Here is a 224,694-nt window from a genome sequence, read left to right as displayed (position 1 = left end):
TGGCTATAGAGATGCTGTGATCTAAAGGGACTCTATGTCCTTGCCCTCAGAGCAGAGAGCTGATCCAAAACCCTCTGGGGAGAGCAATGAGGAGCACAAGGGGGTCAGCATGTGCTGGAGGAGGGCCCAGATAACGCAGTGCAGCTGGCTGCAGGGAACCACCTCCTACCCTCTGTCGGGAAAAGGCTTGTTCATCTGAGCTATGGAAAGAGCAGTGACAAAAATGCTGTCATCTCTGCTGTGACATTGCGCTCCTGCCTGTCAGACTACACAACAGGGTGCATCCAGGGCCTCTAACAGTTTATTAGGACTGTGCAGGTGAGCTGATAATCCCAAAGGAAGGTTGTTGATACGTTTAAGCTGATTTCCTCACAAATTTGTGTCTGGTTCTTCAAACCCACCTTCTCTATTCACATCCAGTGACAGCTACCACACAGCTGGATCAAAGATACCTGTTTACTTTACCTTTGGTATTGACACTTCTGATTTCTCAGATGTTATGCAGAGCTGCCACAGTAAACACAGCACTTGTAACAGCACCAGTGAACAGGTATTTTATAGGAGTATTCTGTATAGCTTATATCAGTGGGCCTGCTTAGGAACAAGGTAAATAAAATAAGTTTATTTGAACATTCTCAAAAGGCATAAAATAGTATTATTAGAGTGATGGCAAACCATGGCTTTTTTGTTTCCCACAGTGTGATAGGAGGAATATACAATGCCTGCAATTATGCTACATCTGACATTCTGTGCTCAGTAACAGAATGTTACTGAATTCTGCTTGTGACAGGATCAAGTAGGACTTTGTTTCTGGACTACTTCCAAACGTGAGGTTGGTCTTCAATAATAATCTGCACATGTTACCCTTCAGGCACCTGTAAAAAGGAAGCACTTAAAAAAAATTACAATTTACTTGTTTGCAAGGCCACTAAATGGAAATTTTTAAGCCTTTCTTACTCTCTCTTGTTGCATTAACAAAACCAGAAACCTTCCTGCAGATGAGAACAGAATAACCACAAATATTCTTGTTGGGTTTATTCAGGGCCTCATCATAAGCTGTATGCTTCACTACCTGTGTATCTCTGAGTCTTGATGGGTGTTCATTTGAATTTCCTGCTTTTCCACCACACTAGTTAAACCATCAGCTTTTTCAGCTTTTTTGGGTTTTGGGTTTTTTTTTTTCGTTTGGGTTTTTTTTGTTGTTTTATTTTCTTTAAGAAAATTAAACTGTGAGAGACTGCTACTTAGAAAACACACCCCAGAACTATTTCTAGATTCATCTTCATCTTGGTATTTCATGTATCATCATCTTTAGGCACATCTTCAGGCTCCCACAAGATTTCCAGGTTTGATACTTTAGATTATTTTACCTTGGAAGCAGGGACAATGACTCCTTCTTGTTCCTGCAAGCAGCAAGCATAAAGTGCCAGTGCTGTGACAACAAATCAGCTAAAATAATTTTAATTTAAAAACATACCTCTCTCTTGCTTTGAACTCAGAATACAAGTACATCTATAGACACATGATGTGAACCTAGTAAATACAAGTAACAGAGGTGAAAATGTGAAGAGATTGATAAGTGGTATCTTCAAGAAACAGATTCTTTGCCTATCCCTCTTGTCTGTTTTCAGGCAGGAGAAATCTTCCTTTTGAAGTGGGCCTTCTTGCTCTGTATAATGTATCAGTCTGTAGTCATCAGGAAAGCTAACATTTTTCATCCAGAGGTATTAATTTATTGAAGCTATTGACTGTGCACAAAAAAATGTTTCTCAAAGGAAAGACATTGCTGCCCCAAATCACAGTGACATGTATGTCGGTGTCTAGAAGTTTTACAGATTTTATATCACCAAATTCACCAGATCAAAGCACATGGCTGTGACTATTAAGGACACTATGATGCTGTATTTCAGACTGAGTGATGAACTGTTAAATGTGTCCCACCTACGCATACACCTATGAAATAAGACTCAGTAAAAATTGTATTACACATGAAATGGAAAAAACCCCAAGAACAGGACAAGGCAGCTTTTCCTTTTTGTCTTGCAAAAAAGCTATGATTTTCTTAGGTATTACCATAGCTCTTTTAGTACGTTTCAGAAGTTTGAACTATTCATCATGAAGGCAGATCTGCTAAAAGCATCAGCCGTTTAAAAATATTAAGCTATAAAAAGTGGGCAGGCAGAGAGCAAACAACGAGTACACTGTTCTAGGCTAAGCACGGTCACTGAGCTGGGAACAAAACTGAGAGCTGGACAAAAAGGAGGTCCAGCCATCTAGTGGTAAATTACCCCTCTGTGCAGCCTGCTGGTGTCTGCCTTCTGGTGGGATGCTGCATCTCAGGGTTTTGGTGTGCTCTGGACAGGGAGAAAGGGACAATGCCCAGATTTTGATTGGTTCAGGACTCGTAGTGAGACATTTAGGGAGCAAGCCAAAGTGCAAAGGACCTGCAGCAAAACTGGGAGAAAGTATCAACCACATCACCATATCAACCACAAGGGCAGCTTTGGCTGAGCGGACAAGGAAGAGGAGCCTGCACTCAGAGTTCTGCACTATAAAGAACATCTGTGTACACGTGCCTGCTTACAGTGCTTGTTCACTTTCAGAATACATCTTTGTCCTAATGAGTTTATTCATACCTGGTACCCTGCCTGCATCTGTACAGCAGCAGACAGAGAAAAAATTGGGCAGTTTTCCATAATCCCATAGCAGAGAACAGCATGTCCAATGGGTATGCACAACCAAATGGTGCAATGCACTCGTGTCCCACTTTACACATGGAAAAGAAAGATTTAAGCCAAGTTGTCACATTTGAAACAAGGATGATGCAATCAAACAGTTACACAAAGAAAGCCATATGCTGAGTACAAGCTGGAATGAAACACCCATAAATTTATTGAGAGTGAACTGTTTTATATCTTCAATGTTGTTACAAAGCAATAGAAAAAACCTTGGCAAAGCCAGAATAGACATCAAAACAGTAAACCATTAAATACTTCAAGGGAAATTTAAAAACCAAACAATTTGTATGCTTGAATACCTCTCAGAATTCAGCCCAATATGCCAGAGCTCCCATTGCAAAAGTGATCTCAGTGCTTAGAAGACCAAGACTCCTTGAAAACAGTCAGACACAAGTCCTACAGAGCCTAGTTTGCAAATTGCTTAGGCACTGAAAAGATGCACAGTGGGATGGTGTAAGCAATCTGGATATGAAATGACCATTAGTGAACTCATTTGACTAGCTAATTTGACTGCTTCTCAACACTTTTGAAATATCAAATTTTGTCCAAAGCACAATCCTGTCTTGGTTTACAGACACATGAAGCTGCACTGCAGGTTGTACTCTGCTTCCAAACACTGGCCAAGGTGCAGTCATGGCTATACCAGGCACTGCCAGGTGAATATTTCTGTGAAACTCCAGGTAGTTAACTTTGTGCTGTGAGAATTTTTATAACTGAAACAAAAGCTTTGTTCCAAGTAGTTATTGCAGCGTGAACAGATTTTAGCAGAAATATTTGTTCTTTATCAGAAAACACAGTGGAGGGAGCACAGAGGATAATGCTTCCTTTGAGGTAGCCAAAGTCAACTTGGTGTTACTTGCTGTCAGCTACTAATGTAGAAAAGAGATACAGCTGTGTCCTCCTAGAGTGGTATCAGCCACTGTATCTCAAACCCTCACTTCTCTTTGTGAAACGTTTCTGTTCCTCACAGTGGATAGCTAAAAAAAAGCAGGGAGGAAACATCTGGTTACCACTTTGAAATGGTATTTGCTATTGATTTTCCAATGTAACACTAGAAAATAGAGATGCAAATTCATCATGCATGTTTTGACAAAGTTCTGTTCTAAGGAGTATTTGGCCATGGGAAGGGTGAATCTCCCAATGAGGAATTATGCTCAGTTTTCATTTGGCCTTTCCCAAGCACACTCTCTTACCTGGCTAACAGGATAAATTAACTCCCCAGCGCCTGAAACATTGTGCTCCCCAGTGGGATGCCTCACACCATCTGGCTTTACCACTTCCATTTCACTAATGGATCACACCTGATATTTGCATTGAATCCTACATCACAACATTTTCAGATCTGTCTGAAACCGCAGATGGCAGAAAAAAAAAATGAGGATAAAAATTGTACTTCTCACTTCTCTGTTTTACCCACTGGGAAGCTGAAGCAACAGGTAAGGTGTAATGGACTTTCTTAAAGCATCTCAATAAATCAGTGGCCAAGTTTGCTGCCTGTTCCTGTAGTCAGCAGTAAATAGGCTAGGGCAGAATGCTGGATGTGAACATCCTGCTCCAAAATATGACAGTCTGCTTTTCCTTTCTTTTTCTGGTGAACAAGACCTCATCTCTGGGACGGAGTAGTACCCAAATCTGCATTCCTTTGCCATATGTTTTGGAGATTCATTGAAACAGGGTTATTTTTTAAAGACTTGGAAGTGGAATTTAAAAGCTGCTGACTTAAGAAAAAGGGGTCAAGAAGGAGAGCAACAGAAAAGGGATCAATGTTTTTGGGCAGAAAACATGAAAACAGCACCTCCTTCAATTTGTAAAACACCCACTGGGGTCAGGGTGGGGTGGCTTGGCAATGAGTACAAATGTGCACAATCCTGGAGACATTTGGGGCTATCTGCACTTGGGGCACCACTGCTGTCTCACTTTTCACTGCTCTGCAGGTTGCCTGCTGTGCTCTGCAAACACACTGATCTCCTGTGGTTATTTTTGAAGCAGCTCCTTAAAACAGATGTCCTCATACGTGTCTCTTCCCTGCTACACTAATAACACTTTTGTCTCATGCTTCTGTTGTCCTTTTGAACTAAATTCAAAAAAGAAAAAACATGGGGTAAAGAAGAATATCCTTTCCCATTGGTGATTCCTGTTGTAACTTTATGGCACTGTCACTCTGGGGCACACGAGTTGCCTTTGTGCCCTTCATAAAGCAACAAAGGTTAACTCTTCTCCTCTGACTTCCAGCTGCACTGCAAACACCAGAGGTGTCATAAAAACTTCCTCTTGAGTAGGACTACCAAGGAAGGACCCACATGTACCAGTTCCCCTTTGTCCTCCTTGCACAGTCTTCCTACAGCTACCAGTACCATTGTTTGGCACCCAGGCATGCCTGCTTTGGGCATCCCAAACTTTTCCCTTGGAAGGAATCTTCTCAAATACTTTGTCCTCCATTCTCTTGGTGATAGTAACATTGGTATGCTCCTAAAGAAGCAAATGGAATGTGTGCAGAACAGACTGGCCTGAGATGAAATGATTAAAGGAGGTGCTAAATTGTGGAAAAGCATATGAAGTAAAATACCCTTGATAGAACATTTGGCCTAAATGTCATCATCTGGTACCTTTTGTGCGCACAGGCACTGATTCTGCCAGCCTTGCTCACTGAGTAGGCAGGAAGTATCCTTAGGGGTTTAAAGGGAACTGATCAATAAGGTACTTTCCATGAGTGGAGGAAGCAAGCACAAGCCAGCAGAGGTAGAAGCTGGTAGAAGGAATTACATAAGTCTATGAACTTTGAGCCCACATGTGAAACCCCAGCTCTGAGAAAATCAGTAAGAGTTTGGGGATTTTGGCTTCGGATGGAGAGGTTTTATCACACAGCTTATTGGGCAATGTTTCTACCAAAGTGCAAAACTAAACTAATTTGCAGAGCCAAGGTCTTAGGACAAGAGAAGAATATTTCCCATGTATCCAAGGTCCTATGCACAATCAGCAATGACATACCTGGAAGTTAAACGAAGGAATTATAATTTAGAAAATGAAACTTCTCAGAGACTGCCCTGGTAGTATAATAGCATTCCTGAATAGTTGTTTTAACACTGTTGTTAACAAGGCCTCTGGAATGCCAAACAAGGTTTCAACAATTGTTAATCCCTGTCAGTTTCATTTGCTTCTTCCTAGCAGACAGCAAAATTATCAAAATGCTGTCCATATCTACTCCTCCTCTTTGTCTGATATCTGAGAGCAAGGCACTTCCTTCAATCTTCAGTGCCTGCAGTAGCTTTTTACTGATGTCACAGGGATTATAAACAGGCCATTGTGTAGGGACAGGGTTTAAATTGGACTCTTAAGGTTCAGAACTTGTTTTTTTTCAGTTTGTGAGTTATTCTTTTTTTTCCCAACCATTTAGCCTCTCTCTTAACAGCCATGCTCCCCCTAATGCTAGAAAAGGAAAACAGCCTGCTCCAGTGCAGTGCTGTCTAAGAGGAGATGGAAAGATGCTTGACAACACAGACAGGCCTTGCACACCCTGTGGAGGTTTTTTAGCCTTAAGTTACAGCTCCCAGCATGACTTGGCCAGCAGAAGAAACTGAAAATGGGAAGTGTTGCCTGCTAGGCACAGCTCTGTGCTATGCTGTGAACTATTACACCTTTCCTGCTTTAGCACAGAAAATGGGTCACAGTTGTGATTTTAGGAGGAGGTCATTGGCCAAATTGCTCAATAATGAGAAAGGGAAAACTTTAGCTGCTGTTCTGCCAAAAAAAATAATCAAAACCCAGCATGATGTGAGCCTGAAGATACACTCTGAGTTACATACACAGCGTGGCTCCAGATGAGTGAGCATGTTAACCACACCCAAACACAACATCAAAATAAAGCAACTTAATTAGAGAAGATAAAGTAAAATCCAGCATCCTCAGCCCCACAAAGCAGCTATGCTGGGGAACATGGAGGCTCCAACCTCTGTGCTGGCACATGGAGCCCATTGGCAGGGACACAAACGTGGCTACGCAGAGCTAGAAGGACACACTGACAAAGGGTCAGGTCATGTAACAAAAGCATGGGCACATAATGATAGGAAATGGACAACAGTTTTAAACTGAAGAGAAATTTAAATTAGGTAGTAGGAAGAAGTTCTTTACCAAGAGGCTGCTGAGACACTGGGACAGGATGCCCAGAGCAGCCGTGGATGCCCCGTTCCTGGGAGGCCCCATCCAAGGCCAGGCTGGATGGAACCATCCTGATGCAGTGGGTGAGGTCCCTGCCCAAGGAACACTCAGTGCAGCATCTCCGTCATACACACTGAAGATCTCAGCATGATAGTGAGAGAGCAAAGAAAGAGAAGGTAGCAAAGGCCATGTGGTGTCCTTAATCACTGCAAGGGGCAGGGGTTTAAAATCCCCCACATACCTGTTCCAGTTACAACTCTAACATTTCACTGTCAGCACAAAATAGGACAGGACATTCTCTTTAGGGGAACAGGTTGAGGGCAGAAGACACTAGGATAGGACACCTGCTGCTGCTGGCTGTCCACCAGCCCTAGGACATGCGTTCCCATCACAACCAGGATAACACCTATCCCTCCACACACAGTGCAGAATTCACCTCTCTCATACAGCTGTCCTGGCAGGTGGGAAGATAGGCCAGGAAAACCCATCCAGGGTGGATGTGGCACCATGTCTCTGACAACAGGAAGAGCTTGCTGCAGGTCACACCTCTCTTCACAGTGCCATGAAAGCCTGAGCCAGCTCCTCCAGACACCTTCTGTCCCCTACTGTCACCATCTGAGAGAAAAAAGACTAGTTCTGTTTTAGTTAATTTTAAACCAGTGAAAGCTGATTATTTCTTAGTAAGCCTAATCCATGCCTGCTCTCTAAATACAAAGGGAAAAATAGATATGTTTTCCTTTATTTAGCAAAGAAGAGTAGACTGAGACAAAAAACTCTTCAGAAACTGCAAATCAGAGGACTTGGTGAGAGCTGTCCAATTTGATCCTCTTTCTTTCTAACTAGCATTGCAACCAGGAGCTGAAATTCTGCTGGGCTAAAGCTTTCAGCAGAGCCAGGTCAGCTCTATGCTATCAACACCCTCATCCTGCAGGCTCACTCACACTTTGAAAAAAAATATTCCCACATGTCAGAAGCAGTAAATTTCAAAAGCAGCAAATTTCACAAGCAGCAGACAATGAAAAATCATGGAAACTTAGGTGCCTGTGACAGCTGGAACAAAGGTTTAGCAATACACGTCACGTTGTCTGCATCAAACCATGGGCAACAGATGTACTTTGACACCAAATCCTCTTTCTTCACATTTAGGTGTATTAACTGAGCAAGGGCTTCCTCCCACATACCTATTTTCCATCACCCTTAATTCATGGCATTCTGCCACCCAGAGTGTAAAATGCAGTCACCTTTTTCTTCAGGTCACAGAGCAACTCCAGCCATGCTTGAAGCTAAGCAGTCTCCCAGCTGCCACCACTTGAGCCTCATAGCAGTTGAAGCTGATTTAAAGGCAGCAGACAGCAAAGTCACGTCAAGCAAAACTGATCCATTTCTGCTGCAGAATTTACACGTGGAAAGGCAAGGGCAGGCAAGAACAGTCCACAGATCTCGAAAAGAATTTGGAGCAAGGTGCAGAGCTGCACCAAAATGAAAGCAATGCAGGAAGGCTGCTAGGCTGCCCACATGCCCTGGGGACAGGGCAAGGTAGCAGCTTCATCTGCAACCATTACCTGTCTTGGCCCTCTGGCAACAGAGTCAGAGAAAAAAGAGCAAAGTCTGCTCTCATTCCTCTTCTCTCTTTCTGCAGATGTAAATACTCAAATTTTCAGACTGCTTTTATGCCTTCCCATGCTTCATCACAGCAAATATTTGCAGGAGACAGTGCTTCTTTTAGAGCCATCTCCTCCTAAAACCTGGATTCTCCCTTCACCCACTTCTGCTCTGTAGGCTTTGCTTTTCTATTTGTATGGTTTGCAGGAAGGATAAAGATGTTTCTCTCCTTACCCTCCCTGCAGGGTGAAACCTGACAGGTTTGACCTAAAGCCATCACTTCTCTATTGCTGTCATTGTAACAAACCCACTCTTCTTTCTCAGGGTTTTCATCACAGATGCATACCAGATAAATTTGGCCTACCTGTGCAGGGGTGAATGACACTCATAAAATACTGGAATCCCTTATAATTTAATCTACAATACAATTTATAACTAGCAAAACAGGACCTGCATGTCCTCATAGGTCTGGAATCCCTAGCTGAAAAAGCTTATATTAATCCTGCAAGGCTTAAAATCAATTTCATATACAGACTGAACAGAGTTAACCAGCAGTTCCATGGTTCCAGCTGTCTCATTCTAGGGGCAGACACCTTGTCTAATACAGGCAAGATCCATATGAGTAACACTTTGATAAGCATCACCCCAACTGGGCTGGAAGGGATTTGTAATTGGTTTGCTGTAAAGAGCCATGGAGAGTTTCATGTGGGCCTGTGAACCAAAGCATGGAGTTTGATGAGAAGAAAACAATGAGCATCTGGGGCTTGATGACACACACTGACAAAAAACTGCAGATGGGTGCCCTCAGTAACAAGAGGTTTTAAATGTTCATAGGCTTCAAAGTGCTTTTATTCATGAGTATGCTGGAGCGGTACTGGTCTGCTCCCCTCCAAATACCAGCATCCTCCTATCATCTCCAGTGCAGTTGCTTTATCATTACCAGCAGAACCCAGAAAATTGTTTACAGAGAAGGAGGCTGGTCAGGTTATCTGGCAGCCTTAAAGCTGTCTCTTTCTGACAAACACCACACGTCCTGCTCTAGGAAGGGGCTGGCCCTTACCTGGAACAGTAAAACAAGCCTAGTGGTAAATAAAACTAAAGTCAGATCCAATGAATACATCCAAAGGGAAGCGTCCCAGTGTTAGGCAGATAGGTGAGTTTGAAACCTGAACTTTGACAAAATAACAACTGACAGCAGCTGCAAACCAGAGCTGGCAGAGCCAGAAGAGTCACGTGCACTTCAAAAGTGGGCTTTTTTCTTTGGTTGTGAGAAAAGGAGCACTCTTCGTTTATATCATCTAAGGCAAAAAAAATTAGTGCAAGGTGGGTGAGGGAACAAGCCAGCCTTATTTTTAACAACTAACAAAATGAAACAACTGGCTGGCATCATGCAGTGCTTAGAGCAGTGTGACTCATACTGAAAGGACAAACAGTCTGTGACAGGATATGAGCTATCACATACAAATAACATCTTCTTTTTCCCCAACCAAATGCATATCCATAAAGCCAGAGAACAGGAAGTACATCCTTGCTCCTGGTGTAAACCCACCTGATGACAAAGAACATCTGTCATTATGCAGCTTTCCCATGGAGCCATTTTCTATGGCAGCTTGCAAAAGGACAGCCTGTGGCAGATACCACGAATGACTTGATTGGGGGAGAAAACACTTTTGTCCTGTGATTACATAAGATAAAAGTCCTTTTTCCATTGGCTTTCCATGTGCATGATTGAGTTACAAGAAGAATGTAAGTTCATCCATTCACAGTTAACTCACATGTAAATAGTATTTCATAAATATGCCCACAGTCCCTTGGCAGCGGTGGCAGCCTCCACTGCAAGAGTGCCTTCCTTAGATGTGATTACATCTAAGGAAAATTATAAAGTCACACTTTGAGCACCATCCTTGAAGTCAATGAAAATTTCTTTACACCCCTAGTGACATCTGACAGCAAAGGAACTGTTCCAATTGCTTTAAGAAGATGCTCTGCACTGAGTCAAAAAGCCAAAGCCCTAATTACAGTACCAGAAACCTGAGGATCAGCAGCCACATTCTTTCCCTCACTGCCAGCTCAGGGGCTGGCACAGCAGGTTCAGCAAACTGAGCACCAGTAGTGCCTGCAGGACTTCCTTGGTCTCACCTCAATGCTCAGAGATGCCCTGTTCCACTTTGAACCTTGATTAAAGCTGCCCAGGCTGAGCTGTCAGCGTGACTCAGAGGCAGCACCGATACCCAGTGTTCACACTGAGCTGCTCACTCCTGTGCAGAGTTTGCATTACAGATCTGAGAAGCTTTATGCAAGACAAAGGCACCAAACACAGCCTCTGCATTACATCAAAGTCCATAACAGTTACCCCCATTACATCTGAGGACTGAAAAAAAAAATTGATGTAGCTATAAATCTTAAAATCTTCTCCCCCTCTATGTTTTTTTAAAGGAAAGTAAGTTTTAACTGGAATTCTCTATTATTTGAGCTTATCTTCAATCAGCTCTTGAAAGATTTGTCCCTCCTTACTCTTGGACCGTAGAAAATGTGTATCTTCAAGAAGTTATTATGTGGACTGGCTGATATTTTTGTAAGCTTAATAAATAAGATTTTTTTTATTAATAAATCACAGTAGAGATGCATGGAAGTTAATTTTATGGAGGTAAGATGAGGGATGTTCATTAAACTTCCTTTACTGCTAAAACTTGTGTACAAATAATGCACTATTAGTTTTAATAGTATTTTTATCTTCAACTAAATTTGTCTAGAAAGGAGTTAAGTTTTTCAGGAGGCAACATGATGCATCAAATCTGATAAGACATTTCTTTGGCAGAGAAAAATCAACAGTTCTTCACAGAACAGTTGTAGCAATTACATCAAGGTCAGACTTTTACTCCTTTGCAGACACAGACTCTCTCAGCATGGAAACTCTGAAATTCAGAAATTTAAAAACCTGAAATTCAGGCTGCAGTAACAGGTCAAATCCCCTAAAAAGTAAAGTTAATACCTATACAAGTGAGGGTTTTATACATATTTATACTAATATGTATAAAAGTATGTATGTATGTATAAAGTTCCTTCCTTTTTGCAAGCTTCATCATGAATTAATTATTCTAGAACAACCACAGGAAGAAAAAAAAAACAAAACAAAACAAAAAAAAAAAACCACCCACAAAAACCTTCCTCTCAAGCAGACCCAAGTTTTGCTCTTGTTAATTCATACTTCTACATTTCCAGGTCAGCCATTCTGTCATGCAGGATAGACAGGATCTTAATTGGGACATAAAGAACAAGCAGAATAGAAAATAAAGGAAAAAATAATCGGGATCTTCTCAAAACATCTCTCACTTCAGCCTTTCTTCAAACAGCACCAAGTAGGACCTGGCTGACAGCATTTATTCCCTTGAAGGTCAGCTTTAAAAGAAAGAGCTACTGTAGCTACCTCAAAAGACTGTGAAGCTTTCATTTTTTTTTTTTTCCTCAGTGGAGGAGGGAGCATGAACTCTGGAAGAAGGCAAGAGAAGAGGCAGCCATGTGCTGACCCAGGGAGATGCTCCCATGGAAATACAGCTCATGCCCCACAGTGGGGTCCTGCTCTGCAGAGCCCAGAGGGGAATGCAGAAAGCTCCCTCACCGTGACAGAGAAAGATGAGTTTCCATGATGAGTCACCTCTCTCTCAGTGCCTCTCCTATCTGACAGTGTTGAGCCAGCAAACACTGACTTTCCGTGGCAAAATGCCTGAGTGAGGAGATTAGGCTGCCTTTGTTTGTAGCTGTTTCATTTATTAGGTCACGAGGTTCCTGAAGTCATCATGGGGCTGTTTTGAAAACAGCAACACGCGAGGCCAGAGCACAGGCAGAGAAGGTTCCTTTGCAAATGTGCACCGCTTGCATTTGGTTACTTTTAATGGAAAGAGGATTTACAGCATCAGCAAGTGAAAATCACACAGACAAATCACACAGCACCTACAGACAGCTCTGCCAAGTGACATCTGGACTTAGTGATTTAACTATTATCAGGGTGCTTGCATTTGAAACAACCCTGGCCCTCTTGATCAGGTGAGGCAGACTTGGAGAGGGGCACATAACACTACTTTGGAAAAGTTGTGCTAATTATCAAGAGTTGCTCTTTTTTTTATTTGTAATCAGATTTTCTGCTTCTGTAATTCCCTCCTTTTTATGGCACTTATGGTTAAATTGCAAGACTTTCATTTACCTACTGTTACAGTATGGTTTGCATGGCCCTAAGTGGAAGATAATAAGTTGTTAACTAGGCTTCCAGCACTCAACAACTGAAACCCACAAAAATATGCAAACTAAACTGCAGACAGGACTGAGAGAGAACAGAGTTTTTTTTTTTAAAAAAACAAAACAAAACAAAACAAAAACTAAAGCAAAAGCATCTCCACCCCCTTTTGTTAAGTGGTAGTTTTGACATGTCTGCCACCAGACTGAATTGAAAGGGGAGGCTCAATCTGAATTTTTTTGTGGGAAGCTAAATGACACAAATGGAAGTGCCTTTTTGCAATGCATCCTGTGCTGGAAATTCAACTGCTGTGTCAACTTCACAAAACAGTATTATAAATTCATTCAGAAAGGAACTCGGCAAATTAAAGAAGACAGATCAATCAGGAGCTTTTAAACACCACAGTCTTAGGTGCACAGGTTTTTGCCAAAAGTGGACAAGGTGTCCCAAAGGATAAATCACACTATGGATATTTCATTCCTGAAGCTGTTTCCTAATCATCTGTCACTGGCCTCTGTCAGAAACAGGACACAAAGTTCAGTCAATATTTTAACCAAGTCAGTAGGAAACCTTTGCTGTCAGCCTCAAGTTTAAAATAAGCATGGTTGAGAATACAGTATGTGCCAGAGGAAGGCAAACAGCAGAGCTCCTGGCTCCCAAGCGAGCCAGAAAAGTAATTTTCTGCATGGAATGCTCCAAGTAATAAAGTATCTTTAAAGCTTTACTGGCAGTAATGAAACTCTTGCATTTGGGGGAAATTTTGGGTTTTTAAACTGCCTCCAGAAAATAAACAGATCCTGGATTTTACCATGTGGACACACATAATGCATATCCCCTTTCAGTGACATTTGAGTCTACAGAACAAAAGTTCCTATCAGCCCAGTTCAGTGTTATAGTTACATATATAGTTCATTTTTCCTACTTGTACCACAACTCATAGTAATAGATACGAATTTAAAAATATGTTACATTTTTATCCTCCTGCACTGAAGGGGGAACAACAGTCACATCAAACTGGCACTCTGAAAACAACTATCAGCATTTTCAAAAAAAATCCACCATGGTTTGTGAGTTACTTTCCCAATCCAGGCAGCCACAGAGAACTGCTCCAACTGTGGCATTTCCAGCTTTGGACTGTGGCAAGGCACAAGGATAATTTCTGCAACTGTTATTTTCTTCTTGAACATCTCATGCCACTAGATAAAAGAAACAAGCTTTCTCAAGGGCTTGCTGCAAAAGCCAGCCCATGCCACAAACCCCTGCAGCAGAAGCCTACTGATTTTTCCAAATGAGTTAAGTCCTCCTTGCTGGGGCAGACAGGAACAGCTTTACAGGAAAACACAGTGAAGGTGTTTTTAGGTGATCCTAAACATGGCAAACACAATACCAGCTGTTGGGAAATGGCAAGGCACTGCTGGTTTGCGTTTACTGGAGCTCCATTTGGGATACGCTGCCTACTGCTGTATTGCCAAATGTCTCCTTCCACGTGTGTTCACCACTTGAAGTTTTTTATAGAACCCTCTCATTGCTGCTTGAGGGCAGATGGCAGCTGGAGGCCAGCACCTGGAAAATGTGTACTTTCAAGTATTTGAGTCAGCATCCAATCATTTCAGCCAGGAAAGAGATGGGAGCAGGCCCAGCTGTCAAACCTTTCCAGAGCCTATCTGGAAACAAAACACACACCTGGTGAAGCTCCCAAACACTCCTGTGTGCGTGATCCGCAGCCTGATGCAGGGAAATGTGTAGCCACATCCCCTCAGCAGAACAGCCTTGCACAGAACAGAGAAAAGAGGATGCCTAAAAGCCAGGAATGGCACTGGAGTCAGGGAGTTTGCAGCCTGGATGGACTGGAGCTGTTCTTACCTGTGCCTCTGGCAAACCATCTCCCCAAGCAAGCACATCATCCTGCTGGATCTTCCTAATATCTGCCAGATCTGTGTCATTGAGGAGTTCCTTTTTCCAGGGCAAAATTCCTAAACCGCACATTCCTTTCCCTGACTCTTTCTAGAGCCTCTGAAGCAAAATCTAGACCACCATAGATTGTCCCTGTGTTGCTGAATGACAAAGCAAAAGAGAAACCTTGCTGAAAGGAAAAAAAAAAAAAAAAACAAAAACCAAGTTTTTTAAGTTGTCAGTGACTGTTTCCTCCATGGGAAGAATGGAACAAACCAAATGTCACAGGGCTAAAGTTACTGGAAAACAGAACTCAGTCCTCAGTGTTCACTGAAATTTGTAAAAAAATTCCGAACAACTAGGTCTCACTAGATGACCAAAACAAAAGATTTAAGTACTAGCTTATTTGACCTATTTCCCTTTCTACAAGCCCTCAAACTCAACTGAATTACTTTTCTGTAAAATATCACAGAGATAGAAGAAAGGCAGGGAAGCCCTGTGATTGCATTTTCTACCCCAGCACTCCCCACACAGACATGAAGACCAGGACGGACTTTGGCAGACTATCAGGAAGTGACAAACTTTTCTCTACCTTTCTTCCTTTTGTGTCACCCCAGAGTCTTCTGCTAACACCTGAACTGAACATTGGACCAATGCTATGGCAAACTCCATCCAGAGAGCAAAAATCTTTTGTGGTCTGGTTGATGTTTACACAGGGAGTTCACTGCAGAGCTGCAAACATATTTTCTTCCCCACTTTGTCTTCTGCAGGTAAAAGACCTTTACAGTCACTTGTCCCAAGGGAGACCTCAGGCTACAAAATGATAAATATGAACTGCCCTGTCCAACAAAACCGTTTCAGAAACTCTGATTTCTGCACTGTAGTAAGGGAGCAGCACAGGGTGAACTGGAAAGACCAAAAGTGCTGTATTAAGATAAGCAATCAATAGAACTGATACATGCACAGCAGTCAGCTCACAGAGCAGCCACAAAGGAGGAATTCTAACATTTAGGTCAAAACCTACAGATTTGAACAGTATTTTGGGCTGACCACTTCAGATCCAGGAGAAGCTGTTTCAGTGCCCCAGAAATTCAGTTGCTTTTGAGTAATTGTTTCATTGTCCTCTGGCACATTCCTGTGAGGATGCTCCTCTATTTGCTGATGGCCACCCCCTCTCCACTAACAGGCAAACTGAAAGAATGCCTTTACTGTCTGCAGTCTCCATTTTAAGGTTATGGCTCAGCTTTGGCAAAAGGAACTCCTCAAACCAACCCTAAATAAATGCACCAGGCAGCTAGGAATCTCTTCTCTCTTATACTCCAAGAAACCAACCCAGCTGCAGCCAGCATGGTGCTCCAGAACTGCTGGAAAATGTTAGCAATCCAATAACAGTTATGTATATATAAAATAGCTAATAGTGTCAATAATAGTTACCATTGAGCACAGCTCAGCAACGCTGGAGAACTCAGAAACTGTTAAAAAATGGCAAAAATAAAGCCTCTGAAAACTGACACAATGCAAGGAAGAAACCAGGATTTTACGACAGAAGTATTCTCAAATGGAGTTAAGAGCTGTACAAACTTCCTTACAAAGTCTGGACCCAGCACTGCAAGGCACAGCATTTGGCAACAGGACAGCCAGCAAATGATCTCACTGCAAACACCTCACACTGCCAAGGCCTTTTACTCCCTTGCTGACCATGCCAATTCTCCTGCAAATTCCTTTAGGGGACAAGAAGGCAGACCTAAGCCATACTTCAAGCTTATCTGTATTAAAACGAAGGCATATCTACACTCCAATATTTCCAAGAAGCTGATTCTCTGTTGTTCAAACCTAGAAAAACTCTAAAATTAGAGCAAGGAGTAAGACTGACTTGCCTCAAGGTAATTTAACTAGAGATGACCTCAAACCATACAACTTCTAGTGCATTTAAGTTGTAGCCTCAAGAGCTAGAAAAGATGGCTGGAGAGGAAGGTTGGTTGGGTTGTATTCAATCCAGAATGAATGCCATTCTGGCAGAACACCTAGAATTTCACATGAAAACCCATTCTGAAAGCCATACAAGGGGCAGGGTTAGTGCAGCAACATCAAGTGCACAGGACCAGGATCACGTCTGTACACTGCAGAAGTGCAGCTGGAGATCATGTCGGAGGGTAGAGGTGAAAACCTCATCTCTCAGTCCTGGAGATAATCGAGAGCACCCACAGCACAAGCTCAGAGAAGAGAAGCAGCTCCCAGCTACCAAGAGCTGCCTCAGTGCAGTGTCCCCTCAGCAGTGCCATCACTCCCGCTGCCGTGAGACAGCTGTGCAGGGACAGCTGGACAGTACCGAGAAACAACGGCCAAGGAAAAGCATCAAATCCATTACAAAATCTAATTCTTCCCTTTGTATCACGTTTCACATTTTGCACAAATGTGAAAGAATCATCTATTGCTTAAGAAGTCATCTGTATCCAGTGTTGCTTTGCAGCACATTGCTCAGCTACTGCTGTTACAGCTCATGGCTACGCTGCATCACTCTTACAACCCCCACAAGACACTGGCAAAGCACCAGTTTAATGAAGACAAAGAGACATTCATGTGGCCTTGTCACACGCACAAACTTCAAATAACACTGAGGGTTTGGGGCTACCTTAGCCATATACCAGATCCTTGAAGGGGGAATTTACCCTAAAATCCCACAAAACTGTCAGTGCTTGAGTCTAGTTGCCAATTTTTATTTCTCCCCAAATGACCTCTGAAAAACTCTCATGGCCTGAGGCAGAAAACAATAAAAAATAATCAAACCTCAGTTCTGCCCTTGATGTCCACCTCCCCCTGCCCCTCCCCAGCTAGCTGGTGGGTACAGGGAAGGCCCTCTGCCGATGAAGCAATGAACACTTGAGGGACCTTTCTAAGCTTTATTTTTTTACCCAAATAATCTGGGATGCATCTGATCCCACATGTCAGCCTGCAAATTTCTCCCTCACTTTTAAGGAACATACTGAAAGATTAGTTTTTCAGGTCCAGAGAAACTTTGAAGCAGCATCTCCACCTCTGGATTTTGGTAGTCACCATTTCCTCACTGTGCAGGAGCACTCCCACTTCAAACACACAACATGAACTGAGGCCATGGAGAGAAGTCAATTTACAGCAAAGTCAAACATCTACTCTTGTATCAGAAAACCTCTCTGGTGCTGGAAGTGCACAGCTGTGCAGTGGTAACACCTACAGAGTTTCTTTCTGCCACTGAAGCCCCCAATGGACAGCACAGCCAGACCAAAGCCCTCCTGCGACTTCCCGGCGCCATTTCCAGCTGTTTGATGTCACTGCAGTGGCACAACAGGAGCTCCCTTTAAGGGTTCAGCTGCACTTTCCTGCTGGTTGGTCCACTACATCACATTTAGACTACTCCTTCCTACTGGAGAAACTCTGGTAAACAAGGAAAGAGCAGTCATTTTGCAATTGCGTTACACCAGTGCTGTTCAGAAGAAGGCTGATGTGCGGGTGAGCTGCAGGAGCCCCAGCGACACAAGCTCCAAACTGAAGAGCCAACACAGGTTTCAAAGTAGTTCCATACTCATTTATGTTTGATCTGCATTTCTCTACGTCCCATACAGAGTCAAGAAGCTGAGACATTAGTTCCTCAGAAACTTTATTTTCATTCAAACTACAGAAATAAAGTAGTACCTTCCAATTTCCCGTTATATTTTCTGCGTAGTTGTACGGCTCAGGGCGAGATGCACTGGGATAAACTACCCTGTACATACGGAGGAAGATAAGGCTCAAAAACTAGCTTTACTTCAAAGAATGCCAAACCTTACCTATGAGGTTGGCTCCAACTCTTTGATAACAATAGTAGGCACAACATAGGAAAAAAGATTGATCTAAACTACCTATTGTAAGCAAAATCCAATTATTCATTACAGAAAGTCAAAGAAACCTTTTAGAAATAACAAAACAGTTTTCTACTTTGAAAAAATAGATGAGTCATTTTTGCTTTATATACGATATATTCACACACACTTTCAAGTATCATTTTCACTATTATCATACTTACATGGCTAGAGATAAAAAAATTAAATCCCATAAGCAGATTATTATGCCAAAGAAGTCACACACTGTCTTTATCTGGGTTTAGCAACACCTGGAATTATCCACGGTATCACAGTGACTAAAAAAGCAGTGACTAGACTCAGTGTAATTTTTCCCTTTATTAATAAACATGTTTTAGTAAGGCTTGAAAAGCATCAGGACTTAGAAAAACGGAGACAAGAAAAGCATAGGCAGTCATAAACCCCACGCAGTCATAAACCCCACAAATTCACAGCTAAGCTTGTCACACGCTCAGTACTAGCAGGGAATAAAATTTTAAAAAAAAATCTGAGTTATGTTTGGTTAGCAGGCAAACTGATACCAACAGGCAGACTTCAGCTAGGATGTTTTTACATTTAAGGCATCACACAAAATAAGTTAATGCTGGGAAGCATAACAACTATCATGTGCACAGCCGTAATTCACACGTAGCTCCAGACATCAGAACCTGCTCTATTACAAAACAGAAAGGCTAGAAGGGAATCCCATAGTCTTTTGGGAAAGTGCCAGGCAGCCACCAGACAAGAGGAAGAGTGACCATGGTTTTTATCACAGGGGAAGGAATTTAAGTGCTTATTAAAGGCTTTGCTACAGTGCCAGAGCCAGACACCTGAAAACAAATTCTGTCAGAATACAAAACTTCCAAGAGCTAAAAGACAGAAAATCTGTTCAAGCAGCTGCAGTGAATGGGTGTCCCACAAAGAGATCAAAAATGGCAAGCCTTTGGGATTGAACAGCTCCTGGAGCTCTGAAGTGATGATGCAGAGGTGCAGTAGGTGCCTTCCATAGGACTGGTTCCACACTGCTTACACTAATGCACTCTGCACTTCTGCCCTCCAAAGAATTTAGATGGACAGGTATAAAATGTATCAAAATGCAATAGTTATACCTATTTCCTTCCTGGTCATGTATTTTCCATTTGCCTGTTTTTTTGCCCAATGGGAAAAGGCACAAATTCTGCATTAAAAAAAAATATTTTGAGACCTAAGTAAAACTTATTCACAAAACAATTTTGCAGAAACCACAGACTGTTTTTAAGAGAGCAAAGTCATCTAAAAGTTAAGTGCCAGGCAGCCTGAAAGCTCTATGGTTTTAACCATCAAGCCTGTCTAGTAGAGTACTTGAGTGCAGGATGTTCTTAAAACTAGTTTTAAAACCATCAGGCCAAGCTCAAAAATAAAGCTTCTTGGAAACATGCAAGGTCACATTATCAAAGGGAAGATTCATGTCACTTTCAGGGACTAAAATCCAATGTTTTAGGGTTTGTTTTGTTTTTTTGCATTTAGTAAGAGTCCCAGAGTGAAGTCCAGAGTACTTTTCCTAAGCAATTTAGTAAGAAAGGATTCCATTAGGTAGGATGGAAGCTTTGAGCTCACTCCAGGCTTGGCTAAAAGCCACTACTCCAAGTTTCCAGAGTTTGGGTAACATTAAAGTTAAGTTTCCTGAGCTAGAGACAACTTGATACACAAGACATTGACAGCACAGCAGGACAAACAGAAGTGACAATGAAAAGCATTGCACAGCCCAACATTACACCCAGAACCTGACAATTCACACATATTCCTCATGTTGCCCCATCTTCACAGGCTGTATTTTCACACATTCTTATACCTCTTCTAGCACAGCAATTTCTGCTGTCTTTCCTTGCTCTGCTGGCTTTGTATGACATAACCCCATAGACATTTACTCTGTAGTCTTCCCAGGCTTACTAAAACCATGCATTGATAACAACCACCGCTTTAGGTGGGAGTTTAATGACACTGAACATCCTGCATCAATATACTTCAACATTTACTACTTTGTCCTCTCCTGAGCCTGTGGCTGTTATTTTAATACACAGAATGGAGAGCTCTCCGCTTTCTCCCTTAGCACACAAATACAAACTACACCATTATAATCAGAAGAAGATTAGTATGCAGCACAAAGTGATTTGCAAGCTGGAGAAAACAAGGTTTGTGGTCATTTGCTTCCTCTAAAAATGAATTAAAGGCATAGGCTGTATGTTTGATAAAGCAACCATGCCAGCTATTTTCCTCTCAAGTCCTCTAGAAATACTGCAACTGTTATGTGAGCAGCAAAGAGCCTCAAATCAACCTGCCTGCAGTTTCCACACTGCAGTACAAGTTAGCTGGCTGCTTCAATAGGTTCAGGCTCAAAAAGCTGAGACCATTCCAAAAAAACCCATCTATCGCTTTTCTATATGAACAAAATGCTGCTACCCTAAACAATACTCTGGTCAGTCTTGTAGTGAAATGAACAAAGCCAATACTATGTAGTTCTCACAACAGCACTCAGGTTAATGTCAATGCTCTTTAAAAAGGGCAGCACTACCACTGCTTCCAGTGACACTCCTCTGAGGGAGCCTGGCCACCCTGCTCCCAAACTAGACACACGCAGTCACAAGCTGGGAGGCTGGTTCATCTTCACATTCCCATGCAAGCAAGCATTACTGATGATTAGCTGAAGCTGGGAAATAGGCATGAACTGCTATATTCTACTATCAATGGACCTATTACACAAACCTGACTTGCTCTGCACACCTGCTGAAACCAGTTACATGAGAATCCACAGAAACCAGCACACAAACAGCCTTGACAGCTCTCTCCACATTCACCAGCTATCCTGGTTAATGACCAATACTGAAGGCATAGTATCTTTAGATAGGGATGTCTACTCTAAGTGTTTCTATTAAACAGTCACAGTAATGATCCAGACATTTTTGGCATAGTCTGATATGCTCCTTATGACACATTTCTGATCAAATGTGCAAGAAAAGTGTTCAAGTCTATTTCAGCACACAGACACTTCAGTGACTTCATCAGGCAGATTCAACTAAAGCTTCACTGCCAGCAACTAAACTTGCTTTAATAAGTTATCACAAAGATGAAAACCCCAATAGGCACTTGCCTTGAGCACTTAACTGAAGAAAGTTTCCACAGCCCTGGCAAGATCTTTAAGTACATCACACACTTGGGGGAAAAAAAAAAAAAAAAAAAAAAGAAGTCAGCAATCAAGCACTGATTTTGCTGCGTGCTCTAAGAGGTGGAAAGAAAAAGCCTCTCATATTTTACTCAAAATAAGTGAACTCAACACTGGAAATCTCCTTCACCCTGTGAACTTCCAAGTAAACTAACAGCTCCTCCTGGTGTAACTTTCAAACAATGAAACAAAGCTTCAATTAGTCAGACATATATAATAGCAAGCTATCTAGATACTCATACTTTTATTTGTAGTCATGTCTCTGGTATGCTCTACTTATACTTTATGCATTATACCCTTAGAGCAGAATCACTCGCTAAAGCACTTCTACTGTAGCTCCTACCTGAAACTAAACAGCTTTCTGTGTACCCTTGAAATTCTTGGTTGGGCATAAAACAGGAGTCAAAAGAGAAACAACACAAACCATGATCAGTTAGACCAACCACTAAAAAGAACAGTAGCCACACTGATGTAATTCCACTTTGATTTAGGGTGCTATCTAGTAGGTTTATTAAAAGTTTCAACAGACTATAGCTCCAGACTTTATCTTTCTCGGAAGACACTACAATAGAAGCCACAGTAGAGACTGCCTTGTCACAAGAGGTACAAATACTTGCTGTATAGATGGAGAAATAAAAGGACAAATCTAGTTGTCTAAAAGACAATTCACTGTACACATTTTATTTACAGTTTTGTACACTGTCTTAGTATGAATGGGACCGCTTTTCTACTTGAGCCATTTTAACCAAAGCAAAATAACCTAAGTAATACAAAGTGTTAAAATACAGCATAAGATACAAAAACAGACATACTATTTCTAGTAAGGAATGTAAATTATGGTGTTACATTAAAAAAAAAATCCACATTTATGTTCAGGAAATCACACAAAAAGATCACTGATTTGACTGAAATGCATAAATCTGTAGCAAAGCTTTGATGTTACAAAAAACCAAAAAATTACCAAAGAATGCACAAAATTCATGTTTATTCCACCTTTGTCATATTCCCAGATTCTTCACCAAATGTTACATGAGCAAAAACAACTGAAATCAAAATATCACTAATGTTATCAAATAGGGAAAACAAATAAATTAATCTAGCAGCCATCAGCAGAGGTTACAGCAAAGATGATGCTGTATAAAAAAATTGCTAGAAAACTGTATGCACCATACTCCTTTTCCAAACCAGCAAAATCTTACTGCATACAATGCAAATGTAAAACTGAGTAATTTTCTGCAGGTACAGAAATGCAACTTTTTTTTCTGAATACTGTGGATAACAAATTATTTTTTTGCAATAGTAATGTTTCTACCAAGCTATTCCAGAGTGGGCCAGAAACACACTTAAGGATTTTGGGGCAGGGGGTGAAGTGTACTAAAATTCCAATTGGTAATGGTTACTTCAGCCAAAATAGAAAAATTGAACACAGAAGTACAAGACAAAGGCGAATGAGACTTCTCACAAATCTTAACAACATTTAGATGGAAATCAAATTTAAATGTAGTCCACTCTGCTTTTGAAGAGGCTTTGGTTCAGCTCCCAATCTCGATTGCTTGACGCAGTCTCCTATGAAAGAATACTCAGAAGGTGTCGTCTTAAACAACAAACCTATTTTTAGTGGTGGAGCCGCTCTTAGTAGCTGTGTCTGCATGGGACTGATAACCAATCACTATCTTTGGAGGAAGTCCTAATCTTTCCTTGTATACTCTCCTGGAGAGGAAAAGAAATAAAACAACAGTTTATGCAAAGTCCTTTAGGAAGGAATTAGTATCAGGACACCTGCTTTTATGGTGGACACCATAAAAAAAGAGAAAAAAAAAAGAGTTGCCTATTTAGAAACAATTTCTCATACAGGAATAAAGGACTTGAAATATGATTTTTCTAGTGTATTGCATCTAAAACCTACTTAAATTTTTTTTAAATTACCACATATAATAGGATTAGTTATTGAAAAAAATAATTAACAGAACTAAAATGCAAAATGCAGGGACTCGACACTGCATTCATGTGAGCATTATTAATACCAGAAAGCTGTATTTCCACATACAGAAACAAAACAGCTATGAAGAACTCCTGGTTCATGATTCCAGAACTACTGAGATGATAAAGTCATCTGAACCAAAGAAAACATTCTCTGGAACAGACAGTTTTAACCACTCTACACATCATGGCTGCAGAGAGTTGCTGTCTTTCCTTTAACTACTGAGAGAAAGCAGATCCCCACAGACCTTATCACAGGCACCTTACCCAACAGAAGCTTTAAGAATAAACAGCTTGGCTCTTATGTCTTAAGAGAAAGAAGCAGCAGTACCTGCCTTAGAGAGACACACACAGAATACTCCTTAGCACAGAGATGCAAGTCACTAATGGCCACTCCTGTCTGAAGTGAAGGTAATATGGAAGCCCATGGGCAAGATAACTTACCTTGGTCCTTGTGTCAGTTTGCCAAAATCTGAACTTTTTTACAGTACTCTAAAGGAGTCAACTCCTTAGTTAATGGTAAATACCATTCTAAAATGCTGTCTGATGCCTACTAGGTTTATTGGAATATTCTGGTAGCAGAAGATGAATACCATAGTTTTGCTCATTTATTATTAAACACTTACCATTGAAGCCCAAGAACATGACTATATAATAAAATTGTTAGTAGAAGGCAGACACAGATTCTTAAAGCCCCAAAAAACACATGTCAAAAGAGCCATCAGGTAGTGAAAAAAGTAAGCTGCTATGCCTGACAGTTCAAGTTTGGATTAAGACGGATGCATTAAGTCAGGAAGATAAATGTTTTCATTGGTTTTCATAAGACAAATGGCCTACAGTGACAAATTGAACAGCACATTATTCCGAAGCATCAGTACTATAGACTCCAATAAATACTTGTGTAATCAGTAATTGTAATCACATAACTGTGTAAATAGTTGCTGTGTAATTAGTAATACCGGCTACACACTAGAGCAGAACATGCATTTTCCATAGCACAGTCTCATAATCTGAAATAAATACTGTTGCTTACTTAATGACTAGAGCACGCTATTACATAGGTCAAATAACCCGTGAATCTCAGCATTGCTTTATCTGTACTTAGAGGCAAAATGTAGGAAAACACCTGTAGAGTTTCACAGCACATCACTACAGCTTTTTTCTTTTTATTTTTTTTCCCCAAATTTAAGTACATCCTTCTGTGCTTAAGACTTGCAGCACCTTTCCTTTCCTAACTTATTTGTAAGCATTACTTTACTGGGGGGAAAAAAAAATATCTTATCAATGCTCTACTCTTACTGACACCCACCTTTACCAACTGGCAGGCTGGAACAGATTGCACATTACCTACAGTTGTTAATTACAACGCCTCATTATGAAATGAGAATTTTTGCCAAGATTTGTGTATGGGCATGTGTTAGTAACTACTCTGCACTGCTGCACTACCTTCACTGTAGTTTAGAAATGAAGAACTGAACACAATTTGGTACAATTATTTAAGCTTGGGATACAGCTCTGCACAGGCTCCACTTGTCTGAAATACCTCCTCTGCCTAGCCAGCTGGCTTTACATGCATGGTTACACTTCATACAGCCGAGGCACTGATCACATTACTTACCCTATATGCGTAACAGCATCCCTGTTTTCACATTCAGTTGTCCATATTGCTATTTTATCACCCTTAGTTCTAACATTAACAACAGCACCACACACATCATCACTGTAGTCATCGAATGACTCCCCAATAAGGCACAGCAGCTGTGAAAGAGAAAGCAGTTCAGAGTCAGAATCCTGTGCTGTAGACAAGCACTCAGCATACACAAGGACTGAGGAACACATTTTACTGCCTACAGCCACTTGCCATCCAACAATCATTTTCTATTTATTGCAGTGTCTTCTTGAAGATCCAAATATTACAAGTGAACATACTCTAGCAGGGCATCTTCCCTCTAGTCTCAATTTTCCATTCCTCCTCCTCTGCCACCTGCTGCAAGTTCTGACACAGCTGATCATTTCCACAGTGCTGCCTTCCACCCCATCCTCCAAATCCAAAACAAGAAAATAAAGCAGTGTATTCTCCTTTCTATAGTACACTTAACACAGATGGACCAATCTGAAATTTGTGATGTTTCCATCCATCATCTAGGAAGAACCTGTTAAGGACTATTTGCACAACATCAAGTATGTAAGGTTTAACCTCAATGCTGAAGCCTATCAATTCAGAGGTAAATCTGACTGCAGCCAGAAGATAAGTGCTATCCAATGAAATGTTACTTCCTATCAACACTGGAAGCTTCAGCATTCCATAAACTAAAGTAGGCATCAATGATCCTGAACAGGGTTTAATACAATGCACCAATGCAGGTGCACAAGTAACACAAGAATCTTCCTCCCAGGTTTCTAGCAGTGAAGCTTGGAATTGGCTAGGGACATCAGACTGAACAGGGTCACAGTCCTGTGCAACATGCTAACTCTGAAAGTGGTATTTAAAATCTGCAGCTTGCAACTTGTAAAACAAGCAATCCTGATATTCAAAACTAATGGTTTCCTGTGCTTGAGACACACTTGCCTACATTATTCTGAATTAAAAAAAAAAAAATCTGCACACTGAATCTGTGAATGGACACTTGTTTCCTTCCAAAGGACATTAAATACACTGCTGTCACATCAGTTTTCTGGTACCACTTATAACATTTGGAGATTCAACATGTTTGCAACTTTTCGAACAAAACAGGTCTTCCAGTACCCATCAGACCCACAAGGTCTGGCTGACTCAAGGAAATACAAAAAAGACAAAGCTTGCTAATGAATAAATTGGGTGTAACTAGACATGCTTTAAATGTTACACCCAACTGCAGGCTGCACACACTGAGTAATTCAAGCCACAAATGGCTAAGATGAAACCACACACAAACATGCAAAGTATCGATCAACTGTCTTAGCTCACGTACAAGATGACTACCATGCTCAATAAACACTACTCAGGTATGTTTTTCATGAATGTTGCACAACAGGGGAAAAAAGTCCTCTCAAATGAAGTTTAGTTTACAGTTAAGATCATTATAATAAAAATTTGTTCCAAAGGGGAGTTTGAAACGCTTTGATTTCTATTGCAAAAAATTGGTTGCATATAATTACTGGAATTAGAAATGACAGGGTTGTTTTAGGGCACATATCACAGTCACCTGGGTATTTAGGCTCTGTGCCACTGCTCACTGCTAAGCAAAAAGCAGAGCCCTCTAGCCTTCAGTTTACACAGCCTATCTATGGCTCCAAGCCATATGTCATGGCTATTAGCAGTCAGGACTCACACATGCATTAGCCCAGGTACATGCAGCAGGATGTTAATTTGCCCATGTGCAGTCACAGTGCCCAGTACTGTAATGCTCTCTTCACAACTACAGCAACTACAAAGATCCTGAAAGTTCTGACATTTTGACCTCTGCTTTGATTCTGAAGGCCATTTCTCCCTTTCACAGGGGTGAAATACTCCCTGCCTCTCACAAAAGCAAGGACAAAAGATGAGAGATTTGCCAAGACTGCTGTGCATTGTCCTGTCTGCAATCCATGTCCCTAAATCCTAGATCGCACTAGACTGTCTTAGGCTATTCTGAGTCAGTTCCTAGACAACACATTTTTCTGTGATACATTTACTGCAATCCACACTACAAATATAAATATCATTCAATTCTATTCCAAAGAGATAACAGCAATGGAAAAAGAAAGTATTTTTATGGTGTGTGTATATACAGGATGAATGCACTGTTATTGCCTATCCCAGCATTTAAGATAAATATAGAAAGAAAAAAATAAATCTGAAACTGCCTTGTTCAACAAAGCCAAAACCTGAAAACTATTCACTTTTTCAAAAAGTATTTGTAAAACAAATTGTTTTATTAATTGAATCAGCAAGATGCCATTAAGACAATTCTTATTTTCACAGTAGTTCAACAGTAATGTTCTATACATTACATGGGAAAAGCTTAATCTGTCCTGCAGAACTCTCCCTGTTGTGCCTGCTAGAACCAAATATTAGACAGAATACACCCAACATGAAGGATCACTATTGAAGAAACATGTTTCAAATACAGCCTGTCACTAAAACCCTACAGATACTCTGCTGCCAAGAAGTTAGTATAGTGTAGCACACAAATATCAAATCAGTTAAATATATTTTCACACAGACATAAGACTCCTCAGCTGCCACTGGTGCTTACTGTCTCTAGCCAGAAGCGATCAAGGTCACTTCGTCTCTGCTGCTTGTTTAGTGTAATTAGCCATCGGCCTCCTCGCTTGTTTTTTTCATCTTCCCACATGGGTTCAATCCCATCCTGCAAAGAAAGGCCACAAGTTAAATCAGACTCCAATTCTATTTTTCCTAAAGAGACACCAAAAGGCCAGTGATAACTGGAACAGTAAGTTAAGAAATGTACAGTTTAAGATACATACAATAATGTCCAGAAATACTGTCTCACAACAATATCAAATTTCCAAAACAACAAGTGCACACTCTGATGAATTTTTAGTTCTACAGAAGCACCACAGTCCAGGCAAAATCTAAGCTATATATTACATTAAAAAAAAAACATCTGAGGCAACAGGCAAAGACAACCACCTGCTTTGCCCTGCATGAAACCAGAATGTAGCTGCTAATTTGATCTGGAGTCCTTATTTTATGTCTTGCACTCAGTGCAGTATCAGCCAAGCGCTTCACTTATGCATACAGATTATTTCACTGAAACAGACACCTTCAGCAGTCTCTCTATGACTTCTTCCCACACAAGGTGAAAATAAGAGGATTTTCATCGTTGGGGAGGAAAAAAAAAAATAATCAAGATACCCTTTCAAAGCATGATTTGATTCACATTTTGCCAGTGGCCCTGTACTGAATAAAAGGATTCTGCATGCGCTGATACAGCAAAGCAGCCAGCTATTACTCCCATATGAACCAGCTATGGTGCACTTCAGAAAGTCATTAAAAAAGTCAGTAATTGTCTAGACAGAGGAATTCTCTTAAGAACTGTCCACTAAGAATTGCACTACAGAACTTATGGCTGAAAACTAACTGTTCAACATGCAGGATGGAGTGGTGTCATCTCACTTTAAATATAACACCCTCACTAGCAGCTGCAGAGCTTAAACTAATTCATCACCTTTAAGAGGACCTCTTAAGAGGTCACAACTAAAGGACAGTAGTAAGATACTGCCCAGAAGCCTGAAACAGTTGCCAATTCTATACCTATTCCATGAAATTATGTAAGTATTACTGCTTGATGACAAGCAAACACAGAACAGATACATGTACTTAAAACACAAATTAAGGATTCATGCAAAAAATGAAAGCATTATCCATAGATATCCTAATCCCTGAAGAGCCTGCAGCTTCTTAAAATTCTGCTAAGGTTTCTCAATCACCTAGAATACCGTTATCCTTCCCAAACCCAAGCAGCAGCACCTCTTCACTAAGCTGCTAGGTCTACAAACAGTGCACACAGTCTGCTGAGGAACCCCAGCCTTTGGCTGCATTCTGTGATCAAAGGACGAACCAGGCACCACCACTTCAGGGACTATTTAGGTGTTAGAATCCAGAAAGGAAGCTGCATGATAGAAGCACTACAGAGAACTTAGGATTTAACTTAGAGCCCCAGTTCAGATCTCCACCCCAGCTGAGGCAAGATTTCATGTACACTTTGCCATCAGCATTTCCTATTCACTCATCTGGACACTTCCTTAGCATGTTCTAATTGTCCATGTTGGGTGCACTTTTCTATTTCATGCTTAAGTAACACAGCATTTAACTGGTAGTATAAAAATTAATATGAGTAATGTGTATCTGGCTACTAGTACCCATAAGGAATACTGGGCAACATTGCTGCCCCCCACAGACATTTTAACTCATTTCACATCAAGTGACAGAGCTGGAAAACCTTTCATATTAGAAAAATTTACACTTAATTGTTTGCACGAACATCTCAAACACATAACAAAGACTAATACAGTTACAGATTAAAAACTACCATCTGTGATGTGTGTCAAAGCAAGTGATTGCAATTTCAGAAGCAGTGACAACCTCATTTTCAGACAGCAAATGTCTGGGACTGCCTCAAAAAAATTAACACCTTTATGACATTCTCAACCGTGTTCCTAAGCGAAATATTTGGACAGTGTCTTGCTTAGTCAGGAAACCATCCATCAACGTCCTTAACTAAAGAAAAAACATTAGCAAGCCTACCTTAAAGAGCGAGTAGTCACAACCAGGCATTAAATTACTAGAGAGCTGGATATGGTTGTATAAACTGTTGGAGGGAAAAAAGCAGGATTAGAAACTAAGCATTGTTTTAAGGTAAAGTATTCTTAAATAATTTAAGACATATGACCAAACAAAGCCCAGAAATTAAGGGGCAATAAAGTTATTTCAGAAGTAATCCTATTTCTTAAGTATTTTTTTAACAACATAAAAGTATCAGTATTAAGATGTCCTAGGCTTAAAGCAGCAGAATGGAATAGGAACCCCACAATTGTTTTTAAGGTCATCACAAACACTTCTTTCAAACCTAGTTCTAAAGTTCGAAATTATTAGAAACATAACTCACTGACTGAGCTTTCATGGCAACAGGTTCTCTGTCCATGTGTATTCTATACATTCATGGAATAAGGATAACTGTTCTTATTTCTAGGGCTACTCTCACTGGTGAGAATGCTTTTTAGAAGAAAGGTTCAACCTTGCTATTTGATATAGTACTCTAGGTATGAATGCTGTAGGCCTGATAATTCAAATTAAGGACTCAAAAGACAAAAACACACAGTAGACGACAAAATATATATTCAGAATTAAATTTACAACTGCACAATTCAGAAAAACAATCAAAGGAGTACACAGTGTCTCCTCCTCAAACAAGGAGATGGATACCTTTTTTCACCCCTGCACTGTTAGGGTCAGACTTCAGGAAGAGGCCTGCACACACTACAACACCACCTGTAGACCAAGACCAACTAATCTCGAGACATAGTTCAGCATCAAAAAGAAAACTGATTACTGTGATGTTCGAACAATGAGAAATCACACAGAGGAATTTTTAACACCAGTTACAAATTCAGCAGTTTGCCTCTTAAGTTTACCTTAGAATGAAGATCATTTCTTCTGTAACCTCTAATGAATGTTTTCAAAGATGCCATTAATCTGCATGAATCTCAAGTACTGTGCTCCAGATTCAGGCAATCTTGAACGTGCGACACGGACCAGCAGTCAATTTAATCAAGCAGGAAAATGTGGGGCCATCAAATTGGCAATCAGTTGGCCACCAGTATTAACAGGTTCATATTACTATGAGATAGCTACTGCACAAATTGGACGTTCTACATGTCTGTCCTGTACACATGAATATAAGCACCGTTTTAGCGTTTCAGCAAGACAGTGTGCATTTAGAGGATGAAGAATTTCTCCATTCACATTTTCTTCAACAGACTTCACCTTCAGTTGTGCAAATATTTCATATTACACACAAGAATTTTCAGGTAATGGAGTACTTTATAGTTTTTTTGACTTGGACACAAGCTTTGCCAACACATCCCAGAATTACTGTACAGATTGAAAAATCTTTACTTACGCCCAAAAATCTTCAACAGTATCAAACTTTGAGATAAGACGAAGATTTGCTTGCCAAGTTTTGCTCTTGTCATTTTTAAAAAACCAGAGTGCCCATCTAAAGGGGAACAAAATAAAAATATCTAGATATTAAATTATATTAAAAATGTAATTATTTCTATTGTTATATTCAAACTAATTGAAAACCTTAATATATTATGAGCATGGAGATCAGTTTTCATCAATAAGCTGCGTGATCAATTCTTTACAGACCAGCAATGTTTGTACTTTCATCACAAGAATCATGGCAGACTTTATCAATCCATTAGGTAAATATTATAAATAGCTTTGGAATTCCTTTTGGACTCTAAACCTCTCCTTGCTGTGACTGCTAAACTGCAATCCCTACCACAAACAAATGACTATGGTCTAAAACAACACCAACTATTCCAACAGGGCTCCCTGGCCAGTAATTTCCTTGTAAAGGTTACATAAGCAAGTTATAACACTACAAAGCTATGTATGACATGAAAGCTTCCCAAGCACTCACATACTAGGAAAGCATAAATCTTAAAATGCAAGCCCATTAAGCTTACTAATGGCAACCACCTCAAATCCACACAAACTGATTGTTTCAAGTTTTAAAATTAGCATATATAAAGACAAGACTACTTTGGAAAAAAAAATCATCTCTGCTGAGCACAAATACCAAGACAAAAGTGAACCTTTCACACAAAGATGCTCTTTCAGAATCTAAAAACCATCATTGCAGCAATTTAAAGTGCTGGAAGAGGATACCTAATGAAGCATTTAATCAAACAGTTGGGTTTTTTTCCCATTCTGATAATTTCAGTAGTGTTGAAACAACTCAGGTTAGCACTAGACTAAATTTATCTTCTCTCAGCAGAGAGCTTTAAGTCACTATGTGTCAATCTATTGTTTTGAGACCCTTCCTGACATTTCAAACTTATTAAAAGTTTACTCCTTTCCAGTAATAGCCTCACTGCCACTTGTAAAGAAGCATCAGCATCAATTTAATCAAGGTGTTAAGAGGAAAGAGGAGAATGGAAGCTGAAAGACAACAAGGGAAATGGGATACATGTAGCATAGCACTGCAGGGAAGCACTGTCTTCCACATTTGCTCTAAACTTGGAAAAGAGTAAGGTATCACTTGGTAAAAGGTACCTGCCAACATTAAGTACTGAGCACTCCAAGTAACTCATCAGCTTACTTGGAGAAAATTATTTCCAAGCTGGTCTTTTTGAAGCTGTAAGAGGGCTTGAAGTTTTCACTAACTTTGAAATACAATTTTAACTACAAGATTTTACCATTGGCACCTTAATTTACCCAAGTAAAAGGCAGAATGCAAGATTTTCCAGTTCTAGTGGGCAACAGCCTCACCTCATTGTCAGCCTCTTAAAATACATCAGACAAAAGCAACAAAAGCTCTGCCTGCCTCCAGCTAAAAGCAAAGCCATGCTCTTTCAAAGTACCTGGCTGGATTCTGAAAACTTGCAAAGATTTTCAGCTTCTGTAACTGCACTATCCGAAGAACGCTATGAATATTAACATTTGGATCAGATTTCTCCTTTCTCTGGAACCTCACTGCAAAAATCTTCAAAAAAAACCCGGAGAATTCCCAAAACACTACTATAGAGTGTAAGGTCAACAAGAACTGCAAAGCCACAGGCATCTTTCTACCCTGGGCAAAACTACAATCACCTTTCTTGTACCATTTACCTGTTTTGTAGTGGATGTTTAATATACTGTTCAGGGCTGGCAACCTCCTGACTAGGCGCTGGCTCGGTTTTCTCCTCCTCTGCAGGTTGGGGGTTGGGAGTGGTTTCCTGTTTGAAGAAAGGTGTTATTAATACATTCCTTCTCAATTTTTATTGAGGTAATTAAGTTCTCTGAAGTTACTTTAGAAAGGATGAAGCTAAGAGTTCCTATAATTTATCTTGATTAGGGGCCCAAATCACAAAAAAGAAGCACAATTTGTATCCCTTTATTCTTCAGCATCTGAACAGGTCTTACGATAAACACTAACTGCAGGAATTTGCATTCTGCTGTTTAGTGATTTACTTCCTATGCAATTTGTTTCAAAAATTATTTACTGTACATCCTTGTCTAATTCTGAAACAGTTTTGAGTGCTATTTCAGAAATATACCATCTATGTTATCTAGAATATGCATATCTAAAATTCAGAGTAGTGATTTCAGAATGAAAATTTTTATCAGCTTCTAACAGAGCATCATTTAAAACAGGTGTACAGGCCCTGTTATTCAGAAAAAAATCTATTAATACAAGTAGAAGATAAAACTAAAATTCTCAGTCTAAAATCAGCTACTGCAAGCAACTAGAAGCCAAGCAAGTGCGTAGTTATCTTTTTATTTGCAACATCATCATGAACTAAACAGCAGAATTTAAACACATCATTTCTCAAATTTCCTACTGAAATAAATGTACTTACAGGTTTAGTATGTATTAGATTGATTTCAAGAGTTATTTTTTTCAACTTTCTAGAGACAGCTCTAGAAATGTTAAATATACTTTAAAATAAAGTAGTAAATTATATTCTCTTTGCATGCAAACCCCACTCTCAGCCTGACACTCTCAGGCTTGTCATTCAGTTCAAGAAGTCACTGTGTCAGCTTTGAAATTCTAATGCCTTTCCTTCAATCCAGAGAATACAAAGCTTTATTGTGAGGCCAAGTGTCCCTGCCAGTTACCACCATCCCTCCCTCATCTGCGATCCATGCTAGAATATTACAGAAACATGGAATGAGGACTGTAGCTCCTTCCCAAGAGCTAACATAAAAATGCCTATACAGTTGTCCCCTTGAACAAAAAAGTACTTCAGTAATATAAACAAAAGCTAACTACAGCAGACCCAAAAACTAGATGTTTCCAAATGTGGCAATATAAGAGTAGCATTTAAAAATTAATTTAAATTTTCTGGTTTTAACAGAACAAATTAACATAGGAGTAAATTAAGTAATGTTAAGAATTTAATTAATGGAACAGTCTACTTCAGGTTTCCACATAAATTTATCACACCAAAGCCGTTAAAGTGGAATGGATTTGAAGTGACAACACTGTTCAATCTTCACAGACCCAGCTGGCAAACTCTTCTGGATAACACCTAAAGATCTGTCTTAACAGGAATTTTCTTTTCATTATCAATATATTTAGCATGTTATAGTTTACATCAGACAAGTTACTCCTTTATGGTTGAAAATAAATATGCCTTAGCTTAACAGCCCACCTAGAAAAACACCTCATGATATGTCAGAACACTCACATGCACCTGCACTCACAGCAAAGAGACTGAAATGCCAAGATCTAACAAGAGCACTTGGCCAGTGCTTTGATTTACACAGTACAATAGCACAATTCCCTTCCTCTTAATAAAACTAAATGCTTTCTGAGATTCCCCAAAGGGATCATCACTAACAAACCCACAGAAGCAGTGTTGAACGATCTGTCACATCTTCTCCAGTGTAATACTATAAAAAGATAAGCAGACCTTCAAAAAAGCTTAGGAAGTTTTTCAAATTCTACCTAGAATAGAATTTCTAGCATTACCCCCACTTATTTTTGCTATCATTCATCTTTAATCACACAAAATCATCCCACTGAACAATTCAAGACAGTGCAGAAAAGCTATAGAATTCACCATGGAAGCGCTTTAATACTTCCCTCTTCAAGTTATCTGTACTACATTACAAAGAAACAAGTATAGATAACTAAAACTTATGTGTGGGTCCTTCAGGGGCTTCTAACTAGAAAATTCAGAAAAGTTTCATGTGCAAACACAATAACCCTACAAGAAAAAAATCTGCTGATATTCTGGAACAGCACTAGGTTTTGGGATTGTGCTTTCAGTCACAATACTCTACAGTTGTGGCACCTAATATTCACAACTGATTTATAAATGCTATTGCACTAGGAATTTTAACATCAAACAGATTCACTCTTGCTGAATGCAGATGCAGTGTAACTTCCAAAAACAATTTCAGCTGAGAATCTAATGTTTGCTCAGCAACTAGCTTTCATCACACAAAGAGCTAATCCCAAAGTCTCCCTGGTCACTCTTCCAGAATTATCACAACTACATAAAATGGAAGAATCAATAAAAGTTACTGATCACATGCAGGGCTAAACTGTTTCATAACTTCTAACAAAAGACAACATTAGAAAATATTAAGGCAGCACATACAGACAAAAAGAAAAATGCAATAAACCTCAACACCTGCCTGGTACACTGATGATCATCCTTCACACAACTACATGAAATTCTATTTTTGGACAAACAGAAGACATCTGACTCAGCACAAGCATTTTGCTTAAGCCACCACAATATAAAGTCCCTTTAGATATTCTGAAAGCTACATGGCATTCATGAAACTCAGACTAACCATTATTCAAGCTCCTGTCCAAAATAGCAAATGACAGCTTAACTCCAAGGTCTGGCTTTGACCCTGACCCAGGACTGTGCCACTCCCCTCAAAACTATGCCACCAGAAGAGACTTTTTCAGCACCAGGCTGCTCCATCAAGGATAGCTACAGGTCTACACACCAGGTATAAAGTTGGAAGTAGAACTTATTATTAAAAAACATTCTTTCTGGCTGGTCTCAGAGAAGCCTAAAGCAGCTTATTTTCACTTCCTTCTATTTTCCACATCCATCAAGGAAAACAGAAAAAGAACCATTTTAATTTTTGGCTGGTTAATCATTATCCGCCCCTATTACCTTTCATCTTACCTTTATCTTGCTGAGTACCAAAATGAAATGCTTGTATACCAAAGCATTTTCATTATTAGTCAAATAGAAACTATGTAAGTTCATTAATTAGTCTATAAAGTCCTGGTATCCAAGAAATTGCATAGAATTCTGTTCTATAAATACCACATGGATTTATGTTACTGTCCACCTTTTAGCAATTCACAGCTTGAAACCTGCAGTTGCAACATTATTAACCAAAGTCAGACTGACTCCACCAGTAGTTTCTGGACTACTTTATTTAAAATACTTTGTAATACTTTACCATTGCTCATAAGTAATGTATTCTTTAACCTAAAATTGACTTCATACTAAATAACCACTGAGTTTGCTGCTTTTAAAATATAAGTAATAAAACAGGGTAGCATTACCAGATAAACTGGAAAGCTTCACATGGCCAATCCCTTCTCATACAAAAGACAGCACATAATTAAGTGACATTTATTCACTACCCACATGGTTTCTGATGTAGGAATCAGCTTGCGGAAGTCCATGAAACATTTGCCTACTCAGCATTTAATAATGCTGTATATCTGCAATTACTTGGATTCTGACACTTGCAGATTTAATTGGTGTTATTTACTCTATCTCCACAGCACATAATGATCAACATATCAAAGAAAGGTGTGCATGTCACCAGGACAGGAAGCAAAGAGCTTTTACAGTAAAAACTGCTTCATCAGGTTTGTCTGTTAATGAGAACAAGCAGCTTGACTAGGTTTTACCAAGGGTTTTCAGGTGCTGCCCAGACCACATTCATGCCATTAGCTGTTTAAAGAAGTTGTTTAGCAAGTCCAGTTGGAGTGCAACAATTATTTCTCAAAAGGACATAACCCAGCACTATTATGCGCTCTTGGAGAAGGCTAAGAGAATTAATTAGTGGAAGAGGCTTCCCAAGTCTTCTTGCATTAAACCAAAATAAGTTAATTCCAGAGTTTTCACCTTCTTGCTTGGGATTTCCAAAAGAATAAATCTGCTTGTACCAGTTACCTGATGTCTTGGGGAAAAACATTTCTACTGTCTGCTGGCCCTTACACCTCTTGCAGGTAACTGCTACTACACTACAGCCAGGGTAATTTCCAAGGCACAAAATTCAAGGACTATTTATTTCAAAACATAATGGACAAAAAGAAAGATTAAAGCACACCCACAAGCAAGGATTATATCCTGTAAGAGAACAAACCAAATGGTGATCTGACACACAACTCTGAGGAATGAATCTACAGTGGTAAAAATCATATGTAGTACATGTAATAGCAACTGGAAGAGAAGTACTAACAGCCACCTGTTACCAATTTAAAAGTGTGAAGGTTTCCAGACAAAGAAAGTATTCCTACTTGTGACACAGCAAGGCCTAACAGAGAGCAACTATCCCATCTGCATTCATCATTACTTAGAACACCACGGATTTTTGGAAAGGCAATCACTATTAGACCACAAACACGAAACCTGATTTTAACTGACATCCCCTCAAATTACAACAGAAGTGCAGCACGTGTACAGGAGAACAGGAATAAAAGACTAAGCAAAAAAGTCACATACTTCCTCCGTGGTCAAAGGTTTTCTAGGAAATACCACCTCAGATTTAAAAGATAAAAAAACTATTTATAGCCCTCTTGACTTCTGCAAAATGGGTTAAAATACACTTGAAAATACCCATCACATTTTCACCATTTAACTCACAAACTTCTAACTAACATTAGCAAATAGGAGTATCAAACTACCTCAGTATCTTTGTGCTTTTTGTAGCAGTCTAAGCAAGCTGCCCTTGTGCTAACACCTCTTATCCTGGTCTGCACTCTGCTGCTGCCTTTGCTACTGGAACACAAAACCTCCCCATGGGATGAGTTTCCACATCTAACATTCTGTCACTTCTAAAGCACTCAGACAAGAAAACTTCTCAAAACTGCTGACAGATAACAGTTAAGGTAATTCAAAGAACAAAAAGCCTCTAGTCTCCTCAAACATTAATACACAAAAGACCTCCACATTTTGCAAATACTGAGCCTCTGGTTCAACAAAGCATAGAACTTTATATCTGCTGAAAATTTAAGACACATTCAATATTCAGAAAAGAATTTCATGTAGCATGTATGAATGGTCAAGAGAGAGGTCTCCAAACTAAAAGTACTGGATGTACTACTGGTATTCCCAGTGATTGCAAAGTATGGTCATATACACAGGTTATCTGATGAACAGCACAGAGCACAAGAGAAATGGATCTCTATTAAAAAAAAAAACAAACAACTTTTAAACAGTTTAAACTTCTCTGCCTTACATCCATTATACAGAATCAAGGACAACTGGCACTTTAAGGCCGCTAACATTCGTGTTTCAGCACACTTATATCTGTACATCACACACTTACACCTTCCTAACATCAATGTCCTATAGAGGAACAGGTGTTAAACTAGAAGAAATGAGGACTACTGCAAGCTCATAGCTTCTAAATAAACAGTTTCTAAACTCAAGTTTAACCTCGACTATCAAATATTTCAACAGTGAAAGACAATTTATCTGAGGAAAAGGTCACATTAATTCACATTTAAAGTCTGCATTTCTCTTTCATGATGCAGGTACTCTACCAATATCCCTTATTTAATCCTCCCTGCTATCTCCTCAAAATTCAAACTAATCTTTACAAAGCTGCCAAAAGTGACACATTTTCTCATCAAAAAGTTTCCCATGTACCTCCACACCTGCAGGGAGTACCAGTAAATTAAACACTGCTTGATTTCATGTGCTATTTTTATGCATTTCTTTGAAATAAGTTTGGTATTTTATATGCTGTGTGAAACGTAATTATTCAAAATTGCTTTCAGGAAAGTGTTTATCTCAAAAAATGTCCAAGATGTGCAACATGCTCCTCTTGGAGGAAGCTCCATACTCAGAAATGTTATTTACCATTCAAAAGGTTATGATAGATATCCTCCATTAAACAGCATGAAAGATACATCTATCCTGTATCATTTCAGAAAAATGCAATGAGGAAGCAACTGTGCTCACAATACTGCAGCTCAGTGCTATACTGACTTCAAACAGAGCAGGTCACTGACTTTTACAGCAGAAATATTCAGCCACAAGAGCAAGTCTAAAGTTGAATTCAACTTACATGCTAACTGTCTGCAAATAATACAAAATAAATACCTTTCAGCCTATATTGAATTTACAAGGATTGCATTCATAACAACTGCCATTAAACAAAAATATAAAAGAATCATGATGCCATTTCCAATCTGCACGATGAGGGATTAGATTTATATGCACCTAGAACTTACAGGCTTTATGCAGCTACATTTTAAAGTCACCTTTGGTAAACAGCTGTTTACTAAAGCATTACTACTGGTTTTGTTGGTAACTTTGTGGACTTTTGCATGGTGTTATCTGATCATATTTAATCCTCAAAGACTGTATGACCATTTTAACAGGTGACACTTCTGCATAGTCTCAAAAATTAATCTAGAATATTTTTAAAAGAAAAACATAGACATCACAAGAAAAAGATTTAACCTGTCAGTGTTGCAAAGGCTTAAGTCTTCCCTAGAGTGGAGAAATAAACCCCTGTGCAATTGGTCTGTATTTATTTAGAATGATCTTGCTTTCTTTGACAACTAATATGGGACTCTCTACAGAACTCAAAACTCAAGTTCCTGTATTTGTTAACAGTCTGAAACATTTTTCCAGACTCTTAAGACTTTCAATGTATGCTACTTTTGAAACCATGACAGTACTAAAACCATCACTGATCTTAGTAGAAGCCTATATAAAAAAAAACCAAAACCAAGCCATACTCAGTTGTACTTTAATTTCCCAAGACACAGTCTCCCACCAGGAAAGCATTACAGATGACAGCTCTACAAACCCAGGTCCAGATTTTGCAGGCGAGCAACAAAAAGGCCTCCCTATGATCAAGAGGCAATCCCTAACCACACATGCAATTAAACTGTTCAGCTGCAAAGCACAGGGTATTTCTGCAACACTGTGCAGCTCTGACCTCAGTCACTACAGAGACTAACTAAAATTAGACTAACTTTAGGCTTAGGATGAGATGTAGGCCAATAAACAAAGGCCTTGCTATTTACTTCCATTTGAAAATAAGCAAGCACAGGTGGTAGCTGACTCCTGAATGCAAACACACTGCAGCTACAGCAGAACGTTCAACAACTGCATTAATTACTTAAACTGTCATGAGCGTTGCCCATCTTCTGCTTTCAGGGGCTCCGCACAACTGCTCACGGTAAACCAAATCTGGGAAATCAATCTTGCTGGGATGCAGCATGGCAAAACCAACTGTCCACTTTCTGCTACATTAGGCCCAGATCCACCTCAATGTGCCTGCCGATGGAGTTAACGGCGAAAATGCTGCAAGGACAGTTTTTGTGTCAGCAGCACAGCGAAGAAAGACCCAAGGCCCAGGGCTTTAGAGCATTCAATTTCTAATGGCTATATTACAAATTACTTATCACAATTCCTACTAAGCTCTACAGTCACCACAAAGCACTGCACTGAAAGGAAGCCCTCATCTTCAGGTATGTGGGCAACAACTCGAAGACTGGCTTTTGGATGTGAAAACAAGTGTTTAACATTGGCTGAAGAACACGGGAAAGGTGCTGCTGGTGATCTGTCTTGCACTCTTAATACCTGACACTCTTCCTGCACAGAACTGCTGCCACGCAATTTATAAATACTGACCCACATTAAACTTACTCATTGGTAAAAATACAGGGTTTGGTTCAAAGAAGAAAACTATTAAAAAAAAAAAATCAGTGTCCCTTACACAAATGGGCAAAATTACTCTTTATTTAAAACCACTGATTTTCTAACTTTTTTCACTTCGCCTAAATGTTACAAAGCCTCCCCAAACAGCACACTGACTACTTTTTCACAGCTGGTAAGTACAGCAGCGAAAAGACCTCAATTGTGTTTTCCTGAAACCCTAACAAAGTCTTCTGCTGTCCTCATGATACACAATCATGTGGGATTAGAATAACAACTGTACTTGGATCACTTCCAGCTGCTCCAGCTCATTATGGAAGTGCAGGCTGGGGCTACGTTTGTAAGACCGAGCATAATACCATGAACATAATTTATCACCTGGAAAAAAAAAAAAGCACTGAATTATTATTCAAGGTATGAAGGAAAAAGAAAATCAAAGCAACCCTCGAATAAAAGATGACACAACCTGGAAAAGACGATTTCGTTTGCCGAGTCTCGCCAGCCGCGCTGTGGCCGCGACTGCCGCAGCAGCGCATCTGTGACTTACCGACCCCGCGCCCCCTCACCGCGGTGCCTCTCCCCGGGGCCTCCGGGGCACAGCGTGTCGGGAATGCGGCCTTTCCTCGCTGCCGGAGGAGCCGCCCCTCGCTGCCCGGCTCGCCGCGACGGCGGGAACCAACATGGCCACCCCCACCGCGCCACATGCGCCGGGCGGCCCGGGCGGCCGCCGGGGCCGCGGGCGGGGCGCCACACAATGGGCGCCGCCGGACCGCGGGCCACGCTCCCGCCGGGCCCTACCTGAGCCGCGGCCGCGGCCGTCGTGCCCGGGCGGCGGTGCCGGCACGGCTACAGCGCCCGCCGCCCCCTCCCCCGCCCCGGCCCCTGCGAGCGTGCGCTCCCCGCCGGCCTCCCCGGCCGGTCGCCTCCTGCCCGCCCGCCCGGGCGCCCGCCACGCTCTCGCCCGCCGCGGCCGGCGGAGCGGCGCCTCGACGAGGAGGAAGAGGATAAGGATGCGGTGAGAGGAAGGCAAGGGAAAGGCGGGCGGGAGAAGAGAACACGGCACTCACCGGCTCCACCGCCGCCATCTTAGAGCGCTCGGATCGCGGACGCACCGCGGGGCGGGGCGGGGGCGGGTAAAGGCCCCGGGCCGCACGCGATTGGCCGCCCGGTAATCACGTGCGCCCGGAGGCCGTTTGGGGCGCGGTGCCAGCCGGGAGATGTAGTCGTCAAGCGCGGGGGCCGCCGGGAACCCCTCCCGCTGTCGCCCGGGCAGGAAGAGGCGGGGGCGAGGGAGCGCCCTCTGGCGGGCGCTGCGGGAGCGGCAGCGGCCGCGCTGAGCGCGCGGAGCGGGCACCGGGCTGCAGAGGCAATGGACGGGGCACGGTGAGTGCCCGCAACGAGCGCTCTGCGGCCTCCTGTCCCCCGAACAGGCGGGGTGTAGTCCCTTGTCCTTTGAACACAGCGCTCCGTGGCCTCCTGTCCCCGGAACAGGACCAGAGTCACTGAGGTTGGAAAAGAACCTTTGAGTCCAGCTGTTAACCCAGCTCTAAACCACGTCCGTACGCGTCACATCCACACATTTCTCTGAACACTGTCAGGAGTGGTGAGGCCACCACTCCCCTGGGCAGCCTGTTGAACCAGGTAAACCCAGCCATGGGATTCATCTTAGTGCTATGATTTGATTAGTAATTAACAAAGACAAAGGGTTCAGTAAAGAAAAACAGAACAGAAATATATTTAAGTTGTTAACCTTTTGTAATACTGCTTGATGAGACAAATACCGTAACAGTTTTCAAAATAAAAGAACTGGGGCATATCTTTATCCCAGTGACAAAACAGAGACTGAAAATGAAAATATTTCTTCTATCATTTTATGTATAATTTAATTTTCTTTTTTTAATTTTTTTTTTTCTGTCCAGTGACATACCATTCATTTTGCCTATTTCGTAAAATTTGGTTTCTGGTAATTCTTTATAGATGGCTTGATGCAAAACAGTAATTAATAAATCTTCCTATTTATTTGCCTAATATGCTACCATATGGACCTCAGATTCCACTTTACTTGTTTGGCAGCCATGCACATTCTTTGACTGCCTGTTTTAATCCTGCCTTTAAGTCTCAACATAAATAAAGATAATCCATCCAGAATCTCTTTTCTTCATCTTCTTCCATGTTTAACTTTGTATTTTTATTCTCAATGAGCCAAGCGTACAGACCTACATTTTACAGCCTTGAATGTCATTTTTGCTGAGAACTGTAAGTGTTAACCACCAAATTGTATTGAATGTCATATAGCATTTGGCTATTTCATTTCTCTTATGTAAGGCAGAGAGAACGGCACGAAGCCCTCTATAAAACATCTATGCTTATTAACAATGTTTAATTAGCTAGATGAATATAGTTGAGTTCAGAACATGGCCTAACTCATTGCCACACAAATGGGAAGCAAGCACGTGTTGTGTTTTGGGATATGTTTTTCTTCGATTTGTTGAGTGTTGGAGGCAAAAAGCCTCTAAAGATGACATCAGAAGTCATCCAACAGCTTACAGTAGCAATGAGAGGATTATGAGCTAATGTAATCTTTTCAAGTCACTAACACACATAATAGACAAGATGCTCAGAAGTGATGTGACTGCCTTGCAAGTGATATAATCTCCAAATTAAAATGGAAATTTTAAGATAGAGACCAAAGAGGTATCAAGAAAATCCCACCTTTTGAAGTTATAGTGGAGAAAAGAAGGGGCTGAAGTAAAGAAATGCTGAGTATCTCATCTTCAGTAATCCTTTACGGATTTATCAGTTTCCAGTGTGAATTTAGGTAGCTGCTAGGAACATCTTCATTCTGCAAAGTGCAGCATCCAAGTCAGGAGTGTGTAGCTATGAGCTCTAATTGATCTGCAAGCATGTATCTCAGTGATTTGAGTGAAATAACAGTTTTAGAATCACGGTGTTGCATGTGATTAAAAATCTGATCATCTTAGTTTGATTTTGAAACTTGAAAATAAAAAGAATTTTTAATGTCACACAGTATTGTCCATGGTATCTAAAGTGGAAATAAAACATGAATTGTATTTTACTGCTATTAAGTCTACTTTTATGGCACTCTGATGGGACAGACTAAGTGAAATCTCTTTGGATCAGTAACATTCCTGTTGAATTCATTTGGCTAGAACTTCACTCCATGACTTCTACTGTGCTTCCATAGTAAAGAATAAAATTTTTCTCATCTCCAGATGTATACACAAATTCTTTAAAATATTTCCAGCAGTGGAGTTTCTCTCTTTAAAGTTTGCAACTTACTGGTTAAATAGCAATGCTTTTTACAAAACCACAATTTTTTTTACAAAGGTGCAGCTTGTTTCTCTTTGATCTTGTCCCATGATAAAACAATCAAGCTTCATATACATACAATGGAAAATGCTAAAATTCTTGGATACCAGAAGAGTGTTCTTGAATGCAGAGAGAAACATCACAGTGCAAATTTGATGTCCTGTATCAATACAGATTCTGCAAGAGGCAGTACAGCTTGAACAGTCAAATCAAAACAAAACAAAAGAATGTGCAGGATCTTCCTTTTCACCACAGCTAACGCTTGCTTGGAATTAGCTTTGAGTAAGGCTGATCCAGCCTGGCTTGTGGCTGGAGTGGGCCTTTCAGTAGTTTAGTTTGCATCTGCACCGACGGAGGGGAAAAGATAATAAATAATAAAATAAAATAAATTGCATTCTTTGTTAACTTAAAGACTTGTACAGAACTTGAAATCCCACATATTTTTCCCTTAAAGAGGAAAAATGGAGACAGGTATTTCTTGAATACAACTTTGTTCATTTCCAAAGGATGTTTACAATGATTTCTCCCCCCCCACCATGCTCTTAGGAGGACTATTTTGCTTCGAGCACAGGTTTGTCTTTTCCTCTGCGTAATATTTCCTATAGGGCTGGTTTCCATTCACTTTCTAAGGTCATGCTTTTGTGGCCATATTTGAGGCGCTGGCTGTGGGTTTGTGATTTCTTCTCTTTTGCATGCACATACAGACACACACAACCTAAACATAACTGTTGCATTTGGTATGAGAAACTCTGTAGGTGCCTGTACCATCTGGCCAAGCCACAACAGTGCACAGTTGCATGTGGCCTGGCTCCTGGGTGGCATTTTTGCATTGTTTCAGCCATCGCTAGACAAAGAGGCATTTTAATTGCGTCTTCAATGAGCCTGAACAGGAGACAGCTACCAAGAGCTTCACTGGGAAAGGGGGACTGCCCAGCCCCCAGTACTGCAATGTAGAGAAGCAAAGCGAGGAGGGGGACCCAAGCTAAGGTGCTCTCTTAATTAAGTAATGTTAAATTCCGTGGCCATTTTCTCCCTAAGCAGCAGCTGTCTCAGCTGCCAGCTGCTCTCGCTTTTCTGCAGCTGCTCTCTGACCCATGAGACATCGCTGACCTCCCCTTTCGCCCTCTTTGCTGCCCTCACGTACTCCCAGCCTTGCATCACTTTGGAGGAGTTGGGAGGACAGCAGTGGACATAAATCAAGCATCATGACTGGGCTATAAAATTCGTGACTCATGTGCCTCTGTGTGCGTTGGTCTGTAACACAGGGGGACAGGCAGACAGAAAGGGATGTGAAAAGCCTGACAGAGAAAAAAGACCTCTGCTCCGGTAGGGTCACAGCAAAGGTCAGTGAACTTCCCCGGTGAGAATGAGTGTGCCACCAGATAATGGGAAATGGCAGTGGATGGACCTCCAGGAGGCAGGAGTCGGTTCATTTTGTAAATCAGAACATCAAGGCCAAATTGGAAAACAAAAGCATTGAAATACCACAGAAACCACATAATTTTTACTATGGGGATGATGATGTAGGGCTGTTTAAAAACTATTTCAACAGCAAATCCTAGGCAAAAATCTTTCAGGGATTGTTATTCTAGGCTGATCTGCTGTTGCAGTCTGTGCTCTTTCCAAAGACTGCAGAGCATAATTACGCAAGTTTGCAAATTCCTCAATTAGGGGGCTTGCTGTTCTTTAAATTACACATATATTTAAATTGTTTAATTAATACATGCATCCTTGGCTTCCCTAAGTGAGCAGGGAAACAGCATGCCATTAATTTGCAGTTCAGAAATACAGCAAATAAATGAAACCGAATAACAAAAGGAACCCTGTCTACTAGTTAGAGCAGGAGTCCTCTTTTTTCCCTTACATGCTTCCTTGTTGACCACTACAAAATGAGCACAAGCGTATACTGACATTGTCTCAGTAAGGATGAAAGACAAAAATAGGAATAAATTGTGAATTTATACTCAGATATGAATTTGAATGTGAATTAGATGCTCATAAAATTTAGTAAAGTATCCTAAATTATTAATAACGATTGTTCTGAAATCTCATCAAGAAGCAGATGATGACATTTGAGCAGGAGACACTGAAAATAGATCAGCCAGTATATTTTGGGATTTTTATACCGTGTCAGTGACGACAGGTACTTGCAAACCCTGCTTAACCAGGTAAACGATGTCTGCAACTCCTTAGGGTTCTTCAAACGGAACAAAGAGACGACTGAAGTGTCTGAAGGTACTCGTCCTGCTTTGCTTGATAGCTTGGTTTGTTGGTGGCTTGGAAAAGCAGCAGTGATTTTTCACAGTACAATACCTGCTAGTGATATGGGTCATTAAGGAGTGATTCTGCACATTCAGTAACATTTTGCTTTAAGAAGGTTAAAATAAGCACTTAAAGATGTGTCCTTTAAGGATATTTCATTATGTTGGTTGGCAGCTGGTTGCCTATCTTCAGAAGTTGGACATGAATACTGTCACAGCATGAGCTGCATGAATCAGAACACCGCTATTTTCACTTGTTTAAGAAAATAGTTATTGCATTCTTTGTGTTTTGCAGGCATCCTAGAAACATTCCTAATTTGCTCTGACAGTGAATTCATGCTTTCTACAAATGGTAGGCTGATACAAGTACTTATCAGTACTGGAGAAATGAAGGTGAGAACTGTCAGAAACACAGATGTCCACGTGCAGATGTACACTTCAGTAATAGCATGGCATCAAATTCCTTCAGTTAATTTGCCATGCTAAGTGAAACTGGTTATCACACAGCAAACCTGGATCATACATTTTATCTGTTGCCCTTGTCCTATAGTCAGTGGGGCTACTTAGCCACTTTTTGCCAATTAACACTATCATAATGCATCAAGTAGATTAGATTTATATGAATACACTTATTCTGAAAAAATAGGATGTATGCTTTTCTGTTCTGGGAAAACAGAAATCTTCACCTAACCCCTAAGCTTAGGAGATAAAGAATTTTTAAATTATTATTTTTCTTTATTAAGATGGAGACAGAAGGCCACGGGGAGTAAGACAGTTGCAGAAAATACTGAGATTGTAGTTTGGATTTTGAATCACACTTTCTGGGGAGTCATCCTGGCATTCCTGGATGCCAGGAAATCAGAATATTTTGTGCAGTAATATCAGAATAAGGATTGGTATAGTTTAATTGAAGTTAATGACACTGAAGGAGAAAGACAGACAGAATCTCATCCCGCAAAGTTTTAACTGAAATCATAGTCTGTACTTGCCAGCAGTGGGGAGACAGCTGAAATTTAAACAAGGAGTGGGATCCTGGTACAAATGGCTGGATCTTGCAGATATGTGCTCTGAAGTGTTTTGCAGCTATTCCCCCACGCAATAGGCATCTCCCCATGCTCTTTCTGAAATCAACTGCTTATTGACATGAAACAGTAAAAAGCACCTTGCACTGACATTAAGTTAGAGATGTTTTAGTACATAGAATAGTGATCATTCCTTTGTGATACTGTTGAGCCTGCACCTGAAATCCTGTGGTCAATTCTGAGCCCCTCAATGCAAGAAGGACATTGAGGTGCTGGAGCATGTCCAGATAAGGGCAGTGGAGCTGGGGAGGGGTCTGGAGCACAACTCTGGTGAGAGGCAGCTGAGGGTGTTTAGCCTGGTGAAAAGGAAGCTCAGGGAGGATCTTATTTTTCTCTACAACTGCCTGAAAGGAGGCTGTAAGCCATGTAGGGATTGATCTCTTCTCCAGATATCAGTGACAGGACAAGAGGAAATGGCCTCAGGTTGTGCCAGAGGAGGTTTAGATTGGCTATTAGGAAAAAGTTCTTCATGGAAAGGGTTGTAAAGCATTAGAACAGGCTGCCCAGGGAGGTGGTAGAATCACCATCCCTGGAAGTGTTCCAAAAAACGTGGATATGGCAGTTGAGGACGTGGTTTGGTGGTGAACACGGCAGTGGTGCATTGTTGACAGTTGGACTTGATCTTAAAGGTCTATTCCAACCTTAACAACTCTGTGATTCTACATTGACTCTAGGTTTGACAATACCCAGAGAACATAAGCGCAGTCATCTTTACAGGCAAAAGTAGTATCTTTTCTCACTCTCTAACCTATGCAAATAGGAGAAATATAATATGTGCATTAATCACATTTATTTTTATGACAGATCATTGGTTTCTAATCTTTTCTTTCCAGGAAGACAATCAGCATCCTTCATGTGACAATGCCACCTTGACTCTGCAGCCTATTTTTCTAATTTTAGTTACTGCCTTACTGAATATTGATTTTGTGATGGTTTTACCTGGGCTAAAAATAGTGCAAAAGAATTGTTATAAACCACACAGACAGACCTACATACCACAGCCCAGGCTCCACAAAAAAGAAGATACGCTTGAAAAATTTCTTGTACAGCCTCTCAGATGAAAACTACGGGAAGTTCTTCATGGAATCCATTAGGGTTGGAGGGGACCTCTGGGGATAATTCAGGGCAACCCCCTTGCCAAGGCAGGGTCACCCAGACACAGGAGTGTCCAGGTGGGTCTGGAATACCTCCAGAGAGGGAGAGTCCATGACCTCCCCGGGCAGCCTGTTCCAGTGCTATGCCACCCTCATTGCAAAGATCTTCCTCATGTTGAGGCGAAACTTATTGTCCTTTAGTTTATGGCCGTAAACTCCTCATCCCGTCCCTGACCACCACGGGAAAGAGCCTGGCACCATCCCCTTGACACCCACCTTTGAGACATTTATGAGATCCCTTCTCAGTCCTCTGTTCTCTGGGCTAAATAGGCTAAGCGCTCTCTTTACTGTGAGGGTGGCGAGGCGCTGGCATGCGTCGTCCAGGGAAGCTGTGGCTGGCCCATCACTGCGAGCGTTCAAGGCCGGCTTGGATGCGGCTTTGAACCCCCGGAGCCTCGTCCCTACCCCCGGACCCTCGTCCCTTTCCCCCTCCCCCCGTCCCTCTCCCCCTCCCTCCGTCCCTCCGTCCCTCCCTCCCTCCGTCCTGCTCTCCCCGCCCGCCCCAGCCGGCGGCAGCTCCGGGCGGCGGCTCCTCCCCCGTGGCCGCCCGGCAGCATGGCGGCGGCGGTGGAGACCCGCCGAGTGTGCGAGACCGCCGGCTGCAGCAGCGAGGCCAAGCTGCAGTGCCCCACCTGCCTCAAGCTGGGCATCCAGGGCTCCTACTTCTGCTCCCAGGTGAGGTTCCCCGCGGCCCAGCCCCTCGCTCGGCGCTCCAGGCGTGCGGCGGGCGCAGGATCCAGCTCCCCGAGCCGGCTCCCGGCCGCCCGGGCCCGGCCCGGGGTGCCCGGCTCTGCCTCTCTGCCCGCCCGCTCCCGGCCGGCCTGGGGCCGCAGCGCTCGGCCAGGGACCCCGCACCAAGTTCGCCCTCGGTTCCTCGGTTGTTGGAGCCGGGGGAGCCGGGCTGGCGGCCCCGGGCGGGGCGGGAGCTCCATTTCTCCTCGTGGCCGCGGGCGATGCGGGACCTCAGCGGCACCAAAGCGCAGCCGGAGCGTTCGTGAGAGGGTGCACGGATGTTCCTCTGCCTGAAGGTGTGGGTGGTCCGTGTTCTCCCCTTAAAAATAAAGGCTTAGTGGGACAAAGTGAGGACGTGCTCATCAAATTCCAGCGGGTGCGTTTCTCTGCCGGCGTCAGCTCTGGAGTTGCTCGGCTTGGATAGACACCGGGAGACTTGTTGCTCTGAAAACAGATTTTCTTTAAGTTACGAGTTTCTGTGAAAATTATTTGATACGCTTCCATTTTTAAAAAAATTATTTCCTTTTTGTTCCTAACTTTTTTTTTTTTCCAGTATGTCCTTTGATGTTCTGCTCTGAGGGTGCCAAACAGGAAGGTTCAGGTTAGGCCACATGTCATAGAGCAGTCAGCTCCCACGAATAAATGTGAGAATCGAACGTGTTCTGTAGGCCACAGTGGTAACAGACTGTGGTCCTCCCATAAAAAGAACTGTCTGATGACTGTTGAGTGTGCTTTTTGTTTGTGGGATTTTTTTGTTTTGTTTTGGCTTTTTTTTTTAATTAACTTTAAAATGTGCATGAAAATACATAGCCTAATCTTTTGAACTTTTTGTATGTGAAATTTTGTCAAAATCAGTGAGGACATTCATGTTTAGTTCAGAGATTAACACTGGCTTTCCTAGTCTCAATTGTAATTCAGAGTAAAGTCTCCGAACTTTTGTAGATAGACATAAGAAAATAATTCAGTCACTTCAGATAGATGAGCTTATTAACTCTGAAGATATTTTTTGTGGTTTAGGATGTAAGCTGATTGTTACGGTTTGCATAGGACTAGGGAAAAATTCCCCACGTGCTTGTGACACACCCACTGCACAGTTTCTGGTACTTTCCCCTGAAGTCTCTGTGCCCTGTGCTGGGAGTTGATGCCAAATTAGAGCAACTGCAACTCAGAATTGTTGTGAGAAGTGTGTATCTCTAGTTCCCACATGGTGCTTGTGATAAACTTCTAGGATTTGCTCTGTGTTTTACTGTGTGTTTTGACACGTCTAATATAAAACTCATCATAAATGCATCATTGGTATATATAAATATTAGTTGGTGATGTTAAAACCGTTTGTTAAGAGAACAAAGAGGCCAATGTGAAGAGTTCCAGTTACATCTTCACTCCCCTTCTTCCAGTCTCTTAACCCAGCTAATTCTGTATAGGATGCAGAGATTCTTGTTTTCTATATACTAAGTTTAATTATTTTGAAATATTGCTATTACTATTTTATTATATATTTTATATTATATTATATGTAATTATATATATATAATTATAATATGTTTAGTTATATTAATATGCTGCTGTTGTTAGGTAAAAGGGGAATTACTGGAAATACTTCCTGGCTTGTTAAAATAGGCTGCTGGATAACTGGCTACATGCTTGTAAAGCTGTCCTGCCTAGAAAGTGAAATGCTGAACTGGGAATCCCAGTTATCTCATTTCTGAGCGACTTGGGGCATGTTGTGCCTTGCTGTCCCAATCAGGAATGTGGGTAAGCACACTGAAGGTGCTTCAGATGTTTTGGGGCAAGGTGTTGCAGAGAAGAACATTACTGATAGCCTGATGTGACAGCCTGTTTTAAAGACATGCAGGAAATGCTATGCACTGAGAGAAGAGTCCCCATGTTCATCCTGTAGATGATGTAGTTCATCCCTGCTGTGTGGAGCCCAGCATGGAGCTGTCCTGAGGCTCCAGCTCTCCTCACCAGCTGGTGTGTGCCGTGGAGGAGCTGCTGCGGTCCTGCCCCGGTGTCTGGCAAGCACTGTCAGGAGGGTAGGTGAGGTGCTGCTGACAGCCTGGCTGCCTCTTCAAATAAACACATGGCAGGTGAAGGACTATTGTTTTCTCCGAACTGCCAGCAAGTTTCAGCTGACAGTAGTGGACTGGTTAGCATTGGTGAAACTTTTCTGTTCTCTCTTTGGTGGTTTTCTTTCAATTCTGGTCTTACATGCATAAATAACTCCTACATAAGCTAGTGAGGACCTAGGATGTTATTCCACCTCACAGCACAGCTTGTGTTGTAGCTGGCTTGGTGCTATTCCCTCTGTCTAAGGATGCGTGCTTCTACCCTTTCCCTTAGGCTGTCCCTGATTCCTTGGTGGGCCACTTCTGAGGTCTTCAGAGTTTTCTTTTAAATGGAAGAAAAGCAGTTGCATTAATTGTTTGGGGCTTTTTGCTGGTTTAGCTCTGCAGGGTCATGAAACACTTCAGAAGTGTGCTGATGAAGAGCAGGCTTGCCCACTGTGGCCCAGCTTGGCCCAACCATAAAGTCAGCCAGTCCTTATGGAATGCACTGGTGTTAGCCAGGCGTGTGGGCTCTTCCTTTGGGCTGAGGCTGGATTGGGAGCCACAAGCTATCTGACATCTCTTTGACAGGTAAAAGCATCTGTATGGCCATGGGCATCAGGTGATTAATCTGCTTGGAAGCCTACAATGACTTTTTCATGAAGCCAAAACTCCAATCAGAACGAAAACCAAATTTGTAGGAGTTTATTTTCTCCAGTGCTAAAATAAACAACAGAAAATTGTGAACTGCTGTAGGAAGGTAACCGTGTGAAGCCATGTATTTGGATTATAAGTTACTAACATATCATTTTCTAAGAAAAAATGATATAGGACTGAAAGGTATAGGAAGTATAGGACTGAGAATCTCAGTGTAGTGTGAAGATTGATTAAAAATTATTTCTCATGACTGCACATAAAGAATTTAAGTGAAGTTTCCAAGTAGATTGCATCAAGACAATGATTTCCCTGATGGATTTATCATTTGTTTTTCTCCTTTCCTGGAGAAAGAGTGTTATTCTGGTCACTTATTTTTTACTCCCTCTCTGCATCAGAACGTATGTCTCAACAACATGCCCTGAAAATGCTTATGCTGGAGTAATTTGACATTCTCTGAGATTTCTTTGAGCCAACACTGTTTCCTCTCTCACTGTTGGGCACCTTGGAAACTGGGTACAGCTTTTAAATAGTAGTTGTGCTTGTGGGTCATGGATAGAAAGGAGGCCCATGTGGCTGGGTTCTGGCCTAGCAGGGAGGTTTTTGAACTGGTCATGGAGACAAGGTAAAAATGGCTTTTAGCAGCAAAGGAGCTCTTGAGGTGGTGTGTTGAACCCTGGCATTTTTTTTTCCCCTTTCACTTCAAGGTGTAACAAGATGAACTGTTCTGCTGAGGGATTCTGTCTGCTGTTAACCCTTAATAATATTTTAGGCTAGTAAATCAAGTACTGTCACTAACAGCTACCCTTTTTCACTGTCTTGTTTATTTTTTTTTAGAGACTTACTGCAGTGTTGTGTCTGTTTATCATCTTTTAGTGAGAGACAGTAATTCAGTCTGTCTTCTGAATGTGGAAATCACACAATGTCCAGCATCACATCTCAAGTGTAGAGTTTCTCTTCCTAAGATGAATTTGTTGTTTTGAAACCTGCCTTACAGATACAATCCACTTGCATGTAGTATACATAAAGAGTTTGTGTTTAAGTAGACAATTTGAATTTCTTTTATGTCTTCTACAAGTGGCTGAAGGATAAAGAAGGGGAGAGTAGTGACTGTTCTTGAGATCTCATTTAGTTACCATTTTTATATGAGCCTTCTAATTATGAATGGATCACTTATTAGTGGTTTTGTGTTGCTTTCATGAAAAACTTCCTCTTTCATACTACTTATATAAGTTTCTTGAACAAAACAGAGTAGGTTTTCTGTGGTGTGGATTAGATGCTGGTGCAGGGCCATTTCTCCAGCCAAATTCAGAAATACCTACTTGTAGAAATTTACAGTCTTCTTGTAGACTGGAAACATTCTCTTACGCTGAAGTCAGTGGCCATTGCCACTGTGTTGTCAGCCCTGGGTGTATGAAGTGGTCTGGTTGTGGAGGCAGAAGTGAGCACTGGGGTTATGTGGTGACTCTGCCACGTGTGTTGGAAGGGCTAGCAGTTTCCCTGAACTGTACAGTCGGGGGCAGCGTCTCTCTTGCACTGATGGGTGCCTTCCCGTATCTCTTGATACCTCCTGGTATCTGAGATGGGGTATGACTTGTTAAATTCGGTGACTGGAAAGAAATGCTGTTTTGTTCTCTCACTGAGTTTATATACAATTTACTGCTTTCTGGAAGGCACATTTTCACCGATACTCGGCCCTGGGCCCTTGACAGCTTTGGATACTCAAGGTCACAATGATTTGTGAAAAATTGTGGACCTGAAGAGAAGATTGTTGTCCCATCTGCTTTGCTGTTTCCTTTCACTGTCAATGTGTTGGGGATGGGGAGCAGGGAGCAATGAACCTGGATGAGACAATTTTTTGTCCTCTCTCACATCAGACCATAGGACATCAGTGCAATGTTTTGTCCTTGGTTCACTGTTTTTTGTGCCTGAAATAGGCTGAAACCAGCTGCTTGGATTCAACTGCAGCACATAGGAGTTTCCTCAGACATAAATGGCACTCAGCTGATACCATCTTCTAGAAAATCAGATTCCCTTCATCAGGAAGCTGACATTCTCAATTGCCTATAAATCACCATGAGTACCTGTGTCTGGGGTAAGCACCTGGTTGTTGGTGAGGTATAAAAGCTGAGCCCTCATGACTTTCTGAAAGTAGAACTTCAGAGTCTTGTAGGCAGGCTTGCTGAACTAGTGTTCCATGTACTGTCAGGATAGTCCAGTTGGAATTCCTCTGGTCTGTTGCTCCTTCACAATACTCTCAAAAATCAGTTGTATATTTCTGTAAATCTGAAGAGCTGCAAAGTGCAGTCCCTTCCTCAAAGGAAGGGCTTGATCACAAGGGATCCAGGAGTCTCAGGATAAGACCAGGTCTTAGATGAAGGAGAAAGTCGATCAACCCTGCTGATACCAAGGTTCTGCATGTAGGTACTTCTCTTGGAGCTGAATCTGAAAACACATATTTGACTCTTCTGAAAAACTGTCTATTCATGTGTGCTGCTTAGGCTAGTTTGGGAATTTTGTACAGAGTTTTTTGGACCAGAGGCCGTCTCTGTGGGCTTGTACTGCCTTAGAAGGATTTCAGCATGCTGAAAAGAGTCAGCTGTTTAATTTAACATCAAATGTATTAACACTTCAACATACTTGTACTTATGGATAAAATGTGAGTTAATCTGTACTGTATTTAATATATATATATAACCGATAGCCTGCTATTAAGCAAAATCCTGTACGTCAGGGTTCTTTTTTTGTCTTCTGTTTTGCATGCCTTCAAGGTATTTGGTTAAAAATGAGTTCTCATTATGCAAAATGGTATGGTCTCAGGTTAAGCCCCAGACAGTTTTACATTCTAAAGGACATTTGTAAATTCTGTTAAAAAGATTGCTCAGAATATTTTTAAATACAGTGTTCTGTTTGGCACGGTTTCCTAGGTGTTTGTCCATTGCAATTCAGGGTATAATGACATGCAAAGAGACAGTCTGTCCTCACAGTCTTGATTCCAACTATCCTTTTTTTTTCCTATAAAGTAGGTATTTTTTGAAATTCATCACAGTGGCTCTATATGATGACTGTAGACGATGGAGAGGGTAGTTCTGTGGAAGTTGGACACAAGTTGGAGTGCTGACAGAGGGGATGCCAGAGCTAACTTGAAATTAACTGCTCCCAGGCAAAGGCAGTTCAGAAACACAGTCTATCAGCTTGAATTCTCTGCTGTGCTTCCTGGGCTTGGATACAGAATGGCCTGGCTTGGAAGGGACCTTAAAGACCATCTAGTTCCAACTCCCTGCCATGGGCAGGGACATTTTCCACTAGACCAGGTTGTTCAGAGCTCCATCTATACTGGCTGTGAACACATCCAGGGATGCGACATCCCTGTCTGTGGGTAGCTTATTTAAATCCAGTTTGTTATATCTGTGCTGTTTGGAAGTTTGTGGTGCAGTAATGTCCTAATCTTGATTGAGCATCCTTTTCTCCTCTGAAATTTGCAGTTGGCTGTACTTTCCCACCTCTTAATCAGATTGTATGCATACATGAATTGAATGAATAAGAAACTTTCTGTTATTGATATAATGATGACAATAAGCATAGCACAGTTTTTTTCCCCCTAATTACTTCAATAACTGTTTTAGAGGGTTTTGTTCTTTCAATGGTTAATTAAAAAAAATCAAAAATCTCAAGGTATTTGGTAGTGATCAGTGTGTTCATAGTGAAAATACACTATACTATAAAACAAATGCTGCTATGCTGCATGATTCTGTTGATATTGGGTGAGTCCTTAAGGTTAAAAATAATTTTCAGAAACAACACGGCTTCCACAAGGGGATCCAACATCTTTCCAAATGGTAATGCCGATTTTGCCTTTGGTTACCTTTTGATATATTCTGGTGAGCACAGGGGTTGAAATTGTCCCTAAACACAAAACCAGTGGAATTGGCTTAAGAATGTCTTGAAGCCAGAAGTGTTGTTAAAGGTTTCAGTATGTTGACGGCCTTTGTCTAGAAGGCACATTTATATTTTTCTTAGTGATTGAATAGTTGTACCCAGGATTGCTTTAAACAAGACAAGGATTACCCCTCTGCTTTCTTTTTTGTTGTACATTTGACCTCTCTTCTTGTACAGTCCTCTTCCGTGTTTCTATGTCTGTCTGGATTGAGGTATAAAAGTCACATGCAATAAAAAGAAAAATGCTTTAGGTGAGAAGGGTGGGGATATTAATATCAGGCATGCTAATGGATAATGTAGTGCTTGAAATGAAACCCAGGAAGTCTTCCAAGAAACTTATTCATATTGTTCCTGTGTACTGTCCCCCTGAAGCTATTTAAATAGATGTTTTAAAATATAGCCGTGCAGTGTTACATGTTCCTTTTTTCACTGTATCTGGAAAAAAAAAATCTTTATTTTCTTAATTTTAATATTAAAAGTCATCCTGAATACATTTTCCCTGGATTTTGTTTATTTAGTCATCGAAAAGTTTCTATCCTGACCTGGGTAGGGCATAGAAACAAAAGAATTATTAAGAGACAGGAATGGTGATAGCAAGATTGAAGTAGATGTCTCAGGAGAAGGCTCAGTGAAAAGCGTCATTTTCTCCAGAAAATACTCCAAAAAGTGGCTCAGATGGAGAGAAAGAGGAGGTTTCTTCCATAGCTTGTTGAGAAGTCTGTGGTATAGAAGGTGAGGGTGTTTGCAATGTGCAGTGGTACTTTGGCAGTGCTTTGTTACCAGAGTTGTGATTCTCCAACCAGTGAGATGCCAGCTGCCATATTTTTCTGTGGAATTGCCAAGGCAGAGCTCTGCAGTCATGTGCAGTGTGGTGCTTGTGCAGTAGGTTGTTGAATATAAATAATTTGTATGTACCGGGTAAGTCCAGCACTTGCAGGAAACGTATGACTGATCCTACACAAAATAGATGGGCTGTAGGTGGATTTGCAGCATGTGTGCTGCAGCTCTGGGTGCCTTCCAGAAGTGTCAGACCAAGGCAGAGAAATTCATTGATTGTACATTGCACTTGTAACAGCCCCTGCTCACAAAAATGCATCAGACTTACTGTGTGTTGCAGTTGATGGATGTGCACATGATGCACTTGTCTGGGTTGTCTCGGGGTACAGCAGCTTTGGAGCTATGCCCCAGGAGTTCTGGCAGAGCTACTGCTCCTCTGGAGATAAATGGCAAGAAGAATCTGGGAAACATATTTGGGAAAGCTTTGGCATATGGCAGCCTTATGCAGAATCATCTTAGGTTGTCCACAGCTGCAGGAAATAAAAAGCCGAAATGGAGCCTCTGAGGTTTATGGTACTGTCCCTAGTGCTGTGTGTGCCTGGTGTTTTCTGGTTATGGGCCAGCAAAGAGGAAAGGCTGTTGGTGTAGGACAAAGCCAAGGGCATTGGAGAACAGCCCCCAAAATTTAATGGGAAAGCAGAGAATGAACTACAGTCAGTAATTACCAAAGCTGATGTATGTCTTCCTTCCCCAAAGACTCCTTTATATTAAAAAAAGTGGATTCTAAGTTTGCAGACTTGGTAGTTGCTCTAAGTCCGTAGTTGTGTAATCCTTCTTATGCTTCAGAACAAAGACCTTGTGTTTGAAAGGGGATTAAAAAAACCATACTGGTGCTTCTAGTGTCCTTGAAATAGCATTTTTATGTATTTTTTTTTTTCCCTAAAGCAGGCCTCAGTTAAAACCTGTTCCTTTTCTCCCTGCTCCCCAGCAGAGAAGAGTGCAGTGCAAAGGTCTTTTTGTGCTGTGGGTTATATAAGTGTGACCAAACCTTGGGCTGCTGTTGGAAGGGATGTTCTCTCCGGTCATCGGAAGTGTTGGTTTCAGAGCCCCTGGCAGTGCAGTCACTCGTGGTGTGTGGGGTAGCAGAACACAATGAGCAACTGGTTCTGGTCATGAGGGGAACAGCACACACACAGCAGGGTCTCTCTGAACCTAGGTGTACCTGTGCACCACTGTACTGGGTGTTTGTGGGCACACTTTGGTAACTACTGCTTGCAAGACTAATGAGGGAGGAGGGAGAAGGTGGCTCAACAGAAACAAACAGCTCAGAGGGCTCAAGAGCAACCCTGAAGCAAGAGTAGAATGTCACAAGCTGGGCTTAGTTTGCAGATGTGTTGTCTTGGACTGGTTGACTTTTGTATACTTTAGGTTGAATCAGTTGTTGGCTCTGGATGGTGGTTTTACAATGATGATTCAGCATTAGTATTGTTTTTCCTTAAAAAGAAAAACAGTTTGCTTCCTGCCTCCAGAAATTCAGCTGTAATTGTCAGTGATTTGAATTAGTAGTTTCTTAATGGGTGTTTTGAGTGCACATAGCCATTGATTTAGAATTTCTGCTACAAACCCAAGTAATTCGCTAATTAGCACCTTAAAGGATCACCTTTAATGCTGCCTTCTGTGGCTTTTCTACTTACATCTCTTTTATTTTCTTTCATGTCTTTTCTTCATCTTAGTCCTTCTTTACTCTTCAGCTGCTAGCCATTTCCATCTGCCCCTTTGCTGATTCTTTGTTCCTTGCATGAACTGCTCTACTTGTATTTGGGAAGAAAAGACTAAACTCCTCCACAGTCACTCTTTTCTTGATTTCCATTTCAACTTTCTCAATATTGTTTTTTCAATTTCCTATTTTCATTCAGTAGCCCTCATTTCTGCCCTTTAGTCTACTTTATTAGTTCCCCTGTGGTTGTGCTAATTGGCCTCTCTTGCTCTTTCCTGTTCTGTAGCAGGAGACAGAAGGGATGCAATTAGCAGGAGGAGATGGCTTTTTGTCAAGGGAGGACCTTGCTGCTCGCTGCAGCGCTGTAAGATCAGCTACAGACACAGACTCTGTTTCAGCCAACCTGCAGCCACCATGGTGTTTAGTTACTCATTAAAATGATAAAGGGTCATTAATATATAGGATTATATCAGTGTATTTCACTGCTATGGGTGTTGTCTGTTTGGCTGTGCTTTTTCTGCTTATTCTGGTTCATAAACTTTTGAATGTAATATTTTCTATTGCTAAGACTAGCAGTTACAGTAGCATTTATTGCTGCAAGGGTTAATAAAAACAGTCTTCCAGTTTTCTTTTAAAATACATTTGCTTCTTTATTTTGTCATGTTGGCATATCTGTCCATGTAAATACTGCTTAAAACATGTATTTATACATTTTGTTTGCAATTCTAGGAATGCTTTAAGGGAAGCTGGGCCACTCACAAGTTGTTACACAAGAAAGCAAGTAAGTACATTACTTTTTAAATGCGTTTTCATATTGCTTTGAATTGGTTTTGTCCTGTGCAGTGAGCTCTAGGTGGCCTTGCTTGAGCTGGAGATGACCTCCAGAAGTCCCTTCCAACCTCAGCTGCTCTGTGCTGCTCTCCTAGGAATGGTATTGGGTTTTTTTTCCAAGATACTTAGCACTGGATGATGCACATCTGAAATTTTGTCCAGTTCCTGACAGTCAAAAGTGCTGTGTAGAATTTCAGAGGCAGAGGTTCACACCACTGTTTGCTTCTATTCACTTTTGTATTTGTGTGAATTACTGCTTGAGCTACGTTGCCAGGTGTATGAACACAGAAAGAGGGGTGCTGAAATAAAGGACAAGGAGAATAATAAGTCACTATTGTAAAGCAGTGTTCCTTCATAGCATTTTGATGTCTAATGCAGTCAAAGGCAGTGCAGTGGGAAAGGTTCTTGCAAAGTCTTTGTGATTAGACACTTGCTGGAGCACAAGTGAGTCAGAGCGCAGCTGTTCGGTACATTTTTGGAAAAAAAGGGAGAATGCTTGTGTGCATGGTACAGCCACTGATAGAGGATGTATCATAGCTAGGATTTTGCTGAGTTCAGTTCAAGGTAGTAAGAGTATATGTGTGCCTTAGTGACAGCTGGTAGCTCTGGCACATAAATACTAGGAGACTGGTAGATTCTACCTTTTCTGAGTAGTGAAAATAGTCCATGAGTCTGAACCAAAGAGGAGAGGGCAGACCTCAGTTCTGCCCCCTTGCCTTCTCCCTGCCACCATCCTGCCTATCTTCATTAAGCTCTGCTGAAAAAGGAAGTAGGATTAAAAAGTGATACAGCAGAAACTCACATCCTCAAATAATTTACCTCCTTTCCTAAAAACCAGTAATGCTTCTTTTTCCATGATAAACGTTGAATGGTAAATAGGTTGGAGTAGTAGAGACAATTAAAAATGTTTTCCTTCTTTCTGCCTTCCCAGTATAGGGTTCTAGTAGTTCACACTTGGCATTCTGTAACCTGTTAATTTGTGTGAATGTGAAAAGCTTTGGACTTTTAAATTGTTATTTCTCAGTTTCATCTGAACTGAATGTCATTTGAGCAGATGGCTCAGATGTCAACCACAGAGGCTCTGAGGAATTGACATAAGGGCTTGCAATGGCAGACCTTTTACTGCCTCTTCATCCTTCTGAGATATAAAAAGATAAAACAAACAAGTTATCCAGTTATGAGTTAAAGATTAATGTTACCATGCTCTCTCTTAACCCTTGCCTTCTCTTTCTGAGTAAATGCTTCTCATTTTGGTATTGCTCAGGATCTGCTTGTTTCAAGCCTTTATGTAAACACCTTCAATTTGCCCTCGTAAGAATGTGTTATTTGTGGATGAAGTCAGTCATTGGACCCTGTCAGACATGAATTTCACAATGAGAGCTGGGAAGCTTCAGCAGTTTGGGACCATCTTCTAAGGTGTGAGCAGTGCTTGTCCTGAACTGCAGAAGTGGCAGGACTTGCGCTCTCTTTATCAGCTCTGGAGGGGTAGCAGCCTCCATGTGTTGAGCCTGACACTTGGATGGCCTCCCTTCCACCTTTGGATGGCCTCCTTCCCACCTCAGGTCATTTCGGTCACTGGGTGCTAAGGGAGATCACAAGAAAGGAGCATTCATCTGCAGTGCAAAGGTTTTGATTGAAAGGATGGTGAGTTCCTCTCTAGAAACAGGCTTTTTTCCCAGGAATGAAAACAAGCGCTGTGTTATAAAGCTACAAATGAGGAACAACTTAATTACTACACTTCCTTTGTGTATTCAGTCCTGACATTTCCCAGTTTGCTATTGAATAGGGTAGGAAGAATGTGAATTTGGAATGGACAATACAAAATAATAACTGCTACTTACACTTTCATATATCAGTATATAAAATGCCAGACAGTCAGATCTAGACTTGCGCACTTCTAAGGCACTTTCTAGACCCCACAGTTCTCATTCTTAGTAGGACAGATTTTGCTGCTGCAACTTTTTCCCCCCTTTTTCTTGTCTTTTCAGAAGATGAAAAAGCTAAGCGTGAAGTTTCCTCCTGGAGCCTGGAAGGAGATGTTAACACAAATCCCTGGTCTGGTTATCGATACACAGGGAAGCTCAGGCCACACTATCCATTGGTAAGCAAGAGGTGCCACTCTACTCCAGCACTGCCATGTTCTGTAGCAACTAATGGATCACCCCTGACCTGATGAACTCCCACATTTCAGCTGAGAGAGGAGAGCTTTTTGATCTGAACCCAATTGCAAGGACATGCATAGCTGTCCTTATTGTAGTTCATTTTAGTTTAACTTGTTCTATTTCCTGGTATATTTATAATTAAGAAAGCGCCTGTGAGCATCAGTAACAGGCTTAAGCTCATACCTTTTGGATGTACACTGTGACATTTATTCTGCAAAAAAGCTACTGCTAGTTCAGATGATGTCTCCTAGCTGTTTGTTGTCCTTGCCAGTTACAGAGCAGTCTGTTTCTGAAAAGCTCAGGTAACTAATTTAGAATTTAAATAAATGGTTTTATATTATATTATGTAAGTGGTTTAAAATAACCTGGTGAGTGAACTGGTGAACAGCTGAAAGAACTGAGGTTACAGTAATCTCCAGCACTGGCATGGTGAAGAACAACAGAGGTCAGTAAGATCTTTGGTTGTGAAAGGTGCTTTTAGAAGATGATGACATATAACTGTGTGTGTATATATATATGTATATACAGACCTAACTGTATTTTTAAATTGGTACAAGTTTGTACATGGAATAAGCTGAAGCTTTTTTTACAGCAATAATGGCATTTTCTGTACATTTGTCTTTTCTAATTGGCCTGTACTAGAAAAGCTGCCCCAGTGGCATTCTCTTCTAGTCTTCTCCATCTGTTACAGGCTCATTAGAGAACAGATTAGAAGAGCCTGAGCCCATGTGTGTTTGTTAGTGTTGTTGGAGAAAAAGGTATTTGGGATATTTCACTGGCTAAGTAATTTAGTTGTGTTATCTCTGAACATTGGCTTTTTTGTCTTGTGTCTGCTGTGAGACTGATGCAAATGAAATTAGAGATTTTGACTAAGGTGATGATCAGAAGTAGCAATCTTGCTAAAGAGAAGAGGGATGTATTTGGACCCAGTGCACACGGAGTCTGGAAAGCAGCAGAAAAAAAGCACTACAGTAAGGCATAATACATTATAAAACCAGCTTGATTCACTTGACAATAAAAATCTGATTTTTACAAAGCTGTGCAGTTGTCTGTTGAAAGTTGTATAATATGATAGCAATAGAGAGTAACAGAATGTTTGGGAATGAAACTTGGAACTTTTGGAGTGTTTACATACTTTGCAACTTTTTCCAAATGGACTTAGCCATATTTCACATGAAATATATCTTATTTCATATTGTATTTTTCTGTGACTGTAATAAGTATTCTTGCAACCTAACCAACTTTGCCTGTGATTTATTTAGACACCAACAAGACCTGTGCCAAGTTATATTCAGAGACCAGATTATGCTGATCACCCACTAGGTAACATGAAACAAAACATAGTTATGAGTGTTATGTTTGCTCTCTGTTTTCCTGTTAATTGAAAAAGCCTTTAAAGCATCAAGGAGTTAATGGAGAAGGGAACCTCTTGTATCTGTTCTCACTTTACTTCTTCCTCACAGTAACTTACTGAATTTTAAAAAATCATGGTTGCAAGTATTTTCTGGAAGTTCAAAGTTTGTAATGGGTTGTCTTTCAAATGTGTACAGGAAATTAAGAATTAGTTAATTTGGTTTTGGGGTTTTGTTATCTCAAACATAAAAGTCCTAGTTCTGTTGTTAATTTGATAACAAACAGCAATCAGTTGACTGCCACAGATGAATCCTGCTGAACCATTCTCTGTGGCATCAGTATATCTGTTGAAAATGTATTATTGTATAACAAAACCAAGAAAACCTTGCAGTATGCATCCCCCAAAACAAAACTGATGTATGAATTCCAGCTATTTTTGGACAGAGAGGGAATGCATTCAAAATTACTTGCTTATTGGATTGTTTTGGTATTTTCCCCTTTTTATACCATTACTGGAGCTTTGCATTTCCCCAAAAGGCTGCTGTAAAGTCTCTTAGCATTAAGGTTAATTTTAAGGTATTCCATAGCTATTTTTAAAAGAGTGTAAATATTAAAACAACATAAAATACTGGATTTTAAAGGGTTGCTCACCTATAATGCTGAGATTTCACAGACTTCGGTAGGAAGAATTTTCATGTTTTTGTCAGCTGATTATTGCAGTAGTATGACCAGATATATTCCCAATCTCATGTAACCCTTTATGACTGTTTTAGAATGTAATTTTCACTAATTATTTTCTAAGAGCAGCTGAAAAATCATTTTCTATGAATAAAATAACTTCCTTGTAAACCTGATACTTAAGACTGTGTTTTGACTAACTGGACTAAATGCTGGTTTTATGCAGTAAGTGAATGGGCTTCCTGAGCATGTGGGGCATTATGGTATTGTGCAGGGCTTATGAATTTCAGCTAATCTGAATAATGATGATAATACTGTGGCTTGGTGGGTTTTTTACTTTAGGCTATGGTGAGAAAGTTTGTACTTCTGTTGCTCTTGGTAAGCTAAAGAAGTCCCTGGATTGGATATGTGTAGCAATAATCACCCTATATAACATGGGGTTTTTACTTTCTTTTTTTAATCTTCTCCCTTTTTCCTTTTCAGGAATGTCTGAATCAGAACAAGCTTTAAAAGGAACCTCTCAAATAAAAATACTGTCATCTGAGGATATAGAAGGGATGCGCGTGGTGTGTAGGGTAAGGGGGTTTTGATTTTTCTTGCAAGGTGCCTTTACATTCTTCAAAAATCTATAATGATTTTACAACTTTGTCACAGCACCTTATTATACCACTTTAGAGCACTGAAAAATAGTTTGGGAAGCTTGATATTTTCTGGCTTTTTCTCTTCTTTTGACCCCAGTTCCCAGTAATGTATTTTGCAAGCAGAAGGGTGACTTTTATCTGTTTCCTGCATTTGTTATTAGTAGTAAGACAGTCTGTGACTGACACGTTGTTACTCTTAAGAATATGTTTTATAGTGCATAAATGAGAATTTTTTCCTCTCCTGGAGTTGGTACTAAGTAAAAACTAAAAATCAAAACAAAGCCCCATCCCTAACAATTTTTGAAAAAGAGCTGTTCAATTGTAATCACTTCCTTGTGCATAAAGTCAGACTTTGAAATATATTTAGGTAGTCTGATTTAAGATTATGGCATTCAAGGAAAATGTGGTCCAAACCTTAACTGGGGTATTTTCAGCTCTTACAGACATGGATGAGTACATGACCTGGAGCTATATCAAAGTCTTTCTAGAGCCCAACTCCACACAACTTTCCTGGTGATCTCAGCATAGCTGTCAAAAATGGGTTATGAATCATGTAGAGAATAGTCCTGGTCTACTTTAAATCAACTTAAATTAAGACAACGGGTCAATTTTAAATCTATTTTAAATTGTTTCATTTGCAGCTTGCTAGAGAAGTATTGGATGTTGCTGCCATGATGGTGAAACCAGGAGTAACTACTGAAGAAATTGATCATGCTGTCCATTTAGTAAGATTAGTTTATTATTCTTCTGGTGTTTATAAGTGTTTTCTTCTATATCATTATTTTCAAATGATGATTGTGTGGTTTTCTTTGTTGCATGAATTCCATTTCTTTATTTCAAACTGTTTCCCAGTTTGAAGCTGGTGGGTAGTGCAGATGGCAAGAATGTGCTACAGTGCAATGGTGGGTTCAAAGTGATTTAGGAACTCCCGGGCCTCTCTCTGTATCAGCTGCTTCCATATTTCTGGCCTCAGATTTCTTCTAAGTTTCTTCACTTGCTTTCTCAGTCAACATCATATTATTTTCTTTCTTCTAAACCCTTTTCTCTCCACAGATAGCATTATATAAAAACACCGTATGTAGGCCATGGACTTGTACTCTCTGTGGTTGGTTAAGACATATAGAGGAGAAAGTTAAATTATTTATGATTGGGAATCAGAACTGAGATGCCTCAGAGAGAACTGAAACAAGATGTCTGATGCAGTCTGACAAAATAAAGCCATAGTCCAGTGAAGTGTTCAAAAGACATGCTCAAGAATCTTCCTGCCTTAACTTTACATAGATATTTGAATTGCATAATTTTTTTCTTTGCTGTCTTTTCAATGAGTCATGTAATCTGGTACTTGAGGCTACTTCTGTCCATTGTGGGAAAGGCAACGATTTTGGTATAGGTAGGTTTGTTAGAGAGCTTATCTGTGCAGCTGTTCAGCCAAGATTGCCTGCTTTTATTAGGCTGGAGACTTCTGTTGAACTGTATTAAACACCAAATTTCTTGCTTAGGCATAAAGTATGGTATGAACAACTGGTAGTTAACATGGAGTTACCCCATCTCAGCAGTTTATGGAAACTTTGGCATGTTGCTGTTACTGACTGATATCCCTAATTGGTATTTTGCAGTTTTAAAAACAGTATTATTTAAAAAAAAGAAAAAAAAATTAACACAACATTTTTTTTCAGTACTTTCCTCAGTATGTGTATGTATGTATGTATGTATGTGTAAGTATATGAAACAGGTCAGTTTTGCAAAAATACTAAAAGGTTATTACAGTGCAAGGGAAGCAGCTTAAGGTTTTAAAGCTGGGGGGAAGAGTAGTGCTAAATATTTTGTTTAGCTTGTGTGTCTTGCAAAAATCTTGGACTGGATGCTTAAAAGCAGTAATTGAAAATTACTTTTTAAAACTGGATAAATATTGCCATGCATTGTTTCAAACCTGAATATCTCAGCATTCACAGTCAAACATGAACATGAGCAGAAAAAAAATTAAAGTAGCTTTAATTTCTTCCTGGTAAGAAATGCAAGGCATAGCAAAAACACTGCCAAGAAATGCTTGAAGAATCTTATTTTTAAGAGTCACTGCTTTTCAGCCTGTCAGTCTTACTGTAAAGCTGTTGCACACATGTTTTTTTCTGTGTTTTTCTTTGTACAGAACTTTTTGGTGTAAATTGTACCTTCTCTATTTAGGCTTGTATTGCAAGGAATTGTTATCCTTCCCCTTTGAATTATTATAATTTCCCCAAGTCATGTTGTACGTCAGTGAATGAAGTGATCTGTCATGGAATTCCTGACAGGAGGCCGTTGCAGGAGGGAGATATTGTTAATGGTAAGTGCTGTGAAAATTACCCTTAAACATTTCTACCCTCTGTGCATTTAAACCATGCAGTAGGGTGAGGTTTTAGAAGCAGGCAACATCATTGGAGTAGCTTCTTAAGAGAGGCTTTTGTTCTCATTTACCAGTTAGGTTGTTCTCATTTACCTCTGCTTTTTACATACTTCAATTAATGAATTTATTTAATAAAATAATTTCAAAATTTCCGTCCATTTTAAGAGCTCCATAATTCTTCTACCCTGATCTGTGCATTAGTATAGTGCCTGAGTATTCCACTAGTGGGCTAGATTCCAGTTGTTCCAGACTGTATATATAGTGAATAAAATGTATATTGAATTATTCAACTGGGTTAGTTCTGAGTGAATTCTTGATTAGATGGCTCTAGATTCTTAAAATTTTGCTATGCTCATGATAATTATTATGACTTTAAAGGGTCCTAATCTGGAAGCATTGTATAGGTGCATGTTACCTTTTTTTGAGCATCTCACAGTCTAACAATACCAGCTGTGTTTTGTTCTTGATACTCAAGGTACTCAGGCCTTCTTGAGTGGTGAGAGATAGTTTTATAAATTATTTGACCATCTCTTCTTTTGACTTCCATTTCTTCTGGTTTGGCAGTAAAAATTAATGATGCATTTTTTGTACAAACGTTTGCACCTTTGATTATTGCATTAGTTTGCTTTTCTCTTACATGTAAATAAATACATAGTGTATGCTAAGGTTTCACCTACCTCTAGAAGCAGATTGTAATATTTTTAAATTATCAGATATTTGATACATATTAGCTTGTAATAATAGCTACTAAGCCTACAGCTCAGTACTGTGGATAGCAGCCTTTTCAGAACAAGTGTCATGATTGCTGCCCCTGTCTGGGTGAGGTGTAGTCTGTTTGAAAGCTCTGAGCTTGTAGGGTACATGTAACAATGTATGCCATATTTCCTTTATCTTATTTTAATTTCAAAGATGATGTCTTTGCACATCTCTTTATTATTGCCAGCTATTCTGGCATTGCTGGAGTCCAGTGTGAGAAGCCCAGCTCATAGAATTACGGTTTGGGTTGAAAGGGACCTTAAAGATCATCTGGGTTCCACCCTTGTGCTGTGGACAGGGATACTTTTAATATAAACCAGGTTGCTCAAAGCCCCATTCAGCCTAACCTTGAACATTTCCAGGAATGGGGCATCGACAGTTTTACCGGGAAACCAGTGCCTCAACACTCTCACCATAAAGAATTGTTGTTTAGTGTCTAATCTAAACCTACTCTCTCCCAGTTTGAATCCATTCCTCCTTTACCTGTCCCTACTTGCTCTTGTAAAAGTTCTTCTCTGTCTTTCTTCTTGGCTCCTGTCAGGTGCTGGAAAGCCACAATTAAGTCACCCCAAAGCTTTTTCTTTTCCAGGCTGAACAATCTGAATTCTCTCAGCTTTTTCTAATTGAAGAAATGCTCCAGCCTTCTAATCAACATGGTTGGCTTCATCTACATGGGGCCTTTACCTCTCTGCTGTTTGCATGCCAAGGCTGTACCTCAGCCCTGGACAACACCTTCTGTAAGAGGCTTTAGTCATACCTTTGTCCACATTCCTGCATTTGATCAAGTTTCGAGCCTTCTGCTTTGTTAGAATGAGAAAGAACTGGGCTTCCTTTCTGTAAGGTAGTGGCTCAAAAGCCTCTTGAAAAGGAGAACCAAAACTGGTTACAAGGAGGGATAGAAAAGGTACCTTGGAATGTACCAATGAACAATTAAAAGGAAGCATCTGTCTTTTTCTTTATATAAAACTTTTAGCCTGGAAGCCATGCTAAAGACCAAAACAGGTTTTTTGAATCACAGGAACATGTCATCCAGAAAGTACTCTCAAGTCATGTCTAGTTGTTGGTACTAAAGTGTGTTTTCCCACATCTTCCTATCAAGATTGTATTGGTCTCTCTCAGCAGCTCATGTGCAATATTCCTAAAGTATTACTGTTCACTACAGTTTCCTTCATGACTGTTTACCTGTGAGAGGATTTGGGTGTGGGTTTCTTCATGAACAGCATAGCAATAACTCTTCCAGTGGGTTTGGTGATCTAGCAGCTATTAGACCTATCAGCTGACTGACAAAGACTTAGAAACAAAAGTTCCCATTCTGCCACAGCAAGACAACTTGATATGTAAAACTGTGATTACATACCTTTAATAATTTAATTCCCCCCTATTAGTGCAGGAATTAATTCTAAGAAAGTACTTTGACCAGGTAAATCACCATGGAGCAAAGAGCTTCTCTTTCCCTTTTTTATATTTACCTAAAAAACCAATGGTAGCTTTCCGAGTCTGTGTTGCATTGTTGGGGCATTGTCTTCCTCCCCCTCCCTCTTTTGTTTCATTAGATCAAACTGTTCACCAGTGAAACACTAACATAAAAATTATTATATAGAATCTACAGGATAAGAATGAAAGAATTGATTCTGCTGGAGGAGTTTTCTTACGGAATTCTTGTGAAGTAATCACAGTTAGAATCCCCCATTTTTACATGTTGGCTCTTTCACAAATCAAGAGGCAGGAAGTGAGGATCAGAGTGCTGATTTCCCATGTCTGCTGTTGTTTGCAGTGGATATCACCGTCTATCGCAATGGCTACCACGGAGATCTGAACGAGACATTTTATGTTGGGGAGGTGGACGAGGGTGCCAGGAGGCTTGTCCAAACAACTTATGAGTGCCTAATGCAAGCCATCGATGCAGGTAAAACATGCCTGAAGCATGAAGGTTTTGGTTCTCAAACATGCTTGCTCATATTGCCACTGCTCAGAGTGACTTCTGCTGCAGCACACAGAAGTTGTCACCAGCTGATGATGGCTGTTGTGTAAAGCAGCGATCCTTCAAACGGCGCAGTTCTGTGAGTGGTGGCTGCAACTTCTTTTTAAATATGGGCTGATGAGGAAAATGTATTTGATGCTGAGCTGATCCATGGATGACATTGACATGGAAACAGCCTTTTCTTTGACCACTGATGAGTATGACATCCTTGATCTGAGTAACTTAGAGAATGTAGCAAGCGAAGGATGCTTTGGAAAAGCCTACTTTTATAATTTGTATATTTTGTATATTTTTTGCACAGTGACTCTGCTAAGGTAAAACGCTGTGAACGCTTAAACATGTATCTTTTAGCCCTGCCAAACCTGATGGTTATTTCATAAAGCTGGTTACCAGATCTTGATTTCCTGTGGGAGTGTGCCAGAGAAGACAGATACATATCCTTCAGTACCTACAGAACTTTAATTATCTTGCTTAGTTAGCAGTTGGGGCAGCTGCATCAAGACATACAGTGAGATCAAAAGGTAGCTGCAGAATGTTCTGTTCAACTTCAGAAAACAAAAGATGAATTTCTCAAGTCCATGGAAATACTTGTACCATCTGTATCCTTTATACACTGCAGCTTTTTTAAATCCCCATTATAATTTAATCACTTCATGGCCTCTAAAGATTGAAGTTTAGGGTGCTATGTAGTAAGGCTTTAAACTTGAGTTTAGTCAAAAGTAAATGTAAATAAAATAAATTAAAATGAACATAATTTGGAGATAGCTAGTCCAGCTGAAAAGACAAAAATCCGTAAGAATGATGTCTTGTGAATCCGTTGTGTGATCAAGAGAATGCTGCCAGGTTGAGCTGTGAAGAATAAAGATGACCTGTTTATGTGAGATTGCTGTTCTGAAATGACCAGTTTGTTTTTCAGAGCTAAACCAGAACAGTGTGTGTCTTTGGTCCTGTACTTTTTTATAGCAAAAGTTACATGTGTTGTCTCATATCCTTTGTATCCTCCCCTTGATGTAGAAATCGTGACAGAAATTTCCCTGTGTTCATAACAGTGAGATTGAAATTCTCACTGTAAGTCTTTTTTACCAATTTTTAGATGCTGTAATGTGTTTTAAAGGGTTTTAGACATTGGATCTGAGTAGGAATTCCAGCAGCAAGTGTGTCAGCTATTAAAAGGGGGTCACCTCCCCCCTCTTTAAATCATCTTGAAGTCTTGATGTTGGACCAGCAGGGCTCTAGCTGAGGGAGCTGTATGAGAGAGAAGCACAGGACTCCTTGCTCCATCAAAATGAGTTGCATGTGCTGTCAGGCTTCACAGCTATTTAGCACAAATGCAACAGATTAATCTCTTCCCCACCATGTCCTTTTTAATTTTTGAGGAAGCATGTATATTCCAGTAATACGAGTTTCTTGTTATTTTCTGTAAATTCAGCTTAGGGGTTTTAGTTGTAGTCTCTTACATTAGCAGAGAATTGAACTAAAGGTTGCTTCACATAAAGTTTTAGCTTGATGTGAACTCTGCTTCAAAGATGGCTCCACACAACCACATATCTGGCTCCTGAAGGAATAGCATATATTCAGGGAGTTTGGAATAGTCTTGGAAAAGCTTGAAATTTTGTTTTAAGGGGCTCAAGGTTGTTTTCGGTAGGAATTTTCATTAGCTGAATGATGAAACATTGTTGCTTTTATGGTATTATTACTCCCTTGTCTAAGTGCTCAAAGGGAATTTCTCACACCATTTTCATGTGTTTCAAACTCTTCAACTTGAAAGGCTTCCTAAAGGGATTGTCAAAAAAATTAAACCTGAATATGAAAATTCTTATTTGCTGTAGCATTGTCACTGAGAATCTTGTCTAACAGTAGGGACACCCATTTTCTTTTATTTGTTTTTCTAAATATCAGTTCCTTTGTGTGCGTTTTTCACACAGTAGAGGCATAAGTGTATATTAAAATATAGTTCATACATTCATTGCAAGCAGCACTGCAGCTCAGGGTGTGAGATCTCACCAAATACTTGGAAAGTCCTTTATTTTTAATTTCAAACTTCGACATACTTTTAATGTGAGCACTTGCATCTATGAAAGGAAGAAAGCAGTATTCTTGTGAAAAAGGCACAAGAATACACTTCTGTCTCTTGGGTTGTTTTTTTAATATGAGACAATTTCCTCCCTCTCTCAAGTTACTGCACTCACATATATACTCAGTGGATTAAGTGACCATAGGAAGTTGCATACTGGAACAGATGGACACACAAGCCATGAGTGCTACAAAGATGGTGTTTGATGGTTAGTTGTGTTGAAAGAAAGCTCTCTAAATTCCTTCTGTATCTCTAATTTTGCAGTAAAACCTGGTGTTCGGTACAGAGAACTGGGGAACATAATTCAGAAACATGCTCAAGCAAATGGATTTTCAGTGGTTCGGAGCTACTGTGGGCATGGAATCCATAAACTTTTCCATACAGCTCCTAACGTGCCCCATTATGCCAGTGAGTATTCGTACCCTTTGTGCTGTCCTGGAGACAAGAAGTGATTTGCAGTGAATGTACCCAATTACTTGAGCCATCAGGATGGCATTTTGACACTTGAGAAATATTTTTTTTTTTTAACTCTGGACTGTAGCATACTTTATGAACTTGAGCTCGCATTAGCTGCCTGCACTAATGGTTAGTGTTAGGTGTCATCAGTAATGGGTAAGTGCTCAAAGTTATTGCCTGAATTCCCTTAGACATTCTTGTCTAACAGGAGCTGCCAAATGTTTCTCTCCTTAGAAGTTCTAAGCAAAACCTTATTGCCATTTACAGATGCAAATGAAAAGCTCTTTGAATAGGATAGATGGGTGTTGTGACTGAATCTGGATCCTGTTTCTTTTAGTTTTCTTCATTTGAGTGCTGTGATTTGGTATTTCTGGAAACTTCAACCGAGTGTGTGGCAGAGGAGGAATGAACATAGTGGTAGTTTCTGGAAATGTCCATGGCCCTGTAACAGCTTTTCCAGCAAGACTAAGGAACAATCCACAGAGGCAAAGGATGGAAGCTTAAGTGCCAGCAGACAACTAAGGGCAGAGTAAACATCATGAAGCAGTGATGAAAAGTTCACACTCACTTCAACTGTAAAGCTGCCCTGATAATAGGACACTTATTTCTTTAGACCTGACAGGTGCCTCCATCTTCCCATCTCCTTATGAGCCTTAACACGTGTTACAGTTATAGAATATAGTCTAGCAATTTCCATGTCCATTTCCTACGTTATTTTTTCTAACAGAGAAAAATCTGTTAATTGCAGGGTAAAGGGTATCAGTTCCTGGCATGTACTTTTTGTTGTGTAAAATGAAGAAAATATGGATTCTTTGGAGGTGGGGAACTTTTTATACCAATTAAAATCCAATCCAAGACCAAGGAAATTTCTATCTTTCCTGGCTATTTGGAACTTCGAACTTTTTTTTTCATTGAGCAAATATGTCTGTTCCCAGAAAGAAAGATGCTGGGTGTTTTTTTCTAAAATACAGAGTCATAGCAAAAGCAAAGTGGAAAGATCTGAGGGACTTAAAGCCTCTTGGAGAAAAAAGAATGCTACTGCTTATTTCTAGCCTACTATGAAAGGAGTTTGAAAAGCAGAAAGCTCATTTTCTAAGAAAAATGTTCTGTTGCTGTTGTGGCAGCTTGATTTCTGAGATTTTTTAAAGCCTATAGGTGATTTAGGCAGTGTAATAAATTTACACAATTAAGGTTAGATGAGGGGATGTAAAATTAATGTAAATTGTCTACAGCAGCAAAGTAGCTGGGAGCTAATGGTTCCTGTGCAGTTCTGGAGTTTGCTCCAGCTCTCAGGCTCAGTTACATCTGAACTGTGCTGTCCTTCCAGGTGAAACAGGGCAAAGGAAATGGGCTGAAGCCTTTCTCAAGTCAAACTGCACTCCTGCAGTCAGGCTGTCCATCAGTTCATGTGCCTCCACATAAGCATTTTTGTTGCATTTAACATCAAAAAGTTCCTGTGTTATTGTCCTGGATGCCTCAAAATGCTCTGCTATTTTATATTAGTTAAGGAACACAGCATTATCACTGACACCACTATGACCCAATTATCCAGGGTAATAAGGGGGCAGTGTGTCTTTCATAAATGGAATCATGGGATTACTTAACCACTGCCACATTTTCACAGTTTATTGGAGCTAATGGCTCAATGCAAACAAATGAGATTCCAAGCCTTATCTGAGTATCTTAAGTGCTTCTTACATCTGTTGTTTTTTAATTATGCTTTCCCATTATAGAAATGTGCAGAAATTCCTGTATTATATTTATTTAGTGTTTTTATAGAACTAGAGTTGAAGTTCCAGTTGTTGGAGAGAAAGACAGCAATTAATTTTAAGCTTCTTGAGTAAGTATTACAGTGTTGGTGGATGGGGAGAAGGAAAGAAGGAAAGGGAAATCTTTATGTATACATAAAAATGGAGAAGTGAACAGATCATCTCAGAAGGGCTTTTCTGACTCTACTGTGTTTCTGTTGTATTCTGTTAGGACAAGGATTCGTTCATTTACTAACATGGTATTCTTTTTTCTGACTTGAATGTTTTATCTTATTGCAGAAAACAAGGCAGTTGGAGTCATGAAGCCAGGTCATGTATTTACAATTGAACCAATGATCTGTGAAGGTGAGCAATTTAGCAGTAGAGTAAAATGGTTACTCTTGTTTGCTGTTACGTAGTGGTGGAACAGGATGCTGGTTCTATCGTGTAGAGCTGATACATTTTTTTAAAATTTCTCTTTGGGGACTGATACCTGTTATTTAAAGACTGGCAGGAAGTGATGCTTTTTGTTTTCAGGTGGCTGGCAGGACGAGACCTGGCCCGACGGTTGGACTGCGGTGACGAGGGACGGGAAGCGCTCGGCACAGTTTGAACACACACTGCTGGTCACAGACACGGGCTGTGAGATCCTGACCCGGCGCCTGGACAGCATTCGCCCCCACTTCATGACCCAGTGATAGTCCACACTGAGCAGGTGCATCAGAATGAGAAATACATAAATATTTTTTGCCCCTGTACTATGCATTTTTTTAAGAGTACAGAATAGAAAGATTTCACCATTTACTTTGTTCTCAGTGATTGTAGATAAGAGGAATATCTCCAAGAACCTGACCTAATGTCTGCAAAAGCAGAGAATTTAAAGAATTTCCTGCTTTCCTCCTACCTACAACACTCACGCTGTACTTTCCTTTTTTCTTCAATTATCTCTTTAGCACCTTTCTTCCAATTAGGCCCACAATTGCTTCTGTTGCTACCATGATATTAGCTAGAAAAGCGTGGGTAAGCTTTCCCACTGGGACTTGATATTTTGGGATCCAGGTTTTTTCACCATTTCAGTGTGCCCTATCACTCTTTCTTTGTGAGTGGCACCTGAGATTTTACGCATTTCTTATTCCAAAGACTTGCTCTTGCTTCTGCAGATACTATTCTGGGCCTTGTTTGTTTATCAGTTGAGAAGGGGGCAGAAGGGAGAACGACACGCCACGTACAAGAGCGGGCTACCTTTAAATCTGCCCCCATCTCTGCTGGTGGCTTCTGTAGTGATTGCCACTGTGGGTGGTACACTGTGTTAATGGCAGGACTTGTTTTTCTTGCTGGAGATTTGATAGGATGGGAAGTTAACAAAGTCTGTCTTATATGCAGCTCCCTGGAATAAACTGCTTTTTGGCGAAGCAGTACTTGCAGGTAGCCTCCTACACCAAAAGCTTGGTGAAACTGATGTATCAGACTTGCCTAGATAAAAGGAATGAAACAAGAACCAAAAAGATCCCATGATTCATGGGATCCCTACATGTGGTAGCTGTGGGGAATTTTTTAAAAGTACATCCACAGTAGTTGTGGGAGATTGGATTTGCAAGACTTACAGTGAAGTATCTCAGAACAAGTCTGAGTGTGTGAAAATGAAACATGTCCAACACTGTATTCATTTTCTTTTGGTGATTTTTAAACGGGTCATTTTTTCCCCCTTGGTTGAGTGAGTTTCAGGCTTTTGGAAAGTCTTAGGGGGGCAGCTATGAAAACTGATCTTTTTTTCCTCAGACAGGGTATAGAGTGGGCAACATTGGTACATATACCCCTTTATATTTTGTTAATGGGTCAGGGAGAGCTGGAAACAGTTAAGGAGTGTGGATTGATTAAGCCTCTCTTTTCTCTACCCTTTCTTTTTCCATGCCCATTTACTTTCCATCATCTTTGGTGTCTCTGCTGAGGGAAGTTATTTTTTCTTCTGAACAGTAATGAAAAATTTCAGGCCCCATTGTAGACTTCATCATACACCACACTGTAACACAAGAAATACTTAAGCCAGCACAGGCATTAAATCATACAATCATGGGCATAAAATACACCTCTTACAAAACGTCTGGTGAATTTGTTGCCACAGATCCAAGAACATGAAGTGCTGCATATCCTTGGCTCCCCTTGGCACTGCAGAATTTAGGTGGGGGAAAGGGGTTAGTGCTTCACAGAACTGGACTCATCTACTCCCAGATTTGCCAGAAAATGTCTTCTCTGCCCTGAGTGCCTCAGACCTCTGTTGCTGTAAGAGCATCACGGCAATGTTTTCATTACCTTTATTCTTGTTTTAATTATGCAGTAGAGTGACCTGAAACAATGCACAGAGAGCGCGTGTGCGTGCGTATGCGTGTGTGTAGAGATTTTTAACAAAAAACAGACTGTAGTACTTGAGTGGGATTACCTGTGCTGAATGAACTGTTGAGGAGATGCCTGTCCTGGAGGTTTGCCCACCATATCCTTCACTTGAATGGTTACAATGGTCTTGCCTTTTCTATGTGTGTGTGTATGATGCGGGGGGTGGGGGGGCTTCATTTTTGGTCTATAAAATAAAAGTTGCAGCTGCTTTTAACAGAAATAACTTTTTTTTTTTGTCTTGTGATCAAAACCCAGACATAGAATTTTCAATTACATCCAGGTTTGCTTGCAGTAGTGCAAGTCCCAGTAGATGTGTGCACCCAGTTAGAACCCACCCTTAAACCCACATTTGTGCCACTTGGATACCTCATTGTTGTTGCACTGATGCAACCAAATCTAGCACATTTTTAATGCAGGTAATCTATGATGCTATGCATTTCTGCCTATAAATGGAAATCACAGCATGACAACTGCTTATAGTGAGTTCATACTACTGCAGTATTTTTAAATGAGTGGAAAGCTTAGTTAGCATCTACACCAGATCTTTCAACATGAGAGGGCATATCAGCCTTGAGAACAAAACTTACTAAATAAAAATATTGAGAAAAGCTATTTTTTCACCTGTCTAGCTGTGTATTTACTTGAACATGACATACTAGACTTGTGCTGACTGGATTGTGGAAATTAACTATTTTTGATTCTTACAAAAGTTGCTGTCCACTTAAATAAAAGATCCCAACTTAAATCTACTTTTTAATGACATTTTTAGCCATTGTATACGCTTTTACCAAAAACAATCCTGCAATTACTTCTGCATCAATTTCCTAATGTATTTTCCCTTTACTGTTGTGTAAGTCACTGTGGAAATTCTTCATGTTGTTTCTGCAACTTGATGTGAATATTTAAAGAGAGGAGGTTTGGTAGATGGTGTTGAATAACAGCAGGAGGAGAGTGGCGAGCCTGCATGTTTTACATGACAGCCAGCAGAGTACATGCACATTTCATGCATAATGATTTGGTGGAAATTTTTATCCACTGAAGTTCTTAACTGTTGTCAGGATGGTGCAGTTCAATACAGTACCTTGATTGCCAAAAATGGGGTAGAAGCTTTTGAGTCCCTTTGCTGAAATACTTGAAAAAAAACCCTATTTCAAAACATGTTCCATTCAGTCAAAAGCTTTGCAGGACAAAGTAGTGTCTGGGACATCAACTCCTCAGGCTGGGAAGAAGCCTGCAAGTCTTTAACCCAAGTGCTTTGATATCATTACACTTCTTTGTTGATGGTATCACAGACTGGCTTCCCACAAACACTCTGAGATGCAGATTCTCTGAAGTAATCATGTAATGCAGACAAGGTTGTGTGGTCTTACTCCAGTCTATGCAGCACAGAGGAACAGCTGTTCCAGTGTACATATTTTTAATCTGTTAGATCCAGCTGAGGGGTGGTTTGCCAGGTTAGCTACTATTGTATTAATACCATCTTGTAATAGTGGAGTACTCTTACAGGAACAGCTTAACAGCAAGTTTTCTACTGGATTTTCTGATGTTCAGCCAGCCTTCCTGGAGCTACAGGGTACTGAGAATCAGCCCATTGCTGGGCTAAAGGGCTCACTTTCTTGATACAAATTCAGTTTTTATTTCCTCTTGATGCTCAAAATTTAGTTCTTAGAATATACGCGTTTATTCTTTACTGTCTGAAATGAAGTAGAAATGCAGTACCTCAACTATTTTCAGAATGCTCATAGGGATATTTTTTAATGAGAGATGGAAAAGTTGTAATTGTTCCAGTTGTATAGCAGTGGCTTGGGGTAACTGGTGAGAGGGATTTTTTTTTCTCATTAGATTACTATTTGCATTCAGTGTTCTATGTTAGAATTTGTTTTGACCAGGGTTCTTTAAAACACGAAACTTATTTAATCAGCCTTGGTTGACTGAAAAACACTGAGTTTCTATGTATCTAACTTTTTTTTTAACTGGCTGGGCTTTCTGCCTCTGCTTTGCAGTCTGTTTTCTGCTATTTCTCTGTGGTTTTTTTGATGTGAGGCACTGATTCCAGGTTTCAGTACAAAAAAACTGTTAACCAGTCGGGTCACTTCACCTAGAGTTAAGAAAACCTGCAGCTCCAAAATGGAGACTTAACTCCTTGCCCTCCAGCAAAAAAATCCCCGAAAATCCTAAAGCCATCCTCACACGATGCTCTTTCCTGTTCCCCTGCAGCCCTCAAGAGCAGACTCGCTCTAATAGTAGTATTTTCTGCTTTAATGGCATGATCAGGTTTCTGAATAGAGGTAACAATCCCACGGTGTTTGTTTTTGTAGTGCTGGCTGCAAAGTTTTTTCAAAGTTAAGGAAATGGGAGAACTGTCCTACTGAAGCCTTGGAGGACACTACTAGAGCAAGTGACTAGAGGAGTTTGTGCCATGATCTCTACAAGAGGCCTGCCAAAGAGACCAATGAAAAATAAGGCAGAACATGAACCACCCCAGTGAACATGGGTATCACTGGACACCGAACTCTCTGCTCTACATTTGGCTTCAAGACTGAGCTGGATGCTACAATCCACTGTAGTCCTAGAATAGCCTCAGAAACTTGTTGAATTCTGGCCTCTCTCTCAGCACAGTCACAGCAAATGCATGCTGCTTCTCAGCTCTGTGCTTAGCTGTGCCTCGTGCAGTGAATCCCACATCATTTGCTGTAGACTCTGCAGAACACTCTTCTTCTGTCATATATTTACTGTAAAACCACTAGAGGAAAACAAGTAAGACACAGCAATCACAGTCACTATTAATGCTAAATAATTCCAACACTGGGTTTTAGAAATAAGCTTTTATTAAGTAGATTGAGTTAGCCACTATTGAAATTGAAGAATGAGTACAGAAACAGAAGTTCCACGATCAGGACTAATTCTGTAATGCTATTCAGTGGTTAACAATTTTATATTATTTAATACCCAGAATGCTCACCCTAAAATACATGGTCTTCCTACTCCCAAGTGAATTTTCAGTTGCTTGATTCTATCAAAAATTCCATTATAAAAAGGCAGTTGGCATGACGCTGGCCAATTAGAAGGTCCACATTTGGCTCTAAAATTTTAGGACAGTTCGAATGCTTAAAATAAAAAAGAAAACAAAATTACCAAAAATCAATTTTCTCCCCATCTGTCCCCTCCCTTTCATTGCTGAGACACATTTTATCTTCTGTGTTTTATAAGAATGAAGTCATGCTTATGCCTATAATATTTACAAAAACTCCAGGATAACGCTTGTTATCTTCAGAGGTTTTTTTGTCTCTCCTCCATTAAAATTAACTCCAAATGAATGCTTTTTCAAACTAGGTGTCAGCTTTCAGTAGCTAGCCAAGATTGATCAGGATCAGTAATATTTACAGGCATTCTCCCTTTTGTCTGTTTGGAAAATGTTAGGCAGCTTTCATTGTTAGTTTCCTAGGACTTACTCATGTATGAGTAAAGCATTGAAATGATACTGAAGTTTATAACTGGGACAGGGATCAACTGCTGGATAAAATTTGCAAAAATTTAGTGTTTTCAATTGTAACAAATACAGTCAACTGAATTATCCAAAACAGAACCCATATGAACTAAAGCACATAGAGCAGATAAAGCTAGTACTTTCTCTAAAGTTATATACAACAGATAGATAGAGATTGAGATCAAATACAAAGACCATGCTGGTTTCTGGAATCTGCAGAGGAACCTAAATATTACTGAAGGTAATCTTCAGTCTCTTTACATTCCTTTTTATAAGGAAGAATGTTTTAGCAATGGTGAAAGCCTGAGACTGACCTGTCCCATTGATCAGCTTTACATCTGTGTGTATTAGTCTTGTACACTGTTGCTTGCTTTTTACTGTCTGCCTGTGTTTTGGCACATGCCTGGAAGCTCAGAAAAGTGTATTTATATCAGAATCAATGCATGTGGTATATGTAACCCTTTAGCTTCCCTGTTTAAAACATGACTGTGTGCAGGGAACCTGTACTTTGACAGTGTCTGAGCAAGAAGTGTCTTGTATACCTTTCAATATTGAGAACATTACCTTTTTCCTGAATGCATCAGCTCAAAAGCCTCATTAATTTTGTCAAAAGGCAGCGTGTGAGTCACAAATTCATCAACCTTGATCTTTTTGGACATGTATTCAGTCACCAGTTTTGGTACATTGTCTACACTCTTCCAGCCTGAAAGAAGCAAAACATTCCTTTTTTTTTCCTTTTTCCACCCATCTCAGAAAATTGAAAACACAGCCATTACACAGGCACTTGTGTGATCAATATGAAAAGGAACAGAGACAAGTGAAATGTTTGTCCCTCCCACAGAGGTCTAGCAAAAGCACAGATTATGCAAACACATGCAAGTGTTGATGGAAAATCTCTCACTAGCTGTTTCAGCATTCAATATTGACAGCAGCCCTCACCTAGGAAAGTATACACAAGGCAGGTCTATCAGGCCCCCTACATATCTTTATAACCCAACCCAGTAAGTTTTGTATTGCTGGGACAAAGAGGAGTGTAATAATTCAAAGTCTAAATACTTCCATCAACTTCAGCAATTACTGAATTTCACAGAAAAATAACTCAATGCGGTTTTGAGTTGACAGATTAAAAGGTGTATCAATCTCTTGTTCCCTTTATATTTTAAACGTCTTTCTAACATATTGTCACGCTGGTCCCACAATTTACTAGTGCTTAAGCAACACAAAGATACTGATGTGAGTTCCCACCTCACCAAACAGAACCAAACCTCCACTTGGTGATAAAGCAGTCTCCCTGTCCCACTCCTTCAGTACTGAGCAGCATATAGATACCTTCTCTCTTCAAAATTTGTCATTGTGTTAATCTGTACCCTGTCTGTAGGAGTAACATTTTAAGAGTTTTTATCTTAAAAGCATTAATTAACAGCATTTATGAATAACCTGTTAATAGTACATTTCTTGCACAAGCAAAACCAAGGGAGTGTGTTCTTTCCAGCTACAGCCCAGAGTAATTTTTATGCAGCAAGAGAGTTACCTCCGAATGCAGTCCCTTTCCATGTCCGCCCAGTTACTAGCTGGAATGGCCGTGTGGAGATCTCCTGGCCAGCAGCAGCCACTCCAACTATCACACTGACTCCCCAGCCTTTGTGGCAGGCTTCCAAGGCAGCCCTCTTCATGGACAGACAGGACAAAGCAGAGTGTTTATTGCTAAGATTTACGGTGCCTGGACTGGTAGCGCTTCATTTCCCCCAATTAATGAATCACCACATCAGCATTTAAGGAACAAGAAATGCACTGAAAATTACTTTATATTTTCCATTGGTTCAGATTCCCTTATACTGTTAAAAGGTTCACTTTTCTCTTTTTATAATCCTGTCTAGCCTTTAAGGAAGTCACTCTGAATTCCCACTGAGAGTTGGGATAAACTGTAATCACAGACCGTATTACCAACAGTTAGGAATGCTACTGTAATTCCTGAAAATCTAGCCTTACTTTTAATAATACTTCTGCATTTCCAAGGGTGAAATTAATTACTTGAGAAATTAAGGAAATACTGAGTGATCTCTGAGATTTTTCTGTTCATTGCACAATATACTTTAGGTGAGTTTTGTTAATTTCAGCTGTCAGCACAGAGAAACTTAGAATCTCAAAAAAGTGTGATTGAGAAAAAAAACATATGTGCCATTTTTAACCCAAGAAGTAGCAGCTGCTTTCATTACATAATTAGAATTGAGTGTAAATTGTCCTTTTTAGTCATAGCAGTTATCATTACTAGTAAAAAAATAAATTACTGAGTCTGGAATGTTTTGTGTTAAGAAAGCAGCTGATCTTGCTGTTTAGCTGAACTGGTCCCTCCCTGTACATGCTCCTGTTGGTCAGGCACTCACCATGACTCCAACATTTCCGATGCACTCAAATGAGTAGTCCACACCACCATCAGTCATCTCAACCAGAACCTCCTGGATGGGCTTCTTGGAGTCTTGGGGGCTGATGCACTCAGTAGCTCCAAACTCTTTGGCTTTGGCATACTTATCCTTGTTAATGTCGATGCCAATGATCCGGGATGCTCCTGCTATTTTGCAGCCCATAATAACTGCCAGCCCAACTCCTCCCAAACCGAACACAGCACACGTAGAGCCAGGCTCCACCTAGGAGTTAAGAAAGGAGTCATGAGCAGCAGAAACAAATTCATGCTTCCAGGAGAAGAGGAAATACAGATTAAGGAGGCTATAATAAAGGAAAAAATGGAAGCAAATATATATATGGCTATGAGATTTTATAGACAAGGGAAACTATATAGAAATTTAATCCAAAAAGCTCTTTAGGTACTAAGCTGTTTCTTCTGCCTGAAGACTCATGCCCACTCACCTACTACTTGTCTCACCCTGAGCTTCAGACTATCAGAATGACTTGCAGCAAGATGAACATGTACCAGAAAATAAATTCATATATAGCTGTAATCAAAAGAGATGCAGAATACTCCACCTGAGTTTCCTCCAAAGGGCAAGGGGTTCTTCTAACCTGATCTGATATATCTTATGGGAAAGTTAGAAATTCTTAGCTAAACTTCATCAGTTGAAGAGGAAGAAGAAACACAGATTTGGTAGTACACATTTACAGTTCTAATGCAGTCATTGAGGTGCATGTGCCACAAGCCCAGCCTTTACCTTAGCAGTGTTGACAGCAGCCCCATAGCCCGTGGAGATGCCACAGCCCAGCAGGCACACTTTATCCAGAGGTGCTGCAGCATCTATCTTGGCTACGGAGATATCAGCCACCACAGTGTACTCAGAGAAGGTGCTGGTCCCCATGAAGTGGTAAATCTGCTTTCCCTTGCAGGTGAATCTGCTGGTACCATCAGGCATAACTCCTTTCCCTTGAGTAATTCTTGAGACAAAGACAGGAAAGTGCAGTCAGAGTTTTAAGCAGCAAATATTCTCACCATACAGAATCCACTACACAGCACAGAGAGGCAGGTGCTTACTTGCACCTTTATATTTTGACCATTTCAATAAATCTAGGAATTCACAGAAGTGAGATACTACACTCCTAAAACTTCATGCAGTTAATTCCTCCAGGAAAAAACTGATAAAAATGGAGTTTATTCACATGTTGGCCTTGTTAGTTACCAATGCTAACTGCTTGTCCAACAGCACCACACTGTCTTGGCCTCCTTCAGTACGCTCCCCTCGCTCCCCTTGAACAGCACCTGTCAGTTATGTCACTGGGGATTTTTTTTGAGTTTGGGAGAATTTTTTTTCAGAACAGGAGCTGCAAATTTATCTGGGAAGCAGGTGGAAAGGAAAAAAAGAGCTGTCTGTATGATCCTGTACCACTTGAAAGCTTAGAGCTAAATTCCCTGAAGCGCTTCCCTTAAGTATGAATTAAATACGGAGTCAGAGCACTTATGTTTTCCAACCTGTGGACACAAGGTAGTAGTTTGCACCTTCACATACATGAAAAGAAAGAAACGGTTTTATTTAAGGGAAGAATAGAAATTTAAAGGAAGAGTGGAAAAAATTGCTTAAGTGACTCCTGAAACACCTACTTTCCAAGTCATTAAACGATGCATCAACAGATACATTCTTCAAAGAAATCTCCTGTCAATTACTTTTGCTAACTACAGAAGGTATACATTGAACAAATACTACAGTATGTGTCAAAGTCATACAGACCTGATCTTCTGGCACAGGTTTGTTTTAGGATTCTTACAGAACTTGCACTCTCCACACTGAGGGATATATAGAGGGATAACAGTGTCCCCTAAGAAAAAAAAAAATAAAAAATCCTGTGTCTAGTTAATGAGTCAAGCAAGGCATTCTGGAAAAAAAAAATGAAGTTACTTGATTCTCTATGTTTTTCTGTGTGCTTCAGTTCACTTTGTGTACTAAAAGCTGTGTATGGTATACAGTGGTATTATAGAGTGCTAGATAAACCACTTAAATCCTGGCTGAGCAGGCAGCCCACCCGAAATTCATTGTTCCAGAATAAGTAGCAATGTTAGTGTAAAACGAAACAACCCCAAATCAACAGTGAACAACATGGCTAAACACTTTAAGCCTTTTAATTAAACCAACAGATAAAAACTTTAATTTGAAAAAATAATAAACCCCCAACCCTCTTCTAACTATACACTGATCTGATTTCAAGATAAAAAATGCTGTTCTGGGCTCTTTCAAGCTTTAAATCAAGAGCTCACTGAATAGATTAGTGTTGTGTTTTACAGACCACAGAAATCTACACAGGCATACACCCCAGAATAAAACACTGTATAACTCCTGCAATATGGCATTTCAGTGGCCCATTTTGACAGTTGGTCTTCAAATAAAGTAACACTTTCAAGGAAGGCAGAAAACTTGTATTTTCTTACCCTTCTTTACTTTTGTTACTCCTTCCCCAACACTCTCTACAATTCCTGCTCCTTCATGTCCCAGGATCACAGGGAAACATCCTTCGGGATCAGCTCCACTCAGAGTATAGGCATCAGTGTGGCAGACAGCAGTGGCAACTATCTGTGAAGAAATATATAATCTGAGACACCCTGAAGAACAGAATAGTAGCACGGATCTAAATTATTCCCTTTGGTCAGAAATTCAGAACAATTGCCAGGTCAAAGTTCTGGCAGCATTTGGGATATGGGAAACATACTTTCAATTCCTGGCAAGTCAGTTTTTCTCACTTTGGAAAAGCAAAGTCTTGACAGTACATTTTTATAATTTCCATCAACCAAAATGTGACACTGAAAGGAGTAAAAGATGACATGTTTCTTCTTATAGCTAGAAATCACATCATCTCAATGTAGTTTAGCATCTCAGATTTGAAGTAAGTTAAGACCCAGAGGTAAAATTACCAGAAGGATCATGCAGAACTCTCAGTACTGCATAAATCCAGCTTAAGTCTTCAGCACCATGTAGAAATCCTTTCCACAGACATAAATTTCACATTAATGCATACTTTTCAGTTGATATAGGCTCCTGGAAACTCCAGATGAAATCAGAAACTTGGGTATAGGGAATCTAAGAGACCCATCCCAGCTCAGCAACCATTAACTTATGGCCTGACTGAAGTAAAATCCAGCATGTTACACAGCTGCCACAAATGACAAATTGCTGCCCTTCAAAGAAGATAAAGGTGTTCCCAGCTCAGACATTTTGAGGGAACTTAGTCTGTAACAACTGAAATTGATCCTCAAGATTAGCCATTATCCTCAGACCAGACTGTGAAGTTGGACTAGTAGAAATTAAAAGTGTTTTTCATAAATATAAGATCTAAATACTGTAATTTTCTTCTCTGTAAAGCCAGCTGAGATACTAATGACCTAATGATATCTATTCAACGTTTCTGCTGGCAGACAAACTATTCATCTTTAATACTCAGCCTCCTAAAATAGAAAAACATATAGATAAGAATGGATATAATTACCTTGATACGAACTTCATGAGCTTTTGGTGGAGCAACCTCCACCTCCTCAATAGAGAGAGGTTTACCTGCCTCCCAGGCAACAGCAGCCTTGCATTTAATAACCTAAAAGACAAGAACAACAAGAAAAAAAAAAGAGGACATCTGCTGTATGGTTCATTTAAAATAATTCTTGTTCAGCCAAGTGAGAAAATAAAAGCAACACTACTGGCTTTTGGAAAGAATCCCAGATCTGAAATTCATAATTTCAACACAAAGGTTTAATTGCCCCACATTTGCTTTCAGGAAGCTAAACAATAATGAGTAAGCCAAGATCTGAAATTTGGATGTCATTCTCTTACTGAGTAAAAAACAGAATAATAAGCCCATGAGTGCTTGGGAGACACGCTGCAGTGAAGTGAGCAACAAGAATGGAAAGCTTGCATAATAAAAATGGTGGTTTAAAATCAAAGACTGCCATTCATTTCAGATATGTTCATTAAACACAGTGTTTGAATTTCCTGCTCCTGATCAGGATGGTTTCCACATAGGATTCTGGCAAGGAGATGCATGTGTGCAGCTGACAGGGAGAGCCCCCCAGTGATGCAGAGGGACTTTGCTATAAGGCTCTAACACCTCTGCAGTGGCTACAGGGATCACTGATAGCAAGTCTTCATTCCCTGCTCTCAGCATAACAAATCCTACTCTGCAACCACACCTAAACATCCTGGGAAACTTTTCAGTTCCAACGGTGCAGAGCCTGGATGAAAGAGCAGGATTTCTGGATCTGTAAACTCTATTAACAGATACATACCCACAACTGACTGAGAAAATCAGCAGGGGTTATAGCCATACACTCCAGTGCAGCTTCAGGATAAGCATCTGGATTATCCTTAGAGGTCAGTTTTGTGAAGATGACAAGGTCTAAACCATTGCTAGTAGACATATAAACCAACAGAAGAAAGTGATGTTTTGTGTGTTCAAAATAGCTGCAGTGTTCCCATGGAATGCTTGTAAGAAAGAGGATTAATGTAAATTCCCAAGACCTCCAAAGAGCAATGGGTTCTTCTAACCTGATCTGGCACCTTATGGGGAAGTTAGAAATACATTCACTCAGCCTTTTTGAAATTTCACTTGCTGGAAGAAATAACAGTACCAAGACCATCTTTTGAGATTGCAAGGTCTGATTTCCTGTGATCAGGAGAAAGTAATGGCTGGTCTATGCCTTTCTGTAGTGTTTCTGTTGTACAATAAGCAGTACCAGGTTTTGCCAGAGCCAGTTAAAATCCTCACTGTACCTGTAATAGCAGAACTTAAGATACTTACCTTGGCTTAAATTTGGTAAGATAAGTACTACAGACACAAAAAGGTTTTTAACAGAAAACAGGCACCTATTCCAACAGCCAGCAGGGGTCTAAATTAGACAGAAACACCCCTAACTACAACCATGAAATCTTCTTATCCTGCTTTTTAATACCAGGGTAAATATTAAAAAAAATGCACGGAATGTGCCATAGTAACTAACTGTGGAATCACAGTGTGAGCCATCAGTCATAATCTCTAAATCTACCGAAGATTTTGCCAGAAAATCTAAATTCAAAGCACAAAGTGCAAGAGGAGCCATCATTCAGTAAATCATTTACTGGTTTTCAATCCATCTCCTCATCCTCCCCTTATTAAGTCATCACTTGTTCTTCCATGGGAGACAGCACATTCCTAAAACTTGATTTCCACTAGTTTAGTTAAACACAAAATTAAAGACAGAGAGGAGGAAAAAAATTTATCCTTACAGGATAAATTTTGATCATCTAAAACTAACAGTACACATCTGGAAGCACATTTTGAAATAGTAATTTCTGATTCAGTTCATACAGCCACAAAGGTCCCTGGCCTATTCAGAGTGGGTATCAGGGAAGCCCCATCTTTTTCTGCCCTGTTATTCATAGCTTTCTGCTGTTGCTTTGCTGAAAATCTTGATGCCAACAGCTGAAAATAAAAACCAAAACATCAACTTCTAGCAGTTCTTCACTTCCTCTATTACCACCTCTATCACTGGAGCACAGCTGTCGGGTTGCTTGTGGCTATGTACACAACCAGCTATCTCAGTCGGGATGAAAGCGAGCTCTGGGCAGTGACAGAGGCTGCTCCAAACCCAGTGCCAGCCTGGGGCAGCTTCAGCGTCTGGCCAGGCACGGCCACCGAGCCCGCTCGGGCCCCGGGCACTGACCGCCTGAGCAGAATTCAGAGAAATATTGGCAGAAGGTCTGGGCTATTGCGCTATTCCTAAAGCAATGCAGCAGATGTGCCAGGCAATGGCTTTGTGAGCAGGCAGGGGCTTGCTGCCCCGAAGGCCATGGGAAACCACGCAAGCTCAAGGTCTTCTGCTGGTTCCCGCACCGCCGCGACCCAGGGGCGGCCGGAGAGGAGCCCTCAGACACACAGGACGTGCACGGGGGTCGAGTACAACAGCCGGCGGGGAACAAACGCGTGTTTTCCTTCCCAGTCCTGCAAATACTCCCAGCGGGAGCCTCCCACGCCTAAGCAGAGGCACCCACTCCGCCGCCCGCCTCACACGCGTGGGGCAGGAGCGCGGAGACGCCCGGGACAACCCCCGCGCCCCGGTTCTCGCCAGCGCCGGGGCGGGAGCGGCCACGGCGACCCCGGCCCGCGGCCCCGGGCAGCATCCGGACCCCGGCAGGGCAGGGAGGGCTCGCCCTGCCCGGTGCGGAACCCTCCGTCCGCCCCCGGGCGACCTTCCCGCCGCGGAACGCAGAAGCTCACCCCGCTCGCCATCGCGCACGGCTACGGCTGCCAGCGGAAGGGGAAGGGGAACCCGCCTCCTTCTCGGCTGCCTCTCTCCCCGCCTCCCGCTCAGGGGCGGGCGAAGGAGCGGGGTCCTGCCTCTCTCCCTCGGCAGGTAGGGGCGCACTGGGTCCGCCACAAGCCCCGTGTAGCGCTTTTCTTCCCGCAGGCCGCGGTGCGGGCCCAGGTCTCTGTGTGTCCTGAGGGTCCCGCAGTGTTGCCTTGCGGTGTGGCTGGGTTTGTGGCCGCTGACGGCTGCACAGCGTTTTCCATCGCGGCCCTTTAGTCCGGCCGGCAGATGGAGATTACTGTGCCTGTGAGGGAACAGGCCCGCTGTCCTGGCTGAGGGGCCTGTTCCTGCCGACATTGGGCTGCTCAGAATCCGTCCCAGCTAACGGGATGCCACGGTCTCCTCTGCGCCGCTCCCTGAGGGAGCCTGGATGTGCCTGCCTTCCCCATGCGGGGCAATCCCGCCCTGGCTCCCGTTCTGGAGGGTGCTTGGTACCGCCTGTGTCTCACCTGGACGTAGGGGGAAGCTGCCCGTGTCTGCAGAGTATGTCCTTTGTGCCTGAATCTGTTCTTGGCTGCATAAACTGCAGCGGTGGAGGCTTTAATGGGTGGCAGTGCGAAGACTTGACTTCAGGCTGGGTGAAGGCAGCTCGCTGCCGGGATAGGTGAAGGGATCTGCGGTGGGATGGAAGTTGTGACTGGGCTTCTTGACATTGCATCCAGCAGCCTTTGAAGCAAAGGAACTATCGATGCAAGACGGGATCGTTCACTGGCTTGTGCTGTTTCATTTTCTGAAAAAGCTTTATCAACAGGCAGGGTAGGAAGACCTTCTTGTGAGGTCTGCAGACATGATTGTGTAAGATGAGAGGAACAGTTCTGCCATGAGCTGTTGGGATTTTCCACAAGAGGTGATGGTACGTGGGGAATTGTAGTCCCCCTCAATAAGAAAGGGAATTTTTATTTCCAGTGACATGCTAACAAAAGCTTAGCAAATACCACACATAGACAACAGCACCAGCATATGGCAAATTAATAAGAGGACATAAGCAACTATGGCATTTAGTAAATAACATGAAAGTAACATAACATTTAATAACAAATGAGAAACTAAATCTGTAGGCTCATGAAAGCTGATGTGGAGCTGGAAGGTAATTTGGCCAGTGGGGGTGCTACACAGGTTACATAGCTTGTTGTTGAAATCAATGCAGGCCTTGTCCATTTCCTTGGTTAAATTTAGCTCTGCCAGCTTCTCCTGCAAATTTCCTGGTTTGTCAGTGCTTCCAAAAAACCTCCAAGTATATTATGTTTAGCTAAACTCCACAGATGCTCTGCTTTTTTTAGTATCTTTGACAGTCTGAACATTGTAGGCACTGATTCTGGTGGACAAAGGGACAGATATATAAATCAGACCTTTTTAGTGCTCATTGTCCAATTTCAGATATGAAAGAAGTTGTTTATTTTTTCATCTTTCCTTCCCTTGCAGTTTCATGATGCCATCCCCAGTATTGCTGAGTACTTTTGGAAGCCCCTGGACATCATAAGTGTTTTTGTAGCTTTATTTCTGTTCTCAGCACCGTGCAAGCCAATCAGGTTACCACTCCATGCTCTTGACTGAACTATCTAGGCCTTGTCACATGTTTCAGGTTTTTATGTATTTAAGTTCCGTAGGTGAGGACTTCCATTACTGCTCTGGCTTTTACACTGGTTTGGTTTTGGTGTTGTTCTATCAGGTGTTACGTATTAATCAGGAACATAATTTGGATTGGGTAAAAAGGGGCACTTGGAAGCACTCTGGGCACGTGGGAGGGAGACCTGGCATCATGTTCGTGTTTGGTGGATGTGGTCTGCTTCATGTACCAAACGGGGAGAAAAGTCCAAAACAACTAGGCATGTGTATTACATTTTTTTCTTTTTATTTTTTTTTAACTGTTATTATGCCTACCCTAGAGGCGTTAGTTTTCCAGTGAGGGTTTTTCTGTACCTTAGTTTAACTTTGAAGCACAGGAAGATACGGGGCAAGAAATCACTTGCAAGCTTGCCTGGCAGTGTATGGCTGAATGAAGATGCAAGTGATGTTCCAGGGTGCCCATCGTGGGACAGTCTGAGTGCCAGTGGCAGAAGCTGGCTGTGTGCCTCAGTCAGGAGGAGGAGCTGGTGCTTTGGTACTGGACCAGCTGGCTGCAGCCTCACACACTGGTGAACAGATTGGCAAGGCACAGGGAGGGTGGAGCAGACTGACAAGTCTACCCAGAGGCAAAACTGAAGTGCATTAGTACAAATGTTGCCTGGTTTGTTTTTCCCAAGAAGATATGGTCCTAGATTGACCCACAGGTAATTTTCCTTCTAGCAATTCTATAAATTTGCTGAATAAAACCAGTAGTTTTGATAGAAATATTTCATTAAAGCAGCCCTGTTAGAGCTGGGATAATCTGTGCACTAGTTCCAGCAGTAGATGCTTGAATATAACTCTATTTTTGTGGGGCATTGCTCTCAAAACCATCCTTTTGAAGTCTGATTTAAGTTTCGTACATTTTCCTGTGAAGTACTGGAGGATAATATTTGTGCAGCATTGTCGTGGTTTTAAACCAGTAACTAAAAAATTTACTTATTTCTTGCTGTGAGATATGGATTAGAACAAGAGCAAAACAGGCATAAAACTTAAAAGGAATAAAGAAAGTGTATTGACAAACTACAATAATAAGAACACCAGAATAAACTTCCAGAAAAACCTTTTCATCCCCTATCTACCCACTATTCCCTTGTTCACATGTCAACAGAGACAAAAACTTCGGAACTTTGATGGTTAAAACAGTCCCAATTCCTGCTACAGTCTTTTCACCAGTCTTTGTAGAGAAACAGAAGTTTCTTCCTGTTAATTTAGAGAGTTTCTCACAAGAAAACTATTTTTGTTATAGTTTTCCATTGCTCTGATGTTAGTTTCCCAGAACTGCTGTTATCAGAGTTCACTCCTTCCATTTCACATCACTCTGAGGTGTGTATGGGCCATGAGTCTAGGGATGGCATTTTAAGGATGAGTTATTCAAAGGCAAAAAGTCTTCTTCATCTGTTTCTGTGAGCTTCACCAGAAAACAGTTTTCTCATTGCCTCTCAAGGCTTCAAATCTTCCAGCACTTCACTATACCATAATTACTCTTTACTCAAATTTACACTTTGAACACTTTATTCCTCCCTACATACTTTATCATGAATTGAAGGAGTTCTTTTCAGGACTTCATTGTCCATCTCCATAGTTTTAACAGAAAGATATTTCAGCTTAATTAAAGCATCTTCTTAATTCTCTACCTTTCCTGAAGCTTATTTCTTTCCTGTCACTGATAGTTTATAAAGTCTCTTTTCATGTTGATCACTCTCTTTTTTTCTCTCTGGATAAAAAGATTAATCCCAAGTCTCATCTGGGTAATGAAAGAGTTAAAATCTTGCCCAGGCTTTTGTAGATGGTTCAGTGATCTCTGCCGAACAGGAGCTGGAGCCGTCTGCGATGGAAGGTTCCTCATGGCTGCTCTGGAGAGTGTAGTCGCCGCCCCAGCCCGCTGCAGGTCCAGAGCCTCTCTCCTTCTTCACTGGGCAGTTTCTAGTGAATGTAGTTACAGCAAAACCTGCAGCCAAGCCAGAGATTGGCCCAGCCCGGGGAAAACCTTCCCCAGGCCCCCCCATCTCCCGGCCGGGAGACGGGGCAGGCCCGGCCCCATCCCCGCCCGGCCGCATGGCCTGGGCAGGGACGGGAGGCCTGGAGCTCTGCCACCCTTCACAGCCAGGAAACGAAGGAAACCCAAGTGCCCTAACTTTACATCTTAAGGTAGGGTTCACAAGTTGATCTCCCTTTTCAATGGTTAAAATTGCTGTCAATTCCCAGTAATGACCAATAATTGGTCAGGAGAAGAGACTCCTTTCAGTCCCCAGCAACTTTAACTTCCTTATTTCTCACAACTACCTTAAAGGTAAAGTCACTTCATGACAAGCATAAAAAGGAAAAAAGCTAGAAATTCTTGTCATTCCTCAAGTGAGTATCAATTAATTTTATGAAGTGTAGCTGGTTAAGAAATGGAAACATTTTAAGAATCAGAATTGTTTTAATTTAGAAACACAGAATGATTTAAGTTGGAAAAGACCTCTGAGATCATTGAGTTCAACCTTTGAACACCACCACGTTAACCAGACCGTGGAACTGAGTGCCACGTTCAGTGTTTCATTAAACACCTCCAGGGATGGTGACTCTACCACTTTCCTGGGGAATCCATTCCAATGTTTAATCACTCCTTCTGTGAAAAAATTCTTCCTAATCCAACCTAAACCTGCCCTGATGCAGTTTGAGACTATGTCCAAAAATGCTCAAAGCTGGTTGGTATTTCTTTGGATAATTCTTAGGTAATTGAAATATTCTGCTTTTATAAATATAAATATTATAATTATTGGTTCCAAAGGAAAAGCTTTAGAAATAATTTCACTAATTAATCTTAGTATAATTCTGAAGTATACTAGAGTAAAATAACTTTTCAAAACAAATCTGATATACCCAAGTATGAAAGTGACCAGGACAGTTTTGCAGTAGAGACACAAGAAGCTGGGATGCTGAATGTTGTTTAATATATTTAGATATGGAAATTAATATAAATAACATTAATATTAATATTATTAATTAATTTAATATTCTAGATATGGAAATAAGTAATTCGGGGAGTTTTGCTATTAAATATTCTCTGCATTCATTGAAAACCAAATAAAACTCAAAAAGTTGATCATATATGTGCTGATTTTAATATGTTAATATTAAACTAACTATGCAAGGGAAATTTGAAAGATGAAAGTGAGGAAAGAGTAGTGCTGTCACCTCCTTCTTTGCACTTGGCATCGTTTTCTTCTGTTTTCTATAAATGTTTTTGCTTCCAAATGTAATTATTTGGCCAGCTGTGAAACAAGTGATGTTTTAGGAATCAAGCAGAATTTGAGGAGCTCACTAATTATCTGCTAAAATTTGAAGTGCTGCTCAGTTAGTGTTTGTTGTTAAAGAGGCAGGAGGATCTCCGAGATGCAAGACAGCATGCCCGGAGAGCAGGGACCGGTGACCACCAGGTGGCCCTGCGGTAGAAGGGAGCTCAGCACTCAGAAGGGTTTACGCAATTTTTCACCTATCAGCAGTTCTAAAGAACTGCTAACCCTAAAGTTACAATTAACTTTAGGCAGAGGTTTTTTTATAGTGAACTTGTTTTTCATCTAAGTTTAGATTTTTATCAAAAAGGAGTACTATGTCTTGTCCCAGTCCTGCACAGATTTATTTGTGTGTTTATATTTGTTAGATAGATACTTGGCAAATTGATTACATTGATTACGTTTGATTAAATTAAGACTGTGCAGTTGCATGTGCAGTGTTAGAGAAACATTGTTTATTGGAAGGAACTTGGAGCTTTCTCAGTAGGGAAGTGCTAGAACTCAATTTATTAACATTTATTGAATTATAATAGTGTTAACTCATTACCAGCACTCTTACTGTCTTATGTTTAAAAAGTAGTTGAGAGAATCATAGCTAACTTTTTTGTCGTAGCAGAGTGATATGTGCAGAAGTTACTAAAATTGGCAGACAGGAAGGGATTTTTTTTACCTTTGATAACTCACTTGTGTGTTCATGACATTCTGTGTAATTGCTGATTGTGCTAAGGGATTTCCAGAAGTTCAAAGGGCGATGGGATGTGATAAGTATTGCACAAAAGAGGTCAAAAGACATGATAGTGCTATGGGTCCAATGCTCAGCAGTGAAAGAAGGATCCATTTAGCAGAATGACCATCCTAGAGTGACAGTCCTGTTTTTTGGGGAAGATTTTTCAGAGTTGTACTATAATATACTGTGGGACTTGGTGCAGAAAATATATTAAAAGTACAAGAGCATTTGCTAAAGTGAAACTAGATCCATGAATGCTGTATGAGTGTTACATCGTAATAAGAAAGTTATCTACTGCTTTATATAATATGCTTTAGAGCACCTGCAGCGGAGGTTGTTTCCCTGCTGGGTTTGCTGGAAGCTGCAGCAATCACCCAGCTGAGATGGAGACAGAGAAAAGGGCACACCTCATTGAGGCAAACGAAGGTGGGAGGCAGCAGCAGAGAAGGGGCAAAGGCTGTTGCTCACTGCTGAGACTAAGGATGTAGAGGAAGAGCCCTCGAGGTGAGAGGGAGCTCCTCCTGTCGTCTGGAAACAATTTTGATTGAATGCAGTGCCTGGGATGAGTTTGACAAAAAATCTTTATTAGTAAAAGCATTTTCTTGGGAGAGACATCCTTCTATGTCCTGTCCAGGCACAGCAGGAGCAGCAGTGGCATCAGCACAGGTGAATTCCTTGTTCTCTTCTCCTTGTGCCCCACAAGGAGATGCTGCTTGAGAAGGTGCCAGGGCCAGGAGAGCATCTGCTGTGCTGGTCCCTCTGCTGGGCTTCCTTGGCTGTGTCCTTCAGAAGAGCAGGACAGTGCGGATACTGAAAAGTGGAAGGGAAGGGAAGGTTTGCTGCAGCTCAGGAGCAGGCAGTGGGGCAGGCAGGTGTGCCTGGGGTCTGGCCCCTTCTTTGTCATCATCCAGCCTCTTCCTGACTGAGCTGCATGAGACATGCAGCAGTGGGGCAGCCTTCAAATCCCTGCTGAGGGGAGCCCTCAGGGAATAAGGCCACAGGATCTGTGCTGAGCTGAGCCATGAGCAGGAGGGTTCCCTGTGCTGCACATGGGCTCTTCCCTCTGCGCTATGGCAGCTCTTGGCACCACTCAGCTGTGGGGCCCTGCTTCCTCAAAAGGCTCAGGTGCTCTTTGGGAAGCCAGTGTTGCCTGCTCTGCCTGCTGGAATTCTAGGAGGAGGTGCTGAGGTTTGCTGTACCTCGTTCCTGCTGGTCAGGGTCTCACCTTTTTCCGGCACGTAACAACTCAAATCCCTTGTTCACTTCAGCGAATGGCAGCGTGTGTGTGATCAGCAAGTCTGAATTGAATTTCTTCTCCAAATAGCTGGAAACTAATTTGGGAACACAGTCTCTCATCTTCCAGCCTAGAAAGAGGAGAAAGCAGCTGCACAACTAATGGGAGCAAGGGTGTTTTGGTAGGGTAGTGCTACTGTGAGGGTCAGGACTGAGAGACCAATGCTGGTGCCACAGTCTTGTGAGAGATTTTCTGTTCTTTAGGATGAGGGGTTTCTGTGTGAAACAAGCAGAGGACTATTTGCATGTGTCATGCTAATGTTTAATGCAGGCAATGCATGCTCCTCTTTAGTTGTCTTCTTCTTGAAAACCCTCCTTACTTTAACTTGTCAGCTACCATGAAAGGAAAAGCTGAAATATTTAGTCTGTATTCTTAAGTCTTATACCTCCAAGCACAGTCCCTTTCCAGGTACGCCCAGTCAGCAGAAGCATGGGATCGATGGAAATTTTTAAACCAGAATCCAGTTCCCCAATCATCACACAGACACCGGTGTTCATATTGCAGGAAGCCAAGGCAGCAATCTGATGGGACAGGCAGGAGTATTAGAGAAAGCCCTGGTGAGTTTGTCAGGGGAGTGTTCTTTCTGTGCAAATTCCTGCTCCTCCCAGGTAATGTTAAAACACATCCCCCCTTGTGGAGCAGAGCTGGAGGGCTTGTGGCCTCGTTTAAGATTTGTACGCTGTTTCATCATCAAGGCAGCAGGCGGCCTTTGTGCCTCCTGCATTGCAGGCAGCAGGTGAGGAGCTTCCCTTGGGGGTGAATTTTGCCCTGAGAGGAGCCAGTGATTATGTGGGAGGGAGGAAAGGTGCAGAAGCGCCACCTACCATGGTGTCTGCGAGCCCGATGGCCTCAAAGGAGTAGTCCACGCCCTGCCCGGTCATCTCGGTGAGCACCTCCTGGACGGGCTTCCTCAAGTCTCGGGGGTTGATGCAGTCGGTGGCTCCCAGCTCCTTGGCCTTGGAGAACTTGTCGCTGTTGATGTCCACGGCAATGATGCGGGAAGCTCCAGCTGCCTTGCAGCCCATGACGACGGAGAGGCCAACTCCTCCGAGGCCAAAGATGGCACAGGTGGAGCCTGGTTTTACCTGCACAGATGGGACCCTGTGAGTCTCCAGCAGGAAGAGGAGGGAGCAGGGGAGGTTTCTTTTGCACAGGATTGATGAGGTTGTGAGGGTGGCCATGGTGTGCTAAACACACCTAAATACCGACCTTGGCTGTGTTGATGGCAGCCCCATAGCCAGTGGAAAACCCACAGCCAAACAAGCAGATTTTGTCCAGAGGTGCCGCAGCATCGATCTTGGCAACGGCGTACTCTGGGACCACGGTGTATTCGGCAAAGGTGCTGATCCACAGGAAGTGGTGGATCTGCTTCCCTTTGCAAGAGAAGCGGCTGGTCTTGTCCGGCAGCAGGTTTTGTGGTTCAGCCATACTGTGGAGAGATGCAAGTATTTGTATTTGATAGACTAAAGCACTGATGGGAGTGTCAGACTTGTCACAAAGTCAACCCCATGTAGATGTAGGCGAAAGCAAAGCAAACTCACTGGGACTTCTGGCAGTAGTTGGAGTCAGGATTGCGGCAGAAGCTGCATTCCCCACACTGAGGGATGCAAAGTGGCATGACTTTATCACCTGGAAGAAAACACTATCCCCTGTTAGGTTGCTCTGAGGATGCTGCCTGTGTGAGAGTTGATTTGTGAGTTGATTTATGAGTGTGAGTTACCTGGTTTCATAGAGGTCACTCCTTCCCCAACGCTTTCCACAATTCCAGCTCCTTCATGGCCAGGTATAACTGGGAATTCTGCATTGGGAAAGCAGCCTTGCAGAAGGTGATCATCTGTCTGACAGATGCCTGTGGCCACAAGCTATTTAGAGAGGAAAAAGTAGATGACCTGGCCTCTGCCTTACTCAGTTTGTGGAAGTAATTTTCTCAGGGGTGTTATGATGCCCCCTCAGTCAGTGCTGGCACTCAATGGCAGAACACTGAGCCTTGGCTTTTCCCTTTGTCTTGGTTTTAAAGCAGTAACTAAAAAAATTACTAGAAAACTTATTTATTTCTTGCTATGAGATAGGGTTTAGAACAAGAGCAAAACAGGCTTAAAACTTAAAAGGAATAAAGAAAGTTTATTAACAAAACTACAAGAATAAGAACACCAGAATAAAATTTCCAGAAAACCCCTTCTTCTTCCACTTCCCAACCATTCCCTTGTTCACATGAAAACACAGAGACAAAAAACTTTGGAACTTTGGTGTTTAAAACAGTCTTTATTCTTGCTAGGCTCCTTTCATCAGTCTTTGTAGAGAAACAGAAGTCTTCTGCTAATTTATGGAGTTTCTTACAAGAAAACTATTTCTGTTATAGCTTGTTATTTCTCCGATGCCAGCTGCCCGGAAAAAATCTGCCATCAGATTTTCTCCCATTTCACATCACTCTGAGGTGTGTATGGGTCAATGAGCCTAGGGATGTCATTTTTAAGGATGAGTTATTCAAAGGCAAAAGTTCTCTTCATCTGTCTCTGTGAGCTTCTCTGGAAACAGAAGTTTTCTCTTTGCCTCAAGTGGCCTCAAATCTTCAACTATTACTTCTCCCCCTCTGTTCCAGCACCTCACTGTATCACAATTACTCTACCTTTTGCTCAAAATCCACACTTTGAACACTCCATTCCTCCCAATATACTCTGTCATGAATTAAAGTTTTTTTTCAGAACACTATTGTCCATCTCCATAGCTTTAACAGAAAAGTATTTCAGCTTATAAAGCATCTCCTTATTCTCTCTTCCCCATCTAAAACTTAACTCTTTTCTCCACTGTCTTTGATGGTTTTGTGATGTCTTCTTCATGTTAATTATCCCGCTCTCTCTCTGTTTCTCTGGGAAAAAGGAGTAATCTTTAAGTCTCATCCAGGTAGTAAAAGAGTTCAAGTCTTAGAAAGCTCCAGATGTTCATGTTTTCAGGTTTCAGTTCAGCAGCACAAACTGCAAACCAAGCCACGCCGGCCGGCTCTGTTTCTCCCCCCTCACCCTCTGCGGCCTTGTCGGGCCTGGAGAGGGGGGAGGAGGCCAAGACAGAGCCTGTTACCTCGTCAGAAGCCAGAAACCAAAGAGAACAAGTGAGCCCTGGCCTTACATCTTAAAGTGGTGTTCACAAGTTTATCTCACTTCTCAATGGTCAAAACTGCTGTCAATTCTTAGAAATGACCGATAATTGGTCACAAGAAAAGACTCCCATCAGCCTCTCGCAGCTTCAACTTCCTCCCAGCTCCCGAAGCTGTCTTAAAGTCACCCCATGACACCCTTCTGCTCACTCTGAGTGCTCCTTGTGACTTTCCTCTGCACTGAGCTGGAGGTGGTAATGGAAGGGAGGCCACAGTGTGGGAATCAGGGCCCTGTCCAGCAGAGCAAGGGCTGGAGACAGGAATTCCTATGTGATAGCTTAGGCAATGATAAGGCAAAAAATGAGCCCCTGGCAGATGGTGCATTTGAGCCAAGGCAGCTCTGGACAATTAAAACCTCTTGGAGGACGCAGATCTGTCACCCTGAAAATTAAAGTCTTCTGATAATGTTTTCATAGTTTTAGTTACTTTTCCATGAAAGTTCTATAAACATAAGTTGCTTACCACATTACTTCTAAGAAACGTCTTTTGATGGACGTTTCGCGTGACCAGCGTGCTTGGGAAGGTGGTAACTTAATTATCCAATCCCTGGTCATTGTTGAGAATCTATAAATACTGGAGTCAGAGAATAAAGGTGCTGCTTTTCTGTTCTGACACCAAGAAGCATTTGTGTGAATCATTTCATGTCCTTTAGTGACATAGATCCTTGAGTTATACTGAAGGTATAATCACAAGAAGAGAAATTCCCACAAGGAAGGAAGAGAAAAAAATACTGAAATGTATTTTTACCTTGATCCGGACTTCCCCTGCCTTTGGGGGTGCAACTTCCACCTCCTCAACAGAGAGAGGTTTGCTGGGGGCCCAAGCAACAGCAGCCCTGCACCTGATAACCTGGAAGCAACCGGGAAGAATTCATTGCATAGGGACATTTGGCTTTAGCACACGGCTGGGGGAAGTCATCCTGCAATCATCTGAACCTGAGGTGTTCAAACTTGGTGATGCTCAGCTGCACCTGAAGCCAAGTGATATCCAATAAACACTGGCTCAGTTTAAGGTCTGAAGAAACCTCATTTGTGGTTTGTCAACCAAAGATAATCAGATAGAACCTTGGAAAATTATTGGGTTTTGATGGCTTTGGTGGATTTTTCATAATATCCCCATATGTTACTGGCCAGTCTGTGCTGTCTTGGGGACTGTGGACTCTACCAGGTGGAAATGCCTGTGGAGAGCTTTGATGTGAGCTCTGTGACACACTGGGCTGAAAGGGAGTGAGAAGGGTTATGGAATTGTCCCTTTTTTATTTGCAACTGGATAATTTTTTTCCCTTACCAAGTTTTCATTTGTGTGTGCCATTGCTCAAATCCTGTGCCGCTGAATGCAAAGCTGTTTGGCATCAGCAAAATGGAGTTTGCAGCTTGAAAAGGGCATGGCCATGGACAAGGTTGAGTGCAGGAGACGAGTGGCTGAAGAAGGCACCACTGAAGAGCTCCTTTTGCTGCCAGGGCAGGAGCACAGAGTGGGATTGAGCAGGATTTTTCAGAGCAGCACAATTGTGTATTTTGTGTCCTGAGCAGCTGGGCAGGACAGAGGGGGAGTGCACGACCTAATGCAGGCAGGGACACGTGCAGTTGTCCAAAAGCAGAATCTGGTGAAATTCACAGGGGTTTGGAAGAGGCAGAGGAGGAGTAAGGTGGGAAGAAAGAGGGCACGCAGAGTGGAGCGCAGGCTGAGCCTTTTGCAGCGATTTCACCAGGAGCAGAGCACCTCGGGAAGGAGGATGGGAAATGCGATGTCCTTACTTTTCCGGCAGTGGCCATGTGGTCTTAGCAGAGCTGTGTCTGTCGCTGTCGCCGGCTGGAGGGAAGGTGCCTCTGGCCCGTGTGGCCCAAGCCCCGCGTTGTGGAATTCCCCAGGCGTGGAGCGGGAGCAGCCCCGGTGCGGCAGCGTCGCAGCTGGAGAGCGCTGGTTAATCTGTGTCGGATGCTGGGTGCTAGGCAGCACAGCGAGTGCTGAGGGGAGGAGTTGGATAGCGGCAGGGAGATGGATGGGGGCAGAAGTCCTCCGGGGAGGCTTTTATCGGTGACCCTGCCCTTGGGTCATCCCCTGCCCTCCCCGCCTTAAAGGCTCAGAGAGCTCAGAAGGGTTCTTTTATTGCTTCTGGCAGGTGTGGAAGGAGGAGAAATGTGGCACTGGTGTGGCTTCCTCCAACCAAAGGAGTCCCCTTTTTGCCAGGCTGGAGCATTTGACCTAGTGGCCATTCACACCACAATATTTGCAAAGTGATTAAAAATTAAAAAAATGATAATAAAAAGAAAGCCAACCAAAGAACCCCAAAACAAATGGCAGTGAAAATGTGGTGGACAAAGACACATCCTCCTGGGTTGAAGCTTTGCTGTCTGTGTCATTGCTGCTATTTGCATCAGAGCAGTAAGGGCAGAATGTGTCAGAAGAGGATTTTTTTCCCCAAGGGCACACTTGCTTCACTGTGGTGCGATCAGGTTTGTGAGTGAGTTCACTCCACCCAGGCTTTTCAGGTTCCCCCAGAGGTGTTTTCTGCCGAGGCATTGGACAAGATGATCTATTGCAGGGATTGGATGAGCAAGAGCTTGTTGGAGGAGCAGGTTAAGATGAACACCCAGAGTGTGATGTAACTGCCACAGTTAGAAAGGAATCTTCTTTCCATGTGGCTGAAAGGACACTTTTTCAAACCTAAGGAATGGGGTCATTTCCTAGAAGACTTCCACTAATGACATAAACCCCCTTTTTGCATTGCTAGCCATTTTGAATGCTATAATGAGCAGAAGTTAGCCCTTTGGCTATTGAGACACATTACACACAGACAAACACACACACACACATCTTTATATCTATAAATTATTTATTTATTTTTAATCAAAAGGCATCTGTTGTCATTTGGATTAGTAAAAAGGATTAGACATGATCAGAAAAAAATGTAGCTTTCATGAATCAGGAGAGCATTACTCTATAGACTCAAGCTTGACACACTCATCTCTACAGCTGATTCACATGACCTTCACAAAATTACAGAATGGCTTGGGTTAGAAGGGTCCTTAAAGATCATGTTGTTCCAACCCCCTGCCATGGGCAGGAACACTTCTCACTAGATGAAATTCCTCATAGCCACATCCAAGTGGCCTTGAATGCTGCCAGGGATGCGGCATCCGCAACTTCTCCTCAATCTGTTCCAGAGCCTCAGCGCTCTCACAATAAAGAGTTTCTTCCTAATATCCTTCAGCGTTTGAAGCTGAAACCAACAAATATCAAAGTCCTGTAGAGGGCTGAGAATGAAGAGAAAATAAAATCATTCACCTGCTTCCTAGATAGCATTCCATACATATGGCTCATAATTTAATCTCACACATAAGGACATAAATCTGCTACTTGTGCTGCCATTTGCTGGCTCTTAAGACTTGTCTAATGTCTGCTGTTGAGTGTAAAACCTACACCATGGTTGTAAAAAGATCTTTCAAATGTGTACTGATATTTTTCCTTAAAACATCCCTGTGATGCTCTAGTCCCCCAAATTTGCAAACCCTCCACTGATGTGAATTCAACATAGGTCTGAGAATTTCTGTCTGCCCTGCTTGCAGTTGTAAAGTGCCATGGGGAGCTGGCAGCTCTGCAAAACATTTGAAATGTAAGGTAATCATTGCAGGGAGTTGATACTGAGATCCTGTTGCTGTGCAGCTTTTTGTGTGTATTTCAGACAGCAGGTGGTTGTTGTTGTTGTGGTTTCCTTCTTATCCAGGTAATGGAGGGAAAATAAGATCAAACTTGTATGTCAGCAGGCATGGATTTAATGATTAACCTTTTAATGGCAGATCCTGTGTTATCTGCATTCTACAGTAAGTGCTGCCCTGACTTGCTGTATATATTTAAGTATTTTATAAGCTTTAATAGCTGATCTGTGAGGTCAGATGTTAGTACACACAGGCATAGACATCAAGGTGTTTGTCTTCATCTTGGTAGTAGTCAGTTTTCTGTTGTCCTCTTTATGTTCTGGTTGTTTGCTGTCTGTATCAAAGATGTGGAAAGATGGAAGAATATATGACAGAAATCTCTGTGGAATAGACTCTGAAATGCACTTAGGAGGGCTAAGTACAGCTTAGTAAGCTTGCTACGTGCAGCAAGCTTCAGTAATTTTTAATTAAAAGTCAGAGCCCAGTATTAGTGCCTTTATTAATGACTCAGCATTTCTGTCCACAGTGGAACTGGGCTCCCGTTTCGGAGACAATTTTTGCATTCTACTGTGAAGGACAAACTAGATAATATCCTAGCAGATAATATGGCTTTGCATTTGTTAGCAGTATTGATAGTTCACTATTCCATAAGATGCCCTGATGCTTTAATTTCCATTAGAACAGAAATATTGTGGACCTTGTACAAAATGATAGTGGAATGAGGCAAATGAGGTAAGGAAAGTGGAAGTTAGATCCACCCTGATATATTGTACATAGAAGAGATATTAAAAAAATATTGATAAAGGTCTATTAAAATGAACAATTATTGATTCTGTTCACCCTAGTGAAGGAGAATGCGTGCGGGAAAAAAAATGTTAAAACAGAGAACAGGATTCTTCCAGCAATTGCTGATTTTGAGTCCATGCTATTGTATGGACTCAAAATGCTATTGTAATGATGGAATATCTTAACTTGGGGGAGACCCATTAGGATCATAGCCTTGCCTTTTATATTTTTTTTTTTTTTGTGCTCAGAATGAATTCCTTTGTCAGACGTGCTGTGATCATAGTCGGTCCTACAGAATTTCACTATGCAGTGTAAGGAGGAATTGTACTTTATGATTGCTGATAGCCTAGGTATAGCACCTCAAGCACCCACGTTTATATGCGATGGGACATAAATGCACATGTAATGTTTCTTCCCCGTTACAGAGTGGCAATTTCTCTGAGGTTGTTCCAAGATTAAAACTAGTCCAGGAAAAAGGCCTCCAAACTAAGATCAGGATCTAAAGAGGATGAATATGAATCAAAGAAAGAAAACTTAGGAGAGAATAGTACTGAGCAAATTGATAGGTCTACAGTAGACACCCATGGTGACATCCACATTTTTTGTTTGCCCCTTGATTCTCACCCAGATGCTCTTAACTGTGCCATTACAGCTGCATACATTCCAACCCTTCTATTCCATACAGTGCCACCCCCCTGTCTCTTCTGCCCTGCCTTTCCCTCCCAAAGAGTCTGTAACCATCCAACAGGGCACTCCAGTCACAGAGCTTGTCCCACCAGTTTCACCTATGCCAATGATATCGAGCCTCTGGCACTGGCTGAAACTTTTGAGGTCATCATTGGTTGTTCCTCAAGCTGCATTCATTGGTACAGAAACATTTCCACATGTGCTACTTGGTAGCCAACACTTGTGGAGCAGATTGAGGGATCCCATTAGTGCTCCTTTCCTCATGTTTTGGTGCACAATTGCACTGCTCGTCACTGACCAGCCTGGTATTTTCCAATTCCCATTTCCAGTTTAAAGCTCTATCATAGAGCTCTGCTAGCTCCTGTGCTAAAATTCCTTTTCCCCTCTGAGAAAGGCTCATCCTGTCAGGTGTCAGTAAATCAGGTGTTGAATAGTTCACCCCACAGTCAAAAAACCCAATATTTTTTTGCTTACACCTCCCTCAGAGCCATACATTGACCAGATGGACCTGCCTATTCCTATCAGTATAATACCTTGTTTTAGACAGGTCAAGGAAATCACTAGCTGTGCTCCTGATCCATCAGCCAGTTGTCCCAAGGCCCTGGCATCTCTGTTGATTGAGTGCACTGTGTCAGATGAGTTGGTTTAAAAACCTTTATTAGTAAAAGTGTTTTCTTGGGAGAGACATCCTTCTATGTCCTGTCCAAGCACAGCAGAAGCAGCAGTGGCACCAGCACAGGTGAATTCCTTGTTCTCTTCTCCTTGTGCCCCACAAGGAGGTGCTGCTTGAGAAGGTGCCAGGGCCAGGAGAGCATCTGCTGTGCTGGTCCCTCTGCTGGGTTTCCTTGGCTGTGTCCTTCAGAAGAGCAGGACAGTGCGGATACTGAAAAGTGGAAGGGAAGGGAAGGTTTGCTGCAGCTCAGGAGCAGGCAGTGGGGCAGGCAGGTGTGCCTGGGGTCTGGCCCCTTCTTTGTCATCATCCAGCCTCTTCCTGACTGAGCTGCATGAGACGTGCAGCAGTGGGGCAGCCTTCAAATCCCTGCTGAGGGGAGCCCTCAGGGAATAAGGCCACAGGATCTGTGCTGAGCTGAGCCATGAGCAGGAGGGTTCCCTGTGCTGCACATGGGCTCTTCCCTCTGCGCTATGGCAGCTCTTGGCACCACTCAGCTGTGAGGCCCTGCTTCCTCAAAAGGCTCAGGTGCTCTTTGGGAAGCCAGTGTTGCCTGCTCTGCCTGCTGGAATTCTAGGAGGAGGTGCTGAGGTTTGCTGTACCTCGCTCCTGCTGGTCAGGGTCTCACCTTTTTCCGGCACGTAACAACTCAAATCCCTTGTTCACTTCAGCGAATGGCAGCGTGTGTGTGATCAGCAAGTCTGAATTGAATTTCTTCTCCAAATAGCTGGAAACTAATTTGGGGATACATTCCCTTGATTTCCAGCCTAGAAAGAGGAGAAAGCAGCTGCACAACTAATGGGAGCAAGGGTGTTTTGGTAGGGTAGTGCTACTGTGAGGGTCAGGACTGAGAGACCAATGCTGGTGCCACAGTCTTGTGAGAGATTTTCTGTTCTTTAGGATGAGGGGTTTCTGTGTGAAACAAGCAGAGGACTATTTGCATGTGTCATGCTAATGTTTAATGCAGGCAATGCATGCTCCTCTTTAGTTGTCTTCTTCTTGAAAACCCTCCTTACTTTAACGTGTCAACTACCATGAAAGGAAAAGCTGAAATATTTAGTCTGTATTCTTAAGTCTTATACCTCCAAACACAGTCCCTTTCCAGGTACGCCCAGTCAGCAGAAGCATGGGATCGATGGAAATTTCTGAATCCATTACCCCAATCATCACACAGACACCGGTGTTCATATTGCAGGAAGCCAAGGCAGCAATCTGATGGGACAGGCAGGAGAATTAGAGAAAGCCCTGGTGAGCTGGTCAGGGGAGTGTTCTTTCTGTGCAAATTCCTGCTCCTCCCAGGTAATGTTAAAACACATCCCCCCTTGTGGAGCAGAGCTGGAGGGCTTGTGGCCTCGTTTAAGATTTGTACGCTGTTTCATCCTCAAGGCAGCAGGCGGCCTTTGTGCCTCCTGCATTGCAGGCAGCAGGTGAGGAGCTTCCCTTGGGGGTGAATTTTGCCCTGAGAGGAGCCAGTGATGATGTGGGAGGGAGGAAAGGTGCAGAAGCGCCACCTACCATGGTGTCTGCGAGCCCGATGGCCTCAAAGGAGTAGTCCACACCCTGCCCGGTCATCTCGGTGAGCACCTCCTGGACGGGCTTCCTCAAGTCTCGGGGGTTGATGCAGTCGGTGGCTCCCAGCTCCTTGGCCTTGGAGAACTTGTCGCTGTTGATGTCCACGGCAATGATGCGGGAAGCTCCAGCTGCCTTGCAGCCCATGACGACGGAGAGGCCAACTCCTCCGAGGCCAAAGATGGCACAGGTGGAGCCTGGTTTTACCTGCACAGATGGGACCCTGTGAGTCTCCAGCAGGAAGAGGCAGAGGAGGAGGAAGCAGGGGAGGTTTCTTTTGCTCAGGATTGATGAGGTTGTGAGGGTGGCCATGGTGTGCTAAACACACCTAAATACCGACCTTGGCTGTGTTGATGGCAGCCCCATAGCCAGTGGAAAACCCACAGCCAAACAAGCAGATTTTGTCCAGAGGTGCCGCAGCATCGATCTTGGCAACGGCGTACTCTGGGACCACGGTGTATTCGGCAAAGGTGCTGATCCACATGAAGTGGTGGATCTGCTTCCCTTTGCAAGAGAAGCAGCTGGTCTTGTCTGGCAGCAGGTTTTGTGGTTCAGAGAAACTGTGGAGAGAAGCAAGTATTTCTATTTGATTGACTAAAGCACTGATGGGGTTGTCAGACTTGTCACAAAGTCAACCCCGTGCAGGTGTAGGGGAAAGCAAAGCAAACTCACTGGAACTTCTGGCAGTAGTTGGAGTCAGGATTGCGGCAGAAGCTGCATTCCCCACACTGAGGGATGGCAAATGGTATCACTTTGTCCCCTGCAACACAGTGGATCCCTGTTAGGTGCCTTTTGCTCAGTAGACCCTGAGGGCACTGCCTGTTGAATCATATCTCCTGAGCTTTTTGAGGGCAGAAACCTACCATGAGCCCTCTGCTTTCCCTGTGAGGATGAATGCTCTATGCCCCACTCATCTACAGGAGGAACAGATTGGGAAAGTGGACATGAGAGTCCAGAGCAATTTGTGTGCGCTCAGGTTTTTAACCACTGACTCGGGAGCAGGGGGAAGTTTCTGAGCTCTTGGCAGAGATTTGAGGCCTGAATCCTGGGTGTGTGTTTGAGTGTGTGTTGGTTACCTGGTTTCACAGAGGTCACTCCTTCTCCAATGCTTTCCACAATCCCGGCTCCTTCATGGCCTGGTATAACTGGGAAATCTACATTAGGAAAGGAACCTTTCAAAACGTGATCATCTGTATGACAGATGCCTGTGGCCACAATCTGTTTGTAGAGGAAAGAGTAAATGGTGATTTCTAGAAATAGTCCAGCCTCTGTTTATCTCAGTTTGTGGAAGATTTTTTCACAGAACTTCTCTGGACTGTTAAGGCCTATGAGAGGACACAGATCGTTTGGTTGTATCCAAAGAACAGCCACAAGGAGAGCAATTCCCACAAGGGAGAAAAAAAATTGCAATAATGATTTTACCTTGATCCGGACTTCCCCTGCCTTTGGAGGTGCAACTTCCACCTCCTCAACAGAGAGAGGTTTGCTGGGGGCCCAGGCAACAGCAGCCCTGCACCTGATAACCTGGAAGCAACCGAGAAGAATTCATTGCACAGGAAGGTTCACCTTTGACAAAAAGCCCAGACAGTTGTCCTACAATCACTAAAGCCAGAGGAGTACAACACGGGTCTCTGCACACTGCAGCACACACTTCTAGAGCTACACAGCTGTCCTGTGCTGTTTCTGGGGGTTGCTGGTTGGGTGGGACGTGGTGGGACAGCAGAAACACTGGAGTACTCAGCTGTACGTGAAGCCAAACAATGTTCAGTAAACACTGGCCTTGTGTGAAGAGTGAAATGCAAAATGAAGTGGCAAAATGAAGTGGTGTATGAGGCAGATGCAACAGCAACGTGAGCGCTTCTGTTGTTCAAGGCAAGCAAGAGGGAACTTTTACTTTTAGTGGGCTGAAGGTACATAAAAAGAGGTTACGAAACACTCCCAGCCTGCCTGGAAACTGGATAATTTCTCCCCTTGCCAAAAGGATGATTTGTGTGTGCCATTGCTCAAACCCTGTGCCGCTGAATGCAAAGCTGTTTGGCATCAGCAAAATGGAGTTTGCAGCTTGAAAAGGGCATGGCCATGGACAAGGTTGAGTGCAGGAGACGAGTGGCTGAAGAAGGCACCACTGAAGAGCTCCTTTTGCTGCCAGGGCAGGAGCACAGAGTGGGATTGAGCAGGATTTTTCAGAGCAGCACAATTGTGTATTTTGTGTCCTGAGCAGCTGGGCAGGACAGAGGGGGAGTGCACGACCTAATGCAGGTAGGGACACGTGCAGTTGTCCAAAAGCAGAATCTGGTGAAATTCACAGGGGTTTGGAAGAGGCAGAGGAGGAGTAAGGTGGGAAGAAAGAGGGCACGCAGAGTGGAGCGCAGGCTGAGCCTTTTGCAGCGATTTCGCCAGGAGCAGGGCACCTCGGGAAGGAGGATGGGAAATGCGATGTCCTTACTTTTCCGGCAGTGGCCATGTGGTCTTAGCAGAGCTGTGTCTGTCGCTGTCGCCGGCTGGAGGGAAGGTGCCTCTGGCCCGTGTGGCCCAAGCCCCGCGTTGTGGAATTCCCCAGGCGTGGAGCGGGAGCAGCCCCGGTGCGGCAGCGTCGCAGCTGGAGAGCGCTGGATAATCTGTGTCGGATGCTGGGTGCTAGGCAGCACAGCGAGTGCTGAGGGGAGGAGTTGGATAGCGGCAGGGAGATGGATGGGGGCAGAAGTCCTCCGGGGAGGCTTTTATCGGTGACCCTGCCCTTGGGTCATCCCCTGCCCTCCCCGCCTTAAAGGCTCAGAGAGCTCAGAGGGGTTCTTTTATTTCTTCCAGTTGCTTCTGGCAGGTGTGGAAAGAGGAGAAATGTGGCAGTGGTGTGGCTTCCTCCAACCAAAGGAGTCCCCTTTTTGCCAGGCTGGAGCATTTGACCTAGTGGCCATTCACACCACAGTATTTGCAAAGTGATTAAAAATTGAAAAATGATAATAAAAAGAAAGCCAACCAAAAAACCCCAAAACAAATGGCAGTGAAAATGTGGTGGACAAAGACACATCCTCCTGGGTTGAAGCTTTGCTGTCTGTGTCATTCCTGCTATTTGCATCAGAGCAGTAAGGGCAGAATGTGTCAGAAGAGGATTTTTTTCCCCAAGGGCACACTTGCTTCACTGTGGTGCGATCAGGTTTGTGAGTGAGTTCACTCCACCCAGGCTTTTCAGGTTCCCCCAGAGGTGTTTTCTGCCGAGGCATTGGACAAGATGATCTATTGCAGGGATTGGATGAGCAAGAGCTTGTTGGAGGAGCAGGTTAAGATGAACACCCAGAGTGTGATGTAACTGCCACAGTTAGAAAGGAATCTTCTTTCCATGTGGCTGAAAGGACACTTTTTCAAACCTAAGGAATGGGGTCATTTCCTAGAAGACTTCCACTAATGACATAAACCCCCTTTTTGCATTGCTAGCCATTTTGAATGCTATAATGAGCAGAAGTTAGCCCTTTGGCTATTGAGACATATTACACACACACACACACACACACACACACACACACACACACACACATCTTTATATCTATAAATTATTTATTTATTTTTAATCAAAAGGCATCTGTTGTCATTTGGATTAGTAAAAAGGATTAGACATGATCAGAAAAAAATGTAGCTTTCATGAATCAGGAGAGACTTACTCTATAGACTCAAGCTTGTCACACTCATCTCTACAGCTGATTCACATGTCCTTCACAAAATTACAGAATGGCTTGGGTTAGAAGGGTCCTTAAAGATCATGTTGTTCTAACCCCCTGTGTGGGTTTTCAAGCAAGGCGGGCACCCTGGGTAGAGCCAGCACAGGCGGCTATCCTCAACCGCGCGGTCCACAACCCACAGCATCAATGTGATGGATGGTGAATATGGCGATTTATTGCAGAAGAATTTAACATTTAGAGCCTAGGGTCACTGTGTTACTCCCATCTACATACATCACACCTAGGTGCTATTGGCTAATTGCAGGAGGTTTTACTTTCTTAGAGAGAGGGGTGGGTAACTAGCTTTCTGTTACATCCCGAGTTCTTCCGCTCTGCCAGGCCTTAACTGCAACATATTCCCCCCTTTCTATGAATAACTAATTTGCTAAAATATAAGGTATATTAATCTTAAAAATTCTAATGTTATTTTCTATATACATATTTCTAAACACTCTGTCTAACTTATCTATATTAAAAAAGTTTTAAAAATGGATAATATAAAATTGAGTAAAATATAGGATACATTATACTTAACTAAAAGGCTAAAAACTTATAAAATAGATACTACAATTTTCATTGGTAAATATAAAACACATGCAGTAACTAAATATATTTTAAAGCATCTGTTGCCTTTCTATAAACAAAATGTTAGCTTTTTCTAATCGGCTCTTAACAAAGGACACAAGCTTATTTAAAATACATGGTCCAAAGATCAGCACAAGATCATCACAACTGGTTCAATCAGGGTAGACACCAGGGTGGGTTAGCCATGCAGCTTGATCGAACCAGGATTGGAACCAGCTTTGCTGAGCTTCTTTCTCTGCCTTCCCTTGAGACAGCCTGTCTCATAGCTCTGCCATGGTGTCTCTCACTACTCTGGTGTGGTCTGCGTAGAAGCAGCACTCTTCTTTCAGGGCGATGCAGAGGCCTCCTTGCTGCATGAAAAGAAGGTTGAGACTTCACTTGTTCTGCAAAACCAACTTCAGAGAGTGAGGAGACTGATTTTTCTAGAAAGGATATGGATTTCTCAATTCTCTGTAGATCTTCATCTACAGTCATCTGTAGCTGAAAGAGACTCTGACTTTGGGTTACCAGAGCGGAGACACCCATGGCTGCTCCGGTCGCTCCCAAGCCGAGCAGCATTGCTATTGACAGTCCTGTCAGCAGCTCTCTTTTCTGAAGGCAGCCTGCTCGCTCAAGGTACTGGTTCACTTCTTCTCTGGAGTGGTATAGGACTCTGGGGATGGTAACAGCTAATACACAAAAGTTAACAGAGGAGTTAAAGCTTTGTGTATAAATGCAGGGGCTTAGCCCACTGCTTCAGGTGTTATAACTATAAAGAGCACAATTACTATAAGCAGTTTACCATATAAATAACACCATACTTGCAAACTCACAGCTAAAACTTTAACGTTAAATGAACTTTTAAAGATGCTTACACTACCTCTTAAAGGAAAAATACTTATACTTTATATTAACATAACAATTACTACACAGGCTAGACACTTTACCTTAAACTATTATTTAACTACTTTTAACACACGTGCTCTGGTGTATATGTAGTCTAAGCGTGAAAACAATTTGCTTTATATATAGTTAGATGGAGTCTCTACAGTTCTTAAATCTTCTATAAAATTTCTCTAACACGATTCAGTCCTGGAATGTTCACTGCTCCCCTGATGTCAGCTGGCAGCTGATCAGTGACTGAGGGCTTTGATGTTCAGGTTGTTCTTCAGACTCTTCTAAATCTTAAAACAAAGGTTAACTGAAAAATTGGTAGAGACACAACATCATAATAACAACATAAAATTTCTGTTGGCAACTGTCTGTGTAGTGTTCAGACACAACTGTGTCCTGACAGGTCCACTTTTGATCCATGTCTAGAGTTCCAAGGCTGTGTGGTGAGTTCTCTGTTCACTGGATCTCGTGTGTTCAGAGGCAGACAGTCTGGTTAGATGGACAGGTGACTTTTCTGAACCTGCTAACAAAACACAGGCACTTCTCTCCTTGAAGTTAATGAATTACACTAATCAAATACTTTTAGGGTATCAATCTCCCCCGTTTTCTTTAAAAAATAAAGATGAGATGTATTTTTGTTCAACATTAACACAAAACCTTATATACAATTAGTAAGAACTTATAGCAGTTAAAAATCAATTAAATCATAAACATTATTACTAACATATGTAATATAAAAGTACTGTTAATTACTAAAACACTGCACCAGCATCTCATACTTAACAAACAAACAAAAACAAAAAATCATCAGTGAAGGATTGGATAACCACCTCCGGAAATGATTCTCCAAGCTCACTTCAAAATTGATCCAGCTGTCATATTAATAGGGTCAAATTGCTGAGTCAAAAAGTGACTCAAATACTGATTTGGTACAGAAAACACCTGGATCTATTGGCAAACATTCTGTCCAGGTAAAGTCAAGGCTTGGCCAGGGCCTTAGACTTTAAACTGGAAAGATGCCTCTTAACATATTTTTAAAACAAGGTTCTCAATAGTAACAGCTATGAGATGCTTACAGCACAGCAAACTGTTAAAATGCATTTGTACAAAGCAAATGATCAAAAGCCTTAGGTATCAGACCAATTAAACCTTTCAGCAGTTGGTTTAATCTGAAGCCTTTCCCATGGCAGCTGATTCTCAGCAATGGTACATTTTAAAATTCTAAAAACACTAAAAAATAAAAAAGCAGTAACAAACAAAACTGCAGGGATTGCAACAACTTAATAAAACTCTCAATAAAGTCAAAGGTGTTATAGACGGTATTCACTTCTGTCCACGAGCAGGTGTTCATCAGTGTTTTATCACAGCTGTTTCAGTTGTAGCTGTCTTCGTATCTCTAGGAAAATAATTATACTTTGCAATTTAAACAAGTGTTTCCAATAAAACATTAAACAATTTAAATTAAACAACATTTAGACTTAACAATAATTATTTATAACAAAAGAAAATAACAAAACTTAACTTTAATACAGTTTATAAAGCTTCTAATTTCTGAATTTTTCAATTAAAATTTTCTCTTTTTTATCCCTCTCCAAAATGTCCAGCTTTCTGTTGTTTCTCTTTTGTTTTGTTGCTTTGCTTTCCGCAGTTTTACTGAAGTTGCCTGGGTTGTTACACCGGTGGTTGCCATGGTGGTTTCTGGCTGCTGTGTGCTGCCGTGTGTGTGTTTTGCTAAACCCATCCGCACTGGGCTGGTTTTAAATCTAAAAAAAAACTCTAAAAACTACAACTACATAAACTCATAATTACTTAAAACACAAAATTAACTCCAAAAGGGTATATAAACACATTTTAAAAACTCGATAAATCATGACTTTGTAACAAACTGGTTATTATCCTGGCACTTCTTCTCAGAGAGGGAGTTGGGGGAGGTGAACCGCCTGTTCTGCTGTTGTAGCTCTGCTCCCATCCCCCTTCGCATTTTTTATTGTTTCCTCTTCTGAGGCTCTGACCCTTCATCGTGCATATCTCCATCAGAGTCAGAGCTCGACTGGCTGGCTACTTCCTGTTTTCCGTGCCTTTTTCTTGGGCTCCAGCTCCGCCTGCCATCCCTGTGGGCGGGCTGTTCCCTCCCTCCTGGTTCTCCATGCCTTTCGTTCCACCCTCTACTCCGCCTATTACCCCACCTTTCCCTCCGCCTTCTTCTCCCCCCTCCTCCCATTGCATTCCAATCTCTGTGCCTCTGTACCCATCCCCCGTGTCTTATCTTTTTTACTTCAGTTTCTCTTTCTTCTTCATATTCCTTTTCTCTCCCATCCCCCAGACTGTGCCCACCTTCCAAGGCCAGATTTTGTTCTTTGTTAAAGACATTTTTTCCCGCTTGATAACTTTTTTTCTCAGCGCCATCTTTAAGTTTTTGGGGGGATGTTTTTCCCCTTACTGTCTTTGCTACATTTCTCGCCTTTTCTGTTAAATTTTTCTAAAAATCTTTTGCTTTCTGTTGCCCCTCTGAGGGCAGCTCAGGGTATGGGGTGACCAAGAGACAGTCTTTTGCTGCCATCCAGGTTTCTTGCATTTGTCTAGCTTTTTTCAAGGCCTTAACAACCTTACCCCATGACTTAAGATGTTTTATATTACCAGAATCTACAGTTTCATTAGCCAGAGCTCTGGTACATTTTCTCACACCTCAGGGTGAACAATGTCCACTGGCTGCTCTATAACACCCATTTGTAAAAGCTGTGCAACAGCAAGCATAAAATCCTTAGATTTACAATCTACCCCCCACTGTTTATATAATTCAGATACGACCTTTATCAGTGATTCCATCTTCCTTCTGGGCCCAGGACTTCCCTCACCAAGATCAGTCCAGCTATCTTGGCCGCTGCTCGGTGGTCCAGGGTATCCTTGCTTTCTGAGTTTCTTCTCACGTTTCTTGCCGGGACTCGGCACCATTTGTGGGTTTTCAAGCAAGGCGGGCACCCTGGCTAGAGCCAGCACAGGTGGCTATCCTCAACCGCGCGGTCCACAACCCACAGCATCAGTGATGTGATGGATGGTGAATATGGCAATTTATTGCAGAAGAATTTAACATTTATAGCCTAGGGTCACTGTGTTACTCCCATCTACATACATCACACCTAGGTGCTATTGGCTAATTGCAGGAGGTTTTACTTTCTTAGAGAGAGGGGTGGGTTACTAGCTTTCTGTTACATCCCGAGTTCTTCTGCTCCGCCAGGCCTTAACTACAACACCCTGCCATGGGCAGGAACACTTCTCACTAGATGAAATTCCTCATAGCCACATCCAAGTGGCCTTGAACGCAGCCAGGGATGCGGCATCCGCAACTTCTCCTCAATCTGTTCCAGAGCCTCAGCACTATCAAAATAAAGAGTTTCTTCCTAATATCCTTCAGTGTTTGAAGCTGAAACCAACAAATATCATAGTCATGTAGAGGGCTGAGAATGAAGAGAAAATAAAATCATTCACCTGCTTCCTAGATAGCATTCCATACATATGGCTCATAATTTAATCTCACGCATAAGGACATAAATCTGCTACTTGTGCTGCCATTTGCTGGCTCTTAAGACTTGTCTAATGTCTGCTGTTGAGTGTAAAACTTACACCATGGTTGTAAAAAGATCTTTCAAATGTGTACTGATATTTTTCCTTAAAACATCCCTGTGATGCTCTAGTCCCACACATTTGCAAACCCACCACTGATGTGAATTCAACATAGGTCTGAGAATTTCTGTCTGCCCTGCTTGCAGTTGTAAAGTGCCATGGGGAGCTGGCAGCTCTGCAAAACATTTGAAATGTATGTAATTATTGCAGGGAGTTGATACTGAGATCCAGTTGCTATGCAGCTTTTTGTGTGTATTTCAGACAGCAGGTGGTTGTTGTTGTGGTTTCCTTCTTATCCAGGTAATGGAGGGAAAATAAGATCAAACTTGTATGTCAGCAGGCATGGATTTAATGATTAACCTTTTAATGGCAGATCCTGTGTTATCTGCATTCTACAATAAGTGCTGCCCTGACTTGCTGTATATATTTAAGTATTTTATAAGCTTTAATAGCTGATCTGTGAGGTCAGATGTTAGTACACACAGGCATAGACATCAAGGTGTTTGTCTTCATCTTGGTAGTAGTCAGTTTTCTGTTGTCCTCTTTATGTTCTGGTTGTTTGCTGTCTGTATCAAAGATGTGGAAAGATGGAAGAATATATGACAGAAATCTCTGTGGAATAGACACTGAAATGCACTTAGGAGGGCTAAGTACAAATCTTATCTTTACTGCTACGTGCAGCAAACTTCAGTAATTTTTAATTAAAAGTCAGAGCCCAATATTAGTGCCTTTATTAATGACTCAGCATTCCATTTCTGTCCACAGTGGAACTGGGCTCCCATTTCAGAGACAATTTTTGCATTCTACTGTGAAGGACAAACTAGATAATATCCTAGCAGATAATATGGCTTTGCATTTGTTAGCAGTATTGATAGTTCACTATTCCATAAGATGCCCTGATGCTTTAATTTCCATTAGAACAGAAATATTGTGGACCTTGTACAAAATGATAGTGGAATGAGGCAAATGAGGTAAGGAAAGTGGAAGTTAGATCCACCCTGATATATTGTACATAGAAGAGATATTAAAAAAATATTGATAAAGGTCTATTAAAATGAACAATTATTGATTCTGTTCACCCTAGTGAAGGAGAATGCGTGCGGGAAAAAAAATGTTAAAACAGAGAACAGGATTCTTCCAGCAATTGCTGATTTTGAGTCCATGCTATTGTATGGACTCAAAATGCTGTTGTAATGATGGAATATCTTAACTTGGGGGAGACCCATTAGGATCATAGCCTTGCCTTTTATATTTTTTTTTTGTGCATTCATTCATTCAGAATGAATTCCTTTGTCAGACGTGCTGTGATCATAGTCAGTCCTACAGAATTTCACTATGCAGTGTAAGGAGGAATTGTACTTTATGATTGCTGATAGCCTAGGTATAGCACCTCAAGCACCCACGTTTATATGCGATGGGACATAAATGCACATGTAATGTTTCTTCCCCGTTACAGAGTGGCAATTTCTCTGAGGTTGTTCCAAGATTAAAACTAGTCCAGGAAAAAGGCCTCCAAACTAAGATCAGGATCTAAAGAGGATGAATATGAATCAAAGAAAGAAAACTTAGGAGAGAATAGTACTGAGCAAATTGATAGGTCTACAGTAGACACCCATGGTGACATCCACATTTTTTGTTTGCTCCTTGATTCTCACCCAGAGGCTCTTAACTGTGCCATTACAGCTGCATACATTCCAACCCTTCTATTACATACAGTGCCACCCCCCTGTCTCTTCTGCCCTGCCTTTCCCTCCCAAAGAGTCTGTAACCATCCAACAGGGCACTCCAGTCACAGAGCTTGTCCCACCAGTTTCACCTATGCCAATGATATCGAGCCCCTGGCACTGGCTGAAACTTTTGAGGTCATCATTGGTTGTTCCTCAAGCTGCATTCATTGGTACAGAAACATTTCCACATGTACTACTTGGTAGCCAACACTTGTGGAGCAGATTGAGGGATCCCATTAGTGCTCCTTTCCTCATGTTTTGGTGCACAATTGCACTGCTTGTCACTGACCAGCCTGGTATTTTCCAATTCCCATTTCCAGTTTAAAGCTCTATCATAGAGCTCTGCTAGCTCCTGTGCTAAAATTCCTTTTCCCCTCTGAGAAAGGCTCATCCTGTCAGGTGTCAGTAAATCAGGTGTTGAATAGTTCACCCCACAGTCAAAAAACCCAATATTTTTTTGCTTACACATCCCTCAGAGCCATACATTAACCAGATGGACCTGCCTATTCCTATCAGTATAAAACCTTGTTTTAGACAGGTCAAGGAAATCACTAGCTGTGCTCCTGATCCATCAGCCAGTTGTCCCAAGGCCCTGGCATCTCTGTTGATTGAGTGCACTGTGTCAGATGAGTTGGTTTAAAAACCTTTATTAGTAAAAGTGTTTTCTTGGGAGAGACATCCTTCTATGTCCTGTCCAAGCACAGCAGGAGCAGCAGTGGCACCAGCACAGGTGAATTCCTTGTTCTCTTCTCCTTGTGCCCCACAAGGAGGTGCTGCTTGAGAAGGTGCCAGGGCCAGGAGAGCATCTGCTGTGCTGGTCCCTCTGCTGGGTTTCCTTGGCTGTGTCCTTCAGAAGAGCAGGACAGTGCGGATACTGAAAAGTGGAAGGGAAGGGAAGGTTTGCTGCAGCTCAGGAGCAGGCAGTGGGGCAGGCAGGTGTGCCTGGGGTCTGGCCCCTTCTTTGTCATCATCCAGCCTCTTCCTGACTGAGCTGCATGAGACGTGCAGCAGTGGGGCAGCCTTCAAATCCCTGCTGAGGGGAGCCCTCAGGGAATAAGGCCACAGGATCTGTGCTGAGCTGAGCCATGAGCAGGAGGGTTCCCTGTGCTGCACATGGGCTCTTCCCTCTGCGCTATGGCAGCTCTTGGCACCACTCAGCTGTGAGGCCCTGCTTCCTCAAAAGGCTCAGGTGCTCTTTGGGAAGCCAGTGTTGCCTGCTCTGCCTGCTGGAATTCTAGGAGGAGGTGTTGAGGTTTGCTGTACCTCGTTCCTGCTGGTCAGGGTCTCACCTTTTTCCGGCACGTAACAACTCAAATCCCTTGTTCACTTCAGCGAATGGCAGCGTGTGTGTGATCAGCAAGTCTGAATTGAATTTCTTCTCCAAATAGCTGGAAACTAATTTGGGGATACATTCCCTTGATTTCCAGCCTAGAAAGAGGAGAAAGCAGCTGTACAACTAATGGGAGCAAGGGTGTTTTGGTAGGGTAGTGCTACTGTGAGGGTCAGGACTGAGAGACCAATGCTGGTGCCACAGTCTTGTGAGAGATTTTCTGTTCTTTAGGATGAGGGGTTTCTGTGTGAAACAAGCAGAGGACTATTTGCATGTGTCATGCTAATGTTTAATGCAGGCAATGCATGCTCCTCTTTAGTTGTCTTCTTCTTGAAAACCCTCCTTACTTTAACGTGTCAACTACCATGAAAGGAAAAGCTGAAATATTTAGTCTGTATTCTTAAGTCTTATACCTCCAAACACAGTCCCTTTCCAGGTACGCCCAGTCAGCAGAAGCATGGGATCGATGGAAATTTCTGAATCCATTACCCCAATCATCACACAGACACCGGTGTTCATATTGCAGGAAGCCAAGGCAGCAATCTGATGGGACAGGCAGGAGAATTAGAGAAAGCCCTGGTGAGCTGGTCAGGGGAGTGTTCTTTCTGTGCAAATTCCTGCTCCTCCCAGGTAATGTTAAAACACATCCCCCCTTGTGGAGCAGAGCTGGAGGGCTTGTGGCCTCGTTTAAGATTTGTACGCTGTTTCATCCTCAAGGCAGCAGGCGGCCTTTGTGCCTCCTGCATTGCAGGCAGCAGGTGAGGAGCTTCCCTTGGGGGTGAATTTTGCCCTGAGAGGAGCCAGTGATGATGTGGGAGGGAGGAAAGGTGCAGAAGCGCCACCTACCATGGTGTCTGCGAGCCCGATGGCCTCAAAGGAGTAGTCCACGCCCTGCCCGGTCATCTCGGTGAGCACCTCCTGGACGGGCTTCCTCAAGTCTCGGGGGTTGATGCAGTCGGTGGCTCCCAGCTCCTTGGCCTTGGAGAACTTGTCGCTGTTGATGTCCACGGCAATGATGCGGGAAGCTCCAGCTGCCTTGCAGCCCATGATGACGGAGAGGCCAACTCCTCCGAGGCCAAAGATGGCACAGGTGGAGCCTGGTTTTACCTGCACAGATGGGATCCTGTGAGTCTCCAGCAGGAAGAGGAGGAAGCAGGGGAGGTTTCTTTTGCTCAGGATTGATGAGGTTGTGAGGGTGTCCATGGTGTGCTAAACACACCTAAATACCGACCTTGGCTGTGTTGATGGCAGCCCCATAGCCAGTGGAAAACCCACAGCCAAACAAGCAGATTTTGTCCAGAGGTGCCGCAGCATCGATCTTGGCAACGGCGTACTCTGGGACCACGGTGTATTCGGCAAAGGTGCTGATCCACAGGAAGTGGTGGATCTGCTTCCCTTTGCAAGAGAAGCGGCTGGTCTTGTCTGGCAGCAGGTTTTGTGGTTCAGAGAAACTGTGGGCAGGTAGAAACATTAGTATTTGATTGACTGATGGGAGCACTTTTTTTTTTTTTATTGATTGATGAAGCACTGATGGGAGTATCAGACTTGTCACAAAATCATCCCTGTGTAGATGTAGGGAAAAGCAAAGCAAACTCACTGGAACTTCTGGCAGTAGTTGGAGTCAGGATTCCGGCAGAAGCTGCATTCCCCACACTGAGGGATGGCAAGTGGGATCACTTTGTCCCCTGCAACACAGTGGATCCCTATTAGGTGCCTTTTGCTCAGTAGACCCTGAGGGCACTGCCTGTTGAATCATATCTCCTGAGCTTTTTGAGGGCAGAAACCTACCATGAGCCCTCTGCTTTCCCTGTGAGGATGAATGCTCTATGCCCCACTCATCTACAGGAGGAACAGATTGGGAAAGTGGACATGAGAGTCCAGAGCAATTTGTGTGCGCTCAGGTTTTTAACCACTGACTCGGGAGCAGGGGGAAGTTTCTGAGCTCTTGGCAGAGATTTGAGGCCTGAATCCTGGGTGTGTGTTTGAGTGTGTGTTGGTTACCTGGTTTCACAGAGGTCACTCCTTCTCCAATGCTTTCCACAATCCCGGCTCCTTCATGGCCTGGTATAACTGGGAAATCTACATTAGGCAAGGAACCTCTCAAACCGTGATCGTCTGAGTGACAGATGCCTGTGGCCACAATCTGTTTGTAGAGGAAAGAGTAAATGGTGATTTCTAGAAATAGTCCAGCCTCTGTTTATCTCAGTTTGTGGGAGATTTTTTCACAGAACTTCTCTGGACTGTTAAGGCCTATGAGAGGACACAGATTGTTTGGTTGTATCCAAGGTACAGCCACAAGGAGAGCAATTCCCACAAGGGAGAAAAAAAATTGCAATAATGATTTTACCTTGATCCGGACTTCCCCTGCCTTTGGAGGTGCAACTTCCACCTCCTCAACAGAGAGAGGTTTGCTGGGGGCCCAGGCAACAGCAGCCCTGCACCTGATAACCTGGAAGCAACCGAGAAGAATTCATTGCAGAGGAAGGTTCACCTTTGACAAAAAGCCCAGACAGTTGTCCTACAATCACCAAAGCCAGAGGAGTACAACACGGGTCTCTGCACACTGCAGCACACACTTCTAGAGCTACACAGCTGTCCTGTGCTGTTTCTGGGGGTTGCTGGTTGGGTGGGACGTGGTGGGACAGCAGAAACACTGGAGTACTCAGCTGTACGTGAAGCCAAACAATGTTCAGTAAACACTGGCCTTGTGAAGAGTGAAATGCAAAATGAAGTGGCAAAATGAAGTGGTGTATGAGGCAGATGCAACAGCAACGTGAGCGCTTCTGTTGTTCAAGGCAAGCAAGAGGGAACTTTTACTTTTAGTGGGCTGAAGGTACATAAAAAGAGGTTACGAAACACTCCCAGCCTGCCTGGCAACTGGATAATTTCTCCCCTTGCCAAAAGGATGATTTGTGTGTGCCATTGCTCAAACCCTGTGCCGCTGAATGCAAAGCTGTTTGGCATCAGCAAAATGGAGTTTGCAGCTTGAAAAGGGCATGGCCATGGACAAGGTTGAGTGCAGGAGACGAGTGGCTGAAGAAGGCACCACTGAAGAGCTCCTTTTGCTGCCAGGGCAGGAGCACAGAGTGGGATTGAGCAGGATTTTTCAGAGCAGCACAATTGTGTATTTTGTGTCCTGAGCAGCTGGGCAGGACAGAGGGGGAGTGCACGACCTAATGCAGGCAGGGACACGTGCAGTTGTCCAAAAGCAGAATCTGGTGAAATTCACAGGGGTTTGGAAGAGGCAGAGGAGGAGTAAGGTGGGAAGAAAGAGGGCACGCAGAGTGGAGCGCAGGCTGAGCCTTTTGCAGCGATTTCGCCAGGAGCAGGGCACCTCGGGAAGGAGGATGGGAAATGCGATGTCCTTACTTTTCCGGCAGTGGCCATGTGGTCTTAGCAGAGCTGTGTCTGTCGCTGTCGCCGGCTGGAGGGAAGGTGCCTCTGGCCCGTGTGGCCCAAGCCCCGCGTTGTGGAATTCCCCAGGCGTGGAGCGGGAGCAGCCCCGGTGCGGCAGCGTCGCAGCTGGAGAGCGCTGGTTAATCTGTGTCGGATGCTGGGTGCTAGGCAGCACAGCGAGTGCTGAGGGGAGTGTTATAAATTGTCGTGACAAAATAGAAGGGTCAATTTATATAATAATTAATGAAAGCAAATTTTTATTAATTCAGCAAGCAGTAAAGCAAGCAAAAACCCAGCTGGGGATGAGCCGGAGGACACTTTGTCTTAAGTGTCCCGCACACGGCGTGCCTTGGCTGAGGAGGTTCCCTTATTTATACAGTCCCTGCATCTGTGCCTTCCTGGATCGAATCAGTGCCTGCGCCTCCTGTTGCTAGGGCATCTTCTTCTGCCTCTTGCTGGTCGTGGGTAGGCAATTCTCCTGAATAAGATGTTCTACTTCCCCTTTTTTTCAGCCAGATACCATTCTACAGATTTAGCTTTGCAGTTTCAGCTCCTTGCCTTCACAGCCGGAAATGTGGTCATTGTGGTTCAGCGTTTCTGCAATGTTAGCTTTTTTTAAAAACAGACTTAGCAATCATATTTTATTTTAGTAATAATATTAAATTTGATCAACAAATAATTAAAATTTATTACACAGAGGAGCTGGATAGCAACAGGGAGATGGATGAGGGCAGAAGTCCTCCAGGGAGGCTTTTATCGGTGACCCTGCCCTTGGGCCATTCTGCCTGTTAGGCACAGAATATTCAGAAAGATTTTTTTCCTCCTCCAGTTGCTTCAGGCAGATATGAAAGGACGAGATTTGCGGCACTGGTGGGGCTTCCTTGGCATCCCCTTTTTGCTAGGCTGGAGCATTTGACCTCGTGGTTATTCATGCCAAGGTATTTGCAAAGTGGTTAAAAATTAAAAAAAAAAACCAAAAAAAAACCAACAACAACAAAAAAATCTCAAAACAAAAAAAAAAAGCAGTGAAAACATGGTGGGGTGGACACTGCCTTCTGGGTTGAAGCTTTACTGTCTGTGTTATTGCTGCTATTTTCACCAGAACGGTACGGGGAAAGTCTGTCAAGAAAGGACTTGGTTTTCCAAGGACACAGTTACATCACTTCTGTGTAACCTGGCTTGTGGGTTCACACCCCCTGGCCTCTTCAGGTTGCCCCCAGAGCTGTTTTCTGCTGTGGCGTTGGACAAGGTGATGTATAGGGGATACAGGATGAGCAAGAACTTGTTGGTGGACCAGGCTAAGATGAGCACTGTGTGTGTTTGGGAACTGCTTCTGTGTTTGGGAAGACGTCAGCCCCATGTTCATGTGTTCAGCTGACTGCTTGCAGAGGTCTGTGCTGGTGCTTGCTGCTGAATACCCCAAACCTGTTTCATGGGCTGAGGAGGAAAGTCAGTAGCTGCTGTAGGACTTAGACTTGGCAGGCCAAACCCCCAGCTCTCAAGTTCCCTGATCCCATCTCCAGCTTCAGGGATGCAGCCCAGCTGCTCTATCCTACCCCAGCAGGTGTCTGAGCTCTTGCACAGAGCATGGCAGCCCTGTGGTGTGACAGTGGTCTCAGCCACATGGAAGCGCTGCTTGGCATTCAGCTCCCCAGCCCTGCTGGTCAACCCAGACTCAAAGTGATAACATGCTCCTGTCTTGGAGGTGAGTAGCTGGCTCTAGAGCAGACATGCACTTGTGGATAATTTTAATCTGTATTTCAGGTAAACAGAGATATTTAGCACTTTTTCTCAAGAAATTTCTACTTTTTCAAACATTTGTTTGCATACCTCTGGTAGCTTCAGTCAGAGCCTGAATTATGATGATGTATGATTTTCCAAGAATAAGGAGTTTTAGAATGAAGTTTTAAAGATTTTCAGTATTCAGCCTGGTCAACCTGCTGCATTAAAAAAGAAATAAAACTATATTGACTTCTAGTGTGATTTATGCAGCTTTTTAGAGAAAAAAAAATTTTCACTTGTCCAGAATAACTTTTTTTCACTTGTCCAAAGATGCGATAACCCCTGAACAAAACATGGGCTTGTTGTCTCCTAGGTATCTGTGTAGCACAGGTTTTATTACTGGGATCTGTGGCCTCCATCTGATAACCTGGAAGCACTAGAGGGGATTATTAAGTTGTGTGGGAATGATCATTTGGCTTTGATGCACTGCCAGGCGGTGTGATCTTAAAAGCGTGTGAAAATAAAGCTGTACAGTAGAGTATGTGTCATTTCTTGGGGAGTGTCAGGGTAGGTGAGATGTGGTGGGAGAGCAGAAACATGGTAGTGCTCAGTTGTACGCAAAGCCAAGTGATGCTCAGTTAAACACTGCCATAGTTTAAGGTCTGAGGAAACACCATTTGTGCTTTGTCTGATAGTTAGTTTCTTGAGAAATTACTGTATTTTTCATGTCTTTTGTGGATTTTTTGTGGTGTCATCATGTGCTGTGGACAGTTGGTGCTCTTATGGGGCATGTGGTCTCTACTCACTCCCAGGAAAACTCCTAAATGGAGGCTTACACAGAGTTGTGCAAGAGCTGTCCAGAGCTCCTGGACCCTCCTGGAGTACCTCAGAGCCAGAGAGTCATTAGGAAAGGCCATCAGAAACCTTCTGTCCAAGCTATACAACCACACAAACAATCTTCAGCTGAGTGTTCAGGGTCTACAGGGCAAAACGTGCTAGGAAAGTATGAACTTTTTGTTGTTTCCCAGTCAGAATACACTTCATTCCTCCATGTGAAGACAGATCTAGATGGCTGCCTTATAAAATATGCCTAATAAGAATGATTTAATGGGTTTGTTGTTTTGGGCTCCAGCAACTATCCTACTAAAGATACTAACAGCTGGTGTTTACTATGCTTGGCAGATAACAACCACAAAAATGGGCTTTGCATCATCCTGAAGATGATAGTATTGAGAGGTTTGTTGTACTTTAGCTCTTTTACACTGATGACTGAAGTTCAGCTCTCAATTGCTGTGTAAGTTTAGTTTATAAACATATTTAAAGATCTTTTTCTGTTAAACTGTAATCTCTTGATCCTCAAATCATTAAACTGTGATCTCTTGCCCTCAAGTCATTAAACTAGCTGGGCCACTCAAAGACTCTTTCTGCTGACACAAACAGGTAAGTCATCAGTAGCATAGCTCCCTTGCTTCACAGGTTCTTCTACCCAGCTGCCATGTGTATGAGTGCCTGCAAGCTCTGATTAATCCATGCTAAAATATGTCAAAGTTGACCATATTTGCCAAGATAGAAATAGCCTCTATTCTTGTTTCCACATTGCAAATTCAGAAAACAGTAAGATGCTTTATGTTTGAGTTGTTGTAAATTGTTACCAGTCAGCTGTTTCTTCCCATTTACTCTTCTGATGTATTCATACATCAGAAGCCTCCTCTTTGTATAATGGAAACAAAAAACAATACTTGGTGCACATTTGTATTTCTTCACACTGCTTCCCAAACATTAGAGGCACTTGTCTAAATTGGCCAAAGGTTTAAAACCACAATGATCAACAATTAAAACAACCCCAAGAAAGAGGCATAAAGGTAAAAAAAAACCCAAAACACCAAATAAAACCCGCAACACAGAACAACCAAACACCAGTTTTACATAAAATGTTTGGGAGTGTTAATCTGGTAAAATACTGAGTGGTGAGACATTCTCCAGTACCTAAGCCTATGATTTACTTAAATTATTAATTCAAGCACATGTTCACCATAAATTTTAATTTCTGCTATATTATTCCTTGCTCATTAGGCATTGGAATGATACAGTCAATCAGGATGGATACACAGTTCTAATCTAGAGTTTTTTGAACTGCATGTATGAATTCCTTAAGCTTGCAGTGTTATGGAAGCCCAAAGAAACAATTTCCTTCCTTATAAAAGATTGCATATTATAAGTAATTTTTAAAAATCCAAACTTTTTATAACACCCGTGACAGGAGCAAGTCCTGTAATTCATAACTAGCTAAAAAAAAAAATTGCAGCACAATGCAAGAATGAGGAGCAATAGGTAGAAGAAAAAAAGATGGTTTCATTTATAAATTCTGTGCTTGAAGTGTGGGGTTTGAGCTTGATCCTTTTATTCAAGGGAAGTGGTAGATCTTTCAGGAAAGTCTTGGTTTGCATTTCATATAAGTTGTATTGGAGGATGGTGAAGTTCATACTGGTGCTGAGCCATCTGCTGTTTAATGTCTGGCAATCCTAAAACGTCAGGACACTGCGGATGCTGCAATATAAAATGACAAGTTAGCGACTAGAAAATCCTCTGGGCTGACATCAGCTGAACACTGCTGTTTTCTCTGATAACCTGTGCTATTGCTGTCAAACAGGTACTCCCTCCCTGCCTGCCCCTGCCCCAGCTTGCAGCAAAATGACAGAGAAGATGTGCAAACTTTGCTTCAGATGTAGAGAACAAAATTCACAGAAGACTGCAAAGCCTTCACTGATGAAGCCCAGGGCTCATAGTAATTAATTACCAGTTACAGTCTGAGAAGTTCCTCAGAGAGGGGCTTAGAAACATCTTTCTAATTACAGGGTAACTGGTACAGCTTATTCTGTGCTGAAACACTGAAGTATTTTACTCTGTAAAAATGATCAGCTGCAACGTGCATCTATCTTTAGGCTGACTATCAGTATCCTAGCAAAGCTGCTGGCATCTCTGTCCTTATCACTTTCCTGTTTGTTATGCTGAAAACTAAAACTAACATTTGTAGCCTATGTAAAATAAGGACAATGAAAAAATGAAGTGTGTGCTGCATTGTTAGAACCTGAAAACAAACCTCAGAGGCTGAAATTCTTCTGTTACTTGCTTTTTATATTCAGAGTAACATCTAAAATAACTGCTAGCAAATGACAATGAAAAGAAATTATGAATGTAATTTTCCAGGCTCTGTAAGTTATAAACATCTAGAACTTTCAAAAAGGGTAGTCTACACACATACTAAGATATACAAATGTGTTTCCTATTTCTGTCAGGGACAATTTTCAATTCCCATGGTGAATCTTTTCAAATAATACTTCCAGTTTCAATACCCTGTGAAAACAGTCTGACCTAAACTTTCACAATATTTTAGGAAAGCACAAGAGCTAAATTCTGAGTTTGCAATATATATCAAGTACTTTCCTTTTAAAAAAGCTCTGAAGTTCAAGGTGAAGTACCCAGTGACTTTAGGACCAACTGGACTGGGACTCTGTTTCCTAAATCACAAGAAGAATAGGCTACTTCTGTGTTCCTGCTCCTCATCCTGAACAGTTTCTTGGAATACGATGTAACTAACCCTTGGCACTCTACAGCTTGGCATTCCCATGCTCCCTTGGCTTTTTTCCAATGGGTACTGAGAAGAGACTTCCTCAATTGTGTAGTCTTTTCTCCCTCTGTCACCCAGTGTCTCTGCTCAAATCTCAAAGTTACTCTGCGAGGAAAGTTCTTCTGCAAGGGCCCACTGCATTTCAAAAGCTGAAGGTTTGCTGGCTTTATTACTCCAGCTGCAAAACCATGGGAATACACTGGGAGGGATTAAGGGGCATGCTGGGCTGCCTTCCCCATTCTCTGCCGTGAAGTCAGACTTTGTCTTACCATACATCTCCTTTAGGTTATTTATACAGAACCTTTACAGTGAAACAATGTTTACCTCTTTCCTGTCCTTAAAAGATCAAATCCTTCATTGATCTTTGTCAAAGGTAGTATGTGAGTTATTAATGGATCCAGAACAAACTTTTTCTTCATGTAGTCAGCAACCAGTTTGGGAACTGCATCTTTACTCTTCCAGCCTGCAAAAAAACCCACAGAGAATGCATAATGAAATTAAATGCTTTTGAAAATACATAAAACCCAGGGTGGCTTAAATTTTTAGATAACCTTTCTATAGCAGAGTAATAGGATGAAATGTGGCAGCATGGCTTTACCTTTGTAACACAGCGTGCCAGCAAGAAACATGGGACAAAGTGCAGCTATTCCACATATGACAAACCCAGCAGAAGATCAGTACAAATGTCAGTCTTTACAGAATCCAAAGTTGCCCCCACATGAAATACTGTTTCAACTTAATCACATTTCATACAAAAGCCAGAGTGCTGACATCCATGCTGGTAAGTTTTAAATTAGTTAATTAATAATTTTAATTTAATCAAGAAACTTGATTTTCTGCTCAAAACTGGGGAGTGGGTGGTAGATGTGTCTCTCTATTCTTACAAGCACCACTAGGTAAAGCTGTCATAAATCCTAGGATGCCCTTCCAGAGGAACCTGATTTGTCTCTGCTATTTTATCCAGGTGTCTTTTGAATACATGGGAGGAACTGGTTACAAGTGAGAAAACCTGTTGTTGGAAACAACTTTTCTGTGGCCTTTGTGTTGAGTGAGCTAGGACTTGCTGAGTGTGGGACTGCTGAGAGAGCTCCAAAAAGAGCAAGAATGGGAAGGGACAGTTGGCAGCTGGCAAGGGGCTAAGCTGGGGTCTGACCTCTGTGGAAATCAGCTGAGTATAAGCCCCGATGTACTTTACTGTCCTGACTCTCCATCTCTCCTGCTGTCTCTCCCCTCTCCTTCTATTCCTCTCATTCTCCTTTTTGCACTTGCTCTTTTTCTCCCCTCCTTCTGTCCTCTCTCCCTCTTTATGATTTTTTCGTTTTCACCCATTTATTTTATATCCTTTATCTCCTCTAATCTCTCTCCCTATCTTTTTTCCTCCTCTTTATTTTTATCCATCCTCCTTCCTCCCCTCACCCTCATTTTCTTTTTCTTTTTTGCTTCTCTCCCTTTTTTCTCATTTCCCCCTCTTCTTTCTTCTTTCCTCCCTTTTATTCTCTATTTTCTGTCTTCTTTCTTTTCTTTCTCTCTGTCTCCTCTTCCCTTTCTTCCCCCCCCTTTCTGTTTTTTTCTTTCCTTCTCTTGCCATTCACTAAGTTCCACTAATTAATTCCCCTTCAACTTCTTTGTCAGCAAAATAGCCATAAATGCTTCCAATAAGACAGACTAAGCAATTAATTTTATATGTCCTGTTTCATTCGAGATTATTTACAAGATTCCCAAGCCAGTTAAATCACATCTTTCCAAGTCCTTACCTCCAAAGACGGAGCCTCTCCAGCTGCGACCAGTGAAGAGGAGCATGGGATCAAAAGTGATCTTTTGTGCTGCAGGGGGCACTCCCACAATCACACTGACTCCGTAATTATGCTGGCAACAGGCCAAGGCTGCAGTCTGCATTAGAAACAGAGGGACACCCAAAGTCAGGCAAGATTTGTCTTTGGGGCACAAACTCCATCTCCTCCTCTCAGGACTCTGCTTGCAATTGATTTTTTGTAAATGAAACCACATAAAAAACTGTCCATTGTATCTGCTCTCACTGGTTAAGTATATCCTAGCTCTGCTCTTCTCACCTATTTTGTATAAACTATTGGTGCTAAGCCATTTTTGGAGAGCACATAATGGGCTATATGAAATGTAGCCACCCTGGTTTGGCCAGGCACTACAATGAAGCTCCCTTTCCTAAATTTCTGAGCATGCTTCTGTCCCTGCATCTCAGTGGCCAATAGCTGGAGTTGAAAGGTTTGAAGTTAGATTGATACTCTGCCAGTGGCTCTCAGCTCCTCCTCCTTGGTGCTTGGTGGCCTGGTGAAGAGAGTGCTAATGAGCTAATGCCTCCTATCACCCCATCTTTTGGTTGCATACCATGGTGTCCGTACGGCCAATGACCTCAAAGGAGTAGTCCACACCCCCACCGGACATTTCCATCAACACTTCATGGATGGGCTTATTGAAATCTTTAGGGTTGACGCAGTCGGTGGCTCCCAGCTCCTTGGCCTTGGCGAACTTGTCGCTGTTGATGTCCACGGCAATGATGCGGGAAGCTCCAGCCACCTTGCAGCCTATGACAACAGAGAGGCCAACTCCTCCGAGGCCAAAGATGGCACAGGTGGAGCCTGGTTCCACCTATAATAACAACCATGAAAACATGGCATATTGTTACAGGCTTGGGAAAGTCCCATGCATTTCCTCATTATCAACATGATTTCACTTAAGCCACTTCTTGCAGTTTAGAGATTACCTGCTGAGAAGGAATTTGCACATGCATACCTAGTACAGCTAGTGCAGTAGCCAGCTGTACTGTTATAATGCTCATGTGACTAAAAGAAATTGTCCCTAAAATACACTCCTGAGACCAGGTTTTCATTATATTTCTCAGCTTCAGGATTAGACACACCTTTTTTTTTTTTTTTTTTTTTATGACGCTGTATGTTCCAGTGGTGTTAAGATCTGTAGTGTCATTCAACTGGAGACAGTGCCAGCTCTAAAACTCACATTCATATATTGCTACAATTGTGTTGCCTATATAGGCTTCTATATATTCTTAGACTTCAGTTACAATAAATAAATGTTGTAACATTTGTAACTGTTGTAACATTTTTCTAGGGGTGATAAAACTATGATGTAATAAATAATTTTACTGGATTTTTGAAGATTTTTTATTTTAAGACTTCTGAGTACCCTAGAGACAGAATCTGAAGTAAGAAAGAACCAGTATCTTCTTTCCACACTGAACTAAACAGAGTCTACACCTCCTGGCTGCCATGATGACAACCCACTTGTAGGCTACACAACCTTGAGCGGACACCATAAAATATCAGAAACACCCACCACAGTATTTACCTTGGCAGTCTGCACAGCAGCCCCATAACCAGTTGAAAATCCACAGCCAATTAGACAAACTTTTTCCAGAGGAGCAGCAGAATCGATTTTGGCCACAGCAGATTCATGCACTACTGTGTATTCAGTGAAGGTACTTGTACCAAGAAAATGGTAAATTGCTTTTCCTTTACAGGTGAATCTGCTGGTGCCATCAGGCATTAATCCAGCTCTTGTACCAAGGCTGTTTGAAAGATGATCAGAAATAATGGCAAGTGAAATTTGCTGTTTGCAGTCAGTTATGGATAAAGTCAAATCGAATTAGGGTTGTAAGTAATCCAGGAAAACTCACTCAGTTTTACTGCACAGGTTACTCTTGGTGTTTAAGCAGCTCTTGCACTCCCCACACTGTGGAATAAAGAGTGGAATAACCTTGTCTCCTAGAAACAAAACAGTAATGACAGAGGATTAAAAAAGGCAAACAAGAAGCATACAGGTAAAAATATGAAGCAAGTGTATTTAATCCCAAGGCAAATATGCAATAGGAGTGCAGCGATGGTTTTATTTCCTCCCACTGCATTTGTAAGATGAACCATCTCTCTGTGTTTTATATAAAAGACATAATTAGGTCAAAGTTATGACAACTAGTTTTGATATGAAAAAATTCTGGTGTCTTTCCACAGAACAGAGTCAGACCTATGTCATAAAACCATGTTAACTACTGACACTTTTGAAGTACTTACTCAGCAGCTTTTTGCATCTTCTGTACAAAAAGAAGGAACTAGGACCGCAGATTGGAGTGCCAAGATAACTGGGCTGTAAACCACGCATATGATGAATGGGGAATTAAGCATTAATTTGCCAGTCCTCTTGAGCAACTTTAGCAGTCCTATTACTGTTGCACTGAGTAAATGTAGGTAAAATACTTGTCTGAGAAGCAGTGACACACACAGTCTAAGCCAGCATCTCTAATTCTCCAGCACAATTACGTGATTAAAAAAGTAGCACATAGCTTCCCAGTGCAATTTTTTACTCCTTGGCAATTTCCACAGCAATGATATATGGTAAATACCTAATAATCTCTAAGCATGTATTTCCTAATACATATTAGTTTATGATTTGTCAGTTTTAAGATGTGGCTAATCCTTGACACATTGAAAGTCAAGAGATACTTTTGATTTTCACCAAAAAATGAAAAATACCTACAGAACATTCAATGCCCCCACTACCTCGACCCTGAGCTAACTTAGAACTGTGATATGGGCTTAGTAATCATTTTGCTAAAGAAATGTTGCACAAGTTGAAGCCTTTTTTTTAGAACTTGGAGGTGTAAATTAAGCAACATCTGAGAAATGTGATTTTGTGCATGTATGTGTTCAGGCCTGCTATTTCAGCTCACCTGGAAACATGGGGCAGCTGCTGGAATTAGACAACAGAGAGATTTATGAACCCAGACATAAGAGAAAAAGCAACTAGAGCTGTCACTGAAATTTTAAATATGCATATTTGTTTGGAATTAAAGCAGAAATCTCTAATAAAATTTTTTGTTATACATACCAACCTACTTTGGACAGACTTCATACTTGTCAGTATGGACAAAGACACTGGAAGTACAGAAGTGTTAAAAGTGGGCTACTCAGGTATCATAACAAAATGCCTAGAAATTGAGTGATTCTGCATAGATTTTTTTGCACTGCATATTTTCTCTTAATAATTTAGCCCTTGTTGGAATTTTTTCAGTCCTGCAAAAATGTAGAAGAATCCCATCTCATCTTGCAGCAGTTGGCTGAAAATTGTCATCTTTCACTGGCCATCTCTGCACTGTGGTTCAAAGAGAAGACAGGGAGAGGAGCAGCTGGTCCAGATGAGTGTTCTGAGAGCAACCCAGCCTTCGGGGAGCAGTGCTGCCTCACCCGCACTGGTGCTGCCCACATGCAAGGCCTGCAGCGGGGTGGGCACCCCAGTTGTGCCCTGATGCTTTTGAGGTGAAGTAAGACCTAAATTCTGATCAGCTGAAGTCAATGGATTATTTAGCTGTTAGGAGAATTAAAAGGTGCTTTGACATTTTGTCATCTAGTGCTTTGCTTTGCCTTATTCTTGAGAAAGGTGAGCCGTATAAACTGTGTTCAGAGAACCTGCAGCTAATGCCTGACTTCGTATGAACAGCAAAGCATATGAAAAACAACTTCATATGAAAAGACTCTACATTCTTAGTCCCACAACAGGAAAAGCACTATGTAGGTGGAAAGCAAGCTGCAGATGTTTTTGCCAAAACCAAAAGAAATTGAGTTGAAAATCTGAAAGTAAATTGTATCCTTTGAGGTATCCTTGAAAAAATTGAAATTGGACTGTTTTCCTGTGCAGTAAAAATACTAACAAATGTAACAATCTTTGAACTAAGGAGGAGTCTAGAAACTCAGCAGAGGGTTTGTTTTCAGTGCTTGTTTTCAGTGCAGTTTCATACCTGGTTTGACTGAAGTCACTCCCTGCCCAACACTCTCCACAACACCGGCTGCTTCATGCCCAAGAATTATTGGAAAAGGCATAACCAGTGCACCAGTTATCACATGGTCATCAGAGCGGCAGATCCCAGTGCCCATGACCTGATTCACAGGAAAGACAAGAATGTTTCTGCTTTTAACTATGTCAGGTCATATGTGGAAGTGAAATGATATTCTACATGTGGAGAAGCCACTTGCTTCTCTTCAAAATCCAGTTTGCATGCAATAAATCTACAGGTAAAACCAATTTAGTTGTCTGATTTAAGATTTTCATGGTATTTATTAGTCTTTAATCTACAGGCCAAAGCTCCTTTGTGAATGTTTGCTATGCAGTACTGAGCTCTATAAGGAGTCCAACGGATTTTCTGTAGAATCAATGTTTTAGCAATACAATTATATAGGAAGAACAGAGTAAATTAAATTATTCCTAGTATTTATATATAAATACTTAAAAGGAAAGTGTGTAATGTTATATAAATACTGTAAAATTATGTAAATACAATTTTACCTTCACTTATTATTTATAAATATATAAATATTGTGTATATGTTTATGACATTTAGATTATATGACAATATATAATAGATATTTTATAAAAATGATGTCTTATACAATGATTTTATACTCTAGATGATCACATAACAATTATATTATTGTACTGTGTATATACTTAAAATCTTTGTATATTTTACTTTTAAAAAAATTAAGCTACAGAGTGTTTTATATGACATTTTGCCTTTTCTTGCAGCTAGAACAGCACTATTTCATTTGAAATATTCAGGTATGTGTTTACAACTTTTATTCTAACAAATGGATTTGTCAACCCCTTGAGAGGGTTTTCCTCATGTTTTTAAACCTTGAAACTGCTCAAAGATTAAGGCAGCTGCTGAATTCCACTGAGGCAAATGTCCAGGTAAAAAACAGGAAGCTCCCAGGCTAATGAGCTATTTCCCAGCACTGATTCAAACAAAGTAAAAGAAATTTTCTTGCTCCACACAACTGGAAATTCTGTTTTTTGCCTTGTATTGTAATTTTTTCAGCCTATTAGAAAAGCAGCTGTCAGTAAACAAAAAATACAACCCTGAAAACCTTTTTTTTTCTTAATAACCTCATTATTAAATTAATGACTTTAAACATGTTCCATAGGAGCTAACTGATTAGTAACTACTTTCTGATAGAATGTTTTCTCACTGGGTCTTAAAAATGTATAGAACTAATTCTGATTAAAAGCAAGATAGAATGCAAGTCATACAAGTTGTTTTAAATTTTATTTTTAGTACCTTTATGCGAACTTCATGTTCTTTTGGTGGAGCAACTTCCACTTCTTCAATACTGAAAGGTTTATTGGCTTCCCACAGCACTGCTGCCTTGCATTTAATAACCTGCAAACAGAGCAAAGAAAACGGGAATGGCATTTTCAAGTCCTCACACAGTTTCTTCCATTTCTGCATGTGAAACTCCTGTTCATATTTGTGGAGAAGAGAGGGAAACTACAGAGAAAAAACCCAAATGAAACAACAAAAAAGTCAACACCAAAGGTCAGTGTAAGCCTATTTTTGACCCCAAAGATCATGTCTGACTTTGCTTATCATATTTCTGTCACATCAGGTTTTCAGCTGCATGTGTAATAGTCTCCTAGGTAATGGGATACCCATTCTCATTGCTCCTTTGCTAACTTCCTTGGTCAATTTCTTTTGCTGTGTTGGGTTACTTGTCTGTATTTGTATCTTCTTGAGGATGGCACACTAAATGATGTCACTTATCAGGCTGCAATAAAGTCTGTATTGTCTAGAACAGTCTGTGTTGTGAACTAACAGAATTGCTAAAAATGGAATTCAGAGCCTAGTACAGATTTATAAACATTCTAGTGGAGCCCAAGTTCATCCATGAGGTGATGGCTGAAGGACAGCTGTAAAAAGTGATGTAGCACTACAGAGAGGTAATCTTGAAGCGTCCCTTTATGTGCAGTATTATCCATGCTAAGGTACCCTCCTTCTCAGAAGGGATATTTAACTCTGGTGGATTTACTACCCAACTATCCAAGACAGTATTTTTTTTTTTTCATCTCTTAGACTGAAGTTTGTCCATTAATTCTTCAGGCTTTGTCCTGGTAATGACCTAAGGGCTCCTCTGACCATCTGCCACTGAGAGAAAAATGCCCTCAGAAAAGAGAAGAGCACTGTCCACACCTCATCCTGAGCTCTCAAACGGGTTTCCTCACTGCAAGCTCAATCCTACTGTATTCAAAAGCAGTGGGACCTCTCTGCCCCCATAATTGCTGCTCTTTCTCGGAGGTATTTAAAGATCTCACCCTAAGTCTTTAAACAACCAGAAATATGATTTTCCTGGGTAACACACTATAAAGTCCTCAGTCATACTGTTAAGTCTACTGACTACAAGTGTTCAGGTGGCATTATCTTGAGAAGGAAATGGAGGGGAATCAAATCCAGGATGTCCTCAGTTTAGCACATGCATATTTATCCTGTGTGACCAAGACAACTTAACACCAGTGTGTTGCAAAATTTGCAAGGGAAAACAACAAAAAAAAAAATTTTTAGTATCAAACCTTTTGAAGTAGAAGTAGAAATAATGTCTGATTATCCACAAATGGAAAAGTGGTAACAAAAAAATTAATTACTAGGAAATACTGAACATATAAAATAGCAGACTTTCAGCAGCCGGGCACAGAAGTGAGATGGGCAGAATGCTTTGAAAAAAACTGCCTCAAGAGATATTTGCACTAAATTTAATGTTTATATGCAAGGGCGATTAGTGAAAAATTCACAAGTGTGGTCAAAGGTCACATTTCAAAGGGCAGCATTTTCTAGGAAACTCACTTAAAAAAAAAAAAAAAAAAAAGAAGGCAGACGATTTCATGACTTGCACATGTAAAGGACATGTAGTGTTTCCAAGAACAAAGGTGGCCAAGAAGTGTGGATTGCTGAGAACAAACAAATCTCTCCTAATCAAACATTAGTTAACTATGTTTTGTTATGACTGTTTCATCCCTGTGAGCTTTTATGGATTGCAACAGGATCCCAGAGATGTAGCAACACCTATCTCTATCTATAACACACTATCACCCATAGTCATCTACTAAGACAAGCTTAATAGTTTTTTCTCTCCTAGTGTATTCTACCAGCCATGTGAGTTACTGCTGCAGGAGAGGGCATGTGTAGAAACACGCCCTTACATGGGACACAAGGACTATGCTGCTTGGTTACATAAATGTCACTGGAACTCCCATGTTATTCCAAGGTAAACACAGTGAAATCAAAGCAGTTAAGCTATATCATAACACTTCATTTACTGTGAATATGTAATCCACTAATGCTGATAGAGGACTGAACTTGGTGAATTTACCTGCAAGTAAGCTACAATTAATTTTGCACTTGCAGTAACTCAGAGCTAAAAAGAGCATTTTTTTTCCTTTCTCTTTTGGTTTTAGAATAGTGAGGACAGCTGGCAGTAAGAGCAAATGATCCTGGTATTAGCTTAAGGCACATTCCAGCAAGGTGCATGCTTTCAGTTTTCTATTTCTAGTTGTTTGTGCCTTCATTTCTCTTGCAGGTCCCTGGGTATCTGCTAGCATCTCGCCAGCAGTGCAAGAAGGAACACGTATTAGTATCAGCCTCCATTTCTCTTGTCATCTCATTTCTAGCAAAGATGTAACTACTCACTTCAATCCAAGCTCAGTATTTCATTGCATGTGAACTTTACTTCTGGTCTTCATAAACTAAAGTTTGAAACTTGTTACATGCATATTCAAATTTAATGACTATCCTAATGCTAGCACAATTCACCATGAAATTGAACACAATATTAGTTGCATCTCCTTTTTGGGAAACAAGCTGATAGAATAAATAAACTAAAAATAGTTTAAACTACTACAGGATCTCCCAATGGAAACTGGTGGAGCAGATAAATACATTGATCTAAGACTTAGTATATTCTATCATATTTTAAACTATCCAATCAGAGATTAAAAACAGTTTGCTAACCTAGACAGCAGGGTGTTATTCTGGTGCTGCTACCTTTTGTTGCCTCAAATAAACTATTGCCTTGAAGAGTTAACAACTATTTTCTAGGAAACTACAGCAGCCTGCAAATAAAGGCAGCTCTTCTGTACCAGCTTCATCTTAAATTCTAATCTGTGCTATACCACCAGGACTTACAGTGTCCCTGCAAATAATTCACATTTAAAAATGCATTACTCAGCTGCAGCAAAGAAACTTTCCTATTACAAACCGTTGCATACTTTGCCTGCTGTGCTCATGTTGATGAATCTTGCCACCGCTGATTGTCTGCGCCAAGAACTCAGTCACCTCCAGAGCAGCTGGGTTGCTGGTACCACAAGTCCTCTCAGGCACACTGGAAGCTGGTTGTGTGAAGTGCTCCCACAAGTGAACTTCTCTGGTCTTTTAGCCAAGCCTCCCAGCTCATAGTCCCACCCCTTAATCAGAAAAAGTGCTAGAATGAGAGTGAACCACTCATCTGATGAAACCTCACTCTTTCAGTGCTTCCATCTTCCTGACCCTTTTGTCATGCTCTTCCCCACCCTTTTTTGCAGCCCACTTGTGGCTGTCCTCAACATCATGGGACAAAAGTAACAGCCCTGTCTGGAAGCTATTTCCCTTTTTCCACCTCCCTGGAAGCTGCCCTCCAAACCCTCTACTCTCAGTGGCACTGTAGGTGCAAAGAGAAATGGGGAGAGTGGCTCTTGAATTCACAACAGCAGGGACACAGTGAGAGCATGAAGGCTTTGGTGATGAACTTCAGTGACACAAGAGCCCAGCTCATCCACTAAAACATGGGATTCTGCAAGCTGTTTAACAAATGTATGCTGACTGTGTGGCTGTGGCTGTATCTTCTCCTGAATTCTTAGTTTTACAGTCCGGCTACTCATTAATCTGTTGGAATGGCTTTCACTTCACTGTGTCCAAGGACAATGTGCCAATCATTGCCAAACAAAAATCAGTAAGTCAGAAGTGCTGTGACAGAATGTTTCTTACCACATGCAACACCCTGCTTGTTTTGTGGGTGCTTGACCTGTTGGTTCCATCAACACCCACAAGCACAGCCCCCAACACTGCTCGCATGCCCATACACTTTCCCTCTCCTGGCACTACACGCTGGTGCAAGGGATTGGGTGGAAGTCAGCACTTCGTGCCTTTCCTGGGGACTTCAAGCCTTGTCTATTTTTAAATTATGCCCAGCATTCTGAAACCAAGTTTTCTTCCTTCAGAAACAAGTGAAAAGGAGATAAAATGCTGCATATAACCTGACTAGTAATTACTAAGTATAGCACTCTGTCATGTTTACCTGTGTGACTGTAATTAATTCAAGAAGAGATTCTTCCCTAGTCATGCTGGCTGCACTATTTCTGATCCAGGCCAGGATGCCATTGGCCTTCTTGGCCACCTGAGCCCACGCTGGCTCATGTTCAGCTGCTGTCAGCCAGCATCCCCAAGTCCTTTTCCTCCAGGCAGCTTTTCTGTAGTGCTGCCTGGGGCTGTTGTTACCAAGGGCAGGACTTGGCACTTGGTCTTGTTGAACCTCTGTGCTGGTTTTGGCTGGTGCAGAGTTAGCTTTCTTCACAGTGGCTGGTTTGGGACTGGGTTTTGGATCTGTGCTGAACACAAGGCTTATAATGTAGGGATGGTTTTTTTACTGCTGAGCATGGTTTACAGAGTCAGGACTTTTTCTGTGTTTCATACAGCCACACTGGTGAGGAAATTGGGGGTGTGTGGGAGGTTGGGAGGAGACACAGCCCGGACAGGTGACCCAAACTGACTAAAGGGCTATCCCAGACCACATGACATCATGCTCAGTATAGAAAGTGGGGGAAGAAGGATAGAAGGCATGGACATTTGGAGTGGTGGCATTTGTCTTCCCAAGTCACCATTACCCCATATGATGGGACCCTGCTCCTGTTAATGTATTTATAGAAACATTCTTTGTCTTTAATGGCAGTAACCAGATAAAGTTCTAGTTGGGTTTTGGCCCTTCTAATTTTCTCCCTGCAAAAACTCACAACATCCTTGTAATCCTCCTGAGCTCTCAGCCCTTTCTTCCAAAGGCCATAAACTCTCCTTTTTTGTTCTGAGTTCCAGCCAAAGCTCTCCAGTCCTCTCAGGAGGTACGACTTAGTGATTTGCACTTCCTGAAATAACTTGTATCAGAATGAAATCCACTAGTCCACTCTATTCCTTGATGTTTATCTATCTCCTTTCCTCCCTTCTTTTACACCTGATGATTTTAGAGGTCTTTTCCAACCTTAACTGTTCTATGATTCTTCTAAAGTTCCCATCCCTTTTCCTTATTGGTTTATTTACCATATCCCTTTATGTTTCCTTTCCCCTCAAAACTTTCCTCATATCTTTAGGTATATGCATATCAAGGCCATGACTTTTTTTCACCGACTGAGAACACTGGATCAGTCAGTGGATCCTGTCTGTAGCCTGTGCAGGGATAGGTGTCATGGTCTTTAGGCAAAAGGTGACAACAAAAGAGACTGCACAGAGTTCCAGCAGTGAAGCACGAGCAGACTTGCATAACCATGTTGCAGAAGCTGCTTTATTTACCTTGCTCTGCCTGATTCCTAAAGATAAATGAGGGTGAGGCTCCAGCTCAGGGCATACAGTGGCCCTGGCATGCATGGAAACCACAGTGCCGCCCCTTTACAACCTGCTTGCACAGGCTCTTGGCTCAACCCTTTGCCAGAAAATACTTTGCTGATCCCTAGACCTCTCCACTTTTAGGGCTGTTCACTATGAAGAGAATTTTTCTTTATGTTTATCTAAATGTTGTGCAATTAAAATCTCTTCTTACTGGTGACCAGTGACATGACACAGGGGGATGGCATGAAGTTCTGTCAGTGGGAGGTTTAAGTTGAATATTAGGAAAAGGTTTTTCACCCAAAGGGTGTTTGGGCACTTGAACAGGCTCCCCAAGGCAGTGGTCACAGCACCAGCCTGACAGTTCAAGAAGTGTTTGGACAATGCTCTCAGGCACATGGTGGGACTCTTGGGGCTGCCCTGTGCATGGCCAGGAGTTTGAGTTTGAAGCAGGACCCTTCCAACTCAGGATAGCCTGCAATTCTATGGAAATATGATACATAATTTCTTTATAGTTTTTTTTATTTCACTGTATCCAACTGAACGTGATGCACTAATATCCCCTCTCCAGTGATTTATTAACCTCAGCAGATTCCAGTGAAATGTGTGTCAGAGGCTGAAGACAAAGAACATGCTGGAGTTGTTCGTGGCTGGTGAGCTTGCACACAGAAGAAGTTAGAAGCAGTGGGCACTGTACAAGGTCTGTACTTGCAACTCCAAGTTATCTTCACTTGGGGACTTCAATTTGGACAAATGCTTTGAAACACCAACCATGCTCAACAAATTGTAGCCATAGCTCCAGCTTCTGACTACAAAGCACTTGTAGGGAAAAGTGGTTCTTTACTGCCACTTCACAGGCAGTACAGCCTGCTTCCCACTCCTCACTCCTGCCTGGGCTGAGCAGCCTTGAATTGCTTACTTGCCTGAAGCAGTGCATGATGTTGACTCCAGGTGACGAGAGCTAGTGCTTTCTGAAACAGCTTTTTTTTAATGGAAAATTAGTTCTGCACTGAACCTGCCTCTATTTAACAGAAGACTATTTTAACCACAGCTCAAGTGACCTGACTTTTTAGAGAAGGAAAAAAAAAGCTTTTAATGGTAGTTATGCATCACAGGTTTTACTGACAACTATACATTCTGTCCTACAAATAATAAAATGCATACTAGTTTCAGCTAAAACTTTAGCCTTTTCAAAAATAGGTTACTTCTTCCTTATCTACCATATTGATTTTTAAGCTTACCAAGGTACCCTTCTTTCTTTCAGACAGTGACTTACCTGCTAAGATAAATAAACCTTTATATTTAAATTGTGTTTAAATTGAAAATCCAGCATTTCTTCCTCCTGTGTGATAGCAATTTCCGAGTTACCCCATTATGAGTCACTTCTGAAGAACTTGGTAACACAAAAGCTCTGGGACACATGTTAGTAGAAGATAGGAAAAGCAACATTTCTGAAATTCCACCATACACAGTATGGAAACTGTGACTTCTCCAGTCCCTTTGTATTTTTCCACCTGCACATTTAAGGGTGTCCAAAAGATTAGGTATACAAAATACAAAACCCTGCAAGTGCTCATTATTATTGAAGCACAGAGATTGAACAGAACTAGCTGGTAGGGCAGGTTATGCCCTTCAAAAAGCTTAGGGATCATATCTGAGGATTATACAAATGTGCATGACATGGCAATGGAGCTGAATTAAGCACATATGGGATGACATCCAGTTTTGTGAGAATATGAACAAAGACATCCAGGAATAAACACCTTTCCAAAATACACAGGAAATAAATCAACTGCTCACAGGACAATGCCTTATTCATTTTAGTAAGTTGAAGAAAAGCCAAAGGTGGAAGGTACAAATTAGCTTGTGGGTTTAGAGCAAGTATTGGAAAAATTTGAAGAGGAAAATGATATCCAAGGACAGTACTCAATCAAGTATGAACATCCCTTTTGTAAATAATGCCTTTTCTTCCTTTTAGGTCTCTGAAAATATCACAGCCAAACAACACAAACAAGAAATAAAAAAGCACATCTTACACTACTTGAAGTAAAAATGCAGCAAAAGGGAATGAATATGAATCAGACATTTGATTATTTGGCTTTAGGATTGTCAGCAGTAGATACTGTTCCAGCTCACAAAGCCACCTTCTTGAAAGAGAGACAATTAAGGTACACATTTCAAAGATGGGCCAAAGTTTATTCAGCTCTAGATGTGGAAGTCACACTGAAGTCCATCTCCGCTTTTCAGAATAACTTACAATGAGAAGAATCTGTGCTTACTCATGGCTTATTTTAAAACCCTCCTGCAGAATAAATGGACACTTTACAATAATATGAGCCAACACCAATAATGGTGCAGTGAACCTGTGATCTTCAGCATGATCTACAGCACAGCCTGAGCAATAAAAAGTTCTGTTTAAATCAAAGAAACACTGTAACTCGCAGTCACATTGCCCCACGACTGCCCATGTGCCTTGTCATGCATGTAGGATTTTAGAATAACAATCAGTGTGGATCCCCTTGGCCAGCTACACTCTTGTGCAGCATGTCAGTGTGCACTGCAAAACCCACCATCACTGTCAACTTTGTGACCAAAAGCCTCTGAGGTGGGGCTGTTCCGAGAGGCTCTTTTCCACTCAGATGCTCTTCTGCAGAGACATGTCTAGAATCAAATGCCACTGCTCCATAAGCAAACATAGGGTCAACGAGCATACATCATGACATGGGACATGTGGAAGCCAAAGAAAAGGCAAATTGACCTGAATCCAGGATATGGACAAGATGGGAAAGTACAGTAACCTGCTGCAGTACAGTGTTTGGGAAATTGTCACAACATGGATGTGGATGAACACTGCTGGGGTCCCTGACTTCAGAAATCTGAACCAAGAGGACTGAGACTCAGTGGGAATGGAACAAAACAACAGGATTACTTATGACATTTTACTGTGACCTCCTCACTGCATGCAACTAAAAGAAAGTTTGCCCATTTCAGCCAGAAGGTTTGACTTTCTGCCATATCCCCTTCCTATTTTCAGTTTCTTTCTTTTCAGGTTCCTTGAGCCATACCTTCTTCATGGCCTTTTTAATGCTTTACTACACAGGTTTAAAGATCTCTGGATGTATTCTGCTGCCAGTTGAGCAATAGTTCTGGCAGTACCTGAAACTTTACAAAGCTTAGTGATGAAAGTCTGAGCTTTCCTAAGCAAATTGCAAGCACAGCAATGACGCCTGGTGGTGAAACACAGGGATCCTGTTTTTCTAGAGCTTCTGTGCAGATTATCTTTTTAATATTCTGTGCTTCAACATCATGGTGGACTGGGAACAAATCACATTGGAGGTCTCTAAGTCTCAGTTAGACAAGGCTGTCAGAGCTGATCTTACCTGAGGACAGCAGGGTGAAGCAGAGAACTTCCCAGTGTGTTTTCCTACAGTTTCATTAACTTCGTACAGCTAAAGCTGGCTCAAAGAAAGATCTTTCTTTAAGAAGTGCCCTAAAGCACTGCATGTAAATATTTATTTCTGTTATCAGAAACAAATTCCTTGTAATTTCTTATTATAAAATGGTACAGTGATTTATCTCTGCTTCCAGTGTAATACATTAGTGGGCCATGCCTGAAATATGCAAACGGCCATCTTGAAAATATTGAGAACAACAGCCAGGTCTGTAGATTGAAAATTAAGAATAAATGTGTTTTCTTAAGTAGCATGCCACAAGCTAGAACACAAGAGTACCAAACAGGGCTGAAACTTGTATACAATATGTAAATCCAAAATGAAAAACAGTTAAAAGTCCTCATCCTCACAGTGAACAATTTCTTCCTAATATCTAATCTAAATCCATCCTCTACCAGTTAAAAGCCATTCCCCCTTGTCCTACCACTAGCTGTCCTTATAAAAAGTCTCTCTACAGCTTTCCTGTGGGTCCCCTTCAGGTACTGGAAGGTGCTGGAAGGTCTCCCCAGAGCCTTCTCTTCTCCTGGGCTGAACAGCCCCAGCTCTCCCAGCCTGTCTGCACAGGAGAGGTGCTCCAGCACTCTGAGCATCTTCATGGCCTGGACTTGCTCAAACAGGTGCATGGGCTTCACATGTCGTGAGCCCCAGCTCTGGACGCAGCAGGCCAGGTAGGCTCTCATCAGAGCAGGAGGATCACCTCCCTTGAGTTGCTGGCCACGTTTCTTGTGATGTGGGACAGGAAGACCAGGTGGGTGAGACAAGCAATGTGTATGAACAGGCAGCAGCCACAGAGCTGTTGTGACACTGTGCATTTGACATGAGCAGCCTTTGAACAGCAACACGCCAGACCATGCTTTCCTTCTGTTTCTCCATGGACAAGTAAGCTTCAGGTTTAAACAGCTGAATTTAAAAACACCTGTATGTGTGCAGGTGTGAGTATGTAATTTCCCTGGTAAAGTTGTAAGACTGTGTTTTAAGTTGCACAACAATTCTGTAATATGCTTTAGAACACTTTCAGCACATCTCTGAAAGTCCCCAGTTTGTCTGAACCATCTGCTCCTATACTCTCAAGCATGAGTAAATAAGGCACATGTGTGAAATGGTCTTAAGGAAACCTTGGACAGACTGAGCCTTAGATCAGGTTTAATAGGTGCTACGTGCATTAACATGCAGAACCTCAGCTATAAAGGTGCAGTTCCTTGCAATTTTACGCATTTCAATTAGAGAATCAGTGTAATTGCTGTGTACAGTGTAATACATGCTGGGTACACTTATGCTGCCTTTTTTGTTACAGAAATAAAACCAGCAATGCTTTTATGAAAAGGCTGATCTAGTTTCTGCAACAAAGAAGAAAAGATTTTGTAAAGCCTAAGAAAAGCCCTGTGGAACTTCAGTAAGAGACTACAATGCATCCTTTTAACAGAAGAAACTTTTCTGTTGGCCTTTTAGGAAGTATAGAGCGAAGTGTACTGTGTGTAACTCATAACCAGTTGGTTGCCAAGCTCTTACAGACCATAGGGACCCACAGGGATCCCACCTTCAGTGTCCACCTGAAAGCAGTAACAACGAAGGGAGGAAGAAAAATGTGCACAAGACAAGGCATACTTGAATCAGCCCTCTGACTGCAGCTCAGCAGAGAGGAACACTTAGGATGCCACGTCCTCTTGCTCTTCAGGCATGAGAAACCTGTGTGAGAGCTGCACTTATTCAGACACTGCAGCTACCTGGCCACTCCCTGGGGAAGAAAGGGATAGGCAGCCTCACAGGGCTGAAGCAAAGCCTCACTTCCAAGGTGTCCACTTCACTACTTTGTCAAAGCAACAAAGTCAGTTGATGAGTCAGAATCAGAACATCCAGCCAAGACTAAGATTATGACTTTTTTTAAAGGAAAAATATTTTATAGACAATACAATACAATACATACAGGATCATGCCATTCAGGAATACTGAATCTGAGTGACTGGTAAGGAAGAGTTCCTCCCTCCTGGTGTTGTTTTGAGGCTGTGTGATAAATTTTGCTGAGAATATGAAGAAATAATCAGAAGTCACCTCAGTGTGCACCATGTGCCAGACAAGACACATGATTTGCACCTGTGATAACACCCATCCCTCTCAAACTCAAGTACAAAGCACTGGCTTAACCCCACATTTATACTTCACCTACTGACCCCAGCTAACTAAACACAATATATGAATCAGGCAGTTCAGTTGCTTGTGATTGTCTCTTGAGATGCTCAGGAAAATCAGAATTTTTGTTTTGAGTGTTCATGCGCACTTTGCAGCAGGCACTGGTGGTACAGGTTTTGGAGCCAAAGGAACACTTCTCATTCACTGCTTTTAAGAAAGCTTTTGAACAGAAATGGAGACAAGAATGTAGACTTTAAAATAGTAACTACTAATGCTCTTGGCATTTACACCCAACTTGGTATGTATAAAAAATAATATTAGAAAAATTAAACAGCTTCCCTGGAAAAAAAAATAAATGCTGCATTTGCCATTAATTTCTTCCCTTTTTTTAAAAAAAAGTTATTATATTGAAGTTTCAGGGTAAAAACCTGCATTTAACTTAACCCTTCATGCACAAAAACTCTGTTCTGGGACTACCAAGCACTGAGACAATTTAGCACTATGAGGGCTGCAGACAGTCTTTGAAGTAAAACTACTTCATGTCCCAATTTTATTCCACAAACTGCATGTCTCATCTTTCTCACCATCTCATTCTAAAGCCTAGTTACTGTCTGAGTCATTGTCTTCATCTTCTTTTCCAGACAGAGCATGTTTGGACGAATCATTGGCTTCTCCCAAAGGAACAGCCCCTTTCCTCTGTGGCAGGACACTGAAAAAAGCCTCCTTCCAGTCTCTCTTCTCCAGGTATGCAAGGATGATCTCAAACACTGAAACATCAGAAAAGTCCATCAGCTCTTTTACAGGGAGGCAAGTGAACTGCTGATAGCAACACACCCCCAAATCCATCTTTACAGAGAGGTTCACGTGCATTCTCTTGTAGCATCTTCAGAGCAGCGCCGATGAAATGCAGGCAGGAACAGACATGGCAATTTTGCTACTACTGCAGCCTGAAGCCAAGCATACCCCAAGTCTCCAGCTGCATGACAGTATTTCTCTCAGAGACTGAGACAAATACTGCAGTCTCACCAGTGCCTTCTGTACAGGCACCAATGCTTTCACATGTTTGACAGGAATCCTGCTGTGGATGCACTTTAACAAAGATTTTGACCCCCTCCGATAATTAGCTCTTATTATTTCTTCCTTTCTATATAAAGCAACAGCGAAAGATCCAATTTTAGAAATATGTAAAGTCTTACAAATACACAGGGTTTGGTAATTTTTAAGTCCTGTGCCATACTATATCCTCCTCCATGCTTATATAGTTGTTATTATCATCCAAATGCCAGCCTCACTAATACAGCATTTTCAGAAAATAAAGTTATCATTGACCAATGTGTTACATAAAAAAAACCCAACAACTTGAAATAAAGCAAGGTAAGATAAGCTGAAGAATGTGCAGTGGGGCACAATAAAGACTTTGACACCATGTCAAAAACTTCCATGAAAGTCTGTGTAGGCTTCATTTTGCATGTATTTTTGTTTAGTGACACTAGAAGACAACCTAATAATAAAGCTGAAAGTTTAAAAGGAGCAGAATTCAAGGCTTGGTTAAGCAATTGAATATTTCAATCAGAACCAGGAAATCAGGTAAAAATACAGTTATGAAAGTTCACTAGTTGGAGTACTGCTGACACCAACTGAGGAAAGTCTACAGGCACTGAGGCAGTTATTGCTGAACAAAGCTGTCCAAAGAGGTGAAAGCATCACAAACAGTCATCATCCCTTGGCATAAAATGTGTATACTACAATAAAACAATGTGGGATAGTTTCCAACATTTTATGCACTTATACAGTAAACCTGGAAACAAGACCAGGATGGTAAGGAAGCCACAAGTAATCCTCAGACGAGCCAACAGGATACAATGTGCACTTCTAAATGGCTAAGACACCATCATTTACATTTAACCATATCTATAATAGCTCAAGGTCAGGGCAATCAGTGTATTCTGAAGCAAACTGAAGTCAAGAAATACCTACATAATAAAACAAGGCTTAGGTATCTGCACTACAGTGCAGAGGGTTTGAACTGTGATTATCACTGGTGTATTCTAAAATAATGTAATTATTTTATGATTTAGAACTTACCATGATTGACAGCTAACACTTTCCGACTGTTCATTTTGACAAAATTTCCAAGCGGGAGCTGTGCATGACCAATTCCCTGCTCTACAGCTTTTCTGTAAGTAATACCCTGGGGAAAAGATAACAAAACAAGTGGACTGAGAACTACTGTTTCAGATCAGTCTATACAGATTTACTACAAGTATCATTTTCTGCCAAGAGATTTGCCTGTGCTGCCTGGATGTTGCTTTAGAAGTTGGTTACAAAAAGAAACTTACCCCCGTAGGACAGCACCAGCCTCAAGGGCTACTACCTCTGGAAAGCTCACTTTCTATAAATGTCACACTGTGACCTGCGGTCAAAAGGACTGCAAATGAAAAGTGTTCAAGCAGTTGCAGCTCTAGAACCATCAGCCTTAGCCTGTTTTAAAGGTGAGCTTGTGTTAAAGTACAAAGTTATTCAGGTTGTAGTCACTCGGTACTTTTTCAGAAGAGTAAAGGATAAGAAAACTCTGGAACACAAGTCTGCTACCACCACAAGCATTTTTCATATTTCTTCAACATTTCTCATTATTAATTATGTTAGTTTACACATGAACAGCAATGCCAAATAAGGTGCCATCAAAAGCTGAAAAGAAACAGGCCCACAGTTTACCTTGTGGTGATTGTGATCCACCAGTCCTCCAATCACGTAGGCTTTCTTCTCATCAAGCTCTCTGAGAACGTCTGGGGAATCTGAGGTAAGATATACTAGGTCTTCTTTCTTTATTAGCTCACTGTAGTGCTCTGTTCTAATTTGGATATCCTCAAAAAAAGGTAGTTACAAGAAGTTACATTCAACTGATGAATTGCTGGCCAAGCTTTACAGACCCAAGATGGGACTGGCAAAATAAATCCAACAGTATGTGATCATTCCACATCCCTCCTTCACGTTCAAATACGTAGCTCAGTGCAGATTAATTTTCTGTGTAAACAATCCAGTTCCTAGAGCTCTGATTTGCAAAAACCAACAGGAAAATTTCTGAAATCCCAAAAGAACTTTACAAATCCTTAAGTTCTTGTGATTCCCTTCAAATGTTGCCATATGTCTCCTATGGATCCAAGTGATTTTCAAGTCCATTAAAAAAGTGAACCCAGAAGCAAACACTTAGTTAACATTCAGTTCAGTAAGAGAAGTTTATGCTAAGCTCTCATGGAACAGTTATTGTACAAGAACTGCTGGAAACAGGACTACTTTTATTTGTTCTAGGTGCTCTTCCTTTGAAATTGTTGGAATGGTGGCATAACAGGGAGTCACAAGGAAAGCCAACATGAGTTTGACCATAAGACAAGAACAGAAAGTGTTTTCCAGAACACTTCAGTGCTGAGGGGCAGCCTGATGGAAGTGAAGGTGCACACGAGAGAATCACATCCCAACTGACAAGTCTTATTTTGGACATGGATAAAAGAGCACTGTCAAGACAGACAACTGCCGGAACTACCTAAATCAAGGCGTCCTGCTTAGTCTATCAAGAATGGAATTTATTCAATAAAAGTAAAAATGGATCTGTGTGTAGTTTTTCAAGCAAAAATCAAATATAAATGCAAGAGAAGCAGTCTTTGCCTTATGTAAGTAAAATCAATTAAAAGGCCAAAAACACTTTTTCAAATATGCTACTGCTTGCCTGTATTAGAAAAAACCCATGTGGAAAAAAATCATGTTCTTCACAATTAACAATATAGTTAACAACTACAATCAAGACTAACTTTTTACAGAAATACACAGTTATTCACCTTCCAATTCACCCATCCTTTGTCATTTTCATTCATGTTGGTCTTCAACTGTCCTCCATGGCTGGTCAAGTAAAACTTCAAACAGAACACACAAGAGGTACAAAATACAGAAACATCAATTTGCCACAATCTGTTTCCTCTCCTTCTACCCTTAACTGTTAGCTAAAACTATTACTATTTTTTTAGATGGAAGTGGTACTAGGACCATACTCATGTAGTTAGTGATATGTTTAAAAGACAAATTTGGATTTTTTTTAAAAACTGTCACAGCTAAAACCAAGAGCATCAACAGCCTCTTAGTGGCACACTTGGATCTGGCACTTTTCATCTGCATGCACATACTGTTCCATATAGAGGAACATCTTTAGGGTAGAGGGGTATCTTTATAACATGTGTGTGTTACAATAGAAGTAATTTTCTTATGAAAGAGGCAGCTTATCTATTTTCTTTTCCTACTACAGTTCTCATGTTTGGTGCTTGGCAGCAGTCAGTGTTCAGTTTGTTCAAACATACCTGCACAGGATGAAAAGCTTTGCGGTTTTCTGCGTAACATCTCTGAATCTGCTTGTGAAGCTTCTTAACATCCTGTACACAACACAATTTGTTTTTATTTAGTCCTTCATAGAGACCATCACAAAATGCTTCATCATGAACCAGTCAGAAGTTAAACAGAGAAAAAGGAAGCTTTTAACTGGCAAAAGTGACTACTCAGACAGTGCAGGCATCAGATCCTGAGAGAAAAAACACCCACTGTGAAGGGGTTATGGTGACAAGGAGACACACACATCTTCCACTCAGGTGTACTTAAGACACCTCTATGCATGTGCTTGATTGACATTATTATATGAAAAAAAAAATCGCAGGGATTTAATTAACATACAAAAATAATCTGAGGAATCAGGTTTATCATTGTGACAATACTTGACCTTTAACCCATAGGAATATTCTGAGAGCATACAGTATATATTTAAGAAAATTAAATGTACTCAGTTAATCTGAAGTTCCTTTTACCTTTAAGACCATCAGGTCATCAAAGCTGCAGTCCACAACGAGGCGAAGTGTGCTAGGAACAACTTCCCTGCGCATGCACTTTCTGTCATTTCCCTCACTACTGGAATCCAATTTTGACTGACGTTCTAGTTTTCTCTTCTGGCGTTTTTCTTTTCGTTTCTGCCTAAGTAAACAAACAAATCAATCCTCAAAAAGTGCTGCCAAGTCTGCTGAGGTACTGTGTTATGCACACAAATGCAGACTTCTAGGGCAAAAGTGGCTGTTCTGTGACTGTGACAGCTAAAACTCAGCCTGCTGCCTGCATTTGTGCTACACTGAAACCAGCACAAAACACCCCCCCATCTTTGTGAAGTTCTCTAAATACCTACAAAGACAGACATCTGACACAAATTCATTTAACTCAGTACTGGGAGTCTCACAGATTTAAGGGTGCTCTGAGTCAAGTCTCAGAACTAACCAAAAAGACTGACAAAATCACACTATCAGGATCAGAATGAGTAAGGCAATTTATATGCTATTTCACTGAACAGTTTTTCAAAAGGCTTCTGAAGAAATTGTTCCATCCTCCTTTCCTCCTGATAGGAGCAGGCAGTAGGGAGATCAAATTTCAGAGACGGTAACAACCACTGTCTTGGGAAGGAGCACCCGGCAGCCAGTGGGATAAGAATAAACCACCATCAATCCATTCACAGATACACCTTCTCTCAACACAACAAAACAGAAGCTCTACATAAGCCAGCGTAACTTGTAACACAGCACTTCAGTTGTCAAATGCAGCTGCTTTTATTCAGTGTGTCTAAGAGTCTCAAGTCTGACAGCACCAGGAAAAGAAGTGCAGCCCATTCAGAAAGGAACAAGGCCACTCGTTCCATCTCCCTTCTGACAAATGAAAAACATGCACATTTGAATCCCTCCTGACATCTGACATCCTCTTGAAGCCGAGGAACAATTCTAGTATGAGGAGGGGACGCTTACCTCCACAGCCTCTTTAAGTGCAGACGAAGTAGCCTGGGGCTACTGCTTTAAACCTGACGTGGGAGAAAACTGGTTCAACTGCCTTGATTTGATGAAGCAATTCACAAGCAAATTCTGCTGACACGTCGTTATTATTAGCACCAAATATTACATGTGAACCATGGGAAGCTCCTTTGCAAACCATACCTCCGTAGATCTTTCTGTTCTTCCCACTGCTTCTGCTTCAACAGCTTCTTCCTTTGCCTCTTGGACATGGACTCAAGGCATTCTTCCTTGCCTGAGCCTGCCTCCAGTCTCTCTACTGGACCGTCATTTGACTTTGCCTTTCCTTCCACATCAGGAACTCCAGGGAACAGGGTATTTTCCATTGGCGCCTCTGGACCGGCTGTGGGTGTTTCAGATGACATTAGCTTTCCGCTGGTTTTTCTGACTTGTTTCTCAGCATGTGCTGGACGTTTCATTAAAAACAAGTTTTCTGCTCACCAGTTCTCTAGGAAACAAAGTGATATGAGCGTCATTAACAAGATGCTCAACTGGAACAAATACCACTCAACACCTGAATGTAAGCCTGAATAAAGAATAAGAAAAGGCCTTTTTTGTTTGTTTAAAGCCTCTGCAAATAGTAATATAGAACATTCTAGAAAGATTTTAACCTATATTTTGATAGTCTAAAATTCTGCCTGCTAAATGTGCAGGTAGTGAATAGTTTTTAATTAAAAGCTTTGCAAAACAACAACAGCATAAAATTAGGGAATCATAATGAATTAAATGTAACATAAAAAAACCATTAGCAGTATGTGTACACAAACACAAAAAATTAAAGTAGTATCTTGCAATATCTACAGAAGTATGTTAGAGAAATGTAATTTTAAAGTCACTAAAGCCATTGGTGGGGGGGGGGGGGGGGGAGAAGAAAAGTGTGAACGAGCAGTACTCCTTCAAAATAGATTTTTATTTCTCCTGAAAACAGAAGACACTGGACAATAGCAGACACCGGCCACTGTTAGTAGACGAACACAACAAGCAAAAGGATGAATAATTGTAATTCAGCAAAACGCTCTCGGTTCAAATCAATTACAATTAGAACCACTCCTTTCCAATGGCAAGCACGATTTTCCTGCACTAGCAGCTCCTCTGTGCTCGACACCCACACAATTCCCCAAGGACAACTTCACCGGAGAACACTGCACCTCCAACAGGCAGGAAAGAGCAACTCCCCGGCTTCCTACAGTAGCAGCAGAGACAGGAAACACACAGGATACCAGAAAAAGTGGAGGTTTTGCTGGCACATCCCGATTTCCCTGTCTGAGGGCGTTCACACACCGAGCCTTGCCCGCGCACCTGCGCTCATCTACATAGGCGCACAGGCACACAGATATATACACACGCAAGCGCACGTGTATCTATACACGGACACGCCGTAAGCCTCTCATGACTGCAGAGGGCCGGCCGCAGGCCCCGGGAGGGCCGTGTTCCGCCCCGCCGGCCGGGGCGGGCGCGGCGCGGGCCCTGCTGAGGGCCCCTGGGGGCCGCCATCTTCCCCCCCGCCCCCGAGGGGCCGCAACGTACCCGCGAGCCGCCCCGCGCGCGCGCCCGGCCTGGGACGGGGCGGAGCCGCCGCGCGCAGGCGCGCGGGGGGAAGCCGGGCGGCTGTCACGTGACACCGGCGGGCAGGGCGCCCCCCAGCGGCAGGTGGTGTCAGGCCACACACCCCCTCCCCCCCCACACCCCTAGCCGTGGCTGAGGGGGCTCCGTGGGGATAAAGGGCAGCGGAAAGGAAGGGAAAAGCTTGTTTTTATCTGATGGTTCTGATGGCACCGCTGAGTTCACGCAGGGGGGCCAGCGAGGTATTTTTAACTGGTGGCATTCCTCAGGGCCGATTTGTAGCTGCGGAGGTCCCGCGGCAGTGCCGCGCCCCCTCCGCCCCCGGCAGACAGGTACGCGCCTCAGCGCTTCCTATTTTTAAAGGCCACCGACAATCGGCTCTCGAACTCCGGTGTCAGTGCCCAGCGAAGGGCAGCGTTCTTTCGCCGCCAGATAACTTCATGAAAGAATGCTGCCCTGTTACAGGAGTCGGTTCTGGAGACTGGGATTATATTCTATGGGAACAATGTATTTTGGGCAGCCCGAGTATGTAGATGTCTGTTTGCCCCTGGTTAACGAGGCACACAAAGTTAGCAAACACACGAGTGTGCCCTACCATAATCCCCTTCTCATGTGCATCAGTGTTTATCTCGGGTTTCACGGCTGCCAGATATACACACTCGTACAGTTTTAGTGCTGGTTTCGGGTTCGCTACAGCTGTGTTGCACTCACAAAACCGTGCGGTGTCTCTCTAGTGAGACACTGACCTTTCAACTGCTGTTGGAATTGAATATTTGCTGTAGTATTTGATCTAATTTGTGATTCCTATTCAGAGTGTTACTTTAAAAATAGCTAGATTTGCATTTGCTGGGGTCTATTTAAAACCTCACTCTCGTTACTATTAATATCTAGCTTGACACGCCAGCATCACACAAGTCCAAATGCTCCAGTGTCCCTGAGGAGAATCCTTCGGTGTGTTTCGGTCATTGAAAGGCAGCATATGAGTTACTGATAGAAGCCATTAAAAAAAATAGCAAAAGACATCTGACTGAGTCACATAATACTCAGATGTTTTTTTTCCTAGAATGAAGAAACTGCTTATATGGTTTGTTTTTCTCACATTGCACTCTGCAAAGTGTCAGTATTGGTCACCCAGCCCCTTGTCCTCAGACACCAACACAGGGTAATGCGATGTTTTCTGAAGTATGCCAAGTGCCAAGCGGTGACAAAGCGAAATGAAGAACTGTGCAGTTGCAAATATTGAGAAAGAGCTGTCTAAATTTCATTATTTTTATGATTTAATTTGACTTTTTCAAGGTGCTGATCCCAATGGTGAGGCTGACCCCTTGCAGCAGAAACAGGGGTGGCTTATTCACCCAAAACCTGGAAGCTGGGGGCCCATGGGCACCAGCTGAAGGACAAAGATGCTTTTGGGTACTTTGGTGCTCATGCCTGAAGGTTTGAGTTGAAAAGCAAGATCTCTGTGCTTTTCTGAGAAGAAAAGGCAGAAAGAAACATTTTGTTGACCTCAGAATATGGGAGGAAATCTCATTAGTTTTATTAGGCTGTATAAAGATATGAGCCCTATAGTTTGGACTCTGGAAAGTAGGCAGCAGCAGGAATACTTTGACCCCAGTCCATATGCCAGCATGGCGTGAAGCATCCATGAGGGGCTGATCCCACAACCTGTGCGTGGTGTGGACTTTGGTGGGCACAGTGAGGTTTCACTGATGTAATCTTACTGAAAGAAAGTCACTGCTGATTAACTCTGGCCATAACTAAGATGAGGCTCAGGCCTCCTGTTTCTAAGATGTCTGAAGAGCACTCCAACTCTGTGTTATAGATATGCTTATGGGTGTATAAATGTGTGTGCACGTGGAAATGTATGTACAAAATTTCTTTACATGGCAATGACTTCCTTAGTTCTGTAATTGGCACTGCTACCGTGGTGTCCAAGGAGAGATGTGGATTTACATCAGCAGGGGATCTGGCCAGGGGTATTCTAACAGAGGCCTTTTAAAAAATATATATTTTATTTGAAGGAGGAAACAAATTTGTTGTGTATCAAGAGCACAGAAAGAGGACAATTGCTCGTCTTCAGATTTCTGACTAACATCACCTCCCCCTTCTGAGTGAAGTGTCAAGACTGCTTTTCTAAAGCAGGATGCATTTCTCTAGACAAATCTAGTTGGTTGTGCACCAAGATAGTGTCCTTACTTTTTTCAAAACAGCACAGAAAACCTAGCAAGCTCCTTGCTTACTAAGTGCAGAAAAATTAGTCCTCTGCTTCAGCCCCTTGAATTTGGGAGCACATCACAGCCTGTGCTGAGAAAGTAGCATAACCAACAACAAAAAGGGAAGAGGCAACAACGGAACCCTGGGGTCTCCTACTCTGCTCCCTCCCACGTGTGCACACAAAATACAGGATGAGGTCCACGGGGAACTTCCACAGGGTGCAAATGAGCATGGGGGAGAAGCGGTGGATGGGCCTTTTGTTTCCTACTTCTGGGCAATGATTGACATCCACAATGTTCAACTCCTCCTTTACCACAAGAAAACAGAGGAGGCATTTATACCATCCAAGGAGAAGGCTGCTCTCACTTTGCCATCCCTTACAGAGGAGGTGGTGGCAGAAGTGGCCCTCTGGGAGCATCTAAATGCAGCCTGGGTTGGCGCTTGCTGGGTTGGGATGTCCATAGCTCACAGTCACGTGAAAGCAACCAGTGGAAGTGGAGTGGAAGACTGTGGTGATGGCTCACTTGTGTGTTTCCTTTACAGGCAGGAGCAGATCCTGTCTCCTCACTGAGCTGGGAAGGCTTTGTGTGCTGGGAGAGAGGCATGCAGCCTCGCAGGCTGTGTGCCAGGGCATGCCAAGAAACATGGAGGGTTGGCCTGCTGCCCCACTGACACCTGAGGGACAGCTGAAGGACATTCTTTAACCAGCCCTGTGGCCATGAGGTTAATGTGAGTGGGCCTGGGATTTACTGTCAGGGGAAACAGGGAAGCATGTGGGTTACTCAGCCAAGGCCTTTTCAAGGGAGGTGGTGAAGTAAGCACAAGAAAAGGGGAAAGGGCTTGGTTTGCCCTGCTCCTAGACCTTGCCAAGCAGGTACCCTTTACTGAGAAGGGACAAAATGTCTTTTTTTATCTCATCTTTCAGGCTCTCACCTCTGCCACTGCAATGATGTAAGATGTAAGAAGGCTGGGGCTGCTGAAAGAAAGAACATTTCTTTAGTGTGGTAAGATGTAGCAGACATCACATCTGAGTCTGTAATGAAGTAGGATTAATTTTTGGGATAGCACTTATAAATCCCATGTAATTCTGCTTCCAGGAAGACCCTTAAAAAAACCTCAGCTTCTGTGGTTGCTCACAGAGATGATGACAGATGATGCAAGACAGTGGAGATGGTGGTCAGGATCTGGCCCCTGGCAGCAAGAGACCCGATCGCTCTTTTGTTCAGAGAGAGAAGTGGTGGCAGGATCTCCTGGTTCTTCCAGCACTGGAGGGGGGCTCTGCTTCTCAGAAATGGGTCTATGTGGGCTCAGTATTCATAAATGAAAGCCGAGGTGATTGAAAAAATGGGGTAGAAACTGCCAGTTACCTTAGTTCTTAATAATTAACTGGAAGTCCTTTCATGAACTTAGTACCTGAGTGTGGAATTTGGAATCTGACCTTTACTACATCTAGATAAACAGTGTGGCCAAGCCTGTGGCTCTCTCTGCAAGCTCCACTCTCAGATCACTTCTTGGAGGTTCTCACACTTCATGCTGCAGTCAGGAGCTTGGCAGAGTCCAGCATGATTCTTCTTACCGTGCTGTTCCTTTGCATCATTTCCACCTACTCAGCCTCTGTTAAAGGTAGGTCTGTACTGGGCTTGGTTCAGCTTCTGCCTCAACAGAGGCATAACCAGAATGTGTATGCAGGTCTGTTTTGCCTCAAAAATTATCAGCTTTTGTCAGACATACTTGAGTAATACAAGATGCATTTAGTAGTTAGGTTTAAGTGCTCGTGGCATTCCTCTCAGCAGAGGTGGTGGAGGAGATGATGTTTTCAAGTGCACAGGGCCGGTGGTGTGACCAGGAGATCAGGGATCTTGACCTTGCTTAATCAGGACATACTGTGGGGGCACCGACTTCAAAGGGACTTTTCACACACACCCAGAAGTTAAACACATGGAGAGCTCTGGTGGAGCATAGCCAGGAAGTGCTCAGGGCTCTCCAGGTTTCAGCTTCTGAGCAGTTGACTCAGCTACCACTGAAGTCAGTAAGAAGCATCCTGTTAATTTCAGGAGAACCTTGCTCTGTAGTAAGTCTTGAAAATCTGGATGTCTGCAGAAACCCTGTGAGCAGAGCTTTATTCAGCTGTCCTGATGAAATCAAGGGTATGAAGTCTTTGAGACTGTCTGCTTCAGCAGTGCCAATGTATGAAGCAAGGAAAGGTGTCTGTACTAGTGACTCTTCATGTACAACTTCACGTTAAATTTAGAGGAACAGCAACCTTATAACATAAGCTGAGTTTTCAGTTTAATGAGGATGTCTTCATCATGATGAGAAGCAAGGGGGACATGCTATCCTGGGATAACCTGTTTAAAAGGCTGTGGAGGTGCTCTCATGGGTGCCACCTCCTGCTTCCTGCAAGGAATCCAGGACACTGTGTAAGCACAGAGCAGCAGCCTTCCTTCCTCCCTGCCTCTATACACCCTCATCACAGGAGTTATAAAGGAGAGAAATTTGCAGGCAGTGCCTTTACCTGTGGGTTTATTTCATGAGACTGCTACATTCAGTTTATGGCTAGGTACCAGTGTGTTACATTTCTAGTATCTGATCTTCCTAGCTTCCCCTTAATATCAATTAAGTGAAACTTCTTGATGTGAAGTAATATTTGCTTGTCACATCCCCAGGATACAGAGCAAGAATTTTCTCTTTAATTAGTCATCCTGACAGCTCTGCCAGATTTCCTCTCTCTCCTGTGCAGAGATTGAGAGCTAAATTACTGCCCCAAAGGCCACTTAGGGCCTCAGTGTGAGAGCTGGGATTTGGATTAGTGTTTTTACCTTTTCATCAGGCATGCTGCCTTTGTGAAATATTGAAACATTATTCTGTTCAATTCAGGTAGATCAGCAGACATAAAATTTTCCTACTGCAGTTCCACTTGAAAAATATTTTCAGATAAGTGGATGGGGTTTGCTTTTTAAAGCTATCTGGTATCAGAGACAGTGGCAAATATGATTTATGAAGGTAGAGCTAGCAAGTAGTTAGAGACACACATGCTGTGCATGCCATATGTATTAATAAAAGGCACAGGACTTGACAGCTGTCTCTACTCATGCAGTGTAACCTTCTGTATTATACAGTATCATGATTTAATTATAGACTTGGCACGTTACCCTTAATGACAGACACTTAACATTGCTAGTCAAACTATGTGTTATGCACTCCACCTTGGAAGCAGCACTTCTGACCCCCAGAGAGCATGGCTGGGCTGATGGCAGTCTGTGTGTCCCTCTCTCCTCCCTTCTCAGGTGGTGGGACACTTGCCATCAGCTGAAATGTCAATGGCTGCACAGGCACTGATTCCAGTGCTGTGCTGAATACAAAGAAAGGAGCTTCTAAAAGGAGGGCTTTCTATTAAGAAAAGTTTTTATCAGAAAAGTTTTGCAATATTCCTTTTAAAATAACGCTGGTGTTTTCTTCATGGAGGTTGGCATGAAAATTTAGTTGGGCTATTTTGAATACTGGTTCTGGTCAGTGACCCTGCATCTCTGTCTCTCATCTCTCAAGATCCCCCTTTTCTCTCAGCCTGACCACACTACTCAGTTGTGTTTCTTGGCTTCCCCATTTCCATGGGGATAAGTGCTAACTCTTTGGGACTGCTTTCAGTACTGCCTGATCCCAGCTGCTTTTCTTATCGTGATCCACTTACCATAAGATCATCATCTTATCACGATCCACTGTTAGCCTACCCTTTTCCAGTCTGGCAACTTAAGGTGTCTTCTGCCCTGGCTCCTGCAGCATTTTCTATGTGTGAATTGGTGAAAGCTTTCAAAATCTCATGTTCTTCTAGCTCCCAGGAATACTTTGCAATTATTCGTTTCTTCCATAACACTTGCAAGAAGCTGCTGCATCATTTGCTCATGTGTTTCCTGTAGGATGGAACAGCTCTTTTGTATGTAGGGACAAGCAAATGCTAAAAGGGAGGAAGAGGGAATGAACTCTTACAAAAGGAGAATAAAACCATGTATGTGTTCTGTTGTGGGGAAAGGAAGAGGATAGGTGAAAAGTGCTTTTAACTGAAAATAGGGAGGGAGCAAAACCACAATATGCACCTTCTAATGCACCTACTAATAAGGCACTTGTCTTAGAGAACCCAGATAATTTCTCTTGGATGTGCTATTCCCCTACTTTTTTCTTTAGATGGGACTGTGCTTAGAATGCACCTAGTGGGTGGTATTCCTAAAATCTCAGCCAGTACTCAGTCCTTTGCACTGCGGTTTCTGCTGCAAGTGGATATTTTGAACTGGGAGGTGACTGGCTCCAAGGCACTGCAGGGAATCAGGGGTGTCCCTGGAAGGCATTGCCATCTCTGAGCAGGCACTGAGTACCCTCTACTCTCAAGGGTAAGGTGGCTTCAAAGCAGGGAACTGGGGAAGGAAATTGGATAGGAAATTCACAGTAAACCTGCAGGAAGGGTTGTGTTCCTTTTGGTGACTTTGTTTTGAAACAGACACACAAGACATGCAAAACCAGACAAGCTCCGTTATGCCAACAGGAATCCTCCAGCCTCCCTGGTAAAAAATCAATAGTTACAGTTTTGGCCACTCACATGAGAACAGGATGCACCCACTGGGATCACCAGACTTGCTGCACAACATCCAGAGCTGGCATAAAGTACATTAGTTCTGTAACTTTGTCAGTTTGCACAACTTGCAGACTTAGCTTGGTGGAGTGTCCATTTGGCTCAGGGAAAGGTTCTTTGAAGCTGACCTTAATCTGCTGCCATAGTATCTGTGTGAACAGGGGAAGGATGTGAGCAAATCTTAATGAAGCAGGGGTTTTGGACTCTTTAAGAACTACAGACTGTGTCCATCCAGCCATGATGGAACTACCCTGTGCACCTACCTAAATGGGCTTTAAAATATTATAGTGAAATAAGACTGATTCTCCTTTCTATCAATGCAGTGTTTTGAAATTTATTTAAGTGAGTCAGATAAAACAGAGGGATATAACATAAATCAGGATAGCCTGATGAATCTCTGCAGGGGACTTTGAAGACATTGATTCCATTACAGCATGCTTAAGAATTTTTCTGAGATGTTGTGAGACATTTTTCTTCTTTTCTCTGCCCTTCCCCACATTTGTCATAAGACTGAGATGCATCTCCCTGAGGACAGCACTTTGTGTTTCTTAGATTAACTCTGTTGTAAACTTGTTGTTTCTGCTCTGTACCTCATGAACTCCATGAAGAAATTTCTTGCATTCAGTGGTGCAGCATTTGGGTGTGTGAGGCTGGTGCTGTGCTGCTTACAGATAGCACCTAAGGTCACTCTGTGTTTGCTTTGAGAATGTTAATAGCACTTAGTGTACAGGCAACTTCTTTTCCCTTCCCTTTTATATTCCTTAAAATATATAAATTGACAGCAGAGATACAGATATGGGGACAATTATTTAGTTGAAAGAACAAGAACATAATTATTTAATCTAAGAAGTACGTTCTTAATGTTTTCATTACATTCATTGCAAGACTCTTAATGGAAAGATTCCCAGTAAATGTTCAAGAGATGCAGAGAATGATTTCTGTTGGCTCCAGTGAATCATATCAGTGCATTTCACATCGCTAAACACTCATATTGCATGATTAATAACAGTATTTTGAGTTGCAAATAATTTTGGATTAATTTGTAGCTGAAGAGAAGAATCTGACAGTTTTAAAGAGCTAGAAGAAAGGGTTTTGTGACCATTCTTATGTTAAATATGTACAATCAGTGTCAATTCAATCGCAAAAAACACCAGCTGCTTCAGTGGGACAGCCTCTGTAATCTAGAGTAGCAGGATCAGTCCCATAAATCTTTCATTTGTAATTAAATTTTTGATTTTTCTAAAGGTGTTTCTTAGAGAAAATGGTAGATTATGTGAGTTAGTCAATTCTAAAATGCTGTTTGTTTTTGCTTTCCAAACAGGGCACACTACTGGGCCAAGCCTAAATAATGACAAGCTATATAAGTTTGCTTACTCAGCTGAAGTCTATGTTGATCGGGTGAAAGCATCACTGCAGAAAAGTGCAGGATACCGGATTTCTTCTGGTGTGGATGTCAACCTCTTATGGAGAAATCCTGAAAATGATGATGACCAGCTGGTCAAAATTGCGGTAATTATTGCCATCAGACAACTTAATACATACACAATGTTTTCTGCACTTATCTAGCTGCTAAACTACTCTCAGAGAACTCACTTTCAGAATGCCAGCTAAACCTTTTATTCTCTAGTCTCATCAACTAAACCCGGCTGCTTTGATGATCTGATTCCTATAGAATAAGATTTCACAAGTATCTATATAATACCATAAACCAGAACTTCAGAATATCTCCTGTATTTAGAAATTGCTTCATAGAGCACCTATAGCTTCAAACAACTGGTGTGCAAGCCCTTACCCAAGGGACAATATGTTGTCTGAAGCCCTCAGGTCTAGCTACAAATCATGAAATTTTCTGAACAGAAACTGGGTTTGGTACTTAGCTTTATGGTGAGATTTTCTGGCACTTACTTCCCCAGCTTCTTTTGTAAACATTGACATAGTAATAATGGAAGATGAATGATCAGAACCAGAAATGCAGAAATAATGAACATTTATTATGTGATTTAGTCTATCTAGCTTACTCCAGGTCAATTCTGCACTGCTCTCTACATTAATTTTCTCTGCTTTTACTTCGCTAGATAAAAGATATTCAGGTTGAAAATGTGAATGAACGCCCAGCTGATAAAAACATCTTCAAAGGAAAAAGCACAGAGAAGATCATCGGGAAGGAGTATCTGGAGGCTTTACAGAGGCCCATAGTGGTTGAGCTAGTCCGTGGAAAAGTAAGACCCTGTCTTTTAAAATTCAGTCCCTAAGGAAACATGGCACAAATCTTTTGTAACAGACTTGAAGAATTTACCAGTTCACTATTCACTCAGTGTTTTTAATAAGCTATTGTGTTCCTGTCACTCTATGTGAAATACAATAGTTTAGAATAAACTGTAATTTACCTTCTAGCCCAAGCCTATTTTGTATTGAGAACACCACACAGTGGAGAAGTAAAGAGCAGATTGTAGTACAAAGATGTAGATACACATTTGGATATATGCACAGTAGCTATGTGGGATTTGTGCTATTGACTTCAGTGAGGGCAGGATTTTGTCCAAGATCTGAAGGCAGAAAAGGAGATAAAATTTGTCATGAGGGATGTTCTACTGAGTCTGTGAGGAACAGTATTTATTAATCACTTTAAAGTCTTTTCAAGTATTTTACCAGGACTGCTTTTCCCAGCTCTTTGGTTTGCTTATTTACTTCTGTGTCACCTGCAGTTTCAGTGGTCCCAAGTTAATGAGCTTGATGCTGAAAGAGCTACAGCCTTACATGTTTTTCCCCCACTGGGAGACTATCTCCAAAAATCAGAAGAAGAGGGTCAGAGAGCAGGTGTGTCTCAGCACGTGCCTGGGTTTTATACCCTGCCCTGAGAGAACACCAAAGCACTATCCCAGCACAGGAGTACCCATGTCCATTTGTAGCTCTCAGAGTCCGTATTTCTCTGAGAAGGGGATTCAAGCACATCCATCCCACTCTTTTTCCCTGCAGAGCTGCTTACGTGTCCCCTTGTACGCAGCCCACTCTTCTGACCAGGGAGTGGTGAGGCTCGAGCCATGGCTGCTCCCACCTCCTGACCCTGTTCCTTCATGCTCCTTTTGATTTTGGCATTAGGCCAAGAGCCCCATTTTCCCCTCTGCAGCCCTGCAATGCCTGGCAGGTGGGGCATGGGCAGAGGGGCTGTGAGAAAGGAGGAAGGTTGAAGGTCACACTCCCTTTTCCCTTCTGCAAGCGAAGTGAGGGCTGTGACACTCTATCCCAGCAGGATCTTTACCTCCTGCTGTAAATAGGCACTGAGCACATACCCTGGCTGCCAGCTCAGCCTGCTGAATTGCAGCTGCTATCAGACCTGCTCAGTAACTTTCAGACTCAGCCTTGTCATCAGTTTTACACAACATAAAAAGCAGCAGGACAGCACTGGCTGCGAATTGTACACATCCCTACATGAGAACAGAGGTACCAGAAGAACACAGTCAGAATGCATCTTCTCCTTATACACTGCACACTTTCATATGCTAAGGTTAAGATGTAGTATTAAAAATTTGGGCTTTTTCTCAGGTAGTAGGGTGTGTACACTGCTTTTATGATTTCATTGTGGCATGACACTTTCAGCCTTGGCACAGTAATTTCACTTTTCAGGGTTGCCCTGAGATAACATACTGATTGTACTTACAGTTCCAGAAAAAGGGGCACTTTTAAAGCACCTTGAATGCAAAGTGGAGGTGCAAAGTCTTGTTACTGGGGGAGAGGCTCAAGCACAACAGTTGATCCATGAAGTGCAAAGGTTGTGATATGTTTGACACGTCATTGAAGTCATTCTATCTGTGATTTATCTGTGATTCATCCTGAGTTTTTGTAACCTGTGATTAAAGTGCAACAGATATTATGCCCCTCTGGGGACCGATTACCTGAGGATTATGCAGAAATTACAAAATTACGAAAAGTTTCCCATTTCCCTCTGATTCCAGATTCCAGTTTTCCAATTCTCTCTGATTCCAGGAGGAGAGATGCTCACTGCACTGAAACTGTACTTAGGTTCAGCTGAAGACCAAAACATATTTGTGCTGTTATTGTCAGGCCCTGCAGCTTCTGCAGTATGTTTAAATAAGGGCAACAGATCCAAATTCAACTTCCTTAAGAGAAAAAAGTAAAGGGAGTGGGTCCTCACTATTCCTTTCTCATTAAACCAGGTTTGTTATACACTTTTGAATGCTTTTTGTAATTTTTTTTTTTTTTATTCCTACAGGTCAAATCCTTCTATTCATATCAAAATGAACCTGGTTTTACTCAGAACATTAAGAGAGGTCTGGCTAGCCTTTTCCAGCTACAGTTGCACTCTGGCTCTTCCCGTGAGGTATGGTGCTCTATCAGGCAAGATTATCATCACCTGAGGAACAGTCAGAGCCTGATGTGCTCTGAAAGACAGACCTGTGGCTCCTGCTGACTTCAGAAGGAGTGAACTGTGATAGAAATCAGCCCTTTGATCACATAAGGGACATAAAGACAGTCTTCTGAATATTTGGTGACACCTGTCAAATTGCTGCAATTAGCCTAAAGAAGTAGTGCAATCCATTTGATTTAAAAATTTTTATAAATTTAGCACAATTTGGTAATAAACCACCTTAAACCAGGTCACTATAAAAGTGATTATATTGCTGTTTAAAGTTGGTTGATTGCTAAATACAGTTCAGTGAATTCCCATTCTAAATCTGAGTACCCACACAAAGTTAGTACTGGTTTAGCTGCATCCATTTAAGTTGCTTTCCATTGTTAAATTTCTAAACCTGTCCCCTTGAACAAAGCTCAAATTTAACTCAAATTTGTGAGTATAGTGTGAGGTGCCTGGTATTTCCTAAATATTATGTTTAAACAACCATTGGTACTTTTCTTCATAGCCATCTAATGAATAGTAACCCTACCAATCCAAAGCAGATACTTAGAACCACTGACATCCTCAAAACTGTTAAATAAACCCAAGCAGTGCTGCATCTCAGGTACAGGATTCCAACAGTGGAAAAAATGTTTCATCTTTGGAAGATATTGTGGGGTCCCAAAGCTAAATTCAACTTGTCCTAATCTAACTGTCTTCCAAGGTGGACATTTCTGGGAAATGCAATACTACTTACCATGTGCGGCAAGATCAAGTGACTAAAATAAAAGACCTGGACTCCTGTGAAACAGCAAAGAAAAGATTTACCAGCCACAACCGGGTATGATTTCTGTAACAAAATAAAATCTATTCTTCCTATTTAAAATATATTCTTTGCAGCTACTACTCATCTTCTCAGGAGCCCTTCTTGCATTAGAGAAAGTAAATTCTATATGTAACTTCTGCAGTTTTACTTCCCCAAATATCATATGTAGTTCCCATGGAGAGAACAGGGAACGGATTCTCCTGTGGTGTAAACCACTTTGGCTCAGCTGATACATAGTGATAAAAGTAACCTTTTTCCCATCTGCTGTAAATGTCAGGCAAGATGGTGACTCCTGAATGGAGCCTGGTCAGGCTTGCCTGGAAGGTCACAGGCTTCCCTAATGCACAGGTGTAATGCAGGAGATGTGCCACAGAAGTAACTGAAGCCCTACTACAGCTCTAAAGGTCCTCCACTGTTAGTAAATGTCTTTCTAAATAGTCACTGCTGAGGGCAGGCTGGACACTTGCTGAAGGCACTGGGATTCTCCACATTAGAAATGGATCTTTCTCAGCCCAGAGAAGTACAAAGACAGCTCACAGTCTCTTAATAAACTGCCTTAACACTATGACTGGGTTCCCAATTTTCACACTTACCACAAAGACGTCATCTTGTTTACAAAACACGAAGCAGTCAGCCACCTTGTTTGATTTGAGTGTGAACATGACAATCTCATTTACAAGACATTTCTCTGGAAAATATTCTTGTCTTATTTAAAGCATATCTTGAACTAAATGTAGTATAAACTTAAACTAAATGAGTGTTTGCTCAGTTGCAGCCTGCTGTGTAACTTCCTGCCCTGCTCCTACTGTCTTTTACCCTGGTACTTACTGAATTTGAAGCACATGGTGTAGAAGTGAGTAGCTTCTTACTGCAAAGGGAATTCTCAAAAACCTGGTTCACAGGCTTAGTTTGAGATGCCAGTCTGTATGCACCTTCCTCATATGGCTCCACTTCATTACAAGCCTCATTTGGAACTGTGAGCTCTTTTCCTATTTTGTTGTTTGTTGAATAACCCTCTTTCTGTTTTATTTTTTAATTATTTTCAGATCTTGGATGCCAGTACAAAAGCCTCATCTGCTACAGTTTATGTGCTGGAAGACAGTTTCATTAAATCCATTAAGGCAGAAGAAAATTTTGTTTTTGCTCTGAATTACCGGCGAAAAACAGGTGCCAAAATAGTTTCAAAGTAAGTTGGACAATTGGACTGTCACTGATGGTAGCAGGACTAGTGATTCAAGTCAGGTTATATGTGTAGGTATTAAAGAATTGAGATCTAAAGCTGTGAACTCCTCAGGTAGGGATTTGGGTCTCTTTTTTATCCATATACAGGTCCACCTGTGCCAGGTACCAGGTCCAGCTTTGATTAAGGGTTCTACCACACTGCAAATAATAAATAATGGCATTCATAAGAAGTTAACTGAACACAGCAGGAATTGACCAGAACCTTTTAATCTACTATTAATACTATAAGTGTTATGTCTTTTCATTTCTCAAAAAGTACTTCTGATGGATTTGCATTTCTAGCATGTGAGAGTTTGGAAGTATAGAAAATAAAATCTACTGCATAGAAAGGAAACAACAGTGAAGCCTAGATCTGTGTGAGACTTCAGACTCCAAAACACTGAAAGTGCGGAGATACTCATACAAGATAAATGATTCAGGCATCTCATTAATAGTAGATATTTGAAAGAAAAGGTACATTCAAAAATCTCACTTTCCAGATCTTTTAAGAACAAATATATGAAACATTTCAGAATGTATGTGAATACTGAAGGCTGTTTATCAAGTGTTAAAAATCTGTGCTTTAGACAGTCTCTCATACAGGTATTTTATTGCACGTAACTCTAGCAGTAATTTTGCTGGTATCAGATATTTCTGTTACCTTAAAAATCCAACAGACTTGCCATGTTCTGAATATTTTAAAATAAGATTTCAGTAAGTCTGTATTCTATATATTTTTTGTCTGCGGAGGGGTTTTTTGTTTCCTCTTGGTGTGATTTCCGCACCTCTGCACTGACGGTTGCGCTGTAATGGTATCCTCACTGTGTGGATGTACAGGCAGAGGCTGGAACTGAAGTCAGTCCAAGCTGGGATGGGATTGATTGCTGCAAAGCAAGTCGCTGGTGTGATCAAGACCTTGGACCCAAATTATGTTGCCGTGCCCCTGGAAGCAGAGCCAGTGAAATCTGAATGCAAAAAGTGCCCTTCAGTAAGTAAACACAGGTTCATTGAACATCAGGTTGCTTAGCTGAGCAGGACAAGTGTGAAAGCAAATTTTCTATCCAAGCAGAACTAGGACAGGGCCAATATATCAATATAAAATACACCCTGGAGTAGGGAGTATGGAAGTGTTGCAATGGTACCTACCTCACAATAGTGTTGTAAGATCTACCACTAGAAGTTCCAACCTTTTTGCTCTCTTTTAAAGACTGGAATATTTCTCCAGATCACTAGAAAATATAAAACCTTCTTGTTTCATCTTACCTTTGCCAGCCTTGAGCTGGCAGAAGCTTGTTTCCTTTGGGTGGAAAATTAATTTTAAGATGGTTGACTTGTGTTTGTAAACAGTTCTGTCATGGAGGAGCTGAACTGTTCCTAAGAATTCAAGTTCATTAGCCATTCCTCAGGCAGGCTAAGCATTTGTTGGTAGCATATTTAGCCTCTTCTTACTACCTGACTCCGAGGAAGTATTTTGTTTAAAGAATTTTATATGTATTTTTACAAGTATAAAATGGGGCTTTAGTATTCTTGGGAGGTTGAATAATGTTCTCATTTTTCCCTGGGAAAAAAAAAATTGCCTTGTTTTTATTATATTTAAGACATCTGAAGGCTAAGAGTGTGGCACTGCAATTGCATCATCTTTTGTTTTACTAATGATGTTCATCATAAACTAAATTACTACAGTGATTGCTAGCAAACAGTATTAATGCTATTACCACTGAGGAATGAATGGGAACAATAATTTTAGGATCATTATTCTCTGGTGTTGATAAGAAAGATGTAGCTTTTATTCATCACACATAATTTTATTCATCCAGAGATACTCCTTATGAGCACTAATATGTTCCTGTATTGGAACTTGTGCAAGTTATTTGGAAGTAGCATTATACTGTAATAATTTATCTTGTCTAATGCTTGTTGAGCCACAGGGAAGACCAAAACCACATATTTGGGGAATATAGAAATTATGTTGCATGTGTGCTAGAGCAGTTTTGAGCAAGGAATATTGAAGCATCCTAAACAGAGTAAGGACAGGTGGCTTTTCCCTGACTCCGCCCGTTGGGGTTTGTGCTGACCAATTTGTCACTTGGGATTGAGTTTGTCATAACAGTTATAATTTCCAGACCAAGATAACAAACACAGGGTATAATTCCAGAGCACTGCCTGGGGACTGAGCTATGTGATTATAAACCTAATGGCACGAGGAGAATGAAGTTCTGCTTTCTCACTGTATTTTTCAGTAACTGCTATGAAAAGATGGGCTCTATAAACAGAACACTGTATCCAAAGCAGCAACATAGCATATGGTACTTATATATCATAGTATACATTAATGTCCTGCTGACATGCTATGCCTTAGAGTTTTACATTCTCAAAGCCCTTTTTAAATGGCAACAGGTCTTATCTCTATGAATTTGGTAAAATAACCATTACTATCCTAATTTCCCAGATGGCAGCACTAGCTTTTTTGAGATTGTGGCAAATGTTTGCACTTAAAATCAGGTCTAGATTTCTGTGTTTAGACAACATGAAGCATGCTCTTTTCAGAAGAACTCATGCATTGTACACTCTTTTATGCTCATGGTTCCTATGGGAAAGGATTCTTGCCCCTTCTGAAGATGAGGTGGGTTTGTTCTATCTTGTGCAGCCACCCTTTGTATGTTGGTAAACAGCTGTCAGGCACTGACATTCAAAACCAACTCCTATTCAGTTTAGAACCTCTTGGTTTGGCTGAATTTTTCCTAGAATGCCCACAAGACCTCTGTTCTCATCCCTCTGTCAGAGAAACACAGGTCCGTGTCCATGCTGACTTGCCATGTGGAAGTGTGTGCATCTTGCGCTGTAATGTTTGGGTTATTAAATGCAAACTTCCTGACATTCACATCAGGAGAATGAGGGCCCTCAGAAAAGTCAACTGTTAACAGTTTTTTTAATATCATGGTCACTGCAGCAGATGGCAGCTGCTCCTTGTAGCTGTTGAACATCTTGAGCACCCCCTAAAGAGGAAGGCTTGGTCTCCACTCTCCTTTGCTTTGGGTGGCTCCATCTTGCATCTCCCATCTTGCTTGTCTCTAGGGTATGGGCTAAACTAAGTAAGAACAGCCCACACAGCTGGGCTCTGCACAGGAGGAAATACAGGAGTAATGAGGCTAGAGGTTTTTTTCCTGGACTGTGGTGCAATTTCAACAGGGGGAATAAAAAGTGCCCCATATGTTTATCCAATTTCAGTTAATAATAGCAACACTGACCTTGGTGCTGAGCACTAATCACCAGTTGAGGTTAAGAGACCCATCTGTGCCTCAGAACATGAGCTCCTCCCAGGTGGTCATTAATCCTCAGGAAATATCCTATGTCTCAATCACTGTTGCCTAATTATTGTTTGTTACAGTCGATAGAAGTTGCACTCTGTACTGATGAATGATACTTCTAATTGCCAGCAGGTTCAAGTGCTATTGCCCAATACAAAATCCACAGTGGGGAAGTATTTTAGTAAAGGTCAAATGGGTACTACTGTTATTTCCCACTCAGGAAAACTGCAGTAAAGAGTGCTGCAAAGAACATCTGAGTTTTCACCAAGGAATGTTCTCAATAATTTGAGATAACAGAGGCAAAGGCGAGGGAGAGAGGAAAGGTCAAAATACCAGCACCAGTTTCTTATGGGAGTGAATCTGGAAGGACAGATACGGTGCTTGGCTACCATGTTGGCTCGTTCAGGTAAAAATGTGGTGTGGGAATAAATACAGCAACCACCAATTACCTGTTCTAATACCATCTTGCCTTTCATTTTGTACAATAGCTACAAATCCCTTTGTATACGAGTTTATGAACAAAAAATGGGAATAACTTCTTGGACATTCAATCCTGTTCTATACTAACCCAAAATTACCATCTTCTCAGAAAATATGATTAATTAGTGAATAGGGGATTGTGCATCTCCATTTTTTAAAAAAAAATCTACTTAGGAAGAAAAGGGAACATAAGGTAAACATCAAATTCACCAGAAATCACAGTAAATTTGCAAGAAAAGAGAATTCACTTTATTCCAATTACAGTATAAATAAACTTTATTGTTCCAAAAATAGATTGCATCTATGGTCATGTACAATATCAGGAAAATACTAAAATGTTGGAAGAGAGACAGCTATAGAAAGATTTCTAAGATATTTGTGCTGGGATATCATAAATTAACTAATACTGAGCTAAAGGATCAATAGTCTGTTGGATTTTAGCTAATTTGAGCAACAGTTGTCCTACATATTTGCATTTATTTAGTCTGATTTTGAGAAATGAAACCATAGTCTGAGAGATTTGACATAATATGAATTGTTTTTCAGCTTTCTGAGCACTGGCAGAGCATCAGAGAACATATGCATCCTGACAAACTTTCCAAACCTGAGGCAGCAAAAAGCTTTCTGTCCTTCATTCAGAACATCAGAAAAGCTACGAAGGAGGAGATACTGAAAATTATTAAAAGTGAAAATAAAGAGCTTCTGTAAGTTACCCTGAACAAGCTTTTAAAAGGTTTAAGTTACTGAAAAATGCAGAATGGCAAATTGCATACAAAGTGATTGAGTTCTCTTGGTGATGTCCCAGCAGTGCAAACCCAGTGTTCAGTACTGTCTATAGGAAAAGGATTTTTTTTAAAGTTATGTTTGTTCTTGTAAGATAATAAATTTTCAGCACACTCTTCAGCCACTAGGGTTGTATCTACAGTGCAAGACCAACATGCTTTGTAATTTAGCCAGAGGTTCTCACATCAAATGCTTGTTCTGAAACACCCTTTAACTTGTTCTTGACTTCCCATTTGTTTCCTTCGATAGGAAATACAACAAAGAAGGGGCAGATTGATAACTGGGCATTGTCCTAGTATTAGAATTTGGTTGTGAACAGCATGCACACCGAGACTTGAGAGTTGAAAAGCATTTCTTAGTCATATGGTTGGCATCTTTCAAATAAATTGTAGCAGTTGTTAGCAATGCAGATAAGTCACTCAGGTAGCATAGAAGCCTTTTTCCTGTGTGCCATTGTGCATGCACTACTAAAACACTTCTTTATATTTACAAGCTTGTCCTGTAAACTTTAATACACTCATGATAGCTGGGGTTTTTTTAATGCTTTTTTGGTCCCCTATTTGCATAAATTCAAATATTTTCCATGGATATGAGTACTTTTTTGAGGTGAGAGTTCAGGGACACTTCTTCCAACAAGGGTAAAAGATTCTCTTACTTGCAGTGAAGAGCTGTTTCAGTACACTAGCTTCTTTCTCTCAATATGCAGTAAAGTCTTTTCAGTATTGCCTGGCTCATTGCAATGATATGTTCATTTAATTTCCACTTCTTTGTAGTCCACAGGTAGTGGATGCTGTAACCTCAGCTCAGACAGAAGAATCACTGGAGGCTGTACTGGAGTTTCTTGACTTCAAGGATGCAAGCACTTTTATCCTGCAGGAACGGTTTCTGTATGCCTGTGGATTTGCTTCTCACCCCAGTGAAACACTCCTGAAATCATTAACTGTAAGTCCAAGTCCAAAACAAATACAACAGATCTAATACTCTTATGCCTTGTCCCAGTCGAAGTGGAAGAGAAGGAGAAACGATGGTTGCTGTTTCCTTTCTTTATGCCTTCCAGGGTTTCCTGTAAGTGTGCCATTAACATAAAACCTGCAAACAACAAACAATTCATAGGTCCAGACTGAAAGTCTATTTACTTTGTAAAATATTACCAAAATCCAGTACTTGGAAAGGAAACAAGGAAACATAATACTGAATGCTAAGAAAATAATTTGAGGGTTGTTTGATTGTTGCCTTATGAAAATCCTGTAAACAGAACTGTAAATCCTTTTTTTTTTTCCCCCCAAATTAATCTAATTGAGACATTGAATGTAACTCAAGGTGAAAATGGCACAGAGTTATTATATGTAATATATATGTAATGATAGAGCCGTGCTGTGCTTAGCCTGAGCCCAGGCCATCGTGGTAATCACTGCCCTTGCATTGCATTAATGTTCACAGAAAATGAGGCAGCCTGTTGAACCCACAGCAGAGTGTGGCTCATCATATTTCCACTGAGACACTAAACAGCTTTGCTTTTGCACAACAGGAGAAGTTCAAGGGGGATGTCGCCAATGCAGAAATCAGAGAAACTTTTGTCATTGTCATGGGAGCGCTCATTAGAAAGCTGTGTGACAGGGAAGGCTGCAAGCTGCCAGTGAGTATCTGATGGTCACTGCTGCCCAAATTCTGGTCTGCAACACACATCACTGATCCCTGGTGACGTTACTGGGAGAGCATGACAAACATGGGAAGCAGATTCTCCCAAATAAACCCATGAAGTCCTATGTTTGACAGAGGAATATTTTTTTTTTTTTTAATAATGACTTCTACTTTGTCAGATTTAGGTTTTAATCTTGTCTTTTCCCATTTCTGTGGCTGAATCTTTCAGCAGTACTTGTGCTGCCTTGTCCAAAAGCTTTGTGTATCCTCAGAGAAATGCTGGCAAACTCAGGATCTGTTTATTATTTGCAATCACCTTAGGTTTTTTCACCTCTGTGAGGAAAATTAATTGATTCAAGTGCTCAACTGTGCCCCAAATATGCACAGAAGGAGGAAGACTTTTACTCTGAGCATGAGCTGAGTAGATGCTGGTGTTAGAGGATGAAAATGATCAGACAAGGCTGCTGGATCTGTGTTGTTCAGCACTGCAGTGCACCGCTGAAAAGATACAGAGCAACTGAACAGGCCCTTGAAATTTCCCTTTTAATTGCCAAACAGTCTTATAACACTATTAAATGAGGCACTGGAAAACATTTCCTTTGCCTTATTTTGTGGGGACTTGTTGGCTCCACAAGGAAGACTTGTGAAGTCCCTGAATCAGGGCAGGAGCAGCTGGCAAGTGATAAAACTTTGGATCAGGTGCCACTGTGGCTGCAGTCACTTTGGTTATGCTTGAAGGAAGCCATCAACATGCAAATGCCACCTTTGCTAACTCCAAGCAACAAAAGCACACCAGAACCCAGCCCTGCCCCTTCTACTCCTGCAAGGGGGAAAAGGGAGGTTTATGAACACCATTTAATGTGCTGTTGATTTTCTTAGGCTGTTGTGGAAGCCAAGAGGTTGATTCTAAATAGACTGGAGAAGGCAAATAAAGATGACAATGTGCAGATGTACCTGCTGGCACTGAAGAATGCGCTCCTTCCCGAAGCAATTCCAGTGCTTCTAAAGTATGCTGAGTCAGGAGAAGGGCCCATCAGCAGCGTTGCTGCCACTGCCTTGCAGAGATATAATCCTTCCTTTCTCACCAAAGAGGTAAGAAAATACACTGCCCAAGAAAAGAAGTGCGGGAGACTGTATTAAAGATAATACAGAGTTCATTTCTTGTCATCAGCAACATGGACAGTGAGGCTGAGTACAGTCTCAGTAATTTTGCTGATGGCAGCAAGCTGTGTGGTGCAGTGCTGAAGGCAAGGAATGGACTGGTGGACACGTGCTAGTCAGCCCTTGTCTCCAGGGTCTCGCACAGCCATCAAAGGTGGCACGCAACCTGCGGGGAAACCCGGGCTCTGCTCGCCAGAGGGAGCACTTGGGCACCCGCGCAGCCTTCTTGTGCTTTCACATAGTCGGGCAGAGCACACACACTAGGAGAAGGGTAAAATTAGTAGCATTTTACCCTGCAGCCCCCAAGAGTAGGAGAAGACATAGAAAACAGTGGGACAAGAGGTCCTGTCTCTGCTGCATTATCTTGCATTCCATTTCATACCTGGCTGGTATGATATTCAGTTTCATGACTCGCTGGCCCACCAGGATTGAGGCTGTCAGGGTGCTGCTGTGCAGGGAGTGTCCTGGAGGCCATTTGTCAGGGGCTACATGGCTTTCCACGGACTCCCCTGTAACAGAGATGTGTCACAATCTTCTCAGGGACACCAGACCACCACAGGCACTATCTAGAAAATTAAAATAACAAGATTATTGATTTTTAAAGTATATATTTCCCTAAGAGTCAAGAAAAATCTCTGTCTTACCACTGCCACATTTGTTCTTAGTGCTGCTACTTATTTACAGCCCACTTTGAAAACCAGTGTGTAAGGCTGTATTTGGTCTGTGGCTGAGAGAACATAACAGATGTCCCACTTGTCCTTGTGGTCACTGAGCTATACATGTCTCAACATTCCAAAAGGACCAGGAAAAACATGATGCTGAAAATATATCCTTATGTATTAGCCTTAGCTATGGAGCTAACTTAAGCTAACTTAAGCTGCTATTATAAACGAGATTCCAGCCTGTACTTTGCCCAGTCATCTGCATGAGCATTGAGTGAATAATGTGTTTCCTGACCAGGTGAAAGAAACAATGAACAGGATATACCACCAGACTCGCAAAGTCCACGAAAAGACAGTGAGAACCACAGCAGCTGCCATCATCCTAAACAGTAACCCATCCTACATGGAAGTGAAAAACATCCTGCTCTCTATTGGGGAATTGCCTATGGAAATGAACAAGTACATGCTCTCCATGATCCAAGATATACTGCACTTTGAAATGCCTTCAAGGTATATTAAGTTCAGTGTAAATAAATACACCCCTTCCTTATAAAGAACACGCAGGTTCTCATGAATTATTAAAACTTAAGGAGAGTATAGAAGGATATCTTATTTTTATGTCCCTTGTATTGTTGTTTCAGAATAAACCCCTTAATTCCAGTGTTATTCTTTTGATATCTATTCACAGGTACAAAAAGTCAGGCATCTGACTTGCATTACTGTGAAAAATGTCATCTGTTGATCTTAATTCTCTCAGTGGGTCCCTTGCTTTTATATTTTAAGAACCGGTGATGTGGAAAAATGTTAAACATCCCCGTGTGAGAATGAAAATAATTTATATCTTCTTCTCAAAATCATTAGTTTTCAAGCAAGACCTTTGCTTGCCTTTCTTCCTATGACTGCAGGGAGTACCTGAAATTGAAAGAGAGACTCTGGGTTAGAGCAGATTTTTAGTGGGAAAAGGTAAGGGTTTTGAAGACCCTTTTTCCTACTGGGGAATTCACCCTCTCTCGAATTTGATCTTTCTACCAAAAAGTAATACATATGGCACTGTAACATTTTTGTATCTCAGTGGTTTTGTTTGTTTGTTTTGAAATACCACAGCAAAATAATCCGGCAAGCTCTGAAGGACATGCGTACCCATAACTATGATCGCTTCTCCAAGACAGGCTCTTCCTCTGCCTACACAGGATATATCACACGTATGTAACCATGAAACTGCCTTTGAACCCTCTTCATATTCCCAAACATTTGATTAATCCACTAGTTTAGTCACAGGTACCTTCTTTCCTTTTTAATTAAGGTGGTCCTGATGTGACATCCACATATGGCCTTGACATCCTCTACTCTGGCTCTGGCATTTTACGGAGAAGTAACATGAACATCCACGTTTTTGACAGAAACACTGAACTTCATGCCATTCAGGTAACTGCCACACTGTACATAATAACTAAGGTCCTTTTCTTACAGCTTCTAAATTAATTCAGCTAATGCTTAAGACCATAAGGTTTGCTGCACCGGGCAGAGAACAAGCCAATAACAGGGGAAAACCCCACAGTGTGGCATATATTTGTCATAAACAAAACAACAAGTATTTTGTTCTGCATCCTGCTTCAAGCTCTGTACCTGTGTAAAGCCTGTGCTGTTTATCTGCTGTTATCAATAAAAGCTTTGTGAGTTTGTAAAATCAGGTCCCAGTTCAGGTATGTCACTGAATGGAAATTCAAGGAGTAGACCAAATGTACAGATTAAAGGGATTTAAATGTCTGTGTTTCAGACTTTTCTTAATATTGGCAAGAACCTTCAGTATTATAATTCTCCTAAATTTATGTAGGACGAAAAATTGTGCAGTGGAGTGTCTCTGGCTTTTCCTCCCAACTGTCCATGAAAAATAGTTATATGAATAAAGGAAAATCTGTTTGAAAGGAAACCAGTCTCAAGATTGTGATCTGCATGTGGGTCAATCCTGCTCAGCACCTAAAGGACAAAAACATGGCATGAAATTATTTTATTTTTCATTTTTCTAGGTGCTCTACCTATGTGCTCTATTGTTCCATTAAGTCTTAACCTCATACCTTTTCCACTTCAACTAAAATTCGGATTAGGCTCTTAGACATTAAGAAAATACGTGGTGTTGTTAATAGTCTGTGTCAGGCAGGATTTTTTCATTGATTCTCTACCACTGTTCCTTTGTAGGTGGTGATCGAAGCTCAGGGTCTGGAGTCCATAATAGCTGCAACTCCAGATGAAGGCGAGGAAAACCTGGACTCCTTTGCTGGCATGTCAGCCATTCTGTTTGATTTCCAGCTCAGGCCAGTGACATTTTTCCAAGGGTATGGTGATTTAATGTCTAAAATGCTTTCGGCAACTGGAGATCCCATGAATGTGGTGAAAGGACTTGTCCTCCTCACAGATTTCTTCCAGGTACTAAAAGCACATAATTTACTTCTTTTTCTGTCTCTTAAGCATAGATGGTTCCTCCCCCACACTGCTACTGTCGGACACCTTATTTTCTTTCTTTTCAATGCTGATAAACCTGACTGGTGTTACACAGGCTGCCCATATTAGGGGAGCAATGGAAAAGTCTTGAGTATTAAAAACCAGAATGAAATTACACAAAAAGCAGCCTAGCACAAAGGTGAGAACAGATCATCTAGAAAACAAAGTGACACTGAATAAAAGCAAATCCAACTGAGTTTCCTGTTGAAAACTCATATTGCTTTCAGCTATGACCTCTCCTCCCACAGTTTCTTGTAATATGGTATTCTCCCATGTGACCACCTAAGTTTTCCTCTTCACAAGTTGTCCAGGGACCCTTGCCTAACTGAACAACTGAACTGTTGTTCAGTTAGGCAATAATTGTCAGGTGAATGAATCAGATAACTATCCTTCAAAGAACAATGTTAAGATGTTCAAATTTCATCTGTTTATTTCTAGGCAAAATGAGGAATTAAAATAAGGATTACACAGTTTTTATGCAACTGTCACCCCAAATGATTTGCTAATTTTGTGCTTAAATAAACTCATATATAAATATAAATATAAATATAAATATAAATATAAATATAAATAGGTACATAATGTGTTATTGGAGGACTAAGAATCTAGATATCTCTCTCAAAGTTCAGGGTCAGCACTTGGTTTGATATGTTTACTCTTCCCAAACAGGTATCTCCTTAGAACCTGTGGATTTAACAGCTGTACTCAGCTCATGGAATATCTGCACTCTTTTGGCTTTTCCCTTTTAATTCTTGGCAAAAGAAAATTCCAGAAGTAGATTATGAGACAGTCCACTCTGCTCAAAATTACATAGAAACACCCTCTGCACATGACAGGTTTTCCCATCCAGAGCCCAGCTCAGCTTCTTCTAATGGTATTTTAAGTCCAGAGGGCTTCCCAAGTAGTGCCCAAATTGGCTAACCAAAGCTCATTCCAACAGTGCTTTACAGTTCACACGCAGATTATGGGCAAAAGCTTTATCGTGACCTATTTGACAAACAGACCGCAGAGGTGAGAAAGATAATCATGTCTAGTCCTGAGCATAGGGAGCATTTAGGGAACTAAATATTTCCAACTGCTGTGCATGCACCAAGCTCCAGACATACTCTGGCTGAATCAGCTGGCTGGGCACCCCTAGAGCTCTGTCCGCCAGCAAATTCTCCACTCCTTGTCTTTGGAGAACATCTCAAAAGTCTGGGGCAGCCAAGGCTGGGACTGTGTGCCATTTTTAACAATATCAGGCTGCAGTGTTTTCAGTCAGTCACTTCCTTTTTGGAAGCCTCAGCAGCTGTGTCTTACCTCCACACCCCATTAGGGCAGGAATGGTTTAAAGCACTGTTGAATACAGCTTCAGGCTAAGCTGCCTTTTAAGCACAGCCCATCTTTTTAAGAATGGTCTTATTGCTACACTCCAACTCAGCAGCACATCAACATGGTTTTGGCACTTCCACGTGGCCACAGTGTTGTCTGAGGGCTAAGAATAACCAGAAATTATATTCCTGCTATAAAATAAACAGCTCTCATAAAACCCTTTTTGAGACTCCTAAGTCACCTGCATTAAAGTTCAGCAGTGTTAATAGTTCTCCTAGGCAACACACCTGCCAAAAGCCCAGAGAAATTAAATACTGCATTAATAGGTCAGAGAAGCCACTTGAAAGCCAGACCCCAGTGGAAGGTAGCCAGTTCCCAGAGAAGTGCTTGTTGCAGCCATCTCTGTGTTGCATTACAGTAAAGTTGCATTACAGTTCAGTATGTAAAGAAACTTTTTTATTGAAACATGGCACATTTCAGCATTTTAAACAGTAACAAATTACTGATTCTGATCTTTTGGATCACATTTTCCACTGCAAATGAGACACAAAGCTTAAAATAGGAAAGGAAAGGAAAGGAAAATACCTCCCCTGAGGAGGCTGGGTCCCTGTGATTTACACCTCCTATCAGCCTGGATTGGATTTGCACATGAGACGAGGGACAGGGCTGAGCTATAAATAAGGAAATAGATGAGCTAGTAAAACACAAGACAAGCGCTCCTTAGCTTCTCTGCTGGTTTCAGTGACAAATACAGCTTAATTCTAGCTGTAGCATTTAAGTCTTGAACTGTGCAGCCTTTGTAAACCCAGCCTACTTTAATATTCTTGCTTGCAATTTGACAATATGTCTAAAAATATCTGCTCCTCTGGTTGTGTGTACATATCTCTGCCAGCATGTATACTGTTACCTTCTCACTCATTAGCAGCTACCCACCAATCCAGCCCCAATTAAAAGCAAAGTAAAATAAAGTAAAACAAGCTTTATGTCCACACCTAAACAGACCAACAAGGGAAATATTTTATGCCCCATTGCAGTCAGTATAAAAACTCTCTTTGATTTCAGAAAGACCACAATTTCAATCCATTATTTTAACTTGGATGAAAATAAGGAATCAGAGCATCATATGACCACACTTGCGTTTATAAACCACAGCCAGCCCACTGGATTCTTTAAATCTCAAGCCCACTTTAGCAGCAACTGACTGCCAAGATGGCTCTGCCAAGCTGGTTCTATCAAGGAAATAATTTCAAGGATAGTTAACTTACCCTAAAAGGTGAAGTAACCATGTATAGCTACGATAATTATCTGAGTCTTTGATTAAAGGCAGATAATTTTAATGTTCTGAACAAAAGTCTCCCCCGATGTCGCTCCTTGCTATAGGGATTAGGAGGCTAGACTGACTCTCTGCTTGCTTCTTTCTTAAATCTTGGGGTAGCGTTTGTTGGAGCCACTGGACTACCAAATAGCTAAGAGAATAGAGACTTCTAGGGTACCTGGACATCAAAAAGGGGGAGGAAATTCACATTCCCACATGTCCTATAAGGGCCTGCAACATTACAGGTGCTGAGAATACCACAGGCACAGAAACCTGGGAGGAGGGAGAAAACCATCTGTAAGACTGGAGAAGGTGTCCTGTATGTGAGGCACATGATCAAAATAAGCTTTTCCCAAATTAATGTTTCTTTTAAAATGGTGAATTAATCCACCAGTTCTTAGGGAAGCAGGACAACTAAGTAAAGAGAGATGGATTGCCAAGCTGGGTGAACCTTAAAATCTTGGCTATGTGTCAAACTTCAAAAGTAATGAACTGCCATGACCCTGAGCTATACTGCCACTTCTGAAATGAACTTTGTGGATGTGTTTCCAGTCCAGCCTTACAGGTTTCATGAAGCCAGGAGCACATTTGATACTTGACAGAAAATGCATTAAATGCAAATTAAGGTGCATTAGCTGTTGGGTTTGGCCACCCAGCCACTGAAGACATAATTCCTGTCATATGGTGGGTTTGGGGCCACTATACAAGTGGCAGCATCCTACTGCCAGTACAGGTCTGCTCAGGGGTGCTGAAGTCACACTGCACTGCACCTGTGCCAGGCTTCCAGCACAGAGTTTAATATGATTTAGCTGGACTGCCATCACAGCCTCCGTGGGGCTTGTGTGGTAGCTCTTGGAGACATGATATTCCCTGCAGTGACACTCCATGCAGAAATTGTGCCAGCTGGCACACAGGGGAGAAGGGAAGGATGCAAGGTGCCTTGCTGTAGCTTCATCCTATTTTTGAGGGAGGGATGTGCATCAGGATGTTTTGTCCATCCTTTCAGAAAATCCCTCTATTCCTTTTTGTTCCTGCAAAATGACAAGCAGTGTGAGTGCAGTACCAAAGGGAGTAAGGAAAGCTCTGAGGTCTGCAGTCACTAACCTGTGTTTCCCATGGCTCCAGGAAATCCAGCTGCAGTCTGGGCCCACAGCCCGTGCAGAGTTCATGGGTGGGCTGGCCATTGACATCTCTGGAGGGATGGAGTTCAGCCTGTGGTACCGGGAATCCAAAACCAACGTCAAGAACAGGTGAGATATTCCCAGCACTCTCTGTAGCTGTAGACAGCTCAGGTTTCTGAGCTATGGTAACACCAATGAAATGAATCTAAATGTAAAAGATCTTGCAAATGAGTTAGAATTAAGCAATTAAATAAATAGAATTAAATATTATGTACATGGGAGAATGTTTGTACTACTCTTTTCCTTTCCACCTGGATAATACCAGTTAGCACTGGTCTCATGTGAATTTATATACTTTTACATGAAAAACGGGCTCCTTTGAGGGCAGTTTTTATGTAGGTATGGTAGGACTGTAATTCAATTTCCTCTTTTTTAATGTGTTTTGAAATAATTGTAATGTTGGATTTTTTTGGTAGGGTAGCCATGTTTATAGCTGGTAACACTGAGGTGGATTCCTTCTTTGTAAAAACTGGCATGGAAGCCACTTTGGAAACAGAAACATCTTTGGACTTCATCTCCACGGTGCAGTTTTCACAGTACCCATTTTTAGTCTGTATGCAGATGGACAGAGTGGACTCTCCATTCAGGTAAGAACTAAGGGCACACACTTTCTGAGGTGTCCTTCCAGCCAGCTGCTGGAACGTTTGTTTTTCACAGACACAAGAGGTTAACCAGTGAGGCCAAATTCCAGCCTAACACAATCAGTTGCAGTGCAGGCTGTTATACACACTGACCTCTCTGCTAACCCATTCCTCCCTGTCCCTCACCCCTGAGATTCAGAAATAACCTTTCTGAAGATGACAACTGATTAGCTCTGAATGTGCACTTCAGTCCAATTTTTTTAATTTGATTTTGCATGTGAACTAACTTAAGTGGCAGGACAGTAGCACCCTCATGTGCAATCAGTTCTGATGGTGAACTCAGGCTTTGCCAGCAGTAGTTCTCTATTACACTGTTGAGAGAGGAAGAGCAAAGCCATAAATGAGCTTTATCATCTGCTATTTACTAGTGTCAACAAAAGTACCTGGTCTGTTAAACTCTTGCAGCCATCGTGTTCTATCATACTTTATTAAGGCACCAGTTTTCCTGAAAATTAAACAACTGTGCAATAAGGTTAAAAAGATGCTCTTCAGTAGCCAAAGAATAGTAATTAAATTTGGTTTATCTTGTTTACTGCCCTCTCTTAATCCCTATTTGCTAAGACCTAAGGAAGATAACATTTGCAGAGCCTGTGCCAGATTTCCATTCAGGTTTTTCTCATCCAAAAGATGATTAAAAACCTGAGAGGAATCAAAGACCTTGAGAATCTTCAGGAAATACTAAGAAAACAAGTGTCTGCTATTCTGCAGCTACTAAAGCATCTGCTGATCATATCTGCTCACTGTGGAAGTGCCACCTCGCCCATGCACAAGGTGTTTGTAACAGGGTGCAAGCTCTGCGTAAACCTGCTAATTCCAGAGCCTGGTGCTGTGTCTTTGCAGGGCTCACATGACCAAGTATGAGATCCTGCCCTCTGGCAGGCGCTACACTGCCAGGAGGGGAAAAGCAGCCACGCTGGCAGGGAATGAATACCCTCTCCACCAGGAAAACTCCAACATGTGCAAGAAGGTGTTTGGCGCAAAGTCCGACTCTGCCGGCAGCTGGTTTTGAGAGCGGGACCCGAGCTCCTGCTTTCCTGAATCCCTCAGTGACTCAGGCCTGCACGTACCTTACCAACGTGGAGCTTGGCCTTGCGCTGCTGCACTTAATGGGAAATTTGCCATTGATTTCAACGGGCCAGGATCAAACTCTCAGTGCGTGCACAGTGTTTACATATTAACCTATATTTAAAACTTTTGTAAAAAGGAAAAAAAAAACCCTTAGGCAAATAAATACCAATTTGGTGGCATTTCATGCACTCCCTTAAGGGTGGTGCTTGTTCTTGATTTTTACTTTTTTGTGCCAAAAAGCAAAAGTAATCCTTCCTTTTTCTTTCTTGGGGAATACAGAAGTCTGTGTTTCTGATGTGCAGGAAGAAAAATTATGATGTATAAAGAATGATTATTTGTTAATGTATTTTAAAGTATTTAGGTGTTTTAGGCCTATGACCAATCCCCATTCAAATATTCAATTTTCAAGTACAATTAACATCCAGATAAGACCATGAATTCCTGCTTAGATGGTATTGCCTGTTTACAAAAAAGGAGGTTCTATTTTACATAATTTTGAAGAATTTTGTTTGGTTTTTTAAGCAGGCAGAACTCTATTATTATTTATCTTTTGGAGTTTTTTTATTAACTGCTGTAGTTAAATACAATTGATTAACAGTATGGGGTTATGTTTCCAGAAGGACTTACAGTTGTCTTAATTCTGTTCTCACTGAAATCAATGGTATAATTTCTGTAGCTACCAGAAACAGGAGCAGAGTTAAGCCAACACTGGCTGCCCATCAAGGTTGCCTCCTAAAAATTTGTCCCCCTGTGTGTAATCAAGGCAGGTGTATTTAAAAAAACTGAGCACCCACTAAGGGAATTCTGAAAGATGAAGAAGGAAAGGGTTGTGAAAGAAATAGATTTTGGATCCACAGTTTAGCAAAGCCTATGCTGAGCCAGAACATTTTCTTCTAGGTAACTTAGGCTTGTATTTCAATGCAAAAAAGAGTAATCACTACTCAGAAAAGTCCTTAGATTAAAATTACTTATACACTTCAAGTAGTGTCTTCATAGGATCTGTGGGGAAAAAAAAAAAAAAAAAGTTTTACATTTACATCAGCATTGCAGATTAAAAAAAAATATATCCCACCCCAGCTCAGCTGATCTCTGATCCATCTGATTTAATTTTTATAGGACAAGGTGGGCAATTGCTGTTCACAAAAAACGTAAAATAAAAAGCCAAGAACAATTGTTTATTTTTAAAAAAACCCAACCCAAAAGCAGGAGGGAAAAACTCATAAATTGCCATGAAAAAAAATAAATTATCACAAGATTAGGAAAAAAAAAAAAATCCAAATTCTTTTGTGTTGTAAAAAGCCAAGAGTGCAGACACCTGCAAAAATCAAACTGTCAGTGGTATGACATAGTCTGCTTGTCTTTCCTGAAAATGCTGGCACATTTCTAGTCAAAGACTAAATAAAACAGGTAAAAATACAGTGTGAAGAAATTGTTTCCAGTCTTATTGTCTGTTACTTTCTGAGTAGGGAAAACCTCTCATTGGGGAAGGAATGCTGTTGATGAGGTAAGAGGCACCATTTTACTCAGCTTCACAATATGAAGCAATAACTTAGGTTGGCACTCACTTGTCCTGGGCTCCCTCTCTGATCAGGAGACCTCCAGCTGGATCCACCAGGGGCTGGAGGTGCCTGCCCAAACCCTCTGCCCAGAGGAGAGGTAAGACCCAGGCACTCCTCCTCAGTGTCAATTCTGCCCTCAACATCCACTCACAGTCTGCACCCTCCGTGCTGTAGGCACTGATACCTCCACTACTGTTTCAGGATCAAACTGAAGACAAGCTTTGGCATTTGTTATTTCTACTTGCTCTTTGTGTCACACAAAAAAAAAAAAAAAAAAAAAAGAGCAGAGCTACTTATTCATTCACCTAGCAAGAGGCAATCTCCTCCTGCAGTGACTTGACACCCTAAATATAGAAGGTGGACAATGAAATAGTTGCCATGACCATTTTTCTTGGAAGGAGTGGAGATAGCAACAGATGACACCCCAGCCCCACTCTGCCAGGCTTGCCTGTCAATTTATGACCCAAAATCAGAATAAAAAGGTTCTAGATAATGCAATTTATATCTGTAAGATCTTTGATACCAGTAATCCCACTGCAAGGCTTACCCCTTCTCAATTTTATCAAATTGAAGAACCAGCCTGTAAAAGGAAATTGTGGACCTCCCACAGCTTTGACACTTAAACAGAGCCCCTGAGACCCACATTGCTCCTTCAGAAGTGATACGTGTCTTCGTGGATACCCCCTGGTATGGCAGCAGATGCTTCTGAAACTATCTGACCCCAACAGCTGGACATAATGGGGATTCCAGGAGAGGTTTAGTCCAGCAGCTGGGTAATGGAAGGCCATGGCTTCCTTACTTGGGCTCCATAGCTACGGAAACAACAAAAGTAACAAACTTCTAAAAATAAGGTGAAATTAATACATTGCTCGAGCCTGAATTTGAAGGGAAAACACACTTAGGGTTACAAACAAAGCAAATTCTCTGTTTCTCAGATCAGTGGGGGCCAATCAAGATGTAAAATATGTATTTAATAATGGTGTTACATGTACTTTCAAGTAAACAGCAGTGGTATCGATTAAACAATTCATACATGAAGTTTAGAGAAGCAAACAAATGCTCGGTTGTTTCTAATTGGAAGCCACAGAAGGAGCAGTGCAATGATAATCCAGCTAAGGCTACAAAGCAACCCACTTGAATACAGACTTGGAAAGTTTCCCTTTCAGGTTTCCAGGAGTGCTAATTTTTAAAGAGTATTTTTCATCTACTCTTAAAAAAATATCCATATATATAGGGATACAGTTTGGGTTTGGCAGGGAGATTACATGTTCTCAACAGCGACAAGCCCAGGAGTCAGCAGCTCTAAAATAGGTGCCTTATTTTTTTAGGGTTTGTTTTTAGAGTTATGTTCTATGTTTGGATAGCTTGTTTAAATCTGACATGAGGGAATTATCTGCTTCTCATTTTACTTTGTCCCTGCTCCTTTTGACAATAGAGTTGCACTTTTACCATTTGGGTCTCGTCATTCCTACAAGTGATATTTTAATGACTAGGTAGAAACTTACAAGATTTTCTCCAACAATCCTTGAAAATCCCATATTCCACCTTTCAGTTTATTTAAGGTATTGTAAGAAATCCTCATACTTTCATTTCAGTGGATTTGTGTGGTGTGAGGCACTTTGTTGCTGGACAAACACTGCTTGCAGAACTGGGCCTCTTAGGGAAAGGTTAAAGTTCGTGTCTCTCAGCTTATTTACTTTTGCCCTGTCTTTTGTAGAGGTTTCAGCTTAAATTTTCCATCTCTTGTGAGAAAGTGCTGTGAAGATCTTATAACGGAGCTCCACTGAAATCAGGCTCCAGGAGCTCACCTTCAAGAAAAGTAGAGTTCCCAAATTTTCCGGTTCACAACCCCAGGTTTCTTTGCAGTTTCAGACTTCTCTGATTTTAACAAAGCAATCCAAGGCCTTTTTCCCTGCTCTACACACCCACTATTGTTTTGTGTCAGTTTTGGTCACCCTTTATCTCCTGGTAACCCAGCTTGCTCCTGTTCAGCTAAGCCGGTGTGGCTGCGCTCTTCCCAGTTTATTCCTGCCTCTTCCCCATTCTTCCTTTCAACATCTGTTCTCATTCCAATCTTAAGTCTTCTGGGGCTGCCACGTGTGTGTCTGTATGGGAATCACTGCCTTAACATCAGCAGTGAAGCCACCAAGGATATCTATTTTGGATGCAGTGCTAAGGTACAAATTCCAAAGAATCTGGAAAGAGGGGGAGGGAGAAAGTCACGAACACCAAAGGACTGTTTTACCAGTGAATTTGTGCTTCCAGCAAGGTGGGAAGGTCATGTAGCCATGTCTTGGAAGGGTAAGCAAATTCACAACAGGTGTCTTCATATTGTCCTGCTTGCAGATAAATAATGAGGTGGGAATCAGTTTTCCTTTGGGAATCAGTTTTCCTTTAAGTATCTTGGGTACATGATTTAAAGGAAAGCCCATTTTAATGTGCTCCTTACATACTGAAAACTGAGAAGTAAAAGTGTTCTTCTAAACTGCAAAAGTAATAATTTAGTTTTCAAGTCTATTTTGGGATTTTTTGGCGTTCATGCGTTTTTAAACACTTGGACCTAACGACAGAAACCTTCTCAATCTCCATGAAGAGAGAAGAACACACTAAAGCAGCAAAAGATTTTTCCTAGTAATAATTCAAGCAATAATGCTATCCACTAATAAACTCACCTTATCTTTTCTTGTATTGCAATACTGGGCAATGAAAATAACATAGGGAGCGAGCAGAAAAAAGTTATCCACCCCACCAATTGCTCTCTCTGAACACATTACAACAGACAAAAATGCAGTTCTTTGGATACCCAAACCCATACACCCGTCAAAGTTAGTTCACTGAAACTGAGGATTTCATTCTTAAATTATACTTGGGTAAAAAAAAAATAAAAAATAAGTTATGCCAACTTCCTTTTGTCCTAAGAGGAAAGGATAAAGAGAGATCAGGCCAGAAAGAGACTTTCAATGTTGGGACAAACTCAGGGAGACCCAGAGTGTGGGGTTTTTGATCTGCTCTCTTGTGAAATCCTTGCTTCTGTTGCTGTTCACATGTTGAACCAAGTAATGCCCCTGTTTTCACTTGTTCTTTACAACAGCCAAGGTAACTTTGCAAATATACAACCAAGCAGGACTGCAGGCTTGCTTGCAGTGTGTCTTTTACTGAAAAATACATTTTATTTGTCATAACATTCAAGAAAAAAAAACAAAACAAACCCCAACATAATACAAATGCCAACTCATTCAGTTACAAACTTTGGTACTTGGTGGTTTCAGACAGTCTGTTCTCACGTGGCTGTGACACACTGAAGTGTTCCCACTGTGCGATTCCCAGAGCAACTCCGCCGTCCTTCAATCCCAGGCCCACATCGTGGGATCACTTCAGGTTTCAGCTACACACTTGCCACAGTGTTGTCTCCATTGAGAGCAGCTCAGAGAGTCCATTTCTCTCCAGTTATACATCTTCTGTTTCTTAATTCTTCCTCCACAGGCAACAATCATCAACACGATGCGTTCATGGCATTTTCCCCTTTTCCTTACAGCCCATCCCTCTCTCATCAGACATACCACCCACATCCTCTTGACAATCATTATCCTTCACATTTGCACTTTTAAATATCTTTACACCGATAACTAACCCACCCCTTTAAAAATGAGAGGGAAAAGGAAGGGGTGGGGGGCAAAAAAAAAGAAATTTAAAAAAAAAGAAATAGGTGAAAAAAAAAAAAAAAAAAGCACAAGCATTTTTGAAGTATGTGTTCTCAGGTAGCCACAAGTTAATGGCAATATATAAGCATATAGGAATGACACTTTGGCCATCAACAATAAAGAATAAAGGTAGCATTGAATACAGACAAGGGGGAAAAACACCCCACACAACCCATAAATACATTTGAAATCATTCACCAATTGATTCACCAAGGGCTGAATTTGATACTGAGCGAAATCAACCCTGTTGCAAAAGACCAGAACAACATTCTGGTGCATCACTCCAGTCCCACTCAAACTCTTTTAATTGGATCCTGACCTAAAATGCATGGAGAGTTGGCTGGTGCAGCCCTCAAACCCTGAGAGCAGGGCTAGGAGGGAACTTGAGTGGCGCCCAGGATTTTGCCCTGCTTTGCACATGGGGTGAGTTTCAGCCGTAACATACTATGACTGCACTGTGAAACATATAATACTAGCAGCTTGTGAGCCCTGACATGGAGGACTTGACTCTAATCCAAGATATGTGGTTACACATCACCCCATCCACTGGAGAAATTCACCACTGGGTATACATGGAGGAGCACCATATTACCAGAGTTTTTTTCTGGTGACTTTTTGTGGCATTATCTGCTGGGTCTAGCTTGACTCAAGGCCAGAGCTCGGGTTTTGGAAAGTGAAGAACCTGGTGCTCAGGTCTGCAAGGCACTCAGCACTCTGGGATGAGTTCAGCAAAGCTTTGCATAGATGGGTGAAGGAAAAAATCCTTCCATTGAAGTCCCCAGGAATCTCTTCAGATATCTGAAGCTGGAGATGCATGTGAAGGCTTTGCTGGGTTTGCAAAGCGAAGCACCTTGCAAAACTGACCCCTTGATGCAAACAAGAAGTGTTTTTAGTAATAGACAAAATCAAGTAAACACTGTTTGACATTAGTATTGACACATTCCACTGAAGTAATCTCCCTGTAATACCAATAGCTGTTGGTATTCCTTCATTCAATTGCTTTCATCTCCACAGGCAGTGAAAAAAAAAACCCTGCAAAATTTGCCTCCAACAAACACATGTTGAAATCCTGGGCACTTGTTTTCTATGCATTTTTTTTCTTTCCTTTCAAGTACACCGGGTGAAACTGTAAACCTGAGGTTGTGTGTGCAAACCTGTATCTTGTAAACTGCAACGTGAAACTCCACTCTGAGCACCGAAACAGGAAAAGGTAGGACAGAAACATTTTGGAACAGGGATGCTAGTATTATACTGAACGTCCTGCACACGTGTGTGTCACAGGGAACCACCTACTCTGGTACCTGCACTGTCCTGCAGTCCCAAGTACTGTTCTGTTTTACACTGATACTCTAATCACAACACCTACGGACTTATCAGGCATGAGGAAGGTGGAGAAGCATTTGTCTCCTTTAAGAGGCAGTCAGCTCAAATCCCAGTGGGAAGTTAAAGCTTGTAATGCAGACTGTACAGCCGAAGAGCACAGGGGTCAGCCTTACACGATATGTGCTCTAGCTGGGCACACCAAGCTCTTTAAAAAGGGTTACAATAGTCACTGGATTTCCACAAAGATGAAAATGGGTGAGAAGATACATGAGAAAGCTGCTATCTGCACACTTGTAGGGATTTCATCCTGAGGGCAATTACACTTTGTGCCTGTAAACAAATAAATTGCATTGAAATACAATCCCACACATACGGTTAAAGACAGTTCTACCTGAGTTTTCTGTACCTTGTGAGTTACTCAGGAAAATGAAAACCCAGGGTTTATTTTAAAAATGGGAAACACTGAAACTTTCCTAACTGCAGGAAATCTTGAGAACAGGTGGAAGAAAGTCCTGCCTTTGGGCAAATGCTTAAATAAAGACTTCTGGGGTTTGTATTTAGACTTTAGAATTCTAATCTTGTTATACCTCAAGAAAGCTTTATGTTACGTAATTTAGGTTTGCTCTTACATTTATTTGCTTCCCAAAGTGCTTCACTTAAACAAAATTTTGGGCAGGGACTATTGAATTTTAGTTTTACTGTCATAATAACAATTCTCTTTTGGTGAGACAAAGTAGTTGCTGGTAACAAAATAATCAGTTTGAGCAGAGATGGACATACAAATTACAGCACTGTCAATAATCTTATAGTATATTTTCTTGTTTGAAAGGTAAATATTTTCTTAGCAAATTGTAATTGTAGCCCTCAGATAAACCTGTCAAATAGCTGAAGAAAAAACTGTAGTACTGATGCTGTAACATTGAAAAAATCCTCTCAAGGGGCAGTGTCTAGGATCATGTTCTCAATAATGTTGCAATTTAAGGAAGAATAAACTGCAGTCTTAAAGAAAAACAAATGCTGTGCTCTCCTTCAGAACCAGGATTTTAAAATATTACATTCAATTTCTGGTTTCCCAGTATTTAAACACTGTCATATTTAAGGCAACTTGTGATATTCAACACAGAACAGAGGAGCAAACAAAAAATGAAAGCAATCAAATGTGTTTTCTGACATTTACACAGTTTGTTTTGAACCATGCCAAAAAATAAACATTAAAGATAGATTTAACACTACAGCTCTTTTTAATTTGCAATTCCAAGTGAGAAGTAGAGATTACAAAAAAACACCTGATTGCAAATTGTGACTAAAACCTGTATGGAAGACCCTCGTTTACTGCAACAGGAGAGAGCAGAGGGCTTTATTTTATTTTTGAGGAGCTGCAGGGCTGCACTGGATCATCACAACACATTCCAGGGACCTGAATGAAGCTGTGTGGTGATCCACACTGGAACACTGTTGCATTTGCACCCTGCATTTTACAAACAGCTGTAGTGGCATCTCTACCATTAGCTACCAGTACAGAGGCAATGCCAAAAGCCTGGAGATCAGTACAAAAAGAACTTTGCACAAAATAATGCAGGAATTTAGTGTTGCTCACATAATTAAATGTAGGCATACTCCAAAACGGGGGGGCATTTAGGAGAAAATAAGAAACTTACATGCTTGTTTTGTATGATGAAGCAAAAAAAAATCAAGAAAACTGTAGAAGCAGTTTTTAGGATTAATGTTGAAGAGTTACCAAGTGTATTTCAAATTAAAGAAGCATAATTCTTCTTCCTTATCCCTGTAGAAAAAAAAAATAAACAAACAAAACCAGAAAAGTGTCATTAATACAATCTGAACACTCTTTACTCCTCTAGAGAAGTGCATAAGTACCTCCTTTGCTGTCGCACTATTCTTGCTCCTCATTTCCTAAGCTACTGCCAGCAATCAGACACCCAACTTTTTTTCCTGAGTTAGTTGTTGAGCAGCCCTGGTTTCTTGAGCAGAACCCATCCTTGCTGCTCAAGGTGTGGAACATGCTGGGAGCCCCACAGCTCCCAGCAGACTGGTCCTGGGGAACCCCATGGACATAGGTGGAAAGAGGGTGATGCGACTTATGCGGGATTTAAGCAATCCATCCTCTCAGTTAAAGACCTGGGCACTTTCCTTACCAACACAGCATCCAGCATGGAACACAGCAGGAAAAGGGAAACAACCCATACCCACATGCTTTAAGATCTGTGGACTTAACACTTAAATACAGGCTCAGGAAACCATCCTGGGCAGGAGGAGTCACTAAAGGCCACCACAAACTCTTATTGGAACCAAGGCTCAGCACTACTGAAATGTTTCCTAAGCAGACACAGTTTTGAACACAAGGACACGCTTTTTTACATTTGTAGACTGATTTACTAGATCAAATGATAGAGCCTGTTTGGTTCTTGGAATATTCCAGTATTTTCCATTAAAACTAGATAAATTCTTTACTAAATTATCAGCAAAGGCAACAGCAGAAGTAAATCCTATGTACTGCATATTACACTGTAAGTTGACTTCTTGACTCTAGTGATGTAGAACATATATCCTGCTGAAGAGGAAACAACTAAAACAAAGCTTAAAAGTATTAATTTATGAGCCTTTAAAAATCATTTTTATATACTATCCACACAAAATTAATTTTTAAAGGCAGCCATAGATTATGATAGCAGTTGGGAAGAAAACACAACTAATAAGTATATTTACACATGTATTCCTGTACTTATAATGTGTTTATGGTCATGGTTTAAACAGAACAATGAAAAATACCCTTCTAATATTAGCAGTATAATTTACTACAGTTGCTTTCTACTTTGCTACCTGTTCTTTTCTCATTTATTTACCTAACACGAGGCAGCAACTCCAGAGAGTAAAATGTGGGAATAGATAAAAAAGTTAAAAACACAGTTTTATTTATTATTTATGCTGGGAATGAGCTCCTGTCAGGCAGTTCACTCTCTACAGGTTGGTTCCGTCTAGGCTTAAATGCAAGTTTATTTGAACTAAAAGCATCAAGGAAGAAGTGCAGCAGGCAAGGATGATGTTGCTAAAGCTCCCCATTTACTCTGAGAGAAGATAAGAGAGAGAAGCAACCTTATGATATCACTCAGAAATATGCCCCTATTTTCCACTATTTTCTGCATATCAAAAACTGAAGAATAGTTCAGAAATGACAGCTTGGATTTTGTCAGAACACAGATTGCTGGGATCCATTTTATCCCAGTGATTATGCAGAAAAGAGCACCAGATAGAAAGGGCAGTGCTGGAAGAGCAGCAGATGTGCAGAGGATTTGGCATCAATCCACCACAGGCATCACACCATTACCAAAACCTCAAGTCACACTGGCCTCCCACAGGTGACAGAGACCAAGATGGAACAGTCCTTAACACAGTGATACAGCTTGTGAATGAAGATGTGAAAGAAACAGAGCAAAGAAGGGAAGAAGATTATATGGGAAATGCAGAAAGGAATTCAGGAGTGGAGAAAAGGATCATTCATTCAGTTCATTTTGCCTAGTAAACAAAAAAAAAAAAAAAAAAAAGAAAAAAAAGACCTGAAAGGACAGTACTTTATTTAACTCACACTCAAAGGACAAAATCTGGCTGATTTAAAATCCATTCTAGGATCTGCACAACATTGCTGCAATCAAAAAACCCTGGTCTGGTGTGAAAGCAACTAACTGGAATTTAAAAAGTCAATAACAGTTCACCCTTAGATTCACATGAAATTACATGGCTGCTCTTGTTAAGGGAAAAATACCATGCTGAGCAAACAAATGCTTTTCATTAGGAATTAAATGGCAAAAGATACAGGAAAATAATGTAAAACAAAAGAAAAAGTAGATAATAAAAGAGAGAAGAAGAATAATTACCCACAGGGACATGAAAATTCTGTAGGTGAATGAAAATAACAGGAAGAAGAAGGCTACACATGTGATTCCTCTCTGGCATATACCTAATTTTCCACTGAGAGGTAAGATACAGGAATAACCAAAGTCTAATGACAAGTTAAACACATCATGCAGCATGCAGTTAAAATTGCTTCTTTTAAGACTATCAGAACAGGTCAAGGGGAAAAAGTGCATCCATTGTCCAGCAGCAGGACACCTCCCTCAGCAGGTCTGAGACAGCCCAGAGGGGGCATCCCTGTCTGTATTGGACAGTGATCAGTCATGACCTTGGCATGGTCAAAGATTGAAAGGGTGGTAAAATTAAACTGAAGTCTGCACGCTGCTGAATGACCTGAGTATGCACATTTTTGCATCATCAGTCTTTTGGGGCAGCTCTCACACAGTTTTGCACTGCTAGAGTTCTGACACAGCACATCAAAGCAGAGCTGCTGTTTTAACTTCACCAGTGAGAAAGAGCAATTTGGTGAGAGCATCACCTGCCTCACCAGGCACTGAAGACAAGCTAAATACAAGATAACAGGATAAGCCTCTGGGAACTGAGGGGCAGGGCACACCAGGAAATATGATGTTTTTCACTTTTAAAGAGTGACACAAGAAAAGCTGGGGGTTTTTGTTTAAACAGCTACTGTTACAAATATGTCTACTGTATACCCCACCTTTTAAAAAACGTCAAGTCTCTGATCTGAAATCTAACAAATTCCTTCTGCTAGCAGTCTCAAATCAGCCTCCAAATGGAAAACAGCTACTTTTTAAACTACTTTTTGCCATTTCATCTAGGTTCTCTGACTTTACTGGCAAGATGAACTCAAGTAGCACAGCAGAGCTCAAGTTAAATTGACATGTTGTCTGAGTGACCCGTAAGGGCCAATGAAAACAACTTCATCCACAGCCAGGATAGAAGAATGGAACTTTCAAGATAAAGTAATTTCAAGAAGAGAAGTAAGTGTATAAATCACACAATAAGGTTTCATTCAATAAATAATCTACTATGCAGCAGATGATGCAAACTAAAAAAAAAATATTAAAGCAAAATAAATAACCCAAGTGCTGGAAGACAAAATTTATCCTCAAGCATGCAACTGACAAAGCTCAGCACAAACTGGTGGCAAACTTCTGACTGTTACCACTCTTCCACTCTTTCTCTTTGCCTTTTCCTATACACCAGAAAACCGACTCTGTGAGTTCTTGGAAAGCCACAGAAGATTTGTGGCAGCTCTGCCTAATACCGCAAGGGATAAAGATGAGCCATGCATTCTAATGCAAGAGACAGAAGGAGCAGTGACACCAGTCCTGAGGGCACTTCTGTAATATTTCAGGTCTTTTAAAACGAAATGTCATCGTTCTTTGGCTATTTTGCACAGGACACTGCACCATGCTGGTTTCAGAGCATGCTGTATGCCCGGTCCTGTGCCCTCCCCCTTGCTCCAGGGCGGGCACTCGGTGCCCCTGCATGCACATCCCTGAATTTGGAGGCTGGCCCTGGGTTACAGCCCCAGGTAGCTGGACACTGCCAGGACTCTGGCACTCCAAGCTCAGAGCTGCTGTGTAAAGCTGTGCTTTGCAGCAGTGCCCCAGGGAGCCCTCCTGCAGCACAGGCAGCTGTGGGCACCTCTGCCCCTGCCAGCAGCCACATGGCTCCAGGAGAGCACACCTGGGACTGCTCCACGCATCCTGCTCCCTCACCCCACTAACGAGAATGACCCAAAAGAAGGATTTGCTTCTCTCAGACCCCTCTCTCACTCTTCTTGATGTTGTGGAGAAACAGGTTCAGGGGAAAAAGAAAGGTGCTCACCTCCCCTTGGGAGAAAGAGGTGAGAAGTGAGATGAGAAAGATGTGTTGCCAAGGAGAAGGGGCTCTTTCATGGCTTGCAAGATGGGTCCAGATGATGGATCCAGAGATGCCCAACCACTGTCATTCCTGAGAGCAATGGGAGATGCCTCAGCCACGGAGCTGCACAAATACAGGCTGTGTAATGAGCAGCTACGGTGTGCTTCTCTGAAACTGCAAAAAAAAGAAGCTGCAAGGAATACTGAACTGCACCAAGTGGTGTGCCTAACCTTTCTATATTTTACGCCCTGGTGAGGGCCCCTCTGTGGACCTTCTCTCCCCAGAGGAGAAGCTGTGCCACTGCTGTCATTTGACCATTACCCCTGACCCATCACCGGTGATGCCGTGCCCGACTCACCCGCGCTCTTCACCGGTGCTCCACCACGAAGCGCATGGTGGTGCCGTCGAAGGAGGGCGGCGCGACGATCCGAGGGCCGGTGGCCGGCGCCGTGATGCTGATGACCGGCTTGGCCTCGGCTGCCCCGTGCCGCGGCGGCGGCGGGCCCTTGCTCGTGGCCACGTAGTAGGGACTCTCGGCAAAAGCCGCCTCTGGCGCGGCGGGGCTGCCGGGCTCTGGCGGGGCGCTGCCGTCGCTGCCCGTGTGGGACAGCGGGCGCTGCAGGGCCCCGGCGGGCAGCACGGCGGCGGCGGGCAGGAGCCCGGGGTACAGCATGTACGCGGCGCCGTAGGCACCGGCATTGAGGGCGAGGGGCGAGAGAGGCAGCGGGACGGGGGCGACGGCCGGCTGCTGGGGCACCGGCACCTCCACGTACTGCCCGGTCTCGGGGTCGAAGAGGCGCCGCTTGAGGGGCTGCTGCACGGGCGTGTCCACCAGGTAGTACTGCCCGGTGCTCACGTCCAGCAGCACCTTGCGCTGCGTCTGCGGGAAGGGCTCGGCCGCTGTGGCCGCGGCGGGCACGGAGGGCGAGAAGCAGAGCAGCGGCGGCGGCGCGGAGCCGGCCAGGGCGAAGGGCAGCTGCGGGCGGTACAGGGCGGCGGCCGGACCCTCGGCGGGCGGCGGGGCGGCGGCGGGGGGCTCCTCGGCGGGCGGGGGTCCGGGCGGAGGTCTGGGGCTGCCGGAGGGCTTGGCCGTGCCGAAGGGCTGCAGGCTGCACAGCGCCGCCGCCGCCGCCGCCGCCGCCGCCGACACCGCGCCGGGGCGAACGCCGCCGCCCGCCGTGGCCCCCGGGGACGGGGGGGAGCCGGGCTCGGTGGCCGCCTTCAGCGGCAGGGACAGATAGTTCCCGCAGTCGGGGCCGCGCTCCGCGTCGCCGCCGCCGCCGCCGCCGCCCGCGGGCAGCCGAGGGGAGCGCGGCGGTGCCGGGCCCCGCAGGCCGCCCTCGGAGCGGGGCTTGGCCGGCGCGGGGGCTGCGGGCCCGCCCGCCCCGCGGAGCGTCAGCAGGGCCCGGGGGGCGCCGGGGGGCTCGGAGCGGGGCGGCGGAGGGCCGCGCTGCCGCTGCCGGGCCAGGCTCTCGAAGGCGGCCGCCTTGGCCGAGACCTTGTCGGCGGCGCCGTTGGAGGGGCGGCGGGGCAGCCGCTCGCTGCTCGGGCCCTTGCCCGACGGCTCCTCCGCCTTGTCCGCCGGCGGCGGCGGGGGCGCAGCGGCAGCGGCGGAGGGTCGGGACCCGGCGCCGCGCTCCTGGCTGGCGATAAGAGACAGGACGTGGCTGTCGGTGATGGGCAGAGGGTCGCTCTTGCGCTTCCACTCGCGATTGTTGAAGCTGTAAAGCTCCTCCATGCTCCGCACCGCCGCCGTCAGCTTCTCCAGCGCGTTCTGCACCGGCGCTGACTTGCTCTCCTCCCGCGGGTCCTCCTCCGGTCCCCGGCCCCTCTCGGCGGGAGGCGGCGGGGGCTGGTGCCGCCAGGGCGCGGAGGATTTCGAGACGATCTTGAGCACAGCCGGCTGGCGAGCATCGCTCTTGTTGGGGGCGATGGTGGCCACTGGCAGCCTGCCCGAGGTGCGGTGCACCAGGACGGTGCCCTCCGCGGGGCAGGCGGGCGCCCTGCCCCCCGCCTTGGCCCCCGCCTCGCTGGGCTTGGTGCCGGCGTGGCCGACCGCCTGGCAGGTGATGACCACGGGGGAGAGCGACCGGGGGACACCGGCGATGACCAGCTGCTGCCGAGGCTTCTGCTCCGGGCCGCCTTGCTCGGAGGCGCCGCTGCCCTTGTCGCTGCTGTTGTCCCCCGAGTCAGCGCTGTAGGAGCTTTTGATGAGCTTCCGCACGTCCCGCACCTGGTGGAGGATCCCCTGGGCTTTGTACTTGCTGTCCCTCACGTCGCGCACCAGGAACTGGGGCACCTTGTCGGGGCCGTCGGCGGCCTTGAGAGGCTTGAGTGGCTGTCCCCTGCCCTCCTCCTGCGGTCGGCCTGCGATCTGCGGCGTCAGCAGCTGGGCGATGCTGAAAGCGGCGTCCCGGGGCTGCTGCAGGCTGCCCAGGCTGATCTTGATCTCGGGGGCTTTGGGCTTGGCGGCGGGGGGCGAGGAGGAGGCGGCGGCGGCGGCCGCGGCGGAGCACTTGGTCGCCCTCTTGCCGGGTTCCTTCTCCCGAGGGGTGTGCTGAATGGCGGGGACGAACAGGCGGGACATCTTGGTGGACTTGCCGGCAGAGATCTCACCCAGGTCGGCTCGCCAGTCGTGCTTGGGAGAGAGTTTCAGCTTACCGACGGGCGCCCTCTCCTCCTTCCTTTCCGCCTCCCGCTCCTTCCAGGACCTGAAGGCGCTGTTCTGGCTGCGGAGGAAGGTGGCCTTGATGGCCTCCGAGGCGCTGCGCTTCACCTCGCACAGCTCCTCTGACAGCGCCCGGTCCAGGCTGCGGTTCCCCTCGCGGGGCGTCGACGCCTTGGAGGCCGGAGAGCGGCCCCCGCCGGCCTCGCCCGCATCCTCCGCCGGCGGCGCGGTGCAGTCCGAGCCGCCCTCCGAGTGCCGGGAGTTCTGCCGCTGCACGCCGCCCTCCCGCTGCCGCTCCCGGCCGCCGCTGCCGCCGCTGGGCTCCGGCTCCCGGCCCGCGCCCGGCCCGCTGTAGGAGGTGTCGGTGATCTCGCCCCGCTCCATTTTGAACTCGTGCTCCAGCTGCATCTTCTTGGAGATGACGTTTTTGAGGAGGCTGGAGGCGAACCTGGACTTCTTGCTGGGCCCCTTCCCGCCGCCCTCCGCCGCCGGCGGCTCCCCGGCCTCGGCGGCATCGCCGAGCTCCAGCAGGGTCACCACCCGGGAGCCCGCCCGCAGCCGCCGCGGCGTTTCCACGTGGGCGATCTCCCCGTCGAGCTTGCTGACCACGAACTCGAGGGCTTTGGTCTGCGAGCGGCCGGAGCGCAGCAGGCTGGGCTCGGCTCTCGGCCCCAGACTGCCGCACTTGAGGTCCAGGTAGGTGGACCAGCGGTTGATGCCCAGGGCACTGTCGGACAGGGAGGCGGTGGAGGCGCGGGAGCCGGGGCGCAGGGTGTCGAAATAGGGGTACGCCAGGCTGCGGAAAGCCCTGGCCGTAAGGTTTCGCACCTCTTTGTCGGCATCGTCCAGCTCGCTGACGGCGCTGGAGGCGCCGCTCGAGTGCTCCCCCGCCCTGGCGGCCCCGCACCGCGTCTGCAGCCGCGCGGGCACCGCCGTGAACTTTTTCGCGTGGTCGCGGACCGCATCCTGTTTTAAACTCGCACTGCGGTCGGGAGCCGCGGCGACACGGAGACTCATGTCGCTTTCATGCTTGGCAGCGTAAACAGTGTTTTGCTTTCCGTGCACGTTGCTAGACTCATTTATAGCCCGGGAAGCGGCTTTGATTGATAGGAGAAGCTGGGCGGCCGGGCTCCCGCCGGGGCGGCCGGGCTGCTTGGACCGGCTTTCCCCCGAGCTGGCGCGCTTGTCCCCGCCGGGGGTGTCGTGTTCGGAGGTAAGGCTGACGATCTCGGTGCTGCTGGTGTTGTCGATGCTGTCCGTCTGGTTGTTGGGGTCGCTGGTGGTCGTGCTAAGGTAGCAGCTATTCTCCTCCTCCTCCGTCAGCGTGTCCCCCGGGGTCTCGTCGCTCCCGAAGGAGGCGTAGTCAACGAAGGAGTAGATCACGTTGTTATCCTCGAAGTCCCAGCGGGCGGCCAGCCCCGCGTCGAAGTCCATGTCGTGGTCCACCTCGCTGAGCTGGATCTCCTGCGTGCTGATATAGTGCGCCTCGTCGCGGCCGCCGCCGGGAGGGGTGCCCGAGGGGGCGCCGGGGGGAGTCGCCTTGCGCCCCGCGACCTCATCCTCCACTTCGCTTTCGTAGCCGAAGGAGGACGAGGAGGTTTTGCCCTCCGTCGACACCGGGTCGCCCATCGCGGGAAAGCCGTCCGCCTTGGTCACGGGCGAAGGGCAGGAGGAGGAGGAAGACTCCGGGCAGCCCCCCGCCTCCGGCGTCCCGCCGCTCCCCGCCGCTTCCACGGGGCCGGGGCCGGCGTTGTCAGCGCCGCATTCCGCCGCCGCCGGGGAAGGAGGGCGATCCCGCCCGCGGTCCAAGGATGCTTCCTCCTTCCCGCTTCCTCCCCCCGGGGCTCCGCCGCTCGCCGAGTCGCCATCCCCGGTCCCACCGGCTCCGCTGTCCGGTGCGGGACCGGCCGCTCCCTCCGCGCCGCCCGCCGGGGCCAGTTCGGGCTTCTGGCGGCTCTCCTCCGGCTCTTGCGGCGAGCCGCGGATCTCCACGTACGCCGCCTCCTCCTCCTCCTGGACGGGCGCCCCCGGGCCGGGGCTCGGGCTCGGGCTTGTGCTCGGGTCCCGCTCGGCCGCCGCGCCCTCCGGGCCGGCTCGGGGGCTGGCGGGCCGCTGGCCGGGCGCGTCCATGCCGGGGCCGTCGGGGCGCGGCAGTGGCCCGCGGGGGCGGGCAGGCACGTGCCGGCCGGGACGGGGGGGCCGCCCACGCCCTGCCCTCCCTTCTCCTCCCTGCCCTCCCCTCCCCTCCTCTCTCGTCCCCTCCTCCGCCCGGCGCGCCGGCTCCCGGCCCGGGCGGGCATCGCCGCCGGGGGGCGGAGGGGTCGGGCCGGGCTCGGCTCCCCCCGCAGCCTCCGCGGCGCAGGGCAGGCGGTCCGGCCGCCCCGGGGGAGCTGGCCCTGCGCATCCCGGCACGGGCCCGGGTCCCACGGGTTTTCTGAGACGGTCTCTGCTTGGGCGGACTATACAGAGAGCCGGCGTCACTTAGGCCGGCTGAACGAAATCCTATTTTAAACTTTATTCCCGTGTTTGCCGTAATAAAGGAGCCCGGACAACCCTTGGAAGGGGAGAGCTGCCCGAGAGCTGCCTACAAAGATGCTGCCACTGCCCCGCTCCCCGGGGAGCCGGCGACACCGGCTGCAGGAGACAACTCCCAGGGCACCGGCTGAGCGCCCAGCGTGTCAACAGCGAGCGCACCCTCGTTCTACAAGCAACAGTGGCTAAATAGCAATTTTCTTCCCCAAACTATCCCCCTGCACCCTGCGTCCCTATCTGCAGGAGGTGTGGTTGCATAGGAACACCCTGTGGATGGCAGCCTGGCCCTGCACCTTTACAGTAGTCCAGGGAGCCACCGGGGTCCAAGAAATCTTTCTCTTTCCAAGAAATGCCGGTTTAGACACAACCAGCACTTAAGACCTATTAATAGGCATTTCTATGGCATGCCTGACCTTTGGTGGCTGAGAGCTTTACTGAGCAGTCCCCAAGATGACAAACCAAAAATCAGTCCAGCACCATGGAAGTTTTAAAAAGGCAAGCTGTTAAACACTGAGGAGAAACAAAGGAAAGTGAGCAGTGCTGAAGAGCAGCCCTCGGGTGCAGAACGCAGATAACATCCTAAATTCACAGCTTATAAAACAACATCCCAAATTTACAGTACCTGAACGCTTAGGTGAGCGAGCTGGCATTGGGCTGGTAACACTGAACTGAGGTGGGGGAGAGCTAAAGTGATTTCCACGACCCAGGACCTTACAGCCGCGTGCACTGGCATGGTGTGCAGCTCTGCCAGGGATGCCACAGGAATAGAGGAGCCAAGATGCAAAGCTGATGCCATCCCAGAAGTTTTCCCAGCACTGTCCATGTCAAAACAAGGGTTTCCCAGTGCTTCCAGCTCCTCATCCCACCCTGTAGCCAGGCTGCTCTGCTGCCATCCTCCCCATGGGCTTGCACTGTTTCTGCTGCCTCCTGGAAAAACGACCTGCCTTCTTTACTGAACCCAAGCAGAGCCTTGTGAGGCCCCCTGCAGCAAGGGCAGGTTCATAGACTGTTTCAGACAAGGGCCTCTGCTGCCTGGAGGGAAAGAAGAGAGGTGGCTACAGTTTTTAATACTCTACATAGATACAGGGTCATTTCTTAGGCTGTAGATTGACAGGATGGAGAATATTACTGAAGCACCATGTGATATTTTAACAGAAAGACACATCCTCCAAACCTGGAGGGTTTGGAGCAAGTCAGGTCACGTGCAGTGACCAGTGCTCCCCAGGCAGCAGGGATAACTGACTTCCATCCTTACTGAGTCTGTCCTGCCTCCGGTGTGCTGTTAACAAGAAGTTGGGCCCCAGCTTTTATGAGTACTAGGCTTTCTCAGCCTTAATCTTAGCCCAGGTTTATGTAGCTTCAACTCCCCTGGTACACACAGCCACTGAAGTTCTCCATAGAGCTGTGGTAAATGGCATCCTCATCCCTAAAAACTTCACTGGGTTTCGTGTCCCATCCACACTTATTACAGGCTTGCCCCTCTGTCTCAAGCAGCCACAATAAAATCATGATATAACTAGAGAAAGACAATATTTTAGCATATTTGTAAGAGACGTCTTAGTTTTAATTGATGATGGGCTAAGAGTAGATCCTCAAATACAGTCCTTTCCAAATGCCTGGGATGCTGAGGAATGCGTTTTAAACCCTGATCGTTCATTGTACTTGGGTGACTGCTGGCAGCTGTAGCAGCCTGGCCTTCTGCTCTGCCTCTGCCTTCCAGATGCCTCAAGCAAGGTCTCCACCCCAAGTTCTCAGTGCCCCCACACTCTGATCTCCCAAACCAGGGTCTCAGGTGTCAGTCTCTCACACTTTACTCTGCCCTTTACTGCTTGGTTTTCCTGCATTAAGAGCACACAATGAATCAGATCTTTGCTCCCCAAACCTGCACAATGAAAACTGGTGCTGTTTTTCGGAGTAACAGTTGTTCGTGTGTTCCTGCCAAGATCTCCAGACAAGATCCCCACCAAAATGAGCATTGAAACTTGACTCTTTATTTATCTATTTTCACAGTCTAGTTTCTAGCTATGGCCCTGAGATGTTTTTTTCTGCCCTTTTCCTTTGGTGTTATCTTGAACCTAATCTACTCAATCTTACGAACCCAGGCAATGACTCTCACAATTGAGGCAGAAACCACAACGGAGGACTCATACATGTATGTCTATAACATACTTATGTCTCCAGCACAGGGAGTTTATGCCCCTGGTGACAAAAATACATACATAAAATCCACAGCTGTTCTTCTCCACTGTCAGCCACGGCTAGCCCTGGAGGCCTGCATGCCTTAGGCTGTCAGATCAGGGTATTTCCCGTGGCACTAAGACATCACTACATGGTATAGAGCCACACAAATCCTAATGCCAGTTGTAAAAAGTGAGTCTCCGACACCCAGCTTAAGTGCTCTAATCACTGTATAGTGTTAGAAGAGCAGGGGGAAATTAGAAGGATTTCCTCCTCTTTTTTTGTATCAGAAATTTCTGCACTGATGTGGCGCCAGCTCCTCCGAGATGCTTTGCTGCAAGTCTGGCCCTGAGCAAAGCATAAAATTCCATGGGGTTTAAGCTTAATGCCCTCTCCCCAGCCTTTCCTCTTAGCCACCATGATTGTCAGCTTTTGTAAAGCCTGTTTTGGAGATGTTTAATAGCCTCCATGCATTGCATCAAAGCTTGGGTGCACAGCTTGGACCCAGGGCTGACTTCCCAGGACTGCTCCCCTGTGGCACTGCCTCACAAGGGATCAGAGTTCTTCAACAGCTTTGCAAAAGTGTAGATCATTTTGTGTTTAAGTTTTTTTTCTGTATCTATTACAGTTGCCAGAAAAACTTTATAGCAAGCAAAGTGATAGACCTGTTTGTCCACAGCCAAAAGTACACAGGAAAACTGCAGCTCCATCACATCTTCTCGCAAACAGCAATTTCTTGCTCTGTGCTGGCATGACATCTCCACTGATTAATAATCAGATCAATGTGATTTGGTTAATAATGTGGGATATAAGTAAATAACATGTCATCCTTATGATTCTAGCAATACTCAGCTGAGGCATGCATTAGCATCAGTGGTTTCCACCTTTAAATCTCTCTCACTCCCTAAAGGTACTAAAGTTTAAGATTTCTGCATCCAAATCTGTCATGAAGTGTTACTGGAGCTGTCCTCACAATCACAGGAAACCTGTATGTTTAATGCCTTTTGTAACACAGTAGGTACTCTTAAACTCTTTCTGGTAAAAATAACAACACACACACACTTTAAACACATTCCGTCCTTTGCTCATAGATGTTAGGTCAGACAGGTAGAGGTGATGGGGAAAATGCAGACAGGCTGAATTAGCTATGCAGCTTATACATTACTCATGGAAGTAGCAGGGAGGTGGGATTTAAAAGGGATTTGAGAAGAGGCACTTAAAAGCGGAATCAAGAGATGAAGAATGAGGTCGGGGAGGCTGCAACTATACAGTAGGAGACCATGCAGAAGAAGGCACAGGGGTTTTTTCGCTTCAACTGAGACAGACAGGGAAGTGAACAACTGGTGGGGGGAGTATTTAGTTGAGCTTTTTCTGGCTAGGGAAAGGTAAAATTTTAATCTGTTAATTTAACCTTAGGAAACGTTAATACCCCTTTACATATTTTAGTTCTTACATTGTTAAGTCATCACAAAGGAGTCATAAAAATCAGACTCATACAGAAGAAAAATCAAAATATTATTTTCATAGAGAAGACAAACACTGTCCCAGTAACTAAGGTGGTCTGCAGGAGAGGTTATGCTTCTTGCATGGAAAGTGATGTCTTTCACAAAAGATAAGGAAACAGCACAAGGATTCTGTTGGATTCGGTGCACACAGCAAAAGATGCTCGCTATAGGTCCAGAGAGGCATGAAGAATAATAGAGTCTTGATGAGAAGCTTTAATTTTTGGATGATTATTCTCTTGAGTAGTATTTGAATACTGCTGGATTAAATTTTTCTCTCAGTAATTTTCTGGTAACATTCCACATTGACAAAGTGAGCTCTGTGGTAAACTTCACCTTTGAAATCAAAGCAAAAAAATACATTACTGAAGTTTAGATGTGTGTGTTTGTGCATGTGTGTGTTAAGGAGAAGGGAAAACTGAAAACAGTACCCTGATTTTCTCTCAGGACTAGTACCCAAGAAGGAGGGAGCATTCCAAAATGCCATTTTGGAAAAGAAGAGGTGGATTTGTGGTTTATTAATAAATGGTGAACCCCAGTACACATTATAAATCTCCAAGTGCTACCAGATACACTGAAATGAAATACTATACCCACACAAGTGTGTTGGTATGGAAGCTTTCTAGCAAAACCAAGTGAAAATAAAATCAGATTTTTCTGGCTTGCACTAAAATAGTGTTTCTTACAGCATTTAGCAGGGGACTGACTGAAAAAGTACTAAGCAAAAACCGAGTGAAAACCAACACCTGGATGTCTCTAGTCAAGGACATCTTTCCTTTTCCATCCCGAGCCTGTTGAAGAGATTGAGGGGCTCCTAACACTTAACCTGCAAATGTAAACCAAATGTGTATGCCTTCTTGGCAGACCTCTCCCCCTCTTGGAGAGTCAGAACTTTCAGAAGAAACTCCAGAGCTGGTTGGATTCCAAGACCCTAACCTGAATGCTTGAGCTTGCAGGATTCAAAGGCTTTGGCGTGGCTTTTGGAATGGGAGGCCACTTTTCCTCCCAGGATGAGATAGGATCAAGTTCTGGCCACTGCCTTACGCTCTGCAGTGTGTTCCTGTGTAACTGAGCCCCTGTGAGCAGCAGTGGCTGAAGTGCTGGTGGAACAACACCCCCAGCCCTCCCCATGGCTCCCTCCGGCCCTTGCTATAGGCAGCTCCTGCTGGATGCCTTACAAGGGCTGCAGAAGATATACTTGTTTTTAAAACAGGTCCTCCCCCTTGCTACCCATCCTTCTCTTCCAGACCCCAAAATCTCGTGCCAAAACAAACAGGCAGAAACATAATCCCAGAACGAGTTTGGATTTCGGCCGTACTTTTCAGTTGTGCTGCAAACACAGTCTAAATATGTGTTCCTGTATTTATATGGGGTGTCTGCTACTCAGACAAAATAAATCAAATACTTGCTGAATTTTGTGCATGTCAGATTAAACTGTGTCTACAATGTGATACAAGAGAATATTCTGGTGGCTATTACATGTAGACAGCAATAGCACACACAAACTGCAGGAATCTGTTGAATAAGACTAATTATAAACACTTCATTGCTTTCACAAACATCCTGGCAGGTGCCTGTCCAGCCTGCACTGACAAACTTCTGCTTGCAGAGGCTTCCACAGGTCATCTCTCTGGTACCTGATTGTCCATATACCATCAGAAAGACGGTCCTCAGGTCTATCTGGCTTCTCCTTGCTGGAAATCCATTATTTCTTCCACAGATGAAGGAAGAAGATGACTCCTACCCCATGCCACAGGTTTTTTTCATAACAAAGGGTGACCAGTATGCTTCCTTCAATCTGCAGCTTTCACTAGGCCTAGGCTGACTATAACTTTACCTGTGGGACACACTAGCTACATCTCCCATCACAGCTCTTTGGGTGTCCCTTAGCCCATCTATAGGTGCAGTGAGAAGTGGTGCCTACAAGGTACCAGGGTGGAGCCTTACCCACGGTGAGAAGAGGGAAGGAATAATTTTGTGTCCTGCTCATCCATTCCTGAGTATCATCCATTGTTTTCATGCTGGCATGATCATATCCTTCAGCTGGGCTCTATCCTGAGCATGTTTTCCATTCTTCCACCAGGTACTAATGAAACTACTGAACAAACACAATGGTGTTGACCCCCGTAAATTCACTCCTAACACAAAGGATTCAGTATTTGTAATTGACCTTCGACTGACAATTCAAACAGTCTTTTCTCACCTCATAAAATCACCAGCACAGTGCTTCCCTACCTGGGTAACAGAAGAGAATTGTGCCCTGTGAAAGGCAAACACCATTTCTGTTCTCTCCGCAAAGCCCATTGTCCAGTTTAGAAGAACTCACCAAGAACAAATCCCATCAAACTCACATTGCTATTTATCTGTTCTTTATGTTTCTCTCTCTTTGCCTACAAGAGTGCAAGTTTAAGCCCACATTGCTCCAGGAGCTGAAGTTACGCTGACTGATTTCAACTTTGCTGCTCCTTCCCCCAGGTCTCTCTGAGTCCCTCTTCCACAGGAACAACTCTCCCAGGTAGCTGGGTCTGTCAAATCTTCAGCCATGGGTCTGCTTTGGAAATGAACTTTCCTCAGTGACCCTATTCTTTGTACAGTATTATTGGGTAACCTGAGAATTGTAAATGTATCTAATTATTGGAACCGTGGAGATGATTGCCAAAAAAACCCGAAACCATGACCTTTCCTTGAGTTGTTATCAGCCAAGCTGGTGGGGGGAAAGAGAGGTGATTTATCACTGTTCATTAAAACTACACAAAACTGATTACAGAGGTAGATTTCAGCTGAGAAGTTCAGGCTCAAAACCTGCCTGCATAGTTCAGGGTATTTGGACATGAGAAAACAAGGAATTATCTCTTGAAGCAATGTGAATGTAAATGGATTATATTTTTATGATGTTTTGTTTTATATTTTGAAAGATATCTTTTTTATACTCCAGGTATTTTTCTTAATTTTCTCACAGTTTGTTAATTTCTTATTTTTATTACTAGATTTTGTTAAATCTAGTTTTAATATTTGAATATTTTTAAAAAAAAATCCATTTTTAACTGGTCAGGGGCCATCACATGGAAACATAAAGCGGTACCTTTTTTTTTTTTTCCTCCATTTGCTTTAGAATTAAAAATGCAAGCGGTCAGTCTGGATTTTACATGGGATAATACCATTCCTCTATGCAATCAAGTGCTTTGCAGAGGGGTTTTGAACTCTGGCAACAATTTGTTGACAAAGAAGTGCTCCTACAGGCGAACGTGAGCTGGAGCAGTCAATTGCAAACCCGCTCCGAGACCGTAACATGAAATTGCCACGCTTTGGAGAGCAGCCAGCCTCGGATTGGGATTAATTTGCTCCCAGTGTTCAATAAATAACATCAGGAGGGCCCCGTGGAAGGCGATCCCTGCTGGATATGCAGCACTCCTGCCACGGGGCCTATGTTTGGTCAGCGAGCCGGGTGCGTGCAGCGACCGTGCCGAGGCATTTCTCACTGGGCTTACAGTAAAAGCCAGCTAAAGTGCCTCCCACCGCCTGGCAGTGACCAGGGGGATCAAGCAGCCCCCGGAGAGCAGCTCCCTTGGGATGGACGGGGCTATATATAGGGGAGCTCGATAAACACCATTATGATCCGCAGGCCGCGTGCCTGCCCGGAATTAAGGTCACATCCACGCTTTTGTGTGCGGTTCTCCTCTTGGCTCGCTCGGCTTACAAATTAAAGAGTTGCAGGTGGGAAGCTGGCTACGTAATGAGGAGTTATAAATCCAGCCAGTTTCCATCTGACAAAACCTTTTAGTCAGTACGTGAGGCAACTGCAGAGCAAAGTAAGAATCAGGTTTTTAAATCCACGTGTAAAATCCATTGTAAAGGTCAGGTTTATAAGGAGACCATCCCAAAACGCTAATGACATGACAGTTTTATGAGGCTGGAAAATGATAGCTTGGCAGAAGCCGAGTAACACTAGAGCAAGGGATTTATTTAAATTGGACTACTTTTATTTATTTATTTATTTTTATTTTGTCCTTGATCCTTCCAGATCTCACAGAGATGAAAAATGTGTTAAGTAGCTCCCCACATTCAGCTGAGGTAAGAAAAGGTTATTTATGTGAGGTGTAATTTTACCCTCCAAAGGTTTTACATATTTTTCTGCAGAATATGTTTTTGAAAGTTATACAGACTTTAATGCCTATACTTTGCAAAAAATACATGAAATACCATCTCTTAGTAGCTAGCCTCAGAAACAGAAACAGGAAGTGTTTCTACGGGAAATTTAACAGTTTTAACCTAGAGAAACTGCATTTCTGCATAGAACAGGAGGACAACCTATTCAGAAGAGCTTCTAGTCAAATATATTCATTTAACAGAGGTGCATGCACACCCTAAGAATAAGTCTTTGTGTATCTAACAAGAGCAAAATAAATTGTTCTTTTTCATTTGCAATATAAAAATATCTCTCATCTTAATACTGTTTCTCAAAAAAAAGCAGTATCAACACCGAGTCTGGATTTGTTGGCTTATTTTTTTTTTACCTTGTACAATGAGTTAATTCACCCTCTAGAAGGCTGCAAGCACCTGAACACATCCTTCATCAACTGAGCAGTTCTTGTCATGCAGAAGCTTAATGCAATTTTCATTAAACTGCAGTTTCAAGTTTGCCCTCAAAACATACAATATCTCTCAATCTAAACATAGCTGTAGTTATGCCATAGCATATTACCTGTAGTTATACAAAACATGCAATATCTGCCAACATTATGCTACATATTTGCATATCTGCTTCTGTGTATCCCACAATTCCTTTAATCAATGGGGAAAAACAGGAATATTTTTTAAAGTTGGCAAAATAGGACTACTTTAAACACAAAAATGGTGTATTCTCTTTTCTGCAAGGAGGCTGAGGCTCTCTCTCCAGGCCTGCTACTTTCCTTTACCACAGCATTTTGAGAACACGGACGGTGTCTCAGCACCCAGGGGTGTAGGGTTTAGTAGGGTGCTCTGCACAGGCCTGATCCTGTGAGGTGTTGAGTGCTTCCCAGGAAGTGATGAGCTCTCTGAAATCCCTGTGGCTTACATCCCCAGGCTGGGCAGACACTGACCACATCTCCCCCGACACCCTCCTGGGAATCCTCCTCTCTGCAGCATGCACCAACCTCGTCCTCAAGTGTCTCCTTTGAGGAGGTTCTCCATTAATAAGTTGATCATCCTGGTAATGAGGCAGGGTGAATTTTGGGCAAATACTGGCTGCTGTGGAGTTTGTTCTTGCCAAAATACTGGAGTATTTTCCCCTTTTGTGGCTAAAGTCTGTAGCTGCTCAGCAGTGAGGGCTGGTGTGCAAACCCCCTGGGGCGATGGGCTCCCTGTAGAGCCCAGCGGGGATGCTGCAGGTCACTCATCTTCCCTCAGCCCCAGAGCCCAGGGCCAAACCATCCCTTGTGGGGCAATGCTCCTACTCCAAAGAAGCCTCCTCTGCTCAGAGGCTCTTGCACTTTCCAGGTGGCTTCTTATCCCTCCACCTGCACCAGCACACCGTGGCTGGGGTATCATAGAACTGAGCATGGATCGTATTCTGCTTTGGATAACTCCCAAGGCTGAGGGAAATAAGAGGGAAAGCCTTCCCCTTCCTGTGTCTGAATGGTTTCCAAACCTCTCTGTGCATCAGGTTTGGGAAAAGAAAGCAAAAAACCCTCTCTGTTACAAAAAATTTGAACACTTAACAACTCTTTCTCCACTTATGAACCATTTGCTGAACTTAACCCAAATTAACAGATAGGTCTGAAGTGTTCAGTTAGTAAAGTGACCAGCCTGAAATTGTGTTTGGCCACACTCTTGTAATTGTTATCTTTTACTACCAGTACAAGCCTAGATGGCACAAAGGGTTGCTACCCAGTGACACAAGTAACAACTGTATTAGCTGCTGGCTGCAGGGCAGCACGTAGCACAGAGATTCTTGAGATAGCTTTAAACTGGCTAGCTGGGCTGCTGGCCATTTGCTCACCTGCAAAAGCAGAGCAGAGTTGGGGTATCTCATCGTCGGATATCTTTATGTGAGCATTTTTTCTTCATCATCACAACGCAGTCCCTTCTGCAACAGTGAAGACCCTTCAAGGGCTGAACCTGAGAATGTGCTCCTTGTCAGAGAGATTTTGTTTGTTTTAGTATTTGTGATGGGAAAGAGATTAAAAATAATTTAAAAAAAAGAGAGAGTGCACAGATTTTTTTTTTTTTTTTCACAAAAGCTATTTCACACCTGCTACTCTCTGCTTTAGAAGACAGGAAAACTAGAACTTCAGCTGTTTTATTTTTTTAAATTAAGTTTTTCCCTTTACTTTACATGTTTCCATTCCTATGTCCTGACTCTGCCAGTACGAAGCCCAGAAAGGAGAAAATGCTTCTGGAGTATAACTTTTCACCAAAACTTAAAGAACAACTGGCAAAGGGAGAGTTCAACCCACCAAAAGTCCTAGCTGATCTGTCATTACCAGACAGTAATTAGCTTTTTACTTCAGATGGTCACTTTAGTGCATAAAGGCATGTATTGTATACATAATTATACACACCACGGGGTCTTAGTAAAAAGATCTGCCAGACAGGTACCTCTGTCCGAGCTAGGATCAGTGATCTGGCTGAACATTTGTGGTTAAAGGAAAAGCAAACAAAGTCTACTTTGTGCTTTGGGCTGTTTTATTGAATGGTATAAAACCATATGAGTGGGTTTGCATGGAAAGAAAGTAATTATATATGAGCTTAGTGCCTGATACCTTGACAGCACTGCAGGGATATATTTAGCTTGAATGAACTCCTGAGCCCTGGTTTGAATGCATTCAACTAGGGCATGTTCCTCTCCATGCTGGAAAAAGAAGAGTCCATTAAGGTCTTATTCTGGTGCACCAGCAGTTCAAGCCACTGAACTTTCCATGCAGTAAGTCACATGAATTGAATATATAAAGCAAGCACAGAGCACAGGGTAACGATTTTCTGTCCCTGGCTGATAAAAAGAAGCACATGCTGATCTTTTTGGACAAATCGCTGCTCTCAGCTGAAACCTCCACACCTCCTCCTGTGAATATGTTGAATAGGACGGGCACTTAAAGTGGTTGGGCAAAAATCCAGCATCACTTGACAATAAAGCCTTACTTAACACGTATCCTGTTGCGGCTGTACAGTTGTTTCAGTGATCAGATACAGCCAAAAGCAGTTACAGGGATACGACGGCAACCTGAGTAGAGCTGTGCAGCGATGGAGAGAGTACAGCCCACAGATTGAGCCGAGCAGACCAAAGCTGATCTCTACTGTACGTGGCCAGGCTCTCAAGTTACACGATTTAGGGCCACTGCTTACCGGGCGTGATAGAACTAATTGCGTATGTTTGGGGGAAAGGCACGATTTATCAGATCCTAACCCACAGGTTCATGTTCTCTCCCTTTACCCAGAAACGATGGTCATCCAAGGTTACTGGAGAAGTAGCTGGGAGATCAGCAGCAGCTCTCCTGGCAGCTGCCTTCGTCTGTTAGGCAGCTTTGCCACCCCACGGTTTTGCAGCTGGCACAAAAGCCAGCCAGACAAGGCAGAGGCACACGTACAAAGCCTTTCTGCCCCAACATGCATTAATGCCTGCTGAAGACACAATAGGCTTTCACAAAGAGCTCTCTGGGTACCAGTGAGGAAGAAAGCCATGGCATTCTTGTTTTTAGCAAAGTAGTTTGGTTCCCAAGCTTGGTTACTCAGGAAAGGGTTGGGGAGCTGAATATTCAGTACTGTCACAGTATGCTGCTGCAAGAGGTCAAGATATGCTTGCCCTTTATCACATTCCACCCAGATCTTATTTTCAGATGTCATGTTTATAAAGTTAAGTACTAGAAGTAGTGAAAAAAAATATTTAGTAAGAACATATTAAAAATAAACCCGTATTAAAAGAATGTCTCAAAAAGGAAACCGCTAAAAGTTCAAGAAGTAGCTTCTTCTATTGTGCTTGTCAGAGGATGATACAACCTGTAACTGAAGCCAAAAACTGTAGCATTGTTTTAGGAGGAAAGCATCCCCCTCTTCCATTAGCAATCAGAGAAGTCAGCAGAATTATTAGAATATATATTATATAGTTATATATAGTAGTTATATTAGAATTCCTTATAAAGCTCTGATTCAAAGATTCATGGAAAATTCTGAATTGGAAGGAACCCACAAGGATCATCGAGTCCAAAGTTTTCTGCAATTGTATAACCTTGCTGTTCTTTTTGTGCAGAGTGTTTCCCTGCAAATGAGTATCGTTTACAGAAGTAAAACACAACATCCTTTTAACATAAATGCTTATCCAATTTCTTGTATTTGCAAACTAGAGAAATAAAACTATATCCAGGGCTTGCATCTGGGTACTTTCCATTGATCAGGTGCCCCTGAATGTGAACGTTCTCGCATTTTGACCGGAGGAGCAGCTGTTCTCTTGGTTTTACAGCACATCTCCAGATTTACACCAGCAAAAAGCAGAACTGAATGCTCGCTCCACCTGCTGAATAACCTGCAGCACTGGCTGCTCCAGCACTTCCACCAGGCACCAGACGGAGGTTTCCACCCTGCTGGACATTACCTGACCTAAGTTTCTGAACAAAAGAACATGGCACTGTACTGTGTTGGATTTGTATTGATCAGGCAGCATTTTAACAGCTCTCCTCAGTCTAATTTTAAATGCAGTGTACCATAGCAAGAATCCCCATTATCTCCTTTGTGCTGGACAGGACCAAAGTATATCTCAGTAGAAGACAGGAAAAATAACAAGTGAGACATATGAATTTTTTTTGCCTTAAGAACCTGCTATTGTCCACAGACCAATTTTTTTTTTTTTTATCACATTAATGTGGTTTTGTCACCCAAGTGTTGAGGCAGGGATGCAATAGCTGCACCAGCTACTTATAGAGGCACTGTTTAAAGATCAACAGATGTTTCCAGCATAGCCATGTACTTCAAAGGTTACTTGCAAAGTCAGAGCATTAGAAAAAAATGTAATTCAGAAATTCACAATAAAACCCCTGAATTGCTGATGTTTTCTAGAGGAAACTAACCAGTTGTTAGGCTAATTGCTGTTCTAGTCCAACTGTTGGGGGCTACTTCCATTTTGATCAGTATTGGTTTAAAACATGGAAGTGTGGAAAAGGCAAGCCAAAGTTTGTGATGCTGTCAATAATCACAACAACACCTCAGACAATGTACATGTTAAATTCTTGGCTCTTGATTAGAAGTTAATTTTGTTGTCAGTCCCAAACAATTAAAATTCAAAATTAATCGGATTTTTTAAAAACAGCATAGATAGATGTACTGGTCTGGAGCATCCATTGGTCATTGTCAAGTTCTATATTAAATCACAGGTAATTTTTTAATGAGAACTGATGCTGAAAACCAACCTACGTACCAGAACACAGCACCAATTCTGCCACACCGTGGCACCGTTGCAGTGCAGCACTAAAATCATACAGTAAGTACAAAGTATCCCTTTCCAAATACAGCACGTTTTGGTGACAGGCTGATTGCAGAATGCTTCCAAGGCAAGTTTCAGCTAAGTCAGCACAAATCCATAATTATTGGTTTTCTCTTTGAAAACCTCCTTCTCTTTGGGTTTATTTTACCCACTCTTATTAATGCTGAAGACTCTTGCCAAATTTGCAGGGTGAGCTGTCTAAGCAGTAAGTTATTTCAGAGTGCTTTAATCTGCAGTGTAAGTGCACCATGTCTGCACAAAAGCATAGGTAGTGCAGGCTGAGCAGCCCTCCGGCATCTACATGGCCAAGGCTTTTTTATAGGGACTGGGAGCTAAGCGTAAAAATGATCATCATTATCACTGTTAATGAAGGATGAAGAGCTCAAGCTAACCATCTGGTAGAGACATCAGGAAGGATGTCAAAAATTGGCTAATAAAATTTAGTAAGTGTGAAGTTCATTTGACCTTTCCATATGGAAAGTGAGCTCTCCACACAGAGTGCGCTCTCAGAGCTGCCAGATGGGAGGAAATATCTGCTACAATACCTTCCCTGCTCTCAGTTTAGCCTGTTGAGCAGAACAGAGCCTGTGCTTTCACACATCTCTCGTTACATCTGACAAGCAGCATGAATAACCATCAGGGAGAATACTCTGACCTTCATTAGACATTCACAGAGCCCTGAGCCAGAAGTGAACAACTTTACCGGTGTCCTGATAAAATTCTCCATTTGCACTTGAAGGCAAGTCCCTTGCATGGCTGCTTGTGCAGTGGTACAGAGGAGAATCAGATGAAAAGGTTCTGTCCAGAAGGTCCCAGTGAGGCTTCAGTAGCCTTCATCAGGTGGTCACTATCCTTCTGCTGTGCTGGGCCTAAATTACAGTCCTCGTTGCCTCAAAACGTTCCAAATGGTACAAAGAGATAGATGGAAGACACAGTTTCCCACTGAGGGATTAGAAGTGACCTCTGACAATATGCTTGACTACTTTTGCCTAGAATGAAGCAAAGCTGAGCTGCTTTTGCAGGGTAAGGATGGGAACTTTCTTTATATGAACTTTTTCAACCTGATCTGACAGTCAGAAAAAAAAGTCATGGAAAGTCCCAGAAAAATTCAGGTTGTTGTGGATTTCTCCAACATCTTCTTGTCTCCCAGCTGTAACTGATGGCTTAAGTTCAGTTTAGAGGTTTGCCTCTTACAGGCAAATTATTGAAATACTGCATGATGCAACCACATTTTAAACAAGCTAACTCTCACCATTCTCCTGGATGGGACCAGTGTCTGCAGGGACCTTGCAGAGTCCCCTGCTAAGCAGCAACAAGGGAGGTGCATTTAGGGGCACCTAAGGGGCAGACTGGCACCTGTGGGGCAGAAGAGACATCTGTTGTGCCCATATTTTAGCAGCACTAATCTGTGTCAGGAAGAGCAGGTTTGAAGCCCTCGGGGTCTAAGTCAATCATGTTGAAGTGCTGTGGGCGGTAGACGGTCTAATCAAGCTCTGCACGGGTCATGTTCATTCAAGGCAGAAGACATTTGGGAGTTCTAAGGAAAGCTAAACCCTTGCCAGCCGTGCCTGGCTGAAGTAGGTGGCAAAGGGGAAGAGAGATCACTTGCAGCTGTCCTGTCTTAGTGCAGGAGCGCGGGGGTGCCTGTGCAGCTCTCAGGAGCTATTTGAGAGGCCCTGGCTTTGGGCACGGGAACAGCACGGCAGGAGGTGCACAAGGACACCCAGAACGTGCCCACTCCATGCAGGGCGCTGCAGGATGAGTGTGTCCCCCATCCTTACCCATTCCTGCACTGTGTGACCTTGCTGTGCAGCAGCACAGACCCCAGGGGCAGGGATTGTGTCCCAACCCATTCAGCTGAGGCAGCTCCCTCCTGCGCAGTGCTTGGGTTTGGTGCCCATGTTGCTGCTGACTCCAGAGCCAGCTTACCTGATGTTAACTTTGGCACCTCAGCACCCTGCTCCCTTGCATGTGTGCTCTTCACTCACTGGAAACTGAATTTACTGCCAGCACCAACAGCCTCAGTCAGGCTCACAGAGACATGGAGTTCATGCAGCTTTTCTCCCTATGACCTGGGAAACCGTGCCATACCATGGCTTGCCTTCCACCCCCTTTTCTAAGGAATTAACATTTTCCTTAACATGACCCTCAACATTCAGCAGGGCAGCCTAGCTAAGTAAATGCCACTATAATAACACCTAGTGCCCACTGTACAGCACTGTTCATATCCAAGCACATTTAAAAGTATTGAGTTTCTGCAGCTCTGAGGTAGGGACATTTATGATCCTTATATCTCTAGGTTGTAAATAATTCCTGAATATGGTGAAATGCTTGCAGAAATGGTTAAAGAGATAATGGCTATAAAGCCACTAGCAGTTTGGGGAAGAATATAACACATGTAAGTTCTCTGAAATTAACAGGACAGACCAGCTTTGACTGCACTTTTAATGAGAAAGGCTTATATGTCTTTGTAGAGAAATATCCTTTTTGCTGCTCTTATAGTTTATGGTGTGATTACATTTCATCCATTTCCTTTACAGGCCACAGGGTGGCAAAGATTGCTTGGTGCTTGGCTTCTGCACGGTGAGATGACAATCTGCAAACTGAGGTCCTCAGCACTTGGATTGGTGGAGCCACATGGAGCTCCCACTGCCCTGGGGTGAACAGAAACTGCAGCCACCGCAGCATGAACTCCATCGTTTGGATATGCAAGTTACAGGCCCTTCCTGGAGGAGGGACACAGGATGAGGACCAAGACAAAGCTTCAGATGCACAGCAGAAGATGGGCTTCCAGGTGGAGTCCATAAAAGGCCAGGTCTTCATGAGTTCCAGGTCTTCAGAGCCTAAAATGGACTGATGGCACTTCAAGGCCCCGCTGATGATTCATGCTACAAATAAACTTCAGGAGGCAGCAGGTGCCAGCACTCATCAGAGGATGAAGTGCAATTGTTTTCTAGTCAACAGAGTAATTTGAAAAGTATTTGTGCCATCTTGCTAAAAACACAAACTGTGTCACATTTATTTTTAGGAGCAGATATCCGTCCAGGAAGAAACCACAACCAGTTATGTCACACATAAATAAGAGCTACCTGCTGATACCATCACAGAGTTTACTACTGTGATTTTTAAGTGGCCAGCTACCCAAATCCAAAGTTATGTTTTTCCTTGCCACATGGCAAGGTATCTATCTAAATTTTAACTAGCATCTCAAATTTCCTGCTTTCTCAGGAAGTAAAATACTCCCTGGGGTAGAGGTGTTGGGCAGGGAAGAGAAACTATGAGGAGCAGGGTTGTAGCCCTCTACTCCTCAACATCCTTCTAGCCCACACTTTTGTATTTTTAATCATAAAATTATCCCACACTCTTTTAATCATAAAAAACCCCCAAACAACTCCTATATCATCAACAAAGCTTGTGCTACAGAGCAGATGCATAAGTCTGAGGAAAAGATGTGTGACTCTACTTGTATATGAATGAGGAGGACTATGTCAAAAGAAAGAACTTTCTGAAAGACTTTCTTAAAATTTTCTTTTTCTTCTTGTATCATATGCTATTGACAGTCCTGGCAGTACCAGTACAATGGTTATCCATTGTCCCACACTTCTAGTCCTAAAAGGCTGTTTGACCCTCAGTTCTTTCTGAAAATAACCAAATCATTCATGGTGCAAGGTTCTGAAATTATGCTTTCACTATTGTCACCAAAAATTAACATTTTTCTACATCTTCACTTTTTTGAAAATTAGGTCAGCAAACCCCGTGTGAACAAGCACTACTTAATTTAGTAAGGTTGTATGTTTTCTGACTACATAAATAATTTTGAATACATACCTTATTTTGAATACTTAACCAAAATGCAAACCCACACATATGAGTGGGTAACATTTGGGATTCATACTTGTGGTTTAATTCTAATGTTAATGATAGGGGATTAAGAGTTAAGAGCTCCAATGTAATTTTGTCTTCTTTTTCCCCTGAATTTTTATCATCATCCTCGCTTTTTATGGCTACATAATGAGAGAATTATGATGCAATTACTGCACTGACAAAAACTGTTTTTAAAAACTCATACAAGTGCCCTTGATTGGTGCAGAGAGAGTTGTCAGCAGATGGAAGTTGGACTGGATGATTTCCACAGGCTGTTCTGACTTTAATTTTCCCCTAATATTTTTATATGCCTATTTATATGCCAACATTTAATATTACCCTTCTGTACATCAGTTCATCCAAACAGAAATACCCACACAGGGCAGACAGACCTTGGAGACTGACATTGCTCCACTCCTCCTGTGCCTTGTCAGACCAAGCTCTGAGGAAAAGCACTGTGCTCTTCTCTAAATACCCCATGGGCCACATCCCTGGGGAGCCCTGGCACACAGACCTGGCAGCTATTGGCATGAAAAGACCTGTAGAGAGAGCCAGTTCCTCCAGACACCAAGCCTTTCTTTCTCCTTGCAGGCCAAGGACGAGGTGCTGCTGTGCATCATCACATCCCCCAGGATGAAATTCTCCAGCACGGGGGATGCTCAGGATAAGGAGTGCTGAGCAGGGTCTCCCCAGCTTGTCTCCTGCCACCATTCACCTCTTGACTTCTACCTTTGTCTCTGTCACTTCACAGCTGTCAGTGGCCTCCTGACCCTGCTTCTGGAGTCTCACATTTATGAAATCCCTTGTCCTTTCAGTCCAGCCCATAAAACAACAGGAATAAGCCATGAGTGCTTTGGCACTGAAAAAAGCAAGAGGGTCACTTCCCTCTGTTAAAAGTGGCTGTTCTCCCAAATAGGTCCTTCTGCAGCATGATATGGAGAATGGTGGGCACTGTGTTCAGCCAATGCCATCCCTGTCCTGCTTCCCAGCAGTGCAAGCAACATATGGTTCCTGTGTTTTCCAAAGCACAGTCCATCCTGGATGGAAAACTATAAAAATAGAAAATTCTCCTGTTCCAAATATCCACCAGCTTACTACCTGCCCAGCACCCAGTCAGCACTCTACAGATAGGCTGGTATACCTGCTTCTTCCTCAGACAGCTTTCTCCCACTCCTGCCTGCTGGTGTTCTCCTCCTCCTGGATACATACACACATTAATGCATCACAGGGAGTCCTGTGTTACACTACATCATTTTGGGAGTTACAGATTACAATGGAACCCCAGTTTCTCTGCCAGAGACTGAATATGATCCAGAGAACTTACTGTTAAAGTTAAAGAACAATATCATTTTAATTAAGCCAAAGATTAAGATTTTAATTCTCATTCTAATGAAAACATATATTCCCTACCACCATTCTTGAAACAGTAACACTAGTCCCTCCTTAAACCCAGGAGCAAATCCATCAGATATTCTTAACCTATTAACCTGCATTAGGATCCCTGAGACCAACACGTGTTTACAAATTCCCTTTTTTATTTCTCCTCAATGACATCAGCTTTGAGGAGGAGCAGCTGCTTATACCATGACCCACAGGTACTGAAAGCTATTTAAATATAGACTGCAAAAAGTAATTGCTAGGACTAAGACTACAACCAACAACGAGGCTCTGGGCTTTCTCTTTTGTTATGTGCCTCTCACCTCTCCACTCCAGGTTGTTTCTTTCCTCCATCTTTCCTTCTTCATTACTTCTAGTTCCTATCTACCCTGTCTTTACTCTTTTGATAGCTTGTCTGGCTCCCTGACAATTTGCCTGCAAGTGTGATGGTGCATGTCCTGTGCTGCAAGAAAACATCTGAGCTTTCCTTTGCTCTCATGTTTCCCAAGAGTTCACAAACTGCTTTCAGCACCCAAGCCCCCCAGGCGTGTTATTAGGCTGCTTCAGTGCCTGGGGCTACTCTCATCCATCTTTCCTCTCCTGGCACTATGGAAACACTTGTCTAGAGCATCATTTCCACCCCTCAGTGCAGAAAGCTTCGGTGATTTAAAGGATGTTTTTCCCCAGTGGTATCTCAAAGGATATTTTTTCCCAGTGGTATCTCAAAGCATATATCAAATGCACATAATTTTCCTACCCAGTTCAGAATTATATATATTTTATCTACTCTAAAGTAACTAGGAACAAAATACTGTTCTAATGCTTAGTTTTATAAAAGGTATGACATTGCCTGCATTTTAATTTTGGTAAAATTTTTTTCTCCTTCACTGCTGCTTTAGTGCAAGTGGTAAAAGCACTTAAAATACCATGAACTTGTTGGTTATGAAGTTAAGAAGGTAAGAAAAAGAAGAGTGCTTGGAAGGCTGTTTTCTGCCCTCATAATTTCTCCACTCCTTTACTTCCTCTCATGGTATTATTCTTTCCCCAGTGTCACAGAAATGCTCAAAGTCTTTGATTCTGATGAATGACTTAATGGTGGCTTGACTTGAAAGGCATTTTTTTAATTCTGTCTTCAGTGAGAAGGTAGGGGTACAGCCTGGTGCAAGCAGGACTGCTCACTCTTAATTTAAAAGGCAAACCAGAAGTCCCTGGCTAATCCCCAAGACATGGCTGTGACTCTCTGAACCTCTCATTCTTCCCACTCAATTCCTGTGGCCCAAAACAAGGCAGCCTGGAGGTCTAGGTAAAAAGTCAAGAGCAGCTTCAGCCATGTTGCATTTTTTTGGTCTGCAGTAGGAATCCTTTATTTTCTGGTCCTGCTGAGATGAGGCAAGGATGCTGTGATATGACAGCTACACAAAGAGCACAACACCTACCTGAAATCCTGTGTTTGTCTCCTTGTTAACACATAAAACAAATAAACAAAAAATCCTGACTAAGTAATGAGATAAACAGGGAAACTCTGTAAATGTCAGACAAGACAATTGACCTGCCAAGAAGGTCAATTCAATTTTTCCCACCCCTCTGGCTTCAGACTTCGTGTGCTAACTAACCCCAGCTGCAGAAATTTAAATCTGGTCTTTAAACTTAGGTGACAGGCCACCTTTATGGCTCATCTGGACAGCTGCAACTCTATCCCAAGTGGAAGGGGAGGGGTTCAGAGCAATTAGGAATTGATTACTTATTACCTTGAAGAGTTTCAGGATGCTCATATCCCTCAGAAATTGCGAATTGTCATTGCTGTCTCTCCTCTCTGTCTGCTCCCTTTACACTTTATTTCATATTACTGTATTAAAGTTATATTCAGGATTACTCACAAAATAGCAAGTGCCTTCATTTGTGCGTACAGCATTTACCTTTCTGATTAATGCTCCCCAAAACAAAAGGAGCTCAGAATGTTCCTGACCATCACCACCACTACCACCATCACACCTCCAGAAGCCGGTGACCACTCTACAGGGATGCCTGTGACCACTCTACAGGGATGCCTGTGACTGGTTTGCCTGCTCAGATGCCTGTTTGCAAAAGCAGAGGTGGGTGAAGCATGAGTGCCTCAAACCTGCACTCTGTACCACTTGGAGGAGCCAGTTCTGCCCAAAATCAACAGTAGGTTAGCAGGCCCATGAAGATTTGTACTCTCCTTCACTGCTATAGGAGCAGCAAGCCTTACAGCTCATGTCTATCATGGCACAGCTCAAAACAGCACTGTGATCAACAAAAGAGGTTTGTCCCAGCTTCCCTCAGTGTACATGAAGGCACCGAGTCCCACAGGGTGGGAGCTCTACAGTGGGAGAATTCATGATATCAAAAAGCAGCCCAAAGTTCTCCCACCACAGAAACCCATTGCTAACTCATATTTGTGCCATCCAGGGCCCAGTCAGTGACAGCAGTGACAGGCAGCTGCCTGGCAGTATTTATACCACAGCCACCACTGTGGTATCTGGGGAGTGTGGTATAAATACAGACCCAGCAATAGCCAGGGAAGCCCAAAGAGTGGGTGAGGAGGGTGAGTGGCCAAGGCAGCTGAGAGACCTGTTGATTGAGTGCACCTCCCTCAGCTGTCCTCAGCAGCAGGTTGCCACGGATTAGAAGCTGGGAAGATTGAAGGAACTGATCTTTCTTTTTTCCCCTCCCCTTTAACAGCTTTCTCTTTACTTAAAGAGCTAACTCTTTACTTGAGCCCATAAGATTCTTCATTTGAGTCTCCAGCCACAGCACTTTGTGTTACTACAGAAAGTAAGCACGTAACTATTCCTCCTCAGGAGATGGTTTGGCTTATGCCTGCCAGCCTGCTGCACTCAAAAGATGAGGTCAGAGTTGTCATCCCTGCCTTACAGATGGGAAAATCCGTGCAAAGGGAAGGTGCAGAAAGCACCTTCCCTCAGAAGGCCTTCAGCTCTGCCCAGAGGAAGGAGGTTCATGATCTCACTCAAAAATCCGGTCACAGTGCTTTTAAGACAACAGGTAGAAATGGGTTGAAATGCAGGGGAAAAGGAAATGGTTGTTCAAGAAAAACTCCTGGACATGCATCTCTCTGTGACATGTTTAGTTCCTTCCCAACACTTATTAAAGGCAATGATTTTCAACTATCTGAACAGCTGACTTTCAGCAGTAAAATCAATGAGAAATTGAAATATGAGCTCTGCATGTTGATTTCTTTCTTTCCTCTAAATATATTTCAATTCTCTATTCTCAAAGGAAACCTCTGAAATGAAATACAGGTGGGGAAGAATTCCTCACACAGACAAGGGATTTGCTGCAGGTATTTGCAAGCATGCAGCTGGCATACAGGAGCCCATCCAGTCTAACAGTACTTGAGTACACCTCCTAGCTAGGGAAGGAGGGGCACTTTGCTCTATTTTTTCCACTCAGGATACTGTATTTTCTTCTGAAAGAATGTGGATGCCACACCAGCCTACCTACTTGCTGCAATTGCTACAAGAAGGGCCTCTTTTTGGACTCAGCTGCTCTGCAGGGAGCTGGTCTTGTCAGCAGCACCCTGCTGCACAGATTAAATACTTAGCAACTACTTTTTGTCACCCCTTCAGAGCCTCTTGTACAGATGGGAAAGGCTGGAATGAACCGCTCTTGAGAGTAAGATCAGGTTCGGGATGGTGAGATCAGATTTGGAAGCTCCTTTCTGCCTGCAGCAATGGAAATGGGGGAGTGCATGGACTGCACTTACAGTGCAAATCTTACCTATGGCTCATGGAATTACTGTCATTTGACTAATTTGAGCTATTTCTGCCCTTGCAAAAGAAATATTCTACTTTGATGTTGCTGGAAAACACTAAAATTACTACTCACCTCTTTGCATTCGGAAGGGCATATGGACATTACCTCTTGTGAACAGCATTTCCCCATCTGTTCTGGCTTGATTTGCTTAACAGCCTGGCTAAGGACTCTGTCCCTGGTAATTTGGAACGTCAAGCTCTTTAGTAGATCACCAAGGCAGTCTAAACCAAGCCTAGCTTTATGTGAGGCCCTTTTATCCCTGTACACAATCACTGGGAGAGCTTTTGGGAAGAGATCTCTGACAGGTATCTTCTTAGTCCACTCCTCTGAGTAAGGTGCCACAGCACCAGTTTGCTTTGCCTTGGCTTGATTGCAATGCATGCTCAAAAATATTTTGCAAGTACAGGATATCTTTGCAAAATATCTCAGTTTTAGACATCTTTTCCTCAGTTTTGCAGCAGGCTTCAGAGGCAATTTCCACAGTGACTTTGCTGTGGGAGCTACTTTTTTTGCAAGATAAAAATCTGTAATAAAGAAAGATCTATTTATCAGCCTGTCAGTATGAAGGCTCCCCAAAGCCACGGGGTTTGATCATGAAAGATCTGATGCAGCCTTTATTTCCTTGCAGTGTGTGCTCCTGTAGATAACCATCTGCTCCTGTATCAGTCTGAAGTATCTGACAGACCCCACAGCACCAGCTATGTGCCAGCTCCTCCTGGATAAGATTTCCTCTTTCCTCCCCTGCTGCTGCTCTTACTCGCCAGTGTGAGTGTGTGTTTATGCTTGGACATCCCTGAACACAGCTCTGCTTCAATGTATTGTATTTCTGTACATTTCTAACGCTAAAGCAAAAGAAGAGGACAAAAAAAATAGGGGGTTTTCTGGTGTCAAGCTGTTTAACTTTCAAGGAGGAAAGCTTACACTCCCTGTATTTCGATCCTAAAGGAAGCATGGGGTACTTAACTACATGTGCTGGTGGCAGCCAGCAGCCAGCTGAACCTTCCCGCAATGTGAAGCAGCCCAGAAATGTGAGCAGAACCTGCCACTTAAAAATGCAAAAAGCAGTTTTCACCTTGAATCCCAAACAAGCAAAAGCTCGTTTTCCAAAGTGCTAATGGGGGCTGCTGCTGCCTAGGTTATTTCTTGCAACCATGATAGCAGATGAAGAATCAAAGTGACATTTTACTTCTTGGCATCAACTAAACTGCCCCCACCTTCACCCTCGCACCTGACTCCACAGTTTTTTTTTTATCTGGAGATGCTGATTAAGATCCCTATTTGTGCCCTGGTGAGACATCTCCAAGGTATGCTGGATGTGCAGCTCCCCTTCGATGAACATGATTATGAACATGCAACTGTTATTCAAATGGATTTCTATCACTTGCAGAATAAGCCATAGAATAACTGCTGTTCAGCTTTTTGGAGCTTTGTTACACCCAGCTCAATTGCTTTAAAGTCATTGTCTGCAGCTTTGCCAGAAACACTCTGACATGACTTGTGACCAATACAGAAATCAAAATAATGTTCTCAAGCAGATAAACATATTGTTATATTCTGAGATCTCTACGTTGAAACTGCATTTTTTATAATGAGTGGTTTTGTTCAATGAACTTTTCATTTCCAGAATTTCAGTTTATTTCTGTCAGCCTTAGGACTGCTATTAATCCTGGACTAAACCAACCTTGAATTTCAGCAGCACCTCCCAAACAGGAGGAGAACTTCATTTTAGCAGCTTAAAAATAGTTTCAATCTGATCAATGCTTTTCTTTGCCATGCCACTTCCATCCCAGAAGACAATGACTTTCAAACTTTCATTAGTGATACAGAAAGCTGTAAAAACACCTGTGTCCTTCTCCCAGCACTGGTACAGGTTGCTTGGCTTTACCAAACCACACAGCCCACCTGGGCTTCTGACTAAGTATCTCCAATATTTGGTGCTACTCTGTGCCCAGTTTGGAGCCATGCCAGAAGACAGATCTCTGTCTGGCACTGGCCCATGCTGTGAAACCCTCGGGTGACACATTTCTGAGTGTTTCAAGTAAAACAGCAACATGCATGTGGTGAGGTGCTACAGGTGCCTGCAGCTCTGTAGGAAAGCCTCTTTGCTTTGGTGGGTGTTTAGTGTGGCTTTTACCTGGTCTTCAGGACTGAGAGGATAACTCCCAGGGGAAGGACCTTATGATCCCTACAGAAATATGGCAGGGAAGCCTGATTTACACATGAAGCTCTCATGCTTTTTGTATTTGTGCAATATTTAATTTTTACAATTGTTAGTAAAATGCTTTCTCTGGCTATGGCACATATACTTTGGCCTGCACTATGTTTTTATAAGGCTGCAAAGATCTGAGTTATTATAGACAAGAAATGTAGTTTAAATAACTTAAATTTCCTGGATGTAAGTGGGGGCTTTGGACCTTGTGCATAATTACACTTCTCAATAGATTATGGACCATGGGGTTTTGGTTCTATTCCAGCTCTGGCAAACAAAGCTGGACTATCAAATCATTTTAAAGCAAGAAAGAAGTTAATTAAATTTTAATGTTCATAAAAATAATGATGTAGAGAGCTAGCACCTTGTGAATTTAATGTTTCAAATGTAGGATTTCCTGGGAAATCACACATAGCCCAGTCCCCCTCCAACCCATGACATGCCCTAAATGTGAAAGCTGGAGAAATATCAAGAAATAAAGGTGGCCTACAAGAGATTTCTGGTTCCAGGTGTTACAACTTATTGTTAGAATTGAGAAAGAAAGCTGGCTCGCACACTGAGTAAACATGCAAATTGAATTTCTGAGTTCAAAGAGGAGATTCTTAACTTCCTGGAGCAGAACCAGGCCATAATAACACTAAAAGCTCCATGTTTCTAAAGATCTCCTCCACTTTCTTTACAGTATCAAGGTTGTGTCTCAAACCTCAATTTCCTTAATTCTTCACCTTAAACCATAAAAATCCTCACCAGTTCATTCTCGGGTCATCCACAAATTCTCTCTTTGTTCAATTACAGCTTGCATTTCAGGCACCTGTACCGCAGGATACAACTGTCTTTTGATTAGTTTCGCCTATCTGCAATGAAATTGGATCGGTGGCTGGACTTGGAGCACACCCACAGTGTTGACAAGGCCTGAGCTATATCAACTTCACAGCAGTTAAACAGGAGTGCACCCTGCTCTGCCCTAAGGTAACAGAACCAAAGACCACTACCCGAAAGCTGTATTTCATTCAAACCAGAACCAGTCTACTATGCCAAAATCATGGTGACAAGGACACATCTGAGCAAACTCCCCAGCCCCTCACTACTTTACTTGTTTATGTCAATCAGTTTGGGGATTTTTAACATTTGAGTTATGTTTATCTGAACCAGTTTTCATGGTCTAATTATAACACGTGAAGTGGGGTGAGATTGCTGCTATGAAAGTTGCAGTATAAATAAGAGGGCTTGATGGGCTGAAATGTTGGCACAGGCCAGACCTGTGTGTCACGTGGGTGCCCAGTGCAGCTGTTGTGGTCCATGGTACAATAAATAGCCATGGGGAAGGGAAGCGGAGCAGTCAGGCAGGAGTTTTTAATACCCCCTCCTGTGCTACTTGGCCAAAAGCACTCGCCTTGTGAAAAAACCCAAACAACAAACCAAACACAAAAAAACCCCAATATCTGGAGTTTAAATACAAAAACCACAACAGTTCTGGTGCTTTTTGAAGGTTCTACAGCAAAGCATGGCATGTCTGCCTGCATCCACTGCCCTCACCTCTTTTTGCACAATTATCCATAGATGACCCAAGCTCGGCTTTCCCTCACCAAAACCAGCAGAGGATGTGCTCTCTTCCCCTTGAGCAGGGAGAATGTGCTGGGCACAGCAACGTGCACAGCCTCTCCCACTGCTGCAGGAGAGATCCACTGCAGTCACCCTGAAATGGGCCCACAAAGATCATGCCTGCAAGCACGGGCAGACGGATATCTCAGGTAGGACCAGGCTTCTGGAGAGGATCTCTATTTATAACCTGGACCCTGCCAGGAGACTGCTCTTGGGTGTTAATGTGACAGAGTGTTGGTTTTTGAAGTCACTGAAATGCCTGAACATGGAATGGAATGGAAGATAAAACTGCTG

The 224,694-nt window shown here is 42.6% G+C and overlaps 10 protein-coding genes and 2 long non-coding RNA genes across 22 annotated transcripts; 3 read left to right on the top strand and 9 right to left on the bottom strand.

Annotated features, from left to right (window-relative positions):
- Positions 1-18,236: 18,236 nt before the first annotated feature.
- Positions 18,237-41,978, bottom strand: EIF4E (eukaryotic translation initiation factor 4E). Its single transcript, XM_086888424.1, has 7 exons — positions 41,805-41,978; positions 32,978-33,084; positions 31,260-31,355; positions 29,885-29,948; positions 27,870-27,983; positions 25,271-25,410; positions 18,237-23,382 (listed from the first exon to the last, which is right to left on the bottom strand). The coding sequence occupies exons 1-7, from the start codon at positions 41,820-41,822 to the stop codon at positions 23,268-23,270; spliced, it is 654 nt and encodes a 217-aa protein (XP_086744550.1). The 5' UTR covers positions 41,823-41,978; the 3' UTR covers positions 18,237-23,267.
- A 4,017-nt stretch (positions 41,979-45,995) lies between these two features.
- Positions 45,996-48,865, bottom strand: LOC147653099 (uncharacterized). The gene is made up of 2 exons (XR_015286706.1): positions 48,781-48,865; positions 45,996-48,158 (listed from the first exon to the last, which is right to left on the bottom strand). It is a non-coding gene; the product is annotated as an uncharacterized LOC147653099 (long non-coding RNA).
- METAP1 (methionyl aminopeptidase 1) lies at positions 48,585-76,102 on the top strand. Of its 2 annotated transcripts, none has more exons than XM_086888404.1 (11): positions 48,585-49,239; positions 59,161-59,212; positions 61,251-61,363; positions 62,687-62,747; positions 63,939-64,030; positions 64,738-64,821; positions 66,278-66,416; positions 69,007-69,138; positions 71,552-71,695; positions 73,792-73,857; positions 74,029-76,102. In XM_086888404.1, exons 1-11 carry the CDS (start codon positions 49,120-49,122, stop codon positions 74,187-74,189), a joined length of 1,164 nt encoding a protein of 387 aa, XP_086744530.1. In that variant the 5' UTR covers positions 48,585-49,119; the 3' UTR covers positions 74,190-76,102. The 2 variants fall into 2 exon arrangements, with proteins under 2 accessions (XP_086744530.1, XP_023782793.1); XM_023927025.2 differs by lacking the exon at positions 48,585-49,239 and adding an exon at positions 49,560-49,592.
- A 2,590-nt stretch (positions 76,103-78,692) lies between these two features.
- LOC111929430 (alcohol dehydrogenase class-3) lies at positions 78,693-88,155 on the bottom strand. The gene is made up of 9 exons (XM_086888406.1): positions 88,046-88,155; positions 85,289-85,390; positions 84,237-84,378; positions 83,542-83,629; positions 82,534-82,753; positions 81,754-82,014; positions 80,901-81,036; positions 79,934-80,072; positions 78,693-78,989 (listed from the first exon to the last, which is right to left on the bottom strand). The coding sequence occupies exons 1-9, from the start codon at positions 88,055-88,057 to the stop codon at positions 78,965-78,967; spliced, it is 1,125 nt and encodes a 374-aa protein (XP_086744532.1). The 5' UTR covers positions 88,058-88,155; the 3' UTR covers positions 78,693-78,964.
- LOC111929437 (uncharacterized) lies at positions 87,874-147,773 on the top strand. 4 transcript variants are annotated; one of them, XR_015286702.1, is made up of 11 exons: positions 87,874-88,181; positions 131,216-132,213; positions 132,725-132,757; positions 133,335-133,514; positions 135,106-135,234; positions 139,165-139,293; positions 140,572-141,591; positions 143,340-144,008; positions 144,814-144,979; positions 146,251-146,972; positions 147,482-147,773. It is a non-coding gene; the product is annotated as an uncharacterized LOC111929437 (long non-coding RNA). The 4 variants fall into 4 exon arrangements; XR_015286704.1 differs by having other exon boundaries at positions 140,572-142,793; XR_015286703.1 differs by lacking the exon at positions 87,874-88,181 and adding an exon at positions 91,538-91,892.
- LOC111929434 (alcohol dehydrogenase 1-like) lies at positions 94,313-100,198 on the bottom strand. Its single transcript, XM_023927024.2, has 9 exons — positions 99,952-100,198; positions 98,942-99,043; positions 96,764-96,905; positions 96,585-96,672; positions 96,253-96,472; positions 95,868-96,128; positions 95,429-95,564; positions 94,975-95,113; positions 94,313-94,559 (listed from the first exon to the last, which is right to left on the bottom strand). Exons 1-9 carry the CDS (start codon positions 99,967-99,969, stop codon positions 94,535-94,537), a joined length of 1,131 nt encoding a protein of 376 aa, XP_023782792.2. The 5' UTR covers positions 99,970-100,198; the 3' UTR covers positions 94,313-94,534.
- LOC111929431 (alcohol dehydrogenase 1-like) lies at positions 104,105-108,111 on the bottom strand. Its single transcript, XM_086888408.1, has 9 exons — positions 108,012-108,111; positions 106,988-107,089; positions 106,642-106,783; positions 106,238-106,325; positions 105,906-106,125; positions 105,512-105,772; positions 105,079-105,208; positions 104,625-104,763; positions 104,105-104,209 (listed from the first exon to the last, which is right to left on the bottom strand). Exons 1-9 carry the CDS (start codon positions 108,027-108,029, stop codon positions 104,185-104,187), a joined length of 1,125 nt encoding a protein of 374 aa, XP_086744534.1. The 5' UTR covers positions 108,030-108,111; the 3' UTR covers positions 104,105-104,184.
- Positions 116,716-121,223, bottom strand: LOC111945980 (alcohol dehydrogenase 1-like). Its single transcript, XM_086888407.1, has 9 exons — positions 120,784-121,223; positions 119,762-119,863; positions 119,416-119,557; positions 119,012-119,099; positions 118,646-118,865; positions 118,261-118,521; positions 117,828-117,957; positions 117,374-117,512; positions 116,716-116,958 (listed from the first exon to the last, which is right to left on the bottom strand). The coding sequence occupies exons 1-9, from the start codon at positions 120,799-120,801 to the stop codon at positions 116,934-116,936; spliced, it is 1,125 nt and encodes a 374-aa protein (XP_086744533.1). The 5' UTR covers positions 120,802-121,223; the 3' UTR covers positions 116,716-116,933.
- Positions 124,271-136,323, bottom strand: LOC111929433 (alcohol dehydrogenase 1). Its single transcript, XM_023927023.2, has 9 exons — positions 136,235-136,323; positions 133,257-133,358; positions 131,940-132,078; positions 129,828-129,915; positions 129,500-129,719; positions 128,522-128,782; positions 127,915-128,050; positions 126,485-126,623; positions 124,271-125,079 (listed from the first exon to the last, which is right to left on the bottom strand). Exons 1-9 carry the CDS (start codon positions 136,250-136,252, stop codon positions 125,055-125,057), a joined length of 1,128 nt encoding a protein of 375 aa, XP_023782791.2. The 5' UTR covers positions 136,253-136,323; the 3' UTR covers positions 124,271-125,054.
- TRMT10A (tRNA methyltransferase 10A) lies at positions 140,769-151,728 on the bottom strand. 6 transcript variants are annotated; one of them, XM_086888412.1, is made up of 9 exons: positions 151,254-151,482; positions 150,178-150,481; positions 149,992-150,044; positions 149,017-149,179; positions 148,519-148,590; positions 148,006-148,080; positions 146,888-147,037; positions 146,258-146,363; positions 140,769-144,939 (listed from the first exon to the last, which is right to left on the bottom strand). In XM_086888412.1, exons 4-9 carry the CDS (start codon positions 149,089-149,091, stop codon positions 144,773-144,775), a joined length of 645 nt encoding a protein of 214 aa, XP_086744538.1. In that variant the 5' UTR covers positions 149,092-149,179; positions 149,992-150,044; positions 150,178-150,481; positions 151,254-151,482; the 3' UTR covers positions 140,769-144,772. The 6 variants fall into 6 exon arrangements, with proteins under 6 accessions (XP_086744538.1, XP_086744535.1, XP_023782795.1 ...); XM_086888409.1 differs by lacking the exons at positions 149,992-150,044; positions 151,254-151,482 and adding an exon at positions 151,561-151,728; XM_023927027.2 differs by lacking the exon at positions 149,992-150,044 and having other exon boundaries at positions 151,182-151,514.
- On the top strand, positions 151,592-182,311 carry MTTP (microsomal triglyceride transfer protein). Its single transcript, XM_086888403.1, has 21 exons — positions 151,592-151,928; positions 154,354-154,539; positions 154,736-154,814; positions 154,908-155,433; positions 159,753-159,940; positions 160,507-160,650; positions 162,663-162,770; positions 163,510-163,626; positions 164,658-164,797; positions 165,670-165,820; positions 169,167-169,324; positions 170,177-170,345; positions 170,932-171,039; positions 171,924-172,136; positions 173,166-173,377; positions 173,972-174,069; positions 174,171-174,292; positions 175,064-175,291; positions 179,118-179,242; positions 179,590-179,760; positions 180,655-182,311. Exons 4-21 carry the CDS (start codon positions 155,373-155,375, stop codon positions 180,821-180,823), a joined length of 2,682 nt encoding a protein of 893 aa, XP_086744529.1. The 5' UTR covers positions 151,592-151,928; positions 154,354-154,539; positions 154,736-154,814; positions 154,908-155,372; the 3' UTR covers positions 180,824-182,311.
- A 3,257-nt stretch (positions 182,312-185,568) lies between these two features.
- Positions 185,569-198,020, bottom strand: C5H4orf54 (chromosome 5 C4orf54 homolog). Of its 2 annotated transcripts, XR_015286701.1 has the most exons (3): positions 193,581-198,020; positions 189,124-189,248; positions 185,569-187,795 (listed from the first exon to the last, which is right to left on the bottom strand). XR_015286701.1 is itself a non-coding variant. In XM_086888402.1 (2 exons), exon 1 carries the CDS (start codon positions 198,018-198,020, stop codon positions 193,590-193,592), a length of 4,431 nt encoding a protein of 1,476 aa, XP_086744528.1. In that variant the 3' UTR covers positions 185,569-189,248; positions 193,581-193,589. The 2 variants fall into 2 exon arrangements, 1 of the variants encoding a protein (XP_086744528.1); XM_086888402.1 differs by having other exon boundaries at positions 185,569-189,248.
- Positions 198,021-224,694: the final 26,674 nt, after the last annotated feature.

The sequence above is a fragment of the Cyanistes caeruleus genome, chromosome 5 (genome assembly GCF_971803275.1).
Source record: "Cyanistes caeruleus chromosome 5, bCyaCae1.hap1.1, whole genome shotgun sequence".
Lineage (NCBI taxonomy): Eukaryota > Metazoa > Chordata > Aves > Passeriformes > Paridae > Cyanistes > Cyanistes caeruleus.
Note: the sequence above shows the minus strand (reverse complement) of the source record. Positions and strands in the feature narration are given on the sequence as shown.

Coding starts and splice junctions, on each gene's coding strand:
- EIF4E (XM_086888424.1), bottom strand. Junction 25,411..27,869: donor ATCGCTTCTGGCTAGAGACA/GTAAGCACCAGT, acceptor TCTCTTTCACAG/CTGCTGTGCCTTATTGGGGA. Junction 23,383..25,270: donor GATGCTGTTACGCATATAGG/GTAAGTAATGTG, acceptor TTTCCTCTCCAG/GAGAGTATACAAGGAAAGAT.
- LOC111929431 (XM_086888408.1), bottom strand. Junction 106,126..106,237: donor AACTACTGCCAGAAGTTCCA/GTGAGTTTGCTT, acceptor TTCTCTCCACAG/TTTCTCTGAACCACAAAACC. Junction 104,764..105,078: donor GAAAGGGACTGTGTTTGGAG/GTATAAGACTTA, acceptor TCCTCTTTCTAG/GCTGGAAATCAAGGGAATGT.
- MTTP (XM_086888403.1), top strand. CDS start 155,373: ATGATTCTTCTTACCGTGCTGTTCCTTTGCATCATTTCCACCTACTCA. Junction 159,941..160,506: donor ACCAGCTGGTCAAAATTGCG/GTAATTATTGCC, acceptor TTACTTCGCTAG/ATAAAAGATATTCAGGTTGA. Junction 173,378..173,971: donor CACTTTGAAATGCCTTCAAG/GTATATTAAGTT, acceptor GAAATACCACAG/CAAAATAATCCGGCAAGCTC.
- LOC111929433 (XM_023927023.2), bottom strand. Junction 129,916..131,939: donor AGTGACTTCAGTCAAACCAG/GTATGAAACTGC, acceptor TTTTGTTTCTAG/GAGACAAGGTTATTCCACTC. Junction 129,720..129,827: donor AACCTGTGCAGTAAAACTGA/GTGAGTTTTCCT, acceptor TCTTTCAAACAG/CCTTGGTACAAGAGCTGGAT.
- METAP1 (XM_086888404.1), top strand. CDS start 49,120: ATGGCGGCGGCGGTGGAGACCCGCCGAGTGTGCGAGACCGCCGGCTGC. Junction 62,748..63,938: donor TTATGCTGATCACCCACTAG/GTAACATGAAAC, acceptor TTTCCTTTTCAG/GAATGTCTGAATCAGAACAA. Junction 71,696..73,791: donor TAACGTGCCCCATTATGCCA/GTGAGTATTCGT, acceptor ATCTTATTGCAG/AAAACAAGGCAGTTGGAGTC.
- LOC111929430 (XM_086888406.1), bottom strand. Junction 84,379..85,288: donor CTCATGAAGTTCGTATCAAG/GTAATTATATCC, acceptor ATTTCTTCACAG/ATAGTTGCCACTGCTGTCTG. Junction 82,754..83,541: donor AACCTGTGCCAGAAGATCAG/GTCTGTATGACT, acceptor CTTTGTCTCAAG/AATTACTCAAGGGAAAGGAG.
- C5H4orf54 (XM_086888402.1), bottom strand. CDS start 198,020: ATGGACGCGCCCGGCCAGCGGCCCGCCAGCCCCCGAGCCGGCCCGGAG.
- LOC111929434 (XM_023927024.2), bottom strand. Junction 96,673..96,763: donor AGTGACCTCTATGAAACCAG/GTAACTCACACT, acceptor GTTTTCTTCCAG/GTGATAAAGTCATGCCACTT. Junction 96,129..96,252: donor CTGCCATCAACACAGCCAAG/GTCGGTATTTAG, acceptor CCATCTGTGCAG/GTAAAACCAGGCTCCACCTG.
- TRMT10A (XM_086888409.1), bottom strand. CDS start 150,452: ATGAAACGTCCAGCACATGCTGAGAAACAAGTCAGAAAAACCAGCGGA. Junction 149,180..150,177: donor GAACAGAAAGATCTACGGAG/GTATGGTTTGCA, acceptor TTGTTTACTTAG/GCAGAAACGAAAAGAAAAAC. Junction 148,591..149,016: donor ATGACCTGATGGTCTTAAAG/GTAAAAGGAACT, acceptor TGTTGTGTACAG/GATGTTAAGAAGCTTCACAA.
- LOC111945980 (XM_086888407.1), bottom strand. Junction 119,558..119,761: donor CAGGGGAAGTCCGGATCAAG/GTAAAATCATTA, acceptor CTCTACAAACAG/ATTGTGGCCACAGGCATCTG. Junction 116,959..117,373: donor TTGTTACGTGCCGGAAAAAG/GTGAGACCCTGA, acceptor TCCACTTTTCAG/TATCCGCACTGTCCTGCTCT.